General features: G+C 44.0%; 6 protein-coding genes across 8 annotated transcripts; 3 read left to right on the top strand and 3 right to left on the bottom strand.

The window, feature by feature from the left end:
- Window positions 1-9360: 9360 nt before the first annotated feature.
- Wdr19 (WD repeat domain 19) lies at window positions 9361-82610 on the top strand. Its single transcript, XM_021163489.2, has 37 exons — window positions 9361-9415; window positions 12231-12322; window positions 12622-12687; window positions 16070-16195; window positions 29282-29397; window positions 32114-32229; window positions 37077-37157; window positions 38274-38386; window positions 38645-38818; window positions 39661-39731; window positions 40168-40340; window positions 40427-40541; window positions 41348-41454; window positions 41954-42076; window positions 43683-43832; window positions 44634-44781; window positions 44904-45108; window positions 47389-47548; window positions 47711-47821; window positions 50004-50113; window positions 61571-61628; window positions 62860-63000; window positions 63079-63161; window positions 63510-63593; window positions 65185-65331; window positions 65986-66110; window positions 67503-67615; window positions 69201-69269; window positions 70547-70624; window positions 72702-72798; window positions 74121-74245; window positions 76856-76937; window positions 78068-78218; window positions 78789-78912; window positions 79570-79646; window positions 79939-80063; window positions 82134-82610. The coding sequence occupies exons 1-36, from the start codon at window positions 9410-9412 to the stop codon at window positions 80045-80047; spliced, it is 4026 nt and encodes a 1341-aa protein (XP_021019148.1). The 5' UTR covers window positions 9361-9409; the 3' UTR covers window positions 80048-80063; window positions 82134-82610.
- Window positions 82611-83872: 1262 nt separating this feature from the next.
- Rfc1 (replication factor C subunit 1) lies at window positions 83873-174866 on the bottom strand. The gene is made up of 26 exons (XM_021162808.3): window positions 174752-174866; window positions 163974-164185; window positions 143950-144075; window positions 138228-138303; window positions 134869-134991; window positions 126189-126421; window positions 125173-125250; window positions 119975-120052; window positions 118603-118690; window positions 116318-116595; window positions 113768-113875; window positions 110598-110777; window positions 107588-107692; window positions 101581-101938; window positions 100834-100943; window positions 99522-99636; window positions 97849-97940; window positions 97540-97677; window positions 96537-96632; window positions 96116-96214; window positions 94550-94704; window positions 94336-94453; window positions 91012-91157; window positions 88101-88314; window positions 86253-86441; window positions 83873-85163 (listed from the first exon to the last, which is right to left on the bottom strand). Exons 1-26 carry the CDS (start codon window positions 174864-174866, stop codon window positions 85077-85079), a joined length of 3717 nt encoding a protein of 1238 aa, XP_021018467.2. The 3' UTR covers window positions 83873-85076.
- Window positions 174867-178100: 3234 nt separating this feature from the next.
- Klb (klotho beta) lies at window positions 178101-216450 on the top strand. The gene is made up of 5 exons (XM_021162758.2): window positions 178101-178962; window positions 204934-205438; window positions 208557-208825; window positions 211756-212899; window positions 215000-216450. Exons 1-5 carry the CDS (start codon window positions 178138-178140, stop codon window positions 215386-215388), a joined length of 3132 nt encoding a protein of 1043 aa, XP_021018417.1. The 5' UTR covers window positions 178101-178137; the 3' UTR covers window positions 215389-216450.
- Window positions 216451-220009: 3559 nt separating this feature from the next.
- Window positions 220010-222912, bottom strand: Rpl9 (ribosomal protein L9). The gene is made up of 7 exons (XM_085836716.1): window positions 222760-222912; window positions 222553-222668; window positions 222215-222310; window positions 221153-221285; window positions 220760-220840; window positions 220232-220349; window positions 220010-220112 (listed from the first exon to the last, which is right to left on the bottom strand). The coding sequence occupies exons 1-6, from the start codon at window positions 222803-222805 to the stop codon at window positions 220243-220245; spliced, it is 579 nt and encodes a 192-aa protein (XP_085692842.1). The 5' UTR covers window positions 222806-222912; the 3' UTR covers window positions 220010-220112; window positions 220232-220242.
- Window positions 222913-223311: 399 nt separating this feature from the next.
- Lias (lipoic acid synthetase) lies at window positions 223312-239370 on the top strand. 3 transcript variants are annotated; one of them, XM_021163587.3, is made up of 11 exons: window positions 223312-223487; window positions 224032-224201; window positions 225189-225282; window positions 226631-226711; window positions 228813-228969; window positions 229041-229098; window positions 231017-231145; window positions 233605-233750; window positions 235409-235479; window positions 236217-236328; window positions 238897-239370. In XM_021163587.3, exons 1-11 carry the CDS (start codon window positions 223443-223445, stop codon window positions 238953-238955), a joined length of 1122 nt encoding a protein of 373 aa, XP_021019246.1. In that variant the 5' UTR covers window positions 223312-223442; the 3' UTR covers window positions 238956-239370. The 3 variants fall into 3 exon arrangements, with proteins under 3 accessions (XP_021019246.1, XP_085692841.1, XP_085692840.1); XM_085836714.1 differs by having other exon boundaries at window positions 223347-223487; window positions 224147-224201; XM_085836715.1 differs by lacking the exons at window positions 225189-225282; window positions 228813-228969; window positions 229041-229098; ... (3 more) ...; window positions 236217-236328; window positions 238897-239370 and having other exon boundaries at window positions 226631-226715.
- Window positions 239371-243603: 4233 nt separating this feature from the next.
- On the bottom strand, window positions 243604-265440 carry Ugdh (UDP-glucose 6-dehydrogenase). The gene is made up of 12 exons (XM_021162991.2): window positions 265209-265440; window positions 256834-257002; window positions 254359-254460; window positions 253773-253973; window positions 253468-253665; window positions 252944-253091; window positions 250321-250415; window positions 248567-248697; window positions 247676-247809; window positions 247193-247284; window positions 246997-247107; window positions 243604-244446 (listed from the first exon to the last, which is right to left on the bottom strand). The coding sequence occupies exons 2-12, from the start codon at window positions 256993-256995 to the stop codon at window positions 244339-244341; spliced, it is 1482 nt and encodes a 493-aa protein (XP_021018650.1). The 5' UTR covers window positions 256996-257002; window positions 265209-265440; the 3' UTR covers window positions 243604-244338.
- Between the last annotated feature and the right edge of the window lie 13002 nt (window positions 265441-278442).

Raw genomic sequence — 278442 nt, forward strand, 5'->3', positions numbered from 1 at the left:
ACCTCCAAATAGTGCCACTCCCTGGGCCAAGCATATTCAAACCATGACACCCCCATAGACTCATATATTTGAATACTTGGCCCAAAAGGAGTGTGGTGGATGCCAGGCAGGAGGAACAGAGGTGGGCAAGTAAGCTTTCTGTAGATGGTCCACCATTTTGCACAGCTATGATGGATGTACCTGGGAGAGGCACAGCCCAAGGAGCTTCATTTCGATGGCTTCTTGCTGCTGCAGTGCCTTCTCCTATTTACTGTTGCTACATTGCTCTTACCTAGCATGGCGTGGTTGAGCACGGGGAGACCCTCACTGCCTAGAGTCTGTTGTGACTCTTTCTTCGGAGCAAGCCCACGCTATTGGGCAATATTGCAGAAGATCAATATGAAGATGAACTTTCAGAACATAAAATTGTTTAGATGAATTAATGATTTTTATAGAACTCCTGATTTGATTTAAATCATTTTAGGAAGTTAGGGTACTTGATAGAAAGTTTAAAGGAGATGGCTTAAGTTGTTTTGCCAGAAAGATATACTGAAGTTAGAATTAAGAGTAGAATATGTAGGGGCTGGAGAGATGGCTCAGTGGTTAAGAGCACTGAATGCTCTTCCAGAGGTCCTGAGTTCAAATCCCAGCAGTCACATGGTGGCTCACAACCATCTGTAATGGGATTCAATGCCCTCTTCTGGTGTGTCTGAAGACAGCAGCAGTGTACTCATATAATGGACTGAACCTCTGGAACTGTAAGCCAGCCCTGATTAAATGATTTTCTTTATAGGAGTTGCTGCGGTCATGGTGTCTCTTCACAGCAAGAAAACCCTAACTAAGAGAGTAGGTCAGAACATTTAAAAAATAACAACTTAAGGGTAAAAGTTTAAAGAGCATGCTCCTTATTTTTTTAAGAGATGAAGTACAGCTTTTCTAACCACCACCCTGCTCCCACCATTTAAACTGGCAAAGCAATCACTACTTGTGCATAAAATATTGGTTTGTTTCTGTGATAATTTTCCTGGCTCATCCAACCTACAATGCACAAGCTTCTGAAGATTAAACTTTGGAGAGCATATCTATGAGCTGAAAAACTATACTTCCATATTTTAAAACTTGCTCTCCTAAGAGTGGTAAAACACTTACAATCCCAGCACTGTGGGACAGGGATCTGAGGTATATGAAGATCAGACAAGCAAGATCATCCTTGGCTGCACAGTGAGTTTGAGCAGGCTGGCATATATTATACCCCATCTCAAAAAACCAAAATTATTCTTAAGATCATTTATAGAGGGCTAGAGAGATAGCTCAGAAGTTAAGGGCACTTATTGCTCTTACAAGTGACCTGGGTTCAGTTCTCAGCACCTACATATCAACTCATATCTGCAATTTCAGCTCCAGGGGATTTGATGCCCTCTTCTGGCCCCCAAGAGAACTGCACACTCATTGTATTCATACACACATAAATAGACAAAATACTCATATATATAAAATACAAATATACATTTTTTGAAATTTTATTTATAGGATATTCTTTATAGGATATTTTAAATCCTCCAACCTACAATGCAATGAATTATCTTAAATCATGGGATATGTAATAAAGATAGTATCTTTATAATATTTATAGACTATTTTTATTTCTTGATATGATGTCACACTATTATTTGATTATCCATTTACCTCAGTATGGCAAGAAGTATCAGATATCAATTTGAGAGCTTAGGGGTAAAAATTTAAATTAAATAATAAATTTAATATTTATTAATATTAGAATGAAAGTCGTTACAAATGATTCAGTGTTTATAATCTGCTGAAAAACTCTGTATAGTGTTGGTTACCCAATAAAACCTACCAGGCTACCAGGGCCCTGTGCGGTTAAATGATGGTTCAACCTGTACAGCCCTCCAAGGGAGCCAATTCCTTCAGCATTTGCCATCCAGAGCTTTAAATCTGAAGAACGGCCAAAATCAAGTCCTCATTTTTATAACTATATAAATGTCATCTAAATGTGTCCACCACTAGCTTCCCCCCAAAGCAGCACACTATAAATAATACACTCCATCTGCTCATTGGTATGTACCGCTGGGATGTCTCCTTGGGCTTAATTACAGACCTCTAACAATAATGGACTTTTCGTGGCAAGTGTAGTGTGCGAGCCATTTCAGCTTTAGTGGGTGCGTGCGTGCTGTACTTCTGGCTGATGGCAGAGAAGAATTCGCAGCCTTGCACTGTTATGCTAAGCTGCATCCCTCCTTTTGAATCAGCACCATGTTCTTTGTTGTCCGGCTCCATGATTGCAGCCTCTGGTACTTTGGCAGCCGTTAGATGCACCACATCACAGTTTCTGTCTTCCGCACCAGAAGACTGCTCCTTTTCCCGTTCCTTTCCCCTTCAGCCATGTTCAAATGGCCCGACTGTGGCATGTTTTGGCCAGTTCTCTTCAGACCTATTTCTATACACATCTGCCGAGGTGTATGAATCTCGGAGCTGAGCTAAGGGTGTGCATTGCTCCTACATGCTTCAGTCCACAAAGAAGGCTCCTCTGAGGCTTTGTGTTGTTTTTGTTATGACAAAAAAAAATATAGCTGGGCAATGGTGGCACATGCCTTTAATCCCAGCACTCGAGAGGCAGAGGCAGCCTGATCTTAGTGACTTCAAGGACAGCCTGGTCTACAGAGCGAGTCCCAGGACAGCTAGAGCTGCTACACAGAGAAACTAACTCAGAAAAAAACAAAACAAAACAAAATTATCTTGCCTGTGTTTCTGATGCTTTTTTATTAAAATTTTATGTGTGTGTCTTGCTTGCATGTCTATGCACTACCTGCATGCCTGGTGCCAATGGAGGCCAAAGGAAGGTATATGATTCCAGGCAATGGAGTTTAATCCCAGCACTCGGGAGGCAGAGATAGGTTTATTAGTGGTATTATCAAAAAGAGGAGAAGTTTGCTCTTTGCAACTTTTGTTATTTCTATCTGAAGAAACGATGACATAAAGGATTCCAAGAGTTCCTGATGTCTGACATGAAAACACTCACCACTGGTGAACAGCTCATCTGCTGTTCCCCAATGGCTCGCAGTGACCTAGTTTTCATCTACTAAGACGCAAACCCAAGGGAACTGATCCAGGACTGTGATGGAGCCCCGCTGGAAACTCCATCCAGAGAGGCAGATGGGTGACAAGCAGAGGGGGTGGGGGCACCTGGAAGATGCTACCTCAGAGCATCAGGAGGCAACTGTCACAGGTGTCTACATCCACAGCTGCCTTGCTCAGGCTGGCAACTTCTAGAAAGTCCTCGATCAGCCTTTCTGGCTTTATTATTAATGTACATTTCTAGTCTGTTTCATGAAGTCATTCTTTTCTTCCATTTGAGAAACAAACCCAATTCTTGGCAGTTTGTTGTTGGTTTGAGGTAGGGTCTCATGCGGCCTCTGCTGGACCCAGATTCTTAGAATGGATGCTGCCCTCGAACTCCTGATCCTGCTGCTGCTTCTACTCCCTCAGCCTTGACGTCACAGAACTACATACTGGGAATCTTTGATGCCTGAGAAAAAACCTATTCTGTTTGAGATCAGAACTCTTCCAGCACTTGAGAGGCAGAGGCAGGCAGGTATCTGTGAGTTTGAGGCTAGCCTAGTCTACATAGTTCCAGGACAGCCTGGGCTACATAGAGAGACATTGACTCGAAAAAACAAAAATGTTGGGCTGAAGAGATGCCTCAGCGGTTAAGAGCACTGACTGCACTTCCAGAGGTCCTGAGTTCAAATCCCAGCAACCACATGGTGGATCACAACCATCTGTAATGAGATCCAATGCCCTCTTCTGGGGTGTCTGAAGACAGTTACAATGTACTTATATATAATAAATAAAATAAATCTTAAAAAAAAAGAAATCCAGAGAATCATAAAATCCTATACTCTGTTAAATGAGAAAATCTAAAAGAAATGGAGGAAAAGAAAAAGAAAGTCAGGGCCAGATGGTTTTAAAAACAAAATGATTAGAACCCAGTGCAGTGACTTGCATTGGTGCCTGTGGTAAAGACGACCATAAATTCACTGTGGCTCTCCCCGTCAAGAGGTCTGGTGTATATTTGCATTTCTCTTGAATCTGTGCTGGATGCACACCTTGCTTAACCAACAGAACGTGGTGGGCATGGCTTCCTGCCGCTGGCGCCTTCCAGCTTTGCCTCCTATGACTCACTTATGGGAAAGGAATGCCCTGACTCAGATTCCAGCTGCTGTGATCCGAGGAGCTCGAGCCATATGGAGAAACAGCATCCAGCAGGCTACTTATGAAGAAGCTTTGACCACCGTCTCCAGGAGACCGCTTAAGGCAGCAACTAGCATCTAACATCATACGCACTAGCTATCTTGGATCCAAGCACTACTTGGATCCAAAGCTGGAAGGCGCCAGCGGCAGGAAGCCAAGCACTACACCCACAAGCGTCACACAGAGAAACAAAATCACACAGAGCCCAGTCAAAGGTAAAACTGTGCAAGAAAGCCATGCAAAACCAGACGCTGAAATCACTGTAACTAGTTTTCATGTTGACTGACTCTATTGGACTCTACTGTGAGAAGCTGAAAATTTGCCACTCCAGACTTCTATCCATAGAGACATAAACCTTGCTTCTTACATGCACTGTTTTAACCTTTGTGGTAGAGCACATACCATCCAGACTACCACACTTATTTATAACTACTAATATGACTATGACATTTGTATGGCCTGGCGAAACAAAACTATATTCTTATACTAAAAAAAAATACAAAAACAAAAACAAAACCCTTAAGCTAGGCAGTAACAACATACTTGTAGTCACAGCTGTTCAAGAGGCACAGACTGGAGAATCATTCCAGTCCAGGAGTTCAAGACCATTCTGGGCAACAGAGGGACATTCTGTCTCAAATAAGACCCAAGTCCACACCATTTTCCACCTAGAAAACCCCTTCCCTCTTCATGCTCTCTCTTATTGTGTATACTTTTTCTCTTCCTTTAAAATTAAACTGTTTGTTCGTTTGAGGTAGGGACATGCCTAAGTGTCACAACTTGTATGTACACGTCAGATGACAACTCTCTCTCTTCTTCCACCATGCGGAACCCAGGGACTGACCTCACGTCATCAGAGTTGGCAGGGAGCACTCTGACCTGCTGAGCCATGTTGCAGGTATACTTATTAGCCAGTGAGTATTTGACACAAGGATTTGTCAACATTATCACATTTTGAAGGTACTTGTCATTGACATTATTTTTTAGTTTAAATCTACTTATTTTGTGTGTGGGGGTATCTTGTCTGTATATGTGTCTATGCACTGCCTGTGTGCCTGGTGTGCACAGAGGTCAGAAGATGTCAGATCCCATGAAATTGTAGTTAACTAGTGGTTGTGAGTTACCATGTGGGTGTCTGGGCATTGGACCCTGATCCTTTCAAAGAGCAGTCTGTGTCCTTTACTACTGAGCCATTTCTCCAGTCTGCCACTGCCACTGACATTCTTTAAGTAACATAAATTAGGAATGCTCTCTAACACAATATATCAACTGGAGTAACTACGGTTTTACTGAGCAAGAGTGCTACTAATTTGTAACCATTATAGTTTTACAGATGAAAACCCAAGTTTGCTGCTTAGACCTTAGACTTCTCTCTCCTTAGGTTTTATGAAGTTCACCGGTCAGTTTTTTAAAGTTTACTTGAGATGAAATGTATACACCACTAAATCCATCATCTTGAAGTGTACAATACACAAGAGTCACAGAGTTGCATAACCACTACCACCGTGTAATAGCCTAAAATTTTCATCACATTTCAAAAACACACACTACTGGTTTTCTATCTACAGAATTGACCACCGAATGGAGTCTTATAATCTGTCTCTTTTTTTTTTTTTTTCTGTTTTTGTTCAAGACAGTGTTCCTGTACTGGAACTCACTCTGTAGACCAGTCTGATCTCCAATTCAGATATCTGCCTGCCCCCACCTCCCGGGTGCTAGGATTAAAGGTGTGTGCCGCCACAGCCCAGCAATGCAATCCCTTCTTGTCAGCAGCTTCTTTCTCTTCCTTTGTTTGAGTTGTTATGTGTGGGTCCTCAAGTCGATGGATTACCTATCCATTCACCTCCTGAAGAGCACCTTGGTTTCTTCCAAATTTTAACAACTCTGACTGAAGTTGTTATAAATGCCCACGTCTGGGTTTTGTATGGTATGTTTTCATTTTGTTTTGGGTAGATACAAGGAATACAAGTCCTGGCACACATGGCAAAAACACCCTTAGCTTGGTAGGGAGCTGCCAACCTATCCTCCAAAGAAACCACTTGTCATCTGCAGAGTCCTTCTGGCTAGGAGTTTGGTCAGACATGTTTTATGCATATTTCAAAATCTTTGTTTTCTTGTTTGGTTTTGAAGTTGTCTTTTGAGTCGGTCTTTGGTTAGGCTTGTTTTTTGCACATGTGTGCATTTGGAGGCCAGAGGACAGCTCTCAGGACTCTGTTCTCTCCATCCACAATGTAGTATTGAAATTGAACTGAAAATGTCAGTATTGGCAGCAAGTGCCCACACTCCCTGAACCATGCCCTGGCCCTGCTTTTAATTTTAATTTAGTTCCATGTATCTATCCTTTCCCCTATGGACTGTTCTTTACTATAGTTTAAAAGTAATCACCAAACCCAAGATCACTTAAGACTTTCTTCTAAACTGGTCTTAGTTAAGTTTCTACTGCTGTGAAGAGACACCATGACCGAGGCAACTCTTATAAAGGCAAACATTTCACTGGAGCTGGCTACAGTTTCAGAGGTTTAGTCACATGGCATCATGCAGGCAGACCTGGTGCTGGAGAAGCCAAGACCTCTATATCTTGATCCAAAGACAGCCAGGAGGAGACTCTCTTCCGCACTGGGCAGAGCTTGAGCATTAGGAGACCTCCAAGCTCACATACACAGTTCCACACTTCCTCCATCAAGGCCACATCTATTCCAACAAAGCCTAAGAGCGCCACTTCCCATGGGCCAAGCATATGCAAACCGCCGCAATTGTCTTATTTACAATTTAGCATCTTTCATTTGGTCTGCAGTTGATTTCAAGTAATTTTTGTGAGAGACTTTTTTCAGATTCTCTTGCATGTGGACATACAGTTGTTCCAGCACCATGTATTGGGAAGGCACACCTGCTGCCACACTGTGCGGCCCTTGCTCTTTGTCAAAGATCAGTTGACTAAATCTTTTTGGATCTTTCCTGGGATGTGTTGTGACTTATCGATGTGTTTGTCTCTTCTATTATCCTTATCACTTAGTCTTAAACACACTTAAAAGTTTTTCTTTTCCATTTGCTTTGTGTACTTACAGTGGGGAATGTGTGCAGGGCATATGTGTGGAGTTCAGAGGGCAGCTTGCAGAAGTCAACTCTCTCTTTCTACCATATGGGACCTGGGATCAAAGTTGGCAGAAAATGTCTTTATCTATCTTGTTGGTCCATTGAAAATAATTAATAATGGAGTGGCTATTTGTAGCTGTACCCACTTAAAAATCTTAAACTGATCCCAGCAGCGACGCGTTCCTATTCTGCACCATCTGCGTCTCCTTATGGACTTCAGAATCCAGTTGTTAGTGAACTGATTGGGATCTCGTAGCTCCACTAAAGCTACAGACCAACTGGAGGGAAACTGTTATCTTACGATTCTGAAGCCTACGATTCATGAGCGTGGGGTGTCTCTCCTTTTTAGTTCTTTTACATTGTTCTCATGACATTTATTTATATGTGCTGGCTCGTGTGCCATTGTGTCAGAGGACAACTTGTGGTCATTGCTTCTCTCTTTCCACATTATGCTGGCATTGTGCTGTTTCCTGGGGATTAAGTCGTCAAGCTGGGCAAAGAGAACCTCCCCCACTGAGCTACCTCACAGCCCTCTGAACTTTTTTAATATCTGTCTTCGGTTCTGTACTGTTGTTCACACCCATCATGTACATACGCTGCTAGACTCATAGCTGCATTCCATTTTGAGAGGCACTCATGGAAATGGCACTGCTCTTTTATTTCAAATCTGCTCATTACTGATATGGAGGGGTGTTACTTCTTTTTGTGTATTAAGATTGTATCCTGGAGGCTTGGTATAATTAGCTCTACTTCTACCCCACATCCCTCTGTCTCTTCTACTGATTCTCTACACTCTCAGTCATGTCATCTGCAGTTTTCCCAACTCCCTCCTCAATCAGTATGCTTCTTTTTCTCTCCTTATTGCATTAACTAGAACTTCCACCAGAATTGAGAAAGAGTCACAAGAGGGGACATCCCTGCCTTGTTCCTAGTGGAACTACTTTCAAGATTCTTAGCATTAAGTACATTAGCCTTAGGCTATTTGGAGATACTGTTTACAATTTCTATGGTATTGGGTTTTGTTGTCTTGCTTTTTCTTGTTGGGTTTTGTTTTCTGAGAATTTTGAGGGCTTGTTTTATGTTCAGTTTTGTCAACTGCTTTGTTATTATAGTTACTAAAGCAACCATGTAGGGTTTTTTTGTTTTGTCTTGTTTTGTTTTCCATTAGCCTGTTACTATTGTGACAGAGCAAGACAATGCAGAAGTTTCTCCATCTTGTATTCTTGCTGAGGCCATTTTAGGCTTGACTACAATTTTATCTCATGGATGAGAATCGCTGTGAAAAATTACCCAACTCTATTCTAGGAACCCGAGGTCATGATGCCCAGCTAGTGAACCTTAGCTACTGTGCAGAATCCCACTCCCTCCCTCCAGCCAACTGCTAATGCTTAGCTTAGCTTCCGCTAAACTTCTTGTTTACCAGGCTCAAATTCTACAGGCGAGTTCTTTTCTTTTCTTTAATTTTTTTCAACTATTCCTCCCTGACCACACTAACTAAAATTGTCTTAATGGTCCTGAAAGAAAACGATTTCTCATACCTCACCTCCGTTAGGGCAAAATCAAAAATAAAAACCCTGCAAGAAAAAAAAAATGAGGAATGATACATTAGTTTCTCTAAGTCTTTTACATGTGGATCTTGTAGAAGTCGTCTGGCTCATGAGCCAATTCCTGCCTCCTATGAGCCAATTCTTGCCAACCTCTAGGTCCAGCTTTTTTCCTGAAATTCCTTTACATCCGCTCCTCTGCCAGTGGTTTCTGCTCACAGAGCTCAAGACCTTTTTTTGTCCCGCCTGCCTCGCAGCCTCACCCAATCAGAGCTCAGGCAGGAAGTTGACCAGCCCTCGTAGCATTCAACTTCCCGGAGCTTAGCTCCACCTCCATCACGTGACTCTACCCACCCTGCCCATCTCTCTCAAAGGAGGGCTCCGGGGCAGCTCCGCCCCACGCTCGCCGATTGGTCGCTATTTGCACGGTCTCCTGGGTGACGAGAACGCGGTAGCGGGGCGGGGGTGTTCTGTTGCGCCTGCGCACTTACAAGATCGGGGGTGTCGCTGGAGCCTTTGAAATGAAGGTAAATAACTTACAAGTGCCAGCGGATTGAGAAGACGCGGCAGCCTCTGTATTTCCTAAACTCTCGGAGCGCGACTCTGAGGAGTTTGTGTCCCTGTCCCTCCGCGGAAGTGCTGAGGATAGAGGAATGCGCCCCGGGAGCGGGCGGGAGGGGATGATGGGCTTGTAGGGATACAGGGAAAGGAAGCTCCGGAGAGCGGGCTGAGGGAGGCCTGTGCCCTCTGGAATCTGGCAGAAGCCTGATCTGAGTACGCCGAAACTACCGATATTCCTACCGATTTCTTGTAGCTTAATCCTGGGTAAACCAAGCCACTGGCCCAGAGCCCTAGGGAGAATAAAAAGTCTCTAAAACAGTCATCAAGAATTACTTGGCCTGTGACCTGTCGGGTATGCAGAGCCCTGGTCGCTAGAACACATGATGGAGAAATCTGCACACCTGTGTGCGTCCTCCACTGCACGCAGGTTTTCTGATTGGGTTTGTTGTGAATTCCACAGGGGCAGCCGCTGCACTCCTGTGATTTACCTCAGAGGTACCTACCCCGCACTGCTCTGACAAAGAAATGGAAACACCGAGTTTAAAATGGTTTCAGCTTTCCTAAAGCTTCACTGTAGCTCTTGTGTGTCCATTGGAATTGGCAGATAACTTTGCATGATTCACTTTCTGGTGTGTTGGAAAAGAGTAAATACTATTCTCTTTACAGTTAAGTTAACGGTGACCTGCAACAAGCAAACCTTTTTGCTGTTCTAGGAAAGCTGTAACTTTTATCTCTGAGTTGTACCTAGAACCGCTATAACTCTGTGGAAGAAAACTAACCTGTAAGATCACAGCCCAAGACAGATCTGCCATGACAGGAATAGAGTCAGGTTTAAGGACGATGTATTCCCAAACTCGCAGAAGTAAGATGGTCTAGAATACGTGAGTGAGTGTACGTGCTGAACAAAACCTGTGTGTGCCTGGCATCATAGCGCACCTCTATCTTAAGTTGCGATCCAGGACACGGGCTTTCGGGAGATGGGCATTTGTTCAGATAGCATTGGAGGAGTTGTGTTACCACTCAGATTCAAGTCTTCAGCCACAGTATCTAAGATGCATCTACCTAGATAAGGGTGTGCTTGATTAATCTACAGTATTTAAATCTAACATTTTTCATCTAGGATCATGTTCCTGGGTATTCTCAAATGTAGCAGTCTGATAAAAGAATAATATGTCAATGAAATTTCACATTTTTAACTTATAGCAACAATAAAATTGTTTAAAAAAAAAGATAACATTGTGATAATACAGTTTGTTTTGCACAGTATCTCCAAAATTTGTATCAGCATCTAACAGAAAAAATATCAATGAAGCCAGCATTCATTGGTATCAATGAATCAGCCCACGCCTTTAATCCCAGCACTCTGGAGCTAGAGGCAGGTGGATCTCTGTGAGTTTGAGCTTAGTCCTATCTATATAGTGAGTTTCAGGGCAGCCAGGGCTATATAAAGAGACCTTATCTGAAAACAAACAAATTATCCATGCTATCATTTGTGTTTCTAATAGTCTTTGAAATCTGACATATATTTTAGAGTTACAACTAATGCAGATATGAGGACCTCAGTAGGTTGAATCAATGTAAAGTTTTCCCAAGTGACATATTACCCAGCAAATATGCAATGTAAATATGTGACAAAGAAATAGGTTTAAGTAGTGAGTAAATGAAGATAATTTTAAAGGGACTGTAAGCATCTTAGATCTATCCAAGCTTTTTAAATAGTAATTTTGTTCAACGTAGTCCCCCAAATCTGTGTCACATTTAATAAATTCATGTTTAAATTCTTTTGGCATGCATAAAGCACTGTGACATGTTTTTGTAAAGTTAATAATTGAAGACATTTAAAAAGCATACACGTTAATACCAGAACCCAGAAGACAAAGGCAGGTGGATCTTTATTCACTTGAGGCCAGCCTGCTCTAAATAGCAAGTCCCATACAAAGCTACACATTGAGACCCTGTCTCAAACCAGTCAAACAAAAGAACAAAAAGAGTTCTCTGATAATCTCTCTTTTGCCTTGAAGTCTGTTCTAGTTTCGTTCTGTTGCTGTGATAAAGTTACCTGACAGAAACAACGGAGGGGAGAAGGGTTATTTCAGTTTTCAGTTCCTGGTTACAGTCCATCAAGCAAGGGGGCACAGTGGTGGGCACCTGAAGGAGCTAGTCACATGACATCCTCACAGTCACACATACAGAGAAATAAATGCGTGCATTCCTGCTTGCTTGGCCTCAGATCATTTCTCTTTTATAATTCAGGACCTACTGCCTCCTACAGTAAGTCTTCCCAAGTCAAGTAACTTAAGGTAGGCTAACCCAGTGTAGGAAGTCCCTTGTTGAGCCTCTCCTCCCAGATGTTTCCAGGTTGTATCAACAATTAAAGCTAACTATCACAGAGTCCATTCTGCTACACCAACTACTTACATTTGACTGATGTTGATTTTGTTTTGTTCAGTTATCATTAATTTGTTTGTTTGTTTGTTTGTTTTGAAACAGGGTCTTACTCTGTGTCCCTGGCTGGCCTGTAACTCACTGTGTGAACCAGGCTGCCCTGAATGTCACAGAGATCCCTCTATCTGTCAAGTGCAGGGATTAAAGGTGTAAGCCACCATGCCTGGCCCACACTGTTATTTAGCTATTTATTTATTTATTTTTGAATAAACATCATCACTCATTCTGCTTTCTGCATATCTGCATGATTAAACTTTGACATATTTTTCTGACCAACACATCATCTTTTTAAAAATGTAAAACTTGTGTTTATTTGTTTATTTTTTTTTTTTTTAGCGTGTTTTCTCCCTGCTAGAAAAGTCTTGGCTTGGTGCTCCGATACAATTTGCCTGGCAAAAATCATCAGGAAACTACCTCGCAGTAACAGGGTAAGAAAAGAGTGTCTGTTTGAAATAGTGGCTATGTGTGTATGTGTCCACACCTAACCTGTGCCCATACTGTCTCTTCCGTGTGAATTCTTGTGTGATCATCTGTAGTAGAAAGAAATATTCACTCCCATTAATATCATAGTTTAAAGAGCCTTTTCCTCAGTCATAACTTTTTAAAATACAGATTATAGAACTACCGTGAGAGAACACTCACATCAACTGAGATAGAGCCTAATTTTTAAATGCATTGACAAATAAGAGCAACATTGAAATAACTTTTTTATTCTGCTTGATTTCAGAGCTGATTATATTGTTAAAATCTTTGATCGCCATGGCCAAAAAAGAAGTGAAATTAGCTTGCCTGGGTGAGTACAGGGTTGGATTGAAAACTTCTAGCTTTGTGGTCTGAAAGATTTCAAAAAGAAAATTACTGTCTTAAAATGAAATCAGGTTGAGGTTAGGGCTCTCCAGAGGACCAGGTTCAATTCCCAGCACCCACATGGCAGCTCACAACTGTCTGTAACCGCAGCTTCCAGCTGTCTGTAACTCCAGGATCTGACATCCTCACCCAGACATACATGCAGGCAAGACACCAGTGCACATAAAATAAAAAATAAACCAAATGAACAGCCCCATCTCCTTTTTCTGTTTTCTCTAACTAGAAAAAGGATTACTTTCTTTAGGCCAAAGTTAGTGAAGTATGTGTGGGGCACTTGAGTTGGAGTTTGTATCTACATACATAAATATTCCCAGAGAAGCTCTATGTCATTATGATAAGTGAGTCCAAAATAAGGGGCTGGCGAGGTGGCTCAGTAGTTAAAGCACTTGGCACACAAACATGAGGACCAGGGTTCAGGTCCTGAGAACACATAAATGCCAGGGTGAGGAGAGAACAGTGACTCACCTGAAGCCTGTACACACGTGCATGCGCATGGACACACGCACGCACACACATTCCCCTACACATGAAAATGAGAGAAAAACTACAAATTAAGGACTTTCCCACTAGGAATTCCCAAACTGTATCTACTTTGGTCTTTTCTCTCCAGTACATCATTGGAAAAAAGTTACTTAGAGAATGAAGACATCTTCAGCCGTTGGGAAATCACTGTAAATTCAGTGTAGCATAGGCACTCAGCAGTCGCTAACATGGAGACTCCCTGGCCTCAGTGGGCTGCTGCTGCCGTGCTTCTCACTGGCTCGCTGTCCTCTGTGCTTTCCCTCATCTGCTGCCCCCCTTTCCAAGTCAAGTGGCTTTGCCTCCTGGCTTCTCCCGCCTGCCTGCCTGCCTTGTCCTTCCAAAGCTAGTGTTTCTCCATCTCCTATGCTCTGTCCGCAGTGTTGCTTCTGATTCCTCTATGTTGGGAAGTGGGATTTAAATAGCTGCTTAGTGATGATGCCTACAAGAAGGCACCCAATACATCATGTGAGCTCCGTTACATATCTCAGGGAGCTCTGCTTTGCTGGCATAAGGACCGCATCTGAACTCTGCAGCCGGATCCATCCTGGTTGGATCTGACCAGAGTGGATCTCCAAACAAATAAAATGCTATTTGTCAGTCTTAAATTGGCAAATGATAATTTTGTCAGCAACTTGAAAACTTTGCACTTCTATGCTCCCCAGAATGTCTGAGACTGTTAAAGGGAATTAAAGTTCCCAAACACATTTTAACCATTTGTAAAATAAGATAATTGCTAACTTAAATATAAATCAAAATATGTTTTAGCAACTACTCAAGAGCAAAGAGTGTCCAAATGAAAAACAGAGCATTGTATAAATGAAAAGGTCTAGGTTTTGAGAATTGGAGAAATTATAAAGTTAAAAAACTATATCTATACATTATATTATTTTGTTTTGCTTTTAAGCGGCTTGCTTTGAACTCAGTACGTAGCTGCAGATGGCCTTGAACTCCTGATCTTACTCACTTGTTCCATTAAATGCTGGGCACCCGACTGTCTTAGTTAGGGTAACTATTGCTCTGATGAAACCCCATGACCAAAAGCCAGGGGACAGCGCCTACTCTACACTGAATTTCCATCTCACTGTTGATCACTGAAGGAAGTCAGGATGAGAACTCAGAAAGGGCAGGAACATAGAGGCCGGAGCTGGTGCAGAGGTCATGGAGGGGCGCTGCTTTCTGGCCTGCTCCAAGGTATTCTTGGCCTTCTTTCTCATAATGTTCAGGACCATGAGTCCAGAGGTGGCATCACCCACAATGGGCCGGGCCTTCCCCCGTCAATCACTAGTTAAGAAAATGCTCTATGGGCTGGCCCATAACCCAGCCATATGAAGGCATTTTCTCAGTTGAGGCTCTAGCCACTCTGATGACTATGTTTGTGTCAAGTTGACATAAAACTAGCCTGTATAACTGGCCCCTTGACACACAGACACAGCACTGTAAAGCCATAACCTTTCCCTCCTTGTTCATCCCTAAGATCACACATTAATAACGACATCACAATACAAAGCATCTTACAGACTTAAAGAAAAATCCTACAGCCTTTAAAACTTCAAACACTTAAAAATTCAGTCTCTTTAAAATATCCAGTCTTTTTTAAAATCCAAAGTCCTAAAAAAACTAATTTCTCTCAACTGTGCGATCCTATAAAATCAACAAATAAGTTACTTTTTACTTGAGGCGGGGAGAACCAGGGCACAAAGTCAAATAAAAGAAAACCAAACTCCAGCTGTAAATAACTCCATGTCCAGGGTCTGGGATCCATTTATGACCTGCTGGGCTCCTCTACAGGCCTTGGCTCACTTCTCTGGCCCCTCCCTCTGCAGCACACACAGCTTGTCTTCTAAGCTCAGCCAGGATCCACTCCACTACTGCTGCTCTTCCTCATGTCCATCCCATGATACTGGCATCTCTGCTGTAACTGGGCTGTATTTTCACCAATAGCCTCTCCTGGGTTCTCTTCATGGTCCCAAGCCTCAGCTTCTCATAATCCCTTCATTCCTGGGCCTTCAACTGCTTCTGAGGCTGTAGCTTCGCCAAAGGCCTCTTCTGACTTCTCACAGGACGGAATCTTAGCCGCTCTCTCCATGATCCCTTCATTCCTTCAAAATCAGTACCACCCGGTGACACTTACATTGCCCAATTCTGCTACCGACATGAGGTACAACCTTAGCTGCCTCTGGAACACAGACTCTGTATGCTGAGGGATCACCCCCAGAAGACTGGACCTGCTAATTTCTCAACTTCTGCTCACCAGCATCAATTATCCCAGCAAAGCAAAAGGTTCACTTTAGTGGCTCTGGTATTCTGTCAGTCGCAGCTGACTCAAACCTGAGCTAAGCTTGACTCAGAATGTGCACTGGCCCAAATACAGTTCCTGACCCTCCAGCTTCCCTCTGGAACTGCAGAAGCCAGGCCTCCCATCCTCTGTATTTCTTTAAAAAAGGCTTATCTTCCACACTACCACAGAACACCTCACCAAGCTTTTGAACAGCAAATGGCATTTCCAGACCAAAGTTCAAAGCCCTTCCACAATCCTCTCCAAAATAGCATAGTTATGTCTGTCAGAACAGTACCTCACTATCCCGCTGCCAACTTATGGCTTATTAGGGTTTCTATTGCTGTGATAAACACCGTGACTGAAAAACAAGCTGGGGAGGAAAGGATTTCTTTGGCTTGTGCGTCTACATCATGGTGCATCATAGAAGGAAGTCATGGATCGGGAGGTGTTTGTTTCTTCTGTCTGACTTTTGAGAAGTGGACAGTAATGGTATTCTCTTTTCCAAAAGCAACTGTGTTACCATGGATTGGGATAAAGATGGCGATATCCTGGCAGTGATTGCTGAGAAGTCTAGTTGCATTTATCTGTGGGATGCCAACACAAATAAAACCAGCCAGCTGGACAATGGCATGAGGTACGGCTACCTTTGGTGTTATTTAAGTGGTGATCTTGGCACTTCTGTCATTTTAGATCATTTTTATTAATGTCAGTAATTGCACTTTAATTGGGAGATAATATGCTATCTTAACCGTTGCATGTATTGTGTACTGGTCAGATTTGTGTAATTAGCACAAAAATAGCTTTGTAGTTATTTTTAAGTTTTTCACTGAGCAATGTTACCGTTTGTCATCTTCCAATTATTTTTGAAGTTTGCCCTGAGAAATGTTTGTCCTCTTAATGCTGAGAGCATTTACTGCTTTAATTTTGGAGACACTTCAAATGTCTCCAAATGATGAGTCCCCATTTTTTTTTGTGTGTGTGTGATACCACTAGTACTTTATTTGATTTAAAGTAATATCTGGCTTCATAATCATTTTGGGATCTTTTCTTTTTTTTTTTTTGATTTTTAATATTTTATTACATATTTTCCTCAATTACATTTCCAATGCTATCCCAAAAGTCCCCCATAGCGCCCCCCACTTCCCTACCCACCCACTCCCATTCTTTTGGCCCTGGCATTCCCCTATACTGGGGCATACAAAGTTTGCAAGTCCAATGGGCCTCTCCTTCCATTGATGGCCGGCTAGGCCATCTTTCAATACATATGCAGCTAGAGACAAGAGCTCCGGGGTTCTGGTTAGTACATCATGTTGTTCCAACAATAGGGTTGCAGATCCCTTTAGCTCCTTGGGTACTTTCTCTAGCTTCTCCATTGGGAGCCCTGTGATACATCCAATAGCTGACTGTGAACATCCACTCCTGTGTTTGCTAGACCCCTGCATCGTCTCACAAGAGACAGCTATATTTGGGTCCTTTCAGCAAAATCTTGCTAGTGTATGCAATGGTGTCAGCGTTTAGAAGCTGATTATGGGATGGATCCCTGGATACGGCAGTCTCTAAATGGTCCATCCTTTCATCACAGCTACGAACTTTGTCTCTGTAACTCCTTCCCTGGGTGTTTTGTTCCCAATTCTAAGAAGGTGCACAGTGTCCACACTTTGGTCTTCATTCTTCTTGAGTTTCATGCGTTTATCAAATTGTATCTTATATCTTGGGTATCCTAAGTTTTGGGCTAATATCCACTTATCAATGAATACATATTGTTTGAGTTCTTTTGTGATTGTGTTACTTCACTCAAGATGCCCTCCAGGTCCATCCATTTGGCTAGAAATTTCATAAATTCATTCTTTTTAATAGCTGAGTAGTACTCCATTGTGTAAATGTACCATAATTTCTGTATCCATTCCTCTGTTGAGGGACATCTGGGTTCTTTCCAGCTTCTGGCTATTATAAATAGGGCTGCTATGAACATAGTGGAGCATGTGTCCTTTTTACCGGTTGGGACATCTTCTGGATATATGCCCAGGAGAGGTATTGCTGGATCCTCCGGTAGTACTATGTCCAATTTTCTGAGGAACCTCCAGACTGATTTCCAGAGTGGTTGTACAAGCTTGCAATCCCACCAACAATGGAGGAGTGTTCCTCTTTCTCCACATCCTCGCCAGCATCTGCTGTCACCTGAATTTTTGATCTTAGCCATTCTGACTGGTGTGAGGTGGAATCTCAGGGTTGTTTTGATTTGCATTTCCCTGATGATTAAGGATGTTGAACATTTTTTCAGGTGTTTCTCTGCCATTCGGTATTCCTCAGGTGAGAATTCTTTGTTCAGTTCTGAGTCCCATTTTTTAATGGGGTTATTTGACTTTCTGGAGTCCACCTTCTTGAGTTCTTTATATATATTGGATATTAGTCCCTTATCTGATTTAGGATAGGTGAAGATCCTTTCCCAATCTGTTGGTGGTTTTTTTGTCTTATTGATGGTGTCTTTAGCCTTGCAGAAGCTTTGTAGTTTCATGAGGTCCCACTTGTCAATTCTCGATCTTACAGCACAAGCCATTACTGTTCTATTCAGGAATTTTTCCCCTGTGCCCATATCTTCAAGGCTTTTCCCCACTTTCTCCTCTATAAGTTTCAGTGTCTCTGGTTTTATGTGAAGTTCCTTGATCCACTTAGACTTGACCTTAGTACAAGGAGATAGGAATGGATCGATTCGCATTCTTCTACATGTTAACAACCAGTTGTGCCAGCACCATTTGTTGAAAATGCTGTCTTTCTTCCACTGGATGTTTTTAGCTCCCTTGTCGAAGATCAAGTGACCGTAGGTGTGTGGGTTCATTTCTGGGTCTTCAATTCTATTCCATTGGTCTATTTGTCTGTCACTATACCAGTACCATGCAGTTTTTATCACAATTGCTCTGTAGTAGAGCTTTAGGTCCGGCATGGTGATTCCACCAGAGGTTCTTTTATCCTTGAGAAGAGTTTTTGCTATCCTAGGTTTTTTGTTATTCCAGATGAATTTGCAGATTGCACTTTCTAATTCGTTGAAGAATTGATTTGGAATTTTGATGGGGATTGCATTGAATCTGTAGATTGCTTTTGGCAAGATAGCCATTTTTACAATGTTGATCCTGCCAATCCATGAGCATGGGAGATCTTTCCATCTTCTGAGATCTTCTATAATTTCTTTCTTCAGAGACTTGAAGTTTTTATTATACAGATCTTTCACTTCCTTAGTTAGAGTCACGCCAAGATATTTTATATTATTTGTGACTATTGAGAAGGGTGTTGTTTCCCTAATTTCTTTCTCAGCCTGTTTATTCTTTGTGTAGAGAAAGGCCATTGATTTGTTTGAGTTCATTTTATATCCAGCTACTTCACCGAAGCTGTTTATCAGGCTTAGGAGTTCTCTGGTGGAATTTTTAGGGTCACTTATATATACTATCATATCATCTGCAAAAAGTGATATTTTGACTTCATCTTTTCCAATTTGTATCCCTTTGATCTCCTTTTGTTGTCGAATTGCTCTGGCTAGGACTTCCAGTACAATGTTGAATAGGTATGGAGAAAGTGGACAGCCTTGTCTAGTCCCTGATTTTAGAGGGATTGCTTCAAGCTTCTCACCATTTACTTTGATGTTGGCTACTGGTTTGCTGTAGATTGCTTTTATCATGTTTAGGTATGGGCCTTGAATTCCTGATCTTTCCAAGACTTTTATCATGAATAGGTGTTGGATCTTGTCAAATGCTTTTTCCGCATCTAACGAGATGACCATGTGGTTTTTGTCTTTGAGTTTGTTTATATACTGGATTACGTTGATGGATTTCCGTATATTGAACCATCCCTGCATCCCTGGGATGAAACCTACTTGGTCAGGATGGATGATTGTTTTGATGTGTTCTTGGATTCGGTTAGCAAGAACTTTATTGAGGATTTTTGCATCAATATTCATAAGGGATATTGGTCTGAAGTTTTCTGTCTTTGTTGGGTCTTTTTGTGGTTTAGGTATCAGAGTAATTGTGGCTTCATAGAATGAGTTTGGTAGAGTACCTTCTGTTTCTATTTTGTGGAATAGTTTGTGAAGAACTGGGATTAGATCTTCTTTGAAGGTCTGATAGAACTCTGCACTAAACCCATCTGGTCCTGGGCTTTTTTTAGTTGGGAGACTATTAATGACTGCTTCTATTTCTTTGGGGGATATAGGGCTGTTTAGATCATTAACCTGATCTTGATTCAACTTTGGTACCTGGTATCTGTCTAGGAACTTCTCCATTTCATCCAGGTTCTCCAGTTTTATTGAGTATAGCCTTTGGTAGAAGGATCTGATGGTGTTTTGGATGTCTTCAGGATCTGTTGTTATGTCTCCTTTTTCATTTCTGATTTTGTTAATTAGGATGCTTTCCCTGTGCCCTCTAGTGAGTCTGGCTAAGGGTTTATCTATCTTGTTGATTTTCTCAAAGAACCAGCTCCTTGATTGGTTGATTCTTTGAATAGTTTTTCTTGTTTCCACTTGGTTGATTTCACCCCTGAGTTTGTTTATTTCCTGCCGTCTACTCCTCTTGGGTGAATTTGCTTCCTTTTGTTCTAGTGCTTTTAGGTGTGTTGTCAAGCTGCTAATGTGTGCTCTCTCTAGTTTCCTTTTGGAGGCACTCAGAGCTATGAGTTTTCCTCTTAGAAATGCTTTCATTGCGTCCCATAAGTTTGGGTATGTTGTGGCTTCATTTTCATTGAACTCTAAAAAGTCCTTAATTTCTTTCTTTATTCCTTCCTTGACCAAGGTATCATTGAGAAGAGTGTTGTTCAGTTTCCACGTGAAGGTTGGCTTTCTATTATTTATTTTGTTATTGAAGATCAGCCTTAGTCCATGGTGATCTGATAGGATGCATGGGACAATTTCAATATTTTTGTATCTGTTGAGGCCTGCTTTGTGACCAATTATGTGGTCAATTTTGGAGAAGGTACCATGAGGTGCTGAGAAGAAGGTATATCCTTTTGTTTTAGGATAGAATGTTCTGTAGATATCTGCCAGATCCATTTGATTCATAATTTCTCTTAGTTTCACTGTGTCCCTGTTTAGTTTCTGTTTCCATGATCATTGGTGAAATCATTTCCACTTTCATTGGTGAAAGTGGTGTGTTGAAGTCTCCCACTATTATTGTATGAGGTGCAATGTGTGCTTTGAGATTTACTAAAGTTTCTTTAATGAATGTGGCTGCCTTTGTATTTGGAGCATAGATATTCAGGATTGATAGTTCCTCTTGGAGGATTTTACCTTTGATGAGTATGAAGTGTCCCTCCCTGTCTTTTTTAATGACTTTGGGTTGGAAGTCAATCTTATCAGATATTAGAATGGCTACTCCAGCTTGTTTCTTCATGCCATTTGCTTGGAAAATTGTTTTCCAGCCTTTCATTCTGAGGTAGTGTCTATCCTTTTCTCTGAGATGAGTTTCCTGTAAGCAGCAAAATGTTGGGTCTTGTTTGTGTAGCCAGTTTGTTAGTCTATGTCTTTTTATCGGGGAGTTGAGTCCATTGATATTAAGAGATATTAAGGAAAAGTAATTGTTGTTTCCTGTTATTTTTGTTGTTAAAGTTGGCATTTTGTTCTTGTGGCTGTCTTCTTTTAGGTTTGTTGAGGGATTACCTTCTTGTTGTTTCTAGGGCGTGGTTCCTGTCCTTGTATTGGTTTTTTTCTGTTATTATCCTTTGAAGGGCTGGATTTGTGGAGAGATAATGTGTGAATTTGGTTTTGTCGTGGAATACTTTAGTTTCTCCATCTATGTTAATTGAGAGTTTGGCTGGGTATAGTAGCCTGGGCTGGAATTTGTGTTCTTTTAGTGTCTGTATAACATCCGTCCAGGATCTTCTGGCTTTCATAGTCTCTGGTGAAAAATCTGGTGTAATTCTGATAGGCTTGCCTTTATATGTTACTTGGCCTTTTTCTCTTACTGCTTTTAGTATTCTATCTTTATTTAGAGCATTTGTTGTTCTGATTATAATGTGTCGGGAGGTATTTCTTTTCTGGTCCAGTCTATTTGGAGTTCTGTAGGCTTCTTGTATGTTCATGGGCATCTCTTTCTTTAGATTTGGGAAGTTTTCTTCTATAATTTTGTTGAAGATGTTTGCTGGTCCTTTGAGTTGAAAATCTTCATTCTCATCCACTCCTATTATCCGTAGGTTTGGTCTTCTCATTGTGTCCTGTATTTCTTGGATGTTTTGAGTTAGGATCTTTTTGCATTTTCCATTTTCCTTGATTGTTGTGCCGATGTTCTGTATGGAATCTTCTGCACCTGAGATTCTCTCTTCCATCTCTTGTATTCTGTTGCTGATGCTCGTATCTATGGTTCCAGATTTCTTTCCTAGGGTTTCTATCTCCAGTGTTGCCTCATTTTGGGTTTTCTTTATTGTGTCTACTTCCCTTTTTAGGTCTAGTATGGTTTTGTTCATTTCCATCATCTGTTTGGATGTGTTTTCCTGTTTTTCTGTAAGGACTTCTACCTGTTTGATTATGTTATCCTGTTTTTCTTTAAGGATTTGTAACTCTTTAGCAGTGTTCTCCTGCAATTCTTTAAGGGATTTTTGTGCTTCCTCTTTATTGTCTTCTGCCTGTTTAGCAGTGTTCTCCTGCAGTTCTTTAAGTGTGTTATTAAAGTCCTTCTTGAAGTCCTCTATCATCATCAGGAGATATGCTTTTAAATCCGTGTCTAGCTTTTCCGGTGTGTTGGGGTGCCCTGGACTGGGCGAAGTGGGGGTGCTGGGTTCTGATGATGGTGAGTGGTCTTGGTTTCTGTTAGTAAGATTATTACGTTTACCTTTCGCCATCTGGTAATCTCTGGGGTTAGTTGTTATCGTTGTCACTGTTTAAAGATTGGAGCAGAAGCTGTGTTCCACTCACCAGCAGTCCCAAAATCCTGCGGCGGGGGTCGTGGGTAGCTGGCGGGTGTCAGGCAACCCTGCTCTCCTGCTACCCCGGCGCTGATCCGGCCGGATGAGGCCTGTGGCCCTACTCAGGCTGGTTTCTGCTTCCCTAACTAATGCAGTCTCAGGTCCCGCGCAATTGGATTAGAGCAGAAGCTGTGCTCCACTCACCAGAAGTCTTAAGATCCTGTGGTAGGTGTTGTGGGTAGCTGGCGAGTGTCAGCCGACCCTGCGCCCCAGCTGCCCTGGCACTTTTCTGACCGGAAGAGGGTTGTGGCCCTATGTAGGCCGGATTTCTCTCTCCCCAGCCAGAGCAGTCTCAGGTCCCGCATGATTGGACTGGAGCAGAAGCTGTGTTCCACTCACCAGCAGTCCCAAAATCCTGCGGCGGGGGTCGTGGGTAGCTGGCGGGTGTCAGGCAACCCTGCGCTCCAGCTACCCCGGCGCTGATCCGGCTGGATGAGGCCTGTGGCCCTACTCAGGCCGGTTTCTGCTTCCCTAACTAATGCAGTCTCAGGTCCCGCGCAATTGGATTGGAGCAGAAGCTGTGCTCCACTCACCAGAAGTCTTAAGATCCTGTGGCGGGTGTTGTGGGTAGCTGGCGAGTGTCAGCAGACCCTGCGCCCCAGCTGCCCCGGTGGGTGCTTTTCTGACCGGAAGAGGAGTCCCCATTTTTTTTTTAAGTTGTCTTTTTGGTGCTCAGTTTCATTTTGACACAGGATCTCATGATGTAGCCCTGACTGTCCTGGAATTCACTATATAAACCAGGCTGGCTTAGAACTCATGGAGATTTGCGTGCCTCTGCCTCCTAAGAGCTGGGATTAAAGGCATTTGTGTGCCACCATGCCTGACCATGAGTTCTTGTTGTTGTTGTCGTCGTCACTTTGTTTTGGTTTGTGTTTGAATTTTTTAAGCAAGATCTCATATAATCTCACATAGCTCACTGTGTAGCTAAAGAATGACTTTGATCGCTGATTGCTTGCCTCCTAAGTGTGGGGATTACAAACCTATACCACCATTCCTGTATTCATTTTCTTATGAAAGAAAAACCCCATTCCTTTTATGGTTGATATGTGTAATCCTCCCATTAACTAGAATAAAGATGTTATGGCAACTCATGGTGGCACACAACTTTGATCCCCAAGAGGCAGGCAGATCTCTGTGAATTCGAAGCCAGCCTAGCAAGTTCCAGGACAGACAGGATTATGCAGAGAGACCCTGTCTTAAAATAAAAACTAGAGAATAAAGATCTTAAGATTGTGAAATAGCTTCTTTTTATTAATTAATTAATTTATTTACATGGCAGTTGCAGCTTCCCACCCCCCCCTCCTCCCAGCCGCTCCCTCTCTTCTCACCTCTCCCACTGCACCCCTTCCTTTCTTCTCTGAGAAGGGTAGCCTCCCATAGATATCAATCCACCTTGGCATATCAAGTTGCAGTAGGACTGGTGCATCTTCTTTTATTGAGGCTAGGCAAGGCAGCACAGTTGGGGAAAAGAGGTCCAAAGGCAGACAACAGAGTCAGAAACAGCCCCTGCTCCTTCTGTTAGGAGTCCCACATGAAGATCAAACTGCAATATGTTCAGGGGGCCCATGTTCATCCCATGCATGCTCTCTGGTTGTGGTTCAGTCTCACTGAGCACCTATGGACCCAGGTTAGTTGATTCTGTAGATTTTCTTGTGGTGTCTTTGTCCTCTCTGGCTCCTTCAATCTTTCCTCCCCCACTTACACAAAATCCCTTGAGCTCCACCTAATGTTCGGCTGTGGGTCTCTGCAAATGTTGCTATTACTGCTGGGTGAAGCCTCTCAGATGACAGTTATGCTAGGTTCCTGTCTGCAGTTATAGCAGAATATCATTAATAGCAACAGGGGTGGGGCTCTCTCTCATGGCATGGGTCTTAAGTTGGTTGGTCATTCCCTCAATTTCTGCTCCTCTTTATCCCTACCATCTTGTTGGCAGGACAAATAGTACATCTAAGGATTTTATGGCTGGGTTGCTGTTCCCATCCCTCCATTGGAAGTCTTACCTACTTACAGGAGGTGGATGTTTCAGGTTCCATATCCCCCATAGCTAGGAGTCTTAGCTAGAGTCAACTTCATAGATTCCTAGGAGTTTCCATTGTCTTAGGTTTCTAGTTCATCCCAGAGATACCTCCCACCTCCCACTGATTTCAGTTCCCTTCCCCAGTTTTCTCTCTCCGTCCTCACCACACTTCTTTGGGTCTGTGGATTATAGCATGGCTATCCTGTACTTTCTGACTAATATCCACTAATAAGTGAGCACACACCATGTTTATCTTTCCGAGTCTGGTTTACCTCGCTCAGCATGATCTCTTTAGTTCCATCCATTTGCCTGCAAAGTTCATGATGTCCTTGTTTTTAATAGCTGCGCAATATTGTGTAAATGTATTTCATTTTCTTTATCTCTTCTTTGGTTGAAGGACATCTAGATTGTTTCCAGCTTCTGGCTATTATGAATAAAGCTACTATGAATATAGTTGAGCAAGTATCCTTGTGGTATGATAGAGTATCTTTTGAGTATATGCCCAGGAGCGATAGAGCTGTGTCTTGAAGTAGAACTTCTCCTGTTTTCTGAGAAACCACCAAGTTGATTTCCCAAGTGGCTGTACAAGTTTGCCCTCCAACCAGCAATAGAGGAGTGTTCCCCTTGCTCCACATCCTCACCAGCATGAGCTGTCACTTGAGTTTTTGATCTTAGACATTCTAATGGGTTTAAGATGGAATCTCAGAGTTGTTTTGATTGGCATTTCCCTGATGACTAAGGATGTTGAACATTTCTTTAAGTGCTTCCTGGCCATTAGAGAGTCCTCTATTGAGAATTTTCTGTTTAACTCTGTACCCCATTTTTAATTAAGGTTATTTTGGTTTTGAGGTCTAATTTCTTGAGTTCTTTATATATTTTAGATACCAGCCTTCTGTCAGATGCAGGGTTGGTGAAGATTTTTTCCCATGCTGTAGGCTGCCATTTTGTCCTATTGACAGTGTCCTTTGTCTTGCAGAAGATTTTCAGTTTCATGAGGTCCCATTTATTAATTGCTGATCTTACTGCCTGAGCTATTGGTGTTCTGTTCAAGAAACTGTCTCTTGTGCCAGTGCGTTCAAGGCTATCCTGCACTTTCTCTTCTGTCAAACTTAGTGCATTGGTTTTATGTTGAAGTCTTTGATCCACTTGGACATGAGTGTTGTGCAGGGTGATGGATAGGGATCTATTTGCATTCTACATGCAGATCCAGTTAGATCAGCATCATTTGTTGAAGATGCTTTCTCTTTTCCATTGTATGATTTTGGCTTCTTTGTCAAAAATCAAGCGTCCATATGTGCGTGGATTTACTTCTGGTTCTTTGATTCAATTCCAATGATCAACCTATCTGCCTTTATGACAATACCATGTGGTTTGAATTGCTATTGCTCTGTTGTACAGCTTGAAATCAGGGATGGTGATATCTCCAAAACTTCTTTTTTTGTAAAGGATTGTTTTAGCTATCCTGGGTTTTTTGGTTTTCCAATATGAAGTTGAGAATTGCTTTTTCAAGGTCTGTAAAGAATTGTGTTGGAATTTTGATTAGAATTGCATTGAATCTATAGATTGCCTTTGGTAAGACAACCATTTTCACTATGTTAATCCTACCAATCCATGAGCATAGGATATCTTTCCATCTTCTAATATCTTCCTCAGTTTCTTTCTTCAGAGACTTGAAGTTTCTGTCACACAGATCTTTCACTTGTTTGGTGAGAGTTATAGCAAGATATTTTATATTAGTTGTGGATATTGTGAAGGGTATTATTTCCCTAATTTCTTTCTCAGCCTGTTCATCATTTGTATAAAGAAGCACTACTGGGTTTTTGCTTTGTTTTGTTTTGTTTGTTTTAGTTAACTTTGTATCCAGCCACTTTGTTGAAGGTGTACAGCTTTTGTTGAATTTGTACAGCTGTACAAATTCTCTGGTAGATTTTGGGGGGTCACTTATGTATACTATCATATCATCTGTGAATAGTGATTCTTTGACTTCTTCCTTTTTAATTTGTATCCCCTTGATCTCCTTTAGTCGTCCTATTGTTCTAGCTAGAATTTCAAGTACTATATTGAATAGATACAGAGAGAGTGGACATCCTTGTCTTATTCCTGATTTTAGTGGATTTGCTTTAAGTTTTTCGCCATTTTATTTGATGTTGGCTAATGGCTTGCTGTATATTGCCTTTATTGTGTTTAGGTATGCAGATCCAAGGTACATACCTTTAAACACAGTGAAATCAGCTATAATCTCTCCAACACTCTTATCATGAAGGGGTATAGGATTTTGTTCAAGAGTTTTTCAACATCTAATGAGATGATCATGTGGGTTTTTTTTCTTTCAGTTTGTTTATATAGTGGGTAACATTGATGAATTCTCATATGTTGAACCATCCCTGTATTCCTGGGATGAAGCATACTTGACAATGGTGGATGATATTTTTGATATATTATTGTATTTGGCTTGCAAATATTTAATTTGAGTATTTTTGCATCAATGTTCATAAGAAAAATTGGTCGGAAATTCTTTCTTTGTTGAATCTTTGTATTGTTTATGTATCAGGGTGACTGTGGCCTTATAGGATGAGTTCTGGACTGAATCTCTGACTCTGTAAGCCAGCCCCAATTAAATGTTGTCTTTATAAGAGTTGCCTTGGTCATGGTGTCTATATCATCAAGGTGGGAGCATGGCAGCATCTAGAAAGGCATGGTGCAGGAGGAGCTGAGAGTTCTATATCTTCATCTGAAGGCTGCTAGTGGAAGACTGACTTCCAGGCAGCTAGGATGAGGGTCTTAAAGCCCAGACCCACAATGATACACCTACTCCAACAAGGCCACACCTACTGCAACAGGACCACACCTTTTAATAGTGCTACTGCCTGAACCAAGCATATGCATATCATCACAGAACCCCACACATTAATAATGGGAGACTTCAACACCTAACTCACCTCAATGAATAGGTCATCCAGACAGAAACTAAACAGAGAAATAATGAAACTAACAGATGTTATAAATAAAATAAGCCTAACATATCTACAGAACATTTCACCCAAACACAAAAGAATATACCTTCTTCTCAGCACCTTATGGAACCTTCTCCAAAATTGACCATATACTCAGTCACAAAGCAAGTGTCAACATATACAAGAAGAGTGAAATAACTCTCTGTATCTTATCGCTACCATGGATTAAAGCTGGATTTGGACAACAGAAACAACAGAAAGCCTACAAACTCATGGAAACTGAACAACTCTCTACTCGGTGATCACGGGTGTCTGTTCACAGCAGTAAAACCATAACTAAGACAGGTTCAATGTGTGATTTAAGCTTTAATAATGTTTCACTTACAAATGTGGGTGCCCTTGCATTTGGGACATTGATATTTAGAATTGAAACATCATCTTTGTTGATTTTTCCTTTGACGAGTATGAAGTGTCCTTCCCCATCTCTTTTGATTAATTTTGGCTGTAGTAGAATGGCTACTTCAGCTTGCTTCTTGGGTCTGTTTGCTTGGAAAATCTTTTTCCACCACTTTAAGATGATAAATATCTTTCTTGCTGAGGTGTTTCTTATATGGAACAAAATAATGAATCTTGTTTTCATACCCACTCTGTTAACCTGTGTCTTTTTATTGAGGAATTGAATCCATTGATGTTGAGAGATATTAATGAACAATATTTTTAATTCCTGTTATTTTAATGTTAGTGGTTCTGGAGAGCTAATACCCACTTCTGGCCTCTGAAGGTACAGGAATACATGTGGTTTATAGCCATACATGCTGGAAAGACCATACACAGAAGGTGAAATTTACATATAATATAAATAAATTAATTAATTAAAAGAAAAACCGGAGGCAGAATATCATCTTGGCAGCAGGTAGACTTAAATAACAACAACAGGAGGAGGGGAAGGAAGAGGAGGAGGAGGAGGAGGAGGAAGACAAACCACACAGTGCAAACCAACCACACATTGCGAAGAACATGTTTTTCCATAGAGGCATATAAACAAATAACAATAGCCAGCTGTAATGAATAATCGGAAGTAACCTCACTCCTCTCCACTGCACCTGGAAGGAGTGTGCAAACACATTCCAAAACCAGTTCACCGTTTTGAAGAAACTGAGGTCTCAAGACTGTCACCTTATAAATTTGAAGTTCTGTAACAAAGTCTACATTCATTATTATTGTTGTTGTTGTTATTTAAGTCTACCTGCTGCCAAGATGATATTCTGCCTCCGGTTTTTCTTTTAATTAATTAATTTATTTATATTATATGTAAATTTCACCTTCTGTGTATGGTCTTGCCAGCATGTATGGCTATAAACCACATGTATTCCTGTACCTTCAGAGGCCAGAAGTGGGTATTAGCTCTCCAGCAACCGATGTTACCATGGGGGCAGTGCTGGTAATCAAACATGGGTCCAGATCGTGTTCTTAGCTTCTGGGCCATCTCTCTGACACCTCCAAAATTCTTTTTAGCATGTAGCCTTCATCTAAAAACCATAAGCTGTGCGAGTTTTGGTTTATTTTTTGTTTTGTTTTGTTTTGTTTCTTGAGACAGAGTCTTACTATGTAGCCATGGCTGGCCTCGGACTCCCAGAGACCTGCCTGCCTCTGCCTCCTGAGTGCTGATATTACAGCTAAAAGCTCATGAGCTATAATGTCGCACTTCAGTTTCTAAGCAGAAGTTAAAGTTATACATGAAGTATTTCTTAGAGGATTCTTAAGGGTTTATGTTGTGAACTGTTCTGTAACATATATCTTAATGTTACAGGGATCAAATGTCTTTCCTTCTTTGGTCAAAAATTGGAAGTTTCCTGGCTGTTGGGACCATTAAAGGAAATTTGCTCATTTATAATCATCAGACATCTCGAAAGATTCCTGTTCTTGGTAGGTTCTACCTGGAAACACTGCTACACGTTTGCAATGCTGTTCTGAGAGTTGGTTCCATTGTCTAGGATTTCCCTGAGATGGCACAGAAAAATGTTTCCCTGGTCCATCTTAGATACCTGTCCAAGAAGATCCCTCTCCCGCTTGTTAAGATTTCCTGAGTTAAGGTCAGCCTGTGTCTTTGGCCATCAGGACATTAATGGTACCCATTTCCCCTCTCACACCCAGGTTGTATCTCTAGACATAGAATAGCTCATATGTGTATCAACACCTGTTGACCCCACATGTTAGTTAATTTTAGTCAGTGTGGTTGTACTATACCATATACTAATTTTAATCCACATAGTGAGTAAAGCAAAATGTCCAGTGCCTGCTTACATGGGGAATATCCATGTTGAGTGCAGACTTTGGAATGTGGGTAGTTTGCCCATGTGACCTTGCATGGAGTGCTCTGATTCCTTCCCCCTCTGTTCACTTGGCCTTGGCCCCTTGAATACCCAGGAAGACTGACCCTCTTCACTGTAGCATCATTCTGATGAGTGGTAGAGTGAGCAGGGCTAACTGCATGCAGGTGGCCAGAAAAGCATCCCCTCCACTAAGGGAGTCAGCAAACGCTGGAGATAGCGGCACCTGCAGGACACTTGAGGAAGTGCTTCCCATTAAGAGCATAGCGTCATTTTAAATTCTTTTCACATGTCTCTCTTTAGTATTAATTTTAATTTTTAGTGATGAGAGATAAATAGAAGCATCATTAATCTATTAGACCAAACTAAAATTTTCTCCCAGTTACAAAAATCAGCTTTTCCCACATAAATTGTCTGTCTGACCCCTGTAGGCATTTTGTTTCCCACTTTATCTCTGAAAATGTCTTCCAGTCCATTTATAAGCCCCAGAGATTTGGACACTGGATGTGTGGGGAAATAGTATGTCAGAGCATGATCATTCTCATATCAGGCTGTCATATGAACACAATGTTGTGTGTAATCTGTATTTAATATGAATATGATTCTGCCACATTTTTTTTTTCAAGACAGGGTTTCTCTCTTTGCCCTGGCAGTCCTAAAACTCTCTATAGACCAGGCTAGCCTCGAACTCAGAGAGATTTGCCTGTCCCTGCCTCCCTATTGCTGGGATTAAAGGTGTGTGCCACCACTGTCCAGCACCATATTTTTACTTAATAATCATATGAAAACATACCTGAAAAGACTAGAATTAATTGCCATGTCAGGACCATTAGATAAGTATGTTGTTGCCTCTCTCATGCTTGTTTGGGATTCGAGGCTCAGCTCTGTTTCCTTTTGACCGTTTAAAAAAGATTTGTCTTTATTATTTTAAACTATGTTTAGGTTTTGCTACACATGAGTGCAGATGCCGTAATGGCCAGAGGTGTTGAATCCACTGGAGCTGAGATTACTGAAGGTTTTAAACCACCTGCTCTGGGTGCTGGGAACTGAGGTTGGGTCCTCTGGGGAAAGAGCAAATGCTCCTAACCCCTGGGCTCTCTCTCCAGCTCCTCTTCTTAACTTTTCTTAAGATCAGGTCATCCCACCCTTGGGTGCTTGATCCACCAGCACTGGATAGTAACCTAATATGCATTTCATGTTGTACTGATCTGTGCCTTTGAGCTCAACAAGATGCTGGCATTTCTTGCTATGCGGTGTTCTGATATGTACACGTTAGTTATGACAGTTTAATTAAATAATGCCAGTCTCCCGTTTCGGATACCAAAGTGACCAGAAGTACTAGGTCATTACTCACGTCAGGTCACCAGAGAACTCTAGCTCATGTTAACTGTTCTTACTGATGTTATGCTGAACCTGAGTTTTGAGCAGTGTGACAGTGTATCGGGAAAAAAGGAAGGGTTCTTCTCCCTTTCCTTGGTAAAGAGAAGAATTTATGGGCCAGTGAGATGGCTCAGCAGGTAAAGGCACTCGCTGCCAAACCTTACAACATGAATGCAATCCCTGAAACCCACGTGGTGAAGGAGAGAATCAATTCCCAAAGGTTGTCCTTTGACCTCTGCATGTGCGCTGTGGAACACACATGCACACATGCATGTACCATGTATGTGCACATGCACACACACACATAAGCAAATAAATAAATAAATGTAATTTTCAAGAAGAAAGGCATTTGTCTTCAGCACCTTTCAGCCTCTCTTCACGTAATCCTTCCCTTTCCTGGTTTCGCTGCATCACCTGGGTCCTTTAATCCAAGAGAAACACAGTCTGCCCACAGGCTCGTCTCTAAACGCTCCCTTCACCTTTGTGCTTTAGGATTTCCTTCCTTTAAGATATTACAAGCTGCCGGGCGTGGTGGCACACGCCTTAATCCCGGCACTCGGGAGGCAGAGGCAGGCGGAGTTCTGAGTTCGAGGCCAACCTGGTCTACAGAGTGAGTTCCAGGCTATACAGAGAAACCCTGTATATTACAAGCTTGGTTCTGTGATAAATCAACAAAATTTGTAGAGGAAAACATTGTTCCCTGATAAGACCTGTTTATATTATCCAGACAAAAAGTTGTTATATACCATCATTTTACATTCTAGCTTAGTGATGATGTATTTGATATAAGTTTGCATAGACACTAAGGGCTTTCATGGGAGTAGAACCGCTTGTCTGTTCAGTCCCCTGGCACATAAGATTAACATAACTAATTTTTTTATCTGTTTTGAGAAGTTCACATGTCAGCAAAAATTGCCTCCTTTTTTTTTCAGGAAAACATACTAAGAAAATTACATGTGGATGTTGGAATTCGGAGAATCTCCTGGCTTTGGGAGGCGAAGATAAAATGATTACAGTTAGTAACCAGGAAGGCGACACAATAAGACAGGTAACACGCCACCATCTCTCTAGGTGCGACGTTCATTTTTCCTTGTGAGAAACAGTTTTATGTCAAATTAATGTATAAAAGTTTATTTAAGTCACTGTGGAATATGCTTATAATTCCATATTTTTAAAGATACTGATTTAGTTTATTTTTGGTGTATGAGTGTTTGCCTGCAGTTATGTATGTATACCATGTGCATTCCTGGTGCCGTCAGAAGAGGGTGTCGCCAGGTTTCCTGGAATTGGAGTTACAGATGTTTACTAGCCATCATGTGGGCACTGGGAACTGACCCTGGGTCCTCTGTAAGGGCAACAAGTGCTCTTAACTACTGCGCCAGCTCTCCAGCCCCCAGTTTTATGTTTTAAGGATCAGAAACCTTTGTCTGTTCCCATGCATCCATATACATGCACAGCACCCAGATACAAGTGAGCACACAAACTTTCACACTTGCATATGCACACACACACACACACACACACACACACACAAATCCTTTTTTACTAGGAATTTTTTTCTTTAAGATGAATAAATTAGCTATTAAAGGAACTATATGTTCCCCTTTGATATCAAATGGATTATCATCTCTGTGGTTACAGACAGTATGTTTGTGAAGTTTTATGCATGCATGCTGATAAAATGGTAAGAACTAGAGAACTGTGGACTCCAAATCAGGATTCCTGAGTCTAAAGCTTTAATGGATATACCTTTAATGGATATGTTAAATAGTTTCCAAAGGAATCCTGACTAAATCTCAATTAAGATGAATTCCTTCTGTTGAAATTTCTCAAACTTGATTTGATCCTAAGAGGATCTCTTCTTCAGAGAATCTGCATTGTCAATAGCTACCTAGCATCACCACTGGGGGAATTATTCTGTGAACCACTATCTATACCTCAGCGCCCTGGTGTACTGTCTATACAGTCCATACCTCAGTGCCCTACTGTACTGTCTGAATTAGGCTGCACTGACTGAAATACTCTTGGAATATCTGCTTAGGCACACAGATAAACCTTCCTTGGTCTATACTGTACAGACAGTTGGAAATGTGATGTATTTGTCAGCTGTTGCTGTATAACAAAATATCTCAAAATGTAGAAGCTTAAAACATCAGTGTTTCATTGTTGTTGACAAGGAATCCAGATGCAGCTTCTTGGGGTGCCTCTGCCTCAGAATCTCCCACAAGGCCGTTTCTAAGCTCACTTACGTAGTGGTTGGTAGAGTTCAGCTCCTTGCAGATCTCTGTTCCTATACAGACTCACTCTGTCCACTGTAAGTCCTGACTCCCTACTGTGTGGATCTCTCCCGTGAAGTGTGCTGGAGTTGAATGTGGTTTATCACCCAAGGGTTCGTGTGTCTGAAGTCTGGTCTCTCGTTTACATACTGTGGGGAAGTAGGGGAGCCTTGGAGGAGTTGGAGCCTGGTAGGAGGTGATGGAGTGTGGACAGGAAGGAATTCGTGTAGCTCTCTTGGGACTCTTATTTACAATTAGGCAAAGGTTGTTATGAAAGGTTCTTCGCCTTCACCAGGACTTTCCTATTCACACACACGCCTGCCGGGATACTAGGGAGTCTTCTAAAAGACACTTGGCCTTTCATGAGGACTTACCAAGTTTTGTGGTCCAGCTTTTATGCTTTATAGCTTTGGGAGGCGGTAACAACCAGTACACTTTAGACTGTGAATCTTTAAAAGACAGAAGACAACCTGTGAAAGAACCTAATGGGGAAACTCCCACTCAACTCCTGATTCGGCGTGCACCCAAGAATCACGAATAGAACACAACACCTTGATGTAACAACACGAGGTATTTTAATGGCGGAGCTCTGGGTCGAAACGTATCTCACACAGGAGACAGTGGATTCGACCACGAGGCTTGGAAGCTAGGGGTTTTTATAGAAAAGGAGTGGGGCTGGAGGAGGAATTGGCGCGGTTTCACATGATTGGTCCATTTAAACATCAGCAGCCTGTTAACATTTAACTGAGGTCAGAGGGGTGGGAGATAGGGAGGTGATGGGCCTGCCCGGGCATGTCCTGGTCTGGTCTGCTATGTTCTCAGCCCCAGGTTTCAAAGCTCACAAACAACTCTTTGGGCTACTTGACATACATTACATGAATCACAGGTCTCAAGTTTTATTTCCTTTCACCTGAATAAGGCAAAGTGCGGGCAAATGTTATCACAGAGGTTGGGAGTGTGGCTCAGTTCACGAGGCTCTGTGCTCAGTCCTTAGGACCAGTAAATCAGTAAGTAAATAGTAACAGAATTATAAGTTTCAAATTATAAGGACTGTAAGAACATGACAGTCGTCGTGTTGTGTTTTCCTATCTTTCTCCTGTAGCAGTAAGGAAGTGGGTGGGTTACCCAGAATGCCATCTCCCTTCCATCTTAGCTTCTGGCCTTTTCCAGGACGCATCCTTATCTGCCAGCTGAAAGCTCCTGCCTCAGGGTTCTGTCTGCATTTCAGCCCCGGGAAAGGGAGAAAGGGAGGCAAAACACTAGAAATTAGTGGAGAAGCTCAGCCAAAAGCAGCCTTGTTGGTTTCCTTTCCTGTCATAGCCCAGCCATATGGTCACACCCACACGTGTGCTCGTGCACGCGTGCATATGTGGTGGACGTGAGTGCACATGTGTACTACAGCACGTGAATGGAGATCAGAGAACAACTTCGTGGGGTCAGTTCTCTCCTTCTGCCTTTATATGGAATCTGGGACTTAAGCTCAGGTCATTGGGCACATATGCCAAACACTTTTGTCCACCCAGCCAAGTCACTGCCTCAAACCAGTATACTTTCTAAGATTCTTCTGGCCTTCTCAATGCTGTTTGCTCCGACATGAGATCTAGTCACCTTGCAGTTTTGATCATTCTATTCTGCTGCCCTTTAGAAACAGAACAATAGATGCACGTTTACTGCTGCCCTGCCCCCAATCCAGGTGCCCACACTGGACATCCCTGGTGTGTTCTTACAGTTTTTGTTCCTCTGAGTCATAAATGACCTTGGGATACTTTTTTCTACAGAGCATCACAGGAGATCATTACATCTTGCCAGTATTTGCATACAAGATAACTGTTTGCACTTTCTAACCTTAAGAAGTCTCCTTCCCAAAGTAGGCATACCACGGAAAGTGTCACTTGTAGGCAAAGCACACTGCGCACGTCTTGTCTCTGCTGCTGTGTGTCTGTTGTGGTTCAGAAAATCACCCCTCTGTCACTTCTGCTCACCCTGCTCAGCATATATCTTGCTCTGGTGGCTAGAGACTGCTCTGGTGGTTCTGTCTTGTCTTGGTTATGCAGCTTTAGGGATTGAACCTAGAGCTGTGTACTGTGCCAGCGCCCTAACCCTGAGCTGCACCCCAGGCCATTATCCTTTGCATTTGAGACAAGGCCTCCCTTTGTAGCTCAGGCTGGCCTGGAACTCATTACAGAACCCAGGCTGGTTTTAAACACATGACCATCCTTGGACCTTCCTCGACCTCCTGGAAGTCTTAAAGTGTGATAATTCTACATTTTGCTTTTAGAAAATACTTGGTAGTTTTTTTAAAATTCTGCTTGAAATATCTAGAAAGGCAATGTACACATGTATAAAATAATTGACACACGGTAATGATGAAACAGTATTACAGAATATGAGAGCCACACTGAGAGGTGACATTTGGCATGACCACTTGTTCTATTGGGGAAGCTGTAGATAAAAATGATATGACCCTTCAGGATGGACCTTTGAAAAAAGCTGACAAAACTATACACGCGGTACCAGCCAAACAATACCATTTCCAGACCTTCACCCAGCAAAATAAGTCTCCTACAGCACACGAGTACAGTCTGCGGCTGCAGAGATGGCTCAGCAGTCACGAGCACTTGCCCTTGTCGAGGGCTGGGGTTCAATTCCCAGCGTCCACATGGAAGTTTACAGTGTTTTATAACTCCAGTTTCAACGCCCTCTTAGGACTGAGGGCAAGCACCAGGCACACACATGGTGTGTGAACATACATGCAAGCAAAATCACACACATAAAATAAATCTTAAAAAAAAAAAGTATTGAAAAATAAAAGGTCAGTGTCCCAGTACTTTTTAACATGGCCTTTCCCATTTTTATGAGTAGCCTCCTGTCTCTGTTTTATTATATAATCTCCCTTGCTCTGGCTCTCATGGTTGTGTTTTGGGGACTCTCGATGTCTCTTGTTCCTCTGCGGATGATATTATTTTGAACTTTAAGCTCATGTTCGTCAGAGTTTGCCAGACTTGGAGCATTTGGCTCAGTCCTTCAGGGTATGATGGACCTGGCTCCTTCAGCTTTTTATATAAATGTCTCCCCTTAGAACTCCCAGACTCCTCAGTGTGTAAGCAGGAACCCCAGGCCATTAATAAGGAAAAGCAGGTCAAGGGCTACAAGTTTGAAATGAATATTGTTTTTTCTGACCAGACCACCAGCTATGAAGTAGGCTTCCCTGCTGGGTACCCCCCCTCTTCCCCTCCCCACCCCAACTGTGCCAGAGCTGCAGCCTGAGCATGCTCACACCCTCTCTGCTTTCAGGGTGATACCTGCTGATCTCCGTCAATTCTTCCTTGAGCTTAACTGTCTCCTTTAAAGAGTACATGTTCTGTTCCATCCAGAATTTCTAGGTATTTGGGACAGTAGGATTCTCAGGTCCACAGACCAAAATTAGTCATAGATAGAAGCAAGCATCATGTTTTATTAATACCTGGAATGAATCTCTAAGGTTTGTTTTTAGAGAGGGGAGGCATTGTGAACTGAAACTGGGGCTTGAGACACATCTAGCATGTGTCCTGTCACTGAGCTCCAGCCTGTGGAGAGTGACCTGAGATTGTTCACAGTGATGATCTTCTCGCCCCTGTAGACAGCAGTGAAATCAGAGCCAAGCGACATCAAGTTCTCCGCAAGCAAGACAGATGAGCGAGTTTCTTCTGCTGAGAACACAGTAAGCGTCCGAACTCAAGCCCACACCCAAAGCCTTTGCTAGTTCTCCTCTGGCTCGGCCTTTGATACACTTATTGTTCCTTTAATCAAGGTGAGCCGTGGAACATTTGTGTTTGCCATTGCTGCTGCCTCCCATGCCAGCAGCTGAGGGCATTTCCTGCTATGGCTGAGGCTGCTGTGCCCATTCCTGTGCCAGCAAAACATAGCGGTCCCTTTAAGAATGGAAACTCTGATATCTGTGTGATTTAAGAAAAAAATTTTTTTCACATTGGCAGATGGTAAACAGAGCTCTGAAAATCATAGCTTATATTTCTGTAACAGGTACAATTTCCTTGCTGGATTGTAACATTCTAGAGTCCTAATAATTTTCATAATCAACACGAAAATATGGAAGGAGGTGATGTTTCTTTATTTCCTGAAAGGCTATGTTTTAAATTGATGCTGCTGTACCTGATAACATTTTAGAGTCCAGGAAATACAGCAAGGTGACATCTCTACCATAAGTAAGAATCCACGTCGCCCTTCCTGACATTAGGGTGTCCTCCTGCGTCAACTGTAGTTTGCTCTCCTGTTGCGTGAGTAACACAGGGATCCCACTTGAGCCGCACAGGCACATCGGGTGGAAAGTGATGCTAAAATGAGCCAGTGTGCCCTCAGGAATGCACCCCTCACCTCCAGTTGACCCCTCAGGAACGCACGCCTCACATCCAGCATACTCTCGGGAATGCACACCTCACCTCGCTGCCTCCCAAGCCAAGCGGTCTCTTAGAATGAAAGCGTCTATACTGCCAAAGCTAATTCAGCTGTAGCAAAAGTATGCCCGAGTCACTCTCCTAAACAGCACAGGATCTGAGAAGAGGTACAGAGACGTCAAAAGACTGTACAGCTCCAAGAGCACACTGAAAATACATAAAGCCAAAGACCTCTGCCACACTGTACATCAGTAAATGGTTTTTTTGCTAGTTTTGTTGGTTACGTTTTATACTAATGTTAGCATTTAACACATCCAGCTTTGGCTCACTGTTCACAATGGGGTTTAGCTGTCAGACTTGTTTGTCGGTCTTCTCATGAAATGCCGAGTAACTCTCTCCTCCTGTCTCCTGGTCTTTTCTGGTAGATAAGTGCAGTGGTTGGCAAGAAAATGCTGTTTCTTTTTCATCTGAATGAACCAGATAACCCGGTGGATCTGGAGTTTCAGCAAGCCTATGGCAATATCGTCTGCTATAGTTGGTATGTACAAAAAGCTAATTATAGGGGGAAATGTGTAGGTTTTTTGCTTGCCTATTATGTTTAAGTCCATCCAGAACCTTGTATTCTGTATATGGCTTTTTTTTTTCATTGTAGTCTGTGAACTTATGTTTAACACCACCTAGCGTGTTGTCTGATACACAATAGGGCCTTGATGAGTTATATTTTATCATATTTAGGTTTTTGTCATCTTGCCTGAGATAGCTCCTCTTTAATCCTATTATCGCTTTGCTGCCCTAGGTATGGAGATGGCTACATCATGATTGGCTTTTCCCGCGGGACGTTTTTGGCTATTTCTACTCACTTTCCGGAAGTTGGGCAAGAGATATTTAAGGCTCGTGACCATAAGGATAATCTAACCAGTGTGGCCTTGTCACAGACTCTGAACAAAGCTGCCACATGTGGCGATAACTGGTTAGTTAGAGTCACATATTTCTGGAAATATGGGGGATGCTCAAGAGAACCAGCAGAACATTGTGGCTGACATGCATGTGACCCACACACACACACCACACACACACACACACTTTCTTGAGCTCTTTGAACGTGTTTACAATGAGAAAAGGCTTTAAGTCCACTGTTGCCCTGTCTGTATTCACATGGTCAGCGCTCACAGTCTCGTGATGATGTATAGTGAAATAGCGAGACTGTGGGACAGAGAAGACATCTAAAGGTTCTATGCCTCAGAGCCAAAGAATAAAGTGGACTATGCTTGAAGTCAATCTTAGAACTAAAATGGACATTTCAGATTACACTCCACCTGCCTCTTTCCCATCCAACTGTAAACCAGGACAGGTGTACAGACTGAAGGGCTTTGGAAGCTAAGTAGTAACAGGCCAATTAAAGGACAAGAGCAGATTTCAGTGTACCACCAGCTCAGCAGAGAGTCCTCCATTCGTCTGCCAGCCTTTCCTAGCCAGTACTCACAGCAGCCTGCAGCCTAAAAGTGGGCTCTAGAGCCCAGATAGAGGGCCGTGGAGAAGCCATTGACTCCAAGCTGAAGCTGCAGAGAAAGAGCACACACACACACGCATTCACTCACATACGCATGCACGTGGAGGGAGCATCCAACAGCAGGGCCTGGAGGGGATGGGGGAGTGCCTAGAAATAACGTATAAAAATGCCAGAATGAACCCAATACAAATCAGGGTCTGGAAGGGTGTGTGTATGTGTGTGTGTGTGTGTCTAGAAACAATGTATAAAAATGCCAAAATGAACCCAATACAAATCTATGCCCTTTTTTCTTTACCTTTCAGCATAAAAATCCATGATCTGACAGAACTGAGAGACATGTATGCTATAATTAATCTGGATGATGAGAATAAAGGTATTGGCCTGGCTGAAGCCAGTTCGTATTTTGTCGTTGTTGTTGTTGTGAAGAATAGTGATAGCTGTGTGCTTTGCGTTCCTTTGGAAGGAATCAAATTAACACCTTGCCTGAAGTGCCCTAAAGTAGTTCCCTTCCTTTAGGAACTGTGTTAAGTCCTACTACTCAACTAAAAAGTTGTTAGGACTCTTCCGCATCAGAGGCTTAGAGCACACTGCCCTGACCCCAGAGGTACAAAGGATGGAACGTTTTGTTTGAGCCACAGTGAAGTGACTTGGCACCCGGATTCCCTTATTAGTGTATAGTGAAATAGCAAGATGATTTAGGGAAGACAGCATCTAAAGTTTTGATGCCTTTTACATGAAACTGTTTATTTGATTGCCTACAGCAGTATATTGTATTTTCGGATGACAGTTTCTTTTACAATTTGCTCTAGGGCTGGGTACCTTATCCTGGACGGATGATGGTCAGTTGCTAGCGCTGTCCACGCAAAGAGGCTCACTGCATGTCTTCCTGACCAAGCTGCCCATCCTCGGGGACGCCTGTCACACAAGGATTGCGTATCTCACCTCCCTCCTGGAGGTCACCGTGGCCAACCTCATTGAAGGAGTATGTGAATCATATGGTCTGTCCCTTGTTTACAAGTCAAAACGGCTGTAACGGCTAGTTCACTACTGTTCAATACTGTGTTGTAGGAGCCGCCAATCACAGTCTCTGTGGATGTGGAACCCACCTTTGTCGCAGTAGGGCTCTATCATCTGGCCGTGGGGATGAATAACCGGGCTTGGTTTTATGTCCTTGGTGAAAATGGCAAGTCTAAGTCCATGTGTTGTCTTCCTGTACAGCGTCCTCTTTCTGTGGCTTTTGGAAAGCTCTAGAAGTGATGGTTAAACATGAGCCCTCCACTCGTCTTCATCCTGACGTCTCTTTCTTGACTTAAATGGCTTTGTTTCCACTCTAAAATCTTTACATGACTTCTAAACAGAGTGTGCTCTTTGCTCCTGTAGTAAAGACAGCATGGTATGAGAGTTTCTACTACAGAGGCCTGGCTTTGAGGTCCCTTTCTGTCTTTGCTAAAGGACTGTAGCTACCCTGTGAACTTGACTATCTGGAAGATAAAACTGCTTTAAAGGGATCATGAAGCACAGGCGGTGACATTAAGTGAGTGACCTCACACCACACAGTGGCACTGTTGAGGCACATCTAAGCGGACAGTGCATAACTGACAGTGGCCATTCCTTCCTGGTTTTGTTCTCTGAATAATGCTGAATATAAGAAGGTGGTCTTTCTTCTCCCCAACTCTGGGTCAGATAAAAAGCCCAAGAAGTGACATATCAAGTAGAAAACTCTCCTAGCTTAAACTTTCCACTTAAGCCTGATTTGTTTTGCTTGTGAAACAAATATGTTATTGTTTTGTTCCTCTTGGGCCACTAGGGAACTCCGGAGAGTAAACTTATTTGGCAGCTAAAAGAGTCCTTTTCTTTAGAGTTGCTAAAGAAGGTCTAGTTCAGACGATCCTTGCTGAATATACATTGAACAGTCACCTGCAAATGCATAAATGAAGTATTTTTGCCTATAATTTAATGTGTGTTTAAATGTTTTTGAAATTGCTACAGTTGTCAAAAAGTTAAAAGATGTGGAATATCTGGGAACAGTGGCCAGCATCTGCCTTCATTCTGACTACGCCGCTGCACTCTTTGAAGGCAAAATCCAGTTACATTTGGTAAGTATCACCCCCGTATCCTGGAAGCCTAAATTTGATGTCCCATTACCAAGACCCTTGGCCAGGGGCCAAGGAGTAAAACGACCTGGTTGATGATCTGCATCTAGATGGAACTATAGATGAGCTGTGAGAACACACTCACTGCTGTAACTGGCCATGTTGCACGTAGGGATCCACCAAACTATGCCTCTTGAGCTGTTCCAGAGACCGGCACCTGTGAGGACAGGATTCTAGACCAGGGTATCTGTGCACACATCTATATCTGACTTTATATTCGAGAAGCCAAGGAAATCGGCCGCTGGACAGCAGTTGAGCTGCTGCACATAAACCTCCCACTAAATAAAGGATGCTCGGGGCCACCCTCGTGGGCCAGCTGTTTTGTGCATAAGCTGGCCTAAGGGAGTAGTTGAACTTGAGAAAAAGACACTTTCCCTAGCTGTACACCTGATTTACTTAGATAAATCAATGAACCCCTAAATGAAACATCTTTATGTTTTAGATAGAAAATGAAATGTTGGACGCTCAGGAAGAGCGTGAGACTCGGCTCTTTCCAGCAGTGGATGATAAGTGCCGGATTTTATGCCACGCCCTAACTAGTGATTTCCTCATCTACGGAACTGATGTACGTATTGGCTTCTGGAAGGCAGAGAGCATAGACAAGTTCTAATTCTTACTTTACAATCTCCATCCTCTTCCTATTTTTCCCTCCTTTTTATTGAATTCAATACAAATGAAGAAGTGACTGGCCATTTATATACTTTTGTAGAACCTAGCAGTATGAGTGCTTGGTGATTTAAAGCAGTTTTGATGGTGTAATCAAAGGGTAGACTCGAATCTGACGTGTGGGACTCTGTCAACTCAGTTATCTGCTAGTTGCACCAGACTTTCCTTCATGTGTGCTGAAGTATTCTCTTTTTCACAGAGTTAAGATCTTGCTAACATTTGGGTTTAAATGTAATATCAGTTTTGGGGGGGTATATTTTTTTGTTTTTATTTTTTAATTTTTTTTTCATTTAAATCGTATGTGTATGGGTACTTTGTCTACATGTTATCTCTATGTATCATGTATGTGCTTGGTGGCCTCTGAGACCAGAAGAGGATATCAGATTCCTTGGTATTAGAGATACAGACAGTTGTGGCACACATTGGTGTTGGGACTTGAACCCAGGTCCACCAGAAGAGCAGCCAGTGGTCTTAACTGCTGAGCCTCCCTCCAACCCTGTTGTATTACAGTTTCAGGTTTTGGAGGTTTTTGTTTTGTTTAGTTTTTGTTTGAGGTGGGCTCTTCCTATGTAGCCCTGACTGACCTGAAACATTCTGTGTAGACCAAGATGGCCTCAAACACACAGAGATCCGCTTGCCCCTGTTGTGTTGGTTTCTTGTTGTCTATAGTACTTTTGTCTAGTTTTCATATCAGGCAATACTCGCCCCCAAGAAATGAGTGAGTCATCTTTAACTCTCTGAAACCATCTATTAGAATTATGTAGACACTTTTTCCATCTGTGTTCTGTAGACTCCACCAGTGGGGCCTGTCAGGTCGCTCAGTACTCCTGAGTAGATCAGTTGGCTTGGATGTGGTTGTGTGCATGAGTAGGGAGACAGCAAGGTCTAGCAGTGCACACAGCCAAGCCAGATGAGCATGTGATCGTCTGTAGCCTGCAGGTCCTTCCTAGACTCAAGGAGCCAGGACCACAGCGGTCCAGACTCACAGCTAAACTAAGGAAAGTGTGTGGGATGGCTCCAAGCTGCCCTGGAGCAGGCAAGAGTCTGCTTCGTGTACATTTCCCCGAGGTAGATGGATGAGAGATGCCTTGGACAACCTTTCACAAGGCTACCTAGCCTGCCGTGGAGTTGGTGCCACAGACTGCCGAGCCGCCCATGTGGTCGGTGGTTGTTTAATTGGGTTCTGCTGGGTTTTTTCTTAAGTTTCCCTAGCAAGTAGGAAATCTGTAAATGGATTGTGACCACATACCACTAAGCATATTACAGTCGCTAGATTATTGAATCACTTCTGAATTCCCATTTTATTACTCCAGAGTCCGTACCTTCCAAATATATTAAATGCATTAGCCTCTCCCTTTACCAAGAGTAATATGTGTTTCTTTTAAGATTATCTTCTGGGTAATTCTATGTGGAAAGTCAGTGTTTTTTACAGTTCCTTTATTAGACCTTGTGTTTTTTGGTTTTCTTTTGTTTTTTTCTTTTTCTTTTTGTTTTTGTTTTCTTAGACTGGCATCATTCACTATTTCTTCATCGAAGACTGGCAGTTCGTTAATGATTACCGGCATCCTGTTGGTGTGAAGAAGCTATTTCCCGATCCAAATGGAACCAGATTGGTTTTCATCGATGAGAAGAGTGATGGATTTGTTTACTGTCCTGTAAGTGTGGAAAACTGGAACCTGTGGGCTGAGGCGTAGCTCAGTGCTGGCGAAGGGCTCGACTCGCAGGCTCCGTCCCTGGCTCAGGCTCAGTGCTAGGAAACAAAACAAAACCTCAAGAGGCTCAGATTTTATGCAGTAAAGGAAGAATGGGGTGGTTGCTGTCTTCTCTGCTTCTGAGGCAGGGTCTCTCCACTTCTATATAGACCACTCTGGCCTTGAACTCACAGTGACCCACCTGCCTCTGCCTCAGAGCAGGGATTAAAGGTGTGTGCCACTATATCTGTTTACTTCTTTTAGTGAAGTATTCACCAAATAACGTTTTCTCTTTGTGATATCCTGTTAGCGAGTAATGTCAGGAAGACTTACCTGCCGTTCTATAATGTTTGTAGTATCCATCTCACAGAAAGTTTTCGTTGTCATGGAGACTGTATGGCATTGGGTTATGTAGCCCAGGCTAGCCTCAGCTGCTCAAGTCCTGACTCAGAAATAAACCAACAAGAAAGTTGTTCCACACACCCTGAGCAGCATTTTAGTAACTTGGAGCCATTGTGTCTAAACTTAGAGTTTGTTTTTTTTTATATAAACTAGTCCAGTTGTATATGACACCCTGGATTTGCCCAGTTCTGGGGATTTCCTTCCAGTAATAGAAAGAGAAGCTCTCCAAGCTGCTGGGGAGGGAGTGATGTTGGGTTGGAGATGGGCCGGGAAGCCACACCTGCTGCAGCTGCAGGCAGCCTCTTAACAAGGCCATTTGTAATGACAGACACGTGAGAGAAATTGGTGAATCCTATCTTGTAGGTTAATGATGCGACCTATGAGATTCCAGACTTCTCACCAACCATTAAAGGTGTTCTTTGGGAAAACTGGCCAATGGACAAAGGTGTCTTTATTGCCTATGATGATGACAAGGTGTATACATATGCATTTCACAAGGACACCATCCAAGGTACCAGTCACGCACTGCACTTTTACTGAGAAATGCATCTCCATTGCAGTGAAGTGGAAAGCTTTCTGATATTTGTGCCAGGCATTCCCCTGTGGTACTAAACAGTCTGTTCTCTGATACAGGATCCAAGGTTATTTTGGCTGGCAGCACCAAACTTCCCTTCTCCCATAAGCCTTTGCTGTTATACAATGGAGAACTGACCTGCCAGACACAGAGTGGGAAAATCAACTCCATCTACCTCAGCACCCACAGCTTCCTTGGCAGCATGAAAGACACGGACCCAACTGACCTGAGGCAAATGCTGACGCAGACCCTGCTGCTCAAGCGGTAGGTAGGAGTGGAAGTGATGGAGAGTGGCTCTTTGCCTTCATGGCCTATCCGGTAGATATACACAGCTTGGATGATGGATAATAGATGATGGATTCGAGGGGCTGGAGAGGCAGCTTGGGTTAAAGTGCTTGCCTTGCAAGCATGAGGACCTGAGTTCAGTTCCTAGAACTCACGCCGAAAAGAGGCTGTCTGCAATGGCGTCAGCACAGCTGGATTGCTGGGGCTCTCTGACCAGTCAGCCCAGCCTGCGTAGCAAGAGTGGGTCCATTGTAGACTTTGCCTCAAGAGCTAAGAAAGGGTGGATGGCATTTGAGAAACAACACCTAAGACTGTCCACTGGCCTCCCCCTACTGTGTCATACACACATGCACACTTGAGATACACAAACATGCTTGCACATACGCATACATACACACACAATAAAGACTGTAGATATGAAGACACATGTAGAGTCTAAAGGAAGCGCTGTTACATGATGTGGCTTCTGTAAGTGCTTTGCTATGAAGAAAATTCACAGAGCCACAAATAGCCCCACTACTGTTCTAACTATTAAACCATCAGAGAAGTTGACTTTTGCCTTGCCTGAGATTCCTTTTTCCTTGTTTTTCCCCTCTCATGTAGGGCAACTGGGAGTTCCTTGTGGCTGTCATCCTTCTGGCCATGGCTTGAGTAGTTAGTTCCTCAGGCGTCCCTACTGTTCTTCGTGGCTAACTCTTCTCACATGACTCTTTCATCGTCCATATAGGCTGGCTGCAAACACTGTCTTCATGGCTTGGGTTTCAGCTTAGTACAGAGCACTCAGGGCCCTGGGATCCATCCCTCCCCCACCCCCCAGTTCAAACCAAACAGAAATGTAAGCTGTCCTTGGTAGCCAAGGAGACTGGTTTGCCCCTGCAATCCCAGCGCTTGAGATGGTGTCAAGGTTTCAACCAGCCTGGCCTGTATAGCAAGATCCTGTGTCAACAAAATAAAACAAATCTATCTTCAATTTAAACTTGTATTTATAACTTCCTACCGGTCAGTGAACTCCTCAGACTTGCCCTGCCAAAAAACCATCATCTTTAGAGCAGTGGTTCTAACCTTCCTAATGCTGTGACCCTTTAATACAGCTCCTCATGTGGTGGTGTCCCCAGCCATAATTATCTTTGTCAGTACTTTGTAACTTTATAATTTTGCTACTGTTATGAATTGTAGTACAAATACCTGTTTTCTTTTTGTTGTTTTGTTGTTGTGCTTGTTGTTGTTGATGTTGGCTCTTTGAGATGGGATTTCTCTGTATAAGAGCCCCTGACCTGGAACTCATTTTGTAGGCTAGGCTGACCTTGAACACAGAGATCCAACTGCCTCTGCCTCCTGAGTGCTGGGATTAAAGGCATGTGCCCTTCTGATGGGCTTATGAAACCCCTGTGAAAGGTGGTTCAACCCCCAAGAGGTTGCAACAAACAGTTGAGAAACACTGTTCTATAGATTCCTATTTTTCCTCTTTCTCCATCTATCACTCTGTATTTGTCTAAACACACACACACACACAGGGCGGGAAGCAATGGCAACAGATAACATCTGCGTCTGAACATCTATTTGCTGAACTCTGAAATGTCTGCATTTGTAGAGCTAGCGTACTGGAGCCTGTTTTGTTGTTTGAGATATGATCTCTAGGTAGCTCTGGCTGTCCTCTTTGTAGACCAGGCTAGCCTCAAACTCACAGAGCTCCTCCTGCTTCTGCCTCCCAAGTGCTGGAATTAAAGGTGTGTGCCACCATGCCCAGCCTAGAGTGCTGGTTCTATTAGATTTAAGTGAGAACAAAAATAATTTAATTGGTGGTGGGGAGGGGCTAATTACAGAGAGTAAATTCAGACTCTAGAAGATGATGAGAAAGCAGCTGGGAGAGGCTGCAGCAGCCTGGGAACCTGAGTTCAGATCCTGCTACCTACAAACAAAGCTAGGAGTGGCTGGGACTGCCTAGCCAGCCTTATTCCAAAACCATGAATCCACATTGAGTCAAAGCCCCTGTCTCAAGGGATGAAGGCAACAGAGCAGGATGCTTTATGTCTTCCTGCAGCCTCCATGGCCACGCACAACGGCACATGCATCCACTCCCACACAAGCATCAGGAAGGCGAGAGAAAAGGGTGGCGTTTCATAACTCGCAAGTGCTAATTATAGGTTACGAAGCATATTGAGGATTTCTCTAGCACGTGATGTCTGGTGACATCTTGTCCAAAGACTCCTTAGTAGGTGACAAGCAGAGCTATGGTTCAGTCTGTGCACTCAATCCTAGGTTTTCTGATGCTTGGGATATATGCAAGATGCTAAATGACCGCACTTCGTGGAGTGAGCTGGCCAAAGCCTGTCTGCATCACATGGAGGTGGAGTTTGCTATCCGAGTGTCCCGGACAATGGGGGATGTTGGCACAGTGATGTCGTTGGAACAAATAAAGGTATGCAGTGTTTTAGGACTCACTAGATCACAGTATAGGTGCTGCTTATTCGGCATTTTACATTTTAGTCTCAATTCCAACAACTGATACTTCCTACCGAGCAAAGCCTTTGAACAATAAAATCCTTACATCTCTTCTCATCGCAACTGGTTTTCTTTGTAGGGAATTGAGGACTACAATCTTTTGGCAGGACATCTCGCCATGTTCACTAATGACTTCAACCTGGCCCAGGACCTGTACCTGGCATCCAACTGCCCTGTGGCAGCCCTGGAGGTATGACAGCAAAGAGAACGGGCGGGCAGGTGCCCTTGTCTCCAGTCAGACTTGGCAGTGCCAGACACTGCCCGGCTTCCTCTCCCGACGTGTAGACACTCGGCTCTCAGAGCCCCAGAGTACTCATTAACTTCAAAACCACTTTCATCCTGCATTCAGTGGAGGTATAAAAAAGGCATAGTGGTGTAGCATTGCTAAATAATTCAAAGTCTAAATGTGTCCAAAGAGAAAAGACTGTATAACTTACAAACCCATAAAAAAGAAACGTAGATGTCGTTTATTGATTGGTCCTGTTGCCAAGTGCCGTTCTAAACCCCTGACCTGCATCTATCTAGTGCTGTTATTTCCTCTATTTCCCACATGAGTACCTTGAAGCACATTGATCTTCTAGTTCCTGCAGACAGGGAGCTGAGCAGAACGTGGGGCTAAGTTCCAAGTCGGAGGGGAAGGGAGGCCTGCAGACACAGACTACCAGTTGATGGGCATAGACTTCCTGACAACCCAGCACTCAAGAGGCAGAGGCAGAGGCAAAGGCAAGAGGAGTGCTATAGTTCCAAGTCAGCCTGGTCCAAATAACAGGTCCCAGGTTAGCCAGGGATACATAGCAGACTGTTTGGTTGGCGGCTGGGGGGCGGGGGACGCAGACTTATGAGGTAAATCTGGATTCAGATTCTACCTGTTTGTGACCTTGGGCTTTAACCTCCCTCAGCTTAGTTCCTTCTTCTTTAAAGTGTGGGTAATAATGCCCATCCCTCAGGGTATTGGGCAAGAAAATGGGTTTAGAGTGCAATTAATTAGAAGTAATTTACATAACTAGTAGTAGCCAGAAATAAGCAAACAAACAGACTCTGAACTTCTGGTCATCTTTTCTCAAAGATATTAAAATTAAATTGCATCCATCTTTTATAATATATAATATTTACTTATTTATAATATAATATTACTTTTGTAATATATAATATAAACATAATATTGTGTAATAGTTGCACAAGTACCATTAGCTTCGTAGAGGCTCTGAGGTGATGGTTCAGAATGGACAGCTAGTGGCACGCTACAGTTCCTTCAGCCTCACTTAGCACATCAGGTCATTCAGGTAAAGAGAGCCCCATGTCCCTCCTGCTCTCCCTTCCTGGCCTTGTAGCCTGGTATAAGACCTGGCCAGTCTTTGCTTCCACTTCTGCATCTCTGAAATGGACACAGAATATTGCAAAAGAGAGCTGTAAGAAATAAAATAAGCCCATGGTCTAGACCAGAACCTGGTAAGAAACTCACACTTGGAAAGGTTAGTTAGGGATTTTCTACAGTCTAAGTCAGTGACGAATGAACTGCACCGATCCTTCAGTTGTGACCTGGTGTATTTGGGATTGTTTGACAAATACTTGTCAGAGACCTCAGGATCCAGGAAGAAAGAGGCTTTCTACGTTGTATTCTCTGTTATTCATGTTGCAGCACAGCTTCAAATTACCTAAGAACCCATATCAGGGGCCAGAAAGATGACTCCCCTGGTAAGGTTCTGGCCACCAAGCCTTGAGCCCCAGAACCACCCACGTGATACAAGGAGAAAACTGACTCTCGCAAGTTGTCCTCTGACCTCCACACATTGTAACACACGTATGCTCATGCACACAGACATAAATAAGTGTAACTTTAAAAAAAAGAAAGAGAGGAAAAAGAGAAAGTGCATCAATTCCAGCCAGGTTAGCAGCTCATGTCTGTAATCCCAGCAGGAAACAGACACAGGAAGGTTGCAGCAAGTTCAAAGCCAGCTTGGGCTACATAGTGAGTTCCAGGCCAGCCAGGGATACATAGCAAAACCCTGCCTCGCCAATGAAGGAAGAAAGGAAAGCCATTTCTAAAGTGTTTCCTAGTTTTTTATTGGTGTCCTTCTAAGGTGAAAATTTCAGTTACTTGATTATATTAGCTTTAATTTCTCATTATTGGGGAAAATACTAAAAATATTTTTTCATTAGATAGGATTGACTTTTGAGAGGAGCACAAAGATTTTGTAAAGTCTAGAAGACTCTTGTACTGCCTTTCAGACTGTATTTTATAGCAGTGTCTTTGTAAATAGAAAGCTTTATTTAAGAAAAAAATATGATTCCTTTTACTAAGCCTGGCTCTCTGTGGTGACTTTGAAAAGCATGTAGCCTTCCTGGGCCTTAGGACTTTGTCTTTCCTACAGATGCGGCGGGACCTGCAGCACTGGGACAGCGCTCTGCAGCTGGCGAAGCGCCTGGCCCCGGACCAGATACCCTTCATATCCAAAGAGTATGCCATCCAGCTGGAGTTCACGTAAGTCCTGGCTCTGTCTTCTTATCAGTGGCTAACTGATGCATGTCTACAGTTCCAAACCGGCACTGATTAGAAGGCTATTCTTCAGTAATGGCGGGAGTTGGGGGTGGGGGGTAGAGTTAATGAGAAATGAGCTGCGAATTCTGCATCTTGATCTGAAGGCAACCCGGAAAGACTGGCATCCTCAGACAGACAGGAGGAAGCGCTCTTCTGCAGTGGGCAGGGCCTGAGCATAGGAGGAAGCCTCCGAAGTTCACAGTAACACATTTTCTCCAGCAAGGCCATACCTCCTAAGAACACCACTCCCAAGCATATTCAGACCACCACAGTAGGTTCTTTATCAAAACCAGAAGCTTCGGGCTAGGGAGACAGCTCACTTAAGAGCACTCCTCCAAAGGACCCAAGTTTGGTTCCCAGCACCCACGCTGGGGTGGCTCACAACGATCTGTAAGTCCAGCTCCAGGCGACTTCTCACCTCTGGACTCTGCAGTTATCCACACACATGTGCGCATACTCACATACCCAATTACACATAATTTAAAATAATCTTTTTTAAAAAGAACCTTCTCATAGATGTAGAGGCCGAGAAACCCAAGTCAGAGTCACCTGCGTTTGGGTAAGGCTTGTTCTTGGATTTTTATACTATGGAAGGTTAAAGAATAGGAGAGAAAGAGAGTGTTCCCTTCCACCTCTGACTCATGGCTCCAGTGACTTAACGTTGCTACCTCCCCTTCCTGACTGCCTTCACAGCGGCAGTTAAGTTCCAACATATGGAGGGCAGGAGCAACTTCAACCCATAACTTAAAGGTGTAGAATTTTTCCTTTCATGAATAGACTTGCATATGGACGAAAACTGAGCAGTGGTGATGGCTGAGACAGAAGCTGTCCTGAGGACAGTGGCCACTGCCTTCGTGATGCCACAGGATGCATGGATCTGGGGCTCCTCGTAGCTTTGGGGTCCCCCGATCTGCTTGAGTAATTTAGGACATTCTAGTATTCTTTTTTTTTTCACTGTTTTTTTTTATTACATATTTTCCTCAATTACATTTCCAATGCTATCCCAAAAGTCCCCCATACCGCCCCCCACTTCCCTACCCTCCCATTCCCATTCTTTTGGCCCTGGCATTCCCCTATATTGGGGCATATAAAGTTTGCAAGTCCAATGGGCCTCTCTTTCCAGTGATGTCCGACTAGGCCATCTTTCAATACATATGCAGCTAGAGACAAGAGCTCCGGGGTACTGGTTAGTTCATCATGTTGTTCCAACTATAGGGTTGCAGATCCCTTTAGCTCCTTGGGTACTTTCTCTAGCTTCTCCATTGGGAGCCCTGTGATACATCCAATAGCTGACTGTGAGCATCCACTCCTGTGTTTGCTAGGCCCCTGCATAGTCTCACAAGAGACAGCTATCTTTGGGTCCTTTCAGCAAAATCTTGCTAGTGTATGCAATGGTGTCAGCGTTTAGAAGCTGATTATGGGATGGATCCCTGGATACGGCAGTCTCTAGATGGTCCATCCTTTCATCACAGCTACGAACTTTGTCTCTGTAACTCCTTCCCTGGGTGATTTGTTCCCAATTCTAAGAAGGTGCACAGTGTCCACACTTTGGTCTTCATTCTTCTTGAGTTTCATGCGTTTAGCAAATTGTATCTTATATCTTGGGTATCCTAAGTTTTGGGCTAATATCCACTTATCAGTGAATACATATTGTGTGAGTTCCTTTGTGATTGTGTTACCTCACTCAAGATGATGCCCTCCAGGTCCATCCATTTGGCTAGGAATTTCATAAATTCATTCTTTTTAATAGCTGAGTAGTACTCCATTGTGTAAATGTACCATAATTTCTGTATCCATTCCTCTGTTGAGGGACATCTGGGTTCTTTCCAGCTTCTGGCTATTATAAATAGGGCTGCTATGAACATAGTGGAGCATGTGTCCTTCTTACCGGTTGGGACATCTTCTGGATATATGCCCAGAAGAGGTATTGCTGGGTCCTCCGGTAGTACTATGTCCAATTTTCTGAGGAACCGCCAGACTGATTTCCAGAGTGGTTGTACAAGCTTGCAGTCCCACCAACAATGGAGGAGTGTTCCTCTTTCTCCACATCCTCGCCAGCATCTGCTGTCACCTGAATTTTTGATCTTAGCCATTCTGACTGGTGTGAGGTGGAATCTCAGGGTTGTTTTGATTTGCATTTCCCTGATGATTAAGGATGTTGAACATTTTTTCAGGTGCTTCTCTGCCATTTGGTATTCTTCAGGTGAGAATTCTTTGTTCAATTCTGAGCCCCATTTTTAATGGGGTTATTTGACTTTCTGGAGTCCACCTTCTTGAGTTCCTTATATATATTGGATATTAGACCCTTATCTGATTTAGGATAGGTAAAGATCCTTTCCCAATCTGTTGGTGGTTTTTTTGTCTTATTGATGGTGTCTTTTGCCTTGCAGAAGCTTTGCAGTTTCATGAGGTCCCACTTGTCAATTCTCGATCTTACAGCACAAGCCATTGCTGTTCTATTCAAGAATTTTTCCCCTGTGCCCATATCTTCAAGGCTTTTCCCCACTTTCTCCTCTATAAGTTTCAGTGTCTCTGGTTTTATGTGAAGTTCCTTGATCCACTTAGACTTGACCTTAGTACAAGGAGATAGGAATGGATCGATTCGCATTCTTCTACATGATAACAACCAGTTGTGCCAGCACCATTTGTTGAAAATGCTGTCTTTCTTCCACTGGATGTTTTTAGCTCCCTTGTCGAAGATCAAGTGACCGTAGGTGTGTGGGTTCATTTCTGGGTCTTCAATTCTATTCCATTGGTCTATTTGTCTGTCACTATACCAGTACCATGCAGTTTTTATCACAATTGCTCTGTAGTAAAGCTTTAGGTCTGGCATGGTGATTCCACCAGAGGTTCTTTTATCCTTGAGAAGAGTTTTTGCTATCCTAGGTTTTTTGTTATTCCAGATGAATTTGCAGATTGCACTTTCTAATTCATTGAAGAATTGAGTTGGAATTTTGATGGGGATTGCATTGAATCTGTAGATTGCTTTTGGCAAGATAGCCATTTTTAAAATGTTGATCCTGCCAATCCATGAGCATGGGAGATCTTTCCATCTTCTGAGATCTTCTAGAATTTCTTTCTTCAGAGACTTGAAGTTCTTATTATACAGATCTTTCACTTCCTTAGTTAGAGTCACGCCAAGATATTTTATATTATTTGTGACTATTGAGAAGGGTGTTGTTTCCCTAATTTCTTTCTCAGCCTGTTTATTCTTTGTGTAGAGAAAGGCCATTGATTTGTTTGAGTTAATTTTATATCCAGCTACTTCACCGAAGCTGTTTATCAGGCTTAGGAGTTCTCTGGTGGAATTTTTAGGGTCACTTATATATACTATCATATCATCTGCAAAAAGTGATATTTTGACTTCATCTTTTCCAATTTGTATCCCTTTGATCTCCTTTTGTTGTCGAATTGCTCTGGCTAGGACTTCAAGTACTATGTTGAATAGGTATGGAGAAAGTGGACAGCCTTGTCTAGTCCCTGATTTTAGAGGGATTGCTTCAAGCTTCTCACCATTTATTTTGATGTTGGCTACTGGTTTGCTGTAGATTGCTTTTATCATGTTTAGGTATGGGCCTTGAATTCCTGATCTTTCCAAGACTTTTATCATGAATAGGTGTTGGATCTTGTCAAATGCTTTTTCTGCATCTAACGAGATGACCATGTGGTTTTTGTCTTTGAGTTTGTTTATATACTGGATTACGTTGATGGATTTCCGTATATTGAACCATCCCTGCATCCCTGGGATGAAACCTACTTGGTCAGGATGGATGATTGTTTTGATGTGTTCTTGGATTCGGTTAGCAAGAACTTTATTGAGGATTTTTGCATCAATATTCATAAGGGATATTGGTCTGAAGTTTTCTATCTTTGTTGGGTCTTTTTGTGGTTTAGGTATCAGAGTAATTGTGGCTTCATAGAATGAGTTGGGTAGAGTACCTTCTGTTTCTATTTTGTGGAATAGTTTGTGAAGAACTGGGATTAGATCTTCTTTGAAGGTCTGATAGAACTCTGCACTAAACCCATCTGGTCCTGGGCTTTTTTTGGTTGGGAGACTATTAATGACTGCTTCTATTTCTTTGGGGGATATAGGGTTGTTTAGATCATTAACCTGATCTTGGTTCAACTTTGGTACCTGGTATCTGTCTAGGAACTTCTCCATTTCATCCAGGTTCTCCAGTTTTGTTGAGTATAGCCTTTGGTAGAAGGATCTGATGGTGTTTTGGATGTCTTCAGGATCTGTTGTTATGTCTCCTTTTTCATTTCTGATTTTGTTAATTAGAATACTTTCCCTGTGCCCTCTAGTTAGTCTGGCTAAGGGTTTATCTATCTTGTTGATTTTCTCAAAGAACCAGCTCCTTGATTGGTTGATTCTTTGAATAGTTCTTCTTGTTTCCACTTGATTGATTTCGCCCCTGAGTTTGATTATTTCCTGCCGTCTACTCCTCTTGGGTGAATTTGCTTCCTTTTGTTCTAGTGCTTTTAGGTGTGTTGTCAAGCTGCTAATGTGTGCTCTTTCTAGTTTCTTTTTGGAGGCACTCAGAGCTATGAGTTTTCCTCTTAGAAATGCTTTCATTGCGTCCCATAAGTTTGGGTATGTTGTGGCTTCATTTTCATTGAACTCTAAAAAGTCCTTGATTTCTTTCTTTATTCCTTCCTTGACCAACGTATCATTGAGAAGAGTGTTGTTCAGTTTCCACGTGAATGTTGGCTTTCTATTATTTATTTTGTTATTGATGATCAGCCTTAGTCCATGGTGATCTGATAGGATGCATGGGACAATTTCAATGTTTTTGTATCTGTTGAGTCCTGTTTTGTGCCCAATTATGTGGTCAATTTTGGAGAAGGTACCATGAGGTGCTGAGAAGAAGGTGTATCCTTTTGTTTTAGGGTAAAATGTTCTGTAGATATCTGCCAGATCCATTTGTTCCATAACTTCTGTTAGTTTCACTGTGTCCTTGTTTAGTTTCTGTTTCCATGATCTGTCCATTGGTGAAAGTGGTGTGTTGAAGTCTCCCACTATTATTGTATGAGGTGCAATGTGTGCTTTGAGATTTACTAAAGTTTCTTTAATGAATGAGGCTGCCTTTGTATTTGGAGCATAGATATTCAGGATTGATAGTTCCTCTTGGAGGATTTTACCTTTGATGAGTATGAAGTGCCCATCCCTGTCTTTTTTGATGACTTTGGGTTGGAAGTCAATCTTATCTGATATTAGAATGGCTACTCCAGCTTGTTTCTTCAGACCATTTGCTTGGAAAATTGTTTTCCAGCCTTTCATTCTGAGGTAGTGTCTATCTTTTTCTCTGAGATGAGTTTCTTGTAAGCAGCAAAATGTTGGGTCTTGTTTGTGTAGCCAGTTTGTTAGTCTATGTCTTTTTATCGGGGAGTTGAGTCCATTGATATTAAGAGATATTAAGGAAAAGTAATTGTTGTTTCCTGTTATTTTTGTTGTTAAAGTTGGCATTCTGTTCTTGTGGCTGTCTTCTTTTAGGTTTGTTGAGGGATTACCTTCTTGTTGTTTCTAGGGCGTGGTTCCTGTCCTTGTATTGGTTTTTTTCTGTTATTATCCTTTGAAGGGCTGGATTCCTGGAGAGATAATGTGTGAATTTGGTTTTGTCGTGGAATACTTTGGTTTCTCCATCTATGTTAATTGAGAGTTTGGCTGGGTATAGTAGCCTGGGCTGGAATTTGTGTTCTTTTAATGTCTGTATAACATCTGTCCAGGATCTTCTGGCTTTCATAGTCTCTGGTGAAAAATCTGGTGTAATTCTGATAGGCTTGCCTTTATATGTTACTTGGCCTTTTTCTCTTACTGCTTTTAGTATTCTATCTTTATTTAGTGCATTTGTTGTTCTGATTATTATGTGTCGGGAGGTATTTCTTTTCTGGTCCAGCCTATTTGGAGTTCTGTAGGCTTCTTGTATGTTCATGGGCATCTCTTTCTTTAGATTTGGGAAGTTTTCTTCTATAATTTTGTTGAAGATGTTTGCTGGTCCTTTGAGTTGAAAATCTTCATTCTCATCCACTCCTATTATCCGTAGGTTTGGTCTTCTCATTGTGTCCTGTATTTCCTGGATGTTTTGAGTTAGGATCTTTTTGCATTTTCCATTTTCCTTGATTGTTGTGCCGATGTTCTGTATGGAATCTTCTGCACCTGAGATTCTCTCTTCCATCTCTTGTATTCTGTTGCTGATGCTTGCATCTATGGTTCCAGATTTCTTTCCTAGGGTTTCTATCTCCAGTGTTACCTCATTTTGGGTTTTCTTTATTGTGTCTACTTCCCTTTTTAGGTCTAGTATGGTTTTGTTCATTTCCATCATCTGATTGGATGTGTTTTCCTGTTTTTCTTTAAGGACTTGTAACTCTTTAGCCATGTTCTCCTGTAGTTCTTTAAAGTCCTTCTTGATGTCCTCTACCATCATCATGAGATATGCTTTTAAATCCAGGTCTAGTTTTTCAGGTGTGTTGGGGTGCCCTGGACTGGGCGAAGTGGGAGTGCTGGGTCCTGATGATGGTGAGTGGTCTTGATTTCTGTTAGTAAGATTCTTACCTTTACCTCTCGCCATCTGGTAATCTCTGGAGTTGTTATAGTTGTCTCTGTTCAGAGGTTGTTCTTCTGGTGATTCTGAGGATCCTCTGTCAGCAGACCTGGGAGACAGGCTCTCTCCTCTGAGTTTCAGTGGTTAGAGCACTCCCTGCTGACAAGCTTTCCTCTTAAAGGGAAGGTGTACAGATATCTGGCGTTTGGACCTCCTCCTGGCCGAAGAAGAAGGCGGAAAACAGGACCTTTCCCAGATGCTATGTTGCTTTGGCAGGTCACAGAAGCTGTAGGCTTCTGTGGTGCACACTCTCAGCTGTGCAGACTAAGTTCCTAAGTTCAGTGGAGTCCTGGATCCAAGATGTGCTCCCTGCTCCTGAGGCAGAGGGCTCCTGTGCAGGGCAGGTCACTGTCTTCCAGCTAGGAGGGTGCGGGATGTCTGTGGCCCCAACAGGGTGCTGCCTCAGCGGCTCTGTGGCTCCCGCCTGTCCCAGAAGCTGTCTGCCTCTGTGGTCCTCAGTCTAACCTGTACAGACTAAGTTCGGCGGAGTCCCGGAGCCAAGATGGCGCTCCCTGCAGGGCAGGTCACTGTCCTCCGGCTGGGAGGGTGCCGGATGTCTGTGGCCCCAAAAGGGTGCTGCCTCAGCGGCTCTGTGGCTCCCGCCTGTCCCAGAAGCTGTCTGCCTCTGTGTCCATTCTAGTATTCTTAACTGTGAAGTCATCTTGGCTGCCAATATTCTTCATTGGCAGACTGTATCGTTTTTATTTCTGTGCTGCATAAAAAGTAGTTTTAGAAATATTCAATTGTCCGTTTTAAATTAACGTCCAGCTGTGGTCACTGCCCCAAAGCGCACAGCTGCAGAGGGTGTAGTCATTTGTTTTCAGACATAAACTGATACAGGCACTGACACCACTGCAGCTGGACAGGTTTTCTTGATATTTATTAAGATATATTCCAAATTTAAAATATTAGAATTTGAAAAAATGCTAGTCTGTGGTTATATTTACTTTTTTAAAAAAGCATTTTTATATAATTCTGTATTATTCTCATACAATGGAATCATGAAGGATTATTATGCCAAAAACATACTCTTTTATTTCTAATCTAATTCCTCAATTAGTACTTTTCTATTTGGGGACTGGAGAGATGCTCAGTGGTTAAAAGTACTTGCTGTTCTTCTAAAGGACTTGGGTTTGGTTCCCAGCACCCAAGGATCAGATGCCTTCATCCAGCCTCCCCAGAAACCTACCCACATGTGGCACACACACACACACACACACAAATAAATCTTTAACATTTTCTGTTCTTCAGGTAAAAGCTCTTTGGATATATTTCTTCTTAGTCATTCTTGATTTAAAATTGCCACATTTCCCCCCCTAAAAAGTAAATGCATGGGGCTGGAGAGATGGCTCAGTGGTTAGGATATGTGCTGCTCTTGGTGAGGACCCAGGTTGAGTTCCCCGCATCCATCTCTGGCAGCTCAGACCCACTGTACCTCCAGCTCCAGGGGGGTCTGATGTAGCTAGTCTGTGGTTCCCTACACAGACACACACAAAAGTTTTAATTGTCTTAAAAGTTAAAATATATATGCAGTGAACCCAGGTCTAGGATGTAATTAAGTGGCAAGGTTGATTTTTTTTTTTAGCATGTAAATTAAAAGTAAAAAATGTTGTGGGCAGTGGTGGTGCACGCCTTTAATTCCAGCACTCAGGAGGCAGAGGCAGGTGGATCCCAGCGTTCAAGGCCAGCCTGGTCTACAGAGCAAGATTCAGGACAGCCAGGACCACACAGGGAACCCCTGTCTCCAAAAAGGAAGGGAAGAGGAAGGGAGAGGAAGGAAGGGGAGTGGGAGGGGAGAAAAAAGAAAAGTCTGTATACCAAAATGGACATCCCAGAATCTTAGTACATTGCCCAGGAGAGCAGACACAGGCATCCCTGGAAGCCCTTGGGCTATTCAGAAGGCTGACTGCTATGTCTCTCTGGGATTTTTTTGTAACAAATTCTCCTACTTTATCTGACTTGAGTTAGCTCTGGCTGGATCAGTCAGAGGCTTGCTTTGGCAGTGTCACATAACCGTGAGGCTGTTCGCGTGTGCTCTGACCCCTAACCTAACACAGCCAGCCCCTAACAGCTCAAAAGCGTCCCCAATAGTAACCTGAGTGTATGCTCTCATCAAGCACCCAAGTAGCCTCCCCCGCTGATCCCAACAGCCAAGGCTCTCTGTTAGGCATCTGCAACCCTGATTGTGTTCAAGCAGGGCCGGCCTGTCAAATCCTGAGAGGTTTAGCTTACACTAGTGAGTGAGATCCCTGTGAGGAGTTCAAAAGGAAGTAACAGTAAAGAGTGTGAGCTAAAAATAGAGGGTTCCAAAAATCTTCATTTAGAGTCCCCTAATTGAGCAGGGTCCTGGGCAAGAGACTAACTCTTCTTGTCAGGAGGTGTCCCTAGGTGGGTTGATATAATTGGACCCAAATTAGACATTCCTACTCGGGGATCTTGCTGACTGTGAAGCCCTGGGCTGATGAAAGAAAGTCTTCAATCAGCCACCCAGCTTCCCTTCCGAAGCTTTTCTTTTATCTGTCAGTAGATTCAGAAACTGAGCGAGCCTCCCAGAGCCCGAATCGGTCGCCTAAGCTGATGAAGGAGCTCTGAGTGGATCTTAATGCCGTTTCAGAGCTAATTGACTCCAGCGGAGGGGGTGGTTGCTCCGAGGAAGGCAGTTCAAATACAATGCCCCATGCAAGTCACTGTACTGAGAACTGCAAATAAACAAGTGTCAGGGAAGAGCCTCGTAAACATTGATCGTCTGCAGCCCCTTCTTTGCCTGAGACGTTTTTATGCAGCCCCAAGTATATAGGTCTATGAAATAGAAATCAAATATTTGCTGTTAATTCATAAAAAAATATACTTTTAAACAGTTCTCTGGGACCAGCGATATGGTTCAATGAGTGCTTTGAGGACCTGAGTTTGGATTCCTTGCACCGTGTTTAACAACAACAACAAAAGCCAGGCAGGGTAACACTTGCCTGTAATCCCAGATGGGAGCTGGGGGCATCCCGGCCAGCTGGTGAGCCCCAGGTTCAGTAAAAGTTCCTATGGTTATTTTACTTGGCTTTGACAATTACTGGGGCTAACCCCTAATCTGCTTTGCTAACTGCTGGCCTGGCCGCCTTCCCAGCAGTGTACCCCAGATAATTGCTGTTTCTCCTGACCATATGCTCATGGTTCATCTTCCCCCATGGTGCCTTCCCTCTCTCCTCCTCCTCCTCCTCCTCTTCTCTTTCCTCCTCCTCCTCTTCTCCTTCCTCCTCTTCCTCTTCTCCTTCTTCCTTCTTTCTCCTCTTCCTCCTCCTCCTCCACTCAAACAGGTAACTCCAAACCCCACCTGCCTCTAATCCCTCCAGTAATTGGCTGTAGCCATTTTTATTTAACCAAGAGTTTTAAATTAAGGAACAAGGTTTGCACAGCAAAAACTGGGAAACATAAGAACCCACTCACAGGCCTAGCTAAACCTTCAGGAACAGAACTTACCATTAGAATACAGAGCAACAGACCAAGCCTCAGCAAGATCCTATTCAAAACCAGGCGGAGGGCGGAGAGATAGCCTTGCAGTTCAGAGTGCTTGCTGTTCTTGTGGAGGACACCGGTAAGGTTCCCACACCCACATGATGCTATAACACAGTTCCAGGGGATTCGATGTCCTCTTCTAGCCTCTGGGTGTCAGGCACACATGCATACACAGATGAAGGCAACATATAAAGTAAAAAATAAAGTAAAAATAATAACATTTTAAAAAGTAATGTGAAGAACAATAGAAACAGCTGACATCAGCCTCTGGCCTCTACATATGCATACAAGGTCATGTGCATGTACACACATGCACACAATTCATATATATATGAATATATATATATATATATATATATATATATATGAATTAATGGGTCGAGTGACCAAGACTCAAACTTCTGGAAAGTGCCATCTAACAAAATAGGTTTATTTTCCTCAGCTATTTAACTCAACACACTAGCATGATTACATTATAGGTGATCCTTTAAATAAATCATGTATTTGTGTGTGTGTGCACGCACGCGTGTATCTGTGCACATGCGTGCATACATCATATCGCATGTATGAGGCTTAGAGAGCAACTTGGCAGGAGTCACTTCCTTTTTACATGTAGGTCCCGGGAGTCAAACTGAGGTCAGGCATAGCAGTGAGAGCCTCAACTGCTGAGCTCCCAACCCATATTCTTGCAGTGTGCATTCTTACAAATATTGGGCATTTGGAAAAACTAGGGCTCTATGACTATGTGATTGTCATTGGTGCCCTAAAGGAAATAATTAACTAACAGTGACCCATAAAATGCACCGCAGAGCTCCTGAAAGGCCTAACATATCAGCTGGTAAGCACCTTAGGGCGTAGCACAGCCCAGAATGTTTTTAAAGTGGTGAGAGAAGAGCATGCTGCTGCTGCCCTTTGAATGGATGCTGGCATCTGTGTGGAGCAGCATCTTTCCTGAGCCTGTGATGACAGAATGTCTTTAAAGTTTGTGTGTGTAGCTAAAAGATTGAGTGTGGATTAACTCACTGTGGTCTTTCTCTCTTTCCTTTTTTTTTTTTTTTTTTTTAGGTTAAAGGTGTATATTCCTGTTTAATTCTTTTTTTTTTTCCATTTTTTTATTAGGTATTTAGCTCATTTACATTTTCAATGCTATACCAAAAGTCCCCCATACCTCCCCCCACTCCCCTACCCACCCACTCCCCCTTTTTGGCCCTGGCGTTCCCCTGTACTGGGGCATTTCTCTCTTTCAGAGGTGATTATGTAAATAACTCACTGTGGTCTTTCTCTCTTTCAGAGGCGATTATGTAAACGCTCTGGCTCATTATGAGAAGGGCATCACCGGTGATAATAAGGTAACCTTGCATAAATGCGAGATACGCCTAAGGTCCAGGAATAAGGTTTCTATTTTGTTTTAAAATCCAGGTCTTATTTGCATTTAGTTATTCCGTATCTACTAGGTGAGCCTAATTGTTCAGTTTATTAACAATTTACAAGAATATGCTTCAATCACTTTTAATTCACAAAACTAAAGATGGCAATATATTTTATCCATACATCTGTTTGCCATTACATCCTAGATAATGAGCTTCTAATTAAGACTAGAAGTAAAATTTTTATTTTATCTCATTTATAGGCCAATATCATTTGGTGAACAAATAGATGAGAAAGCCTGGTCCATCCTAGGAGATTTATATTAGATGCCCCTAAGAGACTGAAGGAGCCATGTGCACTGTCTGGGAAAGGCCATGGGAGGCAGACCCAGCTTTGCACACAATAGAACCAAGTTGACCTTGCCTGTTGATTTCTCTTAAACAAAAAACAAAAACAAAAAACAAAAAACCCAAATTATATACATATGTGTCACAGGCTAACTATGATTTCATATGGCTTTTGCTCTTATGAAGTTTCAGTGATCTCTTTGGGCTGGAGAGATGGCTCAGTGGTTTAGAGCTACTACTCTTCCAGAGGTCCTAGCTTCAAGTCCTAGTACCCACATGGTTACATTCTCCTTAACTCCAAGCACATATGGTACACAGACACACATGCAAGCAAAATACTCATACACATAACAAAATAAAAATTCTATTAAAAGTTATATATATGTATACACATGTATGTTTGTATATAAGTATTTATATGTGTATTTATATATGCAGAGACCCTGCTGCAAACATGGGAAGTTTAAGGTTGTCTTTAATGACTTAAACAGTTCGCATACATAATATAATCATACATAGTATAGAGATCTTCAATTTGATTAATGATTCCCCCCTTTTATTTATTCATGGCATTTATGCTATCTATAATAACCAGTATATTGCTTCTAGATGTAACTTTATACCAAGTGGTATAAACAAGGCATCCTCACAAGGACTCGCCAAACTTTTCTCTTAAGTATAAAAGGCCAAACCCTCTGAGAAGAAACAAGAACTTTGTATTAGCTGATTTTTTTTTTAAGTGTTAATTTCAAAGCTGTGAGAATTTCTTACAGTGGTAATTGAGAGTGAGCCGCAGCCATTGGCTGCTGAAGGACACCGCGGTAAACTAGGATACGATGAGCTAGCATTTGCCTTGCTGTCACAGGAACACGACGAAGTGTGCCTGGCCGGAGTGGCTCAGATGTCCATTCGAATGGGGGACATCCGCAGAGGGGCTAACCAAGCCCTCAAGCACCCCAGCAGGGTCCTCAAAAGAGACTGTGGAGCCATTCTGGAGAACATGAAGGTACTCCTTGGTCTTCGTAAATATCCCTGTGCTCCGATCAGAACCATTCCAGTGGCCTAAGTGCCTTTGTCATTGCAGCAATTTTCAGAAGCTGCCCAGCTGTACGAAAAGGGCCAGTATTACGACAGAGCTGCCTCTGTCTACATCCGCTGCAAGAACTGGTAAGGGCTGGAAAGGGGTTTCTCTGGGCTCCTCTGCTGCCATCTCCGTAGTTCCTCTGTAGATGAGTTCACGTTCATAGTCACTTCCCAAAGAACATATAAAGTATGGGGAAGACAAACCCTTAATTTTCTGAAAGAGTTAACGCACTCATCTTTATCTTCCTGACCCACTAGTGGGGGTTGGGGGCGGTGTCAGGAGAAATAGCGGTTAAATCTGGATTGTGGCTAAGAGCCAAGATGTTTGCAAGAGTATAGCTGCACTTGAAAAGGAGAGCCAGCACTTGGTTGTGGGCAGGTCCTCCTGGTCCAGAAATGGTGTTGATATCGTTCTCGACTCTATGTTTCTAGGGCAAAAGTTGGCGAACTTCTCCCTCATGTCTCCTCTCCTAAGATCCACTTGCAGTATGCCAAAGCCAAGGAGGCAGACGGAAGGTAGGTGTGTGTGAAAGCCTGAGAGTGCAAGCCAGGTAGGTCAGCCATGTGCATAGAAGGCAGGCAGAGAGAAGACACTTAGCACTGTCCTTCTCATGGGAAGGACCACACTGCAAACGCTTTCTAGCATGGCACACCTGACTGTATCCAGGCTCAGTCTGCTGTCTCCTCTAAATGAGGCTAAGTACTGAAGTTATGGCACAATATGGTACAAACATGGTAAGAAAGATGCCTTCAGCATACTGAAGGAGCAAAGACTAGATACAGGGATCCCTTGCTGTTTAAGCCACAGTGCAATACTAAATATAGCAATGAACAGGGACTATCTTAGATGAACTGAGAATCTCTACAACTTAATAGGTACAAGAATCTCAAACCATGACTAGGAAAAGGCCAAGGACAAAAAGACCCAGGGGAGGAAATGTAGTTATGAACTGCACTCCTGAACACTGAAGTTCCACCCCTGATACTGATAAGGGCATGCCACCAGATTTACTGTTTGTCTTTATCTTGAACTAACAGCCATGCTATCAAAATGCTCTGGTTGTTTTAGCTGATGGAAGTGTAAATTTCTACAGCCCTTGAAAAGTGACTTCAGGGGCTGGAGAGATGGCTCAGTGGTTAAGAGCACTGATTGTTCTTCCAAAGGTCCTGAGTTCAAATCCCAGCAACCACATGGTAGCTCACAACCATCTGTAAAGAGATCTGATGCCCTCTTCTGGGGTGTCTAGAAATAGCTACAGTATACTGATAAATAAAATAAATCTTTTTTTTTTAAAGTACCTAAAAAAAAAAAAAGAAAAGAAAGAAAGAAAGAAAGGAAAAGAAAAGAAAAGAAAAGAAAAGAAAAGAAAAGAAAAGAAAAGAAAAGAAGAAAGAAAATAAGAGGAAGGAAGGAAGGGTGGGTCTCAGAAGTGTCTGTTGAGAAAACACTCTTCATAAGTTAGTAATGCCTTCCACTTTAGGAAAGCAACCTTGGGAAATAGATACAGATACACACTGAATGTCTTGTTAAAATTGGAAGAGCAAGCCAGGAAGTGGTGGCGCATGCACAGGTAGGCAGATTTCTGAGTTCGAGGCCAGCCTGGTCTTCCAGGACAGCCAGGGCTATACAGAGAAATCCTGTCTCAAAACAAACAAACAAACAAACACACACACACACACACACACACACACACAAATGGAAGAGCAGAATTAGTCTTGAGCGCCACCTAGAGGTAAACATGCAAAGATTATGTATCTCACTTCATGCCTATTACCGTGAAGCATTCTGTAATTTCTGTTTTCTAAAATAACTCCACACTGCTAGTACCGTCTTCCCACTTGAAAATAGAAACACAGTAAAATGTCAACAAATGACACACTTTTAGTTCATCGGAGAAAATAAAATTCATTATCGATCCTTTACCCTTCCATTCATCCACCCCTGGAGAGCACACTTGAGTAAAAAAGTTCCTGGCATTTGATTCTGAAGGACAAAGAAGCTCAAGAAAACAGCGGCTGCTATCACCACAATAGAAACGTGTCCCCCACATTTGCTACCCCCCAAAATGATAGCATTGAGAGCTTACGAGAACCCCGTTTCTCACAGGTACAAGGAAGCCGTGGTGGCGTATGAAAATGCAAAGCAATGGAACAGTGTCATCCGCATCTACCTGGATCACCTCAACAACCCCGAGAAGGCCGTGAGCATCGTCAGAGAGACCCAGTCACTGGACGGAGCCAAGATGGTAGCCAGGTGACAGCACACCTACCTGTTCATTTGGACCTTTAAAGGTGTAAAAGAAAGACCCCCCCTCCCCTCATCAAATGTATGCATTCTTTTTATGTTTTATTAGCCCAAGATGTTTTGAATGCAATGGCTGTTATGGTCAGCATATGAGAATATTCCTGTCAGGTATAAATAGATAACACAAAACTGCAGTTATGAGATACATTTTTTATTTTTACGTGTTTGGTTTTATAAGTCATGGTATTGGTTATGTTTCTCATTACTGTGACCTGTGACCAAGTACCTGACCAAAGCAACTTAAGGGAGGGAGGCTTTCTCTTGGCTCGCAGTTCATGAGCTCCCAGCCAATCATGGTGGGGGTAGGAGTCTGAGGAAACTGGTGGGGTTGCATCCACAGCCGGGAAGCACAGAGAGATGGATGCTGGCCCCACCTCACTTCTTCCTCTCACTTAGTCTGCGATCCCAGCCCATGGACTAGTGCTGCCCGCATTAGTGTGGGTCTTCACCCTTCAATACAATTATAACTTAGGAACTATCTCAGACAGACATGCCCAAAAGTTTGCCCCCTGGGTGATTCTAGATCCTGTCAAGTGGATAATATTAATCACCACAGTCATACACTTGACATGAGAGTCAAGCTAACTAAAGTCATTGTCATAGGTTCTTTCTGCAGCTTGGTGACTATGGGTCTGCCATCCAGTTTCTAGTCCTGTCCAAATGTAACAATGAAGCCTTCACCCTGGCTCAGCAGCACAACAAAATGGAAATCTACGCAGACATCATTGGTAAATGCTGTTCTCTTCCCTACTTTCTCCATAAATATGTGTTATCATAGGAACCCTGACTCTTAGGCTCTATGCTGAGAGGGGTGTGCACACAGGCTCGCCTGTATAACCTATGCTGTGTAGACACAGATACACAGACATTACCTGCCGGGTTTCAGGGTCCCTACTGCCTAAAGCTGAGGAGGATTATTACTTTGTCAGCTGCCCAAACTAAAACCATGTCCCCACTGAATAATGACCCTCGTCCCCGGCCTCTGATGGCCATTATTTTACTTTGTCTTTATGAATGTGAATATTCCAAGTATCTGGTATAAGCAGGGTAATAAAATATTTGCCCTTTTGTGATTGCATGCACCTATAAATTAATAAGAGCATGAGAAAAATTAATTCAGACTTTAAGGGAACACATCAGTGGGAAATCATTAGATAACTGGACAACATAAAGACCTGACACCAAAAGGAAGGGCAGACAAGAGTAGTGTCAGACCTGGAGGCTGAGGCAGGAAGATAGGTTTGAGGCCAACTTGAGTTATAAGGCCCAATAATGAATGGATGGGTGGGTGGATGGACGGATGGATGGATGATGTTTAGATGGATGCTTGGATGGATGGGTGGATGGATGGATGGATGGACTGATGGATGGATGGATGGAATGATAGATGGGTGGATGGATGGACAGATGGGTGGGTGGATGGATGGATGGGTGGGTGGAAGGAAGGAAAGAACAGCAAGCTGGATTGTGTTTTATGTTAGGTATCTAATTTGGCTTCTGATTGTTCTGAAGCCCTAGGTGGGTCATGGTTAAGGTTACACACAGTGCTTCCTACTGTTTGATAACATGAGATTCAGAGTCTGAGAACGATATGTTCTGAATGAATAACAGAAGATCATAGCCTAAATTTTCACATAAGCTTTATCCTTTCTTCTCATGATTCCTGTTTTCAGTGAAACAGAGACAAGACAGAATTTATATCTGAAGTAATTATGATAAATTTGCTTTGTGATGAAAATAGACAAGATGGTAGAACTGCTGTTCAATTCTGAAGGGCTTTTAGTCTCCTGGGTTTTTTAAGATTGGTTGGTTGGGTTTCGTGTGTGTGTGTGTGTGTACACAATGATGTGGGAGAGAAAGCACACATAGCACACATGTAATAGTGTGTTTGGAGGCCAGAGGACAACCTTGTGAGTTGGTTCTCTCCTTCCACTTTGAGTCGATTTTGGGAATCAAACTCAGGTCCCCCGACGGGCACAGCAGTGTACTTTCCCCTGCTGAGCTGTGTCACCTGCCCCAGCCTCCTGCTTGAAGACACTTGTCTTAGATAGTTTTTAGATTGGCAATGACAGGTCATCAGGTTCTACTCAGACATTGTGCTCAGTGAGCGTCTGTTGTAGGTGCTGAAGACACAACTAATGAAGACTATCAAAGCATCGCCTTATATTTTGAAGGAGAAAAAAGACATTTTCAGGCTGGAAAATTCTTCTTACTGTGTGGCCAGTATTCACGGGTTAGTATTTGCCAAGGAAACATCCCCCAGACACCACAGGACTGATTGTAGGAAATATTCTAGATGCCAGTATGTTCCAGACACTGAGACTTGAAATCTCAGTGTCGGCTTCTGTTGGCACTGGAGCTCAGCCTGGGCAAAGCCAGCTTTGAAATCTCCTTCCTCACACATACATACACAGGCTCCCTACAGTCTCTCACCTCTGCCCCCATGTAGTCTAAGTGCCATCAGTGTAACCCCAAGCCAGGTTTCCCTGCATCCGGTGACATAGTGCACAGTGCTCCAGCCTCTAGTATCTCTGCAGCTAAGTCATCCTTTTGCTCCCCTAGTAGAACTCACTTTGCCCAAGGCAGACAGGGAGTACAGTGTCCAAAGAAGAGGCACTGGGGTTGAGGTGACCGTGAGTGCTGGATCATCTGCATCTTGCCTGAAGGAGCTGGTGCTGCTGCAGACTATAAACTGGCAAGCTGCTGCCATTCAGGAGGCCTCGCACTACAGGGCCCAATCACAGGGTCCTTCAAGAGAAACAGAAGTCTAAGTCTCCCCACTTCAAGATACAGGCCCAGATATTTGCAGAATACCTCACTGACCAAGGAAAACATGTCTGTGAGTGCGGCCCAACAGGCTGCCAGCTTGCCATTTTTAGAAGATGCCCAGACTCCTTATCTGACACGCAAGCTAATTCCCCACTGGCTGGCCGGCCAGCCTGGGCATCCCACGATGGCCTCCAGCTGTTTCTGTGAAAGTATGCCTCACTAGACACTTGCAGCAAGGCCTCTGCCAGCCTCACCCTCATGTTTCCTCAGTGACTACCCCAGACTTCTTTATTCTGCATATCTTTGTCCCTCTGTGTCCTTCATGTCACCCCACACACAACCTCCTTTCCTCCTCAGAACACCTAAAACCAACTTCCCACATAGCCCTTTGTCTTGTGAGCTTCTTCATAGGTGTGTGTTTATGAAAAGGACAGGACTGGGTGACTGTCACCTGATGGCACCTATCACCTCAGAGTGCATCTAACAGAAAAGGGGGGCCATGTCAGGCAGCTCCTGCTGTTCTTCAGACCCCAGCCCAGCCCATGAACAAGCGAGGGTGCCCATAAATGTTAAATGAAGGGACTGGGGACTGGGCCCTAAGCACCTGTCTGGCTTCGTGAGAGGCACACATAAGACAAAAGAGTGAATTAAATAATTAAACCTTCCCATGGAGGAGAACACATTTTACATTTTCTGTTTACCATAAATCAGAACTAGATTCTTCAGAAGGTTCTCTGGATCCGTCCGCTTTGAAAAACTAGACTCAGCCTTTGAAGTAGACCTGCCAGCGTGGTGGCACATGCCTTAAATCTCAGCATTTAGGAGACAGAGGCAGGCAGGTCTCTGTGAGGTCACAGCTTGGTCTGCACAGTGAGTTCCTGGCCAGCCAGTGAAAGAGACACTGTCCCATAAAACCAGGCCGAAGACCCAGAGCTGTGCAGACCCCTGGTTGAGATCAGAGCACTCACTCACTCTATCTGTTGTAAAAGCTGACTTTCCCAGCTCGCAGGGCCTGACAAATTCTGGCTGCTGTCCATCTCTCATTTTAGGCACTAAAGCACTTCCTGAAATGCCCAAGCTCAGAAGATAATGTGGCAATAGAAATGGCAATCGAAACTGTAAGTAAATTCAGAATGGAAACTTTGAAGAATGCCAGTAGTTTGCTGTTTGTTTGTTTGTGTCCTTGAAGGAGCCAGGGATGCAGTTCAGTTGGTGAGTGTATCCAGGAAGCCCTAGACTCAGTCCCCAGCACTGCTTGGTGGTAGATGCCTGCAATCCCAGGAGGGGAGAGAGAAAGATTCAGGATTATCCTCTGCTACATAGTGAGTTCGAGGCCAGCCTGGGTTATTTGAGACCCCTGTCTTAAAACCAAACAGAAATGTCCAAATACATGGAAAAATTTACCAAACTAAATAACAAACTCCTTCTAGCCCTTGTCAAACTGATGACAACTGACACACAATCCTTATTCACAGCCCCACCCTCTTTCCTAAATTGTATTCAAGCAAACAAGTTTTATCCTTTCCTATCAGGACACACTCTCCGAGTTGTGAAGAACCTGAAGAACCTTTGGGTAGAACTTGCTTGTAGTAAATTTGACAAATGCTACTCCATTTCCCCTAAGCCCATGTCTGCAGCTCTCACACTGGGGAAGGGAAAGGTCAGACAGTGGATTGCAGGAGCTTGCTGGACAGCCAGCCTGGCTAGAATGGCAGCTTTGGGTGTAGTCAGAGACCCTGTCTCAAAAACATAAGGTGAAGGACAATAGAAGAACCTGACATTGCCATTGGCATGTGCCCACACACATGCATATATATATACACACACAAGCATTTAAACACATGCATATGTACACACATGCATATATATACACACATGCATTTACATAAACATGTATATATATGCACACATGCATATACACACACACACACACACAAGTATATATATATGCACACATGCACCACACACACACACACCAATGTTTGAGTTCAGATTCTCAGATTAAGATGGTGTTGTGTCCCTGAAACTAGAATTATAAGACAGTTGTGACCTGCCTGATGTGGGTGCTAGGAATTAAACTGGAGTCCTCTGGAAGAACAGCAAATGCCCCTCAGTGTTTTATTGAAACATCCAAGAAGCACATTCTCTGTGTCTATTCAAAGAGAAAGAGCATACTTTGATACAAGCAGCTAAGAAAAGCTATACCATCTAAGGATGTAATTGAGGACGACTACACACCAATGAAAAAGGACTCCAGGCTAAATTGTGTTTCATGTTGTTAGGTTTTTTAAATTCCATTTCCTTAGCAGAAAGTTGTTTGATCTTCAGCCCCCACTCCCCCTCCCTGCAGAATTTAAGATGCAGAATTTGATGAGGTTTCTCTCTTGTGAAACAGGTGGGCCAGGCCAAAGATGAACTGCTGACCAATCAGCTGATAGACCACCTGATGGGGGAGAGCGATGGCATGCCAAAGGTACAGGAGGTTCTGCAGGGCGGGTGCCCATGTCCTAGTCTTGTCTTCTCTGGTCTTCTGTTCACCTGTCCTGACTTGACACACTTATACAAGTGTCACCCAGAAAATAGCCACAGCCATGTTAGAAAGTGCCATAAATGCCAGAGTGGACCTGTGCAATAGCTGCCTCTCCCATGTAACTGTCCTCCCCCATGTAACAGTCCTTCCCCCATGTAAAAGTCTTCCCGTATATAATAGTCCTCCTCATGTAACAGTCCTCCCCATGTAGTAGTCCTCCCCCATGTAACAGTCCTCCCACATGTAATAGTCTTCCCCCATGTAACAGTTCTCTCCCATCTAACAGTCCTCCCCATGTAACAGTCCCCCCATGTAGTAGTCCTCCCCTGTGTAACAGTCCTCCCCATGTAGTAGTCCTCCCCCATGTAGTAGTCCTCCCCCATGTAACAGTCCTCCCACATGTAATAGTCTTCCCCATGTAACAGTCCTCCCCCATGTAACAGTCCTCCCCCCATGTAACAATCCTCCTCATGTAACAGTCCCACCGTGTAACAGTCCTCCCCCCATGTAACAGTCCTCCCCCCATGTAACAATCCTCCTCATGTAACAGTCCCACCGTGTAACAGTCCTCCCCCCATGTAACAGTCCCCCCCCATATAACAGTCCCCCCATGTAACAGTCTTCACCCCATGTAACAATCCTCCCCATGTAACAGTCCTCCCCCATGTAACAGTCTTCACCCCATGTAACAATCCTCCCCATGTAATAGTCCCACCATGTAACAGTCCTCCCCCATGTAACAGTCCCACCGTGTAACAGTCCCCCCATATAACAGTCCCCCCATGTAACAGTCCTCCCCCCATGTAACAGTCCTCCCCATGTAACAGTCCTCCCCATGTAACAGTCCTCCCCATGTAACAGTCCTCCCCACCCAGCTTTTTCTAAACTGTTATAATTTTATTCTAGAAACTGTATAAAATAATCGTTGAAATTGTTGACTTAGCACTGAGCCCTAAAAACAAGTGTTTTGAGCCGGGCAGTGGTGGCGCATGCCTTTAATCCCAGCACTTGGGAGGCAGAGGCAGGCAGATTTCTGAGTTCAAGACCAATCTGGTCTACAGAGTGAGTTCCAGGACAGCCAGGGCTATACAGAGAAACCCTGTCTCGGGGGGGGGGGGGGGGAGTGTTTTATCTATAATTTTAAAATTGTAGAATATAAAGACATCTTAAACATAAGTATAAGTCATAGGTCAGGCTAAAAGTGTCAGATGTCAGAATCCATGTCTCTGCAGATTACTGCAGGAGATCTGCCTTCCCCATCCTGGTGAGGACAGATGCCATGCCTGAGGAAGCGCCCCGGAGCCCTTTGTACCCCTCTGTCTTCATGTGCAAAGCCATCTGCTGTGACAGTCTCTAGTCATTGCTGAGGAGAGACAGCGGTACCCTCCCTCACTGTGGGCAGGAGACTGAATCTCACTCAGTACTCCTTACCTTTATCTTACAGTGATATCATGGAGACCCAGAAGTGCTTAGTGACTTGACAAAAGGCACAGTCCCTTGTTTGCTGTCCCACACCCTCTCCCATTGTGTCCGCTAACCTTGGTAACGTGGAAACCATTCCCAAGTACAAAGTGAAACAGCCTTGGTTTAGAATCTAGGGGAAAGTGGTCACGGCCTTGTAAACAAAAGAGACTTCCATGGGTGTTAAAATGTCCCGGTCTGCAGTCCAGGAGAGGCTGTGTGGAGCAGGCCTCCAGGAATAGAGTGCGACTGGGTCACTTTGCTCCAGAGTCTAACTCTGTCCTGTTCTGTTCACCTTCCTATCCACAAAACTAACACAGGGCAGACCTGAGGGTTTAGCTTAGTTAATGCTCCCCCCCACCCCCCCCCCTTAGAATAAGCACCCACACGTACTCAGCTGGGCAAACATTCCATGAGCCAACTCGCTGGCTTTTAAAAAGGTCACTTCTGTTTCTGGGAGCTTAATGTGGTTATGACTGAAAGAAACACAGCTACAGGTGTTTCTCCCTCCGCTTGGCTAATGAAGGAAGTGATGTCTTGCTAATGGTTTGTGCACCAGGATGCCAAGTACCTGTTCCGCTTGTACATGGCGCTAAAGCAGTACCGTGAAGCAGCCCGGACCGCCATCATCATCGCCAGAGAAGAGCAGTCTGCAGGTGTGTTCCTAACACTAACTGGTTCCTGAGGTGCTAGGGCTCAAGCCAGGACCCAGCCTATGCCAGGACAGGGCTTTACCACCAAGCTATGTCTCTAGCACCAGGTCCTTGATAAGTTTTTCTACCTAAACAAATACTGGAAGAAAGGCCAGTAAAGAGTAGCTAGCTTCTAGCCTAGGCTGCCTGACTCCAGAGGACTCCAGATCCCGTTTTCTAGGATGCAGAGAAGGAAAAGTCATGCCCTAGCCCAAGGGATGTGAAGTGGCTACACGGAGGTCCTTTGCTGGGCTGTTTCTTCTCTGCATGTGCACTATGTGTCCTCTCTAACACCCTGACAGCATTCCCCTCAAACTGCATGTATCTGGCCTTCACACGTAAAAGATGTTGGCTGTTAGCATTATGGACCTGGCTCTTCATAACCTGCAGAGCTACTTAATGGAGTCTTAAGAATAGCTGTGTTTACTTGCGTGTTCTGTACATACTTATTGAGTAAGTCAGTGACCTTGTCTGGGATCGTCACTCACATTTGTTTCTGCTCATGTTGACACCTTCTGTCTCTCAGATGCACACCAGGAACTCGGGACCCAGAGAGAACTGGGCCACAGTTCTGCCCTTAAGGGTCACGATTAGAAGCAAGAGGAAGGAATTGAGTTCAGAGTTGTTATTCAGGGTGACAAGTGCTGCAGTAGAGAAAGAAATCTGACCAGAAGGGCCCAGGGCCTCCTAAAGATAAGGTGTGGGCAGACATGGAGGATGGAGCTGAGGATGTAAGAGCAAGAGATGAGGCTGCTGCCTGCCTGGGAAAGCTCAGGCCAGCTCCAACATGGCTGTGAGCCTGTGCACAAGAACTTTGGCTGGATCGCATTGTCTTTGGGGGTGGGGATGGGGTGTCTGCTTTTGTGGTACTGGTGATTACAGCCTCACACATACTGGATAATCCTGCCACTGAGCTGTGACAGAGGAGCCAGGGATGCCAGCCTCCCTTTTGGAGGGCTAGGGTGTTGGCTTGGAGTAAGGCTTGAGATTTTGGAAACCCTGGCATCCTGTTGCAGCTCCAGAGGAAAGTTAATCAGCGGGAAAGCGTGGGGGCTCTAACCATGGGCCTGAGGAGGAGGCTGAACTTGAAGGACTCAGTGCACTTTGTGGGTAGCCTCTAAGACACCAGCATTTTTTTACCAGAGTGATTCCTTGTCTGTTATTACCATCAACAAAATAGAAAAAAAAAAAAAACTGTTAGTAACATGACTAATAGACATACTTGTAAGACAAGTGTCTAGTCTCCCGTCTTCCATGGTAATAATACCATCTTCTCTTTTGCCAAGGAAACTATCGGAATGCACACGATGTTCTTTTCAGTATGTACGCAGAACTTAAAGCCCAGAAGATCAAGATCCCCTCCGAAATGGCCACCAACCTCATGATCCTGCACAGTTACATTCTCGTGAAGGTGAGGCCTGGACAGAGTGGCAGGCATGGGTGCCAGGAGGTCTGCTCACATAGCGGGGCTTCACTCGGGGCCTGTCCGAGCATCAGAGCTGTTTCTTGGATCTCTATTCTCAAGCAGCAAAAGCAACATGCAGGCCAGCTGCAGTGTGCTGTCCTTTATATTCCGAGGGACAAGAAGTAACAAGTACAGCAGTGAGGGCTAAAAGGAGCAGCCTGAAGAACCGAGCTGGGGGGAGGGTGGGGGAGGGTAGTGAGGACACCAAATTCCAGTAACGGAGGGGAGGAGAGGAAGAAAGATGGGAGCAGACTTTGCTATGTATACTTTCCCATTTGGGGGGCTTTGTTATTGTTTTTGAGGCAGGGTCTCTCTATGTAGGTCAGACTGGCCTGTTTGTTACTAAATGTGTATTTGGGGTCTTTTTGTTTGGTTGCTTTGGTTTTTATATTCTCTGTATGCATATAGATGGGGACTTGAGTCCAGGGCCTCACACATAATAGACAAGCACAGCTCCCAACCCTACATAGGGTTTTCTTTTTGTTCTGTTATTAGCTTTAAGATAGCCATGCTGTTTATACCTGGCTGGACTGGAACTTGCCGTGTAAACCAGGCTGGTTTTGAAACTGTAGCAATTTTCCTGCCTCTGCCTCCCCATTACCAGTGCTAGGGTTACAAGAGTGTGCCACCATCCCTGGCTCCTCTGTTATTAAGATTTACTTATTTGTATTATTCTAAAGTGTGTATGTGTGTGTGTGTGTGCGTGCACACAAGCAGAAACCACGGGCATTAGTTCCCCCTGGAGCTGGAGTTACAGGTTATGATCTACCCAACATTGGTACTGGTAGCAGATCTCAAGTCTACTGAGCCAGCTCTTTAGCTACCCCCACCCCCACCCTCACTCCCACCCCCATATGTATATTATACACTTAGGGCTTTGTAAAGATGTAGACAGGCCTGAATTTACATATTTTTCCCAAAGTGTCAGTACAACCAAAGTTCCTCTTCCTATCAGTGCTAAATCAGTTCATCTGTCCAGCCCTGCAAGCTCGTTTAATCTTGATGGCCCCTCACACAGTCAAGTGTGAGGATTAAAATCCTAATTATCAGCTAGATCGATAGTGTCCAACAGAATCTTCTAGTGGCAGAACAGTGTCTGTGTTGACCAGTATGGTGGCCCCTTGCCGGGCTGAGGGACATCTGGCATGGAGCTGGTACAGTGAACACTTACACTTCGTGTAATTTTTAAATTTACATAGCCACGGTAAACCCTACAGGCCCAAAACACTAATTATAAAGAATAGGTATTTAGATTCCAACATTCAGCCCTGGGAGTGCAGTTCCCTTGAGGCCTCTGGAGGAACCTCCTGGGGTGGGGGAAGGCTGGAAAGGCAGAGAAGTCTTTGCTAGCATCAGACATAAGAGATGATTCCAGTGTCTCTCAGGACTGCAAATCCAGCAAAATGAAGGCAGAAGAAGTAGAGAGAAGTTCAGAACAAGGTGGTGGGAAAAGCTGATTCTGGAAAGATGGAGCCATGCACAGCTGGGCCAGTCTCTTCCATGATGAGCCAGCCTGCCACTCCCCTCCATGCCTGAGCACCCTGTAACTTCACCTTTAGGCCAGTCTCTCACACAGCAGGGAGCACTGCCAGAACTTTCTAAAATCTGTGACTGTGGTATCCAAACCACTTAACCCTTGGACTGGGCATGTGGCTCATACTTTTAATCCTAGCACTTGGGAGGCAGAGGCAGGTGGAACTCTGAATCCCAGGAGATCTACATAGTGAGTTCCAGAACAGCTAAGGCTACCTAGAGAGACTATGTCTCAAAAAACCAAAACAAGGCAGGATGGTAGTGGTGCACACCTTTAATCCCTGGGCTCAGGAGGCAGAAGCAGGCAAATCTCTGAGTTTGAGGCCAGCCTGGTCTACAGAGGAAATTTTAGGACAGCCAGGGCTACACAGAGAGAGAAACCTTGCCTTGAAAAAAGACAGAACAAAACAAAAAAAGATGACGACAACAAACAAAACTGTTTAACCCTGTCAAGGCTGAAGAGATTAATGTAACACTGTCACAGTATCTTTGTGGCTTTGGTCTGGGCACCTACCTCCCCCCAACCACCACTGCCTCCCATCCCACCTTCTTGTTTCCCAAACCCCATTCATAACTGCCTTGCTTTAGGCCCTTCCGCCATAGGCTCAACTTACTTCCTTTCACAAGCCCTCCTCTCCTCCCTCTTAGACCTTGACTCACTCAGCACTCGGGGCTCACTACAACTTAGACAATTTGTTAGCCCCATAAAGGCCAGTTTACCTGTTTCTACATAAAAGATGGACCAAGGATCTGAATTTACCTTGGGTGGCCCAAGACAGAATACAATACATAGCTGTGGTGCCAGGTTCAAGCTGTTGAAGGACACAGGACAGGGCCACAGTGCTGGGGACAAGCTGTTGAAGGGAAAAATAGGAGGCAACATCCCAGTACCAGGAGCCAGGCCAGGCTTGAGAATCTCAGCTTAGCCACGTTCTGGGCCACAAGCAAGAAGTTGTTTAAGGAAGCAAACATGCATTGGAGCTAATATAAGGCTGCAAGAATGAAAGACATAATTTATTTCAGATTCATGTTAAGAGTGGAGACCACATGAAGGGAGCGCGCATGCTCATTCGGGTGGCCAACAACATCAGCAAGTTCCCATCGCGTAAGTACTGTCTCCACAGAGCTCTGTGCACACCTCAGGCCTCAGACAGGTGCTGAGGCGTGCACTTCCCTAACCAGGCATGTTCACAATTCCCTGTGTGGTGACATCAGTTATCCCCATGATTCCAGGTAGTAGGCTGAGGTTCCTAAGACCACCCCAAAATTTGACACTTGTCCCAGAAGCACAATATGGCTGAGCACATTAGTGCAGTAGCTAAGGTCTAAGCCAGCAGAACAAGGTGCCTGGGGCAAAGCCTAAAGCAAACCAAGTGCAGGCACAAGCCTTTCAGAGTCCCCTCCTGGGACAATCACACAGAACCTGAGTCATACCTCCCCCAGAGCAAGTTGGGACACTAAGTCTGAAGTGTGCACCAGGAGTGCATTACATTCACAGCCTAGGGATTTCACTGGCAGCTGGCCACCCAGGAACCACCTGCCTGACATGTTCTCACTGCCAGAAAGAGAGGAGCCAGCACGTGTATACATGGGTGCCTCAAGCCCCTCACCTGTCCTGGAAACGGGAACCTGCCCCAAAGCTGAGGTCCCAGAGGCAGGCTCACAGCCCAGTGTTTACAGTCCCTCTATTGCTAACTGGCTCTGGACTTGTGCGTACATGTAGCTCCTGTTTTTATTTTATAGTAAGGAAGCCAGAACAAAGAGAGGTAAGTGCCCAAGATCACATTGGTATGTCATGTTTCCAAGCCTAGCAGGACATGGCTTCAGGGAAAGGTCCCTTTCTCCTGGAAGGACTGTCACTAAACGCTCTTAAATGAACAGACTTCATCACACAGTGTGACAGGTGTCAGCACACTTGCTGTAAAGAACTAGATGTTCAACATCTAAGCCATTTGATCTGTCACAACTATTTAACTGCCATTTGGTGTGAATAAGATGTAAGTGAACACGTGGGGCTGGGTTCTAACAGAACTTTAATTTCTGGACGCAGATATCTGAACTGCACTTAACATATCACAAAATATCTTGGTATTTCCTTCAACCATTCTTAGTTCCTGGGTCATACAAAAGTCTAGAGGGTCAGAGTTCACCTCCCTGACGTCTTTGTTTTTGAGATAGCTTGTGTAACGCAGACTAGCATGCACTCAGCTGCTGTCCGCTCTTGCTGTCTTGCAGACATCGTGCCTATCCTGACGTCTACGGTGATTGAGTGTCACAGGGCAGGCCTGAAGAACTCTGCCTTCAGCTTTGCAGCTATGCTGATGAGGCCTGAATACCGCAACAAAATCGATGCCAAGTACAAAAAGAAAATTGAGGCGATGGTCAGGTGGGCAAACATAGACTTTTCTACCATCCAATCACAGCTTCAGGGGGAAGCTTCTAATTCATACATGCTTCATAAAAAAGTGGGTAGGGGTGGGGACAGAGCTAGTTACCATCAGCTCTTAAAATTTTAAAACAGAATCAGCTTTAAAACAGTCCTTTGAAGAACACTTACATAAAGTGCTCCAAAGCTACATATGGCTCATAGCCACCATACTGGATAGTGAAGAATTAGGACAAGCTCACTGGCCTGAAAAGGTCTGTTTAACATCACTGGGCAGCCTTTACCATCAATCACACCCAAGACACAGAGGGAAAATCCCACATTTGCCACACTCGCCCACCAGTGAGGAGACATTAAGGCCTGCCTGTGCTACCCTGTGCATTGGCTGGGAATGCCAGCTGGATCTGGCCAGACTCAAGAGTGCTTCCTCTTCCTGGGATCTAGGCTCTGGCTGCCAAATATCTGGGAAGTACTTAAGCCTGTAAAAAAATTAGCTCTTTCTAGACAGTGCTGCTTCTCTTCTCACCGCATTACAAGGAATCAAGTGGTATTTGTAAATGCTTTCCCCAGGAGACCCGATACTTCAGAGACAGAAGAGGCCACCACCCCATGTCCATTCTGCCAGTTTCTTCTCCCAGAATGTGAGCTCCTCTGTCCTGGCTGTAAAAACAACATTCCCTATTGCATTGCAACAGTAAGTTTCCCTGTAACAATGTCCGCTTTCCCCTTGAATACTTACTTGATGTGCCAATGTTGTCTTCACTTTCGATACAGTCTTCTGACTCATTTTCCAAAACATTTAGCATGAAATTCCATGGTCAACAGAGGTGAAGTTCAGAGCACACAGGCCCAGAGGCATACTGTGGCATTTATAACTAGTAGCTTACTTTTACCATTAAGGCATCAGGCAGGTGTTTACGGCACACATCTTTAATCCCAGAACTTGGGAGGCAGAGAGGCAGGCGAATCTCTGAGTTCAAGGCCAGCCAGGTCTCCAGAATGAGTTCCAAGACAGCCAGATCTATACAGAGAAATACTGTCTTAAGCTCACTGCTCCAAGACCCACTATATCAGAAAACTAAAATGTCAAACTAACTGTTTATCCCTTGGCTAATGTAAGCTATATTTTGAAGGAAAATAAATTCACATATTGAAGGGAAAAGTCAAAGCTTATTCCATCTTTAAACATGAGCCGGCTAAGTCAAACTCAGCTATAGCCTTTTGGCTGCATCTTTCTAGACAGTTACCAGCAATATGAAGTACCAATGATGTCCTGAGCCAGAAGCCTGTCTTCAGCTATGGTTTGCTCAGTGTTTCAGAGATGACAGACTTTACTCTTAAATGTTTCCAGGGCCGACACATGTTGAAAGACGACTGGACAATGTGCCCTCACTGTGGCTTCCCTGCTCTGTACTCAGAATTCAAGATGTAAGTAACACAGTCCCAGTACCACAAATGGATCCAGAAACAGGATCTTTTATTTTCTGCCACTCCCTTGCTTTGAGGGCCCCTCACCCCATATCCCTAAAGATCCCGAGGACCCAAATCTGTCATCTTGGAAGGACCTTCTGTGACCTGAGAGCACTTTCCCTCTTGTCGCCCCTCAGTGGACATGTTAAGAGGTGGAGGGAGGTGGAAGATTTTCCCATTAGCTTAACCTGAAGATCAAGACGTGTTAATTATATATTTCATTTACTCGGCATTTATCTCCCCCAAACAGCTTACTCAACAGTGAAAGCACGTGTCCCATGTGTTCAGAAAGATTAAACTCCAGTCAACTGAAAAAAATTACAGACTGCTCCCAGTACCTACGGACAGAGACGGAATAGTGAGCCGCAGGCCCAGGTAAAGGCCCCAAAGCCCAGTTACACAACTTCATTCTTCATGTTCACATGGACTCCTCTTTGTGTACCATGTAACTATCAAAGTCCAACGGTCCCAACAGGCCTTTCCTTTATGTAATAAGGCTTTCCAGGTGGCAACGCTGCATCATGGATTCTAACTAGAATGTATTTGATCAAACTATAGGAGTTATTTTTTTTTTTTTTTTTTTTTGGTTTTTCGAGACAGGGTTTCTCTGTGTAGCCCTGGCTGTCCTGGAACTCACTTTGTAGACCAGGCTGGCCTCGAACTCAGAAATCCGCCTGCCTCTGCCTCCCAAGTGCTGGGATTAAAGGAGTTATTTTTAATCAGCCCCTCCCTTACAACTAGAGCCAGCTTCCTTTAAATGGGAGCTTTTCGGTTGACTATACAAAGTTTGACTTCCGGAGATGTTTTGTCTTGTTTTGTTTTGTTTCCAGACAGGGTTTCTCTTTATAGCCCTGGCTGTCCTGGAACTCACTTTGTAGACCAGGCTGGCCTCGAACTCAGAAATCTGTCTCCCGAGTACTGGGATTAAAGACATGCGCCACCATGCCCGGCCCAGAGATTTTTGACATAGTTTCTTTTCCTAAATCTCACTTTGGCCACACAAAGCTACACACATACTCCTCCCACTCATTCCAGTGACAAGGATTTTTGCAGGAGGGGAGCGGAGGGACCCTGACCTGGAATTCCCTAAAATGGAATTCTAGGTCATGGTCACACACGCAGGCTTGGAGCCAGCTCCAGCCTCTGTCTCTTCTAGCTTCTGTGCTGCCCTTTTGCTGTTCTTGAACGGTGGAACTGTTCTCACAGGAGCTGCAGCATAAAATTCGTTTCCTAGTCTATGTGGCTCAGTGAGTGTGAAGCAGGGCAGAGCATCTTTTGTGTCCTTGTCGGCCATTTGCACGTGTCTCAAAGTTACAACTAGTTTGCCTTTATAAAAGTCAATGTAAGTGTTATGGTGTAATACTTGCAAGTATTTTTTTGGTGGGCTTTTCACTTTCTTGCTATCTTTCCAACACACTCAGGTCAAACTCAGGTCATCAGGGCCCCTTTACCCATTGAGCTATTTTACAGGTTTTGAAAGTAGGTTTCACTCTCACTCAGGCTGGCCTTGACTTTGCAGTGGTGCTCCTGCTCTGCAGGTCCGGGATCACAGGCTTGCGACATCATGCATTATCACTTTTTTATTACGATGTTTTGTTTTCTTTTTTCAGAAAGGCCCCCAATCTAGTTCGTCTTTTCTTAGTTTTCTGAATATCCAATTTTGTCAAATGAATCGTGTGAACTGATAGTAAAAGTTCCTCCCTTGGCTCCAGGCCTTTATCCCATTTATACTGATTTTTTTTTTTTAGTGCTAAAATCAACTTTTATTCGGGGAATGGATGAACTCAGCTCACCATGGCGTGGTTTCCAGCCGCCCCTGGCTCATGGGCTTACCCTAGGTGCACACACAGGGAGGCCCTGACTCTAACCTGACACATCTCTCTTTCAAAAGACAGCAGCCCCCAGCTGCTTTCCAAAACCTTTGGGCATATGGTTGCTTATTGGATTCTGTCCCAACTTTACAGCTCTATCTGTGGGAAGACAAATGTGTATCTCTGCCACTTGTAAAGGCGGAGCCATGTTAATGGATCCTGCCCTGCATCAATGTATGATACATTTTAGAAACCTAAACTGTGTCAATCAGAGCTCCTTGAAGCCATGTCTTCAGTGGGCTGGGATTATGCACTGTCGTGATGCGGTCTCGGTCTCCTTACACAGTGACCACTGTTGAAGGTATTGCTCCCTGGCTCAGAAGGAACCTTTGTCTCATTTCAGGAAAATCATGTTCTCTCTAGCCTGCCAAGCAGCCTCAACATTTTCAAATCTCTCACAGTAAGGCGGGCCCATATGATAGCAACATCTCAGTAGCACGCCATGTAGCTCTGGGCAGGAAGCTCAATACTGTCTGTCTGAAAGTCGAAGGAAATGAGCGGGAAACCAGCTTTATCACCAGGCAGGCCATTTTACCTGAGACCCGTCTAAATGTTCTGTTTGTCCCTTCCTTAGACAGTGCTCCCGAGTAGATGGCACCTCTCCTGGGGGAGCTGTGTCCACGCCTGGGAGACATAAAAGAATGATTCTCCTTGGATTCAGAAACATGAGCCAGGCCAGCACATTCAGCTTCTGCAGTGACACAGTGACACGACCCGCTGTTTACTCAAATCTGTATACTTCCTCTTCAAAGTCCTATATATTCTGTGCTCTGTACTATTAATCGTATATGATTGTAAATACTACGTTTTTTTAAGTAACTTTTATATTTAAGTATCTCCTTTAAAATAAAATTGTTGACTAGATACATGTAACATTTTCCTGGATTTGGATTTGGATAAAGAGAAAGACATGAAGCTTGGCGGGGCAGACAGAACACTGCACAAAGTCTGAAGTAGGAAGGGCATGAAGCAAAACACCAAAGACAAGCCATCCTTTAAAAATGAGAACACTTAGTGTCTGTCTGCTCATTCTGTTGCACACAAATGTAAAGTTTATCAGTTGATTCCCTCTGAGACATAAACATTATCTCTTACCTTCTGCAGTTGAAGATTCTTTTCTTTTGTTGTCTTTTTTTTTTTTTTTTTTTTTGGTTTTTCGAGACAGGGTTTCTCTGTGTAGCCCTGGCTGTCCTGGAACTCACTTTGTAGACCAGGCTGGCCTCGAACTCAGAAATCCACCTGCCTCTGCCTCCCGAGTGCTGGGATTAAAGGCGTGCGCCACCACACCCGGCTGAAGATTCTTTTCAAGTGCCACACTCACTTGCAAGAAATCTGTACTTCACTTTTTGTCATGACCTAGGACCAATGTCACCACAGCTTGAGTAGCCAACAGACCTGAGTCTGCTGGGTCATGTGACTAGCCTTTATATACAGTAACCAACAACTCAACATTAACAGTGGCGCTTAGGGGCCTAAGTGCCGGTAATGTTTCTTGCTGTCTTAACATCCCACCGTCATCACTCCTGCTGTGCCTGCTGTCTTAGGGGCTCACCAGAAGCCTTGGCCTCTCTTAATAAAAACCTCACCAGTGCCAAGCCGCCACCTCATGGCACTGGGGAATCCCGGCCACCTGGCATGGGGAAGACAAGCAGGCTGCATTCTGAGATTCCCATACCTCAGCCTTCCCGTGTGAGCACACTTGTCTCAGAACTCCAGGAAGATCTTCATTCCTGGTGTATATCAAGTCTACTCACTTAAAATAACCCCAAGAGGTCAAGAAATAAAATGTATCAAAAGGGACTACAGGAAATTGTCTGTGAAAGGCAGCCATTTAAACGGCCATGACTCGGTGCTCTCCACAGGCCATTTCAGGAGCTGCTAGGAGGTTCAATCCCAACGCAGACGTGTGGGTCCTTCCTCCTTCTACTCCCACCCTTCCCCTGCACCCCTACTTCATGTTTAGGGGCTTCAAGGAGGAACCCAGCAGACTCCTGTTGCTGTCCTCCTGTATTAAACAGCATATTTACAGTTTCTAAACTTTATTATTTTACAACGTTTTCCCAGCATTCACCATTTAAATTATAAGTGAACTGTGAGCGAGCACTGGGTTTTGTTCTGAAAGCAAGCAGATTACCAGCCCTTTCCTGGAATGCATATCCAACAGCGGGAAACACGACTTTTTTGTCCCAAAGTAACAGAAATGGAAGAATATGCACTCAAAAACCATCTATATCCTCTGGGTGAGGAAGCCTTCACTGCAGCAGCAGGCAAATTTCAACACAGGAGAGAGGGGCAAGACTCAGTAGGCTCAGGTTTAAGGCAGTGTTTTATTTCCATAATAACTGACTGACCTCCACGAAACACATCTTTCATGCTGGTTAATACACTTTCAATGTCTCCAGGACTTCTGTTTCTTCTCCCAACAAGGCCATGAGAACTCAAAAAGACAGAGCTTGGCCCTTCCTTTATAATCTTTTTGGCATATACCTCTCAGAGGCTGCATAGACCTCTGAGCACTTTCTGATTTAAAAAGAACGAAACGCCAAAAGGCCGGGTTACAGCCATGGCCCAGGGTCCCTCAACAAGCACAGTTCTAGATACAATCTGGAATTCCAGTAGGGCTTATAGACTCCATCACAGGACAGCATCTCCCGGCCAGAATGAGCCTGTGGGTCTGACCCAGCCTACACTCCACTACTGGTTTCAACCTGATGGCTAAGACTGCATGGGGACAGGAATGTGTAGCAGTCCCATGTCTGCACACCCTGACTAGCCAAGTGGCCTCTCTCAGACTACCTATAGCAGCAATGTGGTCAGGACAAGGGGATGCTGGGAATTTGAGCTCTGACCCTTCACCTGCAGAACAGCAATTCACAGAGTTAGTAAGAACTGCTGAATATTGTAATCCAACCAAATTAATAAGCAAAGTAATATACAGCATAATTGTCTCAAGATGACAAAGTGACCCATGCGTTACATGGATATCTGACTCCTGATGCACGCTTTGCAAAATACCTGATAATACACCAAGAATACTCGGCTCCAGGTGGTAGCTGCTTTGGATTAAGGTTTATTTACAGAATTTCACCATAAAATAACTACCATGTTTAAAAAAAAAATTCTTTTGAGCACTGTTCCTCTAAAGACCATTAGGATAAACTTAAGCTACAAAAGATGCCCACTGTGTCCCGTCTTGCTATGGTTAACTAAACTCTGACTCCATGCCTGTGTACTTTGTAGTTTTGATTCTACACAGTCACTTTGAAGCCCAGCAATCTAACAGTTGGCAGGGCCACTGCAGGGCTGGAACAGTCCTATCCACCTCTATAAGAGGTGCAGGAGAGCTGGCTAGTTAGACTTTCTAGCTGTACCGTCCTTTATAATGGGACCACCAGGCCACCCCGCTGTGCTACACCAAACTTGTTACTCTGGCAAAGGGTGAGGCTTTCAGTCTCTAGGCCAGCTGGACTGGTCGAGAGGGTAAGTTAACAGCAGTTATTGGTACTAAACAATGATTTCATTTCTTCGAATTCTTTCCTTTTCCTTTTTTGGATTCCTTCTCTCTTTCTGACTTTGAAGGCTTTGAAGATCTTGTCTTTTTCTGCTGGAGGAAACACAACAGTTAATATACCGCTGAGTAAATGACACGCCAATAGACTCTTTCCCTACAATTTAATTAGAAAAGCGAGGTCACAGTATCTACCGCTGCCTCTGAGAAGCGACAAGCAAGCTCTCGTCCTGAAAGGCAACAGCACAGGAACTGCTCAGGTCTAGAGCTAAGGTGCACCCTGTGTGAACCAGGCTCTGGATTCAGAACCCAGTGTACTTAGGGAAGCCAGAACAAACACGGCACTGTCTACATGAGGAACTTCCCTTTCTCTTACTCTCCCACAGGACATCTGAGCACACTCATTTTGTGAAGAGAAAGAAAGCCAATTCAACTGCAAAGCGCCTCTGTCTAACAGGCGTGCCACACAGGAAGACAGCGAGGTGGAGGAGGCTGTGCCTGGTCTCAGGATTCCATGCCCCATCTAACCTTTACTAGCAAAAGACAAAACAAGTCTTACTCTGAGAAATTTTTATAGACAATTTGATGGCCCATAAAACACGAGAAACAGCAGTGGGCAAGAGGTTTAAATTGTTCTGTTTACGCTGTAAAATGCGCCTGTGGCTTAAAGCATATACTAATGGCCAGGTAGAACCAGTGCCCTTCTGGGGCGGCTGAGGTGACTGAGAGGGCAAAGTACTATTTGCACCAGCTTCAAAGCCTAAGCTCAGATCCTCAACAGCTACATAACGGCACACATCTATAACCTCAGTGCTAGGGAGAGGGGAACACGCACAGACAGACCCTGAGGACTGCCAAAGCAGCAAGCTCCAGGTTCACTGAGAGGCTCTGTCTCAAAAACTAAGTAGACAGGAATAGAGGGACACTTGACCTCTAGGTCCCACATGTGTTTGAACACACACACGCACACACTCAACACACATGCACTCTTCCTACAGAATTATGATGGCCATAACTTCACTTTATAAAAAATGAAACCTATCCCATCACCTTCAATTAAAATGAGCAAGACACTGTATTTCCAGCCCACCATGCTACCTGCAGAACAGGCCTTATTTTCACACGACACTTTACACAGAAGAAGAGGTACACACAAGAAGAGCTGCCCACAGCTGAGTGCACTACCTTAATCATGGCATCAGTCTCCACTGCATCCTGCTCTTTCTCAGACTGAGTGTCATCTTCCTGTAACTCCTCACTGTACTCAGAATCCAGTGCTGGACCTGTGCTGAGCCTCGATGTCTTTACTACCTGAAGTGAGTATGGGGTCAGGTGGGCCTCCTTATTGTAGGCTCTTGTGAAAGCCGCTTTCACCTAAAGAAAGAGAAAAGCGGTTACCCTGAGTGCTGGACAATCCTTAGCATCAGTTAAGTCCAAGTTTTGAGAAGCCTGGGAAACCCCTTTAAATTATTTGCAAACTAGGTACATACCTAACAGAAATACAAGTATCTTCATTCTTCTCTAGAGACATTCTGTGTATGTGTGTTCCTAGAGATCAGGTATACTAAGCAACCACACCATCACTAAGCTACATCTCCACTTGTTTTAATTTTATTTGAGAATTTTGAGCCCATAGCTCAAGGAAAAAAAAAGATTAAGAATCAATGGTTCAAACTAAGCAGTACCCACGGAGCTCATGTCTCTAGCTGCATATGTAGCAGAAGATGGCCTAGTTGGCCATCATTGGGAAGAGAGGCCCATTGGTCTTTATATGCCAATACAGGGAAACACCAGGGCCAACAAGTGGGAGTGAGTGGGTAGGGGAGCAGGGCTGGGGGAGGGTATAGGGGACTTTCGGGATAGCATTTGAAATGTAAATGAAGAAAATATCTAATAAAAAAAATGTGGGGAAAAAAAAAGAATCAATGGTCCAGCAGAGTAGTTGGCACACCTCTTGCATCCCAGCACTCAGGAGGCAGAGGCAGATGGATCTCTGAGTTCAAGGCTAGCCAGGTTTACAGAACAAGTTTCAGGACAGCCAGACTACACAGAGAAACCCTGTCTCAAAAAAAAAAGCAAAACCAAAAACGAATTAGTGGTTAGTCTATGAATCAAAAAATAAGTCAAAAAGAGCTCACTCTAAGAATGAAGCTGGGCTTGACTCAAACCATGGCAGCTGGCACACAAGTAGCACATGCCTGTAATGCCAGCCACCCGAGGAGGCTAAGGCAGAAGAGTGCAGGCTCTGGGGTTGCCTGGGCTACGTACAGCATGGTGAAGGTCAGCCTGGTGACTGGTGAGCTGGAGAGAGGCTCAGCAGTAGAGTGCATGTCTGGTTTGCAGAAGGCACTAGGACCCGTCTCTAGCTCTGGGAAAACAACACCAGTCTGTTCACCTTTACTATGATAAACGTGGCTACTTCAGAGTACCAAGTAACTTTAAGCCCACGTCCCAACAAGGAATGTCTACTGTAACAGTAAACGGAGGCCATTAAGCCAGAGGACACATGACACACAGAGAGTGTCCTCTCCGAGTGCATCCATGTGTGAGGCTCCAGCACGTGTCATGTCACATCACTGGGAGCTCATGCTCACCACAGACAGACCGCCATGGAGGAGCACCAGGAACACACACTGGGTCAGCATGTAGACTAAGACAGGAAATGTGGCACAGTTACAGTCCTACAAGCAGAAGAATTAGGAGCGCAAGGCCAGCCTGGTAATAGAAAAACTGATAAACCCCCTCAGGCTGTGAACACATTCTTCCTTTTAGCCCTCTAGCCCTGCCTCGCGCTCACCCTCAGGCTCGCCCCACTGCCCACACTTATCCTCTCGCCTTTGCACTCAATTTGAGGCCAAGATAAAACCACAAAGGCAGTGTGGGGTCTCAGCCTTCTCTGGCCACTGTCCAGGATGGTAGCAAACACTCAGGGGGGAGGAACAAACTGTCTACGGTCCCCAGCACATCCCTCAAGCACTTCTAGCACAGCGTGGCCATTTCCAAGGACCGTGGACAGTGGGCAGTGCATCTTACCTTGGGATCCAGCTTGGAAAAGGCACTGGGCTTGCCCCCCCAGCTGCTAACTTCCATGATGTTCTCAAAATCTTCTTTCATCAGATAGTATGTGTCCATAAGTGTGATGACATGCTGAGCCCCTTCTACCCCTTGTGAGGTCAAGGGTCGTACAAGTGCGTCTCTGAGGTGTGACAGGTAATCCATGTTCACTGTCCTTTTGCTGGAATAAGTTCTGAAACAGAAGGACACAAGTCTTTATTTTTAAATCATGTGAATGTCACCCTATCTCCCAATTTCCCACATCAGATCATCAACACCAGCAAATCAGGCACAGCTCAAGTTTTTATCTTTTAAGCATGTAGTCATTTTATACCATGTAAGTTATTTCACGGGTCCTTTTAATGATTATTATTTTATCCTAGGAGAACAGCTCTTAGGGCAGCCAAATGGCTCAGGGGTAAGGCCCTTGCCTTGCAAGCCTGGTGACCTGAGTTGCATGCCTATCCCACAAGTGGACCTTCACAAGCACTCTGTAGCACGCACGTGAACACACACAGTGAGAAACACAGCAGAATACTGATCTCAAAATCAGTCACTGAAATAGACACATTCGCACCAATCAATCAATGGACTGAAATATAAAAAAAATTTCTGCCAAGTATGATGGTGCATGCTTTAAAACCAGCACTCGAAAGAAGGGACAGGAAGAGCTGTCAGTCCAAGACCAGTTTGGTCTACATAAAGAGCTCCAGGTTACACAAGGTTACAGAGTGAAAGTGTGTGTGTGTGTGTGTGTAAGAGAGAGAGAGAGAGAGAGAGAGACCCAAAGAGAGAGAGAGGGAGACCCAGAGAGAGAGACCCAGAGAGAGAGAGAGGGAGAAAGAGGGGGTGGGGAGGGGGGAGAGGGGGAGAGAGAGAGAGAAAGAGAGACCCTGTAAACTAGGCATGCACTTCTGTGCCCACCCTAAACTGCTTGTGCACACCTAGCAGCATTCAGTGGGACACCTAGCACTCCTCCCCACTGTGCTCAAAGGCAGTTTTCTACTTCTTTGCTCTGTGACTAGAAAGCAAACACGACACTAACTTCCATCTTACTCCAACATCCCAACAATTACATCCTTGTGCTCACCCTTACCATAGCCAAATTCATCCTTCCCAGTCGAAAATATTGAAGGCATCAGGAAACAGCAGTGAGATTTTCTTTGACATATGCCATTCCTGTGCGACTGTTTAATATCTTTCGATTTCTGATTGTAAAAGACACAACTGTACAAAAACGCCTCCCTTGTATACTTCCTCATGTCTATGTTCTAACTCTTCCCATCTAGAGAAAGGTTTTCCCTCTAACTCCAAGAAAACGTCAAGGAACGCGCCTGCTGAGCTGGGAAATGGTTGGTGCCACCTAGAAGCAGGGAAGCAGGCTCTGGGCTGCTGAGAGCTAGTAGAATGTTATCAAGAAATAACTTTGTAGGGGCTGGCGAAATGGCTCAGTGGTTAAGAGCGCCAACTGCTCTTCCGGAGGTCCCAAGTTCAAATCCCAGCAACCACATGGTGGCTCACAACCATCCATAACAAAATCTGATGCCCTCTTCTGGAGTATCTGAGGACAGCTACAGTGTACTTACATATATAAATAAATCTTTAAAAAAAAAAGAAAGAAAGAAAGAAAGAACTTTGTGGTGGGACATCCCTTTAATCCCAGTACTCCAGAGGCAGTAGGAGGCAGATCTCTGAGTTCAAGGCCAGCCTAGTCTATATAGCAAGTTCCAATCCAGCCAGGGCTATATACAGAGGAAAAAAGGAAAAAAAAAAAAAAAAAAAAAAAACCAAAAAATTTAAATCACTCTTTAATACATAAATAAATAAATAAATAAAATGATTTTTTTCCTTCCTAATATTGTCACTCCTGTAAAAATAACTGAGCAAAAATAATATTTCTAATGGTAACATACTATCTTTTATAATTGCTTCTGGCTTCAAACCTGGTAACTTAATATCCAGGTACTTTAAGCTTGGGGGACCACAAGCTGTATGTCGAAGTGACACCTAGCAAGCTCAACATAACCTAGTGGCTCCTCCATCCCCCTTGCTACAAAGCAGCCCCTTCAAATCTCTATGACCCTGACATACGTGGCAGCTTCTACTTTACAAAGACCTGGTGACTCCACTGAGCCCACCTAGGTAAGCCCTCAGGGAGACAATAAATGTGTGGCCATTCTGTGTAGAGCAGCAACAGGCACTATGAGTGGAATAAAAACTGTTGCCAAGATCTAAGAAGAGGGACTTTAGTAGGAACTAGAATTTCACAGGACAGGAATGGCCTCAGCTTTACCCAGGGACCTGGGTATGGATCTGGATCAATCGGTAACATTCTGGGATCCAGAAGTGGAAATAAGATTCTTACAGCCTTCTTGGTTATAAGCCTTCACATTTTAAAAATTTATAAACTTTAACAAACTGTGATAAACTCAAATACTTCTGAATTCTAATCACTTTCAAGTGTATTCACTTTCGTTATGTAAGTGGCGGTCTCCTGTTACATGCCATCCGTGTTCCCTATCTCAGATGACCAGGTCAGCTTTTCTAGTAAAACAGGTATTAACTAACTCATTTCTTTATGAACACTTCAGTTTTTCATAATAACTATTCTGAAGCAGGGAAGATATTCCACTAGAAACAACAAACACCAGCAGACCTCAGATGTATACACACTTAATGTATCAGTCTCCAATCACAAGACAAATGCCGCCTGGCTGCTTCTAAACCTTCATGCTGATAACAGAGGACCAACTCAGGCCAAACGGCAGGAACTTAGGAGGGATCCTTGAGCTGATGGGCAACAACGCCAAAACTAGAAGACCCACCTTCCTTTAAGCACATGCTATCCTACGGGATAAAGGCTAATGCACCTACTAACAGCATGGCTTACCTAAGACTCATGTGCAAGGATAGGTCCTGAACAATCCGATCATGTTTGCCTGTAGACGAGTGCTTCCCCAGCCAGCTCGGGAAGCTCGGAAACTGAGTCATGTAGCCCCGCATCAACTCTCCAGGAAGAACACTGGCATAGATGGCCTGGGAGGAAAGAAAAACAGCAACCAAACAGAGTCAGAATTGAAATCTGGTGTAAGGCGATTTCTCTGGAAGCTCTGCATCCTCATGGCGAGGTATAAAGAGTGGGAACAATCCAACTGTAGCATTTGAAGTGAGGTTAATGCAGTGATTTGTAGTGGAGAACGTCATTACAAGGGAGCTCTCCTGAGTAGAAGTTGGATGCCTTGTAAGAGGAAGAGAGATCAAGCATATACAGCACGCGCACACACACGCACGCACACACGCACACGCACACACACACACCCCTCCTGCCATGTGATGCCTTGTGCCACCGCAGCACTCCGTAAGCAAGCTACCAGACACAGGCTCTTCATCTCCCAAAACTGTGAGCTCAATAAACTTCCCTTTAAATTTCACCCAGTTTGTGGACAGTGTGTTATAGCAACTGAAAAAGGAACAGCAGTCTATACAGGAAGAAACAGCCCACTGTTTGAGTGCAGTGCGCTAGCTCCCTGTCCAAATTACCAGGTATAAGAAATTTCTCCTATAGAAAACAAAATAACGACTGGGAAGAAAGTTTAGGTAAAGCGTTTGCCACCCAAGCATGAAGACCTGATCCCCAACAGCCATGTGAAAAAAAAAGAGGCATTTATTTATACTCTCACTAGTAACCCCAACACTGGGAGGAAACAAGAGGATCTTTGGGACTCAATGACAGGTCACCCTAGCCTAATCAAGTTCCAGGCCATCAAGACACTGTCTCTATTATCGTGGGGCTGGAGAGATGGCTCAGCCACTAAGAACATGTACTGCTCTTCCAGAGGAGCCTAACAGTTCTTAGCATCCACACTGGGCAGTTCAAAGCTACCTCTAAAGTCAGTTTCAAGAAGATCCAATACATCTGCCTCCATGGGTACCTGCACTCACATGCACATGAGCACACAACACACAGATGTACATGTACTTTAATAAGTAAACATATGGAGGGAGAGGAAGAGAGGTGAGGCCTGGAGAGACAGCTCAACAGTTAAGAGTGCTTACTGTTCTTCCAGAAGACACAAATTCAGTTTCCAGGTACAAGTAGCTGTGTGGCTACAACCACCTGTAACTCCAGCTCCAGGGAAGTCAACACCCTCTCCTGGCTTCCACATGTATCCACCCACATGCACGAACACACACGCACATACACACATATGTACACACATGCACACACATGCACACGTGCTCGCTCGCTCTCTCGCTCTTGCTCTCCCTCCCCTCTTCTCTCAAAAAAGAAAAAAGCTAGGCATGGCAGTATGCACCTTTAATCCCAGGACTTAGAAGGCAGAGGCAGGCAGATCTCAGATGACAGGCTGGTCTATAGAGAGAGTTCAGAGTTCTAGGGCAGCCAAGGCTACATAGTAAGACCCTGCTCAGAGAAAAAAACCAACAAAACCAAATCAAACAGAAACCAAGGTGGACAACACCCGATGAATAAGGCCTCCTCATACATGTGAATGCACACACACAGTCCAGTGCACAGAAGTGGGTGGAGATGCCTTTCTTGAGGGAGAGGGAATGAACATAGGAAGAGACTCCAATCAACCCAGGTCTCCAACTGTCTCAGAGATCATGCTGACCTTGACCAACTGACCTCAGAATACCTGCCATTTCTCAGTTGCCAGTCTCACAGCACAGAACCATTTAGCATAAGAAACTGACCACACAGGGAGATTAGTATGCACTGCCTAATTGAAAACAGAATAATCGGGCGGGTGAGATGACCCAGCGGTTAAGAGCACTGACTGCTCTTCTGAAGGTCCTGAGTTCAATTCCCAGCAACCACATGGTAGCTCACAACCATCTGTAATGAGATCTGACGCCCTCTTCTGGTGTGTCTGAAGATAGCTACAGTGTACTCACATATGTAAAATAAATAAATCGAAAGAAAGGAAGGAGGAAGGAAGGACGAAAGAGGGAAGAAAGAGAGAAAGAGAAGAGAAGAGAAGAGAAGAGAAGAGAAGAGAAGAGAAGAGAAGAGAAGAGAAGAGAAGAGAAGAGAAGAGAAGAGAAGAGAAGAGAAAGAGTCTACCATTCAAGGATGGTCGGAGAAAAAAAAAAGGAGGGGTGTAACTTTGGATGCCCTTTTTAGCCAGTACTTTGTCTCTTTTGAAAGTTTGTATTATACTTTCCGTAAGTGTTGCATCCGCTTTACTAATACTTCCTTACAAGTTTTCTTTGGATAACCTGTATAAATGGTAGAGGACTGACGGTAACTAGCTATCTTTCTGTAGCCAAGTGTGAGAGCTTCTGCAGAGTTCTCCTATTAACACTAACGTTTTGGGAAGCTTTTTCTTCTTTTCTTTCCTCTTTTTGGGGAGAGGAAGGGTGTTCAGACAGGGTTTCTCTGTGTAGCCATGGCTATCCTGGAACTTGCTCTGTAGATCTGGCTGGCCTCAAACTCAGAGACCCTCTGCCCTGTGCCCTATGCCCTCTGGCCTCTGCCAGGATTAAAAGTGAAAAGTATCACTACTTAAATTTTGTGGTGTGTTTACGTGTGCATGCACCCAAAGCCTTGTACACTTGCGACAGCTCTCTACCACTCATCTCCACTCACAGCTCTGAATGTTGGGTCTATTCAACAGCATTATTTGTCTGTGTAACAAAGATCTCCAAGAAGTATGCCCCCTGGTGTTTGTTTGGTTGGTTTGGTTTTTTTTGAGACAGAGTCTTGATATGGAGCCTGGCTAGCCTGGTACTCACTCTGTAACCCAGAGCAGTTTCAGACTTACGGCAGTCCTCCTGTGTCAGCCTTTACTGGATCACAGGTTTGTGTAACCACACTCGGCTTCTCTGCCTTCTCAATTACATCCATACATTTGTTTGAAAATGAGAAAACGATGCCTCATTCTTGAAGTACAGATATTTTCTCTATGTATTTTTAAAACACAGACTTTATATATATTTACTATATATAATATAAATATGTAAGCAAAATATTTATATTATAAGTAATAGAAGTTGTGCGTGCGTGTGTGTGTGTGTGTGTGTGTGTGAGAGAGAGAGAGAGAGAGAGAGAGAGAGAGAGAGAGAGAGAGAACAACAGAAGCACACCTAACTACACTTACCTGTGTGGGCAGAAGAGAGAGAGAGAGAGAGAGAGAGAGAGAGAGAGAGAGAGACAACACACAACAACAAAAGCACACCTAAGCACACTTACCTGTGTGGGCAGGAGATTCCAGTTTTGCTTACTCCGGATCTGACTGTCCACTAAGTCACCGTCACATATGCTATCTGCTGCCCGGCTTAAAAGCATCAAGTGCTTTTTCATGTCACCCCTGCAGAGAAGAGCCAGTCTAGTTACACTACTATCCACTCCCAGCCACGCCTGCACAAGGCCCTGGTCTCTGCCCCTCGCTGCCCTCAGTGCTCACCCTGCAGCCACAGGCTTTACATGCAGGTAGTTCTCCTGGACAAAGAGGGGTGCTATGGAATAGTCATGGAAGAAGAGATCCGACTTGTCCATCAGTGACATGTGTGCAGTCTCCTCTCCAGCTGCAAACACTTTCCGAGTGACATCAAATGGGCCCTGCCAACAAGGGGCAGAGAATGACTGAATGACCAAAACCTAATACTGGTGAAGATGACGCTGGAGCAATAGGCACCTTCACTGCCTGCTGAGGAGAATTATACGACACTTTAGGGGTTCCAAATGACCTAAAATACACAAAATCCTACACATAGTGTTATAGCACTTCCATCACAACTGTGGAATCTAGAAGTACTAAGATACTTCTTCCAGTAACTGAATGATAAATAAACTGATATATCTCAGGCCTTGGACTCAACAATTTTAATAAAAAATATCAGCCACGAATGTTGGGACACACCAGTAATCCTAGCACTTAGAGATGAGGTTCAAAGCCAGCCTCAGCTACATACTGAGCTTCAGGCCAGCTCAAGTGAGTTACCAGCAATTCAATCTCAAAAGACCATACAAACAAAAAGAACAGTTCATTAAAGGACATGACGGAGCCTTAAATGTACACACGCTGCTGTGGGAAAGAAGTCAGTCTCCAAAGGCTGCACACTGTATGATTCCCACTACATGACACTCAGCAAAACCATGGAGATGGAAGACTGCTGCTTATGGAAGGAGGGGGGCTGGAGAGATGGCTCAGCGGTTAAGAGCACTGACTGCTCTTCCAGAGGTCCTGAGTTCAATTCCCAGCAACCACATGGTGGCTCACAACCATCTGTAATGGGGTCTGATGCTCTCTTCTGGTGAGTCTGAAGACAGCTACAGTGTACTCATATACATAAAAATAAGTAAACCTTTTTTTAAAAAAAGAGGAAGGAATTAAGGATGCCGAGTCTGAGCCCAGGGAAACTACTGTATTCTGCAGTGGTAGAACACAGCACTGCCCGCCTGTGAGAAAGCACAGACTGTGCAATGTCAAGAATGAGCCCTAGTGAAGTCACTGACTGAGACTCTGGTGCAGGACGCTGGATGAAGTGTCCAATGGAGTGGCTTGCATGGGAAACCTCTGTGCCTTCTACTACACTTTGCTGCAAACTTAAAACTACTTCAAAATCTAAAGTATATCATTTCTTTTTTTAAAACGCTAACTAACCACTCCTCTATAATTTTGGATTAGTAAAGCAGAGCAGAGACAAGCGATAGAGACCTCTAGCTTTGGAAGTTAAACTAACGCACTTGAAATATAGAATTCCCAATAGTACAACCACGGAGGCCACAAATGCATGCAGAAAGTCCAATGGGAAAATCGCTCTCAGTGAGGAAGCATGGGGCTCATTTAAAATATCCCTTTTCATCAGTCTATAAAGATGGCCATGCTAGAAAAAAAGCTCATTGTCTACAGGTCTGACGAGTCTGTGAGCTCTCGAAGTACACCAAGAGATACATTACGTCTACAAAGCTAATATAAGCAGGACAAGAAACACCAACTTCATAACTAAAAAGTGGAAACTCATTTTACCAGTCTGATATCCTTCTTAGCCCTCTGAGAATCAGCCTTGGCTTGGTCATAGGTCAGGGCCTTACTTTGTGCACACCACATACTGAGATTGTGTAAAACCTAGAAAAAACACAAAGACAATGCCAGGATGAGAAATGGCTGCTCTTTTCCTATCCTGTGCAAGTTTCAAGAGTGGGCGTCTGAAGTACTGACAACTGCCAAGAGCTAGAAGCTGGCTCAGCTGCTCTCCCAACACCCACATAGCAGCTCACAGCCATCTGTAACTCCACTTCCAGGGAGTCTGATGCCCTCTTTTGGCCTCTGCCAATCTAGACACACAAGTGGTAAGTGACATAAATACAGGCAAAATATCCACACATATAAAATAATAAAATTAAATTTAGAAAAGTAACAACTTCCCCAAGATAAATATCTAACTCACCTGTCTGACATCTTGATTAGCTCCCAATATTATTTCATTCATAGCTGGAGGGGGGATTTTTAAACCCTCTTTAAATGCAATAGACAGCATTGCACTCTGAAATTAACAAACAAGAAAATTGTCATTGACATTTTTTTACACATAGCATCTGCAATTCTATGAATATTTATGAGATTCTTTTAAAACTGACCCTTGAGTTGGGTTGCTTAAGCCTTTAATCCTAGCATTCAGGAGGCAGAGGCAGACAGATCTCTATTGAGTTCCAGGCCAGCCTGGTCTACAGAGAGAGTTACAGGACAGCCAGGGCTACACAGAAAAACCCTGTTTTGAAAAAAAAAAATTGACCCTTGAGTTTTCAGTTAGTAATCATCGTATCTTAGGTAAAACTCACTGGTTACCCCACTGACACTGCCTAAAGTTAAAAATCAACCTTTATATAAATACAATAATGTCATTTTAAAAATATCCTGGGCTAGTGTGCAGGCTAGTTTTACATCAACCTCACAGAAACTATCTGAGAAGAGGAAAAACTAACTGAGAAAAACCTCCCTAAGATCAGGCTGTAGGCAAGCCGGAAGGGCATTTTCTTAATAATTGACTAATGGGAAAGGGTACAGTCTATGATGGGGGGGGGGGCACCCCTGGGCTGGTGGCCCTGAGTTCTATAAGAAAGCAGGCTGGGCAAACCATGAACCAGCTCCTGCCTCTCTCAACTCCTGACTTCCTGACAAATAAACCTCTCCCCTTCAAGTTGTCTTGTCACAGTATTTCATCATAGTGACAGGAACCCTGAGACAGCAAGATGGGTCCAGGCATTTCCCATCATGCCTGGTGCCTGAGACTGATCCTAGAACCCCCATGGTGGAAGAGAACTGACACCCAGAAAATGCCCTGTTACCTCCACATGTACACCCCTCTGCACTGCATGAGCGTGCACGTGTATGCCTGTGAGCACACATACTCCCAAAAAGTTTTAAATTCTTTGTAATTATAATCATCATACCTTAATCTGTTCAACTCGAGGTCTTTGGAAACGAAGATCAAAACAGTAATGAACCAATGAGCGAATTTTGGGGTGGTTTCTATCATTGCACATACAAATGATGGGAATTTTAGTATGTTTTATCAGGCCTATTAGCTCCTAAAAGACAAATTTAGAATATGAGAATAATTATTTTTATAAAATAACAGATATTCAATATATTTTAGTATTTTTTAAAAAGCTCTCAACTGCTACAATTATCCATGCACATAACAGTTATTTTCTTAATTAAAGCCCACAGTAAAACGGAAGCCACAGTGCTTGTGTTACCTGAATTCCACCCCTGTCTTCATTGCCTGCCATGCCATCGACCTCATCCATGATGAGGGCGTGCCTCGCACTCACGGAAGGAGCTGCTCCACCTGATCAGGGGAGAGACAACACAGAACACAGTAAGAGTCAACACACATTTAAATTCCAACAGCCCCAAGAGTGAAGCCATGAAAGCAAACTCTCTTCCCAGCAGTTCGCTAAAGTCCATGCATGTAGAGATAGCCAATACACACTTAAAACCTGTGTGCATAAAAATATGTACCTTGTGGGTTTTCACTTAATACATCTTGGTCATTGATCTGCTTCCATCCATCCATCCATCCATCAGTAACACTTCCCTTCTTTTTAAGATTTATTATATGTAGTGGGTATTTTGTCTGCACACCAGAGCCGGGCGTGGTGGCGCACGCCTTTACACCAGAAGAGGTAATGTCCACCCCCAAAACACTTCTTTTTAATGTAATTTAATATTCTCCTTTAAAATGCATAATAACGTAGTTTATTGATAAGATATTAAGATGCTCTCAAGCTTTTATATCAATATGTAAATATCCTCATATGTGTGCATGTGTCTACATGTGGGAGTACATTTGTCTGTATGATGAGAGCATGTGGTGTGTGTTTAAGTGTGTGAGTATGTATGTCTGTGTGTGTGTATACTTGTCTGTGTGTGTGTGTGTGTGTGTATGTCTGTGTGTATGTCTGTGTGTATGTGTGTCTGTGTGTATGTGTGTCCATGTATCATTCTGCACATATTAAAATATAATGACAGTTAAATTCCAAGAATTGACATAGATTAGAAATTATGTATGATTTAGACTTGAGGAAAAATGCCAGACTGCTAATGAGTTGTATTAATTAATACTTCCAAGAGCCATGTACAGCAAGCAATATGGAGAGACTGCGCATTAGTACAGTATCTGCTTTGCAAACATAAGAACCTGGGTTCAAACCCTAGAACACACATAAAAAATCTTGGGTGTGGTGAGGTGCACATGTCTCACACCCACACACACCCACACACATATACCAAGAGACAGAAAAAGAGGGGGGGATGGGAGAGGGAGGGAGGGAGAGGGGAGAAAGAGAAGGAGGGAGGGAGGGACGGAGGGAGAAGAAAGAGAGAAGGGGGTAGAACTTTTCTGAGCAATTTCTTTCAAAAACTAACTTCTAACATTAAAAGCACCGCAGTTCTATGGAACTCTCCACAGGCATGTGGATCCTTACCTGATACATCTTCATTTCCCCATGAAATCAGCCCTTTGGGACCACTAGTTACAACCCAACCTTCCACAGTGATCACACCTTCTTGCTATAAACGGGCCCTTTCATTCTTCAATTCATCCTTTTACTGCAGATTTCACAATCAGCTCCTCCCCCGCAGGCTTACGGCCGCAGTGAACGGTCCCCGTTCTCCTTTACAAGACTCACCTGGAACTGTCTAACATCACATACAAAACACAAACTGTATATGCACACGTTTTTATCCCAGCCTCAAAAACCTCTGAGATCCCAGAGCAGAACTAATGCCCCAGAAGAGTTATGCCAAAGGCCTTTCCTATCTTGATGCCTCAGGATACTGACCACACAGGAGTGCTCATTACAGAACACTGAAGTGACTTGTTTTTCTTAAACCACATCTATAGCCACAGTTCAAAAAGGGCACATACTTGTATAAAAGCCTTTGATGCTGGTGTTGTTCAACGATTCAGCAACAACTGCTTTCAAACTGGTCTTACTCCGAGTATCACTTGCATTTAGTTCCACATAACTGTAGCCCAATTCCTAGTCAAAATATTAAAAATCATTATTATAACAGTGCAAATGATCCTGGGCAGCAGCTGATTAAGGAACACAGAGGTTCCAAAAGTCACATTAAAAATGAGTAAAAAATTAAGTATGATACCAAAAGGCCACAACACACACACACACACACACAGAGGAGTTTGGTTTTAAAACCACAGCTAGTAAGCTATGTATGGTGGCTCATGCCAGGCTATCAGACCACCTGCCTGTATCATAGTGGGTGTATTCAAATAACCCTTACTTAATAATGGCTGTCTTGGTTAGGGTTTCTATTGCTTTGATGAGAGCATGACTGAAAAGCAAGTTGGGGAGGAAAGGGCTTATTTGGCTTACACTTCCATATCACTATGGATCACTGAAGGAAGTCAGGACAGACACATACAGAGCAGAATCCTGGATTCAGGAGCTGATCCAGAGGCCATAGAGGGTGCTGCTTACTGTCCTGCTCAGCCTTTCTTATAGAACCCAGGACCACCAGCCCAGGGATGGCACCACCCACAATGGGCTGGACCCTCCCCCACTGATCACTTAGTGAGAAAACGCCTTACAGCTGGATTTCACAGCGGTGTTTCCTCACCTGAGGCTCCTTCCTTCTAAGGTCTGGCTTATGTCAAGTTTACCCAAAACCAGTCAGTACCGTGGCCCTAGACAGTAAGAGGGGGAGGAAAGGAGGGTGCCAGGACACAGGAGGCAGACTAACTGTATGAAGCGGCACTGCTGCAGGGCACAGTGCACAGGGCTCTGTACCACCTGCAGCCACGGCATCTACTGGGCGCCTAGTAACACATCCTCCACCTATGAGGGAAAATGGATATTTTTATAATAGCCAATACAATAACAGGTCTGAGGTGGGTTTTTTTTTCCTTTAATTTTCTTTAGGTTTTTTTTTTAAAGACTTGTGTCCTGGAACTCACTATGTAGACTAGGCTGGCCTTAAATTAACAGAGATTCACCTGCCTCCTCAATGCTGGGATTATAGGCATGCACCACCACACCCAGCCAGAATAATAGCATTAAAAAAAAAAAAAAAAAAAAAGTGACAAACACCACTAAAGCCAAAGAAAATTCTAAAGTTTGACTTTAGAAAAATATACACTGTAGGTTAACAGACAGACACACACAGACACAGACACACACACACACCAGCTGATCACTGCACTATGACAGGTCACCCACCTGACACACAAGAGAAGCTGTAGTGGTTTTGCCAACACCTGGAGGGCCAGACAGCAGTGCTGCCTTGAAACTGGAGCCATCATCTTTGCTGGCAAGTTTGCCAAACTTTGCTGCCAGGGAAGAGAAGTTCCAGAGCATTAACATGCACCATATTTCAGACACTCCACATCAGAAGGAACCATTTATGAACTGCCCGAGAGCTTCGCAAAGCAGAGAGGAGAGTACAGACCAAAAGCAAATGGCACATGTAATGAGGCTGTAGGTCACTGTGCCAGTGCTTACCTCAGCTTCTTCCGGTTTCCTTGAGGGCCCTGGGCATTCTCTCCCTCACAGGCCTTCAGACATTGGCACTGGTTATTCTTCCAGCCCAATACCACACCCATCTCCCTTAGCCCAGTTGTCTGCTACCTGGACTCCAAGGTCACTCCAGGGCTGAGTGCTCACATCCTCTTCCTTGACTACACACCAGCATCCCCAGAGCGAGCTCCCTGTACTTACCCTACAATAGCACTTGGCACATGCATTTTAACAGCTGGCTCATAATCTCCCCACTCTCTGGGGGCCCCTAAAGGGCCTGCTTTGTTCACAGAAGCACCACCAGGATCTAGAGCACTGGGGCACTGAACAAGCCTCGATAAATACTTGCTGACAGGCAAATGAACCATGCATGAGCCTTTGGCCATGAATACAACTGAGCACTACATATGTTGACAGACACACAGAAAATGACTAAAGTTGTGAAATCACCATGTTTTTTCTCTTCAGGAGAACTCTTGTGCCAGTTTCTGAGCCAGCGTAGCAATTTGTTGGCACAGCTCTGATCACCCTGCTGTCCGATTATGTTCTTGAGTGACGTGGGCTTGTACTTATCTACCCAGAGCAGACATTCCTCTTTGCTGCCACTGCGGCTGCCATGTGTCTCCTTGACATCCAGGCCCCTTGGACACGTGCTTGCCTCCTTCTTCACTGCCTTCATAGGACTGTTCTTTAGGGGAGTCAGCTTGCACTTTTTAGACTCTGACTCCTTCTTGGTTGGACTAATTTTTCTTTTTCCTTGGTCATTTTTTTGGGGTGTTCGCTCCAATTTGGACTTTTCTTTCTTCATCTGCAGGGGAAATCAAAAAGGCCTGATGAAACACAGAAAATTCCTGTCCTGCCACACACTCCCCAGAGGCAAAGTGACACAGCCAAGTGACCTGCTCCAACTGGACTGCTGTCACAATGGGCTATCAGTGTCTGCAGTCTCACCATTTTCCAAACTTCACAAACATTAACAACACGCCCAGAAAGTCAATACAGTCATCGTTTTTAAAATAAAGATAGGATCATGAGGTTAACAACTTGGTTGACTACGTAAAACCAGTGTCTCCTCAAAAACACATATATAGCCGGGCGTGGTGGCGCACGCCTTTGATCCCAGTACTCGGGAGGCAGAGGCAGGCGGATTTCTGAGTTCGAGGCCAGCCTGGTCTACAGAGTGAGCTCCAGGACAGCCAAGGCTACACAGAGAAACCCTGTCTCAAAAAACCAAAAAAAAAAAACAAAACAAAAAAAACAAACAAAAACGCATATATACAACGTCACAGCAGCGCTGTATATATGGTACACATGCGCATTACAGCCATAAAATGAAGAGCCCAAACATCCACTGGGGAACTCAGCATAAAGAAAAAATGTCTGCGATCCACCCAATGGAGTATTATTCAATTGTAAAAAGGAATGGATGCTAATATATACTACAACTTGGTTTGCCTAGAAACCATTACAGAAAGTAAAAGGGCTAAAACCAGAAAATTTTACTTATACAAAATGTCCAAAATAGGTAAATCCTTAAAACAGAGCATAGTGGTCACCAGGCAGAGGGTATGACAAGCGACCATCAGTAAGTATAGGATTTCTTTTGGGAGGCAATGACAGGGTCTGGAATCAGATGCAGTAGCTCACTGGGTCAAGGCACCTGCCACCAAGCCTACTGACCTAACTTCAATCCTCAAAACCCTCACTGTGAAAGGACAGGACCAACCCAAGGAAGATGTCCTCTGACCTTCACATGTACCCAGACATAAATACATGTAGTCAATAATAAATAAATGTAATTTTTAAAATTGTATGTACATTGCTGTTCTGTCTCCCTGTATGAGTGGGGTCCCTGGAGCAGGAGTCACAGACAGTGGCACTCAGCTGCCATGTGAGTGCTGCAAATTGACCCTGGGTTCCCTGAAAGAGGAGCCAATGCTCTTAACTGCTGAGCCATTGCTTTAGCCCCTAAATAAATGCAATTTTTAAATTAAATACTAATGATCACTGCACAGGTATGAATTATGTTTTTTTTAAAGTGAGTTTTAAAAATTGGAAATAATATCTTAATTTCTAAAACAGTTAAATGCCTTCCAGCAATGCTAGAACTTATAACTACCTAGTTAGGGCGGAGGTTTCTGGAGATATAAGGTAACTGTCCACTCAATAAGCTACAGAGCAGAAAGTCCTCTCACTCACGGAGACCCGCAGACACGATCTCAACCAAGTGAGCAAGGTATCAATATCAAGTGTGTGAGACACACTGAGCAGGACACAATAGTGTTTTCTTCCCAAACTGGGTAACACAACCTAACTGGGAGAAACATCACACTATGCTATGACAGACAGTCTACAAACAGCTAAGCAGAAGAAACTGAGGAAACAGAACCACCGTAGGCTGGAGGAGGCTGAAGCAGTGCAAGCCAATAGAACCCTGGAGCAGACAAAGGACAACAGGAACCAATGTGCCCTGAGGCGAAAACACACTGTACCACACTGCACTTGACCATGTTACAACTTGTTACAGCTCAACCATGGTTACAGAGCACACTTCATTCCTAGGACTTTTCTACTGGAAAAATCTGGGTGGACCATCTAGTCACATTGGTGACAGTCTAGGGACAAGAATCTTGGCATGCAGGCAGACAGTGGAATAAATGTGACAGCACTGGTAGATACAAACACAGACAATGGAAGGGTTCAGAAGTCCTGCCAACTTGGTAGACTAAGCCCATCCTGCCCACAGCCTAGCTATGCAAGCCAACACTTTCTTCTTCTCTTTCTTTCCTTTTCCCTTTCTTATACAGATTGGTTTCTGTTAATTGAAAAACTCCTAATAAAGTTTTCACTAAAGATGCTAAAGCCCAGCAGTTAAAAACACTTCCTTCAGATACAAATTGGAAAGGAAGAAGTCAAAATATCACTATATGCAGATGATATAATAGTATATATAAGTGACCCTAAAAATTCCACCAGGGAACTCCTAAACTGATAAACAGCTTCGGTGAAGTAGCTGGATATAAAATTAATTCAAACAAATCAATGGCCTTTCTCTACACAAAGGATAAACAGGCTGAGAAAGAAATTAGGGAAACAACACCCTTCACAATAGTCACAAATAATATAAATTACCTTGGTGTGACTCTAACTAAGGAAGTGAAAGATCTGTATGATAAGAACTTCAAGTCTCTGAAGAAAGAAATCAAAGAAGATCTCAGAAGATGGAAAGATCTCCCATGCTCATGGATTGGCAGGATCAATATAGTAAAAATGGCTATCTTGCCAAAAGCAATCTACAGATTCAATGCAATCCCCATCAAAATTCCAACTCAATTCTTCAATGAATTAGAAAGGGCAATTTGCAAATTCATCTGGAATAATAAAAAACCTAGGATAGCAAAAACTCTTCTCAAGGATAAAAGAACCTCTGGGGAAATCACCATGCCTGACCTAAAGCTGTACTACAGAGCAGTTGTGATAAAAACTGCATGGTACTGGTATATCGACAGACAGGTAGGCCAATGGAATAGAATTGAAGACCCAGAAATGAACCCACACACCTATCTTGATCTTTGACAAGGAAGCTAAAACCATCCAGTGGAAAAAAGACAGCATTTTCAACAAATGGTGCTGGCACAACTGGTGGTTATCATGTAGAAGAAAGCGAATTGATCCATTCCTATCTCCTTGTACTAAGGTCTAGTCTAAGTGGATCAAGGAACTCCACATAAAACCAGAGACACTGAAACTTATAGAGGAGAAAGTGGGGAAAAGCCTCGAAGATATGGGCACAGGGGGAAAATTCCTGAATAGAACAGTAATGGCTTGTGCTGTAAGATAGAGAATTGACAAATGGGACCTCATAAAATTACAAAGCTTCTGTAAGGCAAAAGACACTGTCAATAAGACAAAAAGGCCACCAAGAGATTGGGAAAGGATCTTTATACCAATCCTAAAGTAGATAGGGGACTAATATCCAATATATATAAAGAACTCAAGAAGATGGACTCCAGAAAATCAAATAACCCCATTAAAAAATGGGGCACAGAGCTAAACAAAGAATTCTCACCTGAGGAATACCGAATGGCTGAGAAGCACCTGAAAAAATGTTCAGCATCCTTAATCATCAGGGAAATGCAAATCAAAACAACCCTGAGATTCCACCTCACACCTGTCAGAATGGCTAAGATCAAAAAATTCAGGTGACAGCAGATGCTGGCGAGGATGTGGAGAAAGAGGAACACTCCTCCATTGTAGGTGGCATTGCAAGCTTGTACAACCACTCTGGAAATCAGTCAGGGGGTTCCTCAGAAAATTGGACAGTACTGTGAGACCCTGACTTACAGCGTTTCTCCCTAGAAGGTAAAGCCCCCGGACGTTCCCCAAGCTTGTTTTCCCTGATCTCTAAAAATACAGCCAGAAAGAAGCTCTTTGTTCTCTATAGCCAGCAAAAAGACTTTTTGTTTCAGTGCCTTACAGCCAGAGATGCGATAATTGTAGGAAGACCTACAAGGACATAGAGATAGACACCGGAGAGGAGACTGCAGCTCACTCCCCCCCCCCCCGCCCCCCCAGAAAGGAGCTGTAGCCAACTCTCCTCCCAACTCCTCAGCTAGCTGTTAAAAGCCCCCTACTCTTAGTGCTTGGGGTTGAACTCCCCTGCCCTGCACAGCAGAGGGACTTCGTCCTCAGCTAGCTGATAATAAAACCTCTTGCAGTTTGCATCAGGTGTGGTTTTTCTCTCGGGTCATTGGGGTGCTGGTCAGCTCATCCCGGGACTTAAGCGGAGGCCCAGCTTCGGGGGTCTTACAGTACTACCGGAGGATCCAGCAATACCTCTCCTGGGCATATATCCAGAAGATGTTCCAGCTGGTAATAAAAACACATGCTCCACTATGTTCATAGCAGCCTTATTTATAATAGCCAGAAGCTGGAAAGAACCCAGATGCCCCTCAACAAAGGAATGGATACAGAAAATGTGGTACATTTACACAACGGAGTACTACTCAGCTATTAAAAAGAATGAATTTATGAAATTCTTGGGCAAATGGATGGACCTGGAGGGCATCATCCTGAGTGAGGTAACTCAATCACAAAAGAACTCACATGATATGTACTCACTGATAAGTGGATTTTAGCCCAGAAACTTAGGATACCCAGATACAATCTGCAAAACACATGAAACTCAAGAAGAACGAAGGCCAAAGTGTGGACACTTTGCCCCTTCTTAGAATTGGGAACAAAACACCCATGGAAGGAGTTACAGAGACAAAGTTTGGAGATGAGACGAAAGGATGGATCACCCAGAGATTGCCCCACCCGGGGATCCATCCCATAATCAGCTACCAAATGCAGACACTATTGCATATGCCAGCAAGATTTTGCTGAAAGGACCCTGATATAGCTGTCTCTTGTGAGGCTATGCCAGTGCCTGGCAAATACAGAAGTGGATGTTCACAGTCAGCTATTGGATGGAACAAAGACCCCCCCAATGGAGGATCTAGAGAAAGTACCCAAGGAGCTGAAGGGGTCTGCAACCCTATAGGTGGAACTACAATACGAACTAACCAGTACCCCCAGAGCTGGTGTCTCTAGCTGCATATGTAGCAGAAGATGGCCTAGTCAGCCATCATTGGGAAGAGAGGCCCCTTGGTCTTGCAAACTTTATATGCCCCAGTACAAGGGAATGCCAGGGCCAAGAAGTGGGAGTGGGTGGGTAGGGGAGCAGGGTGGGGGGAGGATATAGGGGACTTTTGGGATAGCATTTGAAATGTAAATGAAGAAAATACCTAATAAAAAATTGGAAAAAGTTTAAAAAATAAATAAATAAAAGAACACTTCTTTCTCTGGCAGAAGACCAGAGACAGGCCTGATAGGGTTCAGTTCCCAGAACCCATGTCAGGTGACTCACAACTGCCTGTAACTCTAGTTCCTGGGAACTGATGCCCTCTTCTGGCATGTGTGGGTACTGCATTCATGTGAACATACTCCTGCCCCCAAACACACACACACACACACACACAAACATATACACACAGAGAAACCAAGTGTTTTAAATTGTGGCCAGGTGTGGTGGCACATGCCTTTAATCCCAGTATCCCAGGGATTAAAGGCATCTTTATGGATCTCTATGAGGTGGAGGCCAACCAGGTTGGTATACATCAAGTTCCATACCAGCCAAGCTAATAAATTCTTTTACGCTTTAAAAAAAAAAAAAAAAAAAAAAAGGGAAGGCAAGTATAATGAGTGGGTATGTCATATACAGCACACTATTCATTACCCCATCCCTCTCTCCTCCCAGAAGGTAAAGAAATACTAAAGACGGGCTCCCAGGTCAGAAGGAAATGTGGGCGGGCGGGGAGGCTGCCCATCTAGCCAGCAGCACTGTCTATCACCCGTCTTCATGAGACAGGAGGCTCTATACTCCAACTTCAACAGACCAGTTTGCCTTACCCACCTCAGCCTCAGCAGCTATCTCATACTTGGATCTCTTGCCTGGCATAGTTCGAATCAGATCCAACAGGCCGTCTTCATCCAGGATTTTTGTTCCCAGAGCTGCTGCCTGTTGATTAAAACACAACTCATCAGAACTGTATCCAAAACATTTCTTTCTGTAGTGGAAAAATCATTTAAAGGCCTACTGGTAGATGGAGAAACACACTATAAACTAAATAATGCTGGAATTGATTTTTAATTATTTTTAAGATTTATTTTATTGCTTTACATGTTTAAGTGTTTTGTTCATGTGTATGTCTGTGTGTATGTACCGTGACTGTGCCTGGTACTCAGAGAGGGCTTCAGATCCCCTGAAACTAGAGTTATAAACAGCTCTAAGTGCCATGCGGGTGCTGGGAATTGAACCCAGGGGCTCTCCAAGAGCACCAAGTGCTCTTACCTGCTGAGCCCTAACACTGGAATTTAAGAGAAAAATAAAAAAATCACTAGAAAGTTATCTGTAAAGATGAAATCCAGTAATGGATATAAGAATTATGAAAGAGGCATGATTAAAGCTAGTTTTCCTAGTTTTAACGCTGCTGCTGACTTTTCAGTTTGAGATGTGTGGTGAAGTACATTAAAGATATAATTGAAGCTGGATAGTGGTGGCACGGGCCTTTAAATCCCAGCACTTGAGAGGTGGAGGCAGGTAGATCCCGGAGTTCAATATCTACAGAGTGAGTTCCAGGACAACCAGGGTTACACAGAGAGACCCTGACTCAAAAACAAAAGACAAAAAAACAAAACAAACAAAAACAAAAGGGGGGGGGTGAATAAACATAAGTAAATATATAACTGAGAATGAAAGTACTGCGTACAATGTGACGCTCCCGCCTCCGAATGACTATTCTAACTATACAAACACTCTTATGAGATGTCACTCTCTACATAACATTTATTTGCAAATTCTTTACAAACGGTTTTTAAATTACCATTAAAAAGAAAAAAATGGGACTATGGATGTGGCTCAATGGCTAAGTGTGCTGGGCACACAAGTGAAAGAACCTGAGTTCAAATCCCTGGTGCCTACACCAAAAGGCTGGGTGTGACTGTGTATGTAATTTTAACTGCAGCTCTATGCAAAGTGGAGACAGAGGTGGCTTCTGGATACCAACCTTGTCCCAGGTTCAGTAAGACCATCCCAAAGGCATAAGGTGGAGAGTAACAGAAAAAGAAAAATAGCATCCTCCTCTGCCTATTGCTTGAACACACGTGCGCGCGCGTGAGTGTGAGCACACACACACACACACGAAATGATTGAAAGGTGGGGAAATACAGACTTTATGGCACACTTGAACTATGAAGCTACAACTTGAACAAGAATGTAGATAGGAGGGAGAGAGGAGAAGGTCAGTCATGGTACTATATTCCTATAATACCAGGACGAAGGAAACGGGCAGCAGGATCCAAGGGTTTAAGACCAGCTTAAGCAATGTGGCAAGATCCTTTTTACCTCAAGAAATGAAGGATTAAAGATGTATTTCTTTCTAGAGCACCTTTCTAGCACATATAAGGGTCTGGGTTCAATGTTTATCACAGATAGATGATAGACAAGACAGGCAGACAGATAAACAAGCTCCTTAAGAATGGTATTTTAGGGTTGGAGAGATGGCTCAGCGGTTAAGAGCACTGAGTGCTCTTTCAGAGGTCCTGAGTTCAATTCCCAGCAACTACATGGTGGCTCACAGCCATTTGTAGTGGGATCAATGCCCTCTTCTGATGTGTCAGCGATGGTGTACTCAGATAAATAAATAAATAAATCTTTAAAAAAACAAAAAAGAACGGCATTTCAGTTACAATTCCTATTACTATGAGAAAACACATAACCAAAAGCAACTTAAGGAACCTGCTCAAAGTTTCACAGCACAGCATATCACTGAGAAAAGGGAGAAAGACAGGCACTCAAACAGGACAGGAACCTCAAGGCGGAAACTGAGGAAGAGGCCATGAAGGGCAACTGCTTACAGGCTTTCCTCTCAAGCTCGCTCAGGCTGCTTTCTTATAGCACCAGGACCAACAGCCCTGAGGAGACATCACCCACGGTCATCAGTCAGGACAAGGCACCTCAGGCATACTTCTCAGCCACACTAGCTGGGAGCTGACATAAACGAGGCAGCACGAGTGAGTGAGTGCAGAGTAGTGTGGGACGGCATCACTGCTCTTGTGCGCCCCTAGGAAGGAACAAAGCCAGGAGAACCAAAGTCCAGCTATTCCCACCCCTCTCACGTCCGACTCATGCAGCAGTCATTTCCACCACCCTCTGGCTAACAGGACTCCAGTGTGTCCATCTCCCAATGACATTGACTTGCAGCAGGCCCACCCGATCAGAAGCCGTGTCAACCAGTGAGGTGGCATCCTAGAGTGTTGCTGGGACAGAGCCTGTAAGACCAGCCCCAGCTACAATGACCACTGCTCTCTCTTTCCTGCCCAGCAGGCAGCTACCTCGCAAGCACGAGGCAACAGGTTTGATGCCCATAAGGCTGACAGAATTGGTGGCTGGGACTCTCTGGGTTAAGTTCCTGCGCTGCTGAAACATCCTAGTGACTACTGTCTTGTTAGGGCAAGTTAAACCCATCAGTCAGGAAGCGTGGTACTTTCCCACTGACCTCTGCTTCTTCCTCACACACTTCCAATAATGAAAAATTAAGGTGTGATCTATAGTGGCTTGTATTAGAAAACTTCAAACTAAAAACAAAAACAAAAAATGAAACTATGTATGTTTAAATCTTTTTTAAGTTTTAAATTAGAATATATAAAGAAAGTCAAGTAAACAGCAACTATGTTTCCAACTAAATAACCAAAATCCTGTAGTCAGTCCCAGCAGACAACACAGCATATGGTACGCAGAGAAGACAAATCTGCAGGACAAACCTTAGTTCCCTGAAATGCAGCCAGGGGCATTACCACAGCCAGCCACACTGCGCATGCCGCTGCAGACAGGCACCACTGTGAGAAGAGGTAGCGGAACCCACCTTGTCACTCTTGGACTGCCCACTGTCGCGGCCCATGACGAGGTAGTTTGTTTTCTTGCTCACGTTTCCTGTTACTTTCCCCCCATAACGTTCAATTAGAGACTTGGCTTCGTCTCGTTCAATGGACTCCAGCACTCCTGTGATCACAAACGTCAGGCCTTCCAAGCAATTTTCAGCTCCCTACAAAACCACAGTGTTCAAGCAGAGAAGAAATTATATGGTAGCTTTCCAAAGAAATATTTGGCAGCCAAGCTGCAACAAGCTGACTTTTCTCTCCCAACATCATAAATAACCCCAGCGTGAAACCTGGCTAGGGAATCACAGCAGAGCCTCAGTGAACCCCGGTGTAAATCCTGATGAATGCCTTACACGCTAACATCTTACACCTACCAAAAGAACAAAGAGAAACATACCGTTCGCAAACGTTAAAATTACCCGCTTGTGCTAGTCTCCACTTTCCATATTTAAACCAGCGATTAGCTTTCGTACCTTGATGCAATTGCCCACTGAAACGCCTGCTGCTGCTAAAGGGCAGCTTTGGCTCTGGAAAGCTTATCAAGTGTGAGCTCTCCCCATTCCCTGAGAGCAAAGCTGAGAACTGCTGGAAACATAAAGGTAGGAAGGCATTGCCCACCCACCCTCGGAAGATAACAGCTAATCTAAGAGCTGACCAGGCGTCTCTCTTCCTAAGTCTGTACTCAACTCTCCATAGTTACAGATCCTTAAAGTTTTTATAATAAATCAGCTAAATCAGACATCCAAGCAAACTAATTCCATAAGGAGTACATGGTGTGCCATGGTCCTTACTGCTCTGAACAAACTGAAATTGGTTAAGATGGGAAGTCTTGAAAAGAAGCTAAACAGACTCTACACATCTCTCTACACATGCCCCAGCATCGGCCTAAGCAGTCCCTCCCCTCCGTAGAAAGAACCTTGCTTGGAAGAAGAAAGGAAGGAAATGGTTACTATTCACTCAGAAAGGATGGGAGAAGGGCTGTGCAGGGAACTAAGAGCAGGTCTCAGTCTCTCCGTTTCTAGGAGGGAAATGAACTATTAAGTCCTCTCTACAACAGGCTCCAAATCACCCTGGGAAACTCCCCATCAAGAAGCTCCTGCATGCCGGGCGTGGTGGCGCACACCTGTAATCCCAGCACTTGGGAGGCAGAGGCAGGCGGATTTCTGAGTTCAAGGCCAGCCTGGTCTACTGAGTGAGCTCCAGGACAGCCAGGGCTACACAGAGAAACCCTGTCTCGAAAAACCAAAAACAAAAAAGAAAAAAAAGAAGCCCCTGCATTTCAAAGCCCAACCAACTGTCTGCTGAGTGTTCCACTTCCCAGGCCACCTCCTCCCCTCCTTTTATCTTCAGAAAATGGCAGGCCTCTCACGGATATCAGCCAAACACGCCTTATCAAGATGTAGTAGACAATATTTATTATATTAATATATAATATAACTAATATTATTAGCCTTATATTAAGGCAGGACCAGGCAACCCAGTATGAAGAAAAAGGTCCTAAAATCTGGCAGGAAAGTCAGAGACAGCCCTGCTCCCTCCAGTCGCTGCTTCAGCTGTCTCTGTTCTACTCACACTGCTCTTGCTGAGGTCAGTTGGGACCATTAGTCATTTTACTATAGGCAATGGACAATTCTGAGTCTTCTCTGTTGCAACTTCCACGAAACCATACCTTTCGGTTGTCCTAAGAATACTCTTTCTTGCCTCTCTTCTTTCTCTGTGCTTGCATGAGTGGGCGCCCTTCCTTTCTCTTCCCCCACCGCCCCTCTCTCCCTGTGGTGACTCCCTGGCCTCAATTCTTGGGACCAATGAACTCGCAGCTTCCCAATAAACCTGCCTTTAATATAATCTAAAACAAACAAGAATCCCCTTTCTCACCTGCGCTTCTCTGGTACCGCCCAGCAGACTTCCTCATTTCATAAAGAAGCTGAGATAGGGAAGGCCCTCTTCTTGCCAGCCAGAGTTTCTTAGATGACAGCTCTCCCTCCACACTAGCAACACACTAATATTGCCAAGGTTCACATGCAACCAATGCCACTCAGCCACTTGTCTACTGAGCATTCCCACATAGATGCTCACATATCAAAATCACAACTCGGCCAACATTGTTCTGCCTTTATTTACCCAGATGTGTGTGCCATCACCAGACCATTTCCAATACCCATTCAGCTACACTTCTTACTTCCAATTATCACCAAATCCTATATCTTTTTCCTGTTTCTTTAAAAAGCATGTTCCTGGGGGCTGGAGCAATGAGAGGAGCAGAGGCTGAGGGCCTCGGGTGGATCTGCAGCACCCAAGTGGTGGACCACCGCCCTCTGTGACTTCAGTTCCAGTGATCGATGCTCCCTCTGCTTCTGTGGGCACTGCAAGCACATGGTGCACACAACGGTGCAGACAAAACTCCCAAACGCATGAGATAAAAATCAATCAATCTTTCATGTGCACACACACATTCTCTTCAGGGCTTAGAATATGGCCCTATGGTTAAGTGCTCTTCCAGAGAACATGGCCTTAACTCCCAACACCCACATGGTGGCTCTCAACTGTCAACAACTCTAGTTCCAGGAGTTCTGACCCTCTCTTCTGGCCTCAGCTTGCACCAAGCATGTACATGGAACACAGACACACATGTAGACAAAATACTCTCTTGAAATAAGTCAATTTGTTTTTAAAGATTTTTGCAGAGGACCCAAGTTCAACATCTACACACACACAGTGGCTCATAACCATCTGAAAATCCAGTTGCAGGAACAGTGCCTCTGAGGGTACCAGGTATGCATGTAACACGAACACGCACACATGCATATGTGAGTATTTCTCTACCACATTCTCTAAGAGCACCTTGGACTTTTCTCTCACAGCATATAACAAAATTACTGTCAAATATGAATGCACTTAAAATGCTGTCCTTAGGCTCTGAGTACCACAAGAACCTTCACCAATTCATGGAAAAGCACATCTCTTATTAAGCTACTTATTGCCTAAAGGAAAACGCCTAAGTGTCCATCCCAGGACTCACACGTAAGACAGCAGCTGACCCCTTCTGTTAATACCGGCTCACTAGCTCTTTGCTGCCCTAGCAGTGAGTGCACAGCAGACCCCGAGGCAGAGTCCTCGTGGTGGGCGGGTGAGGCACACTCTCCCTGACCCTTACCTTGGGTATTTCTTTGGAGCCCAGAGCTTTGGGACCTTCTCGGTTTAAGTAGCTTCGATAAGCTTGGTAATTAGTGCGCTTCTTTTCAGAGTCTTCTGGGCTTACAGACTGTGGGCAGAAGGGGAAAAAAGCCATGTAAAATTAAAATGTACCTCCAAAAAATACAGATAGTTTTATTTATATATATTACAGATCTATTATATCCACCTCAAGGTTTCTGATCCAGAGCTAGTGGGTGTGTCTTACACATGCGCACTAGGGAACTACAACACTGTGTCATTATTTTTCCAATTCCTATTTCATATTGCTTTAACTGATGAGTAAGTCCAAATCTCCTGAAGTACACAAAATATTATTTTGTATAAATAAGTGACAAAACCAAAAAGATAGTTAAGCCAATTATGAGTTAAACTATTACAGCTGATCCTAGAATCCAAGCCTCAGGCTGCTGCTGCTGCTGTTGAAACAAGAACCCAGTGTGTAGCCCTGGCTTGCCTGAAACTCACTATGTAGACCAGGCTGGCCTTGAACTCAAAGACCTACCTATGTCTGTCTCCTGAGTGTTAGGATTAATGGCATATACCATCATATCTGGCCCCAATCTTACTTAACAATGGCTCTCACCCATTCAAAGGCCCACTTAAATTATAGGGGGGCCTATCAAATTATAGCTGTCTAGATCATGTACGGAAAGCCATGTATTTTTTAAAGATTTATTTATTTAATATATGTAAGTACACTGCAGCTGCCTTCAAACACTCCAGAAGAGGGCGTCAGATCTTATTACAGATGGTTGTGAGCCACCATGTGGTTGCTGGGATTTGAACTCAGGACCTTCAGAAGAGCAGTCAGTGCTCTTAACCGCTGAGCCATCTCTTCAGCCCCCAAAAAGTCATAAGATTCAAAACAGGGTCCCATAAACCAACTGGGAATGTTATTCATTTGTAACAGCAATTCTATTTTGTGAAAAGCTGAAACTAAAAACAACTTTGAACTGTCTACACGCCTGCCTGCTCCTTGTTTGTTCTGCAACAAGGGCTGTCTCACTATATAGTAGAAGTTGGCCTTGAACTATCCACCTTTCTTCATCAGCTTCCCAAGTGCTGAGATTACAGGTATGCTCCACACCTGGCTATAACGGCAGCATACTCAATTACTACGCCAAAATTATTTGACTAAGATCAATTGAATCTACTAAACTCTGATGCCCTCCCCAAACTATTTAAGTACAAGTTCTACATTATTTCTAGTCCAACTATGAAAAACACCATAAAAATAACAGTATCACTTTTTAAATTTTTGTTTCCTCCTTCCCCCAAAATATTCACCCTCTGCAAACTTCCCCATGTACTTAGTGTGCCTGAAGAAAAAACTCCACCAGATAAATATTTAGTGAAGAAAAATCTAAGGCCAAAAAGTTAACTGATGCTTCAAGCAGGTTTATGAGAATTTCCTGAAAACAAAAGCATTTCAAAATCTTCACCACTTCAGTTCAGTTCTATGCGTACACGTGTACACACACACACACACACACACACACACACACACACCTCACCATTGTGATATCACCATTGTGATAAGCAGTTAAAATAGTCATTAGTCTGCCCTTAATGCTAAATGCCTAAGGGCCATGATGGAATAGTGGTTTCTTCTTACAGTTCTAAACTGCTTCCAAAATGAAGGTTCAAAAAGACCATTATCTTCTTAAATATATCTGAAGACAAAGAAAATGCAGTGTGTGTTTGTGTGTGTGGTTGCATGTGTGGAGGTCAGAGAACAAACTGTAGGAGCCAGTTCTCCCCTTCCACCATGAAAGGCCCAGGGATAAAACTCGGGTATAGCACCCTACCCACTGAGCCATCTCATTGGTACCAAATACATATCCCTGCCTCCTTTCCAAACACACATAAAGAAATAACCAGACCAGGACCCCTTATCTGTTCTGCACTGTCGGCATGCTCAAAAGCCGGCTCTAGGCTGTCTCAACGCTCACAGTGCTCTTTTGTCTTCAGAGAGCTCATGTCGAACTCAGCCTAGGAGGCACTTGGAGGGCTCCTTTCTCCTTCTAAATCTAAAGTACTTCAGAACTGGAGGTTCAAAATCACCATTATCTTCTTATATAGATCTAAAGACGAAGAAAAGTCCCTTTGTGGTTCTGATGACCAAGATTACAGGTGGGTAATCTTGGGAAAGCTACTTAAATTCTTTCAGCCTGTTTCTCATCTTTACAACAAATAATAAAAGCAAATGTCTCAAAGGTTATTGTGAAGATTATGGAATATAATTTATGAATATGAGCACAGTTTCTCATATACAACAGCGGTACATATTGGCTCATTTCCTGTACTAATAATGACTATTCTTTAAGAGATTTACATGAGATGCCTTCTGGGAACAAACAAGGAGTCAAGTATATTAGCCAAGCACCCAACCACTGAGCTACACCCCCCAGTTTCAAATTCTTTTTTTACAACAACGTAGGAACGTGATGAACAATCCACCTGAACTGCCATGTGTTCCTGAATTACATACATTTCACAAAGTCCCTACCTCTCTCTTAGTTGGAGAAACTTTCGTTTTCTTAGGAGTTGTTTTCTCTCCTTTGGGCTCAGTGGCACTTTCTTTTCTTCTTGCAGCCAGCAGCTCTGTTTCTTTGTAAGAACTTTCTTCTTTTGCTTTCATAAGCGCCAGTTTGGCACTGGCCTTGGGTGAGGAACTGGCTTCCTTCTGGTGAGCTGATTTGCAAGGCTGCTTAGCATCTTCTGAAGCCCTCCCCTTGCCATGCTTAGCAGGACTGTAGGTCTTTCTTGCAGTTGAGAAATGCTCGGCTTTTACAAAGGAGAAACCAGGATTGTTATTTGGGTTTCATGACAGCCAGCATCAACATTTTCTTCATCTTTGTGATTTTCTTAGTACTACATAGTATCACATTATTTCAAAACATTTACTACTTTAGCTTATATAGCATCCTTATTTTTTAAATTTACATAGTCACATAATATATATTTTTGTAACCAGTTCAAACTGAGAATTGTCATTTGACATATTATTGTAAACAGCACGGAAAGATATGGATGTAGCCCAATAGTACAGTACTGGCCACCAATGCACAAAGCCTGAGACCAATCCCAGGCGGTGTGAAAAGACCAAGATTCCCCTCCAAAGATACTATAAAATGTATAGAGACAAAACTTACTGCCTGGGATATGCTGCACAGAATTCTGTAAAGCAGTGGGACTCAAACCCTGAGTCATCAAGGCTAAAAAGTGCTACATACGCAGATTTACTTCTAGAATTACATCATCCATTAGTCCCCCACGTCTGCAGGCTCCACTCAGCCAGCCAGGAACAGGAAATACTTTAATTGTGTATATACAAACCATGTTCATTTATCCTGATCACTAGTCTCTAGAAAATCAGCACAGTAACTGTTTACATACCACTATACTGTATGAAAGTAATCTAATAATGGTTTAAAGTACACTGGAAGAGAAGCTGTCTATAAATTATATGTAAATTCTACCCTTGCGCATAAAGAGCTTAAGTGTCCACAGTCATGGGGACCCACGTGGGTCATGAAACTAATGTTTCACAGATAATGAGGGGCATCTAGGCCACAGGTCTGTATTCCAACTACTCAGAGGGCAGTGGCAGAAAGACTGTAGTTTTAAGTGTAAAGTACAGAATGATTTAAGGTCAGCCTGCATAACTCACTAGAACCCTATCTCAAAAGAAAAAGAAAAAGGAGAGCTGAGAATATAGCTCTGAAACAGATCACTTAAGTAGTATGTGCAAGACCCTAGATTTAATCCCTGGCATAGCAAATAAACAGAAAAGGGTAAGAAAAGGCAAAGGGTGACTGTATCAGTAGATGGTGCAGAACAGGATATCCAAGGGAATCTGAAGAGCTTCCGACGGTCTGGCAATGCAGAGGACAACTCTGCGACAGTACCTCTAACACGTAAAGCTCAAAACACTTGCTTCCTTGTCTTCACACAAAAAAATCCACATACTCAGACATTAACAAAGTGTACCCTAATACACTTTACATAACACTGAACGCACGAGGGCATTCTCCTCTAGCATCTAGCCTTCAAAGTGCAGGTAATCCTTGATTTACGACCGTTCAACTTAAAAGTTTTCAACTAGCCTGGCGTGGTGGCCCACGCCTTTAATCCCAGCACTCGGGAGGCAGAGGCAGGCGGATTTCTGAGTTCGAGGCCAGCCTGGTCTACAAAGTGAGTTCCAGAACAGCCAGGGCTATACAGAGAAACCCTGTCTGGAAAAACAAACAAACAAACAAACAAACAAAAAAAGTTTTCAACTTTATCTTAGAGGCAAAGGGAAGGAGGGATGGGATGGGGGTTTGCAGGTGGGAGACATGTTTGAAATGTAAATAAATAACCAACTAAAAAAAAAGTTTTCAACTTTATAATGGTGCAAAAGAAACATGCAATCAGCAGAGAGATGGGTAATTTTGAGGTTTGATTTTACAGGAATGTGACTGTAAATCAGCCTGCCATGTCTGTGGGTTCCATATTCATGGACTCAGCGACTTCTTGAGATATCGGGCATCAGCAGTGACATTCTCCACAGCATGCTCAAAAGGCTGGATGCATACCTACACTTCTCACTACGACATGATCTAACTGCTGACAGTCTTGGAGTTAGCGTAAGTACATCTGAACCTAGGGGCACCTTTACCTAAAGGAGCTCAAACAGCTCGCTGAATGTCCACGAAACAATTAGTGCAAAGAAGGGTTTAGCAAAGTTAGCGAGTATTCTCTTCTACAAAGACAAGCCAGTGCTCTCTTACATTCCTCTGCTACCATTACCTTTATTAGGGCTTTTCTGCTTTTCTGCTTTGCTTAAATCAGCTTGGACAGATGAAAATGATTCTCCCTCTTCAGAATCCTTTCGGGCCTAAAACAAGTTTAAAACGTGTCCGAATGTTAAGTAATAGGAAAACTATTACTATAAAATGTGCTGTTAACATGAATTAAAATTTTAATTTTAAGAGTCACCTTCCAAACCAGCAAGATACCACAATAAACTGTCATCCATTTATCCACAAAAACTACCCCCGCAAAGGAAATGTTTTATTACTTCATTTTACTATAAGGAAACAGATGAAAGATTATAGCAATAATTCAATAAAACATCTTATCCCACCCAGTCTCCTAACCCAGAAATGGAAGTCTTGTTAGAGTTTCTTTTATCTCAACTCCGAAACTACTAATAGAAACAAACAAACAAGCAAAGCAGAAAAAAATGACAACAAATTAAAGCCCAGGAGAAAAATAAAAGAGAAGTCAAGAGTAGCAGCTGACCTCCTGATCTCAGTACTAGTAGCTGAAGGCTGAGCCAGGAGGATTGCCAAGTTTCAAACCTGTCCTGGCTACACAGTATCAGGCTACCCAAAACTAACCCAGCAAAGATCCCTCAAAAAACAAAGCCTAAGAGAAAACAAAGTGCCACACAGAGGCCCTGCTTCCTGAGAAGAGCGTTTAGTTATTAAATTTGCATTCCATAGGAGCTGACAATCATTATTCTGAAATAATACATAAAAAAAACTTTTGCAGGCTGGAGAGACGGCTCAGTGGTTAAGAGCACGGATTACTCTTTCAGAGTCCCGAGTTCAATTCCCAGCAACTACATGGTGGCTCCCAACCATCTGTAATGGGATCCTGTGCCTATTCCGATATGTCTGAAGACAGCTACAGTGTACTCATATAACTAAAATAAGTAAATCTTATCTTAAAATCCCTTTTGGTAAGAAATAAAGGTAAAACCCACTGTGTTTTGTAGGGCAAGTTCTGCTTTATTTCTTGAAACCTTTAAGAAAGAATTACACTGTAAATGAATTTGCATACACACACACACACACACACACACACGCACGCACACAGTATAAATTAAAACAGTGTACCTAGTGGCAAGACTCAATGGATAAAGTCATCCCACATACTTTCACTTCATGAGGACCTATGAGAAAGCCAAGCATGGCAGTGCATTCCTGTAACTGGGAATGCAATGCTGGGAAGGACACAGGAGGATCCTGGAGGCTCACTCCCTGGCCAGCCATCTTAGAACAAATAGGAAGCTCCAAGGTCAACTGAAGTGGAGGACAAGACCTGACATCTACCTCTGGACTGCATGTGTACACACGTGTGTACACACACACACACACACACCCCATAATGCTACCTTTTTGATCTTGGGTTCTTCATCCAATAAGGCCAGTGTTCTTGCAAATTCTTCATCTTCATGCAACTGCCTCTCCAGCTGTAAAAAGCGTGACACAGTAAGATGCTTTTGGCTTTAGTACCCAGAAGTTTTTAAATGTGTGCTTCATATGTTTAGAAAAAAACCAGAAAATTTCCTGAAAATAACAATGACATCTTCCCACTATACACTGACAGTCAAGTATCACAAGCTTGCTCCGCTAAACCAACTACATTACTAACTCCACTTCTAGACCTGCACCATAATAAAGTTAGCATATTTCAAATTTGTTTATTTCTTGTGTATGTGGGTATGCATGCATGGCACAAGTGAGGAGGTCAGAAGACAACGTGTAAGAGATGTTTTTCTCCTTTTGAGCCCCCAAGGATTAAACTCCAGCCCTTCCACCTGCTGAGCCATCTTACCAACCAATGGAGATAGTTACATATTCTCACGTGCTATTTCTTTATAAAATCTGAGGTCACATCTTCTCTTAATGCTCTTAGTATAACAGATCTTTTCATTATATGTTTTATGGTTTATTTGTTCTAAGAAAAAAACTCATGTGTATATTTGCATCTATATGTGGGTATATAGACCAGATGAGGGCATCAGATGCCCCAGAACTGGAGTTATAAATAGGTGCTAGCAAACAAACTCTGATTTGACAAAGTCACCTGAGTCATCTCTCCAGCCTAGCCCACCCAGTTTTGCTTTGTTTTTTAAAAGATAGGGTCTTACTACACAGCACTGGCTGGCTTGGAAGGCAGGATGTAGACCAGGCTGGCCTCAAACTCACTGAGATCCACCTACCTCTGCTCTAAAGCACTGAGATTAAAGGTGTGCACCACTACACCTGGATTATCCTCCTCCCAGCCACTGTTGTGGAAGGCATTGTCTCATTATGTAGTCCTGGATGGTCTAGAACCTTCTGTGTACACTAGGAGGAGATGGGAGGGGAGAGGAGGGGAAGGGGAGGGCAATGAATCGAAAGGAAACTGCGGACTTGGGTTATGGCATGTGATAAAGAGCCCTGCATCTTAACACAATGTTTATTTACTGTCAGTGACTTCATGTGGCATTGGATATACTGGCTTCAGTATGAGATAATGAACATATAGTTACCATGAATAAAAAAAGGTAAAACTGGGGATGGGATTCTTAGAAGATAATTAGGAAAGACTACCAATGATTAACACCCTAAATCTTTCATTAAATTAATAATTTACCCAAAGAGTCTAAAAGAATGTGACAGAAACAGGAAAACAGGGGACCGTGATACCCTGTGGTTCTCTGCAAAGAAGCAGCTAATCCTCCACAGCTGGGCACGTTGGGTTCCTGACAAGGACTTCACAGCTGGCCTAGGCCACTCATCCTACCATGAGTCAGCAGAACACCTGGCTAGAGATCAGATAATGCAATACAACTAAAAACAAGGCAGATATTTGTTTCGGGTTTTGTTGCTGTTTTGAGACAGGTCTCACTATATAGTATTAGCTGGTCTGGGATTTGCTATGTAGACCAGGATGGCCTCAAGCTCTTTTGGAGATCTTTCTCCCTCTGCTGGGATTAAAGGTGTGTACCACCACTAAGGAATATTTGTAAAACACCAAGTGTGAAGTGTCCAGCTAATAAAATGAAGAACCACACATGGTCTGTCCAGGGCACTAGAACAAGCACTGAGACATAGTCAGCCGATGTTCTCTAGAGTCAGGCTCCATGGAGAAGGCATTACATCACAATGTCAATAAACAATACAGTCCTGGGAGTCTGGGGACAGGGAAGGGGTCCACAAAGCCCTAACATGAAGACACTCCAAGATGAGGCCTCCCAGTGATCTCCATCATATTCAGCATCTGCAAACACCAGGCTCACCCAGTCTTCCCACCCCACTCACGGCTCCCTTAGTCCCCTCTGCCAGAGCCTCTTTATCTCCATTTTGTTGTTGTTGTTGTTGTTTTTTAAAGATTTATTTTATTTATTTTATGTATATGAGTACACTGTAGCTGTACAGATGGCTGTGAGCCTTCACGTGGTTGTTGGGAATTGAATTTAGGACCTCTGCTTGCTCCGGTTGGCCCCCGATCGCTCAGTCCCTGTTTGTTCCAGCCCAAAGATTTATTTATTATACATAAGTACACTGTAGCTGTCTTCAGACACACCAGGAGAGGGCGTTAGATCTCATTACCAGTGGTTGTGAGCCACCATGTGGTTGCTGGGATTTAAACTCAGGACCTTCGGAAGAGCAATCAGTGCTCTTAACCTCTGAGCCATCTCTCCAGCCCCTTCATCTCCAATGTTAAGAGCAATCCTAACAGTGTTTTCTCCTCAAGGTGTCATACAGGTATACAAGTATTAAGCCCCACACAAATGCTAATCACTTGCAAATACACAGCTGCAGCTGAGTGCCAGACTTGTCTCCTTGTTCCTCCACCACTTCCTCTATCAGACATCTGTCACTATCAAAACAGAACTCTTTAATTTATTAATGTGTATTTGTGTGTGTGTGTGTGTGTGTGTCAAAACAGAACTCTTTAATTAATGTGTATTTGTTTGTGTGTGTGTGTGTGTGTGTGTGTGTGTGTGAATGGGTGTTCAGGTGGAGCACAGAGAACAACTTTTCTTCTACCCTGTACATTGATACCAGAAATCAAACTCAGGAGGGCAGGCTTCCATGTCGAGCAGCTTTAATCACTGAGCCATCCTGTTGGGCCCCATTTTTGCCCTGGCTTGGCCCTTGAGGACAAACCTGAACCCGGTTCGAGTTTCTGCGGCCTTGTGGGAAAGCCTAAGCCTGGCTTGAGTTCTGAGACCTGTCTCAGTCACTTCCGTATTGGGATGATTCAGCAAGACCTGTTTGGCCCTTCCTCTCTCTGCCTCACCCTTGCTGATGTAGAGCTTTGCCATTGGCCCTGTCAGTCATGCCATACCCTCTGTCACCCTTCCTCCTTGCCCCACCAACAATCCCCCTCCCTATGTTCCGAACTTATATAAGCGAGAGGCTGATGCCATAAAGTTGAGTTCCTGCTTCCACAAGACTCCTGGCTTGGTGTGTTTCTTTTGGGACACTTGCAATCCTGCTCAGCTCCAGAGAGACCCCAGAGGGACCAGGTCCTCTCTCCTCTAGACTGGACCTGCCAGCACCATCCCGTAGCCGCCAGAACAGAAGTAACTTCTTTGTACCAACAGGCTCTGCATCCTGTGTTCTGATCTTCGTAACAGCATCACTGTTCATCCAGCTGCTCAGGTCACCTCTCACTTCCAACCTGACCCAAGCTAACATTTGCCACTTACCATACCTTAACAATCTCCATGCCCGTCTGCTTCTGCTCATGCCCAACTACAGGGAAAGAGTTCAAGTTATCCTGTATACACTACAGAAGCCAGTATACTTTTAGGACCCACCAAGTCATGCCACTTTATTAAGGACTCCAATGGTGTCCATCTCACAGAAGCTAAATCTGAAGTCCTGACCAATCAATGTCCTTTTCCTAGGTACCAAAGACTCATTGTGACCTACAAGACCTGCTGATGGCTACTCCTCCAAATCCCCTAACTGCCTTCTCACTCATCTGTCTGGCCATACAGATCTCCTGAGTATACTTTCTCAGATGCTTACCCTTGCGATCCTGTGCTCAGTGGGGATCTGAGTCATCAGCAGTGGCTGCCTGTGCATCACTCTCCAACACCACGCACTCCCTACTTGCCCCAGAACTCTACTTGCACTCTGCACAACTGTCACTTCCCAGCATCTTGTTTTCTTTCTTGGTTTTCTCTTTAAACCATAATCACCTACTACCAACAGCCAGGCTAGGAACTCGGTAAGTGATCAATAAATCCCTGTCGGATATGGGTTTACAGCTCAAGAGAGAATCCTGAACCAAAGGCAGATTTCTTTTTTTTTTTTTTTTTTGACATGCAGAATGGCATTTTATTCAGTCATAAAGACAAAAATTAGGTAATTTGTAGGGAAAGTGATGGAACCAAAAATCTTACTAAGCAAAATAAGTCAGATCCAGACTGCAAAATAACTGTATTTTCTATCATGTACCAAAAAAAAAATTGGTTTTTAAGACATGATAGTAGAGAACATGTGGGCTTTAGGGGCAGGAGACCAAAAGAAGACAACACAAGCTAAAGATGTGTCTAATAATAAGCAGAGTACACTATATACTCATCTGAAAATGTCACTGTGGCTCTAAAAAGTGTTCTTGCCTAGCGTGCACTAAGTTCCAGGTTAAATCTTCAGCATCCAACACTCCCTAAGAATCATAGCATGTTGGGAGCAGAGGCAGGTCTCAAAGTTCTTCTTCATCTTTGACCACATACCAAATTTGAGGACAGTCTGAAATACACTAGACCCTCTCCCTCCCTTCTTCTCCCCCTCCCCTCTCTCTCTCATGCAGAGAGGGAGGGGGAGGGGGAGGGAGAAAATGACAAAACAAACAGGAAAACTTTCCTAAAACATGCAAGTGGCCAGTAAGTGTTAAAAAAAAAAAAAAGAGAAGCTGGAGAGATGGCTAAACAGGTACTTACTGTTCTTACAAAGGACTCATTTAATTGCCAGTAGCCAAGTAGTTAATTAGCTTACATCACCCTGTAATTCCAGCTTCCAGGGGACCTAACACACTCATCTGACTGCAAAGGCAGATTTCTAAGTCATAAGTGTATATAGTAAAGGGCCATGGGAAAGAGTGTATATGCTCAGAATGAAAGCAAAAAGAAGACAGGAGAAAATGAAATTCTTTCAAATACACTACAGAGCCTCCTATTCACAGAACTTCAAAATGTTTACATAAATAATTATCTGTTAGTCTCTTCATTTATATTTTACAGGAACTTATATTCTCATATACTTTATTTTATTTTACACCATACTCCTGATGAGGCTCAATTTGAGCTAATCATGGCTGTGCAGCACTATAATCCCAACACTCAGAAAACTAAGGCAAAATTGTGAGTTCAAGGCCAACCTGGCCTACACAGTGAGTTCTGGTCCTGTCTTGGATGGATGGATGGGTGGGTGGATGGACAGACAGATACAGAGACAAGACAGGGAGGCAGGCAGAACTTATTTAAAAAGAGAAAAGGATTAAAACACCTTGACTGTTTGCCTGGCTAACATAAGTCTGAAGTCAGACCATCAAGCCAACAGTGATAACTAAGTGGAATGGCAGTACCTCTGCATCTTCATCCAGCTGCAGCTGCTTGGCGATGGCCTCATCATTTAATCTGGAATCCTCTGTGTTTTGAGAAGACTGTATTCCAAAGAAAATCAAGCAAGATAAGCAGAAATCTGGCTAAAAATAAAGTTTTGGTTTGTTTGTTTTTCTGGCAACACTAACTAAACACATTACTGAGAGATAGGTCACAATCCATACAAGCCCAAAGTCGACCCAAAGTTGAGTTTGTGGCTGTTCTGGTACATCCAATCTCATAAAAACTAGACACTCTACAGACAGATAGCTCTCATTTTGTTCTATTGATATGTTCAAAAGAAGTGTGCACACACATGTGCACACGCACCGTATATATAGGTTAGTGCTTTGGTTGTCAAAGTAGTCTAAGACATTGGCAAATCAATGTAAACGTGGCACAGTCCTTTGCCAAGGAACCAGCATACACTATAGCCAGCTTACACTCACACCTTTACTATACTGTATCTATAGGTCCATTTCCTTTACTATACTGTATCTATAGGTCCATTTCCTTTACTATACTGTATCTATAGGTCCATTTTCTAAATGGCCAGGGAAGAACAAATCCAGTATCAGTCAAACTAGAGTGGATCAGCATAGGTACATTCTGATAAAATAACATGTCTATCCCATTTCAAAATACAGCTGTGTACATCTGAGGTCAACAGTAAAATAAGTTTACATTTTGAAAATTCCATTTAAATTCTACGAACCATGACTTTTTCTTATAGTTTAAATATTTTCCTGCTTTTGAGTATAAAATATACATATACATATATCCTAATTCCCATATCTTCCAAAATGAGGATATTTATCTATATCACAGAAAAAAATCTTTGCTTTATGAATCCCAAGCTTTCCTTATTAATATCCATGAATGGCTATCAATTCCATTATGTAGCATAGGCCGGCCTCACACTACCGCTCTTTTAGCCTCAGTCTCCCAAGTTCTGAAGCATCGGTGCATACCAGCATGCCTGGGGGTGCTGAACACTTACTTCTTTCCTTTTGCTTGTCACCATCTTCTTCCCAGATCTCTGGACACTTTCTGTTCCAAAATAATCGAGCACTGACGTCGGTGTGAGTTTTATTGGAGATAACGGCTTGTTCTTAGTCTTAACGTTTTCTTCATTTTTTTTCACGTTTGATGTTCCAAGGTAACTATTTGTAGATCCTCCATTCTCTTTTGATTTGGAGGCTGCCTTTTTACATACATAGTCATCATCTTCATCTTAAATGAAAAGTATTTTTGATAAAGCATAGGTCTTAATTATATAAACTAATCATTTCTACCAGCTTTTTAAAAAAATACTAATACCTTGAGTTTTTTTTCTTCCTCCTATCTTCTGACTCTACCAGGCACTGACATGACAGGCCTATGGCTGGCTGCAGCACATCCACTATCTACCAGGCACTGAGGACACAACTAAGCACTACAGCAGTGAAAGATGCATTCCCTCATCTCACGGAACACATTGTCTCCACAAAAAAACCCAAATACATTAATTTTATACATTCATATGTGTGTACACAAACAAATATACACACACATTTATTTTTGAGCGGCATGAAGAAAATGTGAAGTAAGAGAAGGGTAAGGAGTGATTAAGGATACAAGAGGCCTTAAGTCCAATCTCCAATAGTGAATCCTCATCCCCAAAAAGTGAATGAGAAGAGAGAGAAGAACTCAGTAGAAGAGCACCTGCATAGCACACATAGGAGAACCTAGGTTCACTTCCCAACACCACAAGGGAAAAAAGAAAAGAAAGAAAAAGAAAGTGTCTGAGAAATAGAAGGCTGTCCTTTTGTAAAAGCAATCATCAAAAAGCCTATTCTTAGGAGCTCAAACTCAAGGCCTTGTGTGTACCAGGCAAGTACTCGCCCCCTTCGCTATAAGCCTTCGGTTTCTAGTTTTGTTTTGGTTTTTCTAGATAGGGTTTCTCTGTGTATGCCTTGGCTATCTTGGAACTCACCATGTAGATCAGGCTAGCCTTAAACTCAGAGATCGCTCTGCCTCTGCCTCTCTGCCTCTCTGCCTCTCTGCCTCTCTGCCTCTCTGCCTCTCTGCCTCTCTGCCTCTCTGCCTCTCTGCCTCTCTGCCTCTCTGCCTCTCTGCCTCTCTGCCTCTCTGCCTCTCTGCCTCTCTGCCTCTCTGCCTCTCTGCCTCTCTGCCTCTCTGCCTCTCTGCCTCTCTGCCTCTCTGCCTCTCTGCCTCTCTGCCTCTCTGCCTCTCTGCCTCTCTGCCTCTCTGCCTCTCTGCCTCTCTGCCTCTCTGCCTCTCTGCCTCTCTGCCTCTCTGCCTCTCTGCCTCTCTGCCTCTGCCTCTGCCTCTGCCTCTGCCTCTGCCTCCTCTGCCTCTGCCGCCTCTGCCTCCTCTGCCTCTGCCGCCTCTGCCTCCTCTGCCTCTGCCTCTGCCTCTGCCTCTGCCTCTGCCTCTGCCTCTGCCTCTGCCTCTGCCTCCAATGCTGGGATTAAAAGCATGCACCACCATCGGGCTTCTCAATCCTTTGGTTTTTAAATCTATGTAGTTCTGGCTGGTCTTGACCTTCCTACATATCCAGAGCTGACCTCCAACTCAAACCTCCTGCCTCAACAACCCTAATGCTGAGATTTCTAGTATGACCTAATATACCTGACTAGGGAACATCTCTTTGATAAGCAACATCTTCACAGAGCCATGAAATGAAGACCTGGCAAGAACAGTCAGATAACGTAAACTGCAAGCACCAGTTACTGTGCTCCCTTACAGTGAATGTTCTCCCAGGTTGAAAGCAGTGTAGTTGCAGGTTAAGAGTTAAATTCTATAGGACTTCCTAGGTGATAGAAAGAAACTGGTAGTAGCACAGAAGCCTGCGTAGCAGAACATCACATGTTGGTTAAGTCTTGTCCTCTGGAGAAGACACTGCAAAGAGGAACGGCAAAGGCAGGGAGCTCAGGAAGCCATTATAACTCCGGACAAGATGCTGACTAGGGTAGTTCACAGAGGTGGTTAGGAAGCTCAGATGCTGGCTACACACATAATAAAGGTTGACATCTAATAATTATCTAATCATTCATTGGGAACCTCAAACTGTTGGTTTTATTACATTTTATATCCAAAAAAAGAAAGAAAGGAAAACCATCCAGCAGCCAGGGAGGTGCCCCAGTGGTATAAGTTGTTTGTTGCCAATCCTGATGACTGCATTCCATCCCTGAGACCCTGACTTCCACGTGTGATCTAACCTCCAATACTCACTAAGACACATGCACCCATACATACATACATACATACATACATCTCATATGGGATACATTTTATCCCAGCCTCTTAAAGCCTCCTCCCCCTTTTTGTTTCCCAGCTACCACACACTCCAAACTGTTATGTTCTGCCTTGTCTAAACCCTAAGATGGTACTGGAGAGAAGATGGCTCATGGTTAAGAGCATCGGTTCTTGCAGAGAACCCAGGATTCCATTCCCAGCATCTACACAGTAGCTTACAACCAGCTCTAACTCCAGCTTTAGAGGAACCCTAAGCCCTCTGCTAGCTGCAGCAGTTACTATACGCAGGTGGTCCACGTACATACAAGCAGGCAAACATAACCACAAAAAATACAAAGTAAGTGCATTTTAAAAGAAAATATTATAAAGAATTATTTAAAAGCCCATAAACAGATGTGGGGAGGGGTCGAGTGTGGCACACACCTTTAATCCCAGCACTCAGGAAGCAGAGGCAGGTAGATCTTTGAATTCCAGCCCAGCCTGGTCTACAGCAAGTTCCAAAACAGCCAGGACTACACAGACAAACTATGCCTTCAGTGGGTAGGTCAGGGCACCATAAACAAAGCAGCCACGTAACTAAAATGTCTGAAAATGAGAGCCAAGTACTTTGTCATAGTGATAGAAATCTAACTACCATAATACTCTGTGAGTCACAGCATGAAGACATCCATCCTGCCATCCTGCCTTGACAAAACCAAACCTCAAGACAACTCACTTGGGAGGCAGAGGCAGGCGGATTTCTGAGTTCGAGGCCAGCCTGGTCTACAAAGTGAGTTCCAGGACAGTCAGGGCTACACAGAGAAACCCTGTCTCGAAAAACCAAAAAAAAAAAGAAGAAAGAAAGAAAGAAAGAAAGAAAGAAAGAAAGAAAGAAAGAAAGAAAGAAAGAAAGAACAAACAACTCTATCTCTATACCAACTAGGTACCTTAAAGCCCCCATTAGCCTTTAGAATTTCAGAGGCTACATTACATCATTATGTAAAAAGAAGGCAACAGAGGCTAAGTGGCCAGGTATGGCGATACAGACCCGTGACTCCAGCACCTAGATACCTAACAGGAGAAATTCCAGTGAGTTCTAGGCCAAAAAGCATCTAACAGTGTAATTTGCTTCCTGCAAAGACACTATCAGTTAACAGGTTTTGCTCGGACCGTCCTCAGGTAAAACACACCTTCTGCAGTCCTGAACGCTCAGAGGTAAAACATGCCTCTGCAGACGTTCTCTAGGGGAGCTGATTTGTTTCTGTCTGTTAGAAGCCAAAGGCAAGCTGCTTTCTCCTCCCCAAAAGCTGTAATGAAACCCTGATAAATAGATCTAAGTCAGATTTCTGACAACTACTTGAAAATCATAGACAACTCCACACTTAAAATTTCCCTCCAGGATACTTGTCTCCTTGTAAAAACACCATTTATTTTTATTTATGGACAACATAATCTCAAGTGTGCTAACAACGACCAAGTAAACCAGCATTTTCCACCCGAAGTAGAAGAATTGCCTGGGAGAGGAGATGGCTCTGCCACGCTGAATTAGCCACACGCATCTGTTTAGAAGGATAACGATGAGAGAGAAGGGAATAATGTGAAGGTCTGCAATCAAATCTATTTACAAGGCAAGCAGGAAAAACAAATCTAATTCTGAAGCTCCTGCTGCTCAGAGTTTGGCCTCTGCAGATGGATCTCACTGTGCGGATGCTACGACTCTCTTGCCTTTGCTCTGGAACACACCAAAATCCAATTAACAGGAAGATTTCATTAGAAAGATTAAAAATAAGTGACTTAGCAACAAGTGAAATCTAAGTAGGGTAGCTGGTGTGCATAGCCTTAGTGTATGCCTGAAGTGCCTCCCAACGCTTCTCGAGTCAAATCCCGCACTGCCATCTTGGTTTGGAAGGGCAGAGGAAGGGTCAGTTGTTAGGCCTAAAAATTACTTGAACTTAAATGAAAAGAAAAGCAGTGAGCATTCCTCCTCCATTCCTGGGTGTACTGAGTGACACAGTCTCTGCAAATAAGCACAAAAACAAAACTGATCGAGAAGCCAGGAGTCTCATTAATAAATGAGCAATAAGTCCTCGAGTGGAAACAAGTCCGTGAAAAGGTTTCTCTCTTTGTGTATGCTTGGAAATCACACCCAACACTGCGCACACATGCCGTGTGTGGGGAGAAGAGGCACAAGCAAGATACGACACTAAATAATGGAAAAGCAGGCTGCATAAATATATACCCAAATAAATACATGCATGCTTAAATATACAAAGATTTCTGATGCTAGGAGAGCCATATCCCCTCCAAGGTAATTCCTGTACATAGGGAGGAAACAGAACAGTCCCTGGGGTGATATAGAAATGTTTTAACCTAAATACTTCAGCCAAGCTCAAAATCTCTAAACTTAAAGATTCTTTTATGTAAAATCCTAATACGCAAATTAGTATTGATTCTCAATAACTAGAATCAAATAAATACAATGGACAGTTCTCTTATTTAAGAGACATTCCCTGCTACAGCCATTCCATACTTCATTGGCAGCATCTAGAAGAAGCTCTCAAACAGAATATTATACTTGTTACCTCATACATAAAACGGCCTAACTCTAAAATTAAGCAAAGAACAATATTTTCCAAGTTTTGGTTATGGACCTAACAGAGCACCGTAGGAAGTGTAAGACCTCCACTTTCCCTCAGTTAGCACTCAGCACAGTGAAGAACAACTCCCACAGCACTGCCTCCAGAGTAACTGCAAAGTTAGCATTTAAAAAGTAGACAAAGAAAAACCCTAATTTCTTGAATCAAACAGCAGCTGCTGGTGAAACTGAGTACGGTAGCCTTCAGCACTCTAACTCGAGGACCATCGTCCCATTAAAAGCTAAAAGTAAGCCCGTGCAGCACACAAGCATCTAGGGTGTCGTTCACTGAGAAAGTTCTATTAGTCAATGGTTAGCGCTACGCATTTTTTTCCTTTTTCTGTACATTGGGAATTTAATGTAATTAACATCTTTAAAAATGTTGACAAATACTATGTAGGACAGATTTAGTCAAAGTGATGTTGAACTATGTCCTAAAGTTGAACCGTAAGCCTGGATGCTCACTAATATAGACAGAAATGCTTGGCACGCACAGTTCCTTCAGCCCTTCTCACCTTTAGAGAGCATTACACGGAGCTGAAGAGACGCAAAGATGACTCCAAATTCAAGAGCACATAGGTTGGTTCCCAGCAAGCACAAAAAAGCAGCTCACAACTGCCTGTAATCCAGCTCCAAGGAATACAATGCCTTCTTCTGGCATCTGTGGGTACCTGCATTCACATGAACATACTCCCTCCCGAACAGACCACAAACATTCATAATTAAAAATAAAATCAATCTTTTCAATTATTTTTTAAAGTACTACAAAACAGAAATAAAATGTAGGCCATAAATACAATCTTAAAATAGCCACATTTTAAAAGATAGAGACTGAGTACTGGGGCTGGCAAGATGGCTTAGCAGGTAAGAGCACTGACTGTTCTTCCGAAGGTCCTGAGTTCAAATCCCAGCTCACAGCCACCAGTAATGAGATCTGATGCCCTCTTCTGGTGTGTCTGAAGACAGCTATAGTGTACTTATTTATAATAAATAAATCTTCAGGCCAGAGCAAACAGGGACTGAGGAAATGGGGCCGACTGGAACAAGCAGAGGTCCTAAATTCAATTCCCAACAACCACATGAAGGCTCACAACCATCTGTACAGCTACAATGTACTCATATACATAAAATAAATAAATAAATCTTTTTTTTTAAAGAAAAGACTGGGTTCTGTAACGCAGAGACGAGTGCTAGTCTAGCATGCTCAAAGCCCTAGGTTTCACTCCTAGCATCTAAAACAAAATCGTCTACACAAATCAAATTTGGGGGGTTTGTTCTGTTTTTAGTGTTGTTTTTCAGACAGGGTCTCACTATAGCCCTAACTGGGCTGGAACTCACTGTCTTAGTGAGGGTTTCACTGCTGTGAGCAGACACCACGACCAAGGCACCTCTTAGACAACATTTAATTGGGGCTGGCTTACAGGTTCAGAGGTTCAGTCCATTATCATCAAGAGAGGAGCATGGCAGTGTGCAGGCAAGCATGGTGCAGGAGGAGCTGAGAGTTCTGTATCTTTATCTAAAGGCTGCTATAAGAAGGCTGGCTCCCAGGCAGCTAGGACAACAGTCTTAAAGCCCATACCGACAATGGCATACCTACTCCAACAAGGGCATACCTTCTAATGGTGCCACATCCTGGGCCAAGAATATACAAACCATCACCCTCACTACGTAGTCTCAGAGATCCACCTGCCTCTTACTTCCCACGTGCTTGAATTCAAGGCTTATGGCACCATGCCCAGCAGCAATGGTTTCAACCCAAAACCAAGTGAACAGGACACGGTGCCACACGTCTGAAATCTCCACACGGGAAAGCGAAAAGCAGGGGGTCAGAATCAAGATCACCCACGGCGACATAGGAAACCCACAGACTAGGCTACATGATAGTCTGTCTTCAACATACAACATCACTACTTTCTACATTTCAATTTTATGGGGCTGGAGAGAGATAGCTCAGCAATTAAGAGCACATACTGCTCTTACAGAGAACGGGTTCAATCCCAGCCTCCACATGGAAGCTCACAACCGTCTGAAACTCCAGGAGTCCCAAGGGATCTGACACCCTCTTCTGGCACCAGGCTCATGGTGCAAAAACACACAAGAAGGCAAAGCACATAAAATGAAATAAGAAATAAAATTTAGAATCACATGGGAAAATATAATACTAAACATCATAGTACAGTATGATAACTAATCTATCACCCTGATGAGACCTAGAAACCCACAGTGTCAAGACAGGCCTTTGAGTGTGCCACTGACAAGTGTCTTCCACAGACTGAGTGGAGTGGAAGACCCACTATGGGCAAGACTAATCTGGGGCTATGATCTTAGAGTGGACAGTAAGGAGAAAGTGAGGTAGGCACAGTCATTCCTCTCTGGTTCCTGACTGTGACTGCAGCGTGACCAATATCTGCAAGTTCCTGTTGCCACAACTTCCTCATGGTGTCACCCCAAACTAGGAACTAAAATAAACCCTTTCTCCCTTAAATTGTCAGTACTGTATCACAGCAACAGAAATGTAACCACCACAATGGGTACACTGTCCCCCCAAATTTTCAGCTAAGACAAGGACAATGCTCCTTTTACATACACGTGCCATGGGCGGAATGGAACAAGCAAAGAGTCAGGTGCGGGAGCACACACCTGTAATCCCAGCACTTGGAGGCTGAGGTCGGAGGACTGCTGTGAGTTCAAGGCCAGCAGGGTTATATTTAAAAAAAAAAAAAAACAGAAGAAGGGGAGAGGAGGCTATAATGGATGGGGAGTGTCTAGTGGAGGAGGGAGAGGAGTGTTAATGGAGGAGAGAGAGGAGACTGTCGGTGGTCATAAAAGTCTCACATGAGATACTGGCGTCTCTTCAGAAGACTACACTAAAAACTATCCTAGTGACTAGAGAATCTGTAATCAGAGCCTTAAGTGAGCCTTGGTGTGCCTAAATCCGAAGATAAAGACAGCCCGGTCCACAGTTAAAGGCCACTCTATCTGCAACTGACATTTCCAGGGTGCTGGAAAGCTTCATCACAGGGCCTTCAGTCACACAGCCCAGTTACTAAACTGTTTCCCTTAACCCTCCCATGGAACCAAACTGCCACAAAGGTAGCCATGTTAAAAGAACCCCTTAAACATTGTACAATGTACCTAAGCGGATATTTAGCAACACTACAAAAGCATTAAAAACACTAATCTACTCCAATGTAAGAAATACATCAGTCTATTAAATGTTTCCAAAAGTTGGCTCAAGGGCTGGAGAGATGACTCAACAGTTAAGAGGACTTAGCTACTGCTGGGCGGTGGTTACACGCACATCTTTGATCCCACCATGTGGGGGACAGAGGCAGTTCAAGGCTAGTCTAGTCTACAGAGCAAGTTCCAGGACAACAAAAACCCTGTCACGAAGAAGGGGGGCGGGGAGAGGAGGGGGGGAGGGGGGGGAGGGGGGGGAAGAGGAGGGGGGGAAGAGGAGGAGGAGGAACACCAGCAGCAGCAGCTGCTACTCTTCCAGGACAGGGATTTGATACCCAGCATCCATGGAAAAGCTCACAGTAGCCTATAACTCAGTGGTGGAGCACTTGCCCAGCAAGTGCAAAGGCTCTAGGGTCAGTCCTCAGCTCTGAAAAGAATAAACAGACAAAATATCCCCCAAGGATAGGAATATAGCTAAGTGATAGTGTTTCCCAGCATGCATGAAGTACTGGATTTGACCCTCCCCAGTAACTAGACCTTTACCACACAAGACATCTCAGAGCTGATGATATCCTTCCTCTGATAGAAACCATTCAAAAAAGACGAAGTCCTGTCCATACCTTACCTGTCTCAGAAACGTAGGTAACAGGATCCTTCCGAGAGACTTTACCAGGTTTATAAGACAGTGACAATTTTTCTGATTTCTTTTTAGCATTTTTTACCTGTACTGTCTCCTCTGACTCTGAATCTACAAGAGAAAAATTAAACCATGAAAAAGAAATATCAGTGTATTTTTAAAGTAGTCACTCAAAGCAATCCCCCAAGAAGCGTGTCTTGAATAATAAACTCATGTCTGAAGCGTGTCTCCAGTAATAAACTCATGATTAGATTCATATCATATTGTTGTTATAACAATAGCCACAAACCAACTGGCTTCACAACTACACATGTGGGCGGAGACACGGTTCAGTTGGCAGAGGCCCCTGTTGCTAAGCCTGATAACCTAAGTGCAGTCCCCGGGAACCACGTAGTAGGAGAACGTCAACTCCCTCAAATGACCACCTGTCCTACACACACACACAATGTGGTACACATCCACACACATACAAAAGAAAAAAAAGTCTAACATAAATACATTATCTTTAACAGTTCTGAACAATGGCTGTCACAGGTCTCGTGGGGCATCAGCAGGGTTCCCTAGGGAAGAATTCATTTCTTTGTCATTTCCACCTGCCTAGTGGCTGCCACCAATACATCTTAGCCTCTTCTCCCATCTTCAAAGCCAAGAAACCAAGCATGGTGGCAATGGCCAGGGAGACTGATAGTTCAGGCTTGTTTGGGATACAAGTGAGTTCAAGGCCAGTAGAAGCAACCTTAGTGACCTTTAAGAGAGCTATGGATGTAGTTCAGGGGTAGGATGTTTGCATAGCATGTGCAACTGTGTTCATCGCCTGGACCACACACATACTCACACAAATAAATACCCTCAAGCAGACAGAGTGCTACCACCTCACTGACTTCTGACCGCCTTACACTGCGTTACACTTTTTTTTTTTAATGAGAGTGGGGTGGTTAAGACAAAGTCTCTCTAAGAAGACCAGGATGGCCTCAACCTCACAGGCCTGTCTCTGCCTACAAGTACTGGGATTAAAGGAGCATGCCTTCCTACACTCTCAATCTCTCTCCAAATCTCTTCTGCCTCCTACTCCTTAGAAACACTGAGTCTTCTTTTAGGGTCATCTGAACCACTCCCAGGTTGTAGGAATTAACTGTGGGTCTTTGGAAGAGAGCACTCTAGTTACTCCGCCTACTTGGCCAGAGCAAAGGGTAAGCACCTAGCAGGGCCTGGTCCACAGTCACCACTCACCACTCACAAACTCACTGTCCTTCCTTCCTCTTCCTCTCTCTACAACTAAAAGTTCTGCTTGGTTTGGGTTCTGGTTCTGAGACAGGTTTCACCACAGCCTTGGCTGTCTGCGATCCGCCTGCATCTGCCTCCCGAGTGCAGGGATTACAGGCATGTGCCACCATGCCCGGCTCCTGCTGCTTTACGTTAGTGTTTGTTTCCACGAGGAACCTCAGAGAGCACAGATGCACACGTTCACCATCCTTACGGTAAAGGATATTGCACAGTACAGTGCACTAAGTAGACAGTCAAGTACTCTGAAAACTCAGTCCTGAGCTGTCCTATGCCTGTGAAAGCCACAGCAGCCTACATACCGCGACACACTTGCAGTTCCAGCTACTGCACGGGAGGCAGGAGAGCACTGGAGCTTGTAACATCAGGACCAGCCTGGGCAACAAAAGTAAGGCCCATCTCAAATATATACATAAAATCAAAATAAAGAACCAAAAATACACTCGGGAGGCAGAGGCAGGCGGATTTCAGAGTTCGAGGCCAGCCTGGTCTACAAATTGAGAGCTATACAGAGAAACCCTGTCTCGGAAAACCAAAAACAAAACAAAAAAAAAAAAAAAACCCAAACACCAAAAATAAAAACAAATATATTGGGCTGGTGAGATGGCTCAGCAGTTAAGAGCGCCAACTGCTCTTCCTAAGGTCCTGAGTTTAAGTCCCAGCAACCACATGGTGGCTCACAACCATCTGTAATGAGATCTGGCTCCCTCTTATGGAGTGTCTGAAGACAGCTAAAGTGTACTTACATATAATAAATAAATATTAAATATATATATATTAACAACACACAAATGTTTCCTTAGGCTACATTATTTTACAACCACTAGGCAGCCTAGGCAACAAAGGTAGCACCCATCTCAAATAAATAATAAACAAACAAACATCAAAATCAAGGATAAAATATTAACAATACACAAACAAAATGCTTCCTTAGGCCTGTGATTCCATAATTTGTGAGATGTAAGTAAGATCAGGAATCGTGCCTTCACCAGCTACATAGGGTAGCTGGTGAAGGCAAACCAGGGCTACTTGGGACCTTGACTTAAATAAGGGGGAAGAGGGCAGAAAAAATGAAAATTAAGTCAGGTGTGACGGCCTGCAGTCCAGCTGCTTAAGAGCCTAGGCAACAACCTGTTTCAATAATACAAACAGGGCTGGGGAGGATGGTTCAGTGGTAGAGTGCCTGCCTACCAGGCAGAGAGCCTCAGTTCAACCTCTGGCATTGCAAAATGAATGAATGAATGAATGAATGAATGAGAGAGAGAGAGAGAGAGAGAGACATGGGCATAAAGAGTACAGAGAGAGAGAGAGAGAGACATGGGCATAAAGAGTACTGTTCCCCTTCTCAAAGCTATATTTAAAGGAAATCCTTCAAAATAGAAAAATCAATTTTAATTATTTGCTTTGGGGCCAGCAAGATGGTTCAGCAAATAAAGATACCACCAAGGCTGATAATCTAAATGCAATCCACCAGAAGCACAGTCACGAGAGAACAGTCTCCTGAAGCTGTCCTCTGACCTTGCATTGCATGGTACACATAGCCACAAACACACCAAGTCATTAATTAAATGTAACCAACATTTACTTTAATAGCAGCATTGTAAGGTACTTTTTTTTTCAAATTCAACTTCTAAAAACCTCAGCTTGAAAAAAAAAAATTTTGATGGGAATATAGTTTACAATAGGCGCCGAGAATACAGATCAGAGGCAGATCTTAGCATATGTAAAGCCCTGAATCTGATCCCTTCCATAATACATACATACATGCATGCATACATACATACATACATAGATTAGATAGATAGGTAGATAGATAGATAGATATAGACAGACAGATGAGTTCACAGTAAATCTGAGACCTGCTACATACTCTTATCCTCATAAGCAAATCTTCAGTACATTAAAATATTTAGGCGTTGCAGCTTTGCGCTGACAACTGTTCCAAGGACTACCCAGCAGAGCTCCCCCACAGTAATGAGATTTGTGTGTCTCAGACATCAGCTTGGAAAACACAGTTACAAGGGAAGTGAACAATTCTGAAGCCTTTACGTCCTCAGCAAAGTTACCTGAGTCATAGATGATCCTCTTCTTCTTGCTGGGCTGCTTTGGTTTGGCGGCGTCCTCTTTACAGGAGTTATTGACCTGTAGACAGCAGGATAGAATTAGAACAGAGGAAGCCTATACAACTTAAGCCTGGCGTTCTCATTAGACTTGGGCTCAGTAGCTCCCACCTGAAGCAATTCTGCCCCATGGAGACATCTGTTGATATCTAGAGGCATTGCTTTAAAGTGGGAGGCAGAGGTTTTAATAACATCTAGAGTACATAAGGGTACTACTAACATCACACAACACAACACTCATCTAACCCAAAACGTCAGGAATGCTCTTGCTGAACTGTATCAGGAAAGAAGACTTACAGAGCATTATTATCGGCTACACACTCAAAACGAACCCACATAGAACGAAGAGGTAAAGGATGTCAGCCATTGCAGGGTCAAGAGGTTTATTAGAGCCTGCATGTCCCTGAATGCATCCAGGGTGCAGCTACCTCTCAGTAGAGGTGGTTGAACCTTTGGAGGTAGAGCCCAGTGGAAAAAGGGAGAAAGAGGCCCAATTCCTTCTTTCTCTTCTGTCTCTTGGTCACGAGGACCACTCTACTCTACCACATGCTCCCACCATGATGTGCTGCTACCTCAAGAGGCCCACAGCAGTGAGGCAACAGGTCACAGAGTAGAAACCTCCAAAACTCGGAGGCAAAATAACCTTTCTCTTTATAAGTAGATTATCTCAAGGTATTTTGTGATAGTGGATAATACACAGGACAGGTGTTTCCTAAAAGTGCAACATAAAAAAAAAATAGAAAAAAAAAAAAAGATCTAAGCTGACAGCCCATCAATAGCACACGCATGCTGAAAATTTGAAAGCAGGCCAAAAAGGTTAAATATATTTATAAATATCACATTTCTAACATACTCATATTTCCAAAAATGTATCAAGAAAGTAGACAGAGAAAAAATGATCACTTAGATGAAAATATCTACATATTTCTGTCCATTAAGATATAATTTCAAAAACACAAGAACAATTAATTAGCTTCAACAAAAAAAAAAAAAAAAAACAAGGCAAATGGACCATTACAATTTGCAGGTGCAACAAAGTAGTAGATCCAGAAAGTGAACTAAAGACAAATACAGTAACTGTAAAGAGCCGAGACAGACATCTAGACACAAAGGACACAAAGTCTCAGATCCCTCCTATAGGTTCTGCCCACATCTCCTGCTTTCTCCTGTACTGTTTTTTATAATATAGCTACAAGGACTTAGAAGGTAAAAGCTTTAAAAAGCTAAACTAAAAGAACTAAACCAAGATTTTTACCTGCTGCCCATCTAACAGGTAGCAAGAATTTCAAGCCTGAGTTTGATCAAGTTAACTATATGCTAAGCCAAAAGAACCTACATTCCTTGTAGGAATATAAGAGAATCCAATACAATATAACCAAGCAAGAAAAATGACTTGTGTGGTTACGTCAAGACAATGAATCATAAAGGATCCAGAGATCTGGTCAAGCATCACTCCTAAGTTTGTGTCAAGTGAAAAAGATGTCCCTTCCCAAAATAATTGAGCCTTATCAAATCAGCTGAAGCCCTAAAAAGAAAAGCCAGCTTTCCTGGAATGAGAGAGAATTCTTCCTGCCTGACTTCTAGTGAGGGCATCAGCTTCTTCCATGTCTTTGGACTGGAATGGGACCATCACCTCTGTGGCCTCCAGTCTCCTAGATTAGACAGATCCATGTGCTCAGCTATTCTGATCCACAGTAGAGACATAGGATGGAGCCAGGCAATGCTGGCGCAGACCTTTAATCCCAACACTCAGGAAGCAGAGGCAAGCAGCCTGAAATAGAGTGAGTTCCAGAACAGTAAGGGCTACACAGAGAAACCCAGTCTTAAAAAACAAAAGTAAAAACAAACAAATGAAAAACAACAACAACCAAAGAACTTGGTTGTGTCTGGACCTGAAGGCACATACTTTTGATTCCGGCACCTACAAAACACAAGCAGGCAATCTCTGTGAGCTGGATGCCTGAATGGCCTACAGCCAGCCAGCCAGAACTAGACCCTGTCTAGCTCTCTAAAAATGAGATAGAGAAAGGGAGACAAAATGAATTTAGATATGGACTAGAGATGGTTCAGCAATTTAGAACACTATTGCTCTTACATAGGACCTGGTTCAACTCCCAGCACCCACATGGTGGCTCATAATCATCTATAACTCCAGTTTATAACAGTTCCAAGGGATCTGTCTCAGGGTTTCTATTCCTGCACAAACATCATGACCAAGAAGCAAGTTGGGGAGAAAAGGGTTTATTCAGCTTACACTTCCATACTGCTGTTCATCACCAAGGAAGTCAGGACTGGAACTCAAGCAGGGCAGGAAGCAGGAGCTGATGCAGAGGCCATGGAGGGATGTTCTTTACTGGCTTGCTCAGCCTGCTCTCTTATAGAACCAAGACTACCAGTCCAGAGATGGCACCACCCACAAGGGGGCCTCCCCCCTTGATCACTAATTGAGAAAATGCCTTACAGCTGGGTCTTGTGGAGGCATTTCCTCAACTGAAGCTCCTTTCTCTGTGATAACTCCAGCCTGTGTCAAGTTGACACAAAACTAGCCAGTACAGGATCCAAAGTCCTCGTCTAACCTCTGCAGGCACCAGGCATACAAGTGGTACTACATACATATACACGCAGATAAAACACTCATACATGTAAAATATATTTAGGAAAACAATGTAGATGTGTTCTAGTGTTCTATGAAAAACAAGAAAATTCAGTGCTGAACTAGAGAGATTCTGAATCAGAATACTGAAGGTACAGGCTGGGTTCTGACTATTTATGCTAAAGTTGGTAAACTAAAGAAAGGTGAATTAAAGTACTACTAACCAAAAAGCAACCATAACTTAATGATTTGGAAATTTCTTAAGACTGTCCACATTGTAAAAATGAGTCAGCGTATTCTTGAAGGAAGCATCAAGGGTATAGCTGAGCTATCACTGGAGACATCAACACAAGCAGAAACACTGCCAATTTCAATTTCAGAAGATAAAAACAAAGAAATCTGCCTGACTTCTTACAATCCATAGATGGGTCAAAAGGTTATTCCTAAGACAGCATCAGGACTGACTCTTTACTTTCAAAGGGTAGGAGCACCATCTTGGTTTCAAAAGGCCAGACAACCTTCACCTGAAGCCTCAAAGGCAAAAAGCACTAAAGGATCACAGGGCCAAGATTGCTGCCTAGGCTTATAGGAGCAGAACCCCAGCAGGTCTGCAAGAGACTATAAAACCAGGTTACTACTACTGTACCTGAAAATATAATGGCACTTCCTTTGCTAGGTCCTGGGCTTGCATTAGAGCCATTAGTCCTTCCTTCTCAAGAACGGAAATATGCACTCTGTGTCTGACCACTATTGTTTACGGTTTCCCAACAACAATCTACCTAAAAATGAATCATACCTTCAGACCTTATTTATGAATGACTTAGATGAAATTTAAATGATCCTAGTCTTTATACTTGATGGGAGAATGAATACACTAGGAAGAAGGTGTGACTGAAATAGAAAGAGCTCTTTAAGTGGTCATGGATAAATGTTATAGAATGGATGTTTACATGCTCCAGAGTCCTATGTTGGAGCTCGAATCCTTAATCCTAGCACTCACGGCAGAGGAAGGTACATAACTGTGAGTTCAAGGCCAGCCTGCTCTCCACAGCCAGTTCCAGGCCAGTCTGGGCTACATAGTGAGACTCACTCCAAAAAAGTAAGTAAAGAGATAGGGTAAGGTCCTGATCTGACCGGATTAGCACCCTTGTAAGAACAGAGCAGAAGGCTGGATCCTCGTTCTCTCCTTCTGAGCACCTCACCCGAGAGTGAGGACACAGGGAAGACAGCCATCTGAAAACCAAGAGTTCTCACTAAAAACTACACCAGCCAGAGAACCCTGATCACAGACACACGGGCCCGGAACTCAAAGAAAGTAAGTGTCTGCTGTTTAAGCCACTGGAGCCATAGTATTTTTGTTGGGGTATCCAGAACTAATAAAAATACGACCTACAGACTCAAGAGCAAAGGTACTTAGAGACTAATCCTCATATGTTCCAGATACTGGAACTTTAAAGTCACTACTATAAATATACACAGAACAGAAAAACTATAAAAAACACAATGGAAATTCCAGAACTAAAATAAATAAAACAATTAAAATAAAGATACTCTTAAAAGAAAGCTGGCAATGAAGAAGAGTCAATGAAACTGAAGAGTAAAAGATGATCACTGAGGCACTTCGAAGAATCTATGTGTGTGGAATCTAAGAGTGACCAGGTGTGCTAGCTCACACCTGTAATCCCGTAGCCTCCACTCAGGAAGCTGAAACCTGGGGACCAGGGGTCAAGGTCAAGGTCAATCTCAGCTACAAGGCAAGTTCAACTGGGCAAAGCACAGGAATAGCCCTAAAGAGACAAAACAGAAGACTGGCAACTCAAAATTTCATACTCAGCAAAAATGCCCTTTAAGATGAATGCAAAACTGACTCTTATATACACTTACAACTTCTGTCGGAAACAAACTATACTACAAAAAATTTAAAGAAAAGTCTTCAAGTTGCAAAAATAATATCAGAAGAAAACTCAGTTCTTCAGTGAGAAATGAAGAGCACCAGACATATATACAGAATTTAAAAGAACATTCTTCTTTGTACTCTTTTGTGGTTGTTTGTTTGTTTTGTTTTTTTCAGACAGGGTTTCTCTATGTAGCCCTTGCTGTCCTAGAACTGTAGACCAGGCTGGCCTTAAACTTGGAGATCCACCTAACTCTGCCTCCAGGTGCTGGGATTAAGGGCGAGTGCCACCACCACCCAGCTCTTTCTTATAACTTCTTTAAAATACGTAACTGTTAAAAATAAAAATTACAACCAATTGTGGAAGATAAACATATGCACATATAGCACACAATACTGATAAATTAGCTTATGGAATCATAAACCTCTTACAATTTAAATACAATGCAACAGTATTAATTCAGAGACACCATTGTAGTCATTTTCTACATTCTACAGTAGCATAGCTGGCCTTCTCTGGGTCCAAAAGACAGAGACTGCCTCTTTCCTTCGAGGCCTCATCCTGAGTCTAACAGTATCTACCTGAGGATAGGTTCTTATGTCCCTATGAGCAAATCTGCTTTGTTTTGGTTTTTTGGGGTTTGTTGTTGTTTGTTTAGTTTTTGTTGTTGTTGTTGTTGTTATATTCTGCCTTACTCTCTTCATCTTTCCAGAATATGCTTTGTCACCACAGATGGCGAATTTTGACCTTAAAGAGGAAAGGTTCTCTTAGTTTGGTTCTGTTTGTTGTTGTTACTGTTGCTTTTAATGCATGTAGGTATTTTGCCTGCATACAAGTCTGTGCCCCATGTGTATTCCTGATGCCCGTGGAGGCCAGACGAAGGCTTCAGACTCTGTTACATGGAGTGACAAATGGCTGTGAGCCACCGTGTACTAGAAATCAAACCTGGGCCATACGGAAAAACACCCTGTGCTCTTAGTTGCTGAGCCAACTCTGCAAACCAAACTGCTAAGTTTAACAACTAAAAAATGAGCTTGGGGAGGGGACAACAGGGTTTGCGAGACAGATTAGCCCGTTACATCCCTCCTCCTCAGTGTCCCAAACTGAGTCTCCGATTACAGCAGTCCACACTTCCAAGGGTAGGAGCAGAGCTCGCCGGACAGCTCACATACAAACCGACCTTGGCTTCCTTGACTCCCTTCTTTCCTTTGACAGTTCCCTCCGAAGCTTTTGTCTTCTCATTCTTTACTGTCTCGTTTACAGGCTTTTTTCCAGTTGATATAACCCCAAAGAATTTCCGAATGTCCTAAACACAGAAGAGGAAACATGTAAATATTAAATATGTAACATTCTAATTTCAGTCACTAACAGGACAACCTTATTCAGTTGGTCTCACCCAAGTCATCTCTCCAAAGCAAGGTCATCCACAGTCAGCAGCACCCTTTTTATAAATAAAGCCATCTGATAAAATTACCTGAATCAAAAATAATTTTTCTAATGTAAGATAATAATAATCCTCAGAATATAAAAAAAAAAAGTCAAAATCTTTGCCTGGTGATGGCACACACCTTTACCCTTTTTTTGGTGGGGGTGGGGGGTTCGGGACAGGGTTTCTCTGTGTAGCCCTGGCTGTCCTGGAACTCATTTTGTAGACCAGGTTGGCCTCAAACTCAGAAATCCACCTGCCTCTGCCTCCCGAGTGCTGGGATTAAAAGCGTGCACCACCACACCCAGCGGCACAGACCTTTAATCCTAGTACCTTTGAAGCAGAAGCAGGTGAATCTCTGAGTTCGAGGCCAGCCTGGTCTACAGAGTGAGTTCCAGGACAGCCAGGGCTACACAGAGAAACCCTGTCTCAAAAATAAATAAATTAATAATAATAAATGATAGTAAAGGATCTGAAGAGATAGATGGCTGCGTGGTTACAGCACTTACTGCTCTTGCAAGGGACCTGGGTTAAATGACTTACAACCACCATCTGACACCAGAGGGTCAGATGCCCTCTGGCCTCTGTAGGCGCCTGCATGCATATGGTGTACACAAACTCACACAGGTATACACACACATACACACACACACACAATGATATATATATCATTTTTAAAATGGTTGTTTGAAAATGACAGCAGGGTTCTAACAGACAGGAAGCAAGTAGTGACTGCAGACACACACACCAATCCCATCATCCCAGGCAGATGAAAAGACTCCACTCAGCACCACCCACAGACACAGGATTTATACAACCCAGATCATTCTGAAAAACTAAGAATGTTGAAAGATTTTTCTCTACATAATTCTCAAACTCTAAAAAGAAAGACTAGTGCCTATTGTAATATGCTCTTCCATTACTCGACCCTGGGTTAAACTACAGAATTTGAATTAATTATACAAAAACTTTACAATATAACTGAACATTAAAAGCACTCAGTTTCCTTATTATTTACATACATATTGTCTGTCCCTTCCCTTTTTGATTTATTTTTATTTGGTTTTCAGACAAGATCTCACTATGTACCCCGGCTGTACAGAAACTCACTATGTAGGCCCGACTGGCCTCCACTTCGTAAGAGATCACCTGCTTCTGCCCTCACCCCCAATGCTGGGGTTATAGGTGTGCACCACACACCCAACCCCTAACTTTCTCTAATTTAGTTATAAAGAAACAACTATAGAAAGGAACAAACCTTAGAATCAAGAAGCCTAGGTCCTTCCTACTTGTGTGACCTTGGACAATTCATTAGTGTCTCAATCTGTTTTCTGATCAGTGAAATGCATTTCATTATACCCACCCTTTATAAAGTTTAAACATGTATCTCTTATTATTTTGGCTCAGCAAAAATCTTCACTTCATTTGAGATACTATCCAGTCACATCACTGAAATATCCCATTTTATAAACGATTTATAAGCAAGGATATAGGATCTCAAATCTTCCTTTCCAGCTCTCCCACTATATAAAAGGTTCTAATTTCTTAACTAAATCTAAGTTTACAAAGGATTGCTGCCATGTTGGTGGCATGTGCCTATAATCAAGGGGTAGAAGCCGGAACATCAGGAGTTCAAGACCAGCCTTAGTTACACAGCAAGTTCCAGACTAGTCTGGGATACAAGAGCCTCTGTCTCAAAAATAAACAAACAAATAAATGCATAAAGAGGAAGCCAATATGACGGTCCAGCAAGGGAAAGCGGAGCTCAGTCTCTGGAGCCCAAGGAAAGGTGGGGACAAAGAAGTGACTCTGCAGGTTGTCCTCTGACCTCCACAAACATGTGGCATATGTGCTCCCACACAAACATCACACACACACACACACACACACACACAAATAATAATAATAATAAATGTTTAAAGAAAGTGAATAAAACAAGCCTATAGCCCTTGGCTATAAGACTCCTAAAGAGACATCTGTGTCATGTGTTGAAGAATAGGGCAATAAAGAAAGTCCCAGTCATATGTATAATTTGCCAAGAACTGGGCTTGAGGCTGACTGCTTTATTGCTTCTGTAGGAAATGACAGTTTCTAACCAGTTTCGCTCTTTAAAATGGTACGGTGATTCTTCACTCAAACAGTGGGGATTTCTTAGAAATACAAAGGGAAGAAAAAGGAAAGGACAGAGATGATGCCAGCGACTCCACAGAACCAGCAAAACCCCAAGTTAATATTTAAGAAGCAAGCAAGATAGCTTGGAGGGTAAAGACAGCTGCTGTCAGCCCAAGAACCTCTGTTCTATCCCGGAAGCCTACACATGGAAAGGAGAGACAACTCCCACACGTTGTCCTGACTTCCACACCTATACATACATGCACATATATGCACAAAAAAAGAAATAAAACAAAAAGTTACGATAATTAGGGTCCTGGTTTTCAACTTGTTTTTTACACCACAGACTAAAGAAAATATTGAGAAAGAAACAAGTGGCAGGACAGTCGTGCGCGTGTAGGAAAGTCAGCCCTGCACTTTCTGCTCAGCCCTTTTCTCTCACTCCACCCTACTCCTCAATCCCAGACACAGCACCCTCATCTATCTCAATATACATACACTAACGCTACACTCTGCAAACCTTTCACACCCCTGTGTAGGGCTGACTGCCTCCACTGCACTGGAGACTGTGAGGCCTTAAGCACAAACATGCAAGGTGAGCAGCCTGGCTCATAGAGCGTGGGGTCACCTTACTCTCCCGAGTGAGTAACACTTCCTGTCTAGTATTGCAGGTGTTCAACGCCTTGATGAAATGCGGAACAAGCCAAGTGATACGCCAAATAAAGGGCCAAGACCCTCACTCAGCTGCCAGTGGAGTTCTGCTGAATGGTGAGTTAAAACGGAGCTAAGTCTTTTTTCATTTACTTCTTCTGTATGCGTGACTATGTATGTAGGTGGGGACATATCCGTGGAGGTCCAAGGACAACTTTCAGGAGTCACTTCTCTCCTTCCATAACAAGGGTCTCAGGAGTCAGACTCAGGTCAACAGGCTTGGTAGCAAGTACCTGTCTCGATAATTAATCAAGGCAACCCGAGAAAAAAAAGTTATTTTTTAAATTTTTTTTTACAATTTTGACAATGACAAGACCTTCTAAGTGGATTGATATGATGCTCAAGCATCCATAAAGACAGATTCCCCGGGCACGGTGATGCTCAAGCATCCATGAAGACAGATTCCCCGGGCACGGTGATGCTCACCTGTAACCTCACTCTGAAGGCTGAGGCAAAAGAAATAGAAGTTCCATGCCAGCCAACTACCACAGAGTTAAGTCCCTGCCTTAAAAACACAAAGTAGCCGGGCGATGGTGGCGCACACCTTTGATCCCGGCACTCCTCTAGTATCTAGCTGTCAAAGTGCAGGTAGATAACTGTTCAACTTAAAAGTTTTCAACTAGCCCACGCCTTTAATCCCAGCACTTGGGAGGCAGAGGCAGGCGGATTTCTGAGTTCGAGGCCAGCCTGGTCTACAGAGTGAGTTTCAGGACAGCCAGGACTATACAGAGAAACCCTGTCTCAAAAAAAAAAAAAAAAAAATATATATATATATGTGTGTGTGTGTGTGTGGAACAACAATATGAACTAACCAGTACCCCCCAGAGCTCATGTTTCTAGCTGCATATGAATCAGAAGATGGCCTAGTCAGCCATCATTGGAAAGAGAGGCTCATTGGTCTTGCAAACTTTAGATGCTTCAGTACAGGGGAATGCCAGGGCCAAGAAGTGGGAGTGGGTGGGTAGGGGACTGGGGGGGGGTGGGGGACTTTTGGGATAGCATTGGAAATGTAAATGAGGAAAATACCCAATAAAAAAAGTAAAAAAAAAAAAAAAATGACAGAAAGTTGTAGTGGACGTGTGGTTTAGTGAGCAGAGCGCCTCCCTACCAGGCATGAAGGCCTGGGTTCCAGCACAGCACTACATAAAGACAGGTGTGGTGGCATTCAGGAAGGGGAAGCAGGAAATCCAGTTCAAAGCCAGTCACATACAAAGATATGTACAAGAAATATATAAATGGGCTTCTACAAATCATAGACAACTAAGCAGAAAACTGAATGAAATCTAGTAATAGTGAAATTATAAAAGAAATGTAAGGGCTGGTGAGATGACTCAGTGGTTAAGAGCACTGACTGCTCTTCCAGAGGTTATGAGTTCAAATCTCAATGGGCTGGAGCAAGGGTCTGGAGCGAGCGAGGCCAGAGCAAGAGGGAGAAGGGAAAGGGTGAAAATAAATAAATGAAATGAAATGTAAATGCCAACAAAACATGCATCTATGTCTTCGTCCGATAATGACATTTCTTTTTTTTTTTTTTTTTTTGGTTTTTCGAGACAGGGTTTCTCTGTGTAGCCCTGGCTGTCCTGGCACTCACTTTGTAGACCAGGCTGGCCTCGAACTCAGAAATCCGCCTGCCTCTGCCTCCCGAGTGCTGGGATTAAAGGCGTGCGCCACCACGCCCGGCGATAATGACATTTCTAAAGGAAGTGACAGGGGATGGACGAGCACATACATGCTGCTCTTGCAGAGGATCTGAGTTTGGATCCCACATCCCAGGGCTCATAACTGCCTCTAAGTCCAACTCCGAGAGATCCAAAACCCTCTTCTTCTAGCCTCCCAGGAGACTCGATCTCACAGGCACACACTCACACAGACACACAAATAATTTTTAAAAATAAATCATAAGAAAGTATAAAGGAGCTATGCGTAAGAGCACACATCTTTAATCCCAGCACTTTGGAGACAGAGGCAGGCTGATCTCTATGAGTTTAAGGCCAGCCTACTCTACATAGAGAATTCGAGGCAGAAAGGAAGAGGGGGAGAAGAGGGAGGGAATGGGGAGGGGAGAGCAGCTAAGTGTAAGCCTCCCTTTTTTCCTTGGTGAATATTAGTTTTAAAAAAACTGGGAAATTCAAGCAAGACAAAAAATTCAGGCAAAACTGACACAAGAGTTAATTTTAGCAGATACTGTAAGTACATCTCTCAGGCCTTATTGCAGCAACTGGACAGAGACTTATGTCTTTTTTTTTTTTTTTTTGGTTTTTCGAGACAGGGTTTCTCGTTATAGCTCTGGCTGTCCTGGAGCTCACTTTGTAGACCAGGCTGGCCTCGAACTCAGAAATCCGCCTGCCTCTGCCTCCCGAGTGCTGGGATTAAAGGCGTGCGCCACCACGCCCGGCTGACTTATGTCTTTTGATGAACCTGTGAGGTAAACAGTTAAATAGGATAATAGAATCAGAACATATCCCATTTTTTTAAGATTTATTTATTTTTTTATTTATGTGAGTACACTGCAGCTGTCTTCAGACACACTCTAGAAGAGGGCATTCCATCCCATTCCAAATGGTTGTGAGCCACAATGTAGTTGCTGAGAATTGAACTCAGGACCTCTAGAAGAGCAGTCACTTCTCTTAACCACTGAGCCATCTCTCCTGCCCACATATCCCCACTGTACTGGCTGGTTTTGTGTGTCAACTTGACACAGCTAGAGTTATCACAGAGAAAGGAGCTTCAGTTGAGGAAATGCCTCCATGAGATCCAGCTGTAAGGCATTTTCTCAATTAAGGGGAAAGGCCCATTGTGGGTGGGGCCAACTCTGAGCTGGTAGTCTTGGGTTCTATAAGAGAGCAGGCTGAGCAAGCCAGGGGAAGCAAGCCAGTAAGGAACATCCCTCCATGGCCTCTGCATCAGCTCCTGATTCCTGACCTGCTTGAGTTCCAGTCCTGATCTTCCTTGGTGATGAACAGCAGTATGGAAGTGTAAGCTGAATAAACCCTTTCCTCCCCAACTTGCTTCTTGGTCATGATGTTTGTTCAAGACTAGAAACCCTGACTAAGACACCCATCTTAACTGAGGAAGTAGAACGAGTAAGACAAAGCAAGCCCTTGACAAATTCGACACTTACTGAAAGGACACTTTGAGTGAGTTACTTCATTTTTCTGTCCCTTAGTTTCCTCATGATGTCACTTGCCTCACAATATCCTTCTGAAAGCCAGGCATTGGTGGCATAAGTCTTTAATCCCAGCACTTGGGAAACAGAGGCAGATGGATCTCCATGAATGAATTGGAAGCTAGTCTGGTATACAAAGTAAGGTTAGCCAGGGCTACTCAGATGGATCTCTGTGAGTCGGAGGCCAGCCTGGTCTACAAAGTGAGTTCAGGATAGCCAGGGCTACTCAGAGAAAATCTCAGAAAAAAAGACAAGACCTTCCGTCAATTCAGGTGGCACACCTAAAACCTCTGAAACTTAAGTCTGGTCTTCTTCCATCTCCAAATCCCATCAACCTTCCCCTTACGCTGACTCCTAGTGATGATGTGATGATACTACCTAGTCACTATTCCCATAGCTCTAAAGACAAAACTGAAGGCAAAACACCCTACCATTAACAATTTTTCCCTCGACCCATTTGATCTTATACGCTTATAGGACGGCAGAGAGCCAAGGACTCCGACACAAAGTGAGCACCCTTTATGAGAAAAAGGCCCCTGTGAAGCTCCTCTGGAGACAAGTGAGGATCTACAGACTTAAACACAATCTGGTGGCTAGTCAGCGGCAATCAAAGGCCAGGAGAGTACTGGAACCACCTAGCACGGGAACTGAGGGACACCACCACCTAAACCAGGCCTTACCATGGGACATTAGGTGACAGTCATCAAAATTTAAGTTTGGCAACACTTCTACAGGCTCTACCCACAAGGCTTGGACACTCCAGATAAGCAGGGTATCAATATTTAATGATCACCTGGGCTCAAAGAGACTCTTGACTGTTGACAATGCTGTTACATCTGTCTGTAAAACACTTTGGGCCATGGGCTCCTGAGCCAGGCCTTCAGCTTCTCACCTCCTCCCAAACACAGACACCCAGCCAAGCTCACCACTGTGGAGCAGACCCAGCAAGCCAGCTCTAAGCCTTCTCATCTGCAAGCAGGATCTGAGCTCTCTGCAAATGCAACACCCGGGTAAAGGACTAACCGCTAGTAATAAGGCTAAATGAGAAACCTGTCCTGGTGGCGCACGCCTTTAATCCCAGCACTGGGGAGGCAGAGGCAGGCGGATTTCTGAGTTCTAGGCCAGCCTAATCTACAAAGTGAGTGCCAGGACAGCCAGGGCTATACTGAGAAACCCTGTCTCGAAAAACCAAAAAAAAGAAAAAAAGAAAGAAAAGAAATGGAAAGGTGCCTCACACCTTTAATCATTTTAGAGCCAGCCTGGTCTACACAGTGAGTTCTAGGACAGCCAGAGCTACATAACAGAGACCTTGTCTCAAAAGAAAGGAAGGAAGGAAAGAGAGGAGGAAGTGGGGCAGGTGTGGTACACACTTAATCCCAGCTAAAGTAAGCGGCTAGAATGTAAGTTCAAGTGCAACATAGTGAATTCCAGACCAGTCAGGACATCATAGACAGCTCTTGTCTCAAAAGGAAGGGAGGAGGGAGTGGGGAGGCGGAATGGGGGAAGGGGAAGAAGGAAGGGAAGGAGAGAAAGGAGGATGAAACTAAGCATGGAGATGCACAAGGGCAACCCCCAGCACTCTGAAGGCGGCCACGGGAGGATCATGAATTCAAGGTCACCATCAGCTATCAAAGCAATTCAAGGCTAGTTACGTCTACATGAGTCAGATAGACAACAGTCACAGAAATGGAAAATGCAGAACTAAGCCAGATGCTGGGTAAACCTAATGAAAAGGACCAGGACCGACATGGAAGGCCCATGACCTTCTTCACAGCAGCCATCAAACTAAAGTCCCACTGGGTCATTCTGTATCCTAGGAGAATCACTGTCCTCACCACATTACAGAGGCTGCCATCTAAGACAGTGACAGAGACACTGGAACAAACCCTGACTCACTCCACCTTACGGTGGGAGGGAAAGCTCACACAGTGCGGGGCAGCTAGGAAGCAGCAGTCTACAATCTTGTCCTGATCAGACAGAAATCCAAGGATGAAGGTGCTAGAGGGCTCAGTGGTTAAGGTGTGTGCTGCTCTTGCAGAAGACCTGAGTTCAAGTCCCAGCACTTCCGCAGGGTGGCTCACAGTCACCTGTACTCTAGCTCTAGGGCATCAAATGTCCTCTTCTGGCCTCAATAGGCACATGAACTCACAAGCACATACCTACAGAGATGCACACATATACATAATATAAAAATAATAAATCTAGGGCTGGAGAGATAGCTCAGTGGTTAAGAGCACTAGCTGCCCTTCCAGAGGACCCAGATTCAATCCCCAGCACCCACATGACAGCTCACAACTGTCTTTAACTCCTATTCCAACATCCTCACACAGATATACATGCAGTCAAAACACCAAAGTACATAATAAAAAATAAGTAATAATAATATAAAATAAATAATAAAATACAATAATAATAATAAGAAGAAGAAGAGAGAGAAAGAAATTCAAGGGTGGGCCTAGAAAACTGTAGAACATTTGGTGAAAGAATAAGCCAAACAGACTAGAAAGGGTTAAAAGGCAAAGCTCAGAACAGGTGTTCTGCTAGGCATCTTAGGAGTAATGCCAGGTCAGTTTCCTGGAGAGGTGCCTGGAACAGGAAGGACACACATGCCTGGAATGGCAGGAATCCGCAAAGGTTCTTGCAGCTATGCAGGATCCAGAAGTGACAGTGGTCTTTTAGATGTGTTAGGGAAACGAGTAAATACGGCAAGTACCTGAACACTCAAAGCTTATGAGTCTCATCAGTAAACGTCCAGTCAACTCTAGAGTGATGAAGCTCTCCTCTAACGGACATCTAAGCAACCCAAACCAGTCTTGGCCATCTCGAGCAGAACTTTGATGCTAATCTCTACCCCTTGACCAAATACAGCTTAACATTGTTACCTGGGCACTCGTCCAAATCGTGTCTTTTAGTAGGAATTATAAATTTTCAACTTATTACAGCCCTGGGGGCTTGAACCTAAGGTCTTGCCCACACTAGACAAGTACTCTACCACTAAGCTCCATTCCTGGCCCATTTCTTAGCTTGAGACAAGGTTCATTAAAATGCCCGGGCTAGCCTTGAAAGCATTCTGTAATCTAAGCAGGGCCTGACCTTGTGGCCTTCCTGCCTTAGCCTCTCTATGGCTGCAATTACAGCTTGAACCACCAGGGATGGCCCAATACTTTTTAAACTAAAAATTTATTAAATGGAATAGAGATGGTTTAGTGCTAAAGAGCACTGCCTGCTCTTCCAAAGGACCTAAGTTCACATCTCAACAGCCATCTCACGATGGCTAACAACCGTCTGGGTCCAGAGAGTCCAATACCTTCTCTTGGCCTTTTAAGGGCACTGTAGTCCCATGGTACACAGACACACATCCAGATACATAAAATAAAAATAAGTTTAAAAAAGAAAAAAAAAACTTTTCAGTAGTGGTGCATATCCTTAATCCTTGTACCTGGCCGGGCGTGGTGGCGCACGCCTTTAATCCCAGCACTCGGGAGGCAGAGGCAGGCGGATTTCTGAGTTCGAGGCCAGCCTGGTCTGCAAAGTGAGTTCCAGGACAGCCAAGGCTACACAGAGAAACCCTGTCTCGAAAAACCAAAAAAAAAAAAGAAAAAAAAAAAAAAAAAATCCTTGTACCTGGAGCAGACACATCTCTGTAAGTTCAAAGCCAGCCTAGTCTATACAATGGGCTCCAGGTAAGACAAGACTATATAGTGAGGCCCTATTTCAGAAAAACAAAATCAAAAACAAAAACAAACAGAAAAAAATGCAAGAGGACATATAAATTACTGAATGAAATAAATATTATGAGTACTAAAACAATCTTCAGCTAGGCATGGTGGCACACGTTGCAGCACTGGGGAAGCTGAAAGCAGGACTACCAGGTTCAAAGCCAGCCAGAGCTATTAAACAACTACCAGGCCGGGGCTGGTGAGACAGCTCAGCAGTTAAGAGCACTGACTGCTCTTCTCAAGGTCCTGAATTCAAATCTCAGCAACAACATGGTGGCTCACAATCATCTGTAACAAGATCTGACTCACTCTTCTGAAGCGTCTTAAGACAGCTACAGTGTACTTACATGTAATAAATAAATTTAAAATAATAATAATAAGTACCAGGCCAGAAAGGGCTAGACAAGTATACATACTCCCCCCAGGAAACCCTTGATTGGGATTTTTGCTATGACTGTACTTGCTGCTTTTTGTTTTAAGAAAATGTAAGAAGATGGTGGAGAGACAACTCAGCTCTAAGAGTGCATGCTATGCAAACATGAGGGCCTAAGTTCAAGTCCCCAAACCCACACAAAGATCCAAGCATGAGTGCACACACGTGTAAGCCCAGCACTGAGATGGGAGCATAGACAAGAGCTGGCTAGCTCGAAGTTCAGTGAAAGGCCCTATCTCAAAAAAATAGGGTGAAGAGAAACAGCAGGATGCCAGGAGTCTTCCTCTGGACGGACAGACACACAGACACACACAGAGAGATATCAAATTAGCACTGTGTATTATTCTGAACTAAATTATTAAAATTTACTTCTATATTAGACGCCTGACTCTTGTGTCACATTACCATATTGTGGCTACAAAAGACAAAAACAACTTTCACTTTTAGTAGGCCACTTCCTCTCCTTCAAAATTGGCTTTTAGCCGCACAAATTACTTTTTTTAGAAATCAAAACTGTCACTACACACAGCAGACATTATTGATTTATCTAAGTTTAGCACTGCTTCAAGCATCTCCCTGAGGAGGACACCATGAGCTAGCCAAGTGTGGTCTTTACAAAGGTGGAGTGAGACGACTACACGGGACACGAGACACAACTGTATGTCCCAGGAAGAAAACCGCTCTATGATCCCTCCAGATTCCCTTTCACTCAGGCCACCACTAAATACTTCTCAACGCCTTGGACAGACCAGGATCAGTGCTCAGAAGAAAAGACACAGGAAAGAGAAGAACATAAACAAAACAAAAGCCCCTCCATTCCCACAGAGCCTCCATCTGTCTGCTCTGTCTGTCCTTAGAGAACACAAGCTGAGCAGAGAAAAATGAAGCCCAGCTGGGAAGAAAAACCAGGGCTCTATACCTCTTCCTGAAACTTCCTGACAGGCTCTTCATAACAATAAAAAAAAAAAAAAATGTCTGTCTGTTTGTTTGTGGGGGTTCTCTGGCTGTCCTAGACCTCACTCTATAGACCAGGCTGGCCTCAAACTCAGAGATCCACCTACCTCTGCCTCCCAAGTGCTGGGACTAAAGGGGTACACTACCATCACCAGGTGACAAGGCTGGGATAATTCAGAGGATACAATAGAGTCTCTTAAACACTCATCATAGACAGTTTCAGGTCCCTGATCCAAAATTACAAAATTAAAAAAGAAAAAACTGAGCACACAACATGGAAATAATTATCTAATTCAGGTTTAAAACACTAAGGTCTCTTTCTTTTCTTTTGGGTTTTTTTTGGGTTTTTTTTTTTTTTTCCGAGACAGGGTTTCTCTGTATAGCCCCGGCTATCCTGGAACTCACTTGTAGACCAGGCTGGCCTCGAACTCAGAAATCCGCCTGCCTCTGCCTCCCGAGTGCTGGAATTAAAGGCATGTGCCACCACGCCCGGCGGTCTCTCTCTTTTCACACTGGCTAGAGTGGGGCAACTAGTGTCTGTCACTGATGGCACCTGATTTATTTCAGAATTCTGACATTCACCACAGCTAACATACTGGGATTGTTGTCCTCATTCATCTGGAGATTAACATTTCACAAAACATTTCTAATCCAAAAATATCAAATTTCAACTATCTATGTGATCACATAACTTAAGTTCAAACCAAAAACAGACCTATGATATAATACAGTAAAGGACCATGTTTCTATAGGCTACCTTACCATCCTGAAAAAAAAAAAAAAATGAAAATAATCCAAGGTTTCACATATAGCCCTGACTGGTCTGGAATTGGCTATGTAGACCTCAGACTCAGGATGCTTTGCCTTTTGAGTACTGTCACCACACCCAATCATGAAATGTTTTAATAATTTAAATACAAAGTCATGAACAAAAAGATTTTTAATAAATTTATTTATTTGATGAGAATGAGTGTTTAGCCTGCATGTATGTGTGCGTGTCATATACGTGCCTGGTGTCTATAGTGATCAGAAGAGGCTTCGGGTCTCCTGGAAATGGAGTTATGGGAAGGTTATGAGCCTCTATGTGGGCTCTGGGAACTGAACCCAGGTCCTCTGCAAGAGCAGCAAGTGCCCTTTACCATTGAGCCATCTCTCCAGCCCCTAGACCAGTAGTTCTCACCCTTCCTAACCATGTTACTACTTCATAACTGTAATTTGCTACTGTTATGAATTGTAATGTAAATAGCTATGTTTTCCAGCGGTCTTTGGTGACTTCTGTGAAAGGGTTGTTCAACAACCCGCAAGGGGGTGTGACCCACAAGTTGAGAACTGCTACTTGGGAAAATGACAGTAACTCTTAACTTATTGGTATTTTTTATTGGAATTACAAAGTTCATTCACACATCAAATATTCATGGAAAATGTAACATATGCCAGACACTACAGAGCAGTTCTCTGTCCCTGCAGCATCTACCCTTGCAGAGACTGACAAATAAAATGTTCCAAAATAATCAGTAAAATGTTCCAAAAAAATATGTGTATGTGTGCCAAAGAAACACAGTCTTTGACCAGCACATCAGAAATTTTTAAGCTTTCATAAGCCTGATGAGTGGTATTTTCCCCATAAGTATTCAAAACGAAGGACGCACACAAAACTGCAAATGCAGGTGTAGGATGTAACGGAGAGGATATTTGTCTATAATCCATAAGGCTTAGGTTCACTCCATAGCACTGAAGAGGTGGGAGGAGGGGCGAGGGGCAGAACTAGTGTGATGACACAGTGGGTAAAAGTGCTTGTCACCAACCCTGATACCCTAAGTTCAATTCCCAAGTTGCCTCTGACCTCCACACATGTACTGTGGCAGGCATGTATGCACACACAATAAATTAATAAAATAAGTCAGTAAATCAGTGTGACTGATTACATAAATAAATTGTGGCTGGGCGGAGTGATCCATTCCTATAGGCCCAGCACTTGAAAGGTGCAGGCAGCAGATGGAACTCAGGTTCAAGGTCATTCTCAGTTCCACAACAGCCTGGGACTTATGAGACTCTGCCTCATAGGACAATAAACAAATAAAGTCAATGTGCTTAATTCACAGAACAAGTCTACAAGTTGTTAACCCTACTAAGAAACTGAGAATGCCAAGAAGCCATTCTCTAGCAAAAGTTTTAAAACTGAAGAGTGGGCCAGCAGTGGTGGTACAGGCCTTAAATCCTGGCACTCAGCAGGCAGGGAAGACAAATCTCAGAGTTCCCGGCCAGCCTGGCCAGAGCTCAACAGAAAAACCCAAAAATAAGTAAGCAAGCATATTGACTGATTGAAAGTTAGGACTGGGGCTGGTGAGATGGCTCAGTGGGTAAGAGCACCCGACTGCTCTTCCAAAGGTCCAGAGTTCAAATCCCAGCAACCACATGGTGGCTAACAACCATCCGTATTGAGATCTGGCGCCCTCTTCTGGGGTGTCTGAAGACAGCTACAGTGTACTTACATATAATAAATTAAAAAAAAAAAAAAAGAAAGTTAGGACTGGAGGAATACCTTATAGTTACAACACTTTCTACTCTTCCAGGACCTGAGTTATTTCCCAGCATTTCTGTCAAGAGGTTCATATTCAATCACCTGTAACTCTAGCCTCCAAGGGCAACTCACACTTATGACATTCACTCAGACACACACAAATACACGGAAATAAAGCCCAATATTTAAATTGAAGACTGACCTAAATCTAAGGGGAAACCGCTAATCATCACTTCAATCCAGCCCTAGGGAGTCTGAGCAAGAGCAGCCTCAGCCTGAGACCACCCTCGAGTACTTGGCAAAACCATCTCAACAGAGAGAAAGGCAGGGACAGAGACGGAAAGAGGCGGGTATTAACAATTCTGCAAGATGACTGGATTAGAAATTAGTGTTGCAAATCAGGTAACCCAAGTATAATTTTGATAAACACAGATCAAACTAAATTACCAGATTTTGTCAGGTACTGAAAAGAAGATGGGTATGTTTTCTAATTTTTAATCTGTACTAAGACATTTCCAAGTTGGTTTCAAATCTACTAGCATAAGTAAAGATGAAAAACAAAACTTTTTACTATACTCTCACAAACCCAGAAGAAATGCAGCATTAGATGACCTTCGGCTTCAGAAACCCTGAAGTATAAACACTGATGCACGTTGCTCTGAAGCAGACAGAAGCAGCTCTCATTACTGTTCTGCACTTGTTAGGAGCTCAACCAGCAGATGTGGTAGATGTGAAAGGAGAGAGGGCAAAAACTATGTCACTGTCATTTGCCTTTGAAGTTCTGCAGAGCAGCTGACATGGCAATACACATTGGTCTTACTTCTCTATTTTAAAATTAGCAAAGAAATACAAATATTGTTCAACATTCTAAATGACCCACCAAATTCACAAGAAAAATTATCATCAACATACTTCACAAAGGCTACTCAAATATTTAACAAGCTTCCACTCTGTAAACCACTAAAACGCAAAACTATAGTTCTTTCCTCTTGGTTTTGGTTTTAGTTTTTCAAAACAGGATTTCTCTGTATAGCTCTGGCTGTCCTGGAACTCACTCTATAGACCACCCTGGCCTTGAACTCAGAGATCCTCCTGCCTCAGCCTTTCCTATTTGTTCTAGAATTTGGCCTACCAGGTATGAAATATATAGGTACAAGTTTATTCTTTATTCATCCCTGTTTTCTATCAGGTATGAAATGTAAACATCCAAGTTTATTCTTTATTCTTTTGCATGAGGGCTATCTGGCCTCTTTTGTTTATTTTGTTTTACTTGCTTTTTTGGAGACAGGGTTACTCTGTATAACAGAGCCCTGGCTCTCTCTTTGTAGACCAGACTGGCCTTGAACTCAGAGAGATCAGCCTGCTGCTACCTCTTGAGTGTCAAGATTAAAGGTATGTGCCACCATGACTAGTTTTGGCTTTTTTAAATAGACTATTGAATTCTCTGACACCTCTGTCAAAAGACAAAAAGCTGGAGACCTCAAGTTCAACAACTCCCAGAGCAAAGTTAGTCTCTGTCTCCAGATGAGCTTCAGAAGAGAGGGAAAGCCCCTAAAATGGTCCATGTGCCTATATGCATTTCTGCCGCTCAGAAATTTTGCATACCTCTCACCACACTTCTCAAAGGGAACAGTGACCCAAGCAGAAGTTAAGAACTATTGTCCTATAATATAACTATGCACAGGTGTTCAATAAACACTCGTTAAACTGAACTTTATTCTGGGGTTCTGCTAGGCTTCTTTTTGTGTTAACTGCTAGAGGACTAAATTGAACACCAATATAATATATAATTTTTTTAAACATTTGCTTTATCTGTTTATGTGAATGGCTGCTTTGCCTATGTATATACATGCATACCATGTACATGCCTGATGCCCCTGAAGCTCAGGGGACTTTGATTCCTCCTCAGACTGGAGCTAGAGATGGTTGTGAGCCTCCATGTGGCTGCTGGGAACCAAACCCAGGTCCTCTACAAGAGCAACAAGAGCTCTTAACAGCTGAGCCATCTATCCCACCCCAAATACATATCTACGAAATGTATCTTATATGTGTATGTGTACATGAGTACAAGTGCCCTCATGGACCAGGTGCCTTGAATCCCTTGGAGCTGGAGTTACAGGCAGCTGTTAGCCAGCTACTGTCAGAAGCATCTATGATGCCCCTACCCCCTTTTTTCTTTCTCCTAACTTTCTGAGATAGGCTCTCATGAACTGCAGGCTGAACAGAAACTATGTAACGGAGATTGGTCTTTAACTCCTGATCCTTCTGCCTCTGCTTCATAAGCACTGGCTAAGAGCATGACCAGCTTTTTATGCCCTTAAAAACTGATGCAAACACCTACAAAATTTCTCACCAAATAAAAAGGACAGGCTGGACATGGTGGTGCATACCTTTGATCCCATCAGAGGCCACAGAAGCAGAGGCAGAGGCAGAAGGATCTGTTAGTTCAAGGCCAGCATGGTTTACATAGCAGTTCCAGATCACTCAGGGATACACAGTAAGACCCTGTCTAGGATCCTTTCTGAAAAACAGATTATTGCAGCTGGAACAACTATATAATGCCTACTACATGCCAAGCTCCAGAATCAAAGCTGTGCATACACTGCTCCTCTCATTGAACCTGCAGCAGACGGGTGATTCATTTGGGGAGGCTGGCGGTCATGAGCACCAGGGATCCACCTAGCTCCCTCCCTCCCTCAACACTGGGGTTACAAATGCATACAACCGCACCTGCATTTTGAGTGCTGGGGACCCAAACTCAAGCCTTCATGCTTGTAGGGCAGGCACTATACCAACTGAACCATCTCTCTGGCCCTTAAACTTGTCTTAATTCTGCAAATATTCCATTAAAGAAGGCTGAACAGTTAATAGCACTTGCTGCCCTTATAGAGGACCCAGGTTCAGTTCCCAGCACCCACATGGCAGCTCATAGCAACCTGTAACTCCAGTTTCAGGAAATCCAACACCCTCTTCTGGCCTCCTCAGGCACCAAGCACAATACATGGCGCACATGCAAGCATGCAGGCAAACACTTATACACATAAACTAATAAATATATCTTTTAATTAAGAGGACCAGGCTGCTATAAGCTGTCATGTGGGTGCTGGAAACTAAACCTGGATCCTCTACAACTATGCTATGACACACACACATTTTTAAAAAACTAAATAAATACAATTTTTAATGTTACGTTATCAAGGTAGTTATTATTCATCCCATCCTTTTTGCAAGTAGAAACCAAGAAATTAAGCTACTTAAAGTCCAGTGGATCACACAAGTAATCCCAGCACTTGGCAGTCTGAGACAGGAGTCACATGAGTTAATCTACTTGTACAGGTCCAGATAATTATTAAGCATATTAGCATGTTAATATAACTATTAAACAAAGTTTTTAGCCGAGCGTGGTGGCACAAACCTTTAATCCCAGCACTCGGGAGGCAGAGGCAGGCGGATTTCTGAGTTCAAGGCCAGCCTGGTCTACAAAGTGAGTTCCAGGACAGCCAGGGCTACACAGAGAAACCCTATCTCAAAAAACCAAAAGAAAAAAAAAGAAAAAAAAAATCTCATCAACTTCCCACAATACCAACACACCTAAATTCCAAAATGCAACGCTGATCATTTTCGGGAGGCAGAATAGCATAGTAGTCAGAAATGCCTAGGCTCTCCTTCCAGTTTAACCACCTTCTAGTTGTATAACAAACTGTTTAAAACGTATCTTTAGCCGGGCATGGTGGTGTACACCTTTATTTCCCAGCACTTGGGAGGCAGAGGCAGGTGGATTTCTGAGTTCCAGGCCAGCCTGGTCTACAGAGAGTTCCAGGACAGCCAGGGCTATACAGAGAAACCCTGTCTTGAAAAACAAAAAATAAAATAAATAAATAAATAAATAAAGGTATCTTTACTGTTAAAAAACTGGACTGTGAGTTGAGGCAAGAGGATCATGAGTTCACACCACCAGCATAATCTATAATTACACTTATACACATAAGTGATTTCAAGACCTGACACATGATTCTATTACCCAAATCTTCCTTCAAAACAATAAACTTGGAGCTGAGCATGAAGGCATGGGACTTTAATCCCAGCACTCAGGAGGCAGGGGCAGAAGCATCTCTTGTTAGTTCAAGGCCAGCCTGTTCTACATAGTAAGCTCTAGAACAGCCTGGACTACATAGAGACCCTGTCTCAAAAAAACAAAACAACAACCATCACCAGGAAGAACTTGGGAGGCTTGAGCTGCGGTCCAGTGATTGGAAGCACTTGCTGCTCTTGCAAAGGGCCTGGCTTCAGTTTCCACCACCCACGTGATGGTTCACACCTATGTATGACGCCAGTTCCAGGGGACCCAATGCTCTCTTCTGACCTTCTTGGGACCAGGGCTGCATGCACTGCACATACACGCATACAGACAAAACACTTGAATTTATTCAAAACAGGATTTCTCTGTGTAGCCTTGGCTGTACCGGAACTTGCTCTGTAGAGCTGGCTGGCCTCAAACTTATAGAGATCCACCTGCCTCTGCCTCCCAGGTGCTGTGATTAAAGTCATGCACCACCAATGAACTGGAGAGGTATGACTGAAGAGATGGCTCAGTAGAGTACTTGCTGCTCTTTCAGAGGACATGAGTTCAACTCCAATTCCAAAGGGCTCGACACCCTCTTCTGGCCTCTGATGGCATCAGGCATGCATAGTCACAGAAAGATACTCAGTCAAAACATACACGTTACAAGTTAAATAATAATGTACTGGACTTGGGGGCTGAACAAATGACCCAGTGGTTAAGAGTGCATATTGTTCTTTGCAGAGACCCTGACTTCCAGAACTAACACTCACAGAAAGCAGCTCAAAACCACCTGTAACGGGCTGGAGAAATGGCTCAGCGGTTAAGAGCACCGACTACTCTTGCGAAGGTCCTGAGTTCAAATCCCAGGAACCACATGGTGGCTCACAACCATCTGTAATGGAATCTGATGCCCTCTTCTGGTGTGTCTGAAGACAGCTACAGTGTACTCATATACATAAAATAAATAATTCTTAAAAAAAAAAAAAAAAAACCTGTAACACCACCTCTGGAGGATCTGACACACTCTTCTGGCCACCATGGGCCTTCAAACATATGTGTGCATACACAAACTATGTGTGCATATACAAACACAGACACACATAACTAAATAATAAATCTTTTCCAAAGCAACACTTCAGATGAATTTCTAGAAGGTATTTGAAGCAAACAACTCACATATTATCCCGAAAATAAAAAAGGCTGACTCTGGGTGGCTACCATCACTATCTTTTCCCCCCAAGAATAAAAAGCAGAGAGCTGAAATGTTTTCCAATTCGGTGTTAACACTTTTCTCCCTTGCATGCTGGTGTTCTGACAAGCTTAAGAATAATAAAAGTGTGTGTGTGTATGATTGTTAAATATCTTGTAGATTAGCTGAACATCTTCAGTAGTCCTGTAAATTAAAAATTATTTCCAACTTGTAACTGTCTCCTATGCCAGGGACTTTCAAACTATTTCACTTTCAAACTATTTGAATGTCCACTACACAGAATTATTATTGAAGTTGGAACTGAGGTTTAAAAAGAAAACCTACTTATCGTAACAGGTGATAAGAGATGGCAGCTGTCAAATAAGGAACATCCGTCTGTACTCGCCGTGTTTTTATTCCTAGTTATTCCTAGTTATCCGTTCAACTCCTATAAATTATTCTAAACAAATAAACTTCCTTGAGTCATCAGCTCTCCAAACAGCTGACACTCGCTTCCAGGAAACTGATTCAAGCTGAAGGCCCGAGCAAACTTCTCCCTGCGAAAGCCAAGTGTGACATTCTTCCACGCAAAGCTTGAAGTCGCGACTTTAGGAAGCACTCCAACAGAGATGATTTGGGACAAGGCTGTATACGAAAGTAACTTTTAACGCCCGGTCCAAATCAACTTTCTTCTTCCTTCCTCCCTTCCCCCAAGGGTCGGGGGTGGGGATGTGAAATTGCCGCGTAGCAGCCACCTCCCTGCACGCTGCGTCCCTGGTGCGCCCCGCACCCTAAGCCGGGCCCCTCGGAGCTCTCTGCATCGTCCTCCCCATCCCGCACCGCGGCAGCGCCCCGTTCACACCCCCGCCTGCAAAGCCTCTGTAGCTGCACGGCCTCCCGGGCGGCTCACCATCGCAGCCCCACGACCGAACAGGAGCAGGTGGGCAGGCCCGTGGCTGGGGGAATCCGTTATCGGGGCTCGGGATCCATTGGCGCCAACAACTTCTCCCGCGAAGTAGCAGAAGCGCGGGCGGCGGCGCGAGGCGATGACGTCGGGAGGCGCGCGTTCCCCGCGGCCCCGCCCCGAGGCGGGAGCTGCGCACTGGTTGCAGGACCACAGCCCTAGCAACCAGAGGGTTGCTACCTCGTAGGACAGTGAGTGCGCGTGCGATTGAGGCCAGGAGACGCCCAATTTGGGATCTGAGGCTGACTTCCTGCAAGCCGGGTTCCCAGGTGGCTTCCTTCCTGCAGTACACGCACGTGCTGCAAGGGCAGTGCTCTGTAGCCACTTCCAGAAGTTCTTACTGCCACCTCGGTAGGATGAAGTGTATTCGATGCGCCCCGCAAAGGTCAACTGTTCTCATCAAACTTTACACTGATTTATTTTATTTTTAATGTTTGACCTATTGCTTTTGGCTCAAACTAACAGACCCATAGTGAATGGACAATTTTTTTTTTAACTTTTTATACATTTATCTATTGAAGATGGAGTGCACAAGCTGTGGTCAGAGAACAACTTTCAGGGAACCTTCCATTACGTGGGTATATGTTTGCATTTAACGGACTGTTTACATTAAAGGCATTTTGTTTGTTTGGGGGGGTTGTTTTTCTGAGACAGAAGATCATGTGACTTGTCCTAGTCCCAAACTCCCTATGTAGCTGAGAATGACCTTGAACTTCTGATTTCTCTACTGCCTCCCAAATGCTGAAATCTCAGATATATGCCAACACTCCTGCTTTACACGATGCAAGGGATCAAACTCAAAGCTACTGTGAATGCATGCAACCAACTGGGCAACCCCCAGCCCCAGTGGCTTTGCTCTAAAACTACCAAGCTAAGTAAGAGAACTAGCCCCCGGGGCTGGAGAGATGGCTCAGCGGTTAAGAGCACTGACTGCTCTTCCAAAGGTCCTGAGTTCAAATCCCAGCAACCACATGGTGGCTCAAAACCATCCCTAATGAGATCTGATACCCTCTTCTGGAGTGTCTGAGGACAGCTACAGTGTACTTACATATAATAAATAAATCTTAGAAAGAAAGGAAGAAAGAGAGGAAGGAAGAAAACTAACCCCTTAAAGAATAGTCAAATCTTTGACATAACCAAGACACACCCCCACAGAAACAAACAAGAAAAGATTTAGGATAAGCAAGCTTTGGAAGCTGCTCTTGGTATTCAACTCTGGTGAGCCTGCCTCCACCACCCCACTGCTGGGATTATAGGGGTGGTAGCCCACACCTGGCCAGCAAATTTCCTATGAGCAACCTGGTTGTGGAATAGAAAGTAACAATTGCATATAACTTTAAGAAGAGGGCAGTATCAGAACTTTGAAATCCTTTTCTATGTATTCCTGTCTGGCCTGGAACACAATATGGATTCGCCTGCCTCTGTTTCCCCTGGGTCTGGGATTAAAGGTGAGTACCATACCCTGCATTTTTTGTAACATGTAACCCACATGCATCTTTTACACTGTTCTGGGTTAAAATTCACCAACAATAATAATCCCCGACTTAGAAACATGTGAACAGTCACTGGTGTGAAGGACTTCCCTGCTTGGGTCCCTCTGAAGCCATTCGTTCGGTTCCTGCTCTACTATATAATACTTACAAGACCATAGAGAAGTAATTGTGACTCAGTGTCCTCATCTGTTTTCTGTTTTTTGGGGTCTCTCTCTCTCTCTCTCTCTCTCTCTCTTTTTTTTGGTTTTTCGAGACAGAGTTTCTCTGTATAGCCCTGGCTGTCCTGGAACTCACTTTGAAGACCAGACTGGCCTCGAACTCAGAAATCCGCCTGCCTCTGCCTCCCAAGTGCTGGGATTAAAGGCGTGCGCCACCACTGCCCGGCCTCATCTGTTAAGACAGAACTATTTCTGCCACACATCAAGTAGTAATAGCATTCTCTGATGGTGGTGGTGGTGGTGGTGGTGGTGGTGGTGGTGGTGGCGGCGATGGTGGTGGTGGTGGTGATGGTGGTGGAGATGGTGGTGGTGGTGGTGGCGGCGGCGGCGGCGATGGTGGTGGTGGCGATGGTGGTGGTGGTGGCGGCGATGGTGGTTACTTGATTTGGTTTGAGTTCAATTCAGACAGTCTCAGTATATAACCCAGGTTAGTCTCAAACTTGAGATCCTCCTGACTCACCCCCACCCCCAGTACTAGGATTACAGGCATGCACCACTATATGTGGATGACCACAGTGTTTTTGTTTTTTTTTTTTTTAAAGAATTATTTATTTATTATATAAGTACACGGTAGCTGACTTCAGACACACCAGAAGAGGGAGGCAGACCTCATTATGGGTGGTTCTGAGCCACCATGTGGTTGCTGGGATTTGAACTCAGGACCTTCAGAAGAGCAGTCAGCGCTCTTAGCCACTGAGCCATCTCACCAGCCTGACCACAGTGTTTTTAAGTCAACAATGAGCATCATTATTATAAAGCTTGCACACATGTGGCAGAGATAACCAGAAGGGCCTTGCTTCAAAAACAAGATGGAAGGAATGCGAGTCAACTCTTAAAATCTGTCCTCTGATGCCTACACACACACTGTGGCAGGCGTGTGCTCACACTCAAAAGCACAAGATCAATAAAGTGGGAGAGCACTCCAAAATTAGATGCATCTATACTCCACAGCTTTGCTTAGGACAATAATTGGTTGATATATTGAGATAATAATTGATAATAATTGGTGATCCATTAAGAAATCAGTAAAATCTGTGAACTAATCTCTAGAAAGATGTACACAGCAGATGTATGATATAATTTTGTTCATATAACACTGCAGAACATACACCAATGCACAGTAATCTTAAATCAATGACTAAGATACATAAAACTTACGTATGTCAGCTATGGTAGCATACACCTTTAATCCCAGCACTCATAGCTCATAGGCTAAGATCTCTGTGAGTTCAGCCCCTTGTGCACCCTCCCCCCCCAAAAAAAGAAAGAAAAACAAAAAGACCATGAGGGTTGGAGAGAGGGCTCCACAGTGCACATGAGGCTCATGCCAAGGTCCCAAAACTGGGTTCCTGTCACCCACATGGCACTTCCAAGGGATCTGTGCCCTCTTCTGACCTTCTCAGGCAATGCGTATATATGGTGCACATACACACATACCTCCTTACAGATACACATACTACACATAATTTTATTTCTTTTTAAAACCATTTTTAGCCGGGCGTGGTGGCGCACGCCTTTAATCCCAGCACTCGGGAGGCAGAGGCAGGCGGATTTCTGAGTTCGAGGCCAGCCTGGTCTACAAAGTGAGTTCCAGCACAGCCAGGGCTACACAGAGAAACCCTGTCTCGAAAAACCAAAAAAAAAAAAAAAAAAAAAAAAAAAAAACCATTTTTACTTATTATGTATACAGTGTTCTGCATGCATGTATGCCTGCAGGCCAGAAGAGGGCACCAGATCTCATTACAGATAAGGTTGTGACCTATCCTGTGGTTGCTGGAGATTGAACTCTGGAAGAGCAGCCAGTGCTCCTGACCTCTGAGCCATCTCTCCAGCCCGACACCTAATTTTAAAATAAATCTTTTTAAAAATAAAGTCCTTATCTTAGTTGTGGTTTCCATTGCTGTGAAGAGGCATCATGACCAAGGCAATTCCTATAAAGGACATTTAATCGGGGGCAGTTTACAGGTTGTAAGGTTCTGTCCATTATCATCATGGCAGGAAGCACAGCACTGGCAGAGCTGAAAGTTCCAGTGCATATCTGCCATCCAAAGGAAGCCAGGAATAGACTGTTGCTAGGCAGCTAGGAGGAGGGTCTCCAAGCCCACCCTCACAATGACACACTTCCTCCAACAAGGCCATACCTCCTAATAGTGCCACTCCCTAGGCCAAGCATATTCAAACCACCACAGCCCGATCCATCAAAAAAGAAAAAAAGAAAACTTGCAACTGGGTATAGTGGCTCACACCTTTAATCCCGGTCCTTGGGGAAAAGAGGCAAGAGGGTATCTGAGTTTACATAGCAAGCTCCAGGACAAGCTGAGGCTATACAGAAAGACCTAGTCTCAAAAAAAGAATGAAAAAGTAAACTTGTATGGTTTTGTATCATTATTTTCTGTATATATTTTTTCTTTTTCTTTTTAAGACAGAATAGCATGTATTTTAGATTGCCCTCAGACTTGCAATGTAGCTAAGACTTCTTGAACTTCTGAGCCTCCTGCATCTGCCTCCCAAATGCTGAGTCAGATTACAGACCTGCACCACCACACCCATTTTACGCCAGGCTGGGGACCCAACCCCGGGCAATAACAGTAGATGCTACTACCTGCTGAGCCATCTCTCTAACCCCTGTTTGTTGTTGTCTGTCTGCTTTTCCCTAATGATTGAAGACCTGGTGTTGAAAAGACACATCTGAATGGAAATATTATGTCTTAGATCTGCTTATATAGTGCTCAGTATCTTTGCTTGAATTCTTAAAAGAGAAGCTGTGGGAATTTCTTTTTTTATCAACAAAGCCAATTTTGTGAAAATCAGAACTATTTTCCTTCCCACTTGGGAACAGAAATGCTAGGGGAATTAATTGTCTATGTTCCATGAAAAAACTCTCTGTCCCAAAAGTTAGAATATTGACAATAGGATCTTTCTTAGTTCTTCCTCAACTTGTGAACAGTTGGATCTGATAGTTCCTAATCCACATACATGAGCCTCATCCCCAGACACAGACAGGTAAGGCAGTGCTCTGAAAATGGCATAGAAGCAAGGCACGGGACCTGACTCCTGGCCCTCCTTTATATTCTAATCACATCTGTGTGACTCCTGTATCAATGCCTCTGTCTCCCTTAACTTATCTAAGCCATAGGACTCCTGACTCACTTTGAAACCATCCTCAAGAGCACAATGGTCACATTGTCTTTCACTAGGCTTTGAAAAATCAGCAGAAATCAATTGAATCTTCACTGTGCCGCAACAAATGACCTTCCACCCTCTGGATAAATATTTGCAAGTCCTGATTCATTGGGTTCGTTGGAATGTTTTCCTCACAGAAAACTGTCTGTCAGGCAGTCCCTCTGTGACCTCTGCAGTCTGAACCCTTGGATCGGACTAATGACCTAAATGACCTTGGAGACATTTAGGAATACAATCACCTGTCACCGTTCAGAGCAACATATTCTAATTTAGGAAATCGGGTATGAACTCCGTCAGTGATCTTAATTCTTAGATGACACCCAATTAACATGTTAACTCTTGAGTGGGCTACAGGTATATAAACTATGCCTGGTGATATTTATATCCTATATCTGATAGGAAGTTTCTGCCAAGCAAATCTACATACTTACTTACATGAAAAAGGACTTTCCCTTTTAAAATAATAAGAAGTGTACCATCTCACTGTTAACACACAAATTTGATTATGTGAATAATCTCAAATTACAATTCCCTAAAATATCTATTGGCCCGGGCATTGAACACAGGGACTCTCACTTGCTACCCATCACTTCACCTCTCAACTATAACTCTGTCTTTTCTGTTTGATTTTGTGGTTATTTTGAGACAGGGTCTGGCCAACTTGCCTGGAAGGCCTTGAACTTGTGGAAGGTTTGGTTTGTTTAGCGGAGGGGTTTATCTTCTAGCCCTGGTTGACCTTGAACACGCTATGTAGACAAGCATGACCTTGAACTCCGGATCATCCTGGCTCTGCCTCCCAAGCAGCTGGAATTACAGGCCTGCACCACCCAGCCCAGTTCTCACTGGCAATCTTAAGGGCATGTATAGACAGAGCAATGAATGTTTCAATAGCATTTTGTAGCGATAGTTAGGTGTAATCTTTTTTTTTCTATGTATTGTAAGTCAATGCCAAGACTGCTATTGACTCAGAAAGGATGTGAGACACTGGGAAATGGAGGAAAATACTACTATTTCCTTACAAACTCCTGCTATAGGAAGACCAACCACATGAGGGATACCGTAGGTCTCTTAGAACCTTCTTGGTTTCAGGCCTGTGTCTAGGTGCGTGTGTAGTATGCATACCCGTGTACATGGATGTTGGAGTGTGTGGGCATGTGTGTGTGTATGTGTGTAAGTTCACATACATGTGTGCTTAGGATGTAGAAGCCCAAGACTAACATCAGGACTCTCCAGGGGATTGCTCAGTTGAACCCAGAGCTCAGTAATTATGCTAGTAGTGAGCCAATTTGCTTCCGAGTCCTCCAGCCTCATCTTTGGAGAGATGGAATTACAGGTGGGTCACCATGCCTGGGAGTTGGATTTGGGTATCAACTCCAGCCCTAATGAGTGTATGGCAAGCACTGTACCTGCTGAGCCATCCCCCAGCCTGCTAGGGACCTTACCTATCTGAAATTCGGTTGAGTATGAGTGCAGCCCCGATTACCGGAGGCAGGGATGGGGAGATCCCTTGAGTCCTAGAGTTTGTTTAAGAGCAGCCTGGGAAACATGACAGTATTCCATTTCCAAAAGGAGAAGAGGGAGGAAGAGAAGGAAGAAAAGGAGGGGAAAGAAGAGGCGGTGGTGGCCAAGGAGAGAAGGGACTAGAACAAGCACAAAGCCTTTCATGATGCGAGCCCAGAGCCCTCATTCACGGTTCAAAATCTTCTCAATAGAAAGACTGGGATTTCATGAAGATCTTTCTCGTCGTCTTCCTTGCCATGAGGTTGAAAGAGATTGAATGCATTGCCTCCTCCTCTGTATTTTTGTTTTTAAGCAAAAGGTCTTTCAGGGTCTGTCATGATGCTGTGCACCTGTCATCTCAACCCTTGGTAGGCCAGAGTTTGAGACCAGCCTGGGAAAGGTAGCAAGGTCCTGTCTCAAAAGGAAAACACTTCAAATGAGTATAGGCCCGAAGTATTTAACTGATTGATCAACTGAACAGGGTTTCCCTGTGTAGCCCTGGCTGGCCTGGAACTCACAAGGATGGAGTTCCTGCCTCCAGAACTGCCTATCTACAGGGTTCTGGGATTAAAGGTCTGCCACTCTTACAGGTCTGAATTTAAAAGCCCTAACACAAGGAGGTCTAATGTCTTCCACAAAATATACATAAAAAAATCTTGCCAGGCCAGGTGTGGGGGTTGGCGTACACCTTTTTTTTTGTTTGTCTGTTTGTTTGGGGGGGAGGGGTTTGAGACAGGGTTTCTCTGTGTATCCCTGGCTGTCCTGGAACTCACTTTGTAGACCAGGCTGGCCTCAAACTCAGAAATCCTCCTGCCTCTGCCTCCCAAGTGCTGGGATTAAAGGTGTGTGCCATCACCGCCAGAAGGCATACACATTTAATCCCAGCACTCAGAAAGTAGAGGCAGACTCTGTGAGTTCAAGGCCAGCCTGTTTACAGAGTTCCAGGACAGCCAGGGCTCTGGGCTCTGTTACACAGAGAAACCCTGTCTCTGGAAAACATAAAACAAAACAAAACAAAACAAATCTTGCATGAGGGCAGAGGCAGGTGAATCTTTGTCAGCTGGGGGCCAGCCTGTTCTACATAGCAAGGAAAATGTTGCAAATGAACACAGACCTGAATTAATTAATATAGTTTAATTACTATATTTCTTTACATTTATTGATTGATTGATTGATTGGAAAGTTCCAGGACAGCCAAGGCAGTGACCAAAACGATGGTTCAGCCCGTAAAGGCACTTGCTACCAAGCCTGACAACTTCAGTTGCGTTCAATGTCCAGGATCCACGTGGTAAAAGGAGAGAACCAACTCCAACAAGGCGTCCAACACTGTACATATGCACCAACACAGAGAGCAAGGCACAAAGAGAGGCACACACAAATTAATGTAAAAACAACAAAAAAACACAACCATGTCAAGTTTGCTTCATTAACCAGAAGAGAGAAGATATCTCTAAACTGCCAGCTTTTGTTTTAAAAAGCTAATTTTATTTTAGGGCAAATAAGTTTAAAAATCACCTATTGAGGAGGCAGAGGCCAGCAGATCTCTGAGTCTGAGGTTACACATCATGAGTTCCAGGACAGTCAGAGCTACATGGAGAAAACCTGTCTATAAATAAATTAATAAATAAATATTTTTTAAATATTCATTTTATTTATAAGTACATTGTCGCTATCTTCAGACACACCAGAAGAGGGCGTCAGATCCCATTACAGATGGTTGTGAGCCACCATGTGGTTGCTGGGATTTGAACTCAGGACCTTCAGAAGAGCAGTCAGTACTCTTACTGCTGAGCCATCTCTCCAGCCCTAAATAAATATCTTTAATGCCTTGCTGTCTAGATTGTAAAATATTACACCCAACTTTATGCTTTCATGTAGATATCTTTCTTAAATTGTCCTTTAGCCTTCACAAGCACATACACACAAAAGGTTTGCTGTTTTATTGATATAAAGAGCTCCTATTTCAGGTCTATATATTAGCCTGGGATAATATCATGACCTCATCTCAAAAGCAAAGCCCTTAAAAATGAGAGCTAAGCAGTCTCCTGCCTCAATTGTTCCAGCTTTCTGGATACTCTGGGGCTGAGGCAGGAGGACTGCCTGAGTCTAGGAATTTGAGGCCAATCTGGGCAACACAGCGAATCCATCTCAACAACAGCGGCAGCAGAAGTGACATCAACCATGCATCAACCCTGGGCTCATGCTAAATTAAATAAACTAGACACAAAGGAAAAGCGCCCCATTATCCTGCTAATATAAGGTTCATGGAGTGGTCAAATTTATAGACATAAAGTAGAACGATGGTTGCCAGGGGCTGAAAGGATGGAGGGTGGGCAGGAATTACTCACTGGCTGAAGAGTGTCAGCCAGGGATAATAAAAACTTTGGAGGTAGATGTTGGTGTTTACTGTCTGGGTTTTTAACTGAGATTTTATTGAGTCTGTTAATCAAATTCCATAGAAAATTGGCTATTTTGTTGTGTTGTTGTTGTTGAGGGTTATTGTTTTGGTTTTAGTTTGATTTGGTTTGTTGGGGGGGGGGTTGATTTATTTGTTTTGAGGTAGGGTCTCTTGTATAACCCAGGCTGGCCTCAAGCTCACTGTGTCACACTAACCTCAGCCTACAGAGGGTTGGGGATCAAACCCAGAGCCTAGTGAAGCAAGATAAGCACTCTATCAACAAAACTCCATCCCTAGTGCCTGAAAAAAAATATAGCAGAAAAAAATTATAATACATGCATTTTTAAATGTTAATCTGGACTATCTCCATTTATATAGATCTTGGTTTGTTGTTTTGTTGTTGTTGTTGTTGTTGTTGTCGTTGTCGTTGTTTTAAACAAGTCTCACTTAGCTCAGGCTGGCCATGTATCTGAGACTAAGCTTCAACTGAGTCCCCTGCCTTCAGCCACCAAGTGCTGCGGTCACAGGAACTCAAAACTTCATCTAGCTTGTTACTTTAAGGTCTTCTTATTCGAGTTTTGTGGTCTCCCTCATGGAGAAAGTACTTACATACTTCTCATTTTGTTTTTTTATTTAAGATTCATCTATAAGGAGGTGAAATATTAGGGAAATTATAATAGGCTAATGCAAAGAGAATTTTCTTCTTCTTCTCACATGTGCACCTGTGTGTGTGCGCGCACTTGTGTGTGTGCTCACTCGTGCTGAGATGGACCACAGGAGTCTTCCTCGGTCTTTCCTAGCCTTAGATAGCCAGCTTGCTCCAGTGGTTTCCTCTAATCTCCAACTCCCAAGCACTGGAACTTCCGGGGGCTACCATGCCCACCTGACTGACATCTATGTGAGACCTGGGACTCCAAGCTCTGGTCCTCAATATTGCTGCCTACATGACTGGCAGTTAGCTACTGAACCATCTCCCCAGACCAAATTTTGTTTTGAACATTTTATTTTATTCTAAGACAGAGTCTGGTGTAACCCAAGCTTATTTCACACTCACTCCATAGCAGTGAATGGCCTTGAATGTCTTCTTTTTTTTTTTTTTTAAGATTTTTTTTTTACATGTATTTTATATGTATGAGTGTTTTATCTGCATATATGCCTACATGCCAGAAGAGGGCATCAGATCCCATTACAGATGGTTGTACGCTACCATGTATGTGGTTGCTGGGAATTGAACTCAGGACCTCTGAAAGAGAAGTCTGTGCTCTTAACTGCTGAGCCATCTTTCCAGCCCCAGGCCTTGAACTTCTGAACTTCCTGCTTCCACTACTCAAGTGCTGAGATTATGAGCCTGCACCACCATTCAGCGCTAGGAATTGAACCTAGGGCTTTAAGCATGCTAAGCACGAACTCTACCAACCGAGCTACACCCCCCCCCCCCCCAGCCCTGGCACTATCTTTTTTAAAAATGTAACCTAACTAACTTACTTTGTGTGCATTACCAGGTATGTTAGTGTCCACAAACATACATAGGAGAACTCACACTCATGCCTTTTCATGCAGAGGACTCAGGAAGAAGGGCGTTCTTCTCTGTTAACTCTTCCTCATTCCTTTAAGACTGGGCTTCTTTTTTTTTTTTTTTTTTAATTTATTTTTTTTTAATTAGGTATTTTCTTCATTTACATTTTAAGTGCTATCCCAAAAGTCCCCCAGACCAAACCCCCCAGGACCGGGCTTCTTACTAAACCTTAATCCACCTGGGCTGATTGGGGGAAGGGGGAAGAAGCTGGGCGGGGGCTGGGCGGGGCTAGGCGGCCAACTGAAGCTCTTTTTCGGCCTCCTATGACATCTGTGTAGAAATAGAAATGTTCTTTCCTTTGAGCCCTCTAGAGTTTGAGTCTCGAGTGTCTGAAGAGAACAACTGGTTGCGCACACTTTCTAGAATGAATATGTCTCCGGATCCTGATGACGTCAGAGTTTGAGAGGCTGCGGTCCCCGGTCCCCGGAATTGGATGATGCCGCGGGAGTCGACCCGGCAATCTCCTTCCATCGTTCTCTAGACACTGTCATGATTTAGAGTTATAAACTTATTTCTTTATAGTTTGTGTATATTATAGTAACAAAGAATTTTTGTGTGTGGAGAAAACAAATTTTGCCTGTCTTTTCAACCCCCCAGACTGGAGCTACAGACACCTATGGCCGTATCAACTTAAAAAACAAAACAACAATACAAAACCCCGGAGTCTCACTATATGACACTCACTGGCCCAGAACTCACTATGTAGACCACGCAGACCTAGAGCTCCCAGAGGTCTGTCTGCCTCTGCCTCCAGCCCTGGAATTAAAGGTGTGCACCGCCGCAGCAAGCAGGCCCCACGTTGAGTTTTCTGTTCTTGCATGTTTACGGGGAATTCAAACTCAAGACTTGCATAGGAAATGCTTTTACCCCCTAAACCATGTGCCCAACCCCAATACAACCTTTCCATTGTCAAAATTTAAGTTTTTATTGCTGGTGTACAAGAAAGCAATTAACTGGCTTTTCTATATTATCTTTCATTTTATATCCTAGTTGTTTGTTTGAACCCGGTTTTTCAGTTGATTAATTTGGGGATTTTTTTTTTCTCATAAACAATCATGATCACCTATGAGCTTACAGTTTTATTTGTTGCTTCCTAGCGTGTGTGTATTGTTTCCTTTTCTTGGATTACGTAGAGATTCTACTGTGGTACTGGATCAAGTGAAGAAGATAGAGTATTAGGGAAGCCCAAAGATCAGTCAACAGGAACTCTCTCTCTCTCTCTCTCACACACACACACACACACACACACACACACACTAACACACACATCAGTGAGAGTCCACATCTTTGCTTCTTCCTGCTTTGGTAGGAAAACATCTAGTTTCTCATTAAAAAACTTTACTTTCACTGAGATATACACATATACATTTTGTTTAATCTTTAAGGGTTATTTTTTAAGATTTGTTTATTTATTCTTATTTTATGTGAGTGCATCTGTTTGCCCATATGTATATAAATATGACGCGTATGCCTGGAGCCTTTGGAGGTCAGAAAAAGGCATCAGATTCCCTCAACTAAAATTACGGCTGGTTGTGGACTGCCATATGAGTGCTGGGAATCAAACTCAAGACCTCTGCAAGAGCAACAAGTGCTCTTAACTGATGAACTACGTTCCAGCCTCTGTAAATACAGGGTTTTAGTTATATATATATATATATGTATATATATATATATATATATATATATATATATACATATATATATATGTGTGTGTGTGTGTGTGTGTACATATATATATGTATATATATACATATATATATATATATATATATATATATATATATATATATATGAGGGCTGGAGAAATGGCTCAGTGGTAAAGAGCACTGACTGGTCTTCCAGAGGTCCTGAGTTCAAATCCCAGCAACCACATGGTTGCTCACAACCATCTGCAATGGGATCTGATGCCCTCTTCTGGTGTGTCTGAAGACAGCCACAGTGTACTCATATATATATAAAATAAATAAAATCTTAAAGAAAATATATTTATATATTCATTTTCATATATATATGAAAATTAAATCAGATCACCATCAAAACACAATTTGGTAGCAACTGTGAGTATTTTCTTATGATTTTGTGTTGGTTACTGTCTTATTCATTCCCGATTTGTTCAATCTCACTGGTTAACTCAGTTATTAAGTTCACCTTCAAGACACCATCTACTACTAACTACACTGTCTAAGAACCTGCCTCAATTTTGTTCATTGAGCATTTATGTGTTAAACTCTGGTCTAACTGCCTTACATGTGGTAACTCTACCCTCATAATAATCCATAAAATATATATTTTTAGTATGCTTCTTGGGCTTTTGTTTTGTTGTTGTTGTTGAGGCTGGGTCTCACTGTGTAGCTCTGACTGGCCTGGAACCACTGTGTAGGTCACTACCCGCTTCTGCCTCCCAAGTGCTGGGATTAAAGATATCACCATCACATACCCAATGTGTGCTACTTCTTATGTAACAGGAAACCAGAGTGCAGAATTGAGTCCTGAATCAGACAGGGCTTTGTAGTGAGACTTTGCTTAAAAAAGAAAAAAGTTTAAGTACCCTGATGGGCCTGGTGATGCAGGCCTGAGGCAGGGGAATTGCCATAACTTTGAGGCCAGCTTGTACTACATATCGAGTTCATGGGTAGCGTATTGCACCTCTGCTTTCAAATAAAAGTAAAAAGAGAACTGGAGATGTTGCCCAATGGTAAAGCATTTGCTTAGCATCCGAAAGACCTAGGTTTGATCTCTAGTTCTGCCAAAAGAAATTAAATTCATAGACCCCCAACGAGTCCTCAAACTCAAATTGTCTCTCATATCCAGTGCCATGTAACCCCGGGCTGACTTCAGATTCCCCGTGTAGCCTACAACTTTGAACTTCTGTCCCTTTTGATTCTACCTCCAAAGTGCTCCAGTCACAAAGCTCCTGGCTACTTGATTTGATTTGGGGGTCTTTGAAATGGAGTCTTGCTCTGTAGCCATTATGGCTTTCAGTTACATAACTTAGGCTGTCCTTAAACTCAGCAATCCTCCTGCTCCAGCCTCCCTGAGCCACCATGTTCAACTAAGTTTTTTTTTTTTTTGAAATAGATAACATTAAGACTGTTCTTACGGCCGGGCGGTTGTGGCGCACGCCTTTAATCCCAGCACTTGGGAGGCAGAGGCAGGCGGATTTCTGAGTTCGAGGCCAGCCTGGACTACAAAGTGAGTTCCAGGACAGCCAGGGCTATACAGAGAAACCCTGTCTCGAAAAACCAAAAAAAAAAAAAAAAAAAAAAAGACTGTTCTTACGTGTGTATGGTTTTGGTTGACGTGTAATAGCCTGCTTTTAATTATTTACTTCTGGCTATTGACTTGTATGTAAAATTGCTTTTCCTAAAATGGGAGATGTTGAAATTACCGTCAAACTCTAAAAATAGAAAAGTAGATCCCTTATTCAATAAAGTTCAAAACATTCAGAAAGGTCTTCGGCCATGTGAAAGACTACGGAGAAAACGCCATTCTCAGGCATGGTTTCCATACATTTATTTAACACATTCAAATTAGTGTCCCGGGTGCATTTTTCACCGGTCGGATTTTCCTCACCCCAAGAAGACGACACAGGTTGTTGACGGCAACGAGGCCACCTCCCTCAAATTGCGTGGCTCTCATGACCCATCCTAAGTCTCCCGGTCCAGGCTAATCATTGACAGGGCTTTACAATCACAGGCTTTTACTGGAGCGCTGATAAAGACAGTCCAGCAGTTAGTGGTAAATGAAGACAGGCTGTGCAGCAGGGTCTCCGGGGAATGAATGGATTTTCTTCAGCTCTGATGAAAGAAACACACGCTCTAGGAAAACAATGTCCAACAGGGCACTGCAAAGATCTGCCGTGCTGTCTGCGTTTGTTCTGCTGCGAGCTGTTACCAGCTTCTCTGGAGACGGGAAAGCAATATGGGATAAAAAACAGTACGTGAGTCCGGTAAACCCAAGTCAGCTGTTCCTCTATGACACTTTCCCTAAAAACTTTTCCTGGGGTGTTGGGACCGGAGCATTTCAAGTGGAAGGGAGTTGGAAGACAGATGGAAGAGGACCCTCGATCTGGGATCGGTACGTCTACTCACACCTGAGAGGTGTCAACGGCACAGACAGATCCACTGACAGTTACATCTTTTTGGAAAAAGACTTGTTGGCTCTGGATTTTTTAGGAGTTTCTTTTTATCAGTTCTCAATCTCCTGGCCACGGTTGTTTCCCAATGGAACAGTAGCAGCAGTGAATGCAAAAGGTCTCCAATACTACAGTGCACTTCTGGACTCGCTGGTACTTAGGAATATCGAGCCGATTGTTACCTTGTACCACTGGGATTTGCCTTTGACGCTCCAGGAAGAATATGGGGGCTGGAAAAATGCAACTATGATCGATCTCTTCAACGACTATGCCACATACTGCTTCCAGACCTTTGGAGACCGTGTCAAATATTGGATTACAATTCACAACCCTTACCTTGTTGCTTGGCATGGGTTTGGCACAGGTATGCATGCGCCAGGAGAGAAGGGAAATTTAACAGCTGTCTACACTGTGGGACACAACCTGATCAAGGTACTGTACAGCTGGCTTCTCACAAGAGCTTCAGAATGGGGTGGCGGTGGGGGGGGGGGGTGCTTGGGGGTTAAAGGAAACATTCTTTTAAGGGACAGTTTGCCAAAATTCAACACCACTAAGTTCACGCTAACTTACAAATTCTGTCCTCCAATTTTATATTTAAAGTTGGATGTGTCTCATCTTCCACCATTGGTACTAATATATTGATTTATTTGGTTTCCTTCACAGCTGCCCTTTGAGGTCATTTTTAAAGTACACAGTTATGTAGTTAGATGTGAGAACAGGAGTCCAGTTTTATTCAGTGGGAAAGCAACACTTTATAGAGATTGTGTTTTTCTGACAATACCTTCCGATGGCAGAATAATGTGACTACACAATCATTCTAATACGGGTTTGTTGCTCCTATGCTTGGTGGCACTTAGCTGTGGTAAGGGGAATCGCCGGTAGCTCACCTATGCTTATTAAATACAGAAAATGAAATGATTTACAGCTCACGTTTGGCACTACATGGGTCCCATAGCAAAACAGGTGGGACAACATGTGTCGGGAGCTAAATGAAACCAACCATAAATGTGAGAAGAATAGGCCCTATTTGGGGGAGAGGTATTTAAGATGGGATATCTCAGAAGCCAGAGTTTGTGCTGGGAAAAGCTCCATGTATTAAAACAATAATGAAAGTGCATAAAAAATAGCAGTTCCTACTGTGCGCGCAGCACAGGTCAGTTTGGCCCTCGTAACAGCCATGAAATAGGCCTTCGTTCTCATTATTCTCGTCTTCAGGTTGGACGTTCAGCGAGATCAAATTCAGCCATGTTCAGAATCAAATTCAGCTGCTGTGTGCATGATATTTATGATTGGCAGTGTTATCAAAAGGTCTTTATTTTAAATCTTTTCTATTAAAGGGTAATCTAGGGACTTTGATGGGACACAGCCTCACAGGAGACTGACATCTGGAGATAGAGTTAACTTCTTGGATAAATAGTTCACTGGAGAAAAATAAATGACTTGAAATACTTGTTACATTTTTTAAGACGAAAGGAAAGGTTATCAACATTTTATAATGTGGGGGTGTGGGGGGAGTAATTTATTCTAAGGAATTAAAATTTCAAATATGTAAGAACAGAAAAAGTGTCCAGGAACACAAAGCTGCTCTATGTAGTCCGTCCTTTCCTTTGGATTCTGGGTTCATGTTAATATATATCTTATATATTTAGCCTAATGGTTTCAGTCACATCTTCCCTTAGCAGGAAATAAACTGCATTATGATCTCAAGCTCATTTGTTACATCCAAAATAGCTGTAAAAAGTCCTTAGTCTCCTTTTTCTCTACTTCATCAACTCTGCTTGTTGTTTCCGAAATTTACATTTATGCATGACAGCATACGTGTGTGTGCCAGTGGATGCTCGTGGGCCTGTTCAAACACACAAGAGACACACACCAGTCCTTGTGCACGTGCCATGGTACGCTCGCAGAGGTCAGAGGGCATCTTGCTGGAGTTGGTTCCTCCTGCCACGTGGGGCCTAGAAAACAAACTCACTCAGGTCGGCAGGCTTGACTACAAGTGGCACAGGCCACTGAGCCATCTCGGAGGATTTTGGTCTTAAATAATCATGGCTCCAAGTTACTTCTCGGGTGGCCTTAACATTTCTAAACCACTAGCCTAGATAAATGGCCTAAGCAGTCCCTTGAAATCAGTAAGATAGTGAAATTCGCTGCATAACCCAGTGACCTATTGCACCAAAGAGAAATCTTGCAATGCTTTGGTAGCCTGAAGTGAACTTGTTTCCTGTGTCTCCTCTCAGCCCTTTCTTAGAGAGAGAGAGAGAGAGAGAGAGAGAGAGAGAGAGAGATATTTGCTATTTTATGCTACAACAAAGTATTTTTCCTTCTTGTTTCTCCTTGTGACCCAGGAGAAGCATTCTTTAGAATTAGTTTTTACTTCAAAAATATGCATTAAGCTAAAGCTAGCTAAGAACCAAATTGCTGTGGATCGTAGGTTGCTTTAGATTCTACTTCTCAGAGGTTTTTGGAAACCATATGACCGATAGCGTTCTTCTAGTTCTAGAATGATCTTGAAAAGTTTGTCTCAATTTGAAATGTCCTAGTTTAGAGGGAACCAGAATGGTCCAGCTCACTGCAGACTAACTTGGAGTTCAAGCTTTTGTTTTGCTTGCTTGTTTGCTTTTGTTTTGGTTTTGGTTTTGGTTTGTTTGTTTGTTTGTTTGTCTGGTTGGTTGATTGGTTTTTTTTCCAGACAGGGTATCTCTGGCAGTCCTGGAACTCAGTCTGTAGACCAGGCTGGCCTCGAACTCAGAAATCCGCCTGCCTCTGCCTCCCAAGTGCTGGGACTAAAGGCAGGCGCCACGACGCCCAGCTTGCTTTTGTTTTTTAAGATGAAGGCCTCACACAGCCCTGACTGTCCTTGAATTTGTTATATAGCTGGGGATGGCCTTAAAATTGTTACCCTTCCGTTCCCAACTCTGGTGCCATTAACACAGTCTGGCCCGCCATCCCTAGTTTACATACGTGTTAGAGATCAAATCTAGTGCTTTGAACACACTGGGCAAACAAACTACCAATTGAGCCATAGCCCCAACCCTAACTGAATCAGACTATGTTACTGAAGAGACTTTGAGATTCCTTAAAGTCAAGTCTACACCTCTAGCATGAATTTCCCATAATCCCACCTACCAATGGATATTCTGTTCTGAGTTTTTAATAGTGTTTGGAACAGAATAAGGTGGATTTTTGGCTTATCCATTTTTAAGTATCTAATCAACTTAACGCATGTGCAGTTTTCACAACAACCTTACATGGTAACTATTACCATGCCTATTTAACAGAATAATATTTGAAATACGCACCGTGTTGCTTTCCCTGCATAAAACACTTTGATGGCTTCCCAAAGCGTTTGTTACCCAGTCCTTCCAAATCCCCTTTCTGGCCCCCCTCTCACCCCACTATCAGATCACCCTCTGGAAGCACACATAACAAGTGATAATGTATTGTTGGTAGTGACCCAGGTTTACCTTGCTAGTCCTCTGCACCGGCCCTTCTAACATGTTCTGTCCAGATAGGATGCCTTTCAAAGCCCTACTCTTCCCTTCCAACACTGTGACAACCTTGCTTTAGCCAGTCACCACCTCAGAGGTAACTGTCCCTTCTGCAGGCTCACCACAGTCATATCAATTGATCCTTCCTTTAAAGGCATTTTGCCCGCATGCCTGTCTGCCTGAGGATGCTGGAGTTACAGACCGTTGTGAGTTTGGAAGAGCAGCCAGTGCTCTTAGCCACTGAGCGATCTCTCCGGCCCCTGATCCTTTCCTCTCTCTTCAGTTAGAGTAAGAGTTACCAGAGGATCTTTTGTTGTTGCTGCGATTGTTTGTGCTTGCTTCTTTTATTGTCTGTTTTTAAGTTCTATTTCTTTATTGATGCTGAGGCACAGGTGGAGAGTTTGGAGGGTGACTTTTGGGAGTCATTCTCTCTTTCTGTCAGGTGGGTCTCAGGGATGGAATGCAGGTCCTCAGGCTTGGTGGGAACTACCTCCCCCTGCTGAGTCATCTCTCCGGTCCTGTTCACTTGCTCTTCGATCTCATGCTTCCAACGTCTAACACAGAACATTTGGCCCATGTTAGAGTCTCTAAGTCCATTAAATGAACACGCTAGGATTTTTTAAAGGTTTATTTCTTTTACTTTATGTGCATTAGTGGTTTGCTGGCATGTATGTCTGTGAAGGTCCCAGACCCCCTAGAATTGAAGCTACAGAGAGTTATGAGCTACCTTCTGGGTGCTGGGAATTGAACCCAGGGTCTTTAAAAAGAGCCACAACCAGCGCTCCTAAAATGTTGAGTCATCTCTCCAGCCTCTCTAACTTCATCTTTGTAATCAAAGAACCAATGTCAAATTCAATCTCCCTGTTTCGTTGTGTTGCTAATTCTTGAAATATTACTGATATTAACCTGGTGGTGTATTAGTCAGAATGCTGCTGGTTGCAAGTGACAAATTGAATTCAAGTTGGCTTTAAGCAAAAAGGAGCAATTTCCTGGCTGACCGAGCAGAAATAATGAATTCAGCAAGTAGGACACTTCCTCAGAGGACCCTCCCTCCTCCCTCAGGTCTGCTCCTTCTTATGGGTTGACTCTGTTTTCTCCTTTATAGAATAAAGATTTTACCTGGGCTAAATGGCTTAATCCAAACAGTTCTTTGTGAACTTGAGGCCAGCCTAGTCTATATGGAGTTCTAGGCCAGCCAGCATAACAGTGAAGTCCTGTCTCAAAATTAAATGAATAAATTTTAAAAAGAGAAAGAAAGAGATCCCTTATGCTTGGTTTTGAAAGTTCAACAGTCAGATGGGTGTAACAATATATGCCCAATTAATCCTGGCACCGAGGAGGTAGAGGCAGGAAGATTGTGAGTTCAAGGTCAGCTTGGGTTACACAGTAAGAACCTATCTCAAAATAAATACGAAATAAATACATAGGACCAGCTGGTAAAGCCACCTGAAGCCAACCTGTAGGATCTGGTGGACAGAGAGACCCATCACCTGAGGCATGTGGCATGCATCCCCTGACACACACAAACTATACATATACACACATGTCCACAAAATAAATACAATGTCATTTTCAAAATAAATAAGTAACTTTTCATACATAGTTGGTCTATGTAGGCAGTGGGTGTCCTTCTTTCTTGAACATCAAAACTCCCAAGAGTTCACAGAGTAGTCAAGGCACAGGTATTTGTTTTTCATTAAGTCAATAAATAGAAATAATAATCTAAGTTCGTACACTTTTCCCTTAAAGTCGGAGCATCTTGGGTAGACAGCCTCAGGGGTTGGGGTGAGAGTCTTAGGAAGCAATCACTCCCTCAGTTTACCCCACAATGCACTGCTGGCGACCGTGTTAGCTGTGACCATTTTGTGGCTTTGAAATGTTATCTTTCATAGACATACACTGTTGACACAGTGCGAGGATTTCTCAACCCCAGAGCTATTGACATTTGGGGCTGGGTAACTTTCTGTTGAAATGGACTAGCCTGAGCATTCTACGATGTCCAGCAACTCTGGGGCCTCTGCCAGCTACAAATCTCCCCACCCAGCCTAATTCCTCAGCCTGAACCCAGCCCTGCTTCAGGCTTGTGACAACCCAAAGTGTCTCCAGACATTGCCAGATGTATCCCAGCAGTCAAGAGTCCTTCCCTTTCCTCCACTTCTCAAAACTCAGTGACTTCTATTGATACTGAACAAGTGGTCAGATGAAACATGACCAGGATGCAGGGCGTGTAGAGATGACAACATTGCCTCATGGAGGTTCTCTCGGGATCTGTAAGGAGCATGTACAACTTCAAAGATAACATGTGCACTAGTCTATTTTCAGAGAAGACACAATACTTTAAAACATATTTTTAAAAAGGGGCTGGAGAGTTGGGCATGAAGGTGCATGCCTTTGATCCCAGCACTCAAGAGGCAGAGGCACCTGGATGTGAATTTGAGGCCAGCCTGGTCTACAAAGCAAGTATAGGACAGCCAAAGATACACAGAGAAAACCCCGTCTCAAAAAACCAAATGAGGAAAGAAAAAAAAAAAAAAAAAGAAAGAAAGGGGTGCTGGAGAGGCTGGGTGACTCAGTGGTTGAGAGCACTCTCCCAAAGGCCCTGCGTTCAGTTCCTTTTCGTGATTCACAATTGCCTGTAACTCCAGCTCAAGGAGATCCAGCGCCCTCTGCTGAACTCTGAGGGCACTGCACTCACACATACTTAAAGCCACACATACACACAGAATTTTTAAAAAATGTTTAAAAACTGTGTTTAAAAGCTGGGTGTAGCTGGGTGTAGTGTCACACACGTTTAATCCCAGCATTTAGGAGGCAGAGGCAGGAGGATCTCTGAATTTAAAGCCAGTCTGGTCTACAGAGTGAGTCCCAGTACAGCCAGGAATATGTAGTGAGTCTCTCTTGAAACTCTCCCCACCTCATACCGAAAGAAAGAAAGAAAGAAAGAAAGAAAGAAAGAAAGAAAGAAAGAAAGAAAGAAAGAAAGAAAGAAAGAAAGAAAGAAAGAAAGAAAGAAAGAAAGAAAGAAAGGAAGGAAGAAAGGAAGGAAGAAAGAAAGCTGAGTATGGTGTTGCATGCCTGTGATTTCAGCACTTAGGAGGCTGAGGCAGAAAACTTATATGAGTTTGGAACCAGCCTGAGTTATAATGGTAAAACTATCTCAAAAATATAAAAAAAAGGGGGGGGGAACAACTGTGGGACGGCTTAGCAGGTAGGTGCTTGTTGCTAAGCCTGATGACCTAAATTCAACCCCCGAAAACCTACATGCTGAAAAAAGAAAAGCAATTCCCACAAGTTGTCTGCTGACCTCCACATTCACACCATGGCAGCTGAGGGTGCTCGTGCACGCATGCGCACACGCACACACACATATAAACGTAACTAAAAAAAAAAAAAAAAAAAAAAAAGTACATATGCCTGGCATAAAAAACACCACTGAATATATAAATTTTACAAAGCATTTTATGTGTACATTTACTTCTAAAATTAAACATGGAAATATTCCACAAAATGCTTCTTCTTCTATGAGCAAAAGAATTGAAATGATGTGCAGTGTTTATTAGATAGATAAGAAATGCCAGCATTTGTATCTGTGTGTAGTAGAAACTTTTCCCCAGCTCTGGAGAATCAAATGCAGCCAAAGCTCTGTCACTGGGCTACACTGGGATTTGAACTATTGGTAATTTAGTCCATAGATTTTTGTTTTTGTTTTTTGTTTTTTGTTTTTTCAAGACAGGGTTTCTCTGTCTGGCCCTGGCTGTCCTGGAACTCACTCTGTAGACCAGGCTGAACTCGAACTCAGAAATCCGCCTGCCTCTGCCACCCGAGTGCTGGGATGAAAGGCGTGCGCCACCACGCCCGGCTAGATATTTTGTTTTAAATTTGCTTTTTTTTTTTCTTTTTGACAGAATTTCTCCGTGTATCCATGGCTGTTCTGAGACTCACTCTGTACTCTGTAGACCAGGTTGGCCTCGAACTCACAGAGATCCATCTGCCTCTGCCTCCCAAGAGCTGGAGTTAAAGGCATGTGCCACCACTGCTTTATAGTGTATGCCTGACATGGTAACACACACCGTTAATTTCAGCATTTGATAGGCTGAGTTACATGGTTCTTTGTGAGTTCAAAGCCAGCCTGGTGTACTTACCAAGACATAAGACAGCTAGGGCTACAGAGACAGACTTTGTCTTAAAAAATAAAATAAAAAAAGGATTTCGTTTGTTGGGCATGGGGCTGCTCACATGCCATGACTGAATCATGATGATCAAAAGACTGTCTAGGGGAGTCCGTTTTCCCTTCTACTCTGTGGGTCTCTGAGCTCAAACTCACACTGTCAGGTTTTGCAACAAGGCCCTTTACCCTCCGAGCCATCTCACTGACCCTACATTTATTTTAAATGAACTTTACACCACAGTCCTCAAGAACACAGTTTTCTATAAAGTGTAACCTATGTCAACACTTTTTTGTTCGCCACACACAAACGCTGACTAGCTTTCTGAAGTTCCTCGGGGATCAAGAGATTGCTTCACACTGTGAAAGAGGCACTTAGGGCATTAGGGCACAAAGGTTGGGAAATGCATGGTCAGGGCCTTACTGGCTCGTGCCTGAGCTTGAAATAAGCCTCTTTCTTCCTCACGCTCCCACCTTCCTGAGGACTTTGCTGCAGTATTTCTTTGCATCATTAGTTGAGGAAACTTAGTGGGCATATGTTAAGTATATGACAAAGAATCAAATAGATTATTTTTAATGATTTTTTTTTTTTTTTTTGGTTTTTCGAGACAGGATTTCTCTGTATAGCCCTGGCTGTCCTGGAACTCACTCTGTAGACCAGGCTGGCCTCGAACTCAGAAATCCCCCTGCCTCTGCCTCCCGAGTGCTGGGATTAAAGGTGTGTGCCACCACGCCCGGCTGATTTTTCTTTTTAAAAATGTAAACATTTTGTTATATCTACCTATTTTTCTCTTATTATTTATGGGAATTTAGACCGACCAGGTCTCACTAGGTAGTTCTGGCCATCCTGGAACTCACTATATTGACTGAGCTGGCCTTGAAATCACAGATATCCCCCTGCCTTTGCCTGACCAGTGCCTGGATTAAAGCCAGGACCACCATGCCCAGCTGTTAACTTTTTATATATGTGTGTGATGGGATAGGCCTGTAATCCCAGCATTGGGAAGTGCGGACAGAGAGCCAAGAGGGCAAGATTATCAATTGCATAGCTAGCCTAAACTACATGAGACCCTATCCCAAAAAGCCAAATGAATAAAAATTTTTTAAAAAAATAGCTGGGTGCATGGGTTTAATCCTGGTACTCAGGAGGCAGAAGTAGGCGATCTCTGTGTTTTCAAGGCTAGCCTGGTCTACAGAGGGAGTCCCAGCATAGCCAGGGCTATACAGAGAAACCCTCTCTCTAAAAGACAAAAAATAAACAAACTAACTAACAAAACAAAACTAAGGTCCTCCCACAGAGGGGCTGAGTGGCTCAGGGCACTCACTGCTCTTGCAGAGGATCTGTGACAGTGGGGCTGAGTGGCTCAGGGCACTCACTGCTCTTGCAGAGGATCTGCGTGGTAACTAACAACTCCCTCTGATTCCAGCGGGATCCCACACGTCCTCAGGCAGCCACATACACACAGCGTGCCCACACACAGCAGAACACACACATTAATGCAAACAAAATAAGCCTTACAATTATTAGTTGAACAAGGCTCTGGATTTGATCTCCAGCATAAAAAAAAAAAAAAAAAAAAAAAAAAAAACCATACTGAGTTGTGAACGCTGAGTGGTGAGCGTTCATCAGGCTATTTATTTTTGTGTTCATTGTTCACAACTGTCACTAGCAAAGGTAAAAATAAAACAAGAAGTAAAAGCCAGGCGTGGTGGCACACGCCTTTAATCCCAGCACTTGGGGGGGCAGAGGCAGGCAGATTTCTGAGTTCGAGGCCAGAACTCTACAGAGTGAGTTCCAGGACAGCCAGGGCTATACAGAGAAACCCTATCTCAGAAAATCAAAATAAATAAATAAATAAATAACGGAGGGCTGCCAAGTCTGAAAACCTGAGCTCACCCCACCCCCACTCCACCGTGAATGGAAAGAACCAACCTCTCTACCTGGAGTCTTCTGCGTGCACACGGTGGCAAATGCTGTCCCCGCACACAAAAGAAATCTTAAAGATGTAGTCGAAGCTTAAAAAAATAAACGTATAAATAATAGAAATAGCTGGGATAGATTTATAAGATTACATATGCTCATACTCTGAACCCTTGGGAAGCTGAGGAGGTTCAGGAGTTGGAGGTCAGCCTGGAGATGTGTTAAGTCTCTGTCTGGAAAAGAAAAAGAAAAAAGGAGCCAGGCGTGGTGGCGCACGCCTTTAATCCCAGCACTCGGGAGGCAGAGGCAGGCGGATTTCTGAGTTCGAGGCCAGCCTGGTCTACAGAGTGAGTTCCAGGACAGCCAGGGCTATACAGAGAAACCCTGTCTCGAAAAACCAAAAAAAAAAAAAAAAAGAAAAAAGAAAAAGAAAAAGAAAAAGAAAAAAGAACCTGTCTGTACTGGCTGGTTTTGTGTCAACTTGACACAGCTGGAGTTATCACAGAGAAAGGAGCTTCAGTTAGGGAGATGCCTCCATGAGATCCACCTGTAAGGCATTTTCTCAATTAGTGATCAAGCAGAGAGGTCCCCTTGTGGGTGGTGCCATCTCTGGGCTGGTAGTCTTGGGTTCTATAAGAAAGCAAGCTGAGCAAGACAGGGGAAGCAAGCCAGTAAGGAACATCCCTCCATCAGCTCCTGCTTCCTGACCTGCTTGAGTTCCAGTCCTGACTTCCTTTGGTGATGAACAGCAATGTGGAAAGTGTAAGCTGAATAAACCCTTTCCTCCCTAACTTGCTTCTTGGTCATGATGTTTGTGCAGGAATAGAAACCCTGACTAAGACACTGTCTTTATACAGTTTGGTTTTTTCATAAAAGCGCTGTTGAAATTCTTTTTTTATTTTAAAGATTTATTTATTTATTATATGTAAGTACACTGTAGCTGTCCTCAGATACTCAAGAAGAGGGCATCAGATTTCGTTACGGATGGTTGTGAGCCACCTTGTGGTTTCTGGGATTTGAACTCAGGACCTTCGGAAGAGCAGTTGGCGCTCTTAACCATTGAGCCATCTCACCAGCCCCTTTTTTGTTTTTTTTTGTTTTTTTTTTTTTTTTTTTTTTTCGAGACAGGGTTTCTCTGTGCAGCCCTGGCTGTCCTGAAACTCACTTTGTAGACCAGGCTGGCCTCGAACTCAGAAATCCGCCTGCCTCTGCCTCCCGAGTGCTGGGATTAAAGGCGTGTGCCACCACGCCGGGCTGAAATTCTTAAGCAAAGGTTTGTGTTAATACCACAAAAACAACTGGGAAAACCCTCATTCCCATGGCTTATTAATCTTCCTTTGCCCACACACCGCCAAACCTCCTGTCTGGATTGTCAGAAAGGCTACGGGGGTCGATTTGCACCGAAGTAGATCAGATAGCACCTCTAAGTCTCTCCCAGCCAAGCCCTCACCAATATCTTCAAAACAGTGTTCAAGAGAAGGGCAGAGGAGGATTTTGGGGTGTCTTCTCATCACTTTCCACCTTAGTCCCTTGAGGCAGGACCTCTGCAAGCCCCAGAATTCCTTTGGTCTCTGTCTGCACCGCTCAGTGTTGGCGCGGACCACACCCAGTCTGTCCTCAGAGAGTGCTGGCACTAAACTCAGGTCCTCCTGGTTATACAGCAAGTAAGTGGGTCTCCTTGGTTGTTGTTTTTGGTTTTGTTTCTTTTATCTTTTATTCCTTTCTTTCATTTTTTGATTTTTAAAGTCAGGGATTCTCTGGGTAGCCGTGACTATGCTGGAATTCATGTCTGGCCTCTACCTCCTGAATGCTGGTCCCAACAGATTTTAAAATGGAATTTCTCATTTGTCTTGATAATGTTTTTTTTTTTTTTTTTTGCCACTGCCACTAGATTTACTAAGGTTGCCAACACATCTCCTGCCTAAGGAGCTCTTTCAGGAAGAGATAATGTTAATTTTATTTGCTGAAAGTGTCCCATTGAAGGGATATTAGACTACTATATGTGCTCTTACCAATATTATTTAGACTTTAAGTAACTTAGTTAATATAATTCACTTAATGACCTCACATTATAATCACATACATATTTTTTTTGTTTTGTTTTGTTTTTCGAGACAGGGTTTCTCTGTGTAGCCCTGGCTGTCCTGGAACTCACTCTGTAGACCAGGCTGGCCTTGAACTCAGAAATCCACCTGCCTCTGCCTCCCAACTGCTGGGATTAAAGGCATGCGCCACCATGCCCAACACATACATACTTTTTTCATTTGAGACAAGTTCTCACTGTGTAGCTCTGGGTGACCTGGAACTCACAGAGATCTTCCTGCCTCTGCCTCCAGAACTCTGAGATTAAAAGTATATGCAACTATCCCCAGAATGTACCTTTTTTTAGAAAAATAAAATGTAGGAAATATTAACCTAACAGATTTAAAATAGTAGTTTTGAGCCGTTGGGTTGGCTCAATTGGCCAACAGCACTTGATCTCAGAACAGACAACCTGTTCTCACCATGAAGGAGAGGATGGAATCTGAAAGCTGTTCTCTGGGGTTCTCCCAACCCTCAAATCATACATCAAAAAAAGGAAGAGGAGGAGGGAGGGAGGAAGGAAAGAGGAAGGGAGAGAGGGAGGGAGGAAGGCAGGGGGAAGAAAGGAAGTGGAAAGGAAGAAACAAGAGAAAAGAAAAGGAAAGGAGAGAGAATGATTAGATTTTTTTCTTCTGCCACGTGGTTCCCAGGGATTGACCTCAGCTAGGCAGTCTACCACAAGCCCTCCGATCCTTGTTGATTTACTTACTTACTTTTTCCTCGTTTATTGTTTGGAACAGGGTTTCTCAATGAAGGTGGGGCTGGCTTTGAACTCCTAATCTTCCTGCCTTGGTCTCCTGAGTACAGGTTTATGTCCATGCCTGACTTTACAGCCTTAAAGCTTTATTAATCTTTAAAATGCTTTTGGACAAATTTGATGGCATTTAAATAACTGATAGAACAGCTTGTGGAAAATTGCTAATGATAGTTTCTCCACCCACAGCACCCCATTATTTCTAAGTCCCAGATTTAAGGGCTAAACATGTCATTCTGAGTCCTTTAAGAGAGTAGTAATATTTACTTTTTCCAACCGTTCAATAGAAAAAGTTGGGCTGGGGCTGGTGAGATGGCTCAGTGGGTAAGAGCACCGATTGCTCTTCCGAAGGTCCGAAGTTCAAATCCCAGCAACCACATGGTGGCTCACAACCACTCGTAATGAGATCTGATGCCCTCTTCTGGTGCATCTGAAGACAGCTACTGTGTACTTACATTAAATAAATAAATAAATAAATAAATAAATAAATAAATAAATAAATAAATCTTTAAAAAAAAAAAGAAAAAAGAAAAGAATAAGTTGGGCTGGAGGGATGGCTCAGAGGTTAAGAGCACTGACTGCTCTTCTAGAGGTCCTGAGTTCAATTTCCAGCAACCACATGGTGGCTCACAACCATTTGTAATGGGGTCTGATGCCCCCTTCTGGTGTGTCTGAAGACAGCTACAGTGTACTCATATAAATTTAAAAAAAAAAATCCTTTTTTTTGTTGTTGTTGTTTTGTTTTGTTTCATTTTTCAAGACAGGGTTTCTCTGTGTAGCCCTGGCTGTCCTGGAACTCACTCTGTAGACTAGGCTGGCAGCGAACTCAGAAATCCACCTGCCTCTGCCTCCCAAATGCTGGGATTAAAGGCGTGTGCCACCACACCCAGCTAATAAAACCTTTTTTTAAAAAAAAAGAAAAAGTTAAATGTCAGTGAATGATTAACAAGAATTTCAATAAATGTAATTATAAATGATCATAGAAGGGGAAACTAGGAAAGGGGATAACATTTGAGATGTAAATAAAGAAAATATCTAACAAAATAAATAAATGATCATAGAATAACATTGCAGCCTGGACTAAACAGCTTTAAACACTCTCATACATGGAGAATAAACCAGCTAGAGGTAAAAACTACAAGTCATGGAAATGGTAATGGATGCTTCGAAGACATGATTTGAGGGGAACTAACTTCACCCCTCACTACTTCATTTACCATGAAGTCTTGGAGAAAAAAAAAAAAAAAACCCTCAACATTAGAAAACAGGCCATAGGCTAGGTGTGACGTATGCCTTTAATTCCAGGCAGAGACAGGAGAATCCTCTGTGCATTAGAGGACAGTCTGGTCTACAAAGTGAGTTAAGCCAGGGCAACACAGAGATACCCTGTCTGAAAACAACAGCAACAACAAGAAGTCCACAGAAACACCAGGGGCTGAAGCTGTGGCTCAGAGGGGAACTGTTAATATGGGAGCCTGTAAGCCTGGGTTTGCATTCCAGCACCCAGGTAAAATGCCAGGTGTGGCTGTGCTGGGGCCTGTAACCTCAGCGCTGTTGGGACATGAAAACAGGAAGTCTACCAAGGCTTCCTGGCCACCCGCTGACTTTAGGTTCACTGAGAGACTCTGTCTCCTAAGGCAGAGAGTGACAGAGTGGAATGTTCCATGTCTTCCTCTGGACTCTGTGTGGACACACACGCATAAGCACTTGCATACATGTGTGCATACACTGCAGGCTCATGTAGCACACAATCGAGCATTCATACGCAATAATAATAATAATAGCATAAGATTTCGTTCACTTTGGCAATTTGAGCAATGTGCTAGGGATACTGAACACGGCCTAGAACCTTCTAATTTATCAGTCAATTGTGAATGAATCGCAGAATCACTTAAAGTGGTCCTTGAGTGATCCAATGGTATCATTTGAAAACGTTTGGGGAGAACCCAGCAGAGGATGAAAGCCAGAATCTTTTAATGTTGGTGTTTTAATATGAGGGTGTACACTGCCTGTTAGGGAGCACTTGTGCTGGCATTCAGGAGGCTGAGGCAGGAGAAGCTAACCTGGTTTATACAGTGAGTTCCCCGTCAGCCAAGGCTACATAGCAAGATGTCTCTAAAAGCTAAAATGGAGGGGACTGGGCAGAGAAAGGATTGCCATGATGGTACTGCCTGCCTTCTTTTTTTTTTTTTTACCCTGCCCCACTTGTTCTAGCTCTGCTCGCTCCGACCATATTTATTTCATATATGTGGGTACACAGTCACTGTTTTCAGACACCATAGAAGATGGCATCGGATGTCCATTATAGATGGTTGTGAGCCACCATGTGGTTGCTGGAAACTGAACTCAGGACCTCTGGAAGAGCAGTCAGTGCTCTTAACTGCTGAGCCATCTCTCCAGCCCCTGCCTATCTTAACCAGCATTTATAGCCTAAATCTTAAATAGAGGCCAGCGTTTACTGTTACCTGATCCGCTTTCATGTTAATCCAGTGTGCGTCAAAGCCTCCCCCTTTTGCCATAGGTTGAACACCAACATGGTATCACTGGGTATAAAACTCTTCCCATGCGCAATAGAATCCAGAATAATTGAGCTTAATATTTACATTCAGTACATATTTTTTTTCCTCTTGAGATTTGTAGAAGTTTGGGAAATCTGCAGGAACAATGACATAGAACAGTCATTCCGACTCCCTAACGGAAACTGTTTCTAACTGTTCTCTTGACTTTTAAAATTCTTATGTATTTATCTTTTAAAATAGGGACTTGCTAAGCCAAGCTGCCCTCTAAGAGAAGATCCTCCCGGGTGATCCTGCTGGGATTACATGTGTAGGCCCTAAGCCTGGTTCTCTGGACTTTTTTTTTTTTTTTTTTTTTTTTTTTTTTGGTTTTTCGAGACAGGGTTTCTCTGTATAGCCCTGGCTGTCCTGGAACTCACTCTGTAGACCAGGCTGGCCTCGAACTCAGAAATCCGCCTGCCTCTGCCTCCTGAGTGTTGGGATTAAAGGCGTGCACCACCACGCCCGGCCTTCTCTGGACTTTTTCTTTCTTTCTTTTCTTTTAATTTTTTAAAATATTTATTTATTTATTTATTTATTTACATCCCAAACACTGCCCCCCTCCCAGAGTCCCTCCCCCATCCCCTCTCCCCTTCTCCTGAAAGAGTGGGCCCTCCCACCTGTATCTCCCCACCATACCTCCCACCCTGGCATATCAAGTCTCTTCAGGGTTAGGTGCAGTGTCTCCCACTGCAGCCAGACAAGGTAGCCCTATGATCTAGCCCAAGTATGCACTTTGGTTGGTAGCTCAGTCTCTGAGAGCTGCCAAGGGTCCTCTCTGGACTTTTTCAAACTATAAGTACAATACATTTTATTGGTGAACCAAACTGTACTGAAACACAATGAGTTAGAGACACCGGTCTCTTGTCTCTTTACCCCTTGGTCTCATACCCAAAACATAGCAGCTTGGTCAATGCCCAAGGTTTTGTACATTTAATTTGTTACTTTTATTTTAGTATGGGATTTATTTATTTATTTAAAGACAAGGTCTCACACTACTGTAGACCAGGCTGGCCTCAAACTAATGGAGACTTTGCTGACAGAGTGTTGGGGTGAAAGGTGTATGCCACCACAGCTGGCTTCATTCACTCACTCATTCATTCTTTCACTCATTCATTCAGTCAGTCAGTCACTCACTTATCTGTCTATCTATCTATCTAGCCATATATTTATTTGTTTTTTTTTGTTTATTTGTTTGTTTGCATCTTAGTTAGGGTTTTATTGCTGTGAAGAGACACCATGACCAAGGCAACTTTTATAAAGGAATACATTTCATTGGGGCTGGCTTACAGTTTCAGAGGTTCAGTTCATTAACATCATGGTGGGAAGCATGGCAACCTCTAGGCAGACACGGTGCTCTAGAAGTAGCTGACTGATCCAAAGGTAGAGACAAAAGGAAACTATCCCACACTGGGCAGAGATTGAGTATAGGACCTCAAAGCCCACCCCCACAGTGACCAACTTCCTCCAAGGCCACACCTCCTAACAGTGTCATTTCCCATGAGCCAAGCATATAACTAGCCACCACTGTTTGTTGGTTTGTTTGTTTGTTTTTCCATTTAAGACATGTCTACTGTTCCCCAATTTCTTGGAACTCACCTTGTAGCCAATACTGACCTTGAACTTTAATCCCCATGCTGAGATTACAGGTGTGGTCCCCCATACTGGGTTGTGTAGAATTAGAGACCAATCCCAGGCCTTTGTTCAAGCAAGGCAAGCACTGTAGCCACTGAGCACATCTCTAGCCCTCGGTCCTCAGTTTGATTCGGTTCTTCAAACACACTGGAAAGATGCTAGAGTAGATATCCTACTGTGATACTTATTTCTGTTAGCTGCCAGAGCTGCCCTGAAGGCGAGGCCTGGGCTGCTCACCTTTTCTCTAAATGTCTACAATGGTGCCTTACATTCTAAAAATAAATATTCATTGTCAGGCAAGGTGGGGCATGCAATTAGTCCCAGAACCAAGAGGCAAAAGGAGTTGGATCTCTGTGAGTTCCAGGCCAGCCAAAGCTATATGAAGAGACCCTTTCACAACAAAACAAAACAAATATTTCTCTAAAGTTAGGCAACAGCCAAGAACTGAAGCAAGACAGCCTAGGCTTGATTCATTCAGTGAATGAGACAGGGTACCTAATTTCTCCATCCCCCGTTTTCCTGGCCCCTAAAATAGGGGTGACAGTGCCTGCTTCATAGGACTTAAATTGAGTTTAAATGGGAGAGCAGGGGCAGGAAGACAGCTAAATGGTTAAAGCACTTGCTACAGAAACATAAGGAGCAGAAGGACTGGGGTTCAGATCTCCAGAACCCAAGTGAAGAGAGAAACAAGGGACTGTCAGAGCAAGCTGGCCAGCAAGTCATATCTGTGACCTCTGAGACACACACACACATGAACTCACACACAGCCGGGCTCTCACATACGTAAAACATGTGCACACATACAGAGAGAGAGAGAGAGACAGAGAGAGAGAGAGAATTGAATGAATGAATGAATAAGAAAGCATGCAGGAATGAGACACCTGGAACATTTGGTGCTAGAAATGTGTTCTTGTTATTTATATTATTACGTTTCCCCTGTTCTGAATGTCACCACTATTTTATGTGCTGGTGAAAGTCAGTTGCCCCTAGGAACCTGCACTTTTCCTCATTTGAGGTGGCGCTGTGCAGGCACCACATCCCTGTCCTTCATCATGCCTGACATTGATGGTAGTGTAAAGACCTTCATCTTCCAGGGAAGAATCAATGCCGGTGCCCGGAGGGATTCATGCAGCCTCTGCCACCACTAAGGAAAATGTCCAATGCCAGCATTACTGGTTCTAGGAAAGAGGCACAGGGATTTCCCCATCAGCACGTGCTGTGCTAGGCACTTGGACAAACATGTGGCTTTCCAATTTGGGGTGGGAGGATTTGCCGGCAGGTCCTCTATGAGCTTTCTAAAGAGTTCCGAATTCCAGAAACACATGGATGCAGAATAAGAAAAGTGGTACTGTCCTCCCAGGATGGTAGAATTGCTAGGCGTGGCCATAGTGCCACATACCTGTAATCACAGCACTCAGTGGTAACCAGGGAGTTATTTCCTCCTTGTTCTTTCCTGGTTTGTTTGTTTGTTTGTTTTTTCCTTTTTTTTTTTTTTTTTTTTTTTTGGTTTTTCTCTGTATAGTCCTGACTGTCCTGGAACTCACTCTGTAGACCAGGCTGGCCTCGAACTCAGAAATCCGCCTGCCTCTGCCTCCCGAGTGCTGGGATTAAAGGCATGCACCACCACGCCCGGCTGGTTTGTTTGTTTTGACCAAGAGTTCTAGCCTGGCCTGGAACTCACTATGTAGACAAAGTTGATATTAAGTTTCAGATCCTACAGACTCCTCCTCCTCCTCCTCCTCCTCTTCCTCCTCCTCCTGAGTGCTGTTGGGATTCTAGACGTGCCAGCACACGGGTGTATGCCTGTGGAGGGTTGATTCGAGGGTTTCTTGAATTCCAGGGAAAGCCCTCAACCAACTTTGGGCTATCTACAGCCCTCTGTCTGCTTCGAGGTAGTTCTCCGGGTGTTTAATTCCAGCTCACTATCCTGAGGGATAAGAGAGAAACCGTTGGCCAAGGTCATAAGCCTCAGTAACAGCAGAAGCAGAAGCAGAGCCCAGATCTCTTTCATTCAAAACCAGGGTCATTTCCCCAACAGGAGGATGTAAGTGAGGGACATGTTCACATCATGCTCAAGGATAAGTTCTCTGCAAACAGAGCTGTCAAGGTTTGGCAGCAAGTGGTCAAAGAATGCTCAAACCAATGAGCAAAATGTGTGGCAAGTGATTTGGGAATACTCAAAGCAATTCTCTCTCTCTCTCTCTCTCTCTCTCTCTCTCTCTCTCTCTCTCTCTCTCTCTCTCACCCTACTTTCCCCTGCTACCCCCTCCCCTCAGAGAAGGGGAAGCCCCCACCCCCACTTAGGTACCACCCCATCCTGGGACATCTAGTCCCAGCAGGACTAACTAAGCACATCCTCTCCCACTGAGGCCCAACCAGGCAGTCCAGAGGGAACTGGACCCAATGTCAGGTAACAGAGTCAAAGACAACCCTCACTCCAGTTGTTAGGGGACCCACATGAAGATCAAGGTGCATGTCTTCCACAAATGTGCATGTGGTTGTGGTGGGAGGCGTTCAAGCCATTCTTAGAAATACGCTATCCAGGGCTCAGTGAGTAAAGGCATTTTCACTAAGCCTGATGACCTGAGTTCAGTCCTCAGGACCCAAACCATAGGAGAAGAGAATGGGCTGCAGAAGTTGTCCTCTGATCCATGTGCTTACGCATGCACACACTCTGATCCATGTGCTTACGCATGCACACACTCTGATCCATGTACTTATGCATGCACACACTCTGATCCATGTGCTTATGCATGCACACACTCTGATCCATGTACTTATGCATGCACACACTCTGATCCATGTGCTTATGCATGCACACACTCTGATCCATGTACTTATGCATGCACACACTCTGATCCATGTGCTTATGCATGCACACACTCTGATCCATGTGCTTATGCATGCACACACTCTGATCCATGTACTTATGCATGCACACACTCTGATCCATGTACTTATGCATGCACACACTCTGATCCATGTACTTATGCATGCACACACTCTGATCCATGTGCTTATACACACACTCTGATCCATGTGCTTATACACACACTCTGATCCATGTGCTTATACACACACTCTGATCCATGTGCTTATACACACACTCTGATCCATGTGCTTATACACACATTCTGATCCATGTGCTTATACACACATTCTGATCCATGTGCTTATGCATGCACACACTCTGATCCATGTGCTTATGCATGCACACACTCTGATCCATGTGCTTATGCATGCACACACTCTGATCCATGTGCTTATGCATGCACACACTCTGATCCATGTACTTATGCATGCACACACTCTGATCCATGTGCTTATGCATGCACACACTCTGATCCATGTACTTATGCATGCACACACTCTGATCCATGTGCTTACGCATGCACACACTCTGATCCATGTACTTATGCATGCACACACTCTGATCCATGTGCTTACGCATGCACACACTCTGATCCATGTACTTATGCATGCACACACTCTGATCCATGTGCTTATACACACACTCTGATCCATGTGCTTATACACACACTCTGATCTATGTGCTTATACACACACTCTGATCCATGTGCTTATACACACATTCTGATCCATGTGCTTATGCATGCACACACTCTGATCCATGTGCTTATGCATGCACACACTTAGGCACCTACACACACAAGTGTACTTGCACACACATACATACACACACACATGTATACATACATACACATATACATAAATGCCTTTTTTTCATTTTACTTTATATGTATTTGGTATTTTACCTGCATGGATATCTATATACCACGTGCCTGTCTGGTGCCAGAAGATCAGATCCCCTGAAGTGAAGTTGTAGATGTCTATGAATGTATGTGGATGTATAACGGGTGCTGGGAATCAAATCTGAGTCCTTTGGAAGAACAGGCAGTGGGTGCACTTAACCTCTGAGCCATCTCTCTAATTCCAATAAATGTGCCTTTTGGGGCGGGGAGGGGATTCAGTAAGGGTTCTTTATGCAGCCCTGGCCGTCCCGGAACTCACTCTGTAGACCAGGCTGGCCTGGAACTCACTCTGTAGACCAGGCTGGCCTCGAACTCAGAAATCCACCTGTTTCTGGCTCATGAGTGCTAAAACTAAAGGTGTGTGCCACCACTGCCCTGCTACATGTAACTTTTTAAAATTAAAAATAGTCAATGTGTTCTTGTTACTGACAGAAAAGAATTCAAATAAATTAAAAGCTACAAATACAAAGCCAGTTACTACAGCCTTACTTATGACAGGTTAAAAAAAACAAACCTTAAGCAAAACAAGCTGATTTCTATCAACATACAGTGCTGACCACGGAAGTCATATGTCCTCAATCAGTCTTAGGACAATTATCAAGACTACACCATGGAAAATGTTTCAACTGACGTCAATACCTTCCTAAAAGTAGACGGGGACACAAAAATATGAAAACATTTTGTTATGTTATGGAGACTTTTGTTTGCTTGCTTGTTCTTTGGTTCCTTTGGCTAGGACCTCAATACATAGCCAGACCAAGCCAGAACTCATTATGTAGCCCAAACTGGCCTCAAATTTACATCCATGCCCCTGCCTCAAGCCTGCAGAGAGCTGAGATTACAACTGTGTGCTACCATGGATGGTGACTAGGATATTTTAAAGTAAAATATAAGTTTTTTATTTTGTTCTCTACTCAATCAATAGCTTAAACAACCAACAAACTTACAAATAACAAGATGATATTTTAACCAATATGTATGTGACTAAAATCTGTCAGATTTGGAAAATCAACTTTTCAGTAGTAGTGGTATTTTGTGACAGGGTCACACTATATAGGTCTGGCTCACCTGGAACTCTCTACATAGACGAGGCTGGCCTTGAACTCACAGAGATCCACCAGTCTTTCCCTCCCAAGTGCTGGGATTAAAGGAATGCAACAATCTCACCTGTGTCCCTGGAAAAATGAATGTCTTTTATTTAATTCTTCAGTTTCATGCCTGCAGACAAACTATCCTGATCATACCTATCCATCCCCCACCTCCTCCCTCCCATTCTGCCCCCCTCCAGCATCTCCAACAGGTAGAAAATTAACTTTTCAAATGGTCACTGGTCCCTTGGTGTTCTCAAACACCATCACTTGCCGTCAAGCCAACCTCTGCACCACTGTCTCTCCGTGTCATCCTGACCCCTAACTTCTTCATCTCTGTTTTAATGATCTTACTTGCTTCCTATCACCCTTCAAGTTTGTCCACCCTTTAGTCTGGGCTTCTGAGGGACTCAAAGCAATAAGCCTGTTGGACACGGGAGGGACCTGAGTAAGGATGAGAGGTTGGGACCCTTACTGTTCCTCAAGGGTATTGAGTCCCAAGAGCTGATTCAAAAGGAGAAGGCAGCGAGGTTCTTGTCAAGCCAAGGAGTCTAAAGAACAAAGGTTGACACACCCTTTAATCAGTCATTCCAAAGGAAGATGGCTTTGGACAAGATAGAAAGTAACCTTGGGAAACCATACATTATGCAAGGTGGCGGGGTCCTGGCTGCAGTCTCTTTTCGCTGTCCCAGCAGATCCTTCTGAGTATCAGTCATCCACACATCTGTAAGATTCTGGGTCAAACGGACCATCTCAGGGCAAAACTTTTTCCCTGTTATTTGGCCTCAGAGTCAAATCATAACCATAAGTACACAGAGAGGGCCGCCCCCATGTTCTGTAACAAGAAGCATCTTTGCCTTTAGTCCAGAGCAAAGATAACCTGAGATAACGTGATAGCCTATGCAAACAGCAAGGACAGGGCAAGAGACAGGGGAAGCACGAAGGTCACCTTGGGCTACGGCTGCACGTGCACCTAGAAACCCAGATTGCAAATGGGTTGCAAAAGTGCAAACCTATTGCCTTCTAAGCCACCCCGATTCCTATTTTAATGCTGATGTGACCAAGAATTTATCACAACTGAAGGCATCTTTCCTCTAATCACTGAGTCAATAGAGAGCTATTTTGAAGACACTCACCTCCATGTTCTTCCCTATCTGGCTGGTTAATTTCTGTTAGCTTTCTAAAACCATTTATTTATGTATCTATCCTTTCATTCATTCCTTTATCGGGAGAGGGGAGTGTGTATACTACAATGCACATGTGAGATCAGGAGAAACCTTTCAGGAATTGGTTCCTTACTTCATGTTAGCCCAGGCCAACCTAGGATTCCTGATCCTCCTGCCTCTAGCTCCCAAGTGCTGGGATTGCAGGTCTCTGCCACCACTCTTGGCTCTGGTTAATTCCTGTTCAAGGTGGGTCACACACTCATCTACCACACTGTCGGCAATCCTGTGAATGAGGTGACTCACTTATGGCTCAACCGCCATGCTTGTGTGGTGCTCTTTAGTGTCCACATCTGCTGTGTACAATCCTGAAGGGAGTCACTGATGGCTCTGCTGTCTAAGGATAAAAAACACTAGACTTGTCCAGGGGCTGAGTAACTACAGTAAGCCGGGAATGTCTCCCGGTGGGTCTATGATTCACAGCTATAAAGAAAGCACCCCTCAAAGCTTCCCCCAGTGATTCCAGCCTCAGAGGAGCTCAGGAAGAAAGGGCTTCCGTTCTTCTATTCTTTGATAATTTCACTTTGATAGTATATTTTAATATTTCTTCCCCATCTGAGAGGGGAGGCATCTCCATTCTTGTTCTTTTCCTATCTTAGAAAAAAAAAAAAAAACAGAAACAAAACAATCCACTAAAAAGCCTGCAGTGCAAAAACCAAGAGTTGGCTCAGTGCCACTCCAAGGTTTCCCTCCTCTTAGCATTTGTTATTTGCGAATTGCTTCTTCACCAGGGATGGGACTTTTGCCTCCACTCCCTCTCCTCCATGTCTGGTTTGATCTTGTGCAGGTGAGTCTCTGAGGGTTCATGGTAACTAACGCAGAGACACAACTCGACAAGGTAGAGAGTGGCAGACTTTGGAGTGCTCCGTCCGGAATGGGATGACTTTATGGTACATGCCCTCCCCAGCTCAGAAGTCAGGGATCTCTGCAGATGAGGAAGCCAGGGAATTTGTAGACAGTTTAAAGAGAATAAACAGCATTTTCCAGACACAAAAGGCAGATGCATCAATGAACTCAGAGAGACGGTGGATGGGACCATTTAAGGCAGGCAGCCTGCTTTGGTCTCTGCTGGCTTCTCGTAGAGACACAACCTCTGCCTGGAGGCTCGAGCACTTCTCTGAGATGAAAGCAGCAGTAAGATCCTTGGGCTCAGGCTTTAATCCCAGCACTTGGGAGGCAGAGGCATTTAGATTTCTGGATTTCTGAGTTCAAGGCCAGCCTGGTCTACAGAATGAGTTCCAGGACAGCCAGGGCTACACAGAGAAACCCTGTCTCAAAAAAAACAAAAACAAAAAACAAAACACAAAACAAAAACAAAACAAAAAAAGATCCTTGGGCTGGGTGTCACATGCCATTAATTCCAGTGGCAGCAGAGGCAGGCTGATCCCTGTGAATCCAAGGCCAGCACAGTCTACATAGTGAGCTCTGGGACAGCCAAAGCTACATAGTAAAACTCTGTCTCAAATGAACTAATTAAGTGACATAAAAATTAAATTACCCAAGGAGCTGAAGGGGTCTGCAACCCTATAGGAGGAACAAAAAGATGAACTAGGGGCTGGTGAGATGGCTCAGTGGGTAAGAGCACCCAACTGCTCTTCCGAAGGTCCAGAGTTCAAATCCCAGCAACCACATGGTGGCTCACAACCATCCATAACGAGATCTGGCGCCCTCTTCTGGAGTGTCTGAAGACAGCTACAGTGTACTTACATATAATAAATAAATAAATCTTTTTTTAAAAAAAAAAAGATGAACTAACCAGTACCCCCAGAGCTGTGTCTTTAGTTGCATATGTAGCAGAGGATGACCTAGTTGGCCATCAATAGGAGGAGAGACCCTTGGTCTTTCAAAGATTATATGCCCCAGTACAGGGGAATGCCAGGGTCAGGAAGCAGGAGTGGGTGGGTTGGGGAACAGGGTGGGGGGAGGGTATCAGGGCTTTGGGGATAGCATTTGAAATGTAAATGAAGAAAATATCTAATAAAAAAATTAAATTGATCCCTGAAATTGCATATGGCAGTCCATACCTGTAACTCCAGTACTTGGGAGCTTGGAATAGGAGGACTGTGGTTTGGAGGCTAGCCTGGGGTACATCGAGAGTCCTTGTCTCAAAAGAAAGGAAATCTTGGTATGATTTGGACATTTTGGTGCTAAATTGTTCCAGGATCCTGCAATGGAAATAGAGAGCGGGGCTGCTGAGTGAGATGCTGAGGTAATACCTCAAAATGTCTTCCTCTAGAAAAGTTCCCTAGGATGCGGCTGGAGAGGTGGCTCAGTACTTAGGAGTGCTGGCTACTCTTCCAGAGAACTCAGTTTCAATTCCCAGCACCCACACAGCAGCTCACACCTGTCTGTAACTACAGTTCCAGGGGAATCTGGCATTCTCCCACAGACAGACACGCAGGCAAAACACCCATGAACAGAAAGCCCTCAGATCAACCCCCAGCATCCCACAAACCAAGCAAGGTGATCCTGGCACTCTGAAGGTAAAGGCCAGAGGATCAGAAGTTCAAGGTCATAACCCTCTGCTATATATCAAGTTCTAAGCCAACCTCTGGCTATATGAGACAGACCCTGTCTCAGAAGAAGCAAGTCAAATCCGGTGGAGAAGCACAGTGGCCATGATGCTCACGAGGGCCAGAATATAGAAGCAGCTTTGAGCACTTCCTGTCTAGAACCTGCATTGAGTCTCTTTGGGTTCCTTCTCCTTTAGCTCACGGCTCACTGGACCACACTTCTGGATTTTAGGTATTTTCTTTCTTTCTTTCTTTTTTCTTTTTTTTTTTTTTGGGGGGGGGGGTATCAAGGCAGGGTTTCTCTGTATAGCCCTGGCTGTCCTGGAACTCGCTTTGTAGACGCGGCTGGCCTCGAACTCAGAAATCCGCCTGCCTCTGCCTCTCAAGTGCTGGGATTAAAGGCTTGCACCGCCAAGACCGGCTTGTTTTATTTTTTTAATTTCCCGTGTTTCTCTTTCAAACACCTCATTCTTGTCTTTCCAAGAAAGACCTTCCTTAGAGCCTGGTAATAAGCCGATGTTTCAGCCACTTGCGGGCAGGATGAGCCAGATATTAAGTGCTCAGACAATAACTACAGGTTCTGCTCTAAGAGGCCACACCTGGAAATGTAAAATAATCGCAACAATAGCAGCTGAGACTGAAGTAAAGCTTAACCTAGGGCAGGGGTTGTTTTGAAGTCTTTTACAGCGTTAATGAATCTTATCATCACCACGCCAGTGGTGGTCAGTTACCCTTTTACAGAATATGCAGCGGACGCTGTCCTTGACTTCTACATCAGGACCAAAGGGAGGGGGGCTGAGGAGATAGCTTGGTCAGCAGAGTGCTTGCCACACAACATGAGGACTTAAATTTAATCTGCAGAACTCATGAAAACACACACACACACACACACACAAACCTGGGTGTTGGGGCCATCCAAATGGCTCAGTGGGTAAATGCGCTTGCTGCCAAATCTGATGACCTCAGTTTGTTCTTCTAGGAACCACACGGTGGAAGGAGAAAACCAGTTCTAGCCCGAATATGTTTGTCTTGGCATGCGCATGCAAACACACGCGCGCGCGCGCGCGCGCACGCGCGCACACACACACACACACACATAAGTAAATGTAATCACGTTTTTTTTTCAATTGTTCAGGATTTACTAATCATGTTACGACCTCAGGGATTAAACACAGTGAAGACCGATGATATTTTCTTTCCCACCAGGCACATTCGAAAGTGTGGCATAACTACGACAAAAACTTCCGCCCCCATCAGAAGGGTCGGCTCTCCATCACCTTGGGGTCCCATTGGATAGAGCCAAACAGAACAGACAACATGGAGGACGTGATCAACTGCCAGCACTCCATGTCCTCTGTGCTCGGATGGTTCGCCAACCCCATCCACGGGGACGGCGACTACCCTGAGTTCATGAAGACGGGAGCCATGATCCCCGAGTTCTCTGAGGCAGAGAAGGAGGAGGTGAAGGGCACGGCTGACTTCTTTGCCTTTTCCTTCGGGCCCAACAACTTCAGGCCCTCAAACACGGTGGTGAAAATGGGACAAAATGTATCACTCAACTTAAGGCAGGTGCTGAACTGGATTAAACTGGAATACGATGACCCTCAAATCTTGATTTCGGAGAACGGCTGGTTCACAGATAGCTATATAAAGACAGAGGACACCACGGCCATCTACATGATGAAGAATTTCCTAAACCAGGTTCTTCAAGGTTGGCTATGCTTTGGCTCAATTAAAAAAAAGTGTGTGTGTGTGTGTGTTTGCTTGTGTGAGTGTATGTTTCGTGTGTGTCATCGCTCTTAGGGGACACAATAATGCACCTGGTAACCTGCAGCTGGCGTTTCGGGCAGTTGTGAGCCACTGATGCTCGTGCTAGGGACCAAATTCAGGGTCAGGAAGAGAGGCAAGCTTTGGTAAGTGCTGAGCTATTTCTCTGATCACCCCTCAGGATTTGTCCTTTGTTGGTTGGTTGGTTGGTTGGTTGATTATTGCTGTTGGGTTTTGTATTGTTCACTGTTGACTGAAATGTGTTTTGTGAGGGAAAGGGTTCCATGTAACCCAGGTTAGCTTTGAACTACTTCTCCCTGTGGAGATATGTTTAAAGTTTTTCATCAAGGGTGATTTATTGGAATCATGATTCTTTCATCTCGACATGTGTGAACAAAGAAAGGTCTAAGACAAAGCTGAGCCGCTTCTGCTCTTGGAGATTCCTGTCTCCCCAAGGTCACCTCGTTCACTACTCAGGCAGTGACACCTACAGGCTGATGGCAACCATGAGGTCATAGCTCATGCTGTGTCCCCATCAGAGCTGGGCTCCCTTCTACCTGACTCCTCTGGATCTTTCTCCAGCTGTGCAGTTCCCTTGAGAAGTCCTAAGGCTGGGGAGATGACTCGGTGGGCAAAGTACTTGCTATGCAAGCAAGAGGTTCTGAGTTTGACCCCCAGCACCCGAATAAAACAGGTGGGTGCAGGACTGGTGAGATGGCTCAGCCAGGAAAGGCACTTGCCACAAGCCAGACCCTGAGTTCAATCCTGGGGCTCACATGATGGAAAGACGGAAGTGACTTCAGCAAGATGGCCTCACACATGCGCTGAGACATGCATTCATCCACACAGAGGCATCATACATACACACACATGTGCCACACACACAAACACATGCACCACACATACACACACACTCACCACACATATGCATTTACACAGACACATACATCCACCACACACACACACACACACACACACACACATGGTCACCCCCCACACACACTTCCTTCACCACAATACATAAACTGTAACTTAAATAAATAAGTCCTAACTGTAGAGAGAAATCCCATCTCCTGCAGGAAAGATATTTCAGGAGGAGATTTTAGAAAGAGCAAGTCCCTCTCCCAGTCTCCCCACCCACCTGGCTCTGCAAAAAGGAACAGCTTAGAACACAGCCACACCCAACTACATGAACCCGAAGGAAGGGTGGCTCATACAATATACTATATACAGGCCCTTGGGTCAAGTGTCTTTCACTTGGACAAAGGGGCTTACCTGTTCCACCCTTCTTCATAACACCACACCACTGGGAAAACAGAACCACAACTTGCTGAGACACATTTGTCATTTTGAAAAAAAAATTTTTTTTTTTTTGGTCTTTCAAGACAGGGTTTCTCTGTATAGCCCTGGCTGTCCTGGCACTCACTTTGTAGACCAGGCTGGCCTCGAACTCAGAAATCCGCCTGCCTCTGCCTCCTGAGTGCTGGGATTAAAGGCATGCACCACCACTGCACAGCTATCAAATCTCATTATAGATGGTTGCAAGCTACCACCACGTAGTGGCTGAGGATCTCAAGCCCCCTGAAAGAGCAGACAGTGCTCTTCACCACTGAGCCATCTCTCCAGCCCCCGGATTTTCTACCTTTTAGAAAAACAATGTTAATGATAATTAGACGGCAAAATGCAGTGATGAGGCATTTCTCTGAGGAGAATAAAAGGGTGTTGCTGTTGTTATTGTTTGTTTGTTTTAAGAAAAATGGTTCAAGTGGGGGATAGGATGGCTCAGCAGTTGAGAGCACCGAGCACCACCTGCGCTTACAGTGGTCCCAGATTCAATTCCTGACACATTAACTCTAACCACCCACATGGCAGCTTACGACTGTCTGTAACTGAAGTTTACTGAATACGTTTTATCAGGCCTCCCTGGATACAGGCACAGAGAGAGCTCACAGATAAACATGCAGGCAAAAAGCAATCCTGCATGGGAAATAAAATTAAAATAATAAAAATTTTAAAATGATTCAGGGCTAATTTCAGTTTTTACTGTAGACCAGGTTGGCCTTGAACTCACAGAGATCTGCCTGCCTCTGCCTGCAGAGTGCTGGGATCAAAGTCGTACACTGCTACACCTGGCTCCCAGTCAGAGTTTGGAAGCTGAGAAAGCCCTTAGAGAACATCCTTCCCGATATTTTCCTTTGCAGATGAGGTAACTGAGGCTCTGCACCTTCCCCAACAGCTCCTGCCCCAAGATGCAGCAGGACCTGGCCCTGAGCCTGTTGCCCTTCAGCCCAGCCACCTCTCACACCACTTCCATGCCTTCCGCCTGCATTTGCTGTGACGTCCTAAGAGCTGGTATTTTCAGTCCCCGGAGAACAATTTCACAGAACAGACAGTAGTACACAGACAGGAACTAGCCCAAACTCGGAATGAGAAACTCTAGGTCGCCAGTCAACATCTATATCCCAAAAGGCTCTGGAACTGCCGTGCCCCAGGACACAGATCTGCACACTTAATATCACCTCACTCCACTTTTTAAATTTTTGAGACAGGGTCACACTATGTAGCTCTGGATGACCCGGAACTCATTATGTTGACCAAGCCAAACTTGAACTCAGAGATCTGCCTACCTCTGCTTCCTGAGTGTTGAAATTAAAGGCATATACCATCCGCCATACCCTGCTAAACAATGTGATTAAAAACGTTTAACTATCAGGAAGAATGTTTTAATGAGATCTTCCAACTATCACTCAACAGGGCAGGGAGTGCGTGCTGTTTATTTCTTTTGAGTGTAGGGCATATGTGGAAGTCAGATGACAACTTTTGACACTTGGTCCCCTTCCACCATGCAGGCCTCTGACTCAACTTTGTCAAGCTTCATAATAGATGAAGCCTTTACAGATGCAGCTATTTGGCTGGCCCCAAATCAATAACTCGTGGTTTGACTTAAAATGCCTGCTATTTAGGAAAAGAGTTACTTTTGTTATGTGCTGTGTCCTGGCACTTTGTAAACGAACTAGAATGTTCAGTCCTCTGAAAATCCCTGCTTCCTTTTCTCTGTGCAGCAATAAAGTTTGATGAAATCCACGTGTTTGGTTATACGGCCTGGACTCTCCTGGATGGCTTTGAGTGGCAGGATGCCTATACGACCCGACGAGGGCTGTTTTATGTGGACTTTAACAGTGAGCAGAAAGAGAGGAAACCCAAGTCCTCGGCTCATTACTACAAACAGATCATACAAGACAACGGCTTCCCCTTGAAAGAGTCCACGCCAGACATGAAGGGTCGGTTTCCCTGTGATTTCTCCTGGGGAGTCACTGAGTCTGTTCTTAAGGTAAGTGGCTACTTCTGAATTAACCACACACCAGGGGAGATAGTATACAGTATGTATTTACAAGTGTTACGTGTAAGGATATCTTAGCCATTGTTTTGTTGCTGTGAAGAAACATCATGAGCACAGCAAGTCTGGGGTCTTCAACCGGGGCTGGTTCACAACTCATCAACATGGTGAGAAGCATGGCAGCATGCAGGCAGACACGGTGCTAGAGAGGTAGCCCTATGAACCTATGGAGACCATTTTTATTCAAACCATCACAGATGCTTTGCCTGCATATATGTCTGTCTGTCTGTCTGGTGACCACAGAGGCCAGAAGAGTGCATTGGATGTCCTAGGGGATTAGGGATATGTGTGTGCTTGTGTGCGTGTGTGTGTGTGTGTGTGTGTGCCTTCCACACAGATTTCAATGTTCTTAATTGCCATGCCTCCAACCCTGTGTGTGTGTGTGTGTGTGCATGTATGTGTGTGTGGTGCATATTGCAGTCCATGCAGAGGTTAGAGGACAAACTGTGGAGTTAGCTATTTCCCTCTACCTTTTTTGGGTTTGAGGGATTGAACTCAGGTCTCTAAGCTTACTGAGTAAATGCTACCAGCTCTGAGTCATCTCCCCCACCAGAATTCACTATTTGTTCGGTTAGATTTTTCAAGACAGGGTTTCTCTGTGTAGTCCTAGCTATCCTGGAACTCTCTCTTGTAGACCAGGCTGGCCTCAAACTCACAGAGATCTCCTGAGTGCTAGGATTAAAGGCCTACCAAGAGAATCCACTGGCTTTTATTATACAGAATAGTGTGTTTATATGTGTATACGATACACTTTGGTCTTTTTTTTTACCTCCACATTGTATCCCTTATCTTCCTCCTAATGGCCCTCTTCCATTTGGGGATGCATCTTTATGTGGTCTCTCTCCCAGATAATCACATGCATTGTCTACAGCTAGTGTTTTCTGGAGGGTTGTAACCCACAGTGCATTTTGTTTGATCCTGCCTTGTTCTGTGGCAAAATGCCCTTTTGTAAACATCTTTTCAACAATACTGGGATGCTCTGAACTTTTCAAAACACTGGAGCTGGTCTAGGCTGGGAAGACAGCTCAGGTCATTCATTTTACATGGGCTAAACTTCAAGCTCGTGTGACCAATGTTCTCTGAGTTTAATGTTCTAGATTACCAGTTGGCAGATGGCAACGGGGCAGTAATATGGCTTTGTAATTAGACTGTGAAAGATGACACATGAAAAAGCAATTAGAGGGAAAATATTTACCAAAGGTTAATTATTAGTTTTCCAGGTGCATTTAAATTCACTCCCGGGTGGGGAAAGAGCTTTAGCACAAGTACAGAATTTTTTCTTGCTCTAATTAATCTTGAATTTGGAAGTGTTTTTAAGTCTTTTGTTTCCTTCTACTTTATCTTATTTTTTGAGACAAGGTTTCTCTGTGTAGCCCTGGCTGTCTGGAGCTAAATCCAAGTCACCCTACCTTTGTACAGTGGTTTCCAGTTGAGACACGGGCTTCCCAGATTGTCTCTCTCGTCCTTAGATTGCACCTGGGAAGTGAGAGACACACAACCATCCCCGTATAAGGTTGTGTAGCCCAAACTCAAAGAGGAAAATGTGGGGCTGAGGCTGTACTTTAGTTGGTACAGCGGCTGCCTAGCTCACAGGGCGCCTGGGTTTGATCCTCAGTGTTGCATTAAGTGGGGTAGTGACATATACCTGTAACCCCAGTGCTTGGGAAGAAGGCAAAAGAGAAGCAGGAGTTCCAGGTAATCCTTAGGTACTTATTAGGTTTAGGGCTAGCCTGGGCTGTAGCCACCTACCACTCACCCCCACCCCTACCCCAAAAAGAGGGAGAAAGAAAAATGAAAGAAAAAGTTTAAAAAAAAAAAAAAAGTCCATGACTCTCCAAGGTGGAAAGCCAGGGAAATCAAAAGGGCAATAAACCTTCAGGATTTGGGCTCAGTTCACTCTTCCCCCCTCATAACCGAAGCTCCTTGCACAGAGAGAACATTCTATATTCTTCCTGTGGAGCAAGCGCTGTGCTCACAGACACACCACGGAAGAGACACTGCACAAAAGTGTGATGTTCTTAGGCCTTCTTCCTCCATTTCATTTTTTAAATTGGTTAGGAGATGGGTTAGGAGATCTGCTGTCCAGCCCAGGCTGGCCTCAAACTAGCAGTCCTCCTATCTCAGCCTCCTGAGATTATAGGATAGGCATGCACGGCTACTCTGGGCTCTCACCCTGCTCCCTTAACCACTGTCAGGGACGGCCTGTCAGCCGGCCTCCTCTAAGTGCGCGTGGTGCTCAGTGACTCCTTTACAGCCTCATTGCATTTCACCTGTGCCATCTTCAGCTTATGACAGGGCTGAGAATCCGTCCTTCCATATTGCCTTCCACTGAGGACACCAAGCCAATTTCCTGACGCATTTGAACTGTTACAGGAGATGTGGTATAACCTGGATTTTTAGGTCATGTGAGCTGGAAAATGGCTTATTAGGCTTTTCTCAAACAACTGGTCTTCCTTCCCTGTGTGTGGTTCCCTCCCAGTATTTCCCAGTCTCCCTGGAGACTCTGGGGGCTAGAAGGATAGCCCTTTCTCCCATATTACGAGCAAAACATCCTGAATACAGAGACCATTATGTTTTTGTTTGTTTTTCGAGACAGGGTTTCTCTGTGTAGCCCTGGCTGTCCTGGAACTCACTCTGTAAACCAGGCTGGTGGCAAGCTCAGAAATCCTCCTGCCTCTGCCTCCCAAGTACTGGGATTAAAGGCATGCGCCACCACTGCCCTGCTACAGAGACCATTGTGAAGGGCAAAGTTATCATTTACCTTGTAGTAAGAGGCTTCAGTGAGGCTCAGCTCTTCCAGTCTGACTGGTTGGGAAATGCCGGTAGCCACACTTGATTTACCTGGGTGCCTTTATCTCCCACAGCCCGAGTTTACGGTCTCCTCCCCTCAGTTTACCGATCCTCACCTGTATGTGTGGAATGTCACTGGCAACAGATTGCTCTACCGAGTGGAAGGGGTAAGGCTGAAAACAAGACCGTTCCAGTGCACAGATTATGTGAGCATCAAAAAACGAGTTGAAATGTTGGCAAAAATGAAAGTCACCCACTACCAGTTTGCTCTGGACTGGACCTCTATCCTTCCCACTGGCAATCTGTCTAAAGTTAACAGGCAAGTGTTAAGGTACTATAGGTGTGTGGTGAGCGAAGGACTGAAGCTGGGCGTCTTCCCCATGGTGACGTTGTACCACCCAACCCACTCCCATCTCGGCCTCCCCCTGCCACTTCTGAGCAGTGGGGGGTGGCTAAACATGAACACAGCCAAGGCCTTCCAGGACTACGCTGAGTTGTGCTTCCAGGAGCTGGGGGACTTAGTGAAGCTCTGGATCACCATCAATGAGCCTAACAGGCTGAGTGACATGTACAACCGCACGAGTAATGACACCTACCGTGCAGCCCACAACCTGATGATCGCCCATGCCCAGGTCTGGCACCTCTATGATAGGCAGTATAGGCCGGTCCAGCATGGGGCTGTGTCACTGTCCTTACATTGCGACTGGGCAGAACCTGCCAACCCCTATGTGGATTCACACCGGAAGGCAGCCGAGCGCTTCCTCCAGTTTGAGATCGCCTGGTTTGCAGATCCGCTCTTCAAGACTGGCGACTATCCATCCGCTATGAAGGAATACATCGCCTCCAAAAACCAGCGAGGGCTGTCTAGCTCAGTCCTGCCGCGCTTCACCGCGAAGGAGAGCAGGCTGGTGAAGGGCACCGTCGACTTCTACGCACTGAACCACTTCACTACGAGGTTCGTGATACACAAGCAGCTGAACACCAACCGCTCAGTTGCAGACAGGGACGTCCAGTTCCTGCAGGACATCACCCGCCTGAGCTCGCCCAGCCGCCTGGCTGTAACACCCTGGGGAGTGCGCAAGCTCCTTGCGTGGATCCGGAGGAACTACAGAGACAGGGATATCTACATCACAGCCAATGGCATTGATGATCTGGCTCTAGAGGATGATCAGATCCGAAAGTACTACTTGGAGAAGTATGTCCAGGAGGCTCTGAAAGGTGAGGTTTGGGGCATACAGAGAAGTGGGAGAGGTATATAAACTTGACGGCAATGGAAACCTAGGCATAAACTGGGCAGTGGTGGCGCACGCCTTTAATCCCAGCACTTGGGAGGCAGAAACAGGCGGATTTCTGAGAAACAACAACAAACAACTCACCACCGATTGAAGATTTGTGGCCCCCCACTTCTGTCCATTGGATTTCTTCCTTAAAATAGGCCTTTATTATTGAATTTAAAATGTTTTGTTTTGTTTGTGACCAAATCTCTCTATGTAGTCCTGTCTTGAAGCTTGCTATGTAGACCAGGCTGGCCTTGAACTCACAGAGATCCACCAGCCTCTGCCTTCTGAGTGATGGGACTAAAGGCGTGTGTACACTCATGTCTAACTGAATTTTTTAATTTTTACTTTCATCATTGTTTTTTTGTTTGTTTGTTTGTTTTTGTTTTTGTTTTTGGAGACAGACAGGGTTTCTCTGTGTAACCCTGGCTGTCCTAGAACTCACTCTGTAGACCAGGCTGGCCTCGAACTCAGAAATCCAGTGCTGGGATTAAAGGCGTGGGCTACCACGCCCGGCTCATCGTTTCTTTAGACAGGGTCTAAGTAGTAACCCTGAGCTAACCTCTATCCCACGTCTGCCTTCCAAGTGGTGACATTATAAATCTAGGCCATGGGGGATTGGTGAGGTGGCTCAGCAGGTAAGAGCACTGACTGCTCTTCCGAAGATCCTGAGTTCAAATCCCAGAATGCCAGCACTCAGGAGGCAGAGGCAGAATGATCTCCACGAGTTCAAGGCCAATCTGGTTTACAGAGTGAGTTCCAGGAAAGCCAGGGCTACACAGAGAGACCCTGTCTGAAAAAAAATTTAAAAACCCACCACTACTACCTCCACGACCCCTCCCACACACATACACACATACACACACACCTTCATACATTCAACCATCCTTTAGGTGGAAATAACACCTCACTGAAATACTTATGTCTGTAGAGAAATTATTTATTTATTTATTTGTGGATTTTTCAAGACAGGGTTTCTCTGAGTAGTCTTGGCTGTCCTGGAACTCACTTTGTAGACCAAGCTGGCCTCGAACTCAGAAATCCACCTGCCTTTGCCTCCCAAGTGCTGGGATTAAAGGCGTGCGCCACCATGCCCGGCGAGAAATTCATTTCTAATTACTTCCTTAGAGTAGATTGCCCAGTATATGAAAATATTGTGGCAGCAGCTCTCAATCTGGGGGTTTAGACTCCCTTGGGGGTAAAGCAATCTTTTCACAAGGTCACATATCAGATATTTACAATATGATTCATAACAGTAGTAAAATTAGTTATGAAGTAACAACAAAATAATTTTATAGGGGTGGTGGTTTCACCACAACGTGAGGAACTGTATAAAGAGGTTTGCAACATTAGGAAGGTTGAAAACCACTGTGTTGTGGGGATTAAGATCAACTAAGAAGGACTAGGGACATAGCTGGTAGAGTCTTTATCTTGCATGCACAAAGCCCTGGGCAAATCCCTAAGATGAATAAGCCGGGCATAGTGGCAAAAGCACGTAATTCTAATTCTCTGGAGGTAGTGACAGGAAGATCAGAAGTTAACTGTCAACTTGAGCTTACATAGGGAGTTAGAGGCCAGCCTGGAGTACACGTTTCCAAAACAGAATCTTCAGTGAGAGCCATGACTTCATAATTTTTTTATTTACATGATCTTAGTTTCAATGAAAACTAAATTTTAAAAGAGATTTTATTTTATTTACATGAACACACTGTAGCTGTCTTCAGATACACCAGAAGAGGGCATTGGATCCCATTACAGATGGTTGTGAGTCACCATGTGGTTGCTGGGAATTGAACTCAGGACCTCTGGAAGAGCAGTCAGTGCTCTTAACCTCTGAGCCATTTCTCCAGCCTCTGAAAACTAAATTAAAATCTTTTTTATTTATTTATATTCCAAATGTTGCCCTGCTTCCTGGTCCCCTCCTCCAAGACTTCTTCACCAATCCCTCCTCCCCTTTGCCTGTGAGAGGGTGTCCCCCCCCAATTTTTATTCAAAGAAACTTTAGCATCCATTTGTGATCAACAGTGTTTCTTTCTTTCAGCATATCTCATTGACAAGGTCAAAATCAAAGGCTACTATGCATTCAAACTGACTGAAGAGAAATCTAAGCCTAGATTTGGATTTTTCACCTCTGACTTCAGAGCTAAGTCCTCCGTGCAGTTTTACAGCAAGCTGATCAGCAGCAGAGGCCTCCCCGCTGAGAACAGAAGCCCTGCGTGTGGTCAGCCTGCGGAAGACACAGAGTGCACCATTTGCTCATTTCTCGTGCAGAAGAAACCACTCATCTTCTTCGGTTGCTGCTTCATCTCCACGCTGGTTGTACTGCTATCCATCACCGTTTTTCATCATCAAAAGAGAAGAAAATTCCAGAAAGCAAGGAACTTACAAAATATACCATTGAAGAAAGGCCACAGCAGAGTTTTCAGCTAAACCGCCGTTTCTGTCATAGTTTCAAGATTCACTCCAGCTCCATGTACTGGTAACTTACGATGTGAGAGACAGCTGTAACCAAGGCGAAGACAATCGATGCCTTTGAAGTGTGGTTCAAATAATTCCTTCAGGTACTGACAATCAGTGAGTCCGTTCTCCGAGCTGAAGACACCCTGACAGTAACTCTGGGCATGACCCTAAACATTGCTTCAGGAAGTGTGGATCAGGACTTCACATCCTTTTTCTCTAGCATTCTTCTGTAAATAACAATCACTATTCATGGTCAAGAAATTAATTTTAAAAAGTGAAATTTTGTTGTCTTAGACTTCATGGTTAAAACCTATTTTGATGTCAATGTTGATTTGAGACAGGTCTATTATGTAGCTCTGGCTGTCATGGAACTTGTTATGTAGACCAGGCTGGTCTCAACCTCACAAAGGGCCACCTGCCTCAGCCTTCTGAGTACTGGGATCAAAGGTGTGCATTACCATACCTGGCTAAAACTATTTAAACTGGACAGTTAGTGACATACTCTTGTCACCTCTAACAAGGTATTCTCTGTTTGGTTAGGTCAGGGCTGTCCTCAGATGGAATGTACAAACAAAACAGGATTTTTAGATCATGCCTGTTCATAGGTAGTTAAAGCATAAGCTATAAAACTCACCAATGTGTACACCTTTAATCCCAGCACTTGGGAAGCAAAGGCAGGCAGATTTCTGAGTTCGAGGCCAGCCTGGTCTACAAAGTGAGTTCCAGGACAGCCAAGGCTACACAGAGAAACCCTGTCTCGAAAAACCCAAAACTCACCAATGTTAGCTTTTCTCAAAAAAAAAAATTTTTCCAGGCACTTCTTAAACATCCAAGTTTGTGAGCTCTCTTATTGGACTAGTAATTTTTATTTTTATTTTTATTTTGTGCCAGGGTGAGTGGATTCAAGACAGGGGTTTTCTGTGTAGCCCTGGCTGTCCTGATACTTGCTCTGTAGAGACCAGGCTGGCTGGAACTCAACAGATCCACCTGCCTCTGTCTCCCAAGTGCTGGGATTAAAGGTGTGCACCACTATGCCCAGTTTGGATTTTTGACTTTAAAGGGGCTTCATGGGTGGAAAGATGGCTCAGCGGTTAAGAGAACTGGCTGTTCTTCCAAAGGACCCTGGTTCAATTCCCAGCACCCACATGGCAGCTCACAGCTGTCTGTAATTCCAGTTCTAAGAGACGTGACACTGTCACACAGACATAGATGTAGGCAGAACAGCAATGCACATAGACCACAGGATAAATGACAAGAAGACACAAGTATCTACACAAATCTTGTTCCCTAGGCCTTACTGCATAGCAATTCCCATTTTAAAATAAACTGCCATTACCCCTATTAAACCCTGAAAAAAAATTTTTTTGTGGTGACAAGATTTGGCACACTTAGCAAAGTTTAAAAGATGTAGATCTTACTATGGATTACCAATAATGGTCAAAGGACCATACCATTATTCATAGAGTCCTGCGTTGTCCCCCAGAGCTTCCTAACTTCCTCACGCTCAGAGGTGTAGAATATCTGGAGCTAGTCACCACACTACCTAGTCACTGTCAACTTTCTCCGGGAATTTAGACTTAGTCAAAGAACAGTGGCTCTTTCCTAAAGAGCCTTAGTGATGAACCACCCTAAAGTGTCAAAGTGATTTTAACTGTATTTCAGATCTACCTATCCTGAGACATCAAACTTAAGGCATAATTAGGATTCTTTTTGTGTTTTTCAAGACAGAGTTTGTGTATGGCACTGGCCATCCTGGAACTTACTCTGTAGAACATGCTGGCCTTGCCTCTGCCTCCCAAATTCTGGGATTAAAAGCATGCACCACCACTGTCCCAATGTATTAAAATTCTTAGAATCAGCAATAATTTAAAAGCAAAACCAAAGAAACAGCACATGAAAAAAATGACAAAAGCTGCTATTGGATTAACCAAATCTAACAACAAATCTATTTTTCTACTCCTGGTTACCACATCCACTGCTTTTCCAGTTATAGCAGGTTCTTTTTAAAATGTGTGTGGGTGTTTAGCTTGCATGTATAAATGTACCACTTGTGTGTCCTTGGAAGCCAGAAAAGGCACCAGATCCCCTGTAACTGGAGTTACAGATGGATGTGAGCCACCACGTGGGTACGGGAAACTAAACCTGGGTCCTCTATACAAACAGCCAGTGCTCGTCAGCACTGAGCCATCTCTCCAAGCTTAGCAGTTCTGAGGTTTTAGGATGACACACATTATAGTTGGCTAAACAACTGTACTGTTAGCCACATTAAAAAAAGCTATAATTTTGTTTTGCTTTAAAAAAAAACAAAAACCAAACCCTTAAACTATTTTGGCTGCATACATCTGGATGTTCACCTGGCACCTTTGGAGGCCAGAAGAGTGCACTAGATCTCCTGGAACCGACTGGAGTTACAGATGGCTGTGTGGTAGGACTAAAACCTGACTCCTCTGCAAGAGCAACAAGGGCTCCTAACCACTGTATACACTATCTGTATCCTCACTTAGGTTTTTCTTTTGTTACTTGAATCCACTCCGGAAAAACTATTGATAAAGGGGTTTTTAAAATCACTTTATTAACTTCTATAAACCTTCATGTTAGCCTTCAAAGATGCAGAAGGCAAAGAACTTGGAGTCAACTCTTAATTCAAATAACATGTTTAGGTCTTTTTTTTTTTTTTTTTTTTTTGACCTGGTTGTCACTACATAGCCCAAGCTAGCCTAGAACTGGCGGTGATTCTCCTGCCTCAGCCTAAGAGCTGGGATTTCATGCCCGGTTCAGTTTTCTATTAATCATCACTTTTTGTTATGTGAGACAGGGTCTCACCTATTGTACAGCCCAAGCTGGAATAAGCTTTATATATAAAATCTCAGGATAGCCTCCTCACCCTCCTGCCTCAACTGCACTGCAGGGGCTACAGGAATATACCACCAGATACCCAACTAAAACCTTTTAACCATGTGTTCTCATTAAGCTAAGCTCACAACTCCTTCCCTGACTTCCCCAAATGTAAAGTTCCTAGGCCAATGTTTTCTCGCTGCCACACTTGGGGGATGGGAGGAGAGTATGGAAATCATTAGCTCATGATCTAGTGATATACCAAGGAAAAGTTCTAACTCAACTGAGTAGCTGCAGAAAAAGACTTGTGACATATTTTTACATAGTCAATAAAACCCACTTCTGGTTAAATATTGCCTTACCTGGTATTTGCTTAACCTCTGGGAAATGAGGTGCCTACGTCTAAAGGTTTTAACCTTCAGTACTATACCAAATAACCTGGTTAATGCCATTTATACTGAAATAGCTAGTTGGAGGTCAACAGATTTTGGCAATCTCCCAAAGTGGCCAAATACATAGCTGACACTGGTTCTTATTCTGTTAACACCCCTGCAAGGCTAGAATTACAGATAGGACAAGCCACATTTGTGGCTGCTAGCTGGGACCTTGTTAATCCTAGGCAAGCACCCTGCCAAACTCAACCTGGACCTTTTCGGGTCGAAACAGTCTCCAGAGCCTTGAATGGCCACATGGCATCTGAGTTACCAGAAAATGAGTAGGAAATGCTCAGCTAGCCCAGACATTCCAATTCCCCCTTTTATATTTAAGGCACAGTTGGAGATGGAGGATACTACAGTGCTGCCTTGCAGTTTAGCTCTCAGCACTCACAACTACAAGTGGTGACAATTCTAGCTCCAGGGAAACTCCTCTAGACACCCAGAAATATATTCAGACACAGGCAGCTAGACTGGGCAGTGCCTGTACCCTAGCCCTGGGGAAGACATGTCTCAAATGCATGCATGGCAAAAGGGCAACACACAGACACTAATTGCACATATAAAGGAAAATACTTGTTTCAAGCCTATTAAAAGCTGGGTGTTGGGACTGGCAAGATGGCTCAGCAGGCATGAGCACTGACCACAGTTCAAATCCCAGCAACCAGAGATCTGACACCTTCTGGCTTATCTGAAGACAGCTATGGTGGGTGTACTTACATCTAAATCTTTGGGCTGGAACATGCAGGGACTGAGTGAGCAGAGTTGACTGGAGGAGCAGAGGTCCTAAATTCAACCCCCAACAATCACATTAAGACAACCATTTGTACAGCTACAGTGTACTCATATAATCTTTAAAAAAAAAAAAAATCTGGGTGTTATGGTACTTGTCCATGATCCAAGCAGCAAGTAGGTAGAGACAAGGTGGAGCCTGAGGCCATCAGAGGAGACTGCCTTCTCCAAGTTACAGGTCTGGGACTAATGTGTTTGCCTAGCATTCACAAGTCACTCCCAGGTGGGTAGGGAAGTAATTCACATAAGTACCAAGTCTGTTACATCTAGAATCCTATACTCAAAGCCTGCAACCACAGGTTCATTGCTTGTACTAGGATTACAACTCTATACTGAGACAATCTGCCCACCCAACAGTAAATATTATGCCCAGGTCAAAGTCAAGCACCTCTAGGACCTACCCAAAGTGATACACTCACTCAACATCCACTAGGAAAGTTGCCTGTCACTGCTATTTTAAGCCAATTGTTTGGGGGTGGGGGGAAGACCTCAAGTAACATGTTGCTTGAGTATCGCTGACCCATTAAGTAATCAGAAGAGACAAGGACACACAAATCAATATATAAGTCTTTTATTCTCCCAAAAGAGCCCAAATTGTTCTTGTGATCAGGATCTCGTTTCTGGAGCCAGGAACTGTAAAACAAACACACAGGTAAAACCTTCTGCCAGTGTTCCTGCTCAGAAAATTCTTTTAATCCTTCTTAGCACGCTGTGCTCATCCAAAGCAGTGAGCTGCAGACACGGGCACCCACCTGAGGCCTCCTCACTCGTCAGCCTGCTGCACAGTTCCCTTCTCAGACACATAGATGCCGTCCAAAAACTTCCGGATATCCTTGTTCTTAACTGTTGTGGCTTGCTGAATCAGGGCAGCTACATAGGACACAAAAAAGTACATAAAAAGGCCATTATTTCATTAGCCAAATTCATCTCATACAAGCCCAACTAACTAGAACTCAATCCCTCGAGCCTACACAGGAGGGGCTCCTTCACTGTCCTTGGTTCTCAACTGAGCAGTGGCATACACACCCCAATATAGGCATAAAAACAAATAATACTTTCCCAACCAAGCCAGCCATGTGCCACCCAATTTGACAACTATGAGCAGAGCATACACAACCATTTTGTACTCATGATACAAAGCACAGCATACAAATGCCTACACAACAGATCCACCATGGATTTCTTCCTATTTCTCAGAAGTTTGGAAACATAAATCAGACACACACTCAACCTCAAGGCTCAGATAAAATGTTACTGTCTGTTACGACAAATACACACACCTGAATTTGAAACAAGTTCAATGTCATTTCCTTCAAGGATTAACTCATCCTTCTGGGCTTGAGAGACAGAACAAGCAACACCTGAAAGAGGCGAGCATCCAACAGTGTTAACAGATACCACCAATGCAACCCCAAGCAACCAATCAAGCTCTCTAGATTTTAGGGTTGGACTTCTGAACCTCCTGTCATCTCAGATGACAAATGTGGACTCCCAGATCCCACAAGAGGCTGATGTATCCTACAACTATTTCAACATACTCCCTCTTCAGAAAACCTCGAGCTATCAGGACCACCCAACAGTCTTCACCACACCCAAACACTAAGGCTGCATCCAGACCCAAGGACAAAAGAACTGCAGCAACTTCCCCACCACTCCTGAAGGCCCACACATACCTGTCCTCATCCGAACCCTGCGGATGTATTTTTCACCCAAGAAATTTCGGATTTCAACCAAAGAGCCATTCTCCTGGATGACAACGTTGATGGGGAAGTGAGCGTACACAGACCGCATCTTGTATCGGAAGCCCTGCATCAAACAAGCAACTGTGAGCCATCTTGAACAAACTCACAAAGTTTTTGGTTCAGCCTGGCCTAGATTTTGAGATTCCTCTTCTTCAGTTTCCCCAGGCTGAATTTAGTGTCAGCTCTAAATTCCCTCAGGTGCTTTTGTCGTATCGTGGAAATTTAATACACACACCCTACCCACCATATGCAAGTTGCAACATCTTCCCAAAGCTCCCGGAGGAAGCTTTCCTTTACTATCTCATCCTTTGAGGGCATAAGATCCTCATTTTTGGCATTAGATATCTGTGGAGTGACTACAGACACCACCAGATAATAAGCGACTCCAGACTATTCAAGCTAAATAAAAGGCCCAGTCCTTCCCAGGAGCAACAGGGTAACATGATCCGATAGGTATACAAAGTACAGTGTATGTTTATAAAACAACACCTCTTCAGCACTATTTTGGGAGAAAGGATCTAGAACAGTAACTTCAGATATGCACAAGTCAGATTTTTTTTTTGAGACAGGGTTTCTCTGTATAATTCTGGCTGTCTTTTTTTTTTTTTTTGGTTTTTCGAGACAGGGTTTCTCTGTGTAGCCCTGGCTGTCCTGGCACTCACTTTGTAGACCAGGCTGGCCTCGAACTCAGAAATCCGCCTGCCTCTCGAGTGCTGGGATTAAAGGCGTGCGCCACCACGCCCGGCCTGGCTGTCTTTTCTATCCATGAATCCCAAACATACCAGCTAGCAATCTCCACATTATATATCTACCAACAAACAAAACCCCTCAAACAGAAGTAAAGGAGCCTGCCCAACAAATTCCTGGGTCTGATCTGTGCTAACCCACCCCCCCTCCTTCGTAGGAGTACAGTCCATCCTGGCCCTAGACATTTATACACACCCAAGGAACCTCTTCCCAAGGGTTAAAGGGCAGCGTGGGGGGCTGGCTTACCAGTGTGACACCCTTGATCATGTTCTGAACATGACTGCAGATGGTCCTGACGGTGGCCAGTTCCTTTCTGTTACCCCACCATTTGTCAACCCGGAGCTGAAACACAACAACTTTAGAATTAAAACACAGCACTTTTAGCTGGCGAGTACAAGCACGCAAAGCCACGTACAAATGCACCGTATGTCACACGCACAGGACACCAGAGAGGAACGATACACCAACTCCCCTCAAAACCCAAGTTCACTCAGAAAAGAACTGAGTCTGAGTATAGGGGGGGGATTAACATCGGTTACCGGGCTTTTGTTACAAACAAGCACCCGAAGTACATAAGTTCTTACCCTTTTCTTTTTCTTCCCAAGAAGACTCAGCTCCACGTTGATGTGATTGAAGTCCCTCCGCAGAGTCCCCCTGGGGCCCTTCACAATGACTGTGCGCCCCTTCAGAGTGATATCGACTAAAAGAGAAGGTGAACTGGTGAGACCACAGGCCGGGGTTTAGAGCATGCAGGAAAGCCGTCAGCGGCCGGCGGGAAGCCGCCTACTCACCATTCTCTGGAATGTCCACAGTCTGATTGCTGAGAATGGTCTTCATCCTGAAACACAGACACTCGGGTGAGACGGCTGGGGCGGGGGACGCTCTACACCAGAGACCCGGCAGCGTTCCGCTCCCAACGGGAATCGCCAGCTAAGAACGCCGGCGACAAGGACCCAGGTGCGTCCGGCACAAGGACTGGACCGGGGGTCCCGGAGAAGTGTAAGGAAGCCCGGCTCGGTGCACCATGGCGGAAGGGCTGCGGCCAAGATGGGCCTGAAAGCCCGAACGCCACTTCCAGCTCGCGCCACCAAGTCCCAAGGGCACACGTCGTGCTGGGGGACAGTAGGGACAAAGCCTTGGGGCATCGACTCCATGCCGCCGGGGTCCCCAAACAGAGGATGGGTTCAGATTCCCGGGGCACCCAGTCCCTAAGCTCCTCACCTCGCAGTAGATGGGGCAAAGAGAGAACGTCTTTCGTCATCACGTTCTTGTAATCCGTCAGGGCCCTGCGTGCCGCGTCACAACCCGAGCGACGACTTTAAGGCAGAACGACTCGATCGCCGAGCTATTCGAGTCACGCCGGTCGGCGACGACGTGTCGCGTCATGACTCAAGCGACGAGTTGTTAGACGCGTCCGGTTCCGGGGGTGCTGTTCCCGCGATCCCTTGACACTCCTGAGACCTAAAAGTGGGGGATGGCTCTACGCTGCTGGGACGCAGCTCGCAGCCTGGGGTCCCGGGTGAGCGGCGGGAACGCCATTGCTTATCCAAAGTTCAAAACTAGAGAAATTGCTCCACATATCCTTTTTAAAAGCCCCGACAGCCGTGGCATATCTTAATTATTGCAAACTTGTTGACAACATATTTTAGTACCTGTTTTAGGAATAGAAGACATGAAAACGTGGCATGTTAAGTCACCCCCTAAGGTTTTCTAACCTATATTTAGCGGCTAACTTTGATCTGAGTCCCACTTTTTTCCCCCATTTGTCAGGGCTGAGCGTGCATCAGGGTCCCTGTAACCTAGGCTGGCCTGAAACTAAATTCTTAGATCAAAGACTCCTCCTCACTGTGCCTCCTCGGAATGCTGCATTACGTGTTTGAGCCGCCGTGGCTTGCGGTTCTTTCAACTTCAGTCTTTTTCAGGTTCTGATCTACGTAGTTTGAGCTCTTAAATCGTTTTACGTAATTTCTGAATCAGTTTCTTTAGCTTTGGTATTATAATGGGTTAAAACTAAATTATTTCAGAGTCTACAGAGTAAATGTTGTACCGAACCCTTTCTATAGATATTTGGAAGATATGCGTGCACGGTTAGAGCATTAAGTTCTTTGCCAGATAAGAAAAAGGAATTTTTGCATAATGGACCAGACCTTCAAGATTTCGTATCTGGTGATCTTGCAGACAAGAGTACATGGGATGAATATAAAGGAAACTTAAAGCGCCAGAAAGGAGAAAGGTAATCGAACATTAGATACCACTTTGATTTTGTGCTTTTTCTGTGTGTGTGTGTGTGTGTGTGTGTGTTTGGTTTTTTTGAGACAGGGTTTCTCTGTGTAGCCCAGGCTGTCCTGGAACTCACTCTGTAGACCAGGCTGGCCTCGAACTCAGAAATCTGTCTGCCTCTGCCTCCCAAATGCTGGGATTAAAGGTGTGCATCTCCAAGCCCAGCTCTAACTTGTTTGCCTGTAGCCTATGATTCCTTTATCTTAATTGTTTTTTAATGATGTAAGGTTGCCTGGCAGGCAGAAGGCTCTGGATGCCAGATTCCTAGCAACACAGTAAACAAATAATCACAGAAGACTGGTGTACAGCGTAGTCTTCAAAAATGCTTATCAAACAGCTGCTAAGATCAGAAGTGAATAGTCAAGGAAAATCAAGGATATAGCTTGCTTTCCAAAGGGTAGACCTGTCTTTTTTGTTGTTGTTTTCATTTCTTGGTTTCTTTTAAATCAGGGTTTCATCTATATAGTCTGGGCTAGCCTTGAAATCACTGTGTAGTTAGATTTGACCTTGAACTCCTGTTCCTCCTACAGCTTCACAGATGTGAACCACTGAAACCAGCAAACTGTCTGCCTTTATTAATGACTAGAATTTAGAATGCAGGATAAATGGTGTGCAGTTGGGTTCTTTCCTCATCCTGAGTTACTAGAGTAATTTGTAGTATTCATAGGGAAGAATGCTCAAACCCAAATCCTTCCTTTAGTTAGAACAGGATAGCAATGTACGTTTGAGGGTCGGTATAAGCATCGCACCCTCTTAGACTCCGTTATCAGGGTTTTCTAAAGCATCTTAAGCAGACCTGAGTTTGCGTCTTTGTTCTTATCACTATGATGGGATTGAGTTAGATCAGAAATACAGAAAAGGCTATGCTGGGAAGCTGCTAGAGCAAAGGTACATGCTTTCTACAGGTTGGTAATGGACCGGTCTCTCTGGCTTTCCTTAGGTTAAGACTACCTCCATGGTTAAAGACAAAGATACCCATGGGTAAAAACTACAATAAACTGAAAAATACATTACGGAATTTAAATCTCCACACAGTAAGTGGCCAGTGTATTTCCTCTCTGTTTTACCCAATGCCTATACTGTTTCTCTATATTTGTAAAGGATTTTTTTTTTTTTTTGAAATATAGTCTCATGAGGTAGCATAGGCTGGTCTGGAACAAACTGGATAGGTCTTTTTGTCCTCAATCTTGTGATTCTCCTGCCCTAATTTCCTGGGTGCTTGGATTATAAAATGGGTGGTGCCAGATGAGACCAAAAAGAAATGATTGATGAGAATATAAAGTTTAGCAAGGAAAGCAGATGAGGATGAAAAGTGAAGTGTTATCAACAGTAATAAAAGCGGACATAGACGTGTAGGGGCCAGGAGTGTATCCCAGTAGTGTCTTAGTGTGTGTAAAACCAACTCTAATTTTCCTACAGGAAAAACAAACGGTTACATTTCTTCTGTACTCTTTGGAGACATAGGCAGTGGATAATGGTAGTGGTTAAGAGCACATGGCTGGGGCTGGAGAGATGGCTCAGTGGTTAAGAGCACTGACTGCTCTTCCAGAGGTCCTGAGTTCAATTCCCAGCAACCACATGGCGGCTCACAACCATCCGTAACAAGATCTGACGCCCTCTTCTGGTGCATCTGAAGACAGCTACAGTGTACTTAGATATAATATTAAATAAATCTTTAAAAAAAAAAAAGCACAGGGTTGCTCTTCCAGAGACACTAGGTTTGATTCCCAGCACGCACGCAGCAGCTCAGAGCCATCTCTAGTTATGGAGTGAAACCAACTCTAGGTTCAGGGGACCTAGCATTCTCTCCTGTTGTGACACAAGGCATGCATGTGGTTCACAGATATACATGCAGACAAGAAACCTATACACAGAAAATTAGAATAAAAATAATCTTTTTCTTTTTTTCTCTTTCTCTTTTTTTTTTTTTTTTGCTTTTCAAGGCAGAGTTTCTTTGCATAGCCCTGGTTGTCCTGGAACTCACTATGTAGAGCAGGTTGGCCTCCTACATATCCGCCTGCTTCTGCCTCCCAAGTGTTGGCACTAAAAGCATGCACCACCACCACCCAGCTAATAAAAGTAATCTTTTTTTTTTTAAAGATTTATTTATTTATTATATGTAAGTACACTGTAGCTGTCTTCATACACTCCAGAAGAGGGTGTTAGACTTCATTATGGATGGTTGTGAGCCACCATGTGGTTGCTGGGATTTGAACTCAGGACCTTCAGAAGAGCAGTCGGTACTCTTAACCACTGAGCCACCTCTCCAGCCCTAATAAAAGTAATCTTAACAAGAAAAAACAAGAACACTTAAAATACCTAGTACTTCATTATTGGTAGGTGGGTCCTTTCAACCTGATGTATCGTTTCCCCTTTTCACAGGTGTGTGAGGAAGCCCGGTGCCCCAACATTGGAGAGTGTTGGGGAGGTGGGGAATATGCCACAGCCACAGCCACGATCATGGTAAGGCAGCCTGGTCTCTACGGCTTAGTTCAGGCATGGTACAGAGATATCGATGCCCTCCTCCTAAGAACGTGTACTGTGAACACCCAGTGAGACTCTTACCACATTTATAAAATGTTTATATTCACAAAGAGAGAACCTGGCCGTCTTGACACTCGTTGTGACTTCACTCTCTCTGAATTAATCTGTTATCGGTTCTTCCACGTATTTGTATCTGATGTTGAACTCTTTGGCACCTTAGGGTATATGTTTGCATTAACATTTGGAAATATTTTTCGTACTTATTTGCCTTGTGTATTTTTTTTCTGTCTCATCTAACTAACAAGTGGTACTTCCCTCGTAACTCCATGCAGATCTGCATGTTCATCTGTCGGTTGAATATATCTTCAGGCTTAGCCAGATGGCTCGATGGGTAAAGTCACATGCCGTCAAGCCTGGTAACCTGAGTCACCCACAGGACCACCAGTGAAGGAGAAAACTGACTCCCATATGTCATTCTCTTATGTCCTGGCGTTCTCACACACATACATACATGTACCCACAAAATAAATAAAAATGTCATTTAAAAATGAGTATATTCTCAGCCGGGCAGTGGTGGTGCACATCCTTAATCCCAGTACTCAGGAGGCAGAGGCAGGCGGAGTTCTGAGTTCAAGGACAGCCAGGGCTACACAGAGGAACCCTGTCTCAAAAAAAAACCCAAAAAACAAAAACAAAGCTTTTTAAAATCATTTCTTGTTGATTAGAGTTGTGAGGAATCTTTACAAACTATGAGTAACTTGTAAAGAAACAATAACAGCAGACGACTGATACCTCTGGTTAGAGGCCAGAACTTTGGCCTCTCCACAAACTCTACCTTGCGATCCCATTATTTCATTTTATTTCTACTTTGTTTGAAACAGGATTTCTTTACATAGCCCTGGATGGCCTGGAACTCACTCTGTAGACCAGGCTAGCCTTATATTCAGAGATCTGCCTGTTTCTGCCTACCAAGTGCTAGGATTGCACCACCACCACCCAGCTTAATTATTCTTAATTTTGTGTAAGTGCAGGTGCATGTATAGGTTTACTTGACGTGGGTGCTGGGAGCTGAACGTGGGTCTTCTGAAAGAACTCTGAAACACTAAGCTATCTCCCATTTAAATTCTGAGACTGAGTCGCACTGTGGTACCCAGGCTGACCTTGAACTCACATCTTCTTGTCTCAACTTCTCAGGTGCTAGGATTACAGGCATGCATCAACACACTTGGCTTTAAGTTGGAATTCTGTTGTTGTTGATGATGATGGTGGCGATGATGATGTTTGTGTACTTGTGAGATGTGTGGAGGTCAGAGAACAGCTTTGTGGAGTCTGTTCTTCCCGCCTTTACATGACTCAGGTCATTTGCTTGGCAAGTGCTTTTCCCCACCAGCCATCTTGCTGGCCCCTTAAATTATAAAATTATCTGTTCCCTCCTGGTCCCACACCCCCTCCAGTCCTCTTAACACTTACTTTAGTGTATCCTTTCTTTTTCCACATCTGTATTTCTTTCTTTCTTTCTTTCTTTCTTTTTTTTTTTTTTTTTTTGTGCATTGTTTGGGTTTTGGTTTTGGTTTTTCGAGACAGGGTTTCTCTGTGTAGCCCTGGCTGCCCTGGAACTCACTCTGTAGACCAGGCTGGCCTCGAACTCAGAGATCCACCTGTCTCTGCCTCCCAAGTGCTGGGATTAAAGGTGTGCGCCACCAAGTCCAGCCACAACTGTATTTCTTAACCAGATATCATTTAATATTATTTAATCGTGAATGTTTTGGATTTCTTTTTTTTAAGATTTATTTATTTGTTTTTTTATGTATATGAGTACACTATCTCTGTCTTCAGACACACCAGAAGAGGGCATTGGATCTCATTACAGATGGTTGTGAGCCACCATGTGGTTGCTGAGAATTGAACTCAGGACCTCTGGAAGAGCAACCAGTGCCTTAACCTCGGAGCCATCTCTCCAGCCCTTTGGATTTCTTATACACAGAACCAGTCTGATTAAATTCTTTGCCATATATTTTTGGCATTGTATTCTTGGGGGTCATCTGCCTACTTGATACAAATTGTGACATCTTTATTCTAGTTGATGGGGGACACATGCACAAGAGGTTGCAGATTTTGTTCCGTTAAGACCGCAAGAAATCCCCCTCCGTTGGATGCCAATGAGCCCGACAATACGGCCAAAGCAATTGCAGAGTGGGGTCTGGACTATGTTGTCCTGACGTCGGTGGATCGAGATGGTTAGTAGTGTGTCACTGTGGCTCTAGCTAAGTTGTGGCATAGCTTGGACAGTAGCTTCTTTTCCTTCTAGATGTGGTCGACGGGGGAGCTGAGCACATCGCCAAGACCGTGTCGTGCCTGAAGGAAAGGTACTTGTCTTACATTTGTTGATGTAAATCTCTCTCTCTCTCTCCCTCCCTCCCTCCCTCCTTCTTTCTCTTTTCTTTTTTTCCTCTGTCTTCTTTTTTGGAGACAGATTCTATGTAACCCCGGCTGTCCTGAAACTCACTACATAGCCTATGAACTCACAGAGACCTCTGTCTCCCAAATTCCGAGATTAAAGATGCGCCTGCGCAGCCCGCCCGCCCTGCGTGTTAGTGAGGTGCTACTTAGGAGTGGTTAGTTGAGGACACAGCTTTGCGGTAGAATACTTGCCTGCTCACAACCCTAGGTTTAATGCTTACCCCTCCCTCCACGCACACAGAAAACTAAGCGTTTAAGAACATGCAGTGCTGAGCTGGGCGGTGGTGGCACACACCTTTAACCCCAGCACTCAGGAGGCAGAGGCAGGTAGATCTCTAAGTTCAAGGCCAGCCTGGTCTGTAGAGTTCCAAGACAGCCAGGGCTCTGCAGAGAAACTCTGTCTGTCTGGGAAATAAAGACAAAGAAACCATGAGCTGCTATTACAGAAAACCTGGGTTCACTTCCCGGTCCCGACAACCGTCCTAACTCCACAGGGGATCCAGCGCCACTTCTGGCCCCTGTGGGCCCTGGGCACACACTGAATGCATATACACATACGTGCAGGTAAAACACACAGAAAGTGGAAATAAATAAATCTCTAGAAGAATAAAAAGCCTAAAGTAAGATGAGATAAACACCATCATTGTAAAATACATGTCTGAACAGTTTTCATCTTTATCTATCTGACCTGCCAATTTTATTCACAGTCTACATTAAAAAAAAATTTTTTTTAAATCCCATTTCAAAAACATTAAAAAGGAACAAAGTTCAACAGATTGGTGGCACATGCCTTTAATCCCAGAGTTCAAGAGCAGAGACATGAAGATCTCTGAGTTTAAGGCCAGCCTGGTCTATATAGCAAACTCCAGGCCAGCCAGGGCTATACAGAGAGACTCTGGCTCTAAAGACAAAAGGAGCTAAATCGTTTCTGGAACCTGGTGCTAGTGTAGGGTCTAGTGAGATAACACATAGTTTTCCACTTATACCCCAGGGGTTTTGTTTGTTTGGTTGGTTGGTTTGTTTTGTTACGATTCAAAAATATATTTTGTATTTTTCAGTTCACAAAATTTCTTTCACAAGCCACTAATGCATGTCAGGAAGGATTTTTAAAAAGTCAGTTTCAGAGTCACACACTGTGATCTTTGAACATCTTCCATTCCCAAGGAGACGTGTAGTCTTTCCTATGTGTTCTCAGGGAGCAGCTGCATGCTGCCTTTGGGTTTGCAAACAGCTCTGTGACCTAGTTCATAGTACAGTACAGTGCTTCACTGGATAAACACAGCCACCATGGGAACCAGGAGATTAATGTTTGGTTGGTAATTCACTGAAAAAACAAAAAATAAAACTCACGATTCAGCAAACCCAGAAACAGCTTTTAAAGCTGAGAGCATGGTGAGGGTTGCCTAGGGGCGGTGAGGGGGACGGTGTCTGATGAGTTACCGAGGAAAGCAAAGTTGAAGAAGGTGGCATTGTGACCACAGAAGAGACACCCCAATCTGTTTTCCAAACAGGAAAATAATAAGGAAGCAATTATGTTTTATATTTTGGTTCCTTTAAATGATTTTGTTTTTTAATCATCTACTCCAGTTGGGTTAGAGGTCAGTTTCTACTGTTGTGTGTGCAGGTAGACATCCTGGCCCTGGTGTGCACACACTGCACACACTGAGGGTTTCCATGGACTGGCTCACCTAGGGCCTTTCTGTGTCCGAGCCTTCCTTACACGGTCCAAGGGTTGTGGAAGTGCTGCAGCCAATGGTGACAGTCTGTGTGGGTGACAGACCTGCCAGCTCTTGTCCTCAGTTTAATACTTACCTTTCCTCCCAGGAATCCAAAAATCCTCGTGGAATGCCTCACCCCAGACTTCCGAGGTGATCTGAGAGCAGTGGAAAAGGTGGCTCTGTCTGGATTAGATGTGTATGCACATAATGTGGAGACTGTTCCGGAGTTACAGAGGTGACTGCCTGTCAGGGGGTCCCAGCGCTGTGACCTTCCACCTCACAGCTGCTCCTTCCTGTCCCTCCTTCTTCTGCTCCTTTCATTCAGTTCTTGCTTCACAAATTAGTAGAAAATCAGGAAAGATAGCTGCCAAGAGTGAGTGGCCAAGGGCTAGAGAGATTGCTCAGGAACTACGAGCATACGTGCTTGTGCAGAGTTCCTGGCATCTCTGAAGGCAGCATCACCACTGCACTCGTCCGTGACGCTGCCCTATAATCCCAGAGTTTAGAAGGCTGAGGCAGGAGATCAAAAGTTTGGGAACCAGCTTGGGCTATACCTTTTCTTTAAAAAAAAAAAGCCCAGAGTGATACTGTACGCCTTTAATCCCAACACACAGGAGGCAGAAGCAGGTGGGTCTCTTGAGTTCAAGGCCAGACAGCTACATACATGCCTTTCTCAAAACAATCACCCCCCAACATACACTCACACACAAGACCAGTGTGCTCTAGTCTTCCGGTTCATCTTAGTTGTTAGGGAGTATGAAGAACTGCTATTCTACATGAAGAGTATATTCAGATTTCAGAAAAATTAAGAGTATTTTAGCTGCAGACAGATTAATATTTTCCTTTAACTTGATTGTGGATTTGGCTGTGATTTAATTAGCAACTCTTCATTGTTCTGTGTCTCAAGTCTACAAGAAGTTACAGTGAATGGTACCAAGCACATTGCTCCTGGATTGTAAGCATGCCAGAGCACAGCATTAATCCAGTGCGGAAATATTTTGTCAGAAATAATTATGGGCTGGCTAAAGCACTCAGTGGGTGAGGTGCGTGTTGGTGAGCCAGATGACATGAGTTCAATCCCTGGAGCCCACATGGTGGAAGAGAACTAATTCCAGCAAAGCTGTCCTTGGTGTCCACAGGTGGACACACACACACACACACACACGGTATCTTGCTAAGTGTAGTGGCACCCAGCTGCCATCCTAGCCCAGCACACATGTACACCCATGTACAAGTCAGGAGGTTGAGGGAAGAGGGCTGCAAGTTCAAGGCCAACAACATGGCTAGCATTACTGTCTCACAAAGTATCAGTTTTCTATACTGTCAGTTTTATGACGTTTTTAAATTGCTGTGTTTTAACTTGCATTTGTATGTGTGAATGTGTGCACCTGTGCAAGGACACAGACATCTATGTACAAGTCAAAGACAGCTTATTGGTTGTTGGCTTTTTCCTTGTACATGGGTGTGTTGCCTGTGTACTGTGCACATGCAGAGCCTCTGGAAGCCAGAGGCCAGAGGATGATGTCAGTCCCCTGGGACTAGTTGTTAGCCCCTTGTGGCACTGGAAATTGAACCTGAATCCTCTGGAATAGCAGCCAGTTTTCTGAACTACCGACCCATCTCTTCAAACCTCTGCCTTTTATTTAAATTAAAACAAACAAACAAAAATCCAGCACACAAGGCTGCATTAGAATTCAGCCAAGTGCTGATCTTACCTGAGTTTCTGCCAGCCCGTTGCCTTTCTTCTCATTTAAGCCATAGTGCTTTGGCCACTGTTGAAGGGTAGCACCCAGCCTTTTCCAACCCTGTGGCCATATTGCCAGCAGTGGGTGCCAGTTTCCCTGGTTTCACTTCAGAAACCTTATCCAGCCAGTGAAAATCCCAGAATGCTTTTCCTCTGAGCCTGCAGTGCTATTACTTGCCAGCAGAGGGCAGGCCAACCTGCAGGAAAGACATGCTCATAAAACTTTCAGCTCCCAAAGTGAATGTTCCCTCGGAGGTTTGTCTTGTCTTCTGCCGGGTTTCTTTTCTTGCTAGAAGTCATTATAATTTTGAGTTTCAGAATTCTAATTTCTCAATGTATAAACCAAGTGATTTTTTTTTTCTTTTCGAGATAGGGTTTCTCTGTGTAGCCCTGGTTGTCCTGGAACTCACTTTGTAGAGCAGGCTGGCCTGGAACTCAGAAATTCTCCTGCCTCTGCCTCCCGAGTGCTGGGATTAAAGGCGTGCGCCACCACGCCCGGCAACCAAGTGATTTTTAGTCTGGTTTTCGCTGTCTCGAGGCTTGGGAGGCCTAAAGAGTTGACAGACCTAGGAAGCCCAGTGAAGAGTGGTTTTCTTTTCAATGTTGATAAATTTTGTGCACAAATGTACCACTGACACATAAGCTCAGGGAACCGTATGCTCTAGAGCAGGGTCTCTCAACCTCCCTAATGCTGAGACCCTTTAATACAGTTCCTCATGGTGTGGGGACCACTGACTATACTATAATCTTTGTGGCTGTTACACAAGTGTAGTTTTGCTACTGTTATGAATAGTAATGTAAACACTGGCATTTTTTTGATGGTCTTAGGCAACCCTGTGAAAGGTTAAGCAGCACTCTTCTAGAATGTACTTTCTGGGCTTCCAGCTTACTTGCATAACAGTGGAGTTGTTTGAACTTGTTTTGTCACTGAGAGCCACCCTGTTTTCCAGGAAAGTTCGTGATCCCCGGGCCAATTTTGACCAGTCTCTTCGTGTACTGAAACATGCCAAGGAGGTCCAGCCAGATGTTGTTTCCAAAACATCGATAATGCTGGGCCTTGGTGAGACAGACGAGCAAGTCTATGCCACACTGAAAGGTAAAGAAGCCGAAAACAAAACCCTCCCCATTTCCCTGAGTGGTAGCAGGAGCTCCATTCTAAAGAGCCTGTTAGTTTATGCCTCCTCCAACGGTCATCAGTGCCGATGGCCCTGAGAACAGAGCACCTGCTGCAGGTACAGGCCAGCGGGAGCACCCCTGCCTGCATGTCCTCCTGCTGCAGGTGCAGGCCAGCGGGAGCACCCCTGCCTGCATGTCCTCCTGCTGCAGGTGCAGGCCAGCGGGAGCACCCCTGCCTGCATGTCCTCCTGCTGCAGGTACAGGCCAGCGGGAGCACCCCTGCCTGCATGTCCTCCTGCTGCAGGTACAGGCCAGTGGGAGCACCCCTGCCTGCATGTCCTCCTGCTGCAGGTGCAGGCCAGCGGGAGCACCCCTGCCTGCATGTCCTCCTGCTGCAGGTACAGGCAGTGGGAACACCCCTGCCTCCAGAACCAGAAAGGACATGGGCACAAATGGCAGCATGTGCGGGAAGGGAGCCTTCCTAGGTCATGGAATGTGTGCATTTAGCCCTCTTCATCTTCACCTGTTCAGTGAAAACAGGATTTCATCTGCTCTTCCCTTTCTGCCTCTGGATGGTTTGAGAGGCAGTTAGGTACCAGGCATTGGTGGATAAGGAAGATGCTGAAGCCATGGCTATAGCTTAGAGGTAGGCGCTTGCCTACCAAGTACAACTGACAGAGAAGGACTCTGGTACGCCAGAGGCCAAGCCACACTCTGAGAACACATCCTGCTCACCGAGGAAAGCCCTAGTACAGCATGTTTGGCTCAGATAAATGCTTTTGCTTCAGAACCGTAGTTCCTTTGCCTTTTCTTTCCATTCAGGTAGAGTTGGAGTTGTTAAGAAAATATTTTAGGGCTCATGAGATGGCTCAGCTGTTAAAGGCTAGGCTCATGCCGGGTGTGGTGGCACACGCCTTTAATCCCAGCACTTGGGAGGCAGAGGCAGGCAGATTTCTGAGTTCGAGGCCAGCCTGGTCTATAGAGTGAGTTCCAGGACAGCCAGGGCTACACAGAGAAACCCTGTCTCGAAAAACCAAAACAAACAAACAAACAAACAAAACAAAAAAAGAACCCCCACCCCCAAGGAAAAAGGCGAGGCTCACAACCAAGAAAATAAGAGTTCAGTTCCTAGCAACCATGGCTGTCTCTCCATCCATCTAGAAAAAAAAAAAAGAAAAAGAAAAAAAGATTTGAATGAAGGCTTGAGCATGGGGATTAAGAGAGATACAGTAAAGGATTGTCAGGCTTGGCCATGGCTTCTCAAGAGTCATCTCCCTCCACCTTTTATGCCTAACAGACTTCCTGCTCCAAACCCTCTCCTCCTATTTTAGCTTTTATTTGATAACATTAAATGCACTTGTCTTTTTTTTTTTCCCCTCTGTACCTCTAGTGCCACCAGGTCCAGCCTTATATTTTCCCTGTCTCCCAGTTTCACACTCCTGTGGTAATCATTGCTGTGTTTGCAATTCTCATTGGAATCCATGGCTCGATGTTTTTGAATGAATGGGTTTCTCCCATCTTGTATTGCCTATAACTGTGACAACCCACAGCGTGCAAGTCCCCCTTACAGGACATGTGCTTAGGCCTGTGACTGTAACTGAACGCCTGCTAAGTGGGAGCTTTGCTTTCCCCTCTCAGCTCTCCGTGCAGCCGACGTGGACTGTTTAACTCTAGGGCAGTACATGCAGCCAACGAAGCGCCACCTTAAGGTACAAATGTCTGAGTTGCCAAATATTTTCTTAGTAATTTGAAGTAAATCTTTATTGTCCACAGGTAGAAATTAGAAACCATTAGCTTCGTAGGATAATGTCTGTGTGTTTGTAGAAGTTTCCACCTTATTGCTGCATAGAGCAGCAATGCTGGTGACATTAAAGTGCTTGCAGACTGAGGTCAGGTCCCAGAACACACTTTTTTCCCCTTAAGTCAGGAATGGTGGAGTATGCTTAGACTCCCAGCACAGGGGAGACAGAAACAGGTAGATACCTGTGGCTCACTGGCCAGCCAGCCTGATCTACTTAAAGAGTCCCAGGCCACTGGGGGGCCTTGTAGCAAAAGAAGGTGAGGAATACCCGAGGAGCAGCTTCCAAGGTTGTCTCTGGCCTGTACACATGTGCGTGAGCACCGACAAAAGTGTGCATGCACAGACATGCATAAGTACACACACATACAGACTCTTATAGGCACGGCCAGTTCTGGTTTCTACTGTTAATAAATGAAGAACAAATATAAATGATCTCTATATTCTTGTTTTCTTTACCCTTTGGAAAAGCTAATGTAGTACAAATTGTTCTTCTTGCTCTCTAATTCCTCTGTGGTTATGCTCTAATAGAGCCCAACACATAATCCAACAATGGGGGGGTCTGGGTACTACATGGGTATAGACTTATATGGAATCAGAATCACTGACAATTCTGGAGTCTGGTCTAAAGTGATTATTTACATCAAGGTTGAAGAATATGTTACTCCTGAGAAGTTCAAATACTGGGAAAAAGTAGGGAATGAACTTGGATTTCTCTATACGGCAAGTGGTCCTTTGGTGCGATCTTCATATAAAGCAGGTAAGCTGACTGCAGGGGGTGACTCTGTTCAGTCCATTAACTCCCCACAGCCGTGCCCGTCCCAAAGCTCCAACCAAAGCTCTAAAGCAAGTTACAATGGCTGTGGTTGTCTCTTACCAGGGGGATAAAAAGAGGTCTTCCTTTCCTAGAAGGTCTCTCATAGCTTTGCTCCGCAAGGTCATACTAAAAGGCTTCTCTTTCGCTTCATTTGTTTCTCATACACATTGCCGCTGTTCTCGATATCTCAGCCATCTGATTAGAACACACACCATTCGAGTAGTTGGTTATTCCATGTGTGACTTTCAGTAGCGGATTTCCCAGCAACAGAGCATAGCCCATGTGATACAGTTTTCTAGGAACCACATATTCATTTGACAGTGGTGCCTGCTGCATCTCCATCCTGCATCAAAAGCATTGCTTCTTGCACAGTTAATCTTGTTGATCCTCTAGACATAAAAGGGAAAACTGAAATCATTTTATCCCTAAACAACTTTTTAGTGGTTGGATTGTTGGTTTGTTTGTTTGTTTGTTTGTTTGTTTGCTTATTATGTGTAAGTACACTGTAGCTGTCGTCAGACACACCTGAAGAGGGTATCAGATCTCATTACAGGTGGCTGTGAGCCACCATGTGGTTGCTGGGATTTGAACTTCGGACCTTTGGAAGAGCAGTTGGATGCTCTTACCCACTGAGCCATCTCACCAGCCCCATTTAGTGGTTTTACTAACTTATTTTTTACTTTTTTTTTTTAAGATTTATTTACTTATCTCATGTATGTAAGTACATTGTCGCTGTCTTCAGACCAGAAGAAGGCATCAGATCTCATTACAGATGGTTGTGAGCCACCATGTGGTTGCTGGGATTTGAACTCAGGACCTCTGGAAGAGCAGTCAGTGCTCTTAATCACTGAGCCATCTCTGCAGCCCCTATTTTTTACTTTTGATATGTAGCTCTTGCTTTGGTAAGCTGACTGAGCTCATTATGAAAGTATAGACATTTTCTAAGGGGTTAAAAACTCATTTGGAGCTAGGAATGTACTTCAGTGGTAGAGCTCATCCAAGCATGCTTTAGGCCCCAGGTTCAGTTCTCAGCAGCTCAAGAAGAAAGTAGGAAAGAAGCCGGGCAGTCAGGTTGCGGGGCCAGCATTCGGGAGGATGAAGAGGAAGCTGTTCTTCCCGTTTGTTAGCTAGGGTCATCCATCGGGATTGGTAAGCTAGGTGTTTAGGATATGTACAAAATATGTTCATTTATTAATGGTCATTTGAGGGATTTCTGTTTATTTGTTTAGAGACACGGTTTCACTGTATAGTCTTTGCTGACCTGGAACTCATCATTTAGGTCAGACTGGCCTCAAACTCACAGAGAACTGCCTGCCTGTGCCTGCCTGTGCCTACCTCCAAGGTCTGGGACTAAAGGTGTGAACAGGCATGTGCGGCATAATATTTAAATATTATGTAATATTTAAAAGGAAATTTCCAACATTTATAAGGAAATGAATTATGATCTTTTTTTTTTTTGGTTTTTTTGGTTTTTTCGAGACAGGGTTTCTCTGTGTAGCCCTGGCTGTCCTGGCACTCACTTTGTAGACCAGGCTGGCCTCGAACTCAGAAATCTGCCTGCCTCTGCCTCCCGAGTGCTGGGACTAAAGGCGTGCGCCACCACGCCCGGCTGAATTATGATCTTTTAGTGTTTTTAAAGTCACTACTAAGAAATAGAATGCTGGTGTATAGAGCATTGGGGCCCAGATGGTGGGCTCCAGTCTGGTGACCTTTGTTCTGTGTCCACCAGATTTAGGAAGGACTGAGCAGTACAGACTAGATGCTTAGGATCCTTGGTGATCGTATTGGATGATGGTGGTGCTCTGATTGTACTTGTAAGATGACAGAGAGAAGCTGACCTGACTCCTCATGAAATGAAGCCTGTGGGGCCGCTCTGCTGTGGGAAGCGTGCGCTCATCTGAAGCTGCACTGAATGGAGCCTAATGGGCTGGAAGAGCGGGTGCCCCTCAGCACAGGAGCTCAGGCTCCAGCACAAGCAACAAAAGCTCATCACAGGAAGCAGAGCTAGTTTCCCTGGAGGGTGAGGGAGTAAGAGATTCCATCATCAGGGAGGGCCACTCTCTAAGCATCAGCTCTGGGCTAACGATGGGGGAACTGCTCTCATGTCAGCGAAGAGGAATAGTCAGCCTTCACCATAGTGAGGGGAACGTGCAGAACCAGACCCACGGGCTCAGTGGGCCGTCTTGCAGAACATTTGGGTACTGGAAGGAATAATAGCTGAGAGTGTAGAAATGAAACAATCCCTATGGTCCCTGAGCAGGCCTGTGCTGTTACAGAGCGAGAAAGGGCAGGGGAGATGTGGTAATACATTACAATCTCAGAAAACAAGAAATTAAACCAAAACCACCATGGAAATGCCAAAGATAAGGGGCACTTAGACGATAGAAGTACTACAGCCTTTGAAATCTGAGATGAGGGAAGCGCCTGTGTTCTGTGTGAGGGCGGATTCTGAGACAGCAGCGGTGGCTGGCTTTAAGATGATATTCATGCATTTTTATTTTTCCTAAATAGGTGAATTTTTCCTGAAAAATCTAGTGGCTAGAAGAAAAACAAAAGCTTCTAACGTGTAGCCAAGCCCTTCAAGATCACAGGAGTGTTGCGATTTTGCTTCCAGTTGGTGTGAGGGTGGTGTCATCCTGTCAGGATTCCTGTGCATGCAAGCCAACACCGTTCTGAAGGGTCTGATGGCTGATCCAGGAATGGCATATACCTGTAATTCCACCCAGGACAAAAAAAAAAGGAAAAGAGAAAAGAAGGAAGAAAAGAAGCCTATAACCCTGTAAGCTACACATATTTAGTGATAATTCATGGACTTCTTGCCGGCCTTTGTCCTCATCCTTGTCAGTGATGACGTGATCACAGAACATCTTGGAACGGCTTGCTGTTGCCATTGTAATTTAAAAGTCTATGAACATTTAGAAGACCTTATAAATTACAGTAACCCATGTGAAATGTCTTTTCTTAAAAAGATTTATTTTATTTTTATTTTTGTGTGTGTGTGTGTGTTAGAGGAACACATGCACACACACACATATGGACTCTGAGACACATAATAATCTTTTTTAAAAGCCTGCATAGGTAAGTCAGCCCCAGTGTGGAGTTGGGAAGGCTCACAAGCTCCCACTAATGTCAGTAGCTGAGGAGGGGAGGTGGTTTTCTTTAAGGGTGTGGCCTTTGTGTGGACCCATGCTCTAGAGCAGTGGCTCTCAGCCTTCCTCACGCTGAGACTCTTTAATACAGTTCCTCAAGTATGGTGAGCCCCAGCCATCAAGTTAGTTTTGTTGCTACTTCATTACCGTGATTTTGCTACTGTTAATGAGTTGTAAGTATGTGATACGCAGGGTATTGTGACCCTCGCCCTCCCTCTGGGGTCGAGCCTCTGTGGTCCTGATGGGCACTTCCTCTTGTAGTCATTACATACCCATGCACTCTGCTGTCCGCAAATGTCATAAAGCCTCTGGGCCACCGCTGGCTCCTTCCTACTCTTGTTTTATTGAATTACACAGCCCCTACCGGCACCTCTTGCTACTCTTAATTATAGTGGGTTCCTTACAAGAAGAACATACCTGTGTGCACAGGATAAGAAATGATGGTACACACCTTGAACCTCAGCAGTTGTGTGGAAGATTGCTGTAAGTTGAAGGCCAGCCTGGGTCAAAGCCCTTTATTATCTGTCCTTCCAAACTGGATGTGGACTTTTTGTTGTTTGTTGAGACAGGGTCTCATGCAGCCCAGGCTACTCAGACTGGCTGTGTGGTAGAGGATGACCCCTGATGTCCTGGCTCTGTCCCTAAGTGCTGTGATCACAGGCCTGCAACACTAGCTGGCAAGGAGTACACTCTCACACCAGCACTTGGAGGCAATGGAGAATACAGTATTCCAGGCCAGTCTAGACTGTGCAGCAAAGTCACCCAAGGTCACCTTCCTTACCTGCCGCAAGCAATTTTCTGTTCCTCGTGTGCCTCCTCAACTCCAGACCAAAAGCAGCTTTTATTTTCCTGTCTGTTGTGTGGGTCTCACGGTGTGGCAAAGGTTATCACGGAACTCAGTTCTGTAGTCTAGGCTGTCCTGGAACTCCTGGCATCTGCCTGCTCTACTTCCCAAGGGCTCATGTTACAGGGAGAAAGCCACTCTACTCGGCCTCCTGCCTCTTTTTGTTGTTGCTAAATTTTAAAATAAGATCTACTTTTTAAAATTATTTGTATGTGTGTTACCTTACATAAGTACTTGTATCTGTGCGTGGGTGCCCGTGTAGGGTAGAAGCACTGGTCCAAGCAAGCCGCATCCCTGGCTCCCTAACCTTTATCCTAAGTACTGATTTACATGGAATTCGTTATCCACACTACCTACTTTACAGTATAGCCACATAAAGTTTCCTTTGTAAGACGCAGCGTAAACAAAGACAGGGTTCTGAGTCAGAAGATAAATTGAGCTTTATTATTTTAGAAAGGACTTTCTCAGGTCATGGCTGTCCATATCACTCTGCCTCTCTGTGCCAGTGGACTCTTAATAACATTCTGCTTCTGATGTTAGAGTGCTCTCAGCAGCAAGGAAGAATATCTCTTTAAACAGGTTCTACTAATCGTGGGCATTTACACCGCCAAACAGCAAGTGCATGTCAGAGATGACTTAGTGGGTCAAGGAAGCCATTAGTAACCATCAGTCTTCAACCCCTTCTCTCGAGTTGAGGCAAAGCCTTGTACTTTGGATCCTCTCAGCTTGGACACCCAACACATTTACGCCTGTACCACTAGGACCAGCATATTGACTTATTACTATGTATGTATCTGTGTTCGTGTGTGTGTGTGTGTGTGTGTGTGTGTGTGTGTGTGTGCGCAAGGGGAGCCTCAGGAAGAACAGCAGCAAGTGTACTTAACCACTGGGGCATCTCTCTAGCCCCATTTGTTTGTTTGTTTGTTTGTTTTGAAACAGGATCTCATGTTTGAAACAGGATCTCATAGCCCAGGCTCGTCTCGTTATGTAGTCAAGGCTATCCTTAAACTCCTGACCCTCCTGCTTCCATCTCCAAGTCTGTCACTTCACCTGTATCTCTAGGATGTGTGTCCAGAGGAGCACATACCACAGAGTGCAGTGGAGGTCAGAGGACATCGCCACGGAATCGGGTCTCTTCTTCCACCTTTGCATGGGTTTCAGGGATCAAATGCAGGCTTGTGTAGCAAGGACTAAACCGTGTACTTGGCTCTTAGCACTGTCTCTTTTCATTTCAAAAACCATTTTCTTTTACATTTAAAAAAAGTTTTTATTTTGTGGGTGTAGAGTAACTGTGTGACACACACACACACAATGTGCGCGCCTTACAGGGAGAGTAGAAGTCACAAGAAACTTGCAGCTGGTTCTCCTTCTACCATGTGGTTCCCAGGAATCCAACTCAGGGCAGACTTGGTGGCAAGCATCCTTTTTACCCACATGGCCACCTATTGGTCCCACATGTTCTTTTTTTCAAAAAGAAAACATGGTCTTTAATTCACACAATAGAGGACCAAAAGATCTCAAATCGCTGTACCCATTTAAATGTTGAGTCATATATTTCTTCCCCACCATAAATAGTAAATTTCCTAGGCTTTGTCTTTGGTCCATTTTCTTCCATTTGCATTTTTTCTACCTTTTGAACCATAACTGTATTCCACAATTATTTATTTTTCCACTCTAGGTACAGCTGTGTCCTGCAATTAAAAAGGAGTGCCTAATTTTTTATTTTCTTGAGACAGGGTTTCTCTGCATAGTCCTGGCTGACCTGGAACTTACTTTATAGGGATTAAAGGTGTGTGGCGCTGTTACCCGGTGTAGGAGTGCCTAATCTTAACTGCTTTAGTAAGATGTCTTTGGGTTTATAATCCTATTGACAGGCATATACAGAGCAAATTCTAATCCATAAATTTATGCTCAGGAGTCTTACAAATAAGGGTTAATCCTTAAACCAAGATGAGTTCTGATGTCTGCAAAGCTTTTCTGAGGGGCTAAATAGCCAATCGTTTTTATGTTTTGTAGGCCAGGAGACAAAATTGAGACTGTTATGTAGGAAATTCTATAAGCATTTAAAATGTAACTATGTGGGAGGCAGAAGCAGGCGGATTTCTGAGTTCGAGGCCAGCCTGGTCTACAGAGTGAGTTCCAGGACAACCAGGGCTATACAGAGAAACCTTGTCTCAAAAAACCAAAAAAAATAAAACAAAATAAGATGTGACTATAGGGGCTGGAGAGGTGACTGGGTGGTTAATAGCACTTGTTTTGTTTCTGATCCCAGCACCCACATCATAGCTTATACAGCTGCTTATAACTCCAGGCCCAGGGGCACTTCAATTTCTATTCTTCCTTACTCACACAGTTTCTAAAGGATGAAACATGTATCTGTGTAACAAGCCTTGTGTATCCTTAGTGCACACAGCATGAAATGGAAATAGCCACCGCGAAGGATTCATCAAGAGACAGAAAATAGAGGTCTGTAGATACGTCTTGGCCATTAAAACCACTGACTGCCCTTGCAGAGGACCAGGGTTCGGCTCTCAGCGCTCACACGATGGTTTACAGCCATCAGTACCTTCAGTTCCAAGGAGTCTGATGCCATAGATAGGGAAACACTCATACACTTAAAAATAAGTAAACATACAAAATGTTTAATGCAAATGGGAAGGCGCACAGACGTTCTTTTTTTTTTTTTTTTTTTCGGTTTTTCGAGACAGGGTTTCTCTGTGTAGTCCTGGCTGTCCTGGAACTCACTCTGTAGACCAGGCTGGCCTCGAACTCAGAAATCCGCCTGCCTCTGCCTCCCAAGTGCTGGGATTAAAGGCGTGCGCCACCACGCCCGGCACGCACAGACGTTCTTTAAGCGTATACTGGGCTACCTAGGTGGCTCGGGGGACGAGGGTGCCCACCACTAAGCCTGCCATGGTTCAGCCCCAGGACTCACACTGTGGGATGACAGAACAGAGAGACACCCCAGAGCTTCTTCTGACCTAAACACACACAGAGAAAGAGATAGATAGATGGAATAAATGTTCTGAAAAGTGCTGAGATGGCTGGCTGGGTGAAGGTGCTTGCTGCAAAGCTGCCCACCTGAGTATGAAGTCCAGGACCCACATGGGAGGAGAGAGGTCAGCACTCCTAAGTGGTGGTGACCTCTGACTTCTGCACATGTACACACCTTACATCCCCTTCAAATAAATATATGAACATAAAACATATGTAAATTGAAGAATCTTTCCAGTTTACACATGAGATTTTATTTGTTTGCTTAAAGGAAAAAAATTTAATTGTAATAGAAATAAAAAATCAAAATAAAGATAACAAACATTTCTTGACTCATAGATGCAAATGTAACAAGCAGCTACAGAAGCTAAGAAACAAAATGAAATAGACATACTGCTGATTTTCTCCTCAGGTTATATTTGTTTAAAAAAGAAAGCACTGTTCAAGTTAGGCAGGGAAAGAAATGCAGAGTGAGCTCTTGGGAAAAACAAAAAACAAAACCTCTAATGACATAATCCCATTAAAACAAAAGGCCAGCGAACTTTAACCAGCCCATACTAGCACAGTGATTTCATGGCTTCAAAGTCCCATTGAATAATAAGCAGACAAACAACACATAGGAGAACGAGACTGCCTTTCCCTTGTATTATTAAAGTGCAGTCTGTAGACAATTTGTAATGCTGAAAAGGCCTAGGTTTCATTTTTATTTTATAAAAACTGACAGTTAAAACAACATGATTGTTTTCCATTCATTCAATAACTGAGAGGACAATAATATAAAAATATGTAAAAATTATTCTAGACTCATAATTACTGGATATGCTAACACCCATATAGCTAGTATAAATTTGATGATTACAAAAATATTTTTGTTTCCTTAAAAACATGTAGTTCATTTACCATTTAGTATCAGACAGACACTGGCAACCCTGAAGTACCACATTATCACAGGTATGAGGGCAATGTCTAGACTTTGGGTTTCTTGTTAGGTGGGTCCTGAAGACTAAACTTTGGAATTTCACCAGGAGTGTACGGAATTCTCTTGGAAGATACCTTTTTGCCAATTGTTTCAATCTGAAGAGAGAAAAAAATAGAACTATTAATCACAGCACATGTATGTAAGAGCTCTCTATACTACAGAGATGGAGAAGATGAGAAACTCTTTAAGTCCTCTGAGTTGCTGAGAGATCTTTGGCTCCTTTATCTTTTGATGTTTCTAGAATCAAGTGCCAGCCTTGATTTGCTGGCTTGATTTTTGTTGGGGTTTACAGAGACAGTCTTGCTATGAGTGCTGGCCTCTAGCTCACAGAACCTCTTGCTTCTGCCTCCCAAGTGCTAGAGTTACAGGGGTGCACCAGCACCTGCACCAAGTTAAAAAAGACACAAGCACCTCACCTTTTATGTATCCAGGTAGTTGGCATGTACGCCTGTACACCAGAGGGACTCAAACAGTTGTGAGCTGCCTTATCTCTCTCTCTTTTTTTTTTTTTTTTTTGGTAACAGGTTTTCTCTAGCTGTCCTGGAACTCACTATGTAGATCATACATACATACACATACAGTGTTTTGCTTATATGTGCACATACTAGGAACTGAAATCAGGGCCTCCTGAAGAGCAGTGAGTGCTCTTAAAGTCCGAGCCACCTCTCCAGTCCACACCACCCCTTACCAGTGTAAGTTTATCTTCTCTCTAGTAAAGATAAACATACCACTCTATTTCTATATCTCGTTTGAACTAAAAGTTAATCCCTTCATCTGACTAACACTATAAAGGATGCCTGCTTTATTTATAGTAGTCTATTTTCTTACCGAGTGACTTACACACTCTCCCTTATTTAAGGCTCCCATTTCCTATTTTATCTTTGAGGCAGGCCTGGAGCTACCTATGCAGCAGAGGTGACTTTGCACTCCTGGTCACCCTGCTTCTGCCTCCCAAGTGCACAACTAGAGAAGGGCGCTACCAAACCCAGCTGAATTCAATTAAAAAAAAAAATCTTACTGGGGAGTTAAATTTTCAAAGAACTCGGGATCATTCATTTTTATATGCCTATATGTGCACATGTATATGTACATTGTGGATGTGGCTGGTATTCCTGGAGACAAGAAGAGGACCCCTAATTACCTAGAACTGGAGTTAGAGATGTCTGTGACTCACCATGTGGGTGCTGGAAGGGTCCTGTGCAAGAGCAGAGCCATTTCTCCAGACATTGAGTTACTTAGTTGTTGTGACAGGTTTTCTCTAGCTGTCCTGGAACTCACTACATAGACCAGGCTGGCCTGAAACTCAGGGATCCACCTGTCTCTGTCTCCCAAGAGCTGGGATTAAAGGTATGCACCCAGCTAAAACTTTTTAAAATATTTATCTTTCTATATTTGTCTCGGAAATAACATTTAAAATATAGCACTCCAGAGTTTAAGTCACAACCAGGGAAAAGCAGCCCTGCTGCTCACTTGCTCGCTAAGGAGAGGAAGATGGAGGAGTTTCCAAGGAATTAGCAGAGTTGCCAGCGGGCTCTGCTGAGACCTAGTATCTCGCGAACGGCAGAGAAAAGGCCCTTTAGCAAGTGAGTGAGAGGTTAAAGAAAGCAGACCCAGTCTTTGTGGTGAGCAGATAAGGTCTTCCTAGTGCTGCTGCTAAGCCAGTGCTAAGGCCATGCCGAAGCTCACTTTGGCGCCATCCTGGCGGCGGCCCTCCTCCACCAACTGTTCTTCATCTTCCCTAAATTACTCTGCCAGGAGCCTCTACGCCATGTCCACACGGCTGCAGGAGGCAGCAAGTAACAACTCGTTAGTACTTGCAGAACCCTGGTGCAGCAAAGACAGGTGACACACAGATGCACTGCTCTGGGCCTGTTCTGTCAGCTCTCCCAAGCTCCACATGAAAGAATGCGAATGGAGAGAGGGCTCCTAAGGCCCATGTTGTTCCCTCAGACTTCTCAGAGCACAGACAGGGCTGAGTGTCTGAAAGGTACGGGAGCAACACCAGGCCATGAGCCTGGGTACCCGGCGAGGTGAATGGTAGCTATTCCCACAAGAGGATGACAGTGTTGCTGCTGCTAGGTGAAGCAGTTCCTCAGAGGCCACCCACAGTCAAACCCCACCCCTCACCCAGGCTTCACTGGGGTAAAGCTCAGCTGTGCATAACAAGAGTGCATGCACCATGGAACCACAGTGGGTCTTCTTAACCTTTACGGTATGGGGTGAGATAGGGCACACACTCTTTCCATATGATAGGCACCTAATACCCTTCTACTGCCAAGTAAAGGACACCAACCTTAGGTTACAAACGAACAACCCAGGCTTTGCAGAGAACAGGCCTCTTGTCCTGGTTATCTTACTGTCCTACTGCTAACTTAGAAAATGTGACACTTTGAAACCCATCAATGGGTTCACAGATCGTCCGGGTGGGCACTGAGGTGGCTCAGAGGGGAAAGGTACTTCTGCCCAAGCCCGAAGCCCTGTGACAGGAGAAGGAAGGGGTGGGCGAACTGACTCTACAAAGTTGTCCTCTGACCTCCACATATGCCCCACCCAAAGTCATGCATACACACACACAATAATAACTAAAATAACGATAACCAGACCAAACCAAACAAGCAAAACAGCCAGCTCAGAATCCTGATTACCTGGAAGCCAATGGTCTGTAGTTCACTGTGGAGCCCATCCAGGACACGCCGACCATCAAAGATAAAGGCTGGCTTCAGCATTTTTTTATGAATCCGTTCGTAATCTAGTTCCTGTGTAGATGTACCAGTGAATAATTAGGACACACATGGAGACACAGACCCAACCTGTGTTTGCACTGGAATGCCTCTACATCACCTTAAACATGTCCCACTCAGTGCAGATAACGAGGGCATGGGCGCCATCACATGCTTCGTATGGGTCCTTGGAAATGGTCACCAGTCTGGACACTATAAAAAAAGCAATGAGATGAGACACAAACGAGGCACCGGAAGTTATGTGTTTTAACACTGTAGAAGGAGTGTCTGACAGTGAATGAATGGGAAGTGGGAGCCAGGAGCAACCCCAAACTTTCTTCACAAGTATTTCCTGGGATCTCTGGAGCTTTGTGGATAACCACTCAGCTGTATCCCTGGTTCCTGCAAAACCTACCAGATCAAAGCACAGCTGATGATGTCAGCTCAAAGCTGAGAACACAGTAGCTAAGAGTTAATTTTAGAGAAATGAGGCAAAGCCCTGGCAAGAAGTGACAGCAAAACAACTACTAAATAAAGGGTTCATTCAAAGACAAGCCAGCTGTGTGGGCTTCACCCAAAGGCTTTGTGGGAGAGTCAATCCTACCTTGGTCATCCGCTGAGACACCCGGATGAGAAAGATCCACCACGATTTGTTCCCTGGGTACTTTTGGGTCATATATGTGGAGGTGTGCACCCTCGTCCATCAGGTACTTGCTAATGTAGATACTGGAGGATTCTCTGAAGGACAAACAAATCCGTATTGTTTGAGAGGGCATATTCTAATAACAGGGAATATAAGAGATGGGTAATTGGAGAGGATACGGATGCTTTTTTATTCTGTCATGCCACACACACACACACACACACCAGTGCTCACAGAGAGAAAAAGGAGACACACAGGTCCTCTTCTGCTTATTATGACACCATACTGATAGCCCTCTCCTGGCATCTTTATATGATGGAGAATAAAATACTATAGAAAACACGTATACACATACGCATACATACATGTGCTTCCATTCATTTCTGCCAACTGAAATATAAGGATAGATGAAAGTTTCCAGACCTTCAAAGGGTTTTTATGTTTTTTTTTTTTTTACATGTATTTGTGTGTGAGTGTGTGTGCTGAATCCCATGAAGCTTAGAACCAAGTGCTTTTATGCACTTCTGGCCCTGACATGTTTTCAAGTGAGCCAGTGAGATAATTAGCAGGACAAAGTGGACCCCACTATGGAAGGAGAGAAATGACCACTCCGCCTTGTTCTCTGACTGCCACACCCTGTGCACTCATGCGCACACACTCCTCACCACGCCATCCTGGCTATGTAGACCAGGCTGGATTCCAGCTCACAGAGTTCTGCTTGTCTCTACCTCTACCTCCCAAGATTAATACTGTATTTGGCAAATATCAGAAAAATTAACAAACAACCCCCCCCCACACACACACACACAAGCACGCACACATATTTTTCTAAATGTTTTAAAAAACAGGTACCTGGTATCACCAGTATCCTTTTTGAATGCAAACCCCAAGATAGCTATCTTCTTATCGGTCACTGTATTAAACAGGCTATCTATGATCCGTGATGCAAACCTCCTTCTCTGGTAGTCATTCATGTCTATGACCTGAAAATAGATGTATAATTTACAATATTGGCTTATAAAAGTGTAGTCTAGGACATACATGTGGTTTTATAACAAATTCTACGATACAAATATACAGCTTACATATTAATGACAAAGTTTACCTAACACTGTTATTTAGATTTAAATCTAAAAATTAGAAATCCACCAATTGCCAGATATGGTGGCATACACCTTTAATCCTAGCATTTGAAAGGCAGACAGAATTCTGAGTTCTAGGCTAGCCTGATCTAGAGAGCAAGTTACAGGACAGCTATGGGTATACAGAGAAACCCTGTCTTTTGAAAAACAAAATGAACAAATAAATAAGATAATAATAAAACACACCAATTCCCTTCCTTAGAGGCTTCTTGAAATGTTCGCTTTCTTTTACTTGATCTGCTGTGAGTGAAGCTGGGGTGGATGAGAAGATGGGCTTGAATTCTGAAGGCATCTGAGATCAGCCACAAGGCCAGCCTACAGGAGGCATCCCCACAGGCAGCTCCTTAGCCCCTCATGTACTCAACTCATCGTTCACCAAAGCTCACTCTGAGAAGAAAATGGCCAAGAACAGAGGGGAAGCTACTTCTGCACAAACCGTGACCCCACAAGCCCCGGACAAGCTTTCACCCAAACATCCTGAGGGTGAGAGAGTCCGAGAGCTGCTGACACGGAGGCTGAGTCGCAGATGAAGTCAACACAGGGGAAAGAAGCGTTTGCAGAAACCCCCAGGGACCATCTCAAGTCTCCACAGCTTGAAAAGGAGCACAAAAAGTGCTGGGAAATCAGGACGTCATCTGCATCGTTTGCATAATGAATAGCAAGATAAAGCCTCCTGCTAGGCTACTGAAATACATAAGAAGCGAGCCATCTCTACAGACTTGCTCATAGCCATTGCTGACGGCTGGAAGATTGAAACTCAGAGAAACCCATTTGGAAAAGGTGCATAGCCTGGCAGGTACCTCAGGCAGATTACGTCATTTCTCATCTAAACTGGGGGATGCTGTTAGTGATGAGGACTAAGTGCTATTCTGCATGCGAAGTGCTCCAAAGAGTACTCAGAATAAAAAGCACTGACAAGCTGGGCGGGGCTCCTGCTTTAGATCTAAGACACTGAAAGTATCCATAGATGCGAACTACTTGAAAATATTACAGTGCTGGCTCTTTGGTTTCGTAGAAAAGCATGGTTCACACCAAGTTCCAGGGTAGCCTGAACTACGCAGTGAGACCCCGTCTCTTAGGATGGGGCATGCCTAGAAGTTTAGCACTGGGGGGGAGGCAGAGGGAATAGGTGTTCAAGGGCATTCTCAGCTACACAGTAAGTTCAAGGCCAGCCTGCTTACATGAGACAGTCTCACATGCACCCAAACATAAAGGATAATATAATTTTACTTCCTGGCTTATTCTGGGAGCAAATTTGGCTAAAAAATAAGAAGTATTGGTGTATCAAAAATGCCCATCACAGCTGACTAGGAAAAAAAGATTAACTGAAAACAGAACCTCATTAGATAAACCTGTAATAAGTAAATGTAAAGCCATTTCACCAAGGGCCATGTTTAATTAGAGTTAATTAGTAATGAGAAGTTTAATTAGTAATGAGAAGTTACTAACTACAAAGATATATACCTGCTGCCAGTAACGAGCTACTTCGGGCAGATTCAGAGCCTCACAGAGATAAACCAAATTCAGAACATCTTTTTGGAAGCAGCTTCCACCAAAACCTGAGGGAACAAAATAAGCTGACAATATTTTCAGGTAAGACCCAGAAACTAAATAAATCCTGTGGCAAAGCTTACACAACACCGGCAACTTATATTCAAATTTTAAATAATAAAATTCAGATAGCAGAAATTTTTTGCAACTACGTGGTGAGTTCAAACCCAGCCTGGGCTGTATCAAGATGAAAAAACATAGAAAAAGTGTTTTATAAATCATGTGACAATTTTAGGTACTCAGCTCTTTAAGTGCATACTAACTGCTTCCCCAATACAGCTTTCATTAAAGCTACATTTGACCTTTATCCTTTTAAAAGAGGATTTTCCTTTTTTCTTTTCACATGTGAGGTTTTTTGCCTGCATGCACATATGTACATCTTGGTCATAGGTTAGAGGAGGGACAGCTGAATTATAGGGGCCGTGGGATAAACACCGGTCATCTACAAGAATACATGCTCTTAACCATTTCTCCAGCCCCAACTTGACCTTTTCCTCACATTTATCTTCCATTTCTTCTGTCACTTACCTGGCATGATTCCCCATGTCTCCTACTTTACTACAGAGTCAGTAACATGTTCAAATAAAGGGCCTGCTGTAAATATTTCAGTCTTTGTGGGCCATAAAATCCCTGCCACGACTGTTAACCTCTGCCTCTGCAGCTCCAAGGTAGCCAGGGAGAGGAGAAGGCTGTGGTGTGGTGTGACTATATTCCCATAACCCTTATTTACAAGGAGCTGTGGGCTGGATGCGGGCCCAGGTGTGCTAGCTCACCTTTGAGCGAGTGTAATTCAGGCTGCAGCAGAGAGGTAAAAACTGCAGCGTCACAATCATCTGGCCTCAGTTTTTGATCTGAGCAAGTTACAAAAAGTTCCTTTAACATGAAATACCTCTAAAGAGAAAATCACAGCACCTTCTTAGGCCATCAGCAGTAAAACTGTCACGCACAGTGCCACACAGCATGACAGGCACAGGCAGGATAAGGAGTTTGCGGTCAACCGTGACTATATAGCAAGTTTTAGCCAGCTAAGCTGTATAAGCTTCTGTCTTGAAAGAAAAAAAAAAAAACTTAAGGGATAAAGCACTGGTGTAGACATGGCACAGAGTGTGTCTTTTGAAGAGTTTTATTATAGTTGGAGAAAACATCCGAAGGGCAGGGAAGTTGAAATACAGCCTCAGAAACAGTGTGAGTGTGTGTGTGTGAGTGTGTGTGTGTGTGTGTGTGTTGGGCCTCGGGCATGCTAGACGAGCACTCTAACACCAAGCCATGTCCTACCTAACCCCCTTTCTGTCTGTTTTATTATGAGATAGGGTTTCACCAAGTTGTGCTCTATAAAGTATTTTTAGTGCTGTAATACAGTCTAACCACCACCAATAATGAGAAATTTACTTTATAGTTAGTATAAAGTAACTTTACAGCTTGGGGTAAGGGCAAATACGCTGTGGCCACGCCTGGTGGCACATGCCTATAATTCCAATGACCTTGGAGGCTGAGGTAGGAACATAGAAGACTCGGAGCCTGCCTGGGCTACACAAGTTCAAGGGCATCCTGGGAAACTTATGTAGCAGAGCCTCAAACTCCAGACCCTTTACTTCCTAAGGGCAAAGATAAGAGATGTATACAGTATGCCCTTAATCTTTACAATGTAGCGGAAGGTACCATGTGGAAGTCAGAGGACGACCCAAGGGAGTCTGTTCTCCTTTTAGCATGTGAGTTCAAACTCCAGCCACCAGGCTTGGGGACAGGGGCCCTTACCCATGGAGCCATCTCACAGGCCCTAGATGGTTTGTTTGTGTTTTTTAAGATTTATTTTATTTTATGTGTATGAACGTTTGCCTGGTGTATACATGTATACTACAGGTGTGCCTAGTAAGTCAAGAGCGCTTAGGACGCCTGAAACTCGAGTTACAGATGCTTGTGGGTCATCATGTGGGTACTGGGAATTATCCACCGAACCTCTACAAGAGCAGCCAGTGTTCCGAACCACTCAGCCATCCCCCCAACCCCTCTAGAGGTTTTTTTTTGTTTTGTTTTTTGTTTTTTGTTTTTTTTTTTTTTGTTTTTTCGAGACAGGGTTTCTCTGTGTAGCCCTGGCTGTCCTGGCACTCACTTTGTAGACCAGGCTGGCCTCGAACTCAGAAATCCGCCTGCCTCTGCCTCCCGAGTGCTGGGACTAAAGGCGTGCGCCACCACGCCCGGCCCTTTTTTTTTTGTTTTTTGTTTTTGTTTGTTTTAATTTTTTTTTTTCTCTTTTTGAGACAAGATTTCTCTGTGTAGCCCTGAAATTCTCTCTGTAGACCAGGCTGGCCTCAAACTCACGGAGATTCACCAGTTTCTGCCGGCAGAGTGCTAGGATTAAAGGTATGCACCACCACCACCCAGCAAATCTTTTTTTTTTTTTTAAAGCAGCAGATGTTCAAACAAACAAACAAACAAACAAACAAACAAACACCCTCTTCCACAAAGAGGTTCCACAAACCTGGACGTGTTAGTAACCTATTTTACTAGAGAGATATGGAGAGAACATTTTCTTTACCAACGCTGGCCTTTAGAAACTTATTCCCAATTCTTTGGTCCATCCCGATGGCCGTTGCCACCTCTTCCACATCGGCGCCTGTTGCTTCACACAGAGCGCTGATGGAGTTGATGCTGCTGATCCTCTGCGCAAGAAATGCATTGGCTGCCTTTAAATAGAAGAGAAACGGGAGAAGGTGATGAGTGAGAGAGCAACCTTACCTGTCAGTGCGTTTCATTGAGGTGATGCAGTTCACTAAGCAGGCATAAGGGATACTGATGGGCTCAGGCTGAGGACAGTGGAAGGCCGGTTAGAAAACACAACTTAAAAAGGAAGGACAGGGACGCAGTGCAGTGCTACTGAGCGTGACTAACAGGTGAGACTCAGGTTTAATCATCTCCAGCACTGGAAAACAGAACCAAGTAAGTGTGTGTGTGTGTGTGTGTGTGTGTGTGTGTGTGTGTGTGTGTGTATGGTGATCCCCACAGGCAGGAGGCTGGGTTGTGAGTCTGACCCTGGCAGTTAGTTGTAAGCTTTGCACTGACCAGCTTGGAAAGCTCTGAGGACCAAGTGTTGGTGGTGAGGATCTTTTCCTTAGGAACCCAGTGCTCATACACAGCACACAGAGCCCGAACGGCTTTCTGGCCCTCTGGAGTTTCATCCCCTCCAATCAGGACTCTGTCTGGGTTCTTTAGATCCTTGATGGCTGTTCCCTCTGCCAAGAACTCAGGATTGGACAGCACCTAGAACAGCAAGACAAAAGGAAGTTTTAGGATAGTATGAATTGTGGGTAACTTTAAGGCATCAGTCTTGACCTAAGAAGAATTAGATTTCTTTTCTTTCTTCATACCTGTAAATTCAAGTTGGGCTTTGTGTTGGCATCAAATATGCGGCGGATGCTTTCTGCTGCCCGCACAGGGACTGTGCTTTTCTCCGTCACAATTTTGTACCCATTTGAGTTCTGCACAATGCGGCGAGCACAAGCTTCGATATACTTCAGATCTGCTGCCCGGCCTTTTCCCATCCCATATGTTTTTGTTGGTGTGTTCACCTAGTGAGAGCATTTGGGATGAAGAAGAGCCGGCCTAGGAAGGCTGTTCAGTGCTTTCAAGATAGCCCAGTCTATCAGTTAACTAATCAACAGTCGTCATGGCCCCACCTCTCACAGGATAACACACTTTACATACATAGCCACTGAAAGAAACAGCTAGAAGAACCAAGAGAGCTCTTGTGAAGAAGCTGCCGTGTGTGCCAGATACGGGGCGGGCAGGCAGGTTCCAAGCTAAGTCCAGGGGACAAAAATTCTAAAGGACTGCCTGTCTATAACGTGCAATCCATTACAGTGGTTAAGAGCACTGTTATGGCTTAATACCAAATAAAACCATGAAACCTTCACAGACAGATTTAAAAATCACATGGCAAAGCAAACTACTTACAGAAATAAATACTAGATCGGCTTCTCTGATGGCATCATCAATATTGGTAGAAAAAAAAAGGTTTTTCCCTCGACAGGATTCGACTACTTCTTTTAATCCAGGCTAGAGAAGGAAAAGGGGAAAGGAGCTGAGCACAGTGTTATCATCAGTCCTGAGAAGACAACCACACAATCACTGTGTCAAGGGGACGGTGGTGATATAACTTAAAGGTCTAGAGTTCCCAGCAGTGTCTTTAGAACAGCTGAGGGTGGCGGGGCACAGCCGTGCACACCTGCAGTCTTGACACTTAGAAGGCGGAGCCAGGAGACCCTTGTCTGAGGCAAGGAAGAGCTACACAGAGAACTTGAGGCCAGCCCAGGCTATGTTGGCTCTAAAATGCTGTGTCATTATTGACCACGAACCTGGGTGATACGTTAACCATTAACTCCTCCGTATCAACTATTATCAGATCCTTCAAGGCCCTGTGATTTCAAGCAAACATTTTGCACTGTCATTATTGTCCCCCCACTCTGTGACTCATACCATCAACGTGAATTACAAAAGTCAGTATTCACTTCATACAGACAGACACAGGATGTATTTTTCTAAGTCCTTCTGTAAGAAACACTGAAAATCTTTACTACTTTTTTCCATGCAATTTTTTTGTTGTTGTTGTTTTGCTTTTGGTTTTTTGAGACAGGGTTTCTCTGTATAGCCCTGGCTGTCCTGGAACTCACTCTGTAGACCAGGCTGGCCTCGAACTCAGAAATCTGCCTGCCTCTGCCTCCCGAGTGCTGGGATTAAAGGCGTGTGCCACCACATCCGGCTTTTTCCATGCAATTTTAATGATAATATATTTATGTTAAAAAAATTGAAAGCTTGGTATGGTGGTGTGCACCTTTAATCCCAGTACTTGAGAGGCAGAGGCAGAGGCAGGTGGATCATCTCTACGGTTTGAGGCCAGCCTGATCTGCAGTGAGTTCCAAGATACTTGGGGCTACCCAGAGAAACCCTGTCTTGAAAAACCAAACTAAACCAAACCAATCAAAACAAAATAAAAGCAACCCTATATTTATTGTGTGTGTGTGTGTGTGTGTGTGTGTGTGAGAGAGAGAGAGAGAGAGAGAGAGAGGGAGAGAGAAAGCCATGAGAGAGAGAGAGAGAGAGAGAGAGCCATGACATGTGCTTGCCGTGGTGTGCACATGGAGTTCAGAGGACGACAACTCTGGGGAGTTAGTTCTTTCCTACCACTCTAGGGGACCCAGGATCAAACTCGGGTCATCAGGTTTGGCAGCAAACATAAGCTTTTGGATGAGGAATAACTGCAAACTCATAGTGCTGCTGCTTATCCGAATGTAAACAGGACCAGCAACAAACGCAAGCCTCTGCACTGCTGTCTGTGGTTTTTCTGACGAGGTTCTAGAAAAGGACAGCAAAGGTTATGGAGCTGGGACTTTGCAGAGGACAAGGTTAACTCAGTCCTCTGTTAGGGAAGAAAATCTGGCATAGTAAGACAAATGCCACATGTTCTAAAGGATGTGGCATAAAACAGATTACCAGAGGCAGGAAAGCGTGATAGAGTGACTGGATGAATGATGAGTTCAGAAGTCCAGCCAGATAAGAAAAAGGACTTCTAAAGACAATGGCTGGTAACTGGGGTTTTTAATTTTTGAATTGGTTTTGTTTTGTTGGGGTTTTTTGGTTTTTGGTTTTTTGCTTTTTCAACACAGTTTTTCTGTGTGGCCTTGGCTGTCCTGGAATTTTGTAGACCAGACTGGCCTTGAACTTATAAAGATCTGCCTACTTCTGCCTTCCAAGTAAGTGCTGTGATTAAAGATGTGCGCCACCAACATCCAGCTGGCATAGTGCTAGCGTGTATGTAGTTCATGCTAGCTCAATTAGCCAACACATGGCCTGGGTTCCAGATAATAAGAAAAAGAAAGAAAGAAAGCTGGCTGGTAACTGTTAATAAGATGTATTTTAAAATAGTTTCATAAAATTCTGCTAATGCAAATAAATGATAAATGTTCCATGTTCCAGGGTGATCATTAAGCACTATACATGTACACTGTATTCCATAAGTATGTACCAGTAACTATTAGTCCTATACATAAAATGTTTGTTTGTTTATAGGCACAGACTCGTGTACCTTCAGCTGGCCTGGGACTCAGAGATATGCCAGCCTCTGTCTCCCAAGTGCTAGAATTTGGAGTCTCTCTCTGTTGCCCTGGCTGTCTTGCTTCGTTTTGAGGCAGGGTCTCTCTGTGTTGTCCTGCTTGGCCTTAAACTAGCTATGTACACCAGGCAGACCTTGGACTTGCTTCAGTCCCCCTGAGAGCTGAGTTTACAAGCGCTATGAGCATGCCCAGTCAGACTTTTTTCATTGACTTGGTTGCAGTCATAGATTGCACAATAGTAGTATATGTAAAATAGTTAACCAACACAGTAAGAAAGCAACAATTATAAAGACAAAGAGCTGCTTAATATATAGTTTACCTCATATATAGGAAGGGTTGGAGAATTCCATGCATTGATCCTTGCCTCATTGACATCCACAACCGTAACCCTGATTTCAGGGCACATGTGAGCAATGACACTGCACGTGGGTCCGCCGACATAGCCCGCACCAATGCAACAGATCTTCTTAATCTCAACCATCACTGAACTAAAAGGGAAACAATGAGCAATGTCTTAGCACTGAAAACAGAAAATCTGGACAAATCACTTGGCATATTCATCACAGAAGTGTCAGATATCTGGAGACATTTCCTATGTCTACTCAGGAATTATGAAAACTGCCAGTGAAAAATAACATTCCAATCAGATGACTTGGCCTCTTCTCCACTGTGCTAGGGTGAAAAAGAGAGAGTTTATAACATCGATAGTATTGCACACACCGTGAAATTATAATGTCCTGATAGACAGTAAAGAAGTAGAATAAAGCCAGGCTGTGGTAGTATATTCCTTTAATCCCAGCACTCAGGAAGCAGAGGCAGGTGGACGTGGGTTAAAGGATACCCTGGTCTACAGAGCAAGTTCCAGGACACTACAGGACTACACAGAGAAACCCTGTCTTGCAAAATCCAACAATGAAGAAAAAGAAGATGAGAAGGAGGAAGAAGAGGAGGTGGAGGAAGAGAAGAAATAAGAGGAGGAGGAAGAGGAGGAAGGAGAGGAGGAGGAGGAAGAGGGAAAGGAGGAAGAGAAGGAAGAAGAGGAAGGAGAAAAGGAGGAGGAAGAAGAGGAAGGAGAAGAGGAGGAGGAAGAAGAGGAGGAAGGAGAGGAGGAAGGAGAGGAGGAGGAAGAAGAGAAAAATGAGGAACTGGAGGAAGAGGAGGAGGAGGAGGAAGAAGAAAGTCCTAGAATAAATGAGTAAATTTATCCATCAGTGCAATCTGAGCTTACAAAGGTGAGTTTTCCAACAGGTTTAGATGGTCACAGATCTGGCCTCTAAGATTAAGCACCTGCTTGGCTAAAACTTATTCCTCAAGAATCACGTGGGTAACTTAAGTCCCAGTGCAAAAGTGCTTGGAGGTGGGGCATAAAAGGAGGAGTTTCTGACTGCAGGCTCTACCCTGAGCCCTGAGCGGATTAATGCCTGTTACAACAGGACTTAAGGCTACAGGTTTGAGCTTGGGCTCTTTCATTCTTCCGCCAAGGAATGACACAGCAAAACAGCACAGTGCCCAATGTCAGCCCCTCCATCTTGGTTCTGCCAACCTCCAGTACTGGGCCAAGACATTCCTGTTTGTTATAAGTCATCCATCCTTGGTGTTCTAGCAGCGGAAAATAGAGCAGCATACTAATCAGAAAACGGGAAAAAGCTAAAGGAAAGACATTTTCAAGTGTGTTTGTCTGCTGGTGTGCACACCTACGTGGGCATGCAGAGACCTATAGCTCCTGAGCCTGGAGCTTGCTGTTGTCTGGCCAGCAATCCTGGCGCTCAGTACAGGTGTGTATGGCTAAAGTAGCCTTTACCGGGTGCTGGGGTTCAAACCAAGTCTTTGGGCTCACATAGCAAGCACTACTGCTCTGCTAGCTCCACAGCCTAGCAACATAACTTCTGCAGTTATCAAAACTGTTGCACTGATCTTAATAAGTCTTTCACAGTCACTAGGTTTTATTACACCTAATTGATTGACACTAAAAATTTACATGACTCATCTATAGGAATATCTGGCCGGTCACTATAATTACCGTCAAAATGGTCAGTCATTTCAATTTCTGCCAAGGTCTCAGATATAATCGAATCAGACCTACTCATGCAACCCAAAGAGAAGAAAACCAGTAACTGAGGAGCTTAACAGCTCGTGTGGACGCCTGTGCGGGTCAGAGGTTCTCTGGGTCAGCCTAATCACAGTGCTCCCCAAGCATGTGTCTAGGTCTGTGAAAGAGTTTACTCAGCATGCATGACATAAGGCAGAGGTAGAGTCTTAGTACTGCAATAAACACACACACACACACACACACACACACACACACACACACACACATACACACACACACACACACACACACACACACACACGCGCACGCGCGCGCAGAGTTTTAGTTCCCCAAAGACGGAAGCCTTGGAATTTTAGAACTCTACTAAGAAAGTATTCTTAATGATAGCCATAAAAGTAAATTTCGGGGAGGAGCCTGTTCTTCCTTCCACCACGTGGGTCCCAGAAAGTGAACTTGGATCCTTGGTGGCAGAGTCTTTACCAGCTAAGTCATCCTTTCGGTGCCAAAGCAGAATGTTACAAGGAAGTATCTCTCAAGACTCTGCAGTCTGCTCCATCCCTACTGACCCTGCTTCCGGCAGCTCCTTTGTTTCTTGTGTATATTCTCAGTGTACTTTGCCTAAGTACATGTTGAGATATATATATATATATATATATGTATGTATGTATATGTATGTATATGTATATATATCCCACATATATGTGTATATATATGTATGTATGTATATGTATGTATATGTATATATATATCCCACATATATGTGTGTGTATATATATACATACATACACATACATATATGTATGATATACAATGCATATACATATATACACATATACACATACATACACACACACAGGGTTTCTCTATTATGCAGCTCTATGTTAATGCTTTCTATGTAGACCTAGCTGGCCTCAAACTTAGAAAGATCTGCCTCCTGAGTGCTGAAATTAAAGGTGGGCACCATCATGCCTGGCATAATCTTATTTCTGAACTGAAGAAATACCATATATAGACAGTCTCTACACATGGCTTTTTTTTTAAACTTACTGTATTCTACAGTCATATCCTCAACTTTAATGGATATGCTGCATTCTTCTGCATGGATGCAGTTACCGAGAAATATTAAAACCATGCTAAGTCTACAGATTCCTTAGGAACCTAAGCAAGTGAGTTAGAAGTTCTCTATGAGCACTTGTGAAGCTACAGAAATAAAACATCTATTTAATAACTTTTAGGATTGCAAGACTTACCTCAGTAAAAATACCAAGGGCACCCGAGCTGACTTCTGGCAGTCGGCCATCTTTCCTTGACTCACCCATCATGCTTTGCCTACCCTACGTGAATGGAAAAGATGATGTTGGGAACCCTAAGTGGCTAAGCTCTGGGCAATCTGAAAATCTCCTACCTTCAGGGAGACATATTTGTAGCCTTCACAGCAGCTGTCCCACCTCTACACAAGGAAACGTGGGCATCTGGTTTCAGAAAAATGGCTTCAATGTGTTCCAGGGCCTGGTTCTTTCCTCCACAAAAAAAGGTAATGTTTCCAAGCTGGGCCTGGTGGTGCACGCCTTTGGTCCCAGCACTTGGGAGGCAGAGGCAGGTGGATCTATGTGAGTTTGAGGCCTGTCTGGTCAAAGCAAGTTCCAGGACAGCCAGGGCTACACAGAGAACCCTGACTCGGAAAAGAAGAAAGAGAAAAAAAGGAATCAGACCCTAATAAAATGGCTAAGTGATAAGAAGATCACCAGCTAGCAGGCCAAAGGAGTGTCCAAGTCCAAGGGAGACCAGGATGAGGTGAAGAGGGACCTGTGAGATGGTTAGGCAAGTAAAGCAAGCCTGATGGCCTTGTTTCAGCCCCTGGGACCCCCATAAAGGTGGAGGGAGAAAACTAGCTCCTGAACGTCGCCCTCTAACCCCCCACCACACACATGTACTCCCCCCCCACACACACACAATAAAACATCAGGGGGAGGGGGAAGGAAGAGGCAAAAAAGGGTCATCTCAATGCAGAAGTACAAGTTGGGCCTGGAAAGAAAGCTGGAAAGAAGAGTCTAGGTCCGAGTGAAAGAATAAACAGAAGTGAGGCATGCGCTCAGTGAGTAGTGGGTACTGAGGAGCTGTGTGGGGCCATTACTGTCTCCTGAAACATGACTGCAGAACAAGTGGCTCTGAAGTGGCTCTCTCGGGAGAGCAAGACAGCAATCTGTAAGGCACAATCTAATTAATAGCACTCCACATAGTCAAATGAACCATCATTAGAGGCATTGCTACAACAAAAACCTATTCCCTATTGGAGAGGGGGCGTGGTTACAAGCAGGGTGGAGTTTTAAACCTGGAGTCTCCAGAGTCAGGAACACGACATTTCGATATTTGATGTGATATTTACTTTGATACAAAAGAACAGTGACACGGAATGTAAAGAGGAGACAATGCTTGGTTCCAGGGAAATGAAGACAGGAATAACATTGTCCAGGCTTGGACAACATAATTCCTCAAAATCAATAAATCAATTCTCTGTTCTGGTGCTTTATCAATGCAGATTTCCAGAAACTACACCACCAGAAACAGATGATGCCCTAGATCTCAGGTACAGGTACAGTTGCTCCTCTGTCCCAGTAGGTTCTAACTATAACCACAGAATCAGCCAACTGTGTGTGTGTGTGTGTGTGTGTAAAACTGGAGGCCAAATATAAGAGCACACATCTTTAATCCACTAGTACTAGGGAAGCAGAAGCAAGCTTGAAGCCACCCTGATCTACACTGCAAATTCCAGGTCAGTCCCAGTGACATAGTGAGGCCCCATCTAAAAACAAACAAACAAACAAACACCCAGCTCTCTACTGAATACGTGTAGACTTTTTTTCTTGTTCCTTAAACAATAAGGCAGAACTATTTGTACTATATTAGGTATTACTTTTATTGTTTGTTATGAGACAATGTATCCCTATGCTACCTAGGCTGGCCTAGAACTTGCTCTGTAGGCTGGGCTAGTCTTGGGTTCATGTTCATGATCATCTCCACAATGCTAGCATTGTTAAGTATGTGCCATGATGCTCAGTTATATTAGGTATCATATGTAACCTAGAGATGATTTAAAGTATTCAGGAGGACATGGATCGGGTAAGGAAAATAAATACTGCACCATTTTACTTAAAGGACTTGAGCATTTCCAGATGTGGGCATTTGTGGTAGTCCCGGATGGATTGTCCCAGAGATACCAAGGGCCTACATTGTAAAATCTCTACTGTGCTATCTGTTCCACTTGCAGCATGTCCACTCAGTATATCTGTAAGCTACATCATTATAATTTAACACCTAAACCCTAATTAACTCTGGGCCTATACGTTCATCTTCAAGGTTCACAGGACCGAACCAGAACTATCACATAGAAGACATCTGGCCAGGCTGGAGAGATGGCTCAGTGGTTATTATCACTTGCTCTTCTCCCGGACGACCTAGGTTTAACCCCCTACACCACATAGTGGTTCACAGCCACTCATAACTCCAGTTTCAGGGGATCTGATGCCTTCTGACCACAGTTACCAGGCATGTACATGGTATAGACATATATGCAGCCAAAATATCCAAACACATAAAATAAAAGACATATCCTTTAAAAGAAAAATAGACACTTGTCTCCCACCCTAATTAAACTAATAAGTAGAATTTCTAAGTAATGTTGGTCCAGAGGATCTTTCAGAGTTATAATTTAATCCCATAGCCAAGAAGTTACAGCTATTAAAACAGCCAATATCCTCACGCTCAGACTGGACATGTTCTGTTAACATTCACAGAACACGCATAGATCAAATGCCTATGGAAGGGAACACCTGGGCTTAAGGAGGTCATAGTTTAATAATATATCCCAAGCGAATGGATCTTTTTTTAATTAGATTTATTTATTTAATATGAATTAATGTACACCGCCTGAGTGCCTGGGTGTTAAATGGCTGTAAGCCACCAATGTGAGTGCTTGGAATTGAACCCAGGTCTTATGCAAGAGGAACAAAGTCTCTTTAACAGCTGAGGCATGTCTCCAGCGCTAAGGCTGTGCTCTGGTACCAGCTGCTGTTCACTGCCATACCTTTAACACCTAGGATGGCTATCTGTCACTGAGTATTGAGTTAATAACTGTTCCCTGGGCCTCTGGGATTGCAGACTTCATGTTTCATAGCAGTAGTTAAGATGGCCGATCATAGTTTACAGGAAACAATTAGACCGCTACCTCCCTTAGCCACCTTAAGAATAGGCTCAGATTTTCCCCCCAAGTAACCTCTAATATGGTTTGTTTTTATAATGCATGGGGATTAAATCCACGGTCTCACAAATCACAGGTAGACACTCTACCCCTGTGTCCCACCCCCTAGTCCTTAAGTTACGTCTTATCTGCCTTTATTTCAAGACCGGAATTCAGGATTCTCTCTAAGTAGTTGCTACTGACTACTGCAGCTGCATCTGTACTGGAGAACTGGATACATCTGGGCTTTTTCCCCCCTCAGTTTTGTGTTTTCTTTCTCCCTCCTCCTCTTCCTTCTTCTCTTCTCTACACACACCCACTTTTCTGTCTCTCACTAAGGTTTCAGTCTGCAGCCAAGGCTGGTCAGGAACTCATGGTGATCCTTCTGTCTCAGCCTCCTGGGAACTGATTATAGACATGAGTCACACACTCAGCTACTTGAGTTGGGTCTTCATTTTGGGTTGGTACCCTGGGCTAGTTTTCTTATGAAGTACAGTGTATACAAGGCAATGGATGGGCAATTACTTAAGGAGATATACAGTCAGTGCATAGCAAATAAAGTCACTTGGAAGTTTAAAAAAAAAAATCCTCAGGAAACTTTAACATGAGCCAGGCAGTGGTGGTGCACGCCTTTAATCCCAGCACTTGGGAGGCAGAGGCAGGAGGATTTCTGAGTTCCAGGCCAGCCTGGTCTATGGAGTGAGTTCCAGGACAGCCAGGGATACAAAGAGAAACCCTGTCTCGAAGAAAAAAAAAAAAAAAACTTTAACATGAAGCTTGATACAATGTTATCAATACAGTTTCTATGACACATGTTTTCTAATTCTGTTTTTTGTTTGTTTGTTTTCTTCCTAATTTTAGTGTTTTGTTTTGTGATATGCAGGCCAAGGCACGGGTGGAGGTCAGAGGACAACTTTTGGGGGTCCAGACTTTCTTTTCACTGTGGGTTCTGGGGATTGAACTGAAGGCTTGTATGGCAAGTGCTTTTACCAGCAGGCTCATCTCACCATATTCTACTTCTACTTCTGTATACCCTCTGGCCCTCACTGTGTTGACTGAAAAGTGGGCCTGTTTGCCTACTGAATAGGTTATTCTGAAATGAGTCTTCACCTCAAATATTCTGGGAACCACAACATACCACACCATCCTGAAAACACTGTTCATGTAAAGTCTCATAAGTTCAGATAAGCATTTCAACCTACAAGATGTCACTACCAGCCAACAAATGTCCTATGAACAGAATAGCATCCATCTGCCACCCTTTCACAGCTACTGAAGAACTAAGCAGCAGACATGATAAGACAGCTGGATACACCAACCTCAGTCATTTCCTGGAAGCACACTTACAAAGATGCCTGATTCAAAAAAAAAAAAAAAAAAAAGATTGTTTAAAACTTAATTTTATGTCTAACGAGAATGATCCACAGCTGTGGAAATTCGAGAAAAGATAGAGCATGCCTAGTGGCTAGAGATTTTATGGTAGAGAAAGCAATACAGAGATGAAAGAAGGGGGTGGGGGAGGGGATGTATTTTCCAAACCAGGGTTGTGTAGCATTCAGCTCAGACTAGCTCAGTACTCAAAAAGCACAGCTCACAAGCAGAAACACTCAGCTCTTTCAAGTCCAGAACCCCTCAGAAGAAACAGACCAGACTACTGTTCTCCATTTCTTAGGGGATTTGAAAAAAAAAAAAAAAAAAAAAACCCAGACTGGCCTTTGAGGTGAGTGGATGAACAGTTAGTCCTCTGTGTACCCCACGTATGCACTCTCCCAGCCAGCCCCTCCTCTCTTTCTCAACCAACCCTATTCAATTATGCGTAGTACGTGAAGATTTTTAAGCTCTCACAAAAACATGGTCTCTGAAGCCACCAAGAAAGGCCTTCCCTGACATTAAGTATAACGTCCGAGCGTATGTGTCCAGAGGCCAACAATGAACTGCGTGAGCCACACACACCCCCAGGACAGTATAGGATAAATGCCTTAGGGCTGCATCTTTAAGGGGCTTTGCTTTCTACATTTAGGGGCTACCAGAGGAGAGCAGCAGGCTCCCAGGTGAGCAGACTCTAATCCCCAACAAAGCTTAGGACTGTGAAGCGCCCATTAGGCCCCACGGAGAGGACCCTTTCCTTCGGGGGCCGGGGGGCGGGAGGGCGTTTGGCTTTCTGAAGCGGCGGGAAAATCTCGTTGGTTTCAAATCGGAAAATGGAAAGAAGAAGACGCGCGAGTTGCGAAATTAAAAGCTCGGCTCGGCTGACCTCCTGCAAGCGCACAACTTGATTCTCGCCGGGCCCGAAAAGGGGGACCAGGATGGTGCAGTAGAGAGCCCCGCCGCGAACGGGGAGCGGGCCCGGGACCGCGCGCGCACCCGGGCCGCGAGGAGGGGGCACCCCGAAAGGATCGGTGCTTACCCACTTCCAAAGCAGGGACACAGCGGCCGAGCAGATCCCGTTCTCTCGGACAGCGCCTTCCTCCCAAGCCGCAGGCTCTACCCACTGCTCCGCCCGCCGCTCCCCGAGTCCCCGGCCCGCGGCCGTATTTAAATGCTTCTGCCGGGGAAGGCGGAGGCTTCATTCCCCTGCAGCCAGGCCTCCCGGGACTCTGGACCCGGCCACCGCCCCGCGCTGCCCCGCCTCCCTCCGCTCCAGGCCCCCCGGGCAGGCCTCTATTTCCTTCTGGACCCAGAGCGGCATAGGGGGCGGGATCCGATCTGTATGGCCACGCCCCTTGTGGAGCAGGGCGAATCATCTCCAGCCAAGTCACGGGCCCCGCCCCCACCCGCAGCGAGCGGCGCTGGGCGTGGCTGCGTGAGCCGCGGGTCCCGCTAGGCTGACTAGCTGCAGGGAGGGGCGTCGTGGTCCCTGTTGGTCATCCTTGTCTGTGTTCCTTCCCCTCTCTGGGTCCCTGGAATCTGGGATGAGGAAGGTTCGCGCGTGCCAAGTGAACCACCCGTGATCATAGGGCCTGGGAGGGGAGAGCGAGCCCACAGAAAGGTCTTCCGGCTTTCTGACTCTTCCCCTTATCCTGGAGCCCGAGCACGGTTCTCGGCCCCTGGACTCTGATGGAGGGCCTCCGCTTCTCTCCTAAGCTCTTCAAGCCCCTGAGTCCGCCGCGCCCTTCAGACAGTTGCCCAGAGTTTAGTCACGTCCCACCCCGATGGCGCCGGGTCTGGGAAGAAGATGCCTCAGGTCAAAACGATGCTGAGTTCCATCATGACTGAACCAGTGTCTCCGGGTTGGTCCTTGGCCAGAGAACCCGGGCGCCCACGCCCGGAGGGCGTATTTTCCAGGAAAACTTTCCAGCCAAATTCTAAAAGGGAGTTTGTCTGTATGATGCATAGCAAGGCGTATACAACGTAGACATGTGTGGGTGTTAATTTGCGTGTGTGTGTGTGTGTGTGTGTACGTGTAGTACTAGAGCTTGAACTCTAAGCACTCTACCACCGAACTGTCCCCAGTCCTTACAAATGCATAGAAAGTAAAACTGCCCCCTGGAGAAAGGGCTAAGAGGTTTACTCCCCAGGACCCACATCAGGGGACTCAACACTGCCTAAAACTCCTGCTCCAGGAGACCACACTCTATCCACCAGCACGAACATACACAGATATCTGTATGCATAAACTTTTTTTTAAAACGTAAAATTATTTAGCCTGCCCACGGGATTTTTTTTGAGACATGGTCTCTGTGTAGAGGTGGCAGATCTGGAACTCAGTATATAGTTCAGACTGGCCTTGAACTTGCAATGATCCCCTTACTTGACCCCTCCGCCCTCCCTCCCCCAGGAATCATGATTACTGCCACGCCCACTTTTAATGTGAAGGTTTGTTCTGTTTCTTTTGCTTCTAGAGATCAGCTTAAGCCTAAAAATCAAAAAGGAGAAAAAGACCAGACACAAATACCTCATTGGTGGTGATATGTTCTGAGAAGTGTGTTCGGCACATTTGTTCTGCCACGTCATCGTGTACTTACTCAAACTTCGCTGGGAATAACATCAGTCCTCGGTATAATACGGGACCACCCTATATGAAGTCAGCCCTTGGTGAAATGATGTTATGTAGTGCTTGACTGTACCTCATGGGGGAAAGTAATTAGGAAATGTTGGAAGCACATTCAAACGCCGTAGGTCTGAGGAGGAGGCCCAGTGGGTAAAGCGGTTGCTATGTAAGCATAGAGGTCTAAGTTCAGGTCCCTCGGGTGCAAGTGAAAAGCCAAGCGCTGAGACTGGAAATTTAGCTGCTCAGTAGTTAATAATGAAGACTGCTGTTCTTCAGATCCCAGCACCTGCCTCAATACTGATTTTACAAACCTAGCAGCAGCTGCCTTTAAAAAAAAAAAGTTTCTTTTCAAAGTATGCCTGCACCAGGCAGTGGTGGCACATGCCTTTAATCCCGGTACTCAGGAGGCAGAGGCAGGCAGATTTCTGAGTTCGAGGCCAGCTTGGTCTACAAAGTGAGTTCCAGGACAGCCAGGGGCTATACAGAGAAACCCTGTCTCGAAAAACCAAATCAAACCAAAAGGAAAAAAAAAAAAAAATCAGTATTGGAGAGGCAGAGATAGGAGGACCCCTGGGGCTTGCTGACCAGAGAATCCTGATAACTTGGTAAGCTCTGTGTTCCATGAGGGACGCTGTCCCCCAAAAATAAAGTAAGAGAGCTGCAGAGATGGCTCAGCCAGTTAAGAGCACTGACTGCTCTTCCGGAGGTCCTGGGTTCAATTCCCAGCAACCACATGGTGGCTCACAACCATCTGTAATGGGATCTGATGCTCTCTTCTGGTGTGTCTGAAGATGGCTACAGTGTGCTCATATACGTTAAATAATTAAATAAATATTAAAAAAAAACAAAGAAGAAGAAAAAAGAAAAGAAAAAAAGAAATGTGATAGACTACGTAGGGTGTGTACAGCCAATGGAGTTTATTTACCCAGATAGTGTACTGTGTGTCAGACATTAAGCTGACAGGCTAGTATGGTAGGATAGAAAGACAAGGAAAATGAACGGCTCACAGCAAAGGAAAGAAGCCCCTCACCTCATCTCTCAGTTAGGGTTCCCATTGCTGTGATAAAATATCATGAGCAAAAGCAACTTGGGGTGGAAAGGGTTTGTCTGGAAGAGCAGTCAGTGCTCTTAACCGCTGAGCCATCTCTCCAGCCATATTTTTTTTTACTTTTTAATATTAAGTTATTAATATTAAAATATTATTAGTGGTGGCGCACGCCTTTAATCCCAGCACTTGGGAGGCAGAGGCAGGCAGATTTCTGAGTTTGAGGCCAGCCTGGTCTACAGAGTGAGTTCCAGGACAGCAGGACAGCCAGGGCTATACAGAGAAACCCTGTATAAAAAGATATAACTACATTTCCCCCCTTTGCTTTCTTCTCTCCAGTCACTACCATGTACACCCTGGTTCACTCTCCATGTCATGGCTTCTTTTTACTGTTTTGTTATTGTTACACACACACACACACACACACACACACACACCTAATTATAGAAATAAATGTACTAAGTCTATTTAGTGTTACAGGTATATATGATTTCAGAGCTGACTACTTGGTATTGGATAAACAACAAGAACGGTCATATCCCTGGCGGAGATTATCCCCTCCAATCCCAGCATTCCTCAGTGTCTTTAGCTCCTTTGCCTAAGGTGGAGCCCCATGAGATGCCCAGCTTCCATGTTTGCGCGTCTACTGGTGGTGTACTTCTTCAGGTCTTTGTTTAGGCAGCTATGTTGTTGAGGGAAGGAGGTACTTTTGACTTAATCTTTTACAGAAGTTTCATGATAGGGAAATTTGTTTATCTGACTACTGATTCAGAACATCACACAAAGCAACAATCAAATGTTATCAACCTATGCCCACATTTTGTGTTCAACATATTTTGTGGGTGAGCATTGTTTTCGAAGCCAAACATTGTTTTTGATGCCTGGAGAATAACAATTACCACATACGTTGTTCTGAGTTGGGACATGAGTAAGTCACAAAGGAGAAGTGGGGAACATATTAAAGCAAAACTATGTTGTCGATGCTTGTAGGAGTTTACTACATCGGGAGTCCAAAGGATAGTAAGATCAATTACAGTTGTTTTGTTTTTCAAACAGGGTCTCACTGTATAGCCCTGGCTGTCCTGGAACTCACTCTGTAGACCAAGCTGGCCTTGAACTCACAGAGATCTACCTGCTCCTGCCTCCCGATTGCTAAGATTAATGGCCTGTGCCATCTTGCCTAGCTTTACTGCAGCTTATCTTAAAGGTCAATTAATTTATAACAATATGTAAGCAGAATGAGTCCATAGCTCCAAGTGATCTGAAAGCACATTCTTATCTTGGTTACATGTTAAGGGAAAGTTTGGTTTGTAAAGTTATAAACAAGCATATATATATATATATATATAATATATTAGAAAATCATTTCTAGAAATACTCCTTTTCTAAAAGAATCTCAAACAAGAGTTCAAAACAAGTGGCCAGTACTTGATTAGAGACACATTGTAGCAGGCCCCCAGACCTAAATAGGAGACCTTAGCACAACTGACTCCATGATAGAAATACCATTCAGAATATAAAACACAGCACATAGCACCACTTGCTGAAAGTAAAACAAAGGCCTAATCCATCAAAGTCCTTAATTATGGGAAAGCCTAAACGCACTAACCTTGCTTTTGGCTACTGTAGTTCTGCTTCTGGCTGTTGTTGTTAACTGAAATATGTCAACCCAGAATATAGTTTGTGTGCTTAAAAGCTCACCCTGAGAGAGGTTCAATGCTACATTGGGATCCTGAACACCCAGTGTAATTGGTGGCCAGTTAACAAAGACTTTCTATTGGCTTAAACTCATGTCCAAGAAGCCTTCTCTGGTGAGTGCCCCACAACCTGAACCATCCTACCAGTCCCTGAGGACCTTTTAGAAGACCATGAAGACAAAACATTTTCATAATGCCCTATTTGATTTTGTACTGTTCTCTCACTAGTGTAATCCAGAATTTCCCAGGGGCTTTCCTGCGATAGCAGACCCGATGGATGGCGGAGGCAGATGCGAGATTCCAGCGCCTTTCAGTCCTTCTCATCTGCTTTATATGCAAATCTTCCTTTAAGATATTAGGGGTTCACAAAGAAATAAAATGTCCCTGTCCTGGTGTGCATGCCTTTCATCTCAGCACTCAGGAGGCAAAAGCAGGCAGACCTCTGTGAGTTCAAGGCCAGTGTAGTCTACATAGCTCCTTCCAGGCCAGACAGTGAAATATGGTAAGACCCTGTCTTGATGAGGTGGTGATGCTGAAGAGATGGCTCTGCACTTAAGATCATGTACTGCTCTTTCAGAGGCGTCAGGTTATAAATCAAGGCACTTTTCAAACACACTGGAATGTCAGATGGCTGAAAGTCAAGTGAGATCTCTCCTATAGGCCACAGGAGCTATCTGATAACATTCGGAGCTTCTGGGGTGGTGGAAGCTAGTGGTCAGCTACATGAATACATTCCAAGCATTTTCAAGCTGTTACTCATAGGATGTTAGGTCCACCACATAGATGGGCAAGGAATGGCTATTTAGAAGGCTAAAGATAGCCCAAGATAAATTGTAATTAGGCTCTTGACCTGCAATATTCCAACCTCCCCAGACCATTGATGTTCTAATCATCCAGCTTTTGCAAACATAGCTTCTTTCCAGGAATTCTCCTTCACATTGCCTCCGTCTGTTCTGTGTGTTGATCTCCCACATGCAATTTCAGTTTGTAAATGATTGATCTGTTTGTTTGTGGATTTTTTGTTTTTGTTTTTGTTTCCCCAAGGCAGGGTGCTCTCTACGTAGCCCTGGCTGTCCTGGAACTTGCTCTTAACCACTGAGCCATCTCTCCAGCTCCTGTATAAATATTATGAATTGCATTCTTTGGGAAATATCAAATAATCACACAAATATATGCAAAATTATAATGCCTTTATCGGGAGGGATCCACTGAGACGGGCTATGTAGTCCTGGCTGGCCTGGAACTCATATGTAGACCAGGATGGCCTCAAACTCAGAAATCTGTCTTCTTCTGTCTTCTGAGTTCTGAGATTAAAGGTGTGTGCCACCATGCAAAGCTAAAGATACAGTCTTTATGAAGATCTGTACTAGGTCTCCTGGTACTCAAGACACGGAAGCAAGAGGAGCAGGCGTTCAGAGCCATGGATGGTGTTATTCTCTGCTGGTGAAATGAACCAACTGAAGTCAGATTAGAGTATATAAAGGCAGGTTTACTGGGAAGTTACCCTTGGGTAGGTTCACTGGTTCCACGGAAGGAGGCCAGGGGAGTTGCCAAGGGGAGGGGAGACAGGGAGGATGGGGAAGAGAAAGAGCAAGTGCACACGGGAGGAGAGGGTGGGGGCAGGGTGGGGGAGGGAGGTGGAAAACAGAGAGAGAGAGAGAGAGAGAGAGAGAGAGAGAGAGAGAGAGCGCAAATGTCTGGATTATATAGGAAAGAGCCTTTGGAGGAGGGGAAGGAAGCCCAGCCCCAGGGTGGAAACTTTAGGGCAGAGGGCAGGGTATGGGAGCCATGCCCTGTAACAGGTAGGGACTGAGGGACAGGGCGAACCTGAAGGCCAGGTGCACTTTGGTATGTTAAATATGCTCCTCAGCCCCTTGTCCCAGGTCAGAAACCTATCAATCCTCAGTTACATAGCCAGCCTAAGCTACCAGACTCAAAACCCAGACACAGGGGAAATATTTAGCAGAGCAGAGCAAGTCATGAATACCTCCACAAGTGGAGAGAGCTTCGCTCCTAAAGAAAACATAGGAGTTAGCGAGAAGAAACCGAGCTAAGAGTTAAGAGAGGGATGAAAGTGACTGTCTGAGAGGCTCCGTTATGTAGAATGGAAAGGAGCCTGCCTAAGATGGCAGCCATGAGATTGAGAGAGCCTAACAGACACTAGAGACACTTCAAAGTAAAAGTTTATAAAGACATTGGTAGCCGGGCGTGGTGGCGCACGCCTTTAATCTCAGCACTCGGGAGGCAGAGGCAGGCGGATTTCTGAGTTCGAGGCCAGCCTGGTCTACAGAGTGAGTTCCAGGACAGCCAGGGCTATACAGAGAAACCCTGTCTCGAAAAAAACCAAATAAATAAATAAATAAATAAGTAAATAAAATAAAAAAAAATAAAGACATTGGTATTGTCCTCCACTTCATACCATGCCAAGGATGAAACTTTTATTGGGGTGTGTGGGTATGGTACACTCATGTCAAGGTCGGAAGACATTTAGCCTTCTGCTCCATTTCTCTTAACTTGAATTCCTTAGAGAGTGTCTCAGTGAAGCTGCAGCTAGGCTGCTGGACAGGAAGCAGTTCTCCTCCTTTCTACCTTCCATAGCACTGGGCTCACAAGCCCATGGCCAGGCCAGGCTGTTTACAGAGGTGCTGGGATCTAAACTCGGGTCCTCAGGCTCGCTCAGCAAGTGTTCTTACCCTCTGAGCCATCTCTCCATCCTGCCTGAAACTTCTTATTTCTGACAATAAAAGTTAGCTTTCTTTTGGACAAATGCGTTTTACAGAATGCGTTTCCAGCTTCTTGAGTTCTGTAAACCCCCGTTCTAAGAGAGCTCTGCCTGAGACTAGTCCATTACAAACAGAAAGCTTGCCTTTCAAACAAAGGAAACTGTCCTGGGACCCACTATCCAGACAAAATGTTCTGGGTGCCAAGCAAAGGGTTTGGGGATTCGAGGACATTCCCTATAAGTAGTCAGAGTCCTCAACTCTTTCTTTCTCACTTTGGATAACCTAGTTTTGTTAAGGTTCAAGTCTAGACTTAGAAGCATTGATGTTTTGGGGCTGGTGGTGCAGCTCAATGATAGACTATGTGTTTACCATCATAAAGCCCTGAGTCCCATCAGCAGCAACCCTGTCAACAAAGGAGGGAGGGAGGAAGGGTGAGAATGTGAGAGATGAAGAAGGAAATACAGAGCACAGGCAGGAAGTTATGAATGCCAAACAGACGATGCTGCAGAAATTAGTGATCTTGATTTGGTTACAAAGCAATATAGGGTCTCATGTAGGCCAGGTGTCTTAGTCAGGGTTTCTATTCCTGCCCAAACATCATGACCAAGAAGCAAGCTGGGAAGGAAAGGGTTTATTCAGCTTACACTTCCACATTGTTGTTCATCACCAAAGGAAGTCAGGACTGGAACTCAAGCAGGTCAGGAAGCAGGAGCTGATGCAGAGACCATGGAGGGATGTTCCTTACTGACTTGCTCAGCTTGCTTTCTTATAGAACCCGGGACTACCAGCCCAGGGATGGCACCACCCACAATGGGCCCTCTGTGCGCATGGGGCTGGATGTGCCACTGTGCACATGTAGAGGTCAGAGAACGTGAGGGAGTTGGTTCTTTTCTTTCACCATGTTGAGTCCTGAGGATGGGACCTGGGGCAGCAGGCCTGATGGCCTCTGTGACTAGTTGGGGAGCCATGCCCACTGGCTCAGGGGGCAGTATTTTGCGCCATGGTTGGATGCCTCTGTACCATTTGACATGGTTGATCTGTCTCTTGGAGGCATGGATTCTTCTGAGGTGATGAGATACTGCACTGCCCTTGCTTCCATTTGTTTCCTCTCCTCTACTTCCTTATTCCTTTCCTCTACCAGAGCTCACCCCTTAGACTGTGTCCCCATGTTCCCAGCTTCAGTCTAGGGACTTTTCCTGTCCACCCTTCCCTAAGTGATTTTTATTCAGTTCAAAAGAAATACCACCCAAGGCCTCTCTTTATTATGGAAATTAGCTCCACTTGGGTCTCTAACCAACTCCCTACTAGTGACTGCCACTTGGACATCCTACAATCACTGAAACAAACATCCTACCATCACTGAAACAATCACTGGATTGGTGGCGGTGACTCTGGATGGACCCTGTAAGCCATTCTATTCTATTCCTTTTTTTTTTTTAATTATTTATTTGTTTTTTGGTTTTTTTTTTTCTGGTTTTTTTTTTTTTTTTTTTTTTTTTTTGGTTTTTTTCGAGACAGGGTTTCTCTGTATAGCCCTGGCTGTCCTGGAACTCACTTTGTAGACCAGGCTGGCCTCGAACTCAGAAATCCGCCTGCCTCTGCCTCTTGAGTGCTAGGACTAAAGGCGTGCGCCACCACGCCCGGCTTATTTACTTGTTTTATGTAAATACACTGTCACTGTCTTCAGGCACACCAGAAGAGGGCATCAGATCCCATTACGGATGGTTGTGAACCACCATGGGGTTGCTGGGAATTGAACTCAGGACCTCTGGAAGAGCAGTCAGTGCTCTTAACCACTGAGCCATCTCTCCAGCCCAGCCATCTGATTCTTTAAGTGATACATTTCTCAGAGTTTAGATGAGCGGATGTGACCTGGAGCTCTATGGAGATGTGAGCAGGAAATATGTGTATAAGGCTGGAGATGGTCAGCTATTAAGAGCACTTGCTGCTCTTGCAGAGGACCCCCGTATGGTTCCTAGCACAAGGGAACGCATAACAATTTATTAACCACAGTTCTAGGGGATCCAACATCCTCTGTGCAAGGCAGTTGTCTGCACACATATGGTGCATATAAAACTCTCTACATACATACATACGACATACATATACATAATAAATAAATAGAATGAGATTCTTATTTTGAAATGGTCTCACTGTATATCTCTGCCTGGCCTAGAACTTGCTACACAGGTCAAATTCAGAGATCCATCTGCCTCTGTCTCCTAACTGCTGGGATTGCAGGCATTTTCAATATATTTTTTTGTTTTCCTATGTGATGGGTGTTTTGTGTATGTACAGATGGGTGCTTAATATCTTACTGCTTCAGAATTTCATACGTGTATACAATGTGTTTTGAGCATATCCACCGTCTCATCCCACCCCCCACCCCCAGATAACCCAAGAAAGTCCCACTCCTATCTTCATGTCTTCTTTTAAAGTATGATTTCCATTTTATTTCCCCTGGAACATGGCTTCTCTTCTGTCCTTAAGCTCTTTACAAAGGCTTTGGTGGCAGTTGAGAGGCAGTATCAGCCGGTCTAAATGGCAGGATGTGTGTGTGTTTGTGATTTGACCTGTCCTCCAGGAGATCAGAATGTTGTGTTGGAGGGCATATCTCCTGTTGTCCCACAGCTCCCCACAGAGCTGGGAAAGCACATAAACATCCACCACGCATGTCACGCCTGTCCCTGATGGCAGTGGCCTCCACTGTTGCAGTGATGAGCTTCCTTTTTTTTTTTTTTTTTTTTTTGTTTTTCGAGACAGGGTTTCTCTGTATAGCCCTGGCTGTCCTGGAACTCACTTTGTAGACCAGGCTGGCCTCGAACTCAGAAATCTACCTGCCTCTGCCTCCCAAGTGCTGGGATTAAAGGCATACACCACCACGCCCGGCCTAAAAGCTTTTTTAAAATAACCCACTCAGTGTTAAGTAGTGCTCTCTGTATGCACACATGTATGGGGGCACACACGGAAGCATGGGCAACCTACCAGTGGCCATACCCCAAAGAAAAATGATGTGAAACCTTGACTGTGGATCCAACTCAGGTCATCAGGCTTGGTGGTAAGTGCCTTTACCACCAAGCCATTTTGCTGCCTCAAACAACCTGCTTTATGGGGGGAAAAATGCTTCAGCTCTCTGAAGCCTGTTCCAAAGTCATTCCTGAGTTCTGAGACAGCTCACCGTTTGAGCAATCTCATCTTTCTGCCAGTCAAGGGACATTTGGGGACAGTTCCTCCTCTTTTTCTTCTTCTGTCTTGGGCTTCTTATCATTGACTGGATTCTCTCGGGTAGCACATGAGCTTTCTTAGATTTCTCCTTCACACCTGGAGTTACATCTAGAGTTACACTGGCCTTTATGAATGGGGAGAACGGTTTCTTATACCATCTTCATCTTCCTCCATCAGTAATGCCTGTAGTGTGCAATGCTCTGACCCACGCTGTGCTCCCTTGGGGGACACTGGGGGGAGGGTGTTGGGTTGCTGCTGACAAACTGGCCTGAAGAATAGATAAGGAGTCTTGAGGGGAGGGAGTGCACCAGGCGGAATCTCCAAGCTCTGACTGACTAGCAACCAGGCGCTTTTTTTTATATATATATACACGTTTCACAGAACAAAGGTAGACTAATGATTATCCAAGTGGTACAGATTATGTTTATTTTTTTTCATAACATGTCTAGGGTTACGTGTTCAGTTACAATTGGAAAATAAAACAGAACAGATTTTATTCTTATTATTAGCTCTAAAACTACAATTTAAGGAATCTAAAGAATGTCTCCTCCAAAGCACTCCACACAAACAGAAAATATCTGAACACTTTAATGAATAGCAAATAATAATACCTAACTTCTTTTACTATATTGGTTTATCATCTAGGTTATAAAGTAGGAAACTGTTAAGTTTATTTTAGTCAATTCATCTTATTTTATTTCTATTCTTCCAGGGGTGTACCCTATATGACACACACACACACCCCGTCTTTAAACTACATTTTCAGAGAGCTCTAAGCCTATAACAAAAAGAGGCCTTGAATCTGGTACCTATTTTTTCTGGCCAGTGAGAGTTTGTCAAGTGTCTCTGTTTATCCTGCACCAATTGTATTAGCGCAGGGGAAGATATCTCCAGAAGATTCCTGGAGTAATGGCCTTCTCTAGCTCTGTGCTTATCTGTGCTTAATAGTCTGCAGGGCATAAGAAAGACTTCCAAATAGTGGCCAGGAAAAGTTAATGTTAGGGTTTTCCTAAAAGCACTCAGCCATAACGTTTCTCAGGAAAAGACATAAAATGAATCCTAACGCACAAACTCCCCAAGAATGCAATGTGCAAAGATGAAACCCAAGCCATCTTAGCAATCCGCTCAGCTTTTTGGAATGTGGCACACAGCTGCGCTGGCTTTCCAACTCTTGCCGTTTCCAGTGGATAGGGCTGTGCCGTTTCTGCATTGGACTTGCTTTCAGAGTCATAACCAGGGCATCGTCTAGTACTGTAAGGGACAGACAAGCTCCCTCCACAGCTCCCTCCAGGGACGCAAAAATTTTATCTCCAGTTGTCCTTTGGGCAAGATTTGCCATCCAAATAGCACGTGCACACACACACACACACACACACACACACACGCACACGCACACACACACACACACACACACACACACACACACAATCTTTAAAAAAAAAAGTCTCAATTTTCAGAAACCAAAATTAGAGATCAGATCTAAAGAAAACCCAGCAGGTTTCAGAAACGGCCTGCCAATATGACACCTACGTTTGGTTTTTCTGCATCAGGGAAAGAATAAGCTACCCAGACAGGATGCTGAAACTAAGCTGATACACTGTAACGGGTTCCATGGGCCCAGGGAGCATCCCCAACCGGCAGTTTTGAGGCCAATGTGTTTCTATCATGCACCACTCAGGCTCTGAGATGCAAGCTTCATTGTCTGTCTTCCCCTTCATCCATCACCTGGCTAGCGTTGACCTGGTGGCACTACTCCAAAATACCCAAATCTGCCAACGCCACCACTGACACTTAACTCCCACGGTTGCGCAGTTGGTTCAATCTTGTTAGCCTGTCCTTTCTCTTCCTTTCTTTCCTTCTTTTGAGGTGTGCAGGGCTGGGTAGGAGTTAAGGCCGAGCTTCAACTATGCTCTACTATGGAGCAACACCTCCCGCCCCGCCCCGCCCCGCCCCCAACCTTCGCTTCCTGTCCTGACTCACACCATGCATCTACAGGGCAGACAGGGAAATGGAGCCTTTGATCTCCACTGCTTATCACTTAAAGTCTGCGTTTGCCTTGCAAGAGGCCCTGTAAGACATAGACTTTATTTCTGAGCTCCTTTTGCCCAGTCATTTGATTTTATTCTGGCCCCCTGGGAACAGCAATTCTAGTTCAGTCTCAGGCCTTTTGCACATCGTGCTACCATGTCTCCCAGACCTTGGCATTGTTCAGATCGCAGCTCAGATGTCAACGCAGAGAATTCTTGAAGTGATTGCTGGTTCTTGACATGATCTCACTCTCTTTGTTAGCTTTTGTACTGGCTGTACCTTGTAACTAGAAATAATTGTGTGTATGCGTTGCTGGGAATTAAACTCAGGGATTTGAATGGATCAGTTTTCTTGACGACCAGGAAGTTCAGTTATGTGAAAAATGAATATTCACGCTACGAACATTTTAAAGCTTTTCTTTGCGACATATCATCCTTATTATTAATTGCTAAAATAGATTTTCATTTTCTTTGAGACAGTGTCTTGCTTTGTGGCCCAAGCTAACCTTAAAGGTGGTCTTTCTGCCTCAACTTCAGGTAAGCACAAACCATGACCAGCTTGACAGTGTTTTTAACTCCCTGGCCTGTATATGTTTCAACACACAGCTTTCTTATTAATGGGATAGACTCCAGCGGGGAGTCCCTGGTGAAGGATGACATTTGTCTCCCTTGCTCTCCCAACGCTAATTTCACAAGATAAAATGCATTACTTCTAGGTACAGGAAAAACCCAAGGGTTACAGCATCAAAAGTAGTTCTACTGTAATGGACTTCGGTATCAGCTAATTCCAGCCCTTGAGTACAATTACTAGTGGTCAAGAAGGAATGCCTTGCTGAGGCGTTGTGGCGCACGCCTTTAATCCCAGCACTCGGGAGGCAGAGGCAGGTGGATTTCTGACTTCGAGGCCAGCCTGGTTTACAGAGTGAGTTCCAG

This window comes from Mus caroli, unplaced genomic scaffold, assembly GCF_978045245.1.
Source record: "Mus caroli unplaced genomic scaffold, Mus_caroli_1 scaffold_4, whole genome shotgun sequence".
Lineage (NCBI taxonomy): Eukaryota > Metazoa > Chordata > Mammalia > Rodentia > Muridae > Mus > Mus caroli.

Excerpts from the sequence above, each read along its gene's own strand:
- Wdr19 (XM_021163489.2), top strand. Across the intron at positions 37,158-38,273 it reads TTTCTTCTGCTGAGAACACA|ATAAGTGCAGTGGTTGGCAA; the intron begins GTAAGCGTCCGA and ends CTTTTCTGGTAG. Across the intron at positions 40,542-41,347 it reads TTATGTCCTTGGTGAAAATG|TTGTCAAAAAGTTAAAAGAT; the intron begins GCAAGTCTAAGT and ends AAATTGCTACAG.
- Rfc1 (XM_021162808.3), bottom strand. The coding sequence starts at position 174,866 with ATGGAAGGAGATTGCCGGGTCGACTCCCGCGGCATCATCCAATTCCGG. Across the intron at positions 116,596-118,602 it reads GCAGAAAAGCCCTAATAAAG|CCGAGCATTTCTCAACTGCA; the intron begins GTAATGGTAGCA and ends CCTTTGTAAAAG. Across the intron at positions 101,939-107,587 it reads AGATAGCTGCTGAGGCTGAG|ATGAAGAAAGAAAAGTCCAA; the intron begins GTGGGTAAGGCA and ends TTTCCCCTGCAG.
- Klb (XM_021162758.2), top strand. The coding sequence starts at position 178,138 with ATGAAGACAGGCTGTGCAGCAGGGTCTCCGGGGAATGAATGGATTTTC. Across the intron at positions 205,439-208,556 it reads CCTAAACCAGGTTCTTCAAG|CAATAAAGTTTGATGAAATC; the intron begins GTTGGCTATGCT and ends TTCTCTGTGCAG. Across the intron at positions 212,900-214,999 it reads TGTCCAGGAGGCTCTGAAAG|CATATCTCATTGACAAGGTC; the intron begins GTGAGGTTTGGG and ends TCTTTCTTTCAG.
- Rpl9 (XM_085836716.1), bottom strand. The coding sequence starts at position 222,805 with ATGAAGACCATTCTCAGCAATCAGACTGTGGACATTCCAGAGAATG. Across the intron at positions 220,841-221,152 it reads CAGGGTTCGGATGAGGACAG|GTGTTGCTTGTTCTGTCTCT; the intron begins GTATGTGTGGGC and ends CGCCTCTTTCAG. Across the intron at positions 220,350-220,759 it reads TGAACTTGTTTCAAATTCAG|CTGCCCTGATTCAGCAAGCC; the intron begins GTGTGTGTATTT and ends TGTCCTATGTAG.
- Lias (XM_021163587.3), top strand. The coding sequence starts at position 223,443 with ATGGCTCTACGCTGCTGGGACGCAGCTCGCAGCCTGGGGTCCCGG. Across the intron at positions 231,146-233,604 it reads ACTGTTCCGGAGTTACAGAG|GAAAGTTCGTGATCCCCGGG; the intron begins GTGACTGCCTGT and ends CCTGTTTTCCAG. Across the intron at positions 233,751-235,408 it reads AGTCTATGCCACACTGAAAG|CTCTCCGTGCAGCCGACGTG; the intron begins GTAAAGAAGCCG and ends TTCCCCTCTCAG.
- Ugdh (XM_021162991.2), bottom strand. The coding sequence starts at position 256,995 with ATGGTTGAGATTAAGAAGATCTGTTGCATTGGTGCGGGCTATGTCGGC. Across the intron at positions 254,461-256,833 it reads CAACCCTTCCTATATATGAG|CCTGGATTAAAAGAAGTAGT; the intron begins GTAAACTATATA and ends TTCCTTCTCTAG. Across the intron at positions 247,108-247,192 it reads CTGAGTGGGACATGTTTAAG|GAACTAGATTACGAACGGAT; the intron begins GTGATGTAGAGG and ends ACATCTACACAG.